The sequence below is a fragment of the Myxocyprinus asiaticus genome, chromosome 15 (genome assembly GCF_019703515.2).
Source record: "Myxocyprinus asiaticus isolate MX2 ecotype Aquarium Trade chromosome 15, UBuf_Myxa_2, whole genome shotgun sequence".
Taxonomy (NCBI): Eukaryota; Metazoa; Chordata; class Actinopteri; order Cypriniformes; family Catostomidae; genus Myxocyprinus; species Myxocyprinus asiaticus.
The window spans coordinates 32991583-33240680 of NC_059358.1; the positions used below are offsets into that span (position 1 = coordinate 32991583).

At 37.9% G+C, this 249098-nt stretch overlaps 9 protein-coding genes across 22 annotated transcripts; 4 read left to right on the forward strand and 5 right to left on the reverse strand.

Moving 5' to 3' along the window:
• The first annotated feature begins 29553 nt into the window (after positions 1–29553).
• On the forward strand, positions 29554–96406 carry LOC127453071 (protein FAM131B-like). 4 transcript variants are annotated; one of them, XM_051719092.1, is made up of 9 exons: positions 29554–29714; positions 55048–55085; positions 71186–71221; positions 71640–71745; positions 74607–74831; positions 78423–78563; positions 85028–85338; positions 93167–93424; positions 94612–96406. In XM_051719092.1, the coding sequence occupies exons 1-9, from the start codon at positions 29687–29689 to the stop codon at positions 94840–94842; spliced, it is 1374 nt and encodes a 457-aa protein (XP_051575052.1). In that variant the 5' UTR covers positions 29554–29686; the 3' UTR covers positions 94843–96406. The 4 variants fall into 4 exon arrangements, with proteins under 4 accessions (XP_051575052.1, XP_051575053.1, XP_051575054.1 ...); XM_051719093.1 differs by having other exon boundaries at positions 71640–71736; XM_051719094.1 differs by lacking the exon at positions 71186–71221.
• Positions 96407–99198: 2792 nt separating this feature from the next.
• On the reverse strand, positions 99199–135546 carry LOC127453070 (chloride channel protein 1-like). Of its 2 annotated transcripts, none has more exons than XM_051719089.1 (23): positions 135440–135546; positions 124405–124624; positions 124075–124206; positions 123482–123610; positions 122740–122873; positions 122275–122352; positions 119758–119836; positions 118875–119000; positions 118621–118705; positions 116844–116945; positions 116596–116680; positions 115965–116120; positions 112203–112272; positions 111734–111844; positions 111400–111613; positions 109696–109829; positions 109110–109291; positions 108785–108866; positions 108229–108305; positions 102967–103011; positions 102723–102827; positions 102098–102184; positions 99199–101975 (listed from the first exon to the last, which is right to left on the reverse strand). In XM_051719089.1, the coding sequence occupies exons 1-23, from the start codon at positions 135488–135490 to the stop codon at positions 101598–101600; spliced, it is 2862 nt and encodes a 953-aa protein (XP_051575049.1). In that variant the 5' UTR covers positions 135491–135546; the 3' UTR covers positions 99199–101597. The 2 variants fall into 2 exon arrangements, with proteins under 2 accessions (XP_051575049.1, XP_051575050.1); XM_051719090.1 differs by lacking the exon at positions 119758–119836 and adding an exon at positions 121603–121681.
• Positions 135547–139936: 4390 nt separating this feature from the next.
• LOC127452609 (caspase-2-like) lies at positions 139937–152487 on the reverse strand. Of its 2 annotated transcripts, none has more exons than XM_051718215.1 (11): positions 151352–152487; positions 150138–150297; positions 149393–149542; positions 148835–148910; positions 148454–148545; positions 147858–148037; positions 147658–147786; positions 147466–147556; positions 145861–146049; positions 145630–145739; positions 139937–142786 (listed from the first exon to the last, which is right to left on the reverse strand). In XM_051718215.1, exons 2-11 carry the CDS (start codon positions 150288–150290, stop codon positions 142652–142654), a joined length of 1305 nt encoding a protein of 434 aa, XP_051574175.1. In that variant the 5' UTR covers positions 150291–150297; positions 151352–152487; the 3' UTR covers positions 139937–142651. The 2 variants fall into 2 exon arrangements, with proteins under 2 accessions (XP_051574175.1, XP_051574174.1); XM_051718214.1 differs by having other exon boundaries at positions 145855–146049.
• A 145-nt stretch (positions 152488–152632) lies between these two features.
• Positions 152633–157635, reverse strand: LOC127452611 (cation-dependent mannose-6-phosphate receptor-like). Its single transcript, XM_051718221.1, has 7 exons — positions 157344–157635; positions 156766–156932; positions 156514–156674; positions 155456–155565; positions 155035–155165; positions 154448–154574; positions 152633–154141 (listed from the first exon to the last, which is right to left on the reverse strand). Exons 2-7 carry the CDS (start codon positions 156912–156914, stop codon positions 154016–154018), a joined length of 804 nt encoding a protein of 267 aa, XP_051574181.1. The 5' UTR covers positions 156915–156932; positions 157344–157635; the 3' UTR covers positions 152633–154015.
• A 4601-nt stretch (positions 157636–162236) lies between these two features.
• On the forward strand, positions 162237–187664 carry LOC127452607 (zinc finger CCCH domain-containing protein 13-like). 6 transcript variants are annotated; one of them, XM_051718209.1, is made up of 16 exons: positions 162237–162583; positions 162791–162945; positions 163878–167077; positions 169005–169053; positions 169321–169370; positions 170840–171204; positions 171709–171869; positions 173044–173196; positions 173288–173417; positions 173686–173760; positions 173886–173975; positions 174100–174242; positions 174527–174670; positions 179948–180018; positions 180105–180209; positions 185706–187664. In XM_051718209.1, exons 3-16 carry the CDS (start codon positions 164053–164055, stop codon positions 185840–185842), a joined length of 4698 nt encoding a protein of 1565 aa, XP_051574169.1. In that variant the 5' UTR covers positions 162237–162583; positions 162791–162945; positions 163878–164052; the 3' UTR covers positions 185843–187664. The 6 variants fall into 6 exon arrangements, with proteins under 6 accessions (XP_051574169.1, XP_051574170.1, XP_051574172.1 ...); XM_051718210.1 differs by having other exon boundaries at positions 162883–162945; XM_051718208.1 differs by lacking the exon at positions 162237–162583 and having other exon boundaries at positions 162626–162945.
• Positions 187665–187859: 195 nt separating this feature from the next.
• On the reverse strand, positions 187860–204525 carry LOC127452610 (coiled-coil domain-containing protein 106-like). 3 transcript variants are annotated; one of them, XM_051718217.1, is made up of 9 exons: positions 204390–204525; positions 203615–203692; positions 203371–203472; positions 203071–203256; positions 198349–198399; positions 197920–198147; positions 195662–195874; positions 194939–195242; positions 187860–192616 (listed from the first exon to the last, which is right to left on the reverse strand). In XM_051718217.1, exons 2-9 carry the CDS (start codon positions 203667–203669, stop codon positions 192592–192594), a joined length of 1164 nt encoding a protein of 387 aa, XP_051574177.1. In that variant the 5' UTR covers positions 203670–203692; positions 204390–204525; the 3' UTR covers positions 187860–192591. The 3 variants fall into 3 exon arrangements, with proteins under 3 accessions (XP_051574177.1, XP_051574176.1, XP_051574180.1); XM_051718216.1 differs by having other exon boundaries at positions 204380–204525; XM_051718220.1 differs by lacking the exon at positions 187860–192616 and having other exon boundaries at positions 194932–195242; positions 204380–204525.
• Positions 204526–215246: 10721 nt separating this feature from the next.
• On the forward strand, positions 215247–221410 carry LOC127453036 (tumor necrosis factor receptor superfamily member 14-like). 2 transcript variants are annotated; one of them, XM_051719030.1, is made up of 5 exons: positions 215247–215299; positions 218026–218114; positions 218333–218435; positions 219353–219481; positions 219634–221410. In XM_051719030.1, the coding sequence occupies exons 2-5, from the start codon at positions 218052–218054 to the stop codon at positions 219783–219785; spliced, it is 447 nt and encodes a 148-aa protein (XP_051574990.1). In that variant the 5' UTR covers positions 215247–215299; positions 218026–218051; the 3' UTR covers positions 219786–221410. The 2 variants fall into 2 exon arrangements, with proteins under 2 accessions (XP_051574990.1, XP_051574991.1); XM_051719031.1 differs by lacking the exon at positions 215247–215299 and having other exon boundaries at positions 217971–218075.
• A 15271-nt stretch (positions 221411–236681) lies between these two features.
• LOC127452987 (translation initiation factor IF-2-like) lies at positions 236682–241687 on the reverse strand. The gene is made up of 4 exons (XM_051718935.1): positions 241083–241687; positions 240006–240060; positions 239233–239347; positions 236682–237485 (listed from the first exon to the last, which is right to left on the reverse strand). Exons 1-4 carry the CDS (start codon positions 241377–241379, stop codon positions 237233–237235), a joined length of 720 nt encoding a protein of 239 aa, XP_051574895.1. The 5' UTR covers positions 241380–241687; the 3' UTR covers positions 236682–237232.
• Positions 241688–243236: 1549 nt separating this feature from the next.
• On the forward strand, positions 243237–246335 carry LOC127453392 (myosin heavy chain, muscle-like). Its single transcript, XM_051719715.1, has 4 exons — positions 243237–243980; positions 245151–245205; positions 245368–245485; positions 245758–246335. Exons 1-4 carry the CDS (start codon positions 243684–243686, stop codon positions 245777–245779), a joined length of 492 nt encoding a protein of 163 aa, XP_051575675.1. The 5' UTR covers positions 243237–243683; the 3' UTR covers positions 245780–246335.
• Positions 246336–249098: the final 2763 nt, after the last annotated feature.

Consider the following 249098-nt stretch of genomic DNA (forward strand, 5'->3'; position numbering starts at 1 on the left):
CAGGAATGGTTGGCAGGACACAGGAGAGAGGAGAGGAACAGAGAGTGCTTAGTGTGGCAATCAAACTGACACCAAACTCAGAGTCTCTATCAATAACAAAAATTTCAAAGTCAAGTTAGTTTCAATAGTTATGGTCAACCTCTGTTTTGCTGTCAAGACTATTTCCACTGCAGGTTCCAGCTTAATTTGAAGCAAATAGGGTCACACAAAAGACATTAACTGTTTCAGTCCTGACAGAGTTCAGCACACATCCAAGTAAAAAGAAATGTAGAAGTTCTTTCTTTCATGTACTGGAACTGTTGTTGTTCTCTAATAAAAGTTAAAGCTGAAGTGTGTAATTTTTTCGATTTAAATATTTTTGTACTTTCTCCAATCCCACTATAATATGCAGAGACATCTACAGTATAAGTTAGCCATTTCTAGGTTGGTTCGCCTGAAAAGTATAACCACTGTCCTGCTGAGAGGTCCAGCATAGTTGGTCACCAGAATACGTGGTGTTTTGCATGCTGATCCCTAGCATGGGATGCTGGTGTGCTGATGTTTCAACAAGGCTTCTTGACTAGCTTAACCAGCAAGATTTCTTTGGTTAAGCAGCATCATCTTCAGAAAGATGATGCCGAATGACCAGCTTCAGCAGTAAAGTTTTGCTGGTGAACAGCATGGCTCTAGTGGTCCACGTCTACCCGTTAAACTAGCACCAAACCAGCACTGACCACCATAAACCAGACAGGAATTCTCATGAAGCAAGTTGCACAAACTCAGAGTATCAGAGTAGAAGTTTCAGGCTGACAAAACCAAACTGATCCAAATCAGTTTAGATTGGTTCAGTGGTCTCACAACACTCTCTATAAACGTTCTCTTTCAACTCAGTTTAATCCAGAGTTTATGGCTATCCCTGAAGCTTGTGCCCATGAATAAGTGAACAGCCAATATGTGAAACATGGAGAGAGTCAATGAGATTTACTTCTTAAGAGAGATTCAACATGATTTACTTCTCCGCTGAAGATTAAGAGGTCTATTATTATTATAATTATTATTATTATTATTATGAAAAATCTGAAGATTTTAAACATTTACACAGCAAGAAGAAACACTGCTGCTGTTGCTGTGGAAGCTTGAGATGACTGATGTAAAAAATAACAATATAATCCTTACAATATTACATGAACCAGTATATCATTTGTTCATGTGGATAGACTCAGTACAAGGCATATTTAAAGTATTAGAATTACCTAATGAACAGATCTGCAAAAAGTTTGAAAACAATCGTTATTTTTGCAATTTCGTTTGGAGACACTAGTGGTGCACAAATTACACACTTATTACACACCAATTTACCTCAAAAGAGACTTGTTGCTTAATTTGCTTAAGGTTTATTTGAGATAACACTCATGTAAGGATGTGGTGATTAACCACCCTGCAGGAAGGTAATTCCACCCATCCTGCACATCTGCTAGATTTAAACTCCTCTTAAACTTCTTTTTCTCACCTTCTTTATCCTCCTGAGGCCTATTATTGAATCAGGTGCACTATGTTTTTGTTTTGTTTTTCACACATTGGCCTGGAAAATATCTGCTGTTCATTCCGACTGCATGGCTCTCCATGCACACACGCAGAGTGAACTATCAAGGGAACATATGGCTGCCATTCAAAATCAGCACTCCAAAACAACAAGATTTTGTTACTATGGAAAAGGTTGTCATTAAACACAGTACTTGTTTTGATTCTTCCATAAGGATTCAGATCCCAACCAACATCCGGTGTGGTTGATTGGTTAGTTATGACAGTAAAATAGCAGTTTACAGTAAGCTATCTCAGAAAAGGCTGAGGATATCCTAACCCTAAACAAACAAAGAGGACATGCATGCATAATATGTGTAGTTTATGAGGTAAACTCGCTGGGCATTTTCTTGAGCTAGCCCTTGAATCCTTCAGTGTAAAGGTAAGTTTGCCAATACTTAGCATGGAACAATCCCTCTCATCCCCCTCCCTCGCTATGAGTCATAGTGCATGTATAATGTACTTCTCAGCTAAACTTGAACATGCACATTTGGTGATGTAGTCAGCCTAATTTACTGGATACACAGAGAGTCATTATACTCTTTCTCCTTTTTTTCTGAGACAAAGAGACTATGTGTATTTACAAAAACAATGGTTTTTGTGTTGTTTTATAGAAATGTGCATAGTCACACGCGTAAGTCAATCATCATGCATGAGCATGTACTGTACAAACCAAACACATTCATGCATTTGCAACTCCCCACTCACAGAACATACATAGAAAATTGCTCCACTTATTTGCACAGGACCACACCAAAATTCACACATTTGTGGTGCTTGCTAAGGCAACCGCTACAAAAACTATTGCTCAAAGTTAGGGTTAGTGGTTTTTCAAGACCCCTAATTATTAAACTTTAGGTGTATAACTAAATCCCACACATCACACGTTTGTGTTATAGAGTTGTGCTGTTACTTTTGTAACTGATCAGAACTGATTTACACATAGCAAAGGGAAAAAATTCCATAGATTCACACTGAAGGAGGAATCTAAGCCATATCTGGGAATGGGCTCTTCTGACTTGGGCAGGTAGGAAACCACAGAGAACACCCTAGCAATGCTCTAGCTGATGCCCAGGATATCCTAGCAACTGCATTACAATGCCCTGGCAACCACCCACAACACCCTTGCATCGTTGCAGTGAGTTTAGCATGGGCAATCACCACCCACATTTTCTTCAGAAAATACAAAAATCAAGTTTACCCAGTGCTGTTGTTAATCTTGGCTAAAATCATGGTTGCCGTTCCATAACTGTCCACCAGATGCCAGCACACCGTCTCGCAGTGAAGTGAAAGTCTATTTGGAGAGAACTATCCATTAGCATTACAATTAATCTCAATGGCAGTTGTTTCGCTGGCACTGGCTTTTGCTTATGGGCACGATTTGTACCTTTAAGTGCATTAGGGCCAGTCCTACGTCCGAGATGTACATTCGTTATTATGACGTCACACATTTGAATCGGAAACAAAACACAGAAGCAGCCAAACTTAAACAAATATACTATGAATGAAGGCAAAAGCTTGTTTTTTTCTGTTGTACCAGTGAATAAGCATGACTTAACCTACAATGACTTAATAATAATAACTTTGCAAAATCATTGCTTTCCATCATCTTTGATATCGACCCACCCCTTCCAATGTCACAACTCAGCAAATCGGGTATCATCTAGAAATCCGAGTTTCCCATTAGTAATAACGACTTCACTTGGTTATTTATGTGCTCGGAACTCATAATTATGATATTTCCAACTCCACTTGAAGGCCGCATCAGTTCTGGCACAGTTTATTATTATTTTTGTTTGTTTTTAACCAGTCTCCTGAACTGTAGATGTCTTGCTGTAATGCATGGGACCTTCCCCCTAGCGGCCAGTGGAGGTTGTGTATTTAGTTTGAAAATCTTTTTTTTTTTTTTCTCTCTCACTTTTCCTGCTGAAGAGCCAAGATTTCAGTTGCTGGATACATTTTAGATATTCAGCTGGGTTCAAATTTGTTCAAGCTTTATGTAATAAAGTTCAGGCGAGTCACGAGTTGCAGAACCCAAATGCAGAATTTAATAAAAAATATCCATGACAAGGCACAAGAAAACAAGGACCTCACCACTAAATAAACCAATGACATGCAGGCAAAGCTTGACAAGGAACATGAGCAAACACTTGGGTATATATACACAGACTTATGGGTTAAACAACACTAATTAACAAGACACACCTGGGAGACAATCAACATGTAAAACAGGAAACAAGGACACAGGAACATAGTTGTGTCTAGAAGGTAACCATTGCATGCAATGTTCACATGCACACTGTGTTTGTTGTGTTTATTTGGAGTTCTACATAAACCCTATACCTTCCCCTAAACCCTAACGTTAACCCAACCACTAAATCTAACCCTAGATCTAAACTTAGAAACAGCAAATGAGTCTCTCGTGAGACTTAAGGCTACTTTATACTTACTAGGCAACTAGGCTTTGTTCGCCTAAAAATAATAATGAAATGCAGTGACGTTTTTGTTCTGCCAATGTGTTTGTTTGGTGATATTTCCCTGTTCGTGCACATCTCTGAAATTCTTGACCAAGGAGAACTCGGCTGATCGAAGATCATTGATGATTGGTTAAAACTTATTGTGGGTAGGGTTTGGAAATTATTTTTTTTTTTTTTTTTTTTTTTTTTACAATTGTGTGCCAGCTGAAGAGTTGTTACCTAGGTTACTAGGTAAAATGTTTAGGGTTCCCACACGCATGGGAAACCTGGAAATATCAGGGAATAATTTTCCAGGCTTGGAAAAGTAATGGAAATTTATAAAATCTTAAAAGTTATGGAAAAGTCATGGAAATCTCTTTTGTGAATATATATTTTTCTAGTTTTCCTCTGCTCTAAAAATATCTCATCAGCGGGGTCTGGGTAGCTCAGCAAGTAAAGATGCTGACTACCACCCCTGGAGTTGCAAGTTCAAATCCAGGGCATACTGAGTGACTCCAGCCAGGTCTCCTAAGCAACCAAATTGTCCTGGTTGCTAGGGAGGGTAGAGTCACATGGGGTAACCTCCTCGTGATCGCTATAATGTGGTTCGCTCTCAGTGGGGCACGTGGTGAGTTGTGCTGCGGAACATAGAGCGCGTGAAGCCTCCACACGCTCTATGTCTAGAGCAAATTGGGAATTGGGCATTCCAAACTGGGGAGAAAAAGGAAGAACCCCCCCCCCCCCTTCTCAGATATTCTCAAAATATCTCATCAGCTAGATATTGCTCTTCTTCAGGCTGAACGCATTTTTGCGCTAAAAAATTTTTATGTAACAGAACACAGGTATCTTGAGACATGTTTTTAAAAGTTGCTGTTCTATTTCACTTGACACACGGCACTCTTGTACAGGTATCTGGATCGAAAAAACAGGGTAGATGGATGAAAAAACACGTTTGGTGTGAATGGCCCCTAAAACCTGCTTGCAAGCCGTTATGATATTGAGATAACATCAAAACAGCTTACAAATCTGTCTGAATGATTAGACCGAATTGGTCTTAATCAAAATTATTTTTAAAATTCTGTATCCAGTAAACACAAATGCCTGGAAAGTTCATGGAAAAGTCATGGAATAATCACTGATCAAAAAGGGTAGGAATTGGTTAGTGGCAAAAAATCCACTATGACTATACTATAATTTAATATACAGTATGCTGGCAAAATAAATAAATAAAATCTGTCAGAATACATGGCTATTTTGAATGGCTGTCAATGAAGAAAGGTGCTTTTTGCCAACAAAATGGTGTAGTTACAAAATCTAACAGGAGAGGCTAACTGGATCATGCCAACCAGCCAATCCTTGACCTCTTGCTTTGGGCAAAAAAAACTAATGTAAAGTCCACTGTAGGAAAACGTTTGATGGACAACAAAGTTTAGAGGATGAACAGTTGACAAGACTTACACTACCGGTCAAAAGTTTTGAAACACTCATTCTTTATTATAATTTTTTTTTTTTTTTTTTTTTTTCACATTTTAGAATAATAGTAAAGTCATCAAAACTATGGAAGAACAGAAATGGAAATATGGGAATTATGTTGTGACTAAACAAAATCCAAAATAAATCAAAACTGTGTTATATTTTAGCATCTTCAAAGTAGTCACACTTTGCCGAGAATTTGCAGACATGTACTCTTGACATTTTCTCAACCAACTTCTTGAGGTATCACCCTGGGATGCTTTTTAAACAGTATTGAAGGAGTTCCCATCTACGTTGGGCACTTATTGGCTGCTTTTCTTTATTATTTGGTCCAAGTCATCAATTTAAAAACTTTTTTTTTTTTTTTTTTTTTTTTATTAAATTGTTGTTTTATAATGAAATAAATTAATATGGTGGTACAATTATATTTTTGTCTACAAAACTAATTTTAAACATTTGAGCATATGCCTTCAGATCAAAAGATTTTTAAGATCATGAGAAACATTTCAGTCGTGTTTCAAAACTTTTGACTGGTAGTGTATAAATGGAGTAGTTTGGACAGATACAGGGAAGTGAAGTTGAATGAACAGATAGTCATCATACTAATCACAGCTGTCTAAATCCAATGCACATCTAATCCTTCAAAAGGGTATGTAATTCACACTTCTGTGTGCTAGTGAAACAGAGCTCACCACTAAAGACATAAATCAGGGCCCTGGAGTGTATCTCAGACCAGCCTCTCCAATGCACAATTTCAACATAATTAGAATTGAACGAGCACTGTCGGAGAGAGCCCTCAATGAGACAACAAAATAACAAACACATATCGATCCAGATACCTGTTTCCTTTTGCAATTTTGTGTGCATGTACATGTGTATGAGAAAGCAAGAAAAACAGAATTAGGGTTAAAGGGTTCAGAGTCTTGCATTACTGCCTACCAGTGTGTGTGTGGGAGGGAGATGACAGGTGGTCCTAATTATTCCAGTCTCATTACCTAACCACATTTGTCTGAAGATCCAAGCACGATCCAGTTCACAGAAAGATCATTTACTGGGCAGCACCGCTCCGCACTGAGGGAATGACCACCTCTGTGCTTATTATACATACTGCCCTAATTAATGGATATTCACTTTGTTATACAACTGCTTGTCATGTGCAGGAGTCTGGGAATACTCAATTCTCAACTGCACTCAACAAAAGATACAAGCCACTTTCGCAATACTCTGTAATAGCATTTTGGATTTCTATTATGTTTTTGGGGCTTTTTGCCACTTTTATTGGGAGGACAGTGGAGAGGTGACAGGAAATGTGTGAATCAACAACTCGTCACTCAATGCAAGAAGGCATTGCATTCTGAGCGTTGACTCAGGAGGCGCATACTGGACATTAGTGTGAACTGTCACTTCTACAGTGATTTCTCTTTCAACCCAACTGTAATGGTTGAGCAACAGTTTGAAGAATTATTGCTGAGCTAGTAAGTAAAAGTCAATATATTTATAGCAACTTACCTTAATAACACATCCAATTTAATGGCACCAGTTTCTGAAGGTAACTCTTTCCACCTTTTGAGTACCAAGGTTTGTTACCGCCACAGTAATGTAAGAACGTTCAACCGGATCACACATTGGAATTGCGTTGAACCGCTTGCATCATGCATACACATACTTATGTAATGCTTCAGGCCTTAGATGTTAACACATTAAATAGATTTAAATGAATTTACTCATCATTTAATTGCATTAAATTTCAACCAAGGAAATAAGGTTTTGTCTATGCAAAGTGAAATACCAGACAATCTCAGGATAACATAACTTTATCCTATTAAGGATGCAGATTGTTTATTCCCAGAATAGAAAGAGAAGAGTTTTGCACATTTAGATTCATATTTAAAGTTTCAAAATTAACATAAATAAATAAGAGTCAAGCATGTCACTTTACAGGACCACATGCAATATAAGTTGATAAATTACATACCAAATTTACTACCGTCAATTAATTACAGTAAGTCACACTGGAAGAATAAATAGCTGTAATAATAATTTTTAAAAAAGAACAGGAAGACTGGGGCTGACCACCATGGAGGCAGTTTACACAGGGATGTTCCCCAAAACACTACACTTACCACACCCACACTAATGCACACACACTGCAATAATTAAAGTCCCTGTGAACTTCCTTGATGAGCGCTGTGTTCTTTGGTGTGTTGTTGGGGCAGGAGTCAGGACATGTCAAATGGCTTGACTCTGGAGCACTGAGCAAATGCAGAGGGTGAGTAAGTTCATGTTCTAGAAAGCATCTGATTGGTCAAAAGCATTTCAGCAGCTTTTTGACATCATTAATTTTCCTGGGTCTTTTTAGTCGGAAGAGAGAGACTGCAAATTTTTAATGCGTAATCTGCTGAAAGCAAATTTTGTTAATGTTAAAAAGTACACTTACATACAGATGACCTTTAAGCTAACAGATATGGGCTAAACCTTAACTTTGATTTTATTGGGTCTTTAAAGAACAATTAATCAGGTGCAAAGTGAAGGGGCCTTGACACCTAGTAACTAGCCACCCTGAGGCAGACTCATGGCATGTCCTGGAAAGATAAAATTAAAAATCAATCACAAACATAAGATAGCTGTAAATTGATCTCAGCGCCACAATAATCAGTTACAGTACTTCTCCACAGAGATCACTGGACAAACTAAGCAGGGCTGGAGAATAATCCAGTCATAGTCTGGTATCATGTTCCAAAATGGCACTACCAGGAAAAGAAAGGTTCTCCCTCTCTTTGATCCCTGCTCCTTCCTTTGCTGTGCTCTGATAGAGAACAGATATTAATCAGCGCCTTGACTGTTAGGTTGTTGGCATTGGAACAATGGTGCCGTTAGGATTTTTGGGCCTCATGACAAATTTGCACTCTGGGCCCCCTATCTGATTACAACCCATACAAAAAAAAAAAAAAAAAAAAAAAAAATTATGAGAAGTTTTCGTTATTAATAAACGTAAAAAAATAAGCATGTTTGCATTTTTAATAAGAGAAACTAAAAAACAAATTTGAGTTCAGTAAAATAACAATGCATTAAATAAAAGTATCTATACAATAAATAAATGAATGAATATTAGCATGTTTGATCATGTCATTATGAGTTGGGACTGTGTTTCTAATGAAAATATTTGATTATTTTTATTTTTCTGTTTTCAATGTTGATATGAGTAACCTCTTAATATGAAGAGAATATGAATGTCTGAAGGCAAACAAAACCAGATTTTCCTCCTAGAAGAGCATTAGAATAAAAATTATTTTATATAGGTGAAAAACTGATAGCTTGGTCCATAATTCAAAGAGGCTGTAGACATTAAAGCCCTTGATTGAACTTTTTTTATTTGTAAGAATGATCACAAGTTAGACCATGAATGGCTCATCATTGAGTAGGTCAGTGTAACTATGGTTTCACTAAAACATTCTATTCCATTTTGTTATGGAAAAAACAGTAGCTTAAACATTTAAAATCTGTAATTAAAACTGCCTTTGTTATAATAAAACTAAGTACACTTTTCCTTCTCTTTTTTATAGTTTTTATATGAATCTGTAACATTTCTGTCAAATCATACCAGTTACAACAGTTAGTGTTACTACAGAAATGTCACACACTATGTTTGCTTGTCTTTTCCTTGTCAGCACTTTTGTAATATCGGGGCTGTGGCATTATGAGATGTTTTATGGTCTGAGCCTGGTTTATGGTGTGTCTGCACAGTTCAAATGGGAAGCGTATTTATCACTTAAAAAGCGTTTTTGGATGACACATTGGATGTCTTAAGGGGAATCCCACACAGTAGATCATCTTTTATTATCAAGTAAGAGCAGTCTTCATTTTAGCTAACCTGTGCGAAGTGGTCATTTATCACAAAATCAATCAGGAAGACACTCGGGAGTTCTGCTGGGTCCCCTGTCTGTCTAGGGCCCTTAGAATTGTCCTAACCTACCTGACCTCAATGTCAGTGTCATTTGAGACACTGAGATTCAAATTGATGAATATCAATATTTATACCATGATCAGTGGAAACATGTAGATGCTTCATGCTGCAACCCCCCAATATTCAAGCCAAATCTACACCCTTGGCTGTAAGTAATTTTTTAGGAAATGACATATTTCTTGTCAGATCTCACTAAAATAGGTGCCATGAAATAGCACACCTATAGGCGTAGATTTAGGTAAGATGTCCCTACCACCTTTCAGACAATCGAAAATGTCCCGACTAACATTTGAGTAATTTTACCACTTAGAAAATACTTAAAATTTATAATATGCTTTTTATATTCATTTTAAAGGTTCAATATGTAAAATTGATAACAAGCGTTTGAAATGGGTACTGCAGTCCAAATTCAAAATATTGGAGTTGTCTGCCCCACCCCAGACTCGAAGCTCATGCGAGTTGCCAGAATGTTGACATGCAAATTATCCAACTCAGCATCTGTTTTAAAGGATTTCTGGGCTTTAAGCTGTCTCCATCTTCCAAAGGCATCTCCAGTATTTATCCATGTTTTACTACACCTCTGGTCATGGTGGTTTTTAGACGGATGGTGAGGCTTTTTAGGTCGGGTGGAATCTGTTATATCTGATCCAGTTCGTTTGTTGGCTTCCATGGCTGCAGCACGCAGTGTTGTTTGCCTGCAAACTTGTTAAAATCTGGCAACCCGGCGGTGTCGAATTACTATTGGTGAGTGGGCAGTGGGCGGGATCACACAGGCCAAAACATAAACAGAAATTCCAGCTCGGAATGAAAACTTAAAAGTAGAATATACTGGCTGTAGCATTGTCATCGGAGAAGCCAGTATTTCAACTTAGCATGTTTCCTAATTCTCTAATGACATATTATGGTCATTTATGATTTAGTACAGTAAAAATATTACATATAGCACCTTTAATCACTATTAAAAATTCTCAGTATCATTATTTATTGTCCAACATCTTGTGAAGCGGTGCAGTAACTGCATTGTCACATGGCACCTGTTACTTTTCTCAGCGCTGTTCAGGATGCATCAATCTCAGATGTTTGTGATTACTGTATGAGGACTTTTTAAATAATTATCTGAAGATTACATGGGTGGATTTCCTTTTGTATTTTAGGTCCAATCCTTTAAACTAATAGGATTAATAGCATTAAAAAAGAAAAAAGGTTACAAAGGTTTTCTATATGAATTATTGAATTTGAGCAACTGTGCCAGGTAAGGGGGTGGATTAAAAGTCCAGGATTTTAAGATGCTAGTATAAATGCACAGACAACAGATTGCCATCACAAATTAAGAATTTAGTGGTGGCCAGTGGGAATGCACAATATATTGAATTTTCACATACAGATTAACTTGTGGCATGATTTTAATGCATTCATCCTGAAAGTGTATAAAGATACAGGGAGCAGAAAATATTAGGCACGCATCTGGTATGTGTGTGTTTCTATGACGACAAAGGCGTGTGTGTGTGTGTGTGTGTGTGTGTGTGTGTGTGTGTGTGTGTGTGTGTGTGTGTGTGTGTGAGTCGATCTATGTCAGCACAAGAATGTTTGCATTTTTAACTAATATTTCATATTTTCTGCACACAATGTATAGGATAAATTTAGCCAATACGTTTTATTTTTCACATTGGTGAAGAACATTGGGGTAAATAGGAAAAGCATATTTTGTCAATAAAATACAGGAAATAAAATGAGACCATTGTCATCAAAATAGTGCTAGTAAAAAGCAGACTAATATTAAATATGGTTGAGCAGAAGAATAGAAAATGAGACTTGTTATATGAAGAAATATTGTACTCTTAGATGCCATACTTTCTCACATTCTTAATATCAACATGTCGTCCTTGCAATATGTCCCTACCAACTTTCAAAGCAAACCTACACCGTTGAGCATACCTGTCTCTGAAACAGTGGGGTAAATGTCTGCAGGCCACTGTCAGAATGTTTGTTTAGCAAATCAGAAGACTTTCTGCCTGCCATTCATTGTGCACCTTCACAGGGCAGCACACATATGCTTGTACAAGTGCGGGTATAATTTCCTGCTCTCGAAACGCTCATGGTCAGATGGAAAAATGCTTAGCGAGACACTCCATCTGCTCCAACACAACGGTATGTTCGTGTGCGTGTCTTTGGAGTGCAGGATTTTGGAAACAGAGGTCGTGGCTAATTCAATGGCTAGTCTAAAATTACAGCACCTTTAAGGACTTATAAGTCAGGGCCGTAACCACAATATACACTGAAGGGGACAAGTCCCCCCCAATAAGCAGATACGGCCAAATTGCACCCCCAATAATTGATATCCTTGTTGCCATTCTGCTGCAGTCCATTATGCACCGCTGTTTAATTGTCATTACGTTGTTGCAGGAATAACATAACGATTTAAAAAAGTTTACATTTTAGCTTAATCAGTAGCCTAATACCACTCGTCAATGTCATTTGAGATAACCAATCAAATCGATGAAGGCGAGATTGGCGGGACTCAGGTTTAAGCGGGAACCTCGTGGATTATTCCAGCACTGCATATCAGCAAGCAGTTTTAAGAGTGACATGTAAGATGTAAGTGTCTAATGAAACATGCAATATTTGCCCACTATTTTATGATTGTACAGTTGTACCAGCGAACAGTAATTTCCAAGGTTGCAAACTATTCTCCATGTGGCAAAATTCGCCGTTTCAAATGGAAAATTTGTCATGTACAGTAGGCCTAGGTGATTTGTATTTTACTCATAATTGTGAATGTGAAAACATTAATGGAGCAGTTTTCAGCATATCAAGCTTAATACAAAGAGCAAAAATGTGTGTATTGTAAAGGAATTTAATAAATGTTTTTGTCTGGCAGGCTTTTTAAGTAGCTTTTTAGAAAATTTACTTGACATTGTCTAGAAAATAATCCATAAAACACAAAGTAGAGCGTTATCACCATAAGATTAGAACTAGAATACTAGACGTGTGATTTGTGGCTTCAGTTGAGTTTTTAGATTGTGGCAAGGACAATTCAAGGTAGAGTGAACGCTGGCGTGTTTGTCTGCCGCTGCTCTCCGGGTTCTTTGTAATGTTTTTAGATGCTTTTGTTTTAGTGGCCTTTTGTATGAGCGACTTCAGGAAATCGAGTTTTATGCTTCTCTTTTATGGACAATCTTATGGACTATTGACTTTTTAGTTTGTTTGAAATCTACGCTACACCTCATGTCTGACTGGATTACCTCAAAGGAAATGAACACCGCTGTACTCACCGATGGACTTCGCCGGGACTGCTACATGCAGTCTTAAATAGGCTGCTTGATTCCCTGTTCATCGTCCATGTCCAGTGGGGCTGGAGCACGTGGACTTTGAATTCAAGTCATGTTGGTGGATTCATTGAGGATGTTCTGCCTTCTGTTGCCCATCTTGGCCTGTTGAAGTTTTTCTGTTGGCCCTCGCCAGTTTTAGCGGAGAGCTCCCTGCTTGTTTGCAAGTTCATTCAATCATCTTTCTTCCGATATGGTTTTATTTGACTCATCTCTGGATTTATGGCGTTTGAATTCCTCGGCCTGCCTGTCAGATGGAGTTTATAACTATTGCGCTGCTCTTGGAATTGCGCGTCGCCCCCGGTATGTCTATCGAGGGTCACGCCAACATCCCTGCAGATTACTGACTGATTCCTCTGACAACCATCACATACCAGCCATATGGTCTTCATGCCGTCGCCCTCCGACTGGTGAAAGTGATGTGAGGCGGGGTGTCAGTTTTGATAATCTCAGCTTGCTGAAACGCACATCTTTTATTTCACTGCAGAACACAGATGTTACCACTATTAAGATGGCCCTCATTAATGCAAAGTCTTTTATTCTGAATGACTTTTTTATATCACGATCATTGGACATTTTATTCATCACTGAGACCTGGCTGAATCCTGGTGAACAAATTGCCCTGGGGGATCTAACACCGCCAGGCTGTGACTTTTTAAATTCCCCACGGACTTCAGAGCAAGGAAGTGGTATTGCCACTGTTTTTAGAAACTCTTTTAAATGCAGAACACTACCTATGGACATGTATTCCAGTTTTGAGGTCTACTCTACTCCTATCTAAATACATTTAACATTTTAGATACATTTCAGTCTGGTTTCAGACCCTTGCACAGCACTGAATCTGCATTGTTGGAGGTCACTAATGATATTTTTCTCTCCATGGATTCAGGTTCACCTGTCATCTTAGTTTTATTAGATCTCAGTGCCACGTTCGAAACTATCGACCATAATATTTTTCTCAATCGTCTAGAATGTATGGTTGGCATCCAGGGTATGGCCCTCCTGTGGTTTTCCTCCTATCTAAAAGAAAGAACATTCTCTGTGAATTTAGGTAATTTTTCTTCTGCGTCAGCTCAATTACAGTGTGGTGTCCCTCGAGGGTCAATTTTAGGACCCTTGTTATTTTCACTGTATATGCTTCCTCTGAGCTCTATTTTTCAGAAGTACAGCATATCATATCACTGTTATGCTGACGATTCCCAATTTTATTTCCCAGTGAGTGTAGACAAGAATTGTTCATCTGAGAATGCCCTAAATTGCTTCAAAGATATTAAAAATTGGCTGGAAAACAATTTCTTGCAATTAAATGAAAGCAAAGCCGAAGTTCTGGTTTTAGGTTCCTCTATGTCCTCCTTACCTGGCCTGGTTGCCCAGTTAGGTCCTCTGTCGTCAAATGTACATGATCATGTAAGGAGTATTGGAGTGATTTTAGACTCCTCTTTAATTTTCAAAAGCGATCAGTGCTGTTCTCAAGGGTAGCTTTTTCCACCTGAGATCTACTGCTAAAATAAAAAAATGTATTTCCCATAAAGACTTGGAAATTGTGATCCACTCACTTATTACATCAAGGTTAGACTATTGTAACTCATTGTACATTGGTAAATGCATTATCCTGCCTACAGCTAGTTCAAAACGTGGCAGCTAGGCTTTTAACAGGGCGGCATCACTTCGGGGGCCAATAAGTACAGTATGTGTTCAATCTGTGTCTAACAAAATGTGGCCTGTGCGTTCCAGTGACATGTTGAGGCACCCCCCACAGATCAAATAGACCATGTACTAAATGCCTTTCTAAGGATGTACCCGAAGCCGAATAACTTATTCAAAAACAACACTGAATGAAGTGAATATTTACTTACAATTCATTGAAACAAAACCTGCAGCTGCATTCAATCGTTTGCCAGTGATGAAGATCATGTGCAAGTGCGAGTGCAGCCTGTGATAGATTGTCTACTGCAGGTAAAGATACTTTCTAAATAAAAGTGTATCAAAACACTTACATTAAATGAAAGTGCTTAAAAGTACCAAAACCAAACCAATACCATGTTTTTTGGACATGTTCTTTGAATTAGCCTTCCATATAAATACCATGATATAGGCCTATTATATATAATAAAAATACCAAGGTTTTACCATATTGTACCATCACTGCAGCTATCCTTATGAGGACTCTCCATAGACATAATACTGTACGAACTATAGATTCTATCCCCTAACCCTAACCCTCACAAAAAAGTTTCTTCATTTTTACATTTTCAATAAACATTGTTTAGTATGTTTTTTAAGCGATTTGAATTATGGGGACACTAGAAATGTCCTCATATACCACATTTATAGCATAATACCCTTGTAATTACCAGTTTGTTACCTAAAAAAAAAGTCCTCGTAAACCACTTTAACCTTTTTTCAAAGAAAGGGAGGGACGAGTGAAAATTAATTTTTGTGGTAATCAATATAATGCCACAAATTCTGTCAATTGAGCTTAACTTGTATTAAACTCGGGATATTCCTTCAATTAACATTTATAAAATGCTATGTAAAATCACTTTTATGTAAAAAAGTTACTCTTTTTATGTAAGTTAAAAAGTTGTTATTATTTCATATCAGTGATTTACAATGCATTTGTAAATGAAATACTAGTCATTAATGAAACCTTTATAAACCCTTAATAAAGGGAACATTAATGTTAAGTGTTACCAATCAGGACAAATTTATTGGCTCTTATAGGGCATGCCAGTTTACAGTCTCATACTGCATCCAATCAAAGAATACACACAAGGTCACATAGTAGGAGAGATGAGAATCTATAAATAGTCAGGGCACAGTACGACTTTCCAGGATTGGGTAGATTACAGCTGGACTGCTGCATCTAGTTGTCTTTTTGTGAACATACAGAATTAACCATCCCCCTTCTTCCCTCTCTCTTCACTTCCCAAATCTCCTCTTTTGCTTCATCTCCCTCCCCCACCTCTCCTTCTCTCCTTCTCTGCCCCTTTCTCTCTCTCACTCTCTTACTATCATTTCCTGTCTCTCATTGTCCCTGTTAGAATACCAATTTAATAATCTTATGATTAACACAGTTCTATTTGACTTGCACAAATCCTCAACCCCTCCATCTCTTCATTCTTCAATCTCAGAGTCTTTCCCTGTGTGAACTCAAGGAAAAATGATTGACCCTCCTTTTATACCTAGTCTGCATCACTGAGCTTATGTATATAGGAACAGCCCCCATGCATGTATTATACATGAGAGAGAGAGAGAGAGAGAGAGAGAGAGAGAGAGAGAGAGAGACTCACAGGCTAAGAGGTAATACACCCTGAATGCACAGAAACAGAGAGAGTGAGAGAGAGAGAGAGAGGCAAAGATGAAGATATCACTTAATGGTAATTAAACAAATATGCAGGTTAGAGAAGTGGATGGATAGAGAGAAGGGAAGACAGAGATATAGAGAGTGGGCGGCAGTGATTTCCAGATAACAGAGTCACTCCTCTTGTGGGTGTTTTGTCACCAAGACATAGGGAGTGACTAAAATGAGGAAAGAGAGAGAGCTGTCAAGTTCTGAAAGCCCCGCAGGAATACCCTGTGGTGAGATCTCATGATTTTCTAGTATTGCAGTAATGAGTGTGTTTGTTCGAGTTGGGTTCAGTGGTCAGGGCAGAGAGGACAGAGAAAGAGAAAGGCATCTGTACTGCATTGTGAGAGGTGTTTGAGGGAGAGAATCCCTGCATTTCTACCCAGACACCGCACAGCAATGCACAGATGCAGCAATAACAATGGAAACCTGTACGACACGTACACACAAAAACACTGAAGAGAAAATCTAGTTTCTTGCCACCTCAACCACTCTGTGAGATTAGCTTGTGCTTTTCACATATCATCTAATCAAATACAACAAAATTTATCTATCTATCTATCTATCTATCTATCTATCTATCTATTTATCTGTCTGTCTGTCTGTCTGTCTGTCTGTCTGTGTACGGACAGTACAAAAACAGTCTTAGTTGAAAGACTAAAAAAAGATTAATTGTATTTGGAGATTGTACAAGCTACTTTGGCTTTTAAAAAGGCTTTATAAAACATTAATATAAAAAGCTAAGCATAATTAAACAATTACATTTATTAAACCAGAAACTGATTTGTAAATAATTACAGAGTGTTAAAAATAATTTACATTTGTGCATTTTACAGACACTTTTATCCAAAATGACTAACAGTTCACTCAAGGTATAAATTTTTTAACAGTTTGTGTTTTCCCTGGGAATCTTAGTGTTGCTAGCACCATGCTCTACCAGTTTAGTTGCAGGAACATTGCGTAGTACATAGCTTAAAGTGAGTGCAACTATACAGATATAATTATTATCACAGATTATTGCTATTATAATTTAATGGTTTGATCATTAATTACATAATTTACCCCAAATAAAATGTTTCTGCATTTAATTGTTTTATTTTTTAATTATTATTATTAATTATTTTATGCTAAATTGTGATTTGGCATTATGATACAGTACCAATTTACTGTGAACATACTTATATTATCAATGGAAACCTGTACAATTAGTATGCAAACACAAATAAGTCAAATTAGTTTAATGCCACCTTAACCACTTTGCAAGTTTACCTTTATTCTTTTACATTTATCATCATACACATACACCCAAATTAAATATTTGTGCTTTTTCAAACAACCAATTAATTTATGCAAAATCACAAAATGATTATGATTCCAATAATTTATGATCCTAATTATATCAGTATCAAATGTCATACTATTTCAGACACACTACAGTATTTACAACTATGATCTAATCAAGCATACCCAAATTTAAACACTCAAAATTATAATTTGGCATTACGATCTGTGACCATTGTTATATCAGTGTCAAAATAAAGGCAGATATCATACTATTTCAGACACACTGACTTAAAATCTAAGAAGTAAGATATGCATTTACAACTATCTTCTAATCAAGCATAGCCAAATGCAATACTTTTACATTTTCAAACTCCCAAAATTATGATTTGGCATTATGATCTGTGCCCTTAATTATATCAGTATCAAAAAAGAGGAAATATTATGCTATTCAGACACCCTGACTCACAGGCTTAGAGGTAAGACACCCTGACTGCACAGAAACAGAGAGAGAGAGAGAGAGAGAGAGAGAGAGAGAGAGAGAGAGAGAGAGAGAGAGAGAGAGAGAGAGAGAGAGAATCCCATATCACTGAAGGAACTCAGTGAAAAGATCAAATCCCTAAAAAATAAAATAATCTTGTGGCTCAGATGGAATTAGCAATGAGATGTTGAAACATGGCAGCCCCAAACTGAATGAGGTCATTCTCAAATTATTCAGTTTGCTCTTAAAATCAGGACACTTTCCTGAGAATTGGAAAGAAAATCAAATCACTCCAATTCTTCAAACAAGGCAACAAATTTAACCTGAACAACTACAGCGGCATTACTATTCTGTTGCATTATAAATGACAGATTAACCCAATATCTTCAAGAAAACAAGGCTTTACACAACTGTCAAATTAGATTCATGCCAAAACAGAGCAACTGATCACATCTACACACTGAACACTCTTATACACAAACATGTCCACCAAACAAAACAAGGAAAAATATTTGGCTGCTTTATTGATTTATAAAAAGCCTTTTTGATTCAGTCTGGCATGATGTATTGTTCCTAAAACTGATTCAGAGTGGAATAGGAAGAAAGATTTATGATTTAATAAAGGACATGAACAATGTACAAAGACATTTCAGCCAGAATAAAAGAGTTCATCAAGGCTCCAGCCTAAGCCCAACTTTATTTAACATTTATATCAAAGAATTAGCCACAATGCTTCAAAACTTATGTAGCCCTGGACTCACACTAGAGGACATAGAAATTAAATGTCTTCTATACGCAGATGACCTGCTGCTGCTCTCACATACAGAAGAAGGATTACGTGAAAGCCTCTCAATTCTAGAAAAGTACTGCAGTAATTGGGCATTAACAATCAATGTCGACAAGTCAAAATGTGATAATTTTTCTAAATAAAAACCATCTTCAAGACAAAAAATATGTTTTTACACTTGAGGGAACAATTATTAACCATGTTACCAGTTACAGTTATTTAGGTCTGACTCTCTCGGCTTCTGAACAATTTGACTTGGCAATAAAAGACCTAACAGACAAGGCTTGCAGGGCATATTATAGTATAAGAAAATCACTATTTAAATTGAACCTCCATATTAAACTGTGGCTGAAATTGTTTGACAGTGTCATCAAGCCCATACATATATATGGCAGCGAAATCTGGGGCCCCAAATATAAACTGAATTATGAATCCTGAGACAAAAGTCCAGTTAAAATTTTCCACCTTGAATTCTGTAAAAATATCCTGGGAGTTCAAAGAAGTGCTTTTAACCTGGGCTGTCGGGCAGAACTGGGCAGATTCATTCTTTTGACTGACATTCAAAAGAGAGCCAGTAAGTTCTAGTTCCACCTGTCAAGACTACTTAGTGGTCAAACATCAGCTGAATGTTTCAATTCAATTCAGGCAGGCAAAACTAAAACAAATTCAAAACACAACCCTAGAAGAATACATTCATCATTGGCAGAGCAAACTCAAAGAAATTAACAAACAAACTTATTTCCCAAAAATAATGTCAGAATATAAATTGGCATCATATCTGACCAAAATTAAAGATTAAATTACTACCGCCACAGGAAGCTCCTTATGAAGTATCGTGTGAGTGAGCACAGTCTGGCTGTAGAGACAGGTCAACACAGACAGAACTGGAGACCCAGAGAGGACAGACTGTGTTCACACTGCACTCAAAAAGTCACAGAGGATGACTCCTCACTGAGTGCAGTAAATATGAGAGCATTAGAAACACACACTTTACACTCATAAAACAGATACTGCCTGAATTCAGCAGAATGCGTAATGTAGAGAAACTCTCATATGCTCTTGGAGCGAAGGCTGAATATATAGATTTAGCAGAAGAGTATGTTCTCCTGTCATGATCTTTAATGTTACTCATTGCTCTCTGTAGTTACTTTTCTTTACATTTTGTGCACTTATCTGTATGCTTATTATTATTATTATTATTATTGTTGTTGTTGTTAATAAGAATAAGAATAAGAATAAGAATTTATTGTTTGAATATATGTATGTAATACATGTTTGTTTTTTTTTGTTTGTTTGTTTTTTTAATGAATGCTTTGGCAACATTGTACAATGTATAGGGTCATGCCAATAAAGCTAATTTGAATTGAATTGAGAGAGAGAGAGAGAGAGAGAGAGAGAGAGAGAGATATTTGAGATTAAATTCCTCTTTATTTATTCAAAACAGAGTTTTCTACAACACAATAACCAATAACTAAAAAAGTACAATAAAATAAAAACAAAAACATGGTTTAACTCAAAACAGTCCCAAAAAAACAGAACATTCTCCACAACAGAACATAAAACATTTTTAAAACACCAAATAATTGTGAAACCCTCTACATTATTTGTAGTCCTATAAAAATCCAAATCATCTTTCAGTCTGGCAAACAGTGTTTGCATCAAAATCTAAGGACTCTTCTATCTTATTCCTTCTGCTGAGGTAGGTGCTTGACCCAATACAAAATTTAACAACTGACATTTCACTCTCCACTTCTGACTGTATCTAAAACCAAGAATAAACAAATGCTTAGAAAACTTTTCTCCAAACATCATAAACATTCGTTGTAACAACTGAAAACTGTCTGCTACAATCCAAAAAGCAGTGATAAACTCTACAAACAAAAAGAACAATTTTCACATACATTGGGATTAATAACAGAAATAAGAGCATTGACAGCCACAATACCGTGTAGGATTCTCCAATGTAAATCTCCTACCCTTTTTGTCAATGGTGGTTTGTATATCGCTCTCCACACAGGTCTGACCTCATTGTCAAGCCCTAGATGAGCTCTCCAAGGAGTGTCAGCCCTACCACTTAGTTTGCCTTTGTTTAAAACTTTAACAAACATTTTATACATGATTTCAAACTCATTTGTGAGAGTTTCTCTGGAATCTAACAGTTGACCGGCGCAGTCTCTAAAATCAGGAAAAAGAGTCAATGCAGGAAAAGAATCAACAACTGGTTGACAGTAACCATTACAGTAGTCATTTAGCAAAGATAGTTCAGTCTTTGTAAGCACTTCCAAGTGCTGAGCAGTTGATTTATGAACCTGCAGCGTCGGTAAAATTAGGTCCACATAGATCAACCACATGTCCCAATGTGACAATCCCAGCCGAGCAGAACAACTGCATCATGAAGGGCCCTATTGTATGTTCTGCGTTGAAGCGAGTGCCACGCACTACTGGCTTTTTCAACAGCCATGACAGGGACTCACAGCTTGTCATTCTCTTTTTATGGAACATCCCCCACACAGTGAACAGTCCATGATAAAACTTTGGGAGATTATACAGTTTATGAGCGCTCAGGTCCATCAAAAATAAAGGCTCAGCAAGACCCAAATTCCCGCCTCGGGTCAATATGGTTCAGGCTAAGGGTCTCCAGACAAGATCTACGGGCCCAACAAGGAGCCTCTGAATAAACTGAAGTCGGAAAGCAGCGCCCCTACTGGTGAGATGAATTAGTCCCTGCCCTCCTTCCTCTTTTGGTAGAAACAGTACGCTCTGTGGAACCCAATGCAGACGGTCCCAAAAAAAGTCCACCATCACCACCTGTATATTGGCCAGCAGTTGCGCTGGAGGGTCTACACATGATAATCGATGCCACAGCATAGATGACACTAGGCTGTTGATCACTAGTGTACGACCCCTAAAAGACATGTGAGGCAAGATCCATGTCCATTTTTTAAGACATCCTTCAACTTTCTCTAAAACATTGTCCCAGTTTTTATACACAAAAGTATCATCACCAATATAAACACCAAGATATTTAAAACCACCCTTGTTCCAAATTAACCCGGCAGGTAGAACAAGTTTTCTTTTTAAATCATCACTGATTGTTACGGCTTCACTTTTTCCCCAGTTAATCTTAGCAGAGGACAATACACCAAAATCATTTATATTTTCTACGAGGGTGTCAATATCTTCTTGTTTTTTGACAATTACAACAACATCATTGGCATACGCAGATAATTTAAAAACTGTTTTACATCCAGGAAGGTTTACACTCAAAAGAGAACGTTTTAACTTGTGCAGGAGAGGCTCTATGACCAGGGAGTACAGCATGCCAGATAATGAACAGCCTTGTCTGACTCCCCTCTGAACCTTAAAAGGAACACTTAAACCACCGTTTAAGTGGTTTTAAACCATCTTTAAAATACTCTCAATGTCACTATACAAGACTCAAATCATGTTTATAAGACCAGAGCTGAACCCAAACGCATCTAGCATTTGCCACAAATACTGATGTTCAACTCTGTCAAAAGCCTTTTCTTGATCTATTGAAATCAGACAAATTTCACAGCCCAATGAATTGGAGGGGCCCAGAACATCACAAATTAAAATAATGTTGTCAGTTTTCAACCTATTGGGTATACAATAAGTCTGGTCAACATGAATGATATGCTCCATAACTTTTCTCAGCCTCATGGCCAACAACAAAAGTTTGTAGTCAGTGCAGAGCAGAGCCACTGGTCACCAGTTTTTAATCTCTTGTAAATCTCCTTTTTTGGGGAGAAGAGTAAGGATCGCTCTCCTACAGCTCAATGGTAAATGTCCTTTACTTAAACTGTCTCTGATAACAATCAGCAAATCTTTTGCCAATCACAAGCCAGGAAACTTTATAAAAGTCTACAGGAAGGCCATCAATGCTTGGAGCTTTGCCGCTCTCTAAGCTCTGCAACGCAGAATGTAGCTCATCAGCAGAGATTTGTGCATCCAACACTGCATTAGCCTCCTCGGAAACCTTAGGTAAGTCCTTATAGAGAAGGACTGCACCACCTCTGGTCTCTCTTGGAACTCCTTCTTGAAAAGTTTCTCATAAAAAGCAACTGCACATTTGCGGATATCCACAGACTCTTGCAGCAGGAAGGCAGAAAGTGCATGAGTCTCCTTTGTCCATTTTTGCATTCAAGGCCGGAAAAAAAAATGAGAAGGTGCATCCATTTTAACAATATTTTGATAACGGGAGCGAACCAGAGCACCTTTGGCAGAAAACCCCAACAGATTGGATAGAGCTAACTTTTTTTGGAGAACTTTAAAATGTTCTCTTTTTCTTGTGGAGTCTGCCAAATCCTGCAGCTTCACTATTTCACTCTCCAAAGCTTTCATAGACCTAGTCATGTCCCTTGTGACATTGAGAGTATACTGTAAGCACAGCTGTTTTATCTTGCCCTTCCATATGTCCCACCACTGTTGTAAAGTATTGTATTCAGATTTTGTCTTTGTATAACCACTCCAAAATTATTTAAAAGCATCTTTAAAACATTATCAGAAAGTAGGGACACATTAAAATGCCAATAGGCACTTGCTGGGCCTCATGTATTCAGACAGAAGACAAAGGCAGGCCTAACACAGTCGTAAAACCTAACTCAGGCCCCCACATACCAAGTCGTAAATCTTACTGATAAAAACCGCGCCAAACTCAAACAAAGGGAGTCCAAAACAGACTACAAATCCTATGAAGCCTTGCTCACTAAAGGATCGAACTCTCAACTCCTATTGGATGAGGCACACTACAGAATGCACCTCAACCATGACATCATCAGGAGTAGAAATACCTCTGAAATGCTTCCGGGAGTTGTTCGCCGTGTATAGACGCAGCTCATCGCTGCTCTCAGGTGCAACCTCGTGGCACAAGGAAGTAACGTCTGACTTGAAACTGTGGCCATACAATCTCCATCTCGCTGGACGAGTTGAGATTACTCTGTGTTCAACCGAACACTCTAACGGATCCGAAGGAGACCGCCGAGCAATCCGCATCTTCATCCATTTGCCTGCAGAAGTGAAGAGATTAAAGATTTATCTTCCATCTTCAATCAAGTCGACATTTCTGATTTCTCCGCCAGACCACCGAGAATCAGCAGCCGTACCGCCCACCGACAGAGCGAGGAGACGGCCTCCCGTCATCACCCGAGCCTCGAGGAACCGAGTCTGAGTTAAAGGATGGATGAACACACATTCTGCATCCTCATGCGATTCAAGTCTGGGCAGAGATAGAATATTATAGTGTGTTATTCTTGTGTTTCAAGGTTTTTGCTTGTACAGTTTACGGACCGCCATGTCCACTCATTATTAATAATCAGGGTATTAATTATCACAAATATGATTTGCTGTATTGTGGTCCAACCAAATTGGACTGTTGTGCATTTTCGCCATCGCGGGTGAGACCGGCAAACTGAGTTTATCCATTAAAGAATCAAAGAACACGGGGCTGTTTACGAGCCGTCCACCGCGTCTCTGAGTGATAAACTAACAGCTGCTTTCTCTCCCACAATCGTGAAACCACACACACACACACACACACCCGCGACCCCTCACAAACATTCTGGCACACATTTTTGGCTCGTAGATAGCTTCGTGATAAAACTCAGCTTTGTCCCTAAGCTATCGTACAAGCGGATACACACGGTAACTGGTAGACACCATTGACTGGTTTCTCTCCGGCCACATTCACGGTCATATTCCCTGGCCGGAAGTCTCACGTGACATACTGTCCACGAGAGTCACGTCCGCCATTTTGTGCGCGTCCCTCCTCACACACACACACACACACACACACACACTCGCTCTCACACACACACACACACACCCTCATGTGTTATAGGATTATTTTGATTTCCATATCTAATCATATCACTGTTTAGTTTGTAGTTGTAAGTCGGAAGTTTATTGACTGCATTGTATTAATTATTAATTGATATTACTGCATAAATAAACTTTGTTTATATTACAAAGAGAAGTGTTTTGGTTTGTTTTGCATACACCTGTGTCATGCTGACGGGATGTCAGTGCTCGGATTCAAGCCTTCATTCATTGTTTTTTTTCCAGAAAATCGATATTCTTCGGATGTCGATTTTCCTAAGAAAACAATCTAATATTGAGACTGTTTTACTATCTGGTTATTAGTCCCTGATTCCAGGGTGGTGCCCTGTCAATGTTAATCCTTATTAATATTCTATTGATTTTTGATAATTGATAATTATCTTTGATGATTGAATTTGAATGATCAATAAGCTAGTGTTAATTTGAATTAATGTTTCATCGATGTTAACAATTAATGATTATCTTTGATAATTGTTGATTTAAAGGATTAGAAAAGCTAACATTGATTTTTTATCAATGTTCTATTGATTTTATTAATTAATAATTATCTTTGATAATTATTAATTATTGCGAATAACCAAACTCGCTCCTAAACGTAGCGCACTACATTTACTGGAGCCCCATATGAGGTTTTAGTGAGTTAGATTCAATTAATTAATTTAAATATTAATTAATAACTAAAGAAATAATTATTAATTATTTCTGATAGTAACACTGATCTAAACAACCAGTAAAGCCCTACACACTTTTGTATTTCACATCTTTAACAAAGATAGAAATTTGTACAAGGGAATGATCTGAAATACCAACTGGATGAATTGAACAACCTTTAAGTACATTACTCTGATGTTTAAAACAGTAAAATCTATCAAGCCTAGCCAAAGACAAAAAATTATCTTTAACATGAGTCCAAGCATATTGACGCTGAGTAGTATGAAAAAGCCTCCAAACATCACAAAGATCATTCGCCTCAATTAATTTAACAAGACATCTCTTACTGGCTCCATGTGATTCTGGGTGGTTTCTATCCAAAGCTGCATTTTCAGTGCAGTTAAAATCACCACCCAGGAACATGTATCCATCATCATCACTACAGTTACTAATTACAGTGTTTAGAGTGTTTAAAAAAGAGCACCCTTTCTGTACCTACTGTTGGAGCATATACACTATATTGCCAAAAGTATTCGCTCACCCATCCAAATAATTGAATTCAGGTGTTCCAATCACTTCCATGGCCACAGGTGTATAAAATGAAGCACCTAGGCATGCAGACTGCTTCTACAAACATTTGTGAAAGAATGGGCCGCTCTCAGGAGCTCAGTGAATTCCAGCGTGGTACTGTGATAGGATGCCACTTGTGCAACAAGTCCAGTCGTGAAATTTCCTCACTACTAAATATTCCACAGTCAACTGTCAGTGGTATTATAACAAAGTGGAAGCGATTGGGAATGACAGCAACTCAGCCACGAAGTGGTAGGCCATGTAAAATGACAGAGCTGGGTCAGCGGATGCTGAGGCGCATAGTGCGCAGAGGTTGCCAACTTTCTGCAGAGTCAATCGCTACAGACCTCCAAAGTTCATGTGGCCTTCAGATTAGCTCAAGAACAGTGCATAGAGAGCTTCATGGAATGGGTTTCCATGGCCGAGCAGCTGCATCCAAGCCATACATCACCAAGTGCAATGCAAAGCGTCGGATGCAGTGGTGTAAAGCACGCCGCCACTGGACTCTAGAGCAGTGGAGACGCATTCTCTGGAGTGACAAATCACGCTTCTCCATCTGGCAATCTGATGGACGAGTCTGGGTTTGGCGGTTGCCAGGAGAACGGTACTTGTCTGACTGCATTGTGCCAACTGTGAAGGTTGGTGGAGGGGGGATTATGGTGTGGGGTTGTTTTTCAGGAGCTGGGCTTGGCCCCTTAGTTCCAGTGAAAGGAACTCTGAATGCTTCAGCATACCAAGAGATTTTGGACAATTCCATGCTCCCAACTTTGTGGGAACAGTTTGGGGATGGCCCCTTCCTGTTCCAACATGACTGCGCACCAGTGCACAAAGCAAGGTCCATAAAGACATGGATGAGCGAGTTTGGTGTGGAAGAACTTGACTGGCCTGCACAGAGTCCTGACCTCAACCCGATAGAGCACCTTTGGGATGAATTAGAGCGAAGACTGTGAGCCAGGCCTTCTCGTCCAACATCAGTGTCTGACCTCACAAATGCGCTTCTGGAAGAATGGTCAAAAATTCCCATAAACACACTCCTAAACCTTGTGGAAAGCCTTCCCAGAAGAGTTGAAGCTGTTATAGCTGCAAAGGGTGGGCCGACGTCATATTAAACCCTATGGATTAAGAATGGGATGTCACTTAAGTTCATATGCGTCTAAAGGCAGATGAGCGAATACTTTTGGCAATATAGTGTACATTGATGAAAGTCAATTTTACATTTTCAAATACAGTTTGTATTTTTAACAAGCGACCCTCAATAATTTCCTCAGTAACACAAGAAATAGGTAAAAAATCTCTAGAAAACAAGATACCAACTCCACCACTGTTACTACTCTTATGACTGAGAAAAACTTCCCCATCCCATTCCTTCTTCCATGCAGTTTTATTCTCAGCTGTGCTGTGTGTTTCTTGTAAAAAAAAAAATGACATTTAATTTCTTAACCTTAAACAAAATGAAAAGGGAAGCTCTCTTCACATTCTCTCTGGCATCATTAATGTTTAAAGAACCCAGCTTTATGTCACACATATTAAATGTAAAACTGCATTTAAGCAAAACAGAGAGGTTAAAAAAGAGAAAGAAAAAGAAAAACCACTTAGCCATCATTCGCTATTTGCGCTCTAACTTTTATCATCAGTTTTTTTAAGACGAAAAACTTCTTGGTCAGTAAAGGTCGGTTGGCTGGTGCGTTCTGTATTTTTCATGAATAGTCTAACTGAATCAAGGAACAACTTTAAATCTGGGGAAAAATCATCAACTTTCACAGATCTCATGCCTTTTGTTCTTTGTAAAATGGACTGAATTCTAGTGAAAGAGTAAGCACTCTCCACATCCATCTGTGAGTCTCCACTTACATCACTTTCACACTCCTGCGAGTTTATCAAACCATCATCTGACTGAGAAGAACAGCTCATTGGATTTGTCTTTGACACTTTTGTAACTTGTTCAGTGTTTGATTTGTTTTCTGGATTTTTCCTCTTGGTTGACAAATTGGAAAGATCAGCATCCAACAAAACATCTTCCTCATTAAACAACACTGACTCCGCTACTCTAGTCGTGGTGTGACCAACACTTAGGTCTGCCCTCATGTCATCTTGTGCTTTTTGTTAACTTTGTTTGCTCGCTAAGTTTTCCATCACCTCAATTTCTTGATCGTTATCAACTCGGTTTTCTTCCTGCACAATACCTTGCGGTTCGTCCAGTAAAGGGGTTCCTTTTTCATCCCTAACGGACAATGATTCCGCTGCGTTAGCGGCTTCCCGGCTCTCACCTACTCTCTCCGGGCACGAACGAATCATACGCCCTACAGTTCCACACCCAAAACATTACATTGTTTCTGATGATATGTGCACAGTATAATCAAAATCATCAATTTTAAACTTAAAAACCAGGTTCAATTCTTCATCACTCTTTTTAAGAATCCTTTGAACTTGTCTCCTAAAAGACACAACATGTTTAAGATGAGGAGATTTATAGCTAATGGGAATCATCTTTATCGGAGACACTAATTTTCCGTGTCTCCCCAGCTCTTTTTCTAAAAGCTCATTTTTCAGAAATGGGGGTACACTGAAATGATGACTTTTTTGGCAGGACTTACTAGTGACAAAACTGGTGTGTAGGTACCTTGAATCACAAGTCCGCTCTCAAGTAACAGGTTTACTTTTTCCACATTGTCTAGAAAAATCACCACAGCACTATTCATCCTAGAAGCATATTTAACACTTTCATATCCAACAATCTCACCTACCGCTAGACTACACTCTTCAACCGAACACCCGTCAGGTGGAGAGTTTAATAGCGTGTTGGCACGTGAGTTTGTGTAAGCTAAAACGCTCACCTGCAGCCATGCTGACCAGCCACGCCGGCAGCCGCCACCTCCACAAAACAAACAACTGACATTTCTCTAAACAACACCACAAAACATCAACATAAAAAATCAGAATTTAGGAAAAAGAGAATTAGAAAACTCACAATCTTCAACACGCTCTCAGCAGCACTCACCATGCTCACTCTCAACACGCACTCAGAGAGAGAGAGAGAGAGAGAGAGAGAGAGATTGAGAGTCTGGCCATAGAAAAAGGCAGACACAGACAAACATGGCTTCTAAAGGAAGAATGAGTCTGTGCTCACTGTGACACTGGTGAGGTGAGTCAGAGACACACTTTCTCCTTCACTGTGAGAAATCTACAGAGGTGAGAGAGAAGTACTTTAACAAACTCTCAAACCTCATGCCACCGTTTTCCAGTTCAGCAGAAACAGATTAAATGCAGGTGTTACTGGGGGAGGAAAATCATGCACCAGTTGCAGCAAAATTCATTTTGGAAGTGCACACCCTCAGAAACCAATCACTGCCTTAATGTACTTCAGTCACAGTATTTTATTTTATTGTATTTTTTTTATGTTGATAATGTCTTGTTAAATGCTTATTTTATTTTATATTGTATAGTGTATATTGTTATTCTAGTTTTTATTTTATTCATTACCTGGCACCCTATTTTAATTCTATTTTTATTGTTATTTGTTACTGTTTTATTATTATTATTTGTCTTGTCATTATCTGCTTTGTGTATTAATGCTTTGGCAATAGTGTATGTAAACACAATCATGCTAATAAAGTACTTTAAATTGAAATTGAAATTGGAGAGAGAGAGAGAGAGAGAGAGAGAGAGAGAGAGAGAGAGAGAGAGAGAGAGAGCAAGCAGGCGAGAGAGAGAGAGAGCGAGAGAGAGAGAGAGAGAGTGAGAGAGAGAGAGAGAGAGAGAGAGAGAGAGTGAGAGAGAGAGAGAGAGAGAGAGAGAGAGAGCGGGAGGAAGAGCAGCACGAGTGTTGAGAATCGTCAGCCAGAGAAGAGAAAGGGAGAGAGAGGGGGAGAGAATGTATGGTGAAAGGCTAACGCTTCCTTGCTTGTATTCAGGGCCTTTGTGAATAAACCATGGGATGTATCGGCTCCCGAACTATCAGTAAGACCTCTTCTATTCTTCTGCCTCCTGGCAGCGTGCATGTGAGTGTGTGTGCGTGTGTGTGTGTGTCCGCATTAAGTATGAGGGGTAATTACAGTATTTGTAAAGGGGGTTGCAGGTGTGTGAGGAAACACTGGGCTAGTGATTTTCACATCACGTTTGAGACGTGTGAAACGAATTTGGCTGCGTGTGGGACTGGTTGTGTGAAACCTGGGAAACGTTGAGTTAAACATCAGAGCAGTTTGTGTGTTTGCTTGCGTGTACATGCTCATGACTGTGTGTGTGTGTGTGTGTGTGTGTGTGTGTGTTTCATCCCATATGTCTTGATTTATGCTAATGCATGGTGTCTGTGTGTGGGAGGCAGGGATGATGGAGAGATGAAATGCAGTGATAGAGCCTGTTTACCGTGATTGGAGGCAGACAGGAGGAGTGAGAGTGGAAGAGAATGAAAATTCTATTGTTGGAGATGCTTTCATGGTATCGTGTTGCCCATAGAAATCGGTGCACACAGAGGTAGAAAGTGAGAGAGAGATGGCAAACATGCTGTATTGCATTGCAGTGAAAGGAAGAGGGGAGATGGAGAGAGGGATGGAGGGAGGGAGGGGTAATACATGCAGGAGAACTGAGAGAAAATGTGTTTGCTTGTTTGTGTGTGTGTGTGTGTGTGTGTGTGTGTGGCAGAGGAGGGAATCAGGGTTGGGACTATCCTGAAATTGAATCCAACACACACTTGACAAATAAGTGCAAATAATCAGTCCAGCTGGGTCAGTGGCACATTCAGTACATCAATACACAAAATAGAGTCAAACGTATTCTGATTTGTTAAACAACTGCATTTTTTTTAAACTGCCGGTCATTTCAGGGGAGATCAGTAGGCTAGACATTAATTAAATCATTTTATTTACTCATTACTAGAATAACCTTAGTTGGTCAAATACAGTGGCCCCAAAAAGCATATTTGGAGTTATACATGTATGAATGTCATTTGGGATTAAAATACAAAATATGAAACCAAGTTGCATCTGCAAACAAATGATGCTAGACCTTTTCACAGAACTACCTTTACTATTCAGAGTCATTTTTGCAATTACTTTTAACTGACTGGTGTTTTAAAATCACATTAAAAGAGATTTTTTAGTGGATGTATTAAGTCAGTTCACACATAGTTCATCACATTAAATATGCACATGTTCCACTGGCATTTGACAACCACAAAGTGTCCAGATGACCTTTTATCTTTATTGTATCATTATAATCTATTATTTTATATTGTGTAGTAGAAGCCTAACATTTTCACGCTTGAAATGTGTGATTCTTCTTTAATATATATATATATTTAACATATCTTGTTATTTAATGCAATGACATTCATACATTTGTAAGTGAGGCTTAAGTGTTAAAATACTTTCTGTATAGTAGAGAAATTATTTTAATTAGTTATAACTAATTTATGCCAAAATTGGTTTTTTTTTTTAAAGCCAAAATTTGTTTCAAAGTTGGTGCCTCTAGACAATTTCCTGTAGTTTGATCTTGCAGTTTAAGTTTTGAATGTGCTCAACTACATACTGTTTTCATGATTTGTCAGGCATTATAATACGAGAAGTGGTGCAGAATAAAACTGACTGTGGCCCGGAACAGTCACACAAGGTTCAGCATCGCTACTACAGTACATTAAACATCAGACACAGAAACTGTCAAATTTCTCTTGCTGGGCCACCTGCCTTACATCCACACGGAGGAAAGGAAAGAGAGCAAAAGGGAGAGGAACGGAGAGAGGAGGAAAAGGGAGGAGGGCTTGATAAATAGTGTTTATAACACAGCAATGCACTAAAATTGAGGTCAACATGCTGTGCGGGATTGGTAGTCGTTCTGTTTTAAAGTACTTAATCAAGAACTGTAATCAGTTCAGTTGAACTATAATGGCTGTGACCCTCGTTCGAAGATGTGTACTTTGCGATCAAATAATTTCCACAAACATAAATGAGTCTCTGCACTGGTGTGCCCTCCTGGTATGTCATCTGACATGTCAAATATGTCTTTTTTCATAACAGTGCTCTCTCAGCCATCAAAAATAAATGTTTACAGATGAAATGTCTTGATTTAACTGAGTAACATTCAAAATCTAACAACAAATCATTAACTTACTGTGTTTACTGCTTTTAAAAATAAAATAAATAAAAACCTATTAGAACAGATGTATAGTCTAATAGATTTTTATATAAAACATCAAGTGGAGGGAAAAATTAAAGCAAAAAAAAAAACCTTAATAAAGGGACAATGTAAAACACATTATGTTGACTTGTCACAGGGCATTAATTGGTTTTATATAACAATAATACAGTGCACTAAATGAAAGTATTAAATAACAATTCAGCTAAATCTGATAGGACAGAGAGCAGAGAGATCGCTGTGGGTGTTACCTCACTCCAAGTCCAAGCACATATCCAATGTCATGAGTTAGAGAACCGAAAGCTTTATTGACAGCCCTTGTTCAATGTCTGATTACATATATTGGGTTTGGAGTAGACTTGTGCTGAATGTATGCATGTTATTAAAGATAATAGGAAGTTCAGAGTGGCAGTGCAGTTTCACCACTTTAACCTTGCGATGAAAGTTCCACTGCGGTTTGACAACCGGAAAGTGCCCAAATACTTTTTGTCTTCATTTTGAACAGATATCTATTGTTTTATACACATCAAACTTCTTTTTGTAAAATGATTTCCTTAAAAAAAATTATCTGTGTTATATTTCTTCAAAATAAATGTCACTTGTTTTGATATTTTGTTACCTATTGCAAAAAATGTATACATTTTTTAAAGTGCCTTAAAGGGATAGTTCACCCAAAAATGAAAATTCTCTCATCATTTACTCACCCTCATGCCATCCTAGATGTGTATGACTTTCTTCAGCAGAACGCAAATTAAGATTTTTAGAAGAATTGCTCAGTTCTGTAGGTCCATACAATGTGAATGGTGGGTGCCAAAATTCTGAAGGGCAAAATAAAAGTAATCCATATGACTCCAGTTGTTAAATCCATGTGTTCAGACACAATATGATAGGTGTGGGTGAGAAACAGATCAATATTTAAGTAATTTTTTATCATTTATATATATATTTATATATATATAAAAATAAAAGGACTTAAATATTGATCTGTTTCTCACCCACACCTATCATATTGTGTCTGAACACATGGATTTAACAACTGGAGTCATATGGATTACTTTTATTCTCCCTTTGTGTGGATTTTGGAGCTTCCAAATTTTGCCACCCATTCACTTGCATTTTGAGGACCTACAGAGCTGAAATATTCTTCTAAGAATCATAATTTGTGTTCAGCAGAAGAAACAAAGTCATACAGATCTGGGATGACTTGAGGGTGAGTAAATCATGAGAGATTTTTCATTTTTGGGTGAACTAACCCTATAAGTGTGCCAATATGTTTCAAGGCTGTATTTATATAGTCAGTTTATGCATCTTATGCATCTGAATGTTGATCTTATAGGGCATGTGAGATACATGGATCAATAATTCAGATCTGTGGAAAAGAACATGTAATAAGTACTGTAGCAATCAACAATGAGTGTTAAAAAACTAACACTTAATGCCATTTGAGTTACTTAAGCTGTATGCAGTATGCGATATTGTAGAAGTATTATATTACTGAGCTATGAAAGCATAGGATTAGATCTTCAAACAAAGCTATTAAGTGGAGTTGTAAGTACGAGAAATATATATGTTTACACATACATTTCTTTATTATATTGAGGCAAACTCTAATGACAGATGCTGTGTAGCTGTTCATACACTATTACTGGGTTGTAAAGCAAAGCGTTGTAGTATGAGACAGATAGGTCATCTATATCAGTGTGTGTTTATGATTAGTGTAGAATGCTGGGTGTTTACTACAAATATCGATTTGTAAAGTGAAGCCTTGTGATATGAAGCCAATGGACGTCACAAAGACTGAACACGCTTTCATCCAACTCAGCTCACTGTAGTAAGAGATTCAAAACAAACAAGCAAATACAGCTTAGCACTTTAATAATGCAAATAAACATTCAGTTTTATTTTACAAAACCTGTTTTGGTACATACTGTATATGTGCAGGTGAATGAAGAGTCTTGAAAGGAAATCAACTTTTGACAGTGTTTTTACATCCATTATTATCTCACCATAAAGGGTCAAAAAGCATCAACAACACTCATCATAATACCAATAAATCATGTTTTTTTTACATGATCACAAACAAATATGGTTCTCATGCTTACTGATTTTGTGGTTTAATGGCATTTCAGCATTTCAAACATGAAATTATCCTTATAACAGAGAGCGATAACTTCATCACTTTGAAAGCTTGTTCAGTGGCCTTTTTGCTTTCTTATGCGCTCACATGGCGAAATCGTCAGGATTCGTACGACTTTTCTAAATTTGGCTAATTCGTATGATATCGTGCGTCTGCACTCATTTGAATTCCTACGATTTTCACTGCAGCCAATGACGTCACTGGTCATCGTTTCCATCTAATATGCGACAATTACTTGCTTCTGTCACACACAACAGCTTCCTGTCATGTTTACACATTCTACTGACTGGTTAAGTTTAGATAAGGGGTTTGGGTAAGGGCGTAATATTAATAAGTATGTCCTAAACGCCTCGTGCTCGGAACTCGCGCTTACTTCTGCATTGCACATCCGGGAATTTGCACATGATGAAGTTGTACGAGTTTATGCGCACAACATCGTGTGAGACCATACGAAATAGCCAACTCATAAATTATGTACGAATTTTCATGAGATCGGGTTGGCTTTATCTCTGGTTGTCTGGTTAGACGTGCCCAAAGCACTTGAGAGTAGTTCTGTGGTTTGTTTTCTTGTTTTGTTTTGCTTTTGGATCACAAACTTGCCAATACTTCATCTAATATTATGTGCTAATTCTGCACATACTCAGTTAGGCCCCAGATGTCAGACAGTGAGGCTGGAAGCACTGTGAAAAGTGAAAATCTGCCATTGTAACCGTAGGGAGTAATTTCTACCTGATCTGACCCTTTAAAGTGACTTTTTTAATTTATGTAGTTGGGCTAATTAAGTCATATCATATTTTTGACAAAATTAGGTTTTGATAAAGCCTGCAGGGAGAGATAATTCCAAAATTGAAAATTCTGTCATCATTTACTCACCGTCATGTTGCTCCAAATTCGTGTGACATTTTCTTCTGTGAAACCCAAAAGGAGATGTTAGAGAGAATGTTAGAGACCGACCCCGTTTACACGCACTTGCAGGAAGTGATTGATTGCAGGGTTTTGCAGAAAGTGGCATTCTGAAACGTCATGTAAACGAGAATACCGTTTAACTTATGCCGTTTAAGGTATTAAGAGAAGTTGTTTAACACACCTGGGTTTCTCTTGGGGAATGCAGCTTATGTAGTAATGTAAACGCATAGCCAGCATACTTACAGGTTTTAGAAGAGTACGCATGTGTGTGAACCGACTGGATAACAAACTTCGTAGGATGGATCCCTATCAAATCAACAAGTCAACACAGTGGAAAGAATACATCATTTCTGAAAATACAGTGGGAAAAGGGAAAATCACATACACTATAAAAAACACCCATTTGTACACACCAATTGAAATAACAACTACTGTCCCTCATGTCCGCATAAATGATCTCAAGTTCATTGGGGGAATTGCAGCCCTGCAGGTCATGACAGAAAGTTGAAGAAGCAAACACAGCAACAACTCTGGAATATCTGGAAATAAAGGGAAGCAACAGAGAATAAAATAGCTAAGTCTTCCTCAGATGCCATGTTTGTTATTTACACAAGCATCGCAGGGAAATTACATTGCTGTGGAGAAAGCTGCTTACTGACCGAGTTGCATATATATGGGAGTAAAGAGAAAACCGATAACATAATGTAAACGCAAATGCAGATTTTGAGTCTTAAAGTGACAGTTTACCCAAAAATGAAAATTCTCTTATCATTTGCCATCCCAGATGTGTATGACTTTCTTTCTTCTGCAAAACACAAACGAAGATTTTTAGAAGAATGTCTCAGCTTTGTTGGTCCTCACAATGCAAGTGAATGGTGACTACAACTTTGAAGGTCCAAAAGGCAGTATGAAAATAATGGGTGAGAAACAGATCAATATTTAAGTCCTTTTTAACTGTAAATCTACATTTTCGGTTGGGGCTGGTCAAAGGTGGAGATTGTTAGTAAAAAGGGACTTAAATATTGATCTGTTTCTCAAGCACACCTTTCATATTTCTTAAGAAAACATGGATTTAACCACTGGAGTCTTTAGGATTACTTTTATGCCACCTTTATGTGCTTTTTGGAGCTTCAAAGTTCTGGTCAACATTCACTTGCATTGTATGGACCTACAGAGCTGAAATGTTCTTCAGAATTTTCATTTTTAGGTGAACTATCACTTTAAGCAGATTTCTCGCAATAAAAGGCTTTCTGGTGTCCATGTAAACAAGCTCAGTGACAACCTCAGTCACCATTAACTTTCATATAATGTGAAAGAGCAGCGTCAACATTCTTCAGTAACATTCTTCAATTCTTTCAAATGTGTTTCACAGAAAAAAAGAAAGTCTAATGGGTTTGGAATGACATGAGGGTGTGTAAATGATTATGAGATTTTTGTGTAAACTAACCCTTTAAGTTACATTTTACCACATGAAGTACAATATTCTGTCATTTTTTGAAAAACTACTATGAAGTAACAATCTTATACTCCAAATCTTTTACTCAAAAGCCATTTTTGGCAATGCCAAATGATCACGTAGTCACATTGTAAGTCAGAGACATGTATTTTTTATTTTTTTTATTTTACCATCAAAGCCTTCATAACTCCTCAAGATTTACAAATTTCTAATTTTATAACAAAATTCCATCAAATTTTAAATTTAGTAAAACATTACACAATTCAGTTTGATGTAATGTTATAAAAATTAAAATGTGTAAATCTTAAACATAGGCTAAAACATTTTCTTTGAGTGTTGGGTTCTATTTGCTTTTAACAAAAGTTCTGCAAAATATACCTTACAAAATGCATGCGAACAAATGAGCTACATCAAACGAAATGTATCTGTGTACATTACTGGTTTAACAATAGAAGACTACACAGATCTGATAAGTTTTAATCACGCTATATACCTGAGACGTTAATGTATGGATGAATGGGGCTGAGAGCTGCAGGTTAGTAACGTTGTGCATCTGGCAAATACGCTCAGCAGTTTCTGAAGTCAGTGCAGCATGATGTGGGCTTTGCCGTGAGTCCGCAGCGAGGGCTTCACAATGATGCTATGTCTCCCACTGGCTGATTCGGCAAATAACACACGCACACCGTCAAAACCCAGATGGGGAATATGCTTTTTATTAAAATGTCTAAGTGAGTGAATGAGTGTAACCCAGGGAAGTAGCACTAGGTTTCTGGTTATATATTAGTATCATTGCACCTGTCATGCAAAGTGTGGTCTATTCCCAAGACTAAACTCTCTGCATGGGAGATATTGTTCCTCAGGGAGGCCAATTCAATGTGTTTGAACTCCTGACTGGGTTCACACGTGTGCAGAGGTGTGTGTATGAAGTTACGGAAGCTTTCTGAGCCAGTAATGACCTTTTCCACCTTTTCCCCCCCTTTTTTTTGGATAGTACTGCTGATTTCCTTCCTCACTGTAAGGTAACACATAACTTGTGAGTGCACCCTAGGTACTTGCTGGAGGAGGCATTAACCCCTTTCAAACTGCTGTATGAAAACTGTCGGAGAAGCATGTCTTGCGAAGTCCAAATGGAGGTGTAAATCTCTAGACTTCATAACATGCTACTTCATAGAAACCACCACCACAACAGCTTTTGATATCTAGGTCTCTACAGTTACCTGTAACTGCATCACCAGTTCAAAGGCTGTTTGATGATACAAATGATCTCTTTTCCAAAGGGTTATCTGCAAGCCTAGTTCTTTTTAATACATTTTGTGACATAAAGTCACGAGGCATCATGTAACAACATACAGTTGTGCTCAGAAGTTTGCATACCCTTTGAGAATTGGTAATTTATGTACCATTTTTAAAGAAAACATGAGTGAGCAGGAAAAACACATTTCTTTTATTTCTTATGGGATTCATATTCAACTGTAGGTTATAACAGAATGGCACAATCATAAAACAAAACATGGCAACAAAGAAAAAAAATTAAATGACCCCTGTTCAAAAGTCTGCATACCCTTAGTTCTTAATACTGTGTATTGCCCCCTTTAGCATCAATGACAGCGTGCAGTCTTTTATAATAGTTGTCTATGAGGCCCCAAATTCTTGCAGGTGGTATAGCTGCCCATTTGTCTTGGCAAAATGCCTCCAGGTCATGCAAAGTCTTTGGTCGTCTTGCATGAACCGCACATTTGAGATCTCCCCAGAGTGGCTCGATAATATTAAGGTCAGGAGACTGTGATGGCCACTCCAGAACCTTCACCTTTTTCTGCTGTAACCACTGGAGGGTCAACTTGGCCTTGTGCTTAGGGTCATTGTCGTGCTGGAAAGTCCAAGAGCGTCCCATGCGCAGCTTTCGTGCAGAAGAATGCAAATTGTCTGCCAGTATTTTCTGATAACATGCTGCATTCATCTTGCCATCAATTTTCACAAGATTCCCCGTGCCTTTAGAGCTCACACACCCCCAAAACATCAGTGAGCCACCACCATGTTTCACAGTGGGGATGGTATTCTTTTCACTATAGGCCTTGTTGACCCCTCCCCAAACATAGCGCTTATGGTTGTGACCATAAAGCTCTATTTTGGTCTCGTCACTCCAAATTACAGTGTGCCAGAAGCTGTGAGGCGTGTCAAGGTTTTGTTGGGCATATTGTAACCGGGCTTTTTTGTGGCATTGGCGCAGTAAAGGCTTCTTTCTGGCAACTCGACCATGCAGCTCATTTTTGTTCAAGTATCGTCATATTGTGCTCCTTGAAACAACCACACCGTCTTTTTCCAGAGCAGCCTGTATTTCTCCTGAGGTTTCCTGTGGGTTTTTCTTTGTATCCCGAACAATTCTTCTGGCAGTTGTGGCTGAAATCTTTCTTGGTCTACCTGACCTTGGCTTGGTATCAAGAGATCCCCGAATTTTCCACTTCTTAATAAGTGATTGAACAGTACTGACTGGCATTTTCAAGGCTTTGGATATCTTTTTATATCCTTTTCCATCTTTATAAAGTTCCATTACCTTGTTACACAGGTCTTTTGACAGTTCTTTTCTGCTCCCCATGGCTCAGTATCTAGCCTGCTCAGTGCATCCACGTGAGAGCTAACAAACGCATTGACTATTTATACACAGGCACTAATTGCAATTTTAAAAGCCACAGGTGTGGGAAATTAACCTTTAATTGCCATTTAAACCTGTGTGTGTCACCTTGTGTATCTGTAACAAGGCCAAACATTCAAGGGTATGTAAACTTTTGATCAGGGCCATTTGGGTGATTTCTGTTACCATTATGATTTAAAAAGGAGCCAAACAACTATGTGATAATAAATGGCCTCATATGATCACTATCCTTAAATAAAAGACAGTTTTTTTTTTTTTTTTTGCATGATCAGTCATATTTTCAAAATCAATGCCAAAATTTCACAACATCTGCCAGGGTATGCAAACTTTTGAGCACAACTGTAACAAAACAATGTTTCATAACAAAATTCAGTTACACTTTACTGCATTTTGATACGGTATGTGCAGTCAAATATGCTAATGCACCTATAAAGACTCCATGCAATTGTCAAATTTAGCTCAACTAAGCAGTTTTGCCAAGTAATTTCTTTTGTACTCGTAGAGGTAATGAATTCTTCATTGATGATGCTCATTGATCTTGAAATTATTAATTTCACTGAAAGTGTCCCATAATAGTTGGTTACAGTGATAAAGTGAGCAGTATTCAGCTGGTCACATGAACTCATGGTTGCTACCATGAGGGTGGATCAACTCCATGTAGAATAAAGTAGCTTTTTTCTAGGCCACTGATGTGAGTGGATTGTGGCATCTCTGTAGAAATGAATGTAAATTGAAAGGTATAATAAATATCTCTAGGTGTACAATGCTTTCAATTTTAATAAAGTACTTAATGCATCTTTAATATAAAGTAAAATGTAAACTTGTATACACTTACATCATAAATCCATTGTCATTTATGTATTTGTTTTTTTAAAGCTAAATTGAGGAATGCACACAGGCACATCAATTAATCACATTAACCTCTCTTATCGGCTGCCCAACTCTTTCAGTCACATGCCATTTAGAACAAAATCTGGCCAAAACGAAGGTGTTGTTTTTACGTTGTGGTGGTTTGTAACAGCTTGCCAGGGCGAACTTTCAGGAAAACTCCTTACCGGCTGCTAAACACCTTCTTACAGCCATTGGTCCACGTCATTGGTAGGTGTGACCTGGAGCTCCACCTACTTTGAGGCCGACAGTTAAGATCAGTCAACATGAACACACTAGCGTGTAGAGTTATTAGCGAGCTGGTGCAAATTTACCTACATCTGTATGATCATTCATGTGGAGACATTTTACAAAAACATATGTTTTTTTTTTTTTTTTTTTTGTAATTAGTCTTCAAAAGGAATCAAATATTCTTAAATACTCTTAAGTGCCTGTTCACTCATTTGTTTTATATGCTGCTTCACTCATGTGCCATCTGCAGCAATTTACACATTTGCCCAAAGAAAGAAATGCCTATCATCAATCTTTTGTCTGTATTCAACCCATTAACACTTTTTTATACACCTATTTCTTTTGCATTAGTAACAATGTCATCATAAATTACAGTAGCCAATTATCGGCACATATTATGGCAGTATATAGTGTGTTAGCGCATTAGCGCTATGAATTCAGAATGTTAACACCAAAAATTACACATTATTAACTTAATATGTAATACTTCAAATCATATACATTTGAAGTATATGTAATACTTCAAATCATCGAGTGGTTAAAACAGCTTATTTTACTGATCTCATGTGAATTCTACTCATAGAATGAGACATGAAGTCTATGATAAAAAATGTTAATGTCAAATTAGTTCAATATTAGATTTTTTACATGTAGTCTTGTGTGTCCTCGTATTTAAATGCTCCTCTATACACTGCCCACAGCGGTGTGGCCAGTGTCTGAATGTTGGCAAACAGTATGTTGTTGCTCAGCTGTTTCAAACTTTTTTTTGTCTCTGAGCAAAGAAGCACTTTGTTGTGAGTGTGCCTTAAAGGTCCAAAAAGAACAAAACACCATAAAAGCACCATAATGAACCCTTATTTGGCAGCATAAATCTAGCGAACTTTTTTATGTATGCAATTTTGTTAATTATTTAGTGTAAATTTATAACATTATACTTTGTATTATATTACCCTGGAATTAGTTAAAATTTGCCATCTTCTCTCTTCTGACTGTCGTAATCCATCGGTCAATTTTTTTCTTCATTTGAAAGTTGTGGAAACGTAATAGTGGCATTTTCCATTTGATATTGGAGAAAATGGGCAAGCAAAAATTATATTTGGCGGGGTCTCCAATTCAGTCCCATTCAACGCTATCAAAGTTTACCCTGCAATCGTTTACTTCAGCGTTCCAAAACCCAGAAGTGTGAAAAGCGTCTGTAGTAGTCCAAACAATTGTTGATACAAATGTGTACTATCCTCATAGTCTTCTGAAGTCATACAGTAGCTTTGTGTGAGGAACATGTCTAGTTAAACTAGTCTGTTCCTCACACAAAGATATTTAACAAAAGCTCCAAAATCTTTTTTGTAATAGCTTTCACATTCAAAAATGTCATTGATGTTCTTGCATGTGCCATAACCGAACATGACTTGAGAGTTCAAATATATGGAGAACAAGATTTTAGAGCAGCAGTGGTGGGAAAGAGTTTTGGTAAATACCCTAATGACCTAAATTTCGGTGTGTTCCTCACACAAAGCTATTGTGTGACTTCAGAAACACATGAAGCTATTGTAAAATGAATATAAACACACACCAGTGAGAGCAAATTCTATATATAAAAGTTGCTGCCTTACAACTACAAACAGCATACAATAGGATAATTAGCTTAGTATATAAGCAGTGCATGGTAGTTACAGATTACATGTAATGTGGATTATGTAATATGATTATAAAAATTAATTTTTTCAAATACTCATAATCAGATTACAGTTACTTTTTATGGATTTAATGATTACATATTAATCAGGCAACAACAGTAAATTGTTCATAATTTATTGATCCCCCCAATTCTTCTTTTTTTAAATCTTTTGAGATTAAATTCTAAATCAGCCTACAGGTGATGATTAATTATCGTCTTCTCATGACAATTAATTATGTAAGTTACCTAACACTGTTGATGAAATACTAAGTCTACATCATATCCAGTGACATTCACTGATTATTGATTCTGGAAGTCTGGACAAAACAAAAAAACAAACCTGGAAGACAAATCAGTAATTAGAATAACTATACTCAGTAAAAAGAATAACTCACCATCATTTTCTGCCATCTTGGCCAAAACAAGATGGTTTCTTGTTTTCATGTCCCTTTTAGTGACTTGTAATTTCACTCAGTAACAGACAAGTGGTGAGTGCAAAAAAAAATAAAAAATCAAAATGATCATATTTTGATCAAGTAAGTTTTCTTAAATGCATTTAAGCAACATTATGTGAAAATAGTATAGATTATCCTACTCAGATGCATCATGTGATATCAAATAAACAAGAGTTAGGTCAGATGTAACCCAAAAGTAATCCCAAAATAATCTGATTTTCTTAATTAAAAAAAATAACCCAAAATATTACATTATTGTTTGCAATTTTAGTCATGCAATTTGTAATAAGTACTGAATTGCAATTCAGAAGTAATCTACCCAGCATTGTAAACAATAAACAATATATTACTCAGCGGAAGAAATGTCTATTCTGCTAATTAAAAATAACAAATCTAACTCTGTTGAACATTGCTATCTTTTATCACATAAAAGCCGATTCACGTTATACCTCAGAACACCCCTTATCCATGGTAAAATAAATGTAAGGCACAGCCTTTCATGGCTTTTTGCTTATTGCCTAAGTTTTGGAATAAGGATTTATCTTAACATTTATATTGTAATTATTTACTTAACCCATAATACATAATAATGTATTTTTTTATGCGTATTTGAACTACATCTAAAAACCCTGCAGTAACCAGTATTTTACATTCAGCACACATTAATAGATGGCAGTGAACGGCCTTTAGCACCTCTTTCTCCTCCGTTTGCTATATGATTGCACATTGCGCAGCATCTATGATATTATGTTACTAAGGGACACCTACTTAATGATATATGATTACAAAAAAGCTGTCTCTCTCTTTCTCTTACACACAGAGACACACACACACACACACACACACACTAATTTAGCTTTTCTATTGTTGTATTGTTGAAATTCAACAGTTGAATAACAGTGTCCTTGCAAATGAGGTTTGACTGAAACCTTGATCCAAAGTAGTGACTGAGCGATGCAAAGAATGACTGACACTAAAGAGTTTCTCAAAAGAAGAACAATGAATTTGCACACTACAGTATTTTCTGATCATTCAGAGCTAACAGTGCTCTTCTGCAGTCATTATACAGTATAACATACATCGCAATCCCATGAATGCTTGCACTATGATGTTTAAGAAATAGATTAATCGTTGGGGCAGTATGCTGCAGAGACACACTTTAGACAGAAGGATGTGTATTAATTAGACAGGGTCACACCCCACGCGCTGGTGGGTTCTCGCCCAATTTGGCTAGTTCTGATTGAATTATGCAGGGAAAATTTGCTTGGGCAGGTGGACAAAATTTTGGCTGGTTTGCAATGACTTTGGCATGTTTTAAAATGTATACTATTAAGCAATTTCTTTGCCTATGCAGCTAAAAAAAAAAAAAAAAGAAAGAAACTTCACACACAATCATTCAATCAATAGCCAAAACAATGATTGACAGAAAATGTGTTCAATCCTGTTCAGAGGAGCTACAAGTTGCCACACCCACTTGTATGTTCTAAACGAGCGTGCGATCTGCAGGTGTTGCTCGTGGATGTTAGCAATAGGAATTAGTTAGGCAATCTAAACAATGACAAAATGGTGAAAAATGCAAGAGAACATGTCAATAATGGGCAAATGACTGTGGACCTCAAGTTGTGCATGCTTAATGCCAAGACCTATCTGTGGCGTTTTTCTCAAGCATATTTGACATTCTTGCAACACAATGGAAAAATTGCACCTGAGATGCATAGAAGTTTAATGAGGCTGGATGAGACCACTGCAGGATATTTAGAGATTTTAGCACTCATGGTGATCATATTGCTTACTCTTCCCACATCTAATAATCATGTAGAGAGAGCATTTTCATGAGTGACACTATTTAAAAGTGAACTTGCCTCTTCTTTGGATGTGTGTACAGGTGTGAACATGGAATGGATAAGCATCAGTGTTTTGTCCTCCTGACAACTGTCTAGGAACTTTAACTCTTCTGTGTAGTATTTGCCAATTCAACTGCCTGTTCAAACATTTACAGTTATGTTGGATGGCCATTAAATTTTGGTATTTTTGTGCAAGCATGTGTTAAGTCTAGGCGCATTTGGGTTTGGCGAAATTTGAGCGCAGAGCATTAATGGGCTGGGTCAAGTGCAGTTTAATTAAGGTTTATAATACCAGCGACATAAACAAAGACAGCATTCATAAGAAGTTGGACGTGTAAATGTTCTTACTGTATGCAATAAATTTGAAGAATAGATATATTTCTATGACAGTGACACGCTCCTTTTATAAGCATAGAAAATGTGAGTCTCATCAGGATTTGGATGTTTAGGTACTTTCTGTTAAATTACAGAGAATGTAAGTATTTTTAACAATTTTCATCTACTGACACACACATTATGGCTAGTACTAACAGTGATTGTATCAGCACGCACTTCACTTCTACCGGTGATTTTGATTTAGAAAAATTTAATGTATTTATTGAAGCAAAAAACTTAAACCAAAAATATTTCTTAATTCAAATTACACTTCAAACTAAATGAAAATATAACCAAAATAATGAAATGGTCAAAAAAATAATACCAAATCCAGAAAAAAATTTCTTTTCACCGGCCCATTTTGCAGTGTCTTAAAAATCACTCTAAGACAACAGGTGGAAAAATACCAATACAAAATAGATCATAAATACAATTGTAAATATAAACACAATAATAATAATTGAAAAATAAACCATGACCTATAGATAGTTTAACACAAATTTTGTTTCATAAAATGGCGACTGTCAGGGACATAATTTGATGTTTCACAATATTTTCAGAGTTTGGACATGAACTTTATTACCAAGGGTGGAAATATTACTGAAAAATAATACTCAGGTAAAAGTATTGATATATCCTAAACAGTATAGTGTGAGTAGAGTAAAAGTACCTGTCCTTAAAACTACTCAAGTACGAGTAAAATAGTAGCTAATTTAAAAGTACTCATGAGTAGTGTATATTGAGTATTGTGTTGCGAATGCAATGACCCCTAATAATAGACAGACACTGTATGCTGCAATTTCAAAATGTAGCATACATACTGTAATTCACATTCCCTTTTATGGCTTTTTGCCAGAAAGAATGAAAAATATAGGAATACTCCAACATTTTAATTTTGACTACCAACATTTAAAATACATCACTTATCTATGATAAACACTTCATGAATCTGATTCCAAAAATAAAAGGGAGACATGATTACAGAGATGAAAGGATGAAAAAGTTATTTCAATACACTGATCACCATTTTAAATCATAATGTATGAAACAATTACATTAAAATCAGTTTATGTGTCGGGTCTAAATTGCCCTTAATGCCGACTGAGCGAGTTTTTGTTTTGCATAAATCTATTTTTAAAGCAATGTGAGAATGCAAAAACAACTGAATAAGCAGAGAAAGACTGTCACTTGGCCGTTGGCATGTCACATCCCACACAATTGAGGGGGTATAGAGCAGGGGTGGGCAAAGTTGTTTGGTACAGGGGCCACATCAATCTTTAAGTGGTACGGGGGGGGATGATCTTTTTGCACAATTTTCTGAAGTTTGTGAACATAACTTCAATCGTGGCACAACAACATTATGCAGTATAATTTGGCTTCTTAATATCCCAGGGCAACATCTTTGTTCCTTTTTCATTGCATGTGTGTTTGTCTGTTTGTGTGAATAAGAAAAAATACTTAAAGGTTTTTGGAATCTTTATAGTTTCGTTGCTAAATTGCATCATTAATATTCTTTAAGATGCTTTATGGTTAAATGCGCTTGATTTTCATATACACTTTTTGTGCGGTTTTATACATTTGGGCGGGTTTTAAAAAATGTTTGGGCTGGAAATGATCAAACTTATCTGGCAGCACTGGAGGAACCCAGTGAGAAAACCCAGCTGGTTGTCACCAGCAGCTGCCCGTGCTTGAGCACAGTAGACTCGCCTGAATCTCACAATACAGCATTGACCATCTAGAACAGGGAACTGTCCCATGTTAAAGGGATCCCATTTTGAGGATTTATTAGATATTCTCATATGAAGAGACCGACAGTGTCTTTCATGCATCCTAGTTTTGCGGCGGTTTTCATAATAACTACTGCTGCTGCAGGAGATTCAATGTGCCTGATGCGGGTCCTTCGTTCCGCACGGCCGCACTCCGCTCTCTCTTTCTCATCCCTTGCTCTCCTCCTCTGCTTTGAGTCGTTACTAGCAGAGATGCGCCATGACTGGGCCGCAGGGGAGGTATCAGAGAAAAGAGAGGCGCTGGGGAAAACGAGTTGTCTCATCATACAGGATCATGCAGCTGCAACAGCTTTGTCCATCTATTCTGCACTTTTCATGGACAAAATTTAACTCAGATAATTTAGCATATGCAAGGATTAAACTGTGTCAAAATAAATAAATAAAGGAAAATTATGTCTTGGATGTCGGTTAACGCATGAGTGGGACTTTGTTACATTGATGATACAGGGTAATGTTTTAGAAATATCACCAGCAATAACGTACAAGTCCTCAAGCAATGCTTTTGTTGATAATACTGGGAGTCCCAGTGGAGAAATGAGAGCGAATATGTATGTTGATTTACCTAGCTGTGGTGATAGACTCTCTACCAAGAAACACAAACTGAGTAAGCACTTCCCACAATTAATTTTCTTATTTCACATAGTTTTGTGTGTGTGTGTGTGTGTGTGTGTGTTGTTGTTCATCTGTTTTTCTATTTTTGTCGAACCTGTACCAGAAGATTGTTCAAAAGCAGAACTGTATAAAAGACTGTATATTTCTAAGCATCAAAGAAGATAGTATGTGTGTGGTAAGGAAAAAAAAATTTCTTCTGGGTAGTTTCACATGCCTCCTGTCTTGCAATGGCTGAAACGAGATACTCATTTGATCTTCTCCTATTAGCACTGAGAACCTGTAGGCTGAAATTCTTTAGCTCCTTAGTAACAAGAACAATGCGTCTATGAATGCATGGAGAAGACCTAGCATTGATTCAGTGTGTCATTTCCTTTTCTATACAAGTAAAATGTTTGCTGCTGATAATACCGATTTTGTATATGAATTGATCACAATTGGCTGGCTGGGGGTAGAGGTCTGCATGGGCCTTCATGGGCCTTAAAATGAAACACATCCCTGAGACATGTGACCCAATCCGTACTATTTTAAGCCCGAAATCGAACCCGAACCCGCAACTATGCATGTCATATGGATGACATTATTGTGAATAAGTCAAATCCCTGTTTGCAATCCTCACACATACAAAACACAGTGAATGTTGAGTGACACTATGAGGTGTGATGTCACTTTTGCTTAGTTCTTATCCAGTTAGCTGAGCTTCAGAGCCATAAGGCAGGGAGTTTGTGTGAGTCAGAGAGAGGAGTGTATAAAGTGTTAATCCTGGGTAAATGAATCCCCAAGGTGTGTTAATATGTGTGTGTGGGTGTGTGCTTGTATTGTTATCTAGGACACACATTGCCTTGGGCACCTTAAGCTTTTTACATCAGGGAAATATGTTTTATCTGGAAGAGGTGAGTAATTCAATGGACCGGTCAAAAGGTCAAAAGTCAAGAAGGAACCAAAGAATCCCTGTTGCTGTGTAATAAACAAAAGATGAATGGTGATTAAGGTTTGCATGAATAAGGAAGAGAGCTACTACAGTCATGGAGACTAAACAGAATCATAATAAATTTGATTGCTAGTGCTGCTCATATTTCTGTGATATTCATGAATGATATACAGTCATCAAAGCTGTATGTGCCATGGGACTTTAGTTATATTTCAAGACAAAGAGACATACGTAGGATCATTAATTAGTTCCTTCAAGGTCAAAAAGCGCATCTGCCAGCTTAAATTTTGACAAGGTTAAAAATGCCATAGACTGATGAGAGCAACATCATGATGTATTCAGTAAAATATTTTTAAGGTTGTGAATGTTGAGTGAATGGAGACCATTAGAAGCTGCAGTAGACTATAATGACTATAATGATTTCCTCACTGTGATGAGGAGGAGGGCGTGGCCGGGCCATGATGGAGCACGGCCGGCCCTGAACCAGCTGATCAGTGGGAGAGCAAGATAAAGGGCAGCTGGAGACACCGGTTCAAGAGAGAGAGAGAGACGCACGCGGCCATGTTGCATATGTGTCTGTGTTTGTTTACGTTTGTTTTAAGTTGAGTTTCTCATTAAAACTGTATGTTTACTGTTCAGCCGGTTCCCGCCTCCTCCTTGCCCATCCATGAACTGTTACAGTGGTGTCGAAACACGGGAGGGAGGCCTCCCTGCTGCCGTCCGCCAAAGGAGCAGCCACAGCCGTCTGCCTGGGGACGGAGGAGTTGCTGCCGGCCGCCGAGAGCCAGAGGAACCGCTGCTGTCCGCCGAGAAGGGGAGGAGCGGTTCCATCTGCCAGGGGTCAGAGGGCTCGCTGTCGTCCACCGGGGAAGGAGCGAGCTGTCGTCCACCAGACGGGAGGAGCGGTTGAGGGCTGGGCGACAGCTTGTCCGTGGACCGGCGAGCAAGTTTCTCTCTCTCTCTCTCTGTCTCCTGCTCGCCCCTTCCCTCTCCCCACGCCTCCCTTCGTCTCTCCGCCAGGTTCCCAGGAGGCAGGGTGGACCATTGGCTGACCGAACGGCCGGAAGGGCAGCATCTCCCCTCCAGAGATGGGGGGGAGTAAGTCAGTCCGGTGGCGCCCCGGCCCGAATTGGGTGGGGGAGGAGTGTGATGAGGAGGAGGGATTGGCTGGGCTGTGAGGGTGCATGGCATATGTGTCTGTGTTTGTTTACGTTTGTTTTAAGTTGAGTTTCTCATTAAAACTTTGTTTACTGTTCAGCCGGTTCCTGCCTCCTCCTTTTCCGTACCCGAACCTGAAGGTCTGTTACACTCACCTTTAGTGGCATTTGATAAAAATTGCCCATCATTATCAAATCAATGGGTTGGCAGATCACAGAAAAACATAACTTAGGGTGAGTCTGTGTTTGTTTACCACTAAATAGCATTTAACCTTCTTGGCTGTGAAGTTCATAGTGGAGTTTCTTATTGGGAAGAATTGGATCAATTAATTGTCCATAGACTGAGGCTAGTTCTCACATGAGGAAGTTGTCACAACATTATTAACCCTAATAAGTTGACTTTACTCAATTGATAAAGTAAACTTGTTCACTCAATTGAACTGATTAACGGCGTTTCCAAACTCGTGTAATGAAGTTCACTTAACTTGGTGTTCATATAGAATGAACTTAACTATTTAAGTTAAGGTAACTAGATGCAAGTAGACTTCAGAACTCAGATTTACTATTTAAATGTTGTTGTTTCAACTTAAAATTTTTTGTTGAATTGACTCAAATTTAGATCATACAATAACACAGCTCAAAATATTAAGAATATTACAACCGATTCAAGGTCAGTCATTAAATAAACTTAATTCTCCACTGAAATGCATATAAACCTGTACTTCAGTTGCACATGCACAAGGTAAACTAAAAAAAGAGTTAACAGGGTCTAACTTGACCTAAGGGGACACCGATCACACTAATGGTGACATCACACAAAGCAACTAATTGCAGCAAAACAAATAATTAATACTACAAAAGAGCTAAAGCCTCAATGAATTCTTAATAACAACTATTTAAATGCCCCTCTAAGTTCCATTTGACTAAGGAAACATAATTAAATAATTCAAGCGCAAGGGATTATAGGTATTCCCCATAGCCTCAATTTCATTCTTAATCATTTGAGTTATTAACACTTCTATCTTAAGTATATAGATTTATTAGATAAATTAGTGTAAGGAGCTATTTGAGTTATGAGTCCAAAACTTGACCTTTCAAGTACTGTTTAATTAAGAGAACTTGATTTTTCCAGTAATGACAACATTAGGGTTAACAGTGAAGGGCTATATCTCAGTAACTTAAAAAGTTTTGAGTCAAAAGTCCATTACACAAATGTGTGTTTTCTCTAGCAGTGGTCTTGTGTGTTGGTTTCAAATACCTTATTCAAAACCAGTTTTGATTATAATTATAATTATAATTGTTTTTTTTGTTGTTGTTTTTTTTTTTGAAAAATCTCTAAACTAAAATTCTAATATCATCATTGTTTTGATATAGCTGTCAGGTAAACAAGTGAACACAAATCTAGTCTCATAGAATAAACATTACTTTTACAGTACATTTTTGCAAACTGACTTTTATGTGCCAAATTTCTTAATTTCTTCGCATTTTCCTGGTGAAATTAACACTAGAGGTGCTACAACAAGTTTTATTCACTTTCACACAAATCACGATTAAAATGACTGATACTGTAAGGGATAATCCACGGCAAGTATGCATTAAGTAAGGGATAGTGTAGAGTCATCCGGTTGTTATCACAGAATAAACCCTGACAGGGTGATCAGGACCCCAACAAGAATTGGTTATTACACAGCTGCTAACCAAATAAATAAATACATGGACATTTTATATTGATTGGTGTTGAAATTATGTAATTATGTGAGAAGACTCTGGTTTGCGTCTGAGTTCTGTCGGTGTTTATTCTGTAATTAATGAACATCTAACTGCTCATTATGCATCTTATTGCAAGACTACTTGCCAAATAAATAAATAAATGCACATAAAACATTGATTTGAATTGAAATGATTTTATTAGCTTACTTGTAGATATCTTACAGTGATCCAAGAAGCAGGAAAGATGGCTCGCAATACCCAGATGAACGGTCTGATACATGGATATGCGGTTGTTACTGAGAAATATCTGACCACTAGATGGCGCCATTGACCAATCAGAATCGAGTATTCCAGAGAGTCATGTAATAAACGATTTTAGTGCACGACGTGGAAGTGAAGAACCAAAACACGTATTTAAACCATTTAACGCACACTTAGCCATGGATTATCCTGCTTATACCACGGTCACTTGCCAGCATTGATAATTTACAGCTGTCATTGATTTTTACAGTGCAAATTTTGACTGGAAGGATAAAAATAATGCCCTGATTCTTGAGATAAGAAATAAAACATGTTTAAAATCTGAAATGTGTTGTACTCTGGAGCCATTTGTTTTTTCTCCTCAGTTGAAGCTGCCTCTATAACCTAAACAAAAATGACAAAATTTATCCCACAGTTCTAACAGAAATTATAATAATGGGAACGACGGAGTTGACATGTTGAAGCTGTGACCACAGAGACTTAAACATTGTTTGTTTAAAATATGAAAAAATATAAGTAATAAATGGCCTGAATATACACATTTCCTTTGGATTTCACTTTTCCAGTATTTTTATTATTATGAATTTCTTGATTTTTAACATAAAGATGACTTTTGTGTGTAAGACATGTTTTGTCCCTTATCTAAAGAATAAGTGAATGGTTAAATTTATCTACAGATTGTTAGATGTAGAGTTCTGCCCATTCTAAATCAGACACAGAAACAAAGTAGTGCAACATTATCACATTTATTTGAGTGAATTAAATAAAAATATGTATGAATAATGGGAAAAATGGAGACCAAACACTCTTTAAAAGCTGTGAAATTAAATGCTCAATCCAGAAATAATAATAGCCACAGAATTTAGAAGGGTTGGCACTCCTGCCAACACATGTAATATTTTATTAATCGTTTTTTTTCCACATAATTTTCACATTAATGAGGAAAAATCGGCGTTGCTGACGAGTCAGTTGTAAAAGTGACACTTACTGTACATGATGAGAGCTCCAAACCTGTAGACTTTGATCCCTGAGACATCCAGGGCCACATTAACGCACGGGCTTACCTGGGCTGAAGCCCCGGGGCCCCTGCCTTTCATGCGCATGTAGGTGTGTGCAGCGGGAGTCGCATATGTAAACATGGAGATGGTGCGCAACAGAGATGGCGGTCTGTGTAGCGCATGGTCACAGAGTAAAAACGTTCCATCCAATAAAAGTCAGCCGTTTAATAAATGTAGATTTTAATTGAAAGGTTAAACTGTGTTCTCAGAACAAGGGTGTTTTTCATAAATGCCAGGTTTGTGCAAGTTTATAATTGTCTTTCTGTTTAAATTTAGCTGAAACATCCTATAATATGTTGTTTAATGATTATTTCCATTGTTACAACTTACCCCATATAGTGTGGAGCATGTTGTCACAAAAGGTCAATATGTGTTCAGTGAACTGTATCGTTATTCCTTGGCAATATTGGTGTAAATTTTAGAATCTTCATGTCCTCTTTTGTAGCCAAGATTTTAAGGTATACGCCTATACAGAAATTGACTTTTAAAAATAAACCTATTCACCGGAGTAAAGATTATTTATTGTAGCACCATATTAGTGAATACTTGCTGCACATTTATGCTCAATAGATACCTATCTACCTTTTTAAACATGACTTTAACCGTGCCAGACACAGAGAGATATATATCTTTAAATGGTCTGTCTGCTGAATGCTGATCTCTAAAGGGAGAGAATAAAATAGCTATGGTAGTGTATCAGTAGGTCAATGTGTCACAACATTAGCCATCACTCCAGAGACCACATAGCTACTTTGTCACCCAGACAAGGAGATCAACTACACATTTCTTCTGTCAAATACAACTGCTCTGCTATTTACTGCATCCTCATTATATAACACGTACAACATCAGGCATATGTTGAGTTCAGAGTTGGGGAGTAACTAACAAAAATTAACTGTTCATCACTATGATTTAGGTCACTTAAAGTATGGTGTTTACTCTTAATATTTGTATTGGTGGTATTTAGTGTAAATTGTTCTTTTGTGCTAGATAGTGTAATCTGTTTGAATACATTTTGTTAGCAACTTGTAGTGTAGCTAACTACTTTTTCAAAAGGGTAACTGTGAACTTTAACCTTTAAGTGCATGTTGAATGTTGAACTCGACTTTATATGAGTAGTTGACAAGCTACAGTTTCAAAGGAGCAATAATTAATCTGTTAATGCATGAGGCCCTCATACACAAATGATTGTTTAATGAATTTATCTGTTTAAATTATTTAATATCCGCTGAGATTTAAACACAGATCATATTCATGATCTCATACGGTATCTATTTATCTGTATTGTTTAACTGATTAAAATCATAGTTAAATGTCATATATAAGCTAAAAGCACATCAGCAAACACTATACCATCATTTGGAATAGAAATAAAAGGTCACCAACCAAAAAAATATCCTCTCTAAATACAGAATGATCTAACAATGAAATTGGAAACAGCAGGTTGAGTTTTCTTTAGCTAAAATTGGTCTGTGCTTACCGAAACACTTCCCCCAGTGGCCAAAGCAGAAAGTGTTGTTGTGCGTATGAGCACATGTGGGCTCGATTTTCTTGGTGTAATGTCCACGGATGAGTGCCAAAAGAGAGTTGTGAAGCAAGTTTGTTTTCAGCTGTACAGGCTGTAATACAGTGAAGGGGAATGCATATTTTATAAACTGAACCCCCCAACCTAACCCCAAACCTCAAATCTAACCATCAGTGGAGCAAAAGTGTAATGTTAGAGGGAAAAATGCAACCTCCAAATCGCTCTCGTCACTGATTATGTGAACACGATTACTTTGTGGTTTCAACCTGGGATCCAAACAGGGGTCTCCCTCACAGCTGATGTAATGTGCTTCCGATCGCTCCACAAGGAAAGGTAGACACGCTGGAGCCGATGCAAATATTTCTGATAGGAGATGGCGCTTGTCAGTGAGTAAGCATAATGTGGCCGTTCTAAGGGTACTGAAACTCTCCGAAAAAACATACCGACTTCCCGTGTGATCATGTTGCCAAATAGCCCACATAATTAGTACAGGTTAAGGTCACACTCCCGAGCACGTCACAGCTAGACTGAAAGAATACTACTCATTTAATAATGTGAGAAACCACCCTGAGACCAAAGCTGTATTTAAGCTTAATTAGCACAGGGCCTTCTGTAATTAAGTTTTTGGAAAATCAGGATTAGACTGTGTAGTGAAGAAAGGGCAAAAAAAAAAAAAAGGATAGAATTAGTTATTCATTCAAAGAGAGGCTGACCTGTTTTTCACTGTATCTGTTTTATCCCATCCATTTATTTAGATGATGGCCTGCATAATTATTTAATTATGTTATTAGGCCACTTACAAAGTGGGCCAGTGCCTGAGAACTAATGGAATCTGTAACAATGTTATGTTACAGTGGTTGGGAGATAGAAAAACGAGTCTGTCATTTTCTGTTTACCTGAATTCTTTAAAGTTTAATTGTGTAATTTCTGGACCACTTGCGTCACCAAACGGAATTGCAAAAATGACTGCTTTCATACAGGTTTCCCAGACTCTCCCCTTGTCGTTCATTGGTTGGTTAAACTGGTAGTCCCACCCCAAAATCATGCCACTGATTGAGCCAATGCTGTATCAGGGTGGTCGGGATGCTAACAAACAAACATAGCAATGTTTTGATAGCACCACAGAAATAGAATGCACACTTTGAAAAGAAATCAGTCTACAAATGGCTTACTTATAGCTGTCTTTGCATATTACGCTGGGATTGGAGAAAGTATTTTAGTATCAGAAAAAATGCACACTTTCTCTATTGTTGCAATGTTCACATCATTAGGTCAAGCTGTGCTCATAATGAAAGGACAGCATGCATGTGGGAAGGTAAAAGGTGTTGGGATCTGATGTACAGTCATTTTCTGTTGTTGACTACCCTACCATTTGCTCTTATAGTCTCATTTCTGCATTACAGTCACCTCCTTATTTCAACTCACAACATGTATCCACTGCTTTTACCTTTCCCTACTCGAGTGTCAAAGCACCCTGCTCTAATTTCCTCTTTATCTTTCTCTCTATAGCAGCAGATGGCGTTCCTGTGCAGAAGGATGGGGAACAGGTAAGGAAGACACTGATTATACCACCATTACACTAAATTAGCCAAATCACTTAACAGTGCTAACAAGCTATGACACCCCACACCACAAATTCATGTTTAGGGGGAAAATGCATCCTGCTCCAAGATGGAGGCCAAGGCGTCCAGAACAGGAAGAGATTATCTCAGTTAGGGAAGTGAGCCAGCCTCTCCTTAACTGCAGAAAGACATTGTTAGCACATGATCCTAGTGAACAGCATGTAGTTTAGTGCTTATCAGGAACGGCTTGTAGTTTTGGTGTTATAGTTGTAAGCATTTAATTTTGATTAATGGGATAGTTTACCCACAAATTAACATAATTTACTCATCCTCATGTAGATCCAAACCTTTATGCTGTGCTTGTTCCGTAGAACACAAAAAGGAGAAATTTTAAACTATCTTCATGCAGATCTTTTCCATACAACAACATAGTGACCACATCTCTTTAGTTCCAAAAATAACAAAAAGCACCATAGAAGTGAAAAGTGCACTATTTTCCAAGTCTTTTGAAGCCATACAATTGTAAAACGAATCGATCGATCTAGTTCGCAAATCAGACTGAACATCTCATTGTGAACTCACTGACTCAGTTGCAGCAGTTTTTTGACTCAACAGCTCACTTTAGGTGAAGACTATCCACACACAAAGCTATTTTATGACTTCAGAAGACTTGGAATAAAGTGGAAAAGTCATAAGGACAACTATTTGTGCTTTTTTTTTTTTTTTTGTTGCCACTATGAACTATTGTTGTATGCAAAAGACCTTCATGAAGATTCTTCACAATTCTCTTTTTTGTGTTCTGTGGAAAAAGTAATTGCATACAGGTTTGGTATGACATGAGGGTGCTATGTAATGTCAGAATTGTCATTTTGAGGCAAACTATTACTTTAAGTTTGTGCAGTACCATGCCTTAAGAACTGACCCAGAAATCAGACTTATGTAATATTTGCCTACTGCTGTACAGTGACATTGGTGACTGATTCTGGGTCTGTTCTAAAGGGTAAATGGTAATTTTACTCAATGGATGCTCAGAGTGGAATTAGCATCACCACTGACATCGCTGGCTTCTATTTCTTCTACTCTTTTCTCTATCATTATTCATACTGTTACAAAATTTATATGAGCAAGCACATTCATTCTCTCTTACACACCCAGAGCCCTACTTTTAAGAGCAATAGCGTTAAGTGCAGCGCTATGCCATAAGTCATAAGCGCAAAGTCATTGGGCATGGCCATGAAATTTTGGTATTTTCGTGCAAGCATGCACTAAGTCTAGGCGCAAGAAGGTTTGGCAAAATCGTCCGCGCAATGCACAAATGGGCTGGATTACGTGCAATTTAATTCTAAGGTTCTTCTCATGGATTTCTGCCATCTGCATCCTATTATAGTCCATACCCTGTCAAGCTCCAGCAATATAAACAAAGAAAGCACATTCATAAGAAGCTGGTAGTGTAAATGGACTGTATGCAATGAATTAGAAGAATTGAAAGTGTGCATTAAACGCGTCCTTGATGAATGCCAGGCATATTTCTATGACACATTCCTTTTATATGCATAGACAATGCAATTCTCTTCTGAATTTGGATGTACGCTCAATTATAGGGAATATAAGTATTATTAATAATTTTCATCTACTTACACACAAATCATGGCTAGTATTAACAGTGATTGTATCGCCACGCACTTCACTTCTGCCGGTCGATTTTGATTTAATAAAATTAAATTCATGTATTTAAACACGAAAAAAATAAACCAAAAATATTTCTAAATTCAAATGACACTTTAAACTAAACAAAAATATAATAAAAATGTAATGAACTGGCCATGGAGACAGTGTTAGGATCCATGTGCTGGAAGTTTATTATGAACACAAGCAAACAATCCAAATAGGCAGGCACATAGAGGTAGTCGCAAAGCAAGCAGTATAATCCAATAAACCAAAAAGACAGTCCAACAAGGCAAACAAAACAAAGGGGTATCCAAAGGCAATAACTCCAGGAAAACAGGCAATGGTCATAACAAAAGACCAACCAGCAATGGCAATGGAAAAACGCTTGGTAAGGCAGGGTAAACTGGCAATACTTCGCAAAGTCAAAATGGAACAGCATGGTATTTATATAGTTCAAACAGGAAGTCAAAGAAGAAACGGTACAGAGTTAGTATTCGGGAGAGGGCTCCCTCTGGTGGTTGGTGGGGGGGTAACAACCTTGGATGTTACAGAACCCCCCCCCCCCCACAAACAACTCCTGGTGTTCTTCTGCTGGGACGTCCCCTTGGTCGTGGTGCTGGACGATTAGGATGGGCATGATGAAATTCTTGGATCAGGGACGGGTCCAATAATTCCTTGGCGGCTACCCATGATCTCTCCTCTGGTCCGTAGCCCTCCCAATCCTCGTATTGCATCTGGCTCCCTCGTCGTCTTGAGTCCATGGTCTCTCTGACCATATACGCTGGGGCTCCATCTACCTCCAATGGAGGTGGAGGCTCAGAATCAGTGTTTCCAAAGCCAGACGCCGGGTGGACGGGTTTCAGCAAGGACACATGGAAGGAGAAATGCGGTAATTAGCAGGAAGCTCTAAATGGTAAGTAACTGGGTTTATTTGACAGATAATTCTGAAAGGACCCACATACCTTGGACTGAGCTTCCTGCAGGGTAACTACAACTTGAGATCCCTTGTGGACAACCAGACCCTCTGTCCTGGCTGATAGTTGGGATGGGGGCGCCTCCGTCGGTCAGCCTGGAAGCGTTGTGCTCGGACCGCTCGCTGTAGCCGGACATGTGCGCTGTCCCACACCCTCTTGCTTCGCCTAATCCAATCATCCACCGCTGGCACCATAGAAGGTTCTCCTGACCAAGGGAACATCGGGGGTTGGTAGCCCAGCACGCATTGGAAGGGGATTAAACCCATAGAGGTATGAGTGAGGGAATTCTGTGCATATTCGGCCCAGGGCAGGAAGTCGCTCCACTTCTCCTGTTCATGGCTACAATAGCTCCAAAAATATCTTCCAGTCTCTTGGTTTAGACATTCCACCTATCCATTGGCCTGAGGGTGATAACCAGAGGTGAGACTCACATTAATGTCCAGTTGTTTGCAGAACGCCTGCCAAACTCGGGATGTGAACTGTGGACCTCAATCAGACACGATGTCCTCTGGTAATCCATAGGTCCTAAACACTTGGTGAAACAAAGCATTGGCAGTTTCCATGGCAGTGGGTAAACCCTTGAGAGGGACAAGTCTACATGATTTAGAAAATTGATCAATTATTACCAGAATGGTAGTATATCCATGGGAGTTTGGCAGGTCTGTGACAAAGTCAATGGACAGACGAGACCATGGTCTTTGTGGTATGGGCAGTGGTTGAAGCAACCCCGTGGGCAGTTCTCTGTGGCTCTTGGATTGGGCACACACCTGACAAGACTTCACATAGTTAGTCACATCATGAATCAATGATGGCCACCAGAAATAATTATGTACCAGGGTAACAGTTCTTTGGATACCAGGGTGTCCTGTGCTCAAGGAAGTGTGGACCCATTGGACAGTCCTCTGATGTAGAGCTTGGGGTACGTAGTGCTTGGTAGGCGGGCAGTTAGGTGGTGACGGTTCATGTTGTTGTGCTCGTTGTATCTCCTCTATGATGTCCCAGCTAATCGGTGCTATGATGACAGATGGTGGCAGGATGGACCCAGGGTGAGGTTGGAGGAGAGGTGGATCATGTCTGCATGATAGTGCATCTGCCTTGCTGTTCTTGCTGCCAGGGCAGTAAGTGACTGTAAAATTTAACCTGGTGAAAAACAGTGACCATCGTGCTTGACGTGGGTTCAATCTCTTAACTGCCTTGATATATAGTTGGTGTTCCTGGAGACGTGATAAGACGGTCTTGATCTGCTGGATATGTTGTTCCATGTTTTGTGAGTAGATGAGGATGTCGTCAATGTAGGCTACCACACAATGATTCAGTAAGTCTCTGAATATTTCGTTGATAAAGGACTGGAAAACTGAGGGGGCGTTAGCAAGTCCATACGGCATGACCAAATATTCATAGTGCCCCCTGGTGGTGATGAAAGGAGTCTTCCGCTCATCTCCTTCTCGAATCCTGACGAGGTTATAAGCACTCTTTAGATCAAGTTTGGTATAGATCTTGGCTTCAAGAAGTTGTTCAAGGGCTGAGGGGATAAGTGGTAATGGGTAACGATGTTTTATGGTGACAGAGTTCAGGCCTCGATAGTCAATACGGGGACGTAGACCTCCATCCTTCTCTACGAAAAAGAACCCTGCAGCAGCAGGGGAGGTAGAGGAATGGATGTAACCAGAGGCAAGGGCTTCCTCAATGTAATTCTCCATGGCAAGGGTTTCAGGGCGTGACAATGCATATGCCTTGCTTCTTGGTGGGACTGTATTGGACAGAAGTTCAATGGCACAGTCCCATGGACGATGAGGAGGAAGTTGTGTAGCTTTGATTTTGCTAAATGCCTCACTGAATTCTGCATACTCCTTGAGGATCGTGGGCTCCTTCTGTGATTTGGGGCTCTCAGTACTGGTGATAAGACAAGGCATGGAAACAGCAACATGGAGACAATGTTTGTGACAAAAACTTGACCATTGCGTGAGCTCACCTTGGTTCCAAGATATCGATGGGTCATTGATGGCCAGCCAGGGATGACCCAGGATAAGAGCATGCTTGGGTGAGTTGATGACATATAGTGAGATTTGTTTCTACATGAAAAAGTCCAACCTTGATGGTTATCGGAACAGTCCGTTGGGTTATGCCAATACCAATAAGAGTGTTGTCAACAGTGGTGATGTTAATCGTTGGGGAGCATTGAATGATGGGTATGTTGCGTTCTTGTACAATCTCATGATTAATGAGATTAACAGCAGCACCAGAATCCACTAAAGCTGTGAAGCACTTTACACGATCACCAATGGAGACCTCTACAGGTAACAGAAAATTATGTGAAACGGGTGATAAAGTGTTCAGTGTACTTGTACATTTTGCCTCGACTCAGGAGAACTTTATTTCTTGTATGGACATGCAACGTTGAGATGACCTGGTGAGCCACAATAAAAGCAAAGGTTTTTGTTGTGTCCTCCATGGAAACGCGAGTGTAAGCAACTTGCATTGGTTCGGGTGATACAGTGGATGCCTGGGCCTGTACTGAGACTGCAGAATGTGAGGTGAAGCGAAACTGAGGCCGTGAAGCATTCTGAAGCAGGTTATCAACCTTGATGGCCATAGTTATGTATTCAGAAAGATTCATACCTTCACCCTTGCAGGTTAGTTCCGTCCTGAGTTTCAGGTTAAGCCCTTCACGGAAAACAGAGCGACATCATTCCACCCACTCTGAGCCGCTAGTGTCCTGAACAGAACTGCATAATCCGCTGCTGATCGATGACCCTGGTGTAGATGAAGTAGCTGAACAGAGATATCTTGGCCGCCCGCTGGATACTCGAAGACTTTGTGGATTTGTTGAATGAAGTAATCAAATGAAACCTGGATTTGAGTATCTTTATCCCAAACAGCGGCGGCCCAATCGAGAGCTTTGCCGGTAAGCAGTGACATCAAAAAAAGAACATTTTCTGGCATCTTGATCAAATGATTCAGGCTGATTTGAGAAAAATACCTTGCATTGACGTAAAAAACCCCAGCATTTTTCAGCAGAACCATCAAACTTATCAGGTAGAGCAAAGCTTACCGGTTTAACATGGGGAGCTGGCAGTGAGTGAAGGTATTGTGTCAAACATTCAGTGGCAGCTCGTAGGTTGTTCAGCTGGTCTTGGTAACCCCTTAATACTTCACACTAGTGCGCGAATGCGGCCTGGAGCTGTGAAACTTCTGCTGGATCCATGTTAGGCAAAGTATTCTGTAATGAACTGGCCATGGAGACAGTGTTAGGATCCATGTGCTGGAAGTTTATTATGAACACAAGCAAACAATCCAAATCGGCAGGCAAATAGAGGTAGTCGTAAAGCAAGCGGTATAATCCAATAAACCAAAAAGACAGTCCAACAAAGCAAACAAAACAAAGGGGTATCCAAAGGCAATAAATCCAGGAAAACAAGCAATGGTCATAACAAGAGAACAATCAGCAATGGCAATGGAAAACCACTTGATAAAGGGTAAACTGGCAATAATTCACAAAGTCAAAATGGAACAGGAAGTCATCAAAGAAGAAATGGTACAAAGTTAGTATTCGGGAGAGGGCTCCCTCTAGTGGTTGGTAGGAGGGGTAACAACCTTGGATGTTACACACAATAACGAAGTGGCACAAAAATCATACCCAATCCAAACTATTTAGTCTCTCCTTCTTCCACCAGCACATTTTGCAGTGACTTAAAAATAAATCTCAACAACAGGTGGAAAAATACTTGTAGGCTACAAATTAAATACAATTGTAAATATGCAATAATAATAATAATAATACATATAAACATAACAATAATGATAATAATAAAAATAATTGAAAAAATAAACCTTGACCTCTAGAAACTTAAGTACAAAACTCAAGCGATTACCCATGAAAAAATTGTGATTGTCAGGGACATTATTTGATGTTCTGTACTTTCAGAATTTGGATATGAACTTTATTACCACCTGCTGGTGGAATCTCAAAACTGCAAATGGAGGAACTGAATTTGAACTTTGCGCTGAGTTAAGAGGTGGTGTTGAAACGTCTTAGCGCAACAACGTATTTCTCAGGGAAATAGCTATTTGCGCTTTGCGCCACTTCATAAACATACAATACACCCACAGTTTGCGTGCATACACCCACAATAGTGCAAACACTCAACCACACCCATTTGTGCTGGCATGAAAATTGCACTTAGAATTAGTGCTCTCACGAAAATTGGATAAGACGTTGCGCACGGTCGTAGCACGTAGCGCTGCGCTTTGTGCACTCACAAAATTAGAGCCCACATGCTCAAAGCACAAGGATGAGATTTGTTGTATCTCCCTCTCTCTTTTTAAAAAGCCTTTAAAGTTTACATGAAATCAACATTATATAGATTGTTAATATATGTTTGTTATCATCATCATTTTTATTATTATACGATATTTCCATATTTCTTTAATTATTATAAATTGCATGCGGCATTAATATGCAGTCCGGTTAAAACCTCAAGCCTTTATTTTGATGGAAGATTTTATTTTGGCAGAAAACTGAAGGAAGTTTTTTGCAGTTGACATGACAATTGCCTTTTAATGCAGTGAAATGCCCTCATAACCCAGTGCTATGGGGTTATTTTGGATTGTAACTTTTAGCTGCAAGGCATATGTGGAATTGCACAAATGTGCAATTAGTGAATCTAGATTGCTGTAAATGTAACACAATAAGCACACATTAGCACACCAAACTTTAGCACCTCTGATCCATTTGTGTGGATCACTGCCCAAAAACACTGTATCATGAGCCTCATGCATGCTAAGATATGGGTGCTTCTCATTTCTGAAAGTGTGCATCCTTGTTTGCTTTCATTGCTACCTAAGGAAACAAGGAAAGAATGAAAGGAAAGGAAACAAGGACGAAGCAAGACGGATTATGAAAAATGTCCTGCTCACGCAAGCGTCAATTTCAAGTGTCTTTGTGCTGCTGCATTGCCTCGGAGTGCTTGTCATTATGTTGTTAAAAACTTGATTAATTGATATTTTCATGATGAAACCTAATAATTCAAGATCCATTGTTAAAGTATGTGACAATTATGGTTTATTTAAATCGCAAAGGTGAACCATGAATTAAAACTGTTGTCAGATGTGAAGTGGGAAGGAGAATGTATGCGTGCGTCAGTTGCTTCAACCAAATACTGATCCGCATAGATTGCTCCTGTGCTTCCTCACTCAAGCGTCCCCTGTAAGCTTTCTCCATCCTCAGTCCTCACCTCCAGAGGCAGACCGGCCATCAGGAGAACCGATATGATGAAGGGGGCCATGATAAGCTGAAGGGGGCTGTGAGACTGTGCCGCGATATGCAGAAGGGGAGAGCGAAACACATTGCCACAACACCAACACCAACACCCCCCCCCCCCCCAGTCGACAACTTGCCATTGCACCACATCCCTCATTGCCCCATCCCAAACTACCTCCACACTCTCCCACCCCCACCCCTGTAAACAAATTTTCTCCAGGGCCAGTTTTTGTTCCCAGGCCGCCCCTGCTCATCTCCTCATGGTGCATTGAAAGAATTTATACATCCTTCATGAATGCGAACTTTGATCGGTTTCCAGGTCACAGGCTCAAGGACGGAGGAACGAGGAAACGAGTATGCACAATTTAAGAAATGAGATGCACCCTATGGGCCCTATTTTAAGAGTGATATGCCATAAGCACAGTGCTATGCAATCCGTCATATGTGCAAAGTCAGTGGGCATGGCCGTGAAGTTTTGATATTTTCAAGCTAAACGCTAATGGGCTTGGTCAAGTGCAATTTAATTCTCAGATTCTGCTCCAGTTATTGCACCGTCTGCATTCTATTATACTGTGTATTACATTCCTGTCAAGCAATGTCAATATAAATGATTACAGCCCATTTATAAGAATTTGGTTGTATAAATTGGCTTTCTGCAGTACATCCTCTGCCCTGTGAATGTATTGTTGACTGCACACGCAATGTATGTGTTGTACATGTTCTCTATCGGCCTCTCTGGGACTGTTGGCTCTCGTTATGTTCGCCAGTGTCTCACCTGCTTGAAATATACTTTGCTTCTCCCATTGTTTATTGTTTTGTAATGTATATTTGTAATATGTATCTCTGTTTAATGTTTTAGGTTTCATTTCTATGCGGATGCCTTGAGTTTTGGAAAGGTGCCATACAAAATAAACTTATTATTATTATTATTATTATTATAAGCATTAATCACATTGATCTACTGACATGCAAATCATGGCTAGTATTAAATGTGATTGATAGCTCTTTGATATCATCTGCTGGTGGAATCCCCAAACTGCAAAGGCAGGAACTGAGTTTAGACTTTGCGCCTAGATTAGTCATGGTTCTCAAACGTTTTCAAAATTGCGCTTTGCACCACTTCAATTAACATACAATACAACCACAGTTTGTGCACATACACCAACAGATAGTACAAACAATCCCACTCTTGCCCAGTTACGCTTTGCGCTGGCACGAATATTGCTTTTGAGTTAGTGCTCTCATGAAAATTGGATAAGATGCAGTGCTAAGTTGTTGTGTGTAGCGACTAGGGCTGTCACACAAATAGAGCCCTTTGTGTAATACACAGAACATAACCACTTTGAAACCACTGTATCATGAGTCTCACAGACTCCAAATAAGGCCAAAACACACCCACAAAGAAGCTCTTCTTCATTCTTCCCTCAGAGCAATAAAGAATTTCTAAACAGCTGAGCAACGATACAGCATTTAAATATGAGGACGCTCAAGACTACATGTGAAACATCAACTAATATGACATTAAAATGTTATCATTGACTTCATGCCTCATTCTATGAGTAGAATTCACATGAGATCAGTAAAAGATGCTTTTTAACCAGTTATATACTGTATATGCAGTAGAAAATGCATAATTTCTTGTTTACATTCTGAATTCATGGCGCTAATTTGCACAAACACGTAAACACGCCATAATATGCGTTGATTACACTTTATTATTGTAATTTATGATGACACTGATACTACTGCAAAGGTTTAGTATGGGTGTATAAAGAGTGTCAATGGGTAGAATACAGAAAACAAAATGATGATAGGCGTATCTTACTTTGAGCAGATGTGTGAATTAGGGATGTGCACGAGTAGTCGAATACTCGAGTATTCGTTCTGCAATAAATAATCGAAAAGTAAAAATACTACTCGAATTTCACAAAGTGTTGCTTTGCTGGCCGTAAATACAGTGAAATGCACATTATATCCTGAACAGTCAAAGTAAAACTTGCAGTCATAACTGAATGCATTGGATGGCACTGTGGACAGAAGTTGATCACGTTTGATGAGAGAATGGCGTTGTCTGCCTCCAGGCGCAGTGAAGTTTGGAATGACTTTTATCAAAATGATCAACATGTCATGTGCAAGCTTTGTCAGGTGAAACTAATCTATCATAATAGCACCACCACAATGAGATATCATATCAAGTTCAAACACCGAACCTTCAGAAAGACAGCTGTCCATCACAGCATTCACCACTGCAGGTAGGCACAAATTTACCCCCGAGTGTGCCGAGAAGACCACTCACCTGATAGCAAAAGCCGAGACGAGTGGGAACATTTCTTACTGGAGCCATTGTAAAATGAAGATGCTGCTAAAGAGGCTCAACTGAAAGCAAGGCTGTCCGTCCATTACATGCATAACAACCTGTAATTTTTAACCAAAAAAAATCATACCTTTTAACCAACAGACTTGTTTTAAAGTGTTAAAAAAAACAGACGCTCTTTAAAACCTGTTTACCTCAAAATGCCTTGATAGACCTAATAACAGATTGGTGAAATAAATTACAAACAATATTTTGTCAGATTAGATGAGTCATCATTTATACTCATATTCATGTTGTTCCAAACCCAAACGACTGACTTTCTTCTGTGGGAGGAACTCAAAAGGAGATGTCAGGAATTATGATAGGGACGGACAGCCTCGCTTTCATTTGAGCCTCATTAGCAGCATCTTCATTTTGCAATGTATTCTCATATTCCACAGAATATTACAGGTTTAAAAAAAAAACAATATGAGGGTGAATAAATGACAGAATTTTCATTTTTAGGTAAGTCAACCCAAAAAGACAATGTTACGGTTTATTTACATTTTGTATTGCAAACATTGTAACAAAAGAAATCTGACAAAAAATAAAAAATCTCATATGACACATTTTAAAAGATGTCCTGTGTTGGAGCTAGAACCACTGTGTTTTGGAGCAGGTGAGTCAAGTGCTCAAAGTTGATGGGCAGTACACAGCGGAACATCTGAAAAAGATGACAATAACCAATCATGTCAATTATCACTGTCAGAACATGATGCTGTATTTTATGAAGGGACCCTGTAATAGTACCTCCTAAATTATTCATACAAAAGTGCTAAAATGCTAAATTCTAATAAATACTACCTCACAACTGCTTTTATTAAATACATTAACTTAATGTGAAACCAAATTATTGGCATAGCAGATCTTGTACACTTGTACACTCTAGGGTATTAATTTATGGTTTGTGCTCCTAAGATCATCTAATATGATTCATGTTTTATAAAGGCACTATCTGTACTACTGATTTTTGTAGTGTCTAGTAGTGTGTCTGTTTGGAAATGCCATGTAACATTAAGAGTAAAGGATCTGACGACACATACATACATTTTTTATTATGTAGCTTGGATTTTCAGTCAAGAAACTTGGTTAAAATTAAAATAGTAGACTCATGGGGGCCTGGGTAGCTCAGTGGTAAAAGGCACTGGCTACCACCCCTGGAGTTCGCTAGTGGCGTGAAGCCTCCACACGCGCTATATCTCCGTGGCAACACGCTCAACAAGCCACGTGATAAGATGCACTGGTTGATGGTCTCAGACACGGAGGCAACTGGGATTCATCCTCCACCACCCAGACTGAGGTGAATCACTACATGATCATGAGGACTTAAAAAGCGCACTGGTGAAAAAGGGGAAATAAATAAATAATAGCAGACTCATACAGTCAGCCAGGTTAGCTATAAAGCAAATGATCAGGACACTCTACAAATGGGCAGTTTTCAGCTGTTGACATTTAACAAGACACTACACGTTTATAATTGAGAGAAAATGATGCAAACCTTAAATCACAGTATTCCTCTGATGGCATCTGTTTCTTTAAAAGTTTGCTGCCTTGGAGCTCATCTGTACTGTATGTGCTGATTCCATGCTCATGAGAGCACTGTGACTCTGGTCCCGCCCTGATAGTAAAACGAAGCGTGATTGGTTGAAGATAGAACGTGCTACGATCGGTCCGAGTAATGTGGCCGTTATCTGATTTGCTTGAGTAGACGATGGGTGGAGTCCACCTATTTGTGGATTGCCCGCAGCTCTCGCAAGAAATGTTTCAGAATTCACAAATGTGAGCTGCCATCCACAAATGCACAACAAGCGATCCACAAATAAATGTGCACGATTCGCAAATGAATGCTGGCAGAGTTGAGTTTGTGTTAAAAACTATATATTCGTAAATAATATTTTTATTTGCAAATCCCACTTTATTTTTGTGAAACTCCTAACATATATTTGTGAACCAACTTTATATTTGTGAATCTCTTTCTATTTGTCTCTAAATTAGAAACTCCATACAATATAAACATGATAACCATGATATGCCGATTGTTTATATAAGTTCTGTATGTTAATTGTGGCAGTTTACTTTTATTATTTAATTTTCTTTGCTTTGGGTGAGCTTAAGTGCTTTTGTTCTATACTTATTTTTATTTTTTTTTCACACATTGCTTATTTAAATGTTTTCAACAAAAAACACAGGATATAATATAAGCTTGTTTTGAAATGGTGACGCAACTTTAATGATTAAAAAAATTATAATTTCACAATGCTCTTTCTCAAATATTCTAATACAAAATTATAAAAAAATGCCCATCCCTAGTGTGAATGGCTTTCAACTGCAGACGGCACATGAGTGAAGCAGCATATCAAACAACAGAGTGAATGGGCACTTAGGAGTATTTTGAGTAGATTTTATTCCTTTTGTAGACTAATAAAACTAGACGTTGTCTTTGAAAATGTCTATTTGAATGATCGTACAGATGTAGGTACATTTGCACCGGTTCGCTTATAACGCCACAACCCAGTGTGTTCATGTTGACTGATCTTAACTGACTGAACAGGAATTAGCAGTCAGCCTCAAAGTAGGTGGAGCTCCAGGTCACACCTACCAATGACGTGGACCAATGGCAGTAATAAGGTGTTTAGTTGCCAGTAAGATGTTTTCCTGAAAGTTCATCCTGGCGAGCTGTTACAAACCACCAAAATTAAACAAATGCCTTTTTTTTTTTTTTTTTTTTTGCAAGACTTTGTTCTAAATCACGTCACACAAATTCATTCTTCGATTTCGTAGGAAGTGTGCAGGGGCCTTTAAACCATTTCTTTATGGACCTCGGTTTCTGCATGCTTGTTTAATGCACACACTGCATTTTCTTGCTGGACCACAAATGTTATGCCCCAATCTACTACAATTGTTTGTCTAAAGAGATTACATGGCAGTACGTTTGATTTAATGCAATTTAATGGATGTAACCTCAACCATGATTTAGAAAGAGATGACCAAAATTGTTTGCCTATTTGTTGTATTTATCCGAAGCTTTCCAAAGCATTTGTCCTCATTTACCACATTTGTGGCTCTTTAGATGAAACTCAAATAACTTTAATGTTGTTTTGAATCCAGACCACATTACTCAGCATCTGATTCAATAATTACAGTGCTGAGAGTTTATCACCCTCGAGCAACTCCAGCACCACAACCCAAAATATGCTGCTGTCAAATAGATAAAACACCCACAGGCTTTTGTACTAGAAATACTTAACATCTCTGTAATAGCAAGTAAACATAGCTCTCTGGAACTGACCTGCCCCTAAACCTCTCTGCATAGTGTATTTTTCTTTACCATTAACACTGGTAAATGTGGTAAACATCTTCACTGTAATAGTCCATTACAGCAATCTTAAAGGAATGGTTCACACAAAAACAAAAATTCTGTCATCATTTACTCACTCTCATGTTGTTCCAAACCAGTATGACATTCTTTCATGTGTGGAACACATAATGAGATGCCAGACAGAATGTTACCATGACAGAATTTGACAGAACTAATTTTTGGGTGAGCTCTCCCCTTAACACAAACATTCACACAATGCACAGATCTTATCTTCAAGATTACCAGACTGAAGTTGCTCCCTGTATTTGCTGTCTTTATTATTGGGTTGTTATTATATAATATTGTAAAACAATGACTAGAAATGACTTTATAACTAGAAATAATCTTGCTCACAGCACAAGCTTTGCTCACAGCTTTTATTTATCCATTTGGCTGTCTAAGCAATGGGTGTGAAGGCATAGTTTTTATGTGGATGCAGAAATAGCTTGCGCTCCCATGTCTGTCTGCATCTCAGTCAGCTCTCTAGTTTAGTAGTCAGGGCACTGATCAGGGAGTCGGCCCACAGGGAGTCAATCTTCAATAGTAAAATCATTCCAGTGCACTGAAACGTTCACTTCCTAAAAATGACCATCGCTGCACATTATGTTCACTTACCGGAAATGTTATCATGTCTTCTGAAGTCTCTCAAGTCGTTAGAAGATGGGCACAAGTGCAAAAGTCAAAGTCAAAGCCTTATTTTCTCTTTAAAAGAGTTGTTTGTAATGTCTTTAATCTATAATTACTATGAAAGGGGACATTTTTTTTAAACATTAGTTGTTAAAAGAAGGTTTAAAATACACTCCTTTACTGTATATTTTTATTTCTTTATTAATGTTGTTTATCTTTCATAATAAATCAGTACGTTTTAATATCTACAACGAAAATGCATGACAGTGTCATTTATACAGCAATGTTGCTTATTAATAACAGCTGTGTTAAATACGCGAGCTCGTAATCGTGTCGCAGGTGACTGAGTCATAAGTGTCCCATTGTTTAGTGAATCAACACCCTTGCCAGTGCCCGTATTCTTGTTCATGTCATACTGATTCATGACGTAGGGAGCTAGGGAGCTGACTGAGACACAGGACTTGAAGTATTTTCATTTGCAGCGCTTGCTTGGGCAAGCATCAATTTACTTAAAAAAAAAAAAAACCTAACCCTACATATTAAAGGGATATTCCAGGTTCAATACAAGTTAAACTCAATCGACAACATTTGTGGCATAATGTTGATTACCACTAAAATTATTTTTGACTCGCCCCTCCTTTTTTTAAACAATTAGCATAAATCTGTGTTACAGTGTGGGACTTACAATGGAAGCGAATGGGGCCAATATGTAAACATTAAAATACTGTTTCAAAAGTAGAGCCACAAGACATAAACAATATGCTTGTCAACGTGATTTTAGTGTGATAAAATAGCTAATTAAGTCATTTTTATTTTATTTTATTAATTAACCTTTTTTTATGTAAAGTTATATCCAATTTTGCAACTTTGCTGTCATGACGATGTGACACCATAAACCCTAAAACCCTACAAAATGACCATAAAAACTATAATATAAAGAACTTTACAGCTCAAATAATACACAAGTTTTAACCAAAGAAGTAATCTAAGTGCTTTTATTAAATTATAAGTTTCACATTACTGGCTTAAAAACCTTCCAAAAATTGGCCCCATTAATTTCCATTATAAGTGCCTCATTTTTGTTTCTTACAAAGAAATGGAGAGATGAGTCAAAATAAATTTTTGTGGTAATCAACATCATGCAACAAATGCTGTTGATTGAGCTTAATATTGTATTGAACCCGGAATATTCCTTTAAACTTTGGCATGTAATTCACCCACATTACATCAATACATCAAATCATGCAGCTTGTTGAAGAGGAGAGGTGTATTAATCCTTTTCTAAGCATGTAAACTTGCAAATTTAACCTTTTAAAAGCAACCGCCCAGAAGACTGTAGCAACCAACTAGCAACACCCTACCAACCACCCAGAACACCCTAGCAACTGCATAGCACCATGCTAAAACCACTCGGAATACTTTAGCAACTGCATACAGTAGCAACGCCCTGTTAACGAGCAGGCACCACCCACATTTTCTTCAGCAAAATCCAGTTTTGCTTGCCACCTTCACACTCTGTTACAGATAGCACACAAGAGCCAATTAAAAGAAGAAAAAAAAAATGTAAAACAACAAACAGAATGAACCACTGCTTTATTCCACTTCTCTCATAGTCTGGCCAATGAATGGACTTCTCAGAATTAGATTTTTTTGGTCTCTGCTCTTTTTTATTTCTCTGTTTCTCCTACTTCACATGTTTTTTTTTAAATGCCTTGTTCTGTCACAATCCCCTTCTCTCTCCTCCTTTCTCTGTGGCCTTTTGTCTCTTGTTCTTTTCTTCTCTTTCCCCAACTCTGTCTCTCCCCATCCCTTTCTCTCCCCATCCCTCCTTCCTCTTTCTCTCAGCATGGCCGAACAGACTTTTCATGGGATGAAAGCAATGTAAGTGTTGTGAATGTCATTCCTCCTTATTGCTTTCCTTTTCTTTCCTTTTGTTATGTTCATTTGATTCACAGTAGATGTCTCCTATCTCACACCCCAGTCCTTCTTTTGATCTGTCTCTCTTGGAGTGACTTGATGGTGTGCCGTAGTAGTTAGACATAATTACAGATGTAATAAAAATAAATAAAAAAAAAGACTACACTTCCCACCATGCAAATGGATATATATTAAGAAGCAGGCTGTTGGGAAATGTAGTGTTTAAAACCACCGTGCTAATGTCCTATCTAAACTTCTCTCATCACCTCTTTCTTTTTCATAAAATGCCACACACAATTTTGCATTTCATTTCTCCTCCTGCTCCATCTATTTCTTCTTCATCTTTCCATTCTTCTCTCTTCAATGCCTCCCTTTATTTCAGCTGTCCATGGAGGACACAACCTCCATCCTCCCTCGACTGAAGAAGAGGAACTCCAACGCCTATGGAATCGGTGCTCTGGCTAAGTCCTCTCTGACAGGTGTGTCAGGTGTGTGTCTGTCCTGTGAAATGGTAAACTGACCCCCATGTTGGCTCCAGACTGAGCTGGAGGAGTTGGAGCCAGCATGGACCCTTGTGGGTTCCCTTTTCCATTTACAACACTCGCCAATGTCTCATGTCATTGGTGAAATACCACAATCCGAATAGAGTAGGTCCTTGAAAAGTAAGCAATACATTTCCTACAGTGTATTGTTACCTGGGTTATTATCCTGTAGTTTTAAATATTGAATTGAGTTTTTATTTATATTTTATTTTCCCAATGTCACATCAATTTCGTTTTTGTTAGTTTTCATATATGCTATAATTATTAGATTTATCATAATTTTCAGTTTAGTTTTTCAGTGTTGTGTTAAGGATCAAGACAGTCATGAGAAATCATACCCAGAGGCAGGAATAGTGTTCCAAAGAGGTTGTTTAGTAGATTAGTAAGAGGTGCAAAATATGCAGATAAACAGTGTTTTAAGAGCAAATAAAATCCAAGGTCATTTTAAAAACAATCTAAAAACTACTGTTACTGAACTAAAAGCAGTACTGACTCCCCTTCCTAAACAAAAGAGGCCAGAATCCATTGTGCTCAAGCAGTGCTAGTTAACGACCTTGTTACATGCTCCAAACACAATCCAACCACCCTCTCTTCTCTCGCCTAGTGGCGGCTGGTTTAAATACATTTTTCCCGCCTTTACTATTTGGAACATAGAGTATTTTGTTTAACATAAAATTAAACCTCACCCTCACATTAAATGAGATAATGAGAGTTAGAAGCAACACTAATAAATACAATAAATAGGACGGATAAAAGTATTTGCACAATAAAACCCCAATAAATACAGATTTTTTTTTTTTTTTAACAAAACAATACATTTCCATTGATCACATTAAAATCCCATGATGGAGATTCATTACCAGGCTCTCCATCACAAGTGTATATATAGTTTTTGTTCTACATTTAGTATTTTAGAGCCGTCAAAGTTAATGTTTAACACCGTTTAATTTCTCAGGGCCAGCTAGTAATATTTATATCTAGTGGCATTTTCAAGTTTAATGAAGATGGTGGTAAAGTTTAGTTAGAAGTCATGAAAATGTATGTTAGTTTAGTATGTTTATTCCAGTTAATGAAAAAGTTTTAGTTTTCTTTAATTCAATAATAACACTGATTACCATGTGGATTGTCGTTTTATTCTAAGCGGTGGTTGATGGGATATGTAGGTTTTTGTATGTCAAGCGCTTGTGGAGACAGTGTGTTGTTTTGTAATGTTGTGTCTCAGACTCTTATATCTGTGTTTCTGTACTACTGTAATGTGCAGTGAATTGCAGTGCAGTGTATACATTTTTCTGTTTTACAGATACTTAAATTTTAATAATTCATGTTCATCATTTCATTAGACATTACTTAAGAGCTTGCAAGATGTTTGAATTAGCTCTGTATGTTTGCACTAATGCAGTGGTAAAATACTGTATATACAGTACTCAAGTAGCATTGATTTTTTTATTCCGCAGTGTCTTATGTAAAGGCCCTACACAGAATTTACTTAAGTTATCTTGCACTGTTACCAGGTTTGATTCAATTGCACAGTAGCTGCACTAAATAAGACTGCACAAATAAGAGAAAAGCATTTACAGAAAGAGACAGTCTGGTATTATGTGTAGACCTTTATTAGTGTGGAGAGATATCACTGCAACGAGACAAACCTCATTTCTTTCTCCATACCCATTGTTGCTAAAACATTATTTATTTTTCCATTCCATCATCACCTACATCTAAATATTGATGTCATTTGCATTTCAAACAAACTAAAATTAAACAAAATCCAACACATTCCTATCACCAGCAGAACTGTTACTATACATGTCAGTAGTCCAGTGGTTCTCAACTGGTTTTGCTTTTGGTCCCAGATTTTACATTGGACTTCTAGACTAGTGGTGACCCAACAAAGTGCCAAAATTGTTTATCATGCAAAAGTAAACAAAAAAGTCCTTGAGAAATGAAAACATTAAAATTAATTAATTTTTCAATATGATCTGTATAGACTGAAGAATATACAGAGTTATTATCATGACATTTTGTGAATGCGTAAACAACAGCAGGAGTGTGATGTACTGGTCTAACACAAATAGTAAACAAACACTGGGCCAAATACTGTATAAGCCTTGTCTTTATAGTTTGTGTGTTTGGGATCTAAATGTCTCTTGAATTTCAGTGGGTTTTTGCTCTCGGCAGTCAGTAATTCACTACACAGAACACACTGTGGTCGACACAAACCATCTTTATCCTTGTTGCAAGTCAACATGTATTTAATGTAGTCTGGGCCAAATTCTCTTCAACCTTGCATAACTGTTGAGGAAGAGGGCATGTCACACAACATGTTGTGTGTATGTTGGCTTTTGCTTAATTTGGCTGGCTCCTACCAAGTAAGAGATTCATTTGCTGCGAAATGTAAAGTTTGATTGCGTCTACAGCATTTGATGTCAACAACAAAAGATAATGGAAGCATTTTCCACTTTTCCCTTTATAAAGTAAATCCTATTTATTTTGCTATCCTACTATGCATAATTGTATAATTAGTTGCATTTTAATATTTAACATTTAGGATTGTTTTTCCTTGCTGTCCGTGACCCAATCAGAACAGACCTGTGATCCATGTTTGGGTCATAACCCACCAGTTGAGAACCACTTCCACTTCTCTTCATTTGCTCAAGTTACATCCACCCATACACTCCAGTCTCTGAGCAAGTGACCTCATACTGTTAAGCTACTTTACTCTCTTTGTCCATTATCTACAAAAATTCCCTCTCTCTCACACACATTTCCTTTCTTGTCCCTTCATCCACTCTTCTGTCTGTCCACTTCAGGAGTGTCTCGGTCTATGAAGGATAAGGTGACAAAGCCGACAGCGATGGCCCAGGGACGCGTGGCTCATATGATTGAGTGGCAGAGCTGGGGCATGCAGACGGTGGGCGTGGGGGGCATGGGAGCGGGACGCACCTCCAGTCTGCACCTCCAACACGAGCGCAAGCTGGAAAATGACGCATACAGTGATCTAAGCGACGGAGAGAAAGAGGCTCGCTTCGCTGCAGGTGAGAGACAGATACAGACAGAGCTAATAAGATGGGCGAAAGAGAAAATGAGAAACAGATCTACATTAAAAATGTAGGGCTCAAATGTATTCCTAAAAATGTAACATGTTTCTTATACATAAGAAAAATATTTTGTCAGAATACACGGCTACTTTTGAATGGGAGTCAATAAAGAAAGATGCTTTTTGGGTCCAGATGGTGTACACTATCTACTATTAGAGACTTACAGGGCCATAACCAGCCAAAACTTGACCCTTGGCTCAAACTCCCAGATGGTTTGATTCATGAGCTACCACCATTATACCCTTAAGCTAGGCACTTAACCAAGTAATTCTCCAGAGGGATTGTTCCTGTAGTAAAAAAAACTTAAATTACTTTGTGTAAGGAAGTGTCTGATAAATTAAGAATAATGTATAATTAACACGTTATCTGTTGTGAGCATATACTGTAAAATCATTTTTTATACTGCAAGAAAAGCATGCTGTACTGTGTTGAGTAGGCAGTCTGTTGTTATTTAGCATAGGATCAGGTGCAAGAAACAGCACTACCACACTCAGTTCATCTGCACCTGTCTGCCACTGAATGCCGTAAATCAGCCTGAATGCATCATCATTCTTTATTTATGCCGATGAGAATGCCGGAAATATGGCTGGGATGTTTGCCTCTATCTCTTATATCTGAAATGATGAGTCTTCTTCATAGCATTTCCACAGACAGGTGAAAGAGATTAGGGCTTAGTAACTGATGGAAGTCAAAGTTTAACATTTTTATGTGTCCTTGAGTTAATACCTGGAAATGATCAAATTTCTGGATCAGATGAAGTGACATAAAACAATAAAAATTATGATGTAAAAACCTACTACATCTCTTAAAAGTAGTGCACTGATTATTAAGTAAAGGGACTACACAAACAAAACTGAAAAAACAAAAGAAAAGAAAAAAGATTTAATTTAGATTAATCTCCTAAACATGTTTAGAGGTATTTACCTAAACACCATTTTGCTGTCCTGCTGTACATTGTTAGATATAAACATAATGTGTCTATTTTTTTTCTCCCAATTTGGAATGCCCAATTCCCAATGTGCTTTTTTTTTTTAAGTCCTTGTGGTCGCGTAGTGATTCGCCTCAATCCAGGTGGTGGAGGACGAATCCCAGCTGCCTCCGCGTCTGAGACCGGCAACCCGCGCATCTTATCACGTGGCTTGTTGAGCGTGTTGCCACGGAGACATAGCGTGTGTGGAGGCTTCACGCCATCCACTGCGGCATCCATGCTCAACTCACCATGAGTCCCACCAAGAACAAACCACATTATAGTGACCATGAGGAGGTTACCCCATGTGACTCTACCCTCCCTAGCAACTGGGCCAATTTGGTTGCTTAGGAGACCTGTCTGGAGTCACTCAGCACTCCCTGGTATTGGAACTAGCGAACTAGCAAACTCCAAGGGTGGTAGCCAGCGTCTTTACCACTGAGCTACCCAGGCCTCCTTATTATTATTATTTTTTAATAATATTGACAAATCTAGCATTAAATTAATGAAAGAATTAACTGAGAAGAGCATCGATACAATCAGTCTATTGAATTGTCAACACCACAAGACTTTATTTTTTTTATTTTTTTAAGAAACAAATGCATAGTTTGGTTTTTCTTAAAGGGATAGTTCACCCCAAAATGAAAATTCACTTATTGTTTACACACTCCTCTGTTGTTATAACCCCATTTGGCTTTCTTTCTTTTTCTTAACACAAAAGGAAAAATTGTGAAAAAATTTTATTCTCAGTGATGTCATTCAATGGCATTTTATGGTGTCCCCCTCTTCAAGCTTCAAAAGCACACAAAAGTTTAACTCAAAAGTCTAATAAATTATTCCACAAGACTCAATTGTTATGAAAGCATACGATGAGGTTTGGTGAGAAACAAACCGAAATATAATGTATTATTTAGCTAAACTGTTGACCGACCTTTGCACGTTCATGAGACTGCACGAGAGCAGTATCTGTCACGAGATGGGGTGTTCAAGCAGCAAATCGTTTTGTTTATATAAAAACAGGTCCGTCACAGCGATACTAACAACAGAACACAACACAGCTGCACACAAACCAGAGAACAGAACTTATTAAATATGTCTGATGAGTTTGTAGTTGTAGAATAGATGCTTTTTTATGCCCAGCCTTATTTATTTGAAATAGAGTTCTCAATCAAACTGAGAGAGATAGACAGAGGAGGCTGACGGCAGCTACAGTCACACCATGTCCTAACCTGACAGAAAATGACATGTGATAAAAGGTATATTTTAGATGTTAATCAGAGTTGTTGTCCTAACCAGCCGTGACAAGCAACAGTACATTCTGTCATTCTCTTAGTTTCTATTTTCGGCATTTTCGGCATCTCTCTGGGTAACCGCGCCCGCTATGAACTGGCACCGGACCAAAAACTTTCTCATAACAGTATATTGAAGCCAGCATCTCACTAGCCGGTTAAAAACTTGATTTTGACCAAGAATGTTTTCACTGAGGTATCGCTCTCTTCAGTCGGAGGTCAGTCGGAGGTCTGTCACAAATGCTCACCGGTTCAGAACGGAGGAAAGCTGATGGACATTCCTGCCTTCTCTATCTCTGCTTGATTGAGTACTCTGTTTCAAACAAATGAGGCTGGGCATAGAAATGCATCTGTTCTCCGACTACAAACTCATCAGACACAGGGTCGGATTAAGGTATTCAGGGTCCCTGGGCTTAAAGTTTTACTGTGCCCTGCCTGTTGTCGTACTGCATGGGTGGGGGGTGTGAGGGGAAAAACGGGCTTGTGGGAGCGGAACGTTACCCTATGACCATGCACTACACGGATGCATTTCGCAGTTGCACACCGTCTCCATGTTTACATCAGCTTGATTTTTTGCTCTCGTGGGCCCCCTTAGTGACCTGGACCCCTGGGCACATGCCCATAAAACCCACTGGATGATCCGCCCCTGATCAGACACATTAAGTCTTTTATCTGGTTTGTGTGCAGCTGTGTTGTCTTCTGTTGTTTCTATCGCTGTGGTGGACCTGTTTTTAAATAAACAAAATGAGTTGTAGCTTGAATGTCCTTTTAAAGCTTGAAGAGATGGTCACCATAAACTGCCATTGTATAACATCACTGAGCACAACATTTTTTCACAACTTGTCCCTATGTGTTAAGAAAAAGAAAGTCATATGGGGTTATGGCAACACGGGAGTGAGTAAACAATGACTGAATGTTCTTTTTTGGGTGAACTGACCCTTTAAGTTTAATATACAGTATATGCTTTTTGACTCTAAATGAAGTATTGAGTTTGGTCTGAGGACAGGTGGTATTAGAGGTAGTGAGTGATGATGTAACGTCATCATTTTGATCAAAAATGTAAGTGGTTATGTTTGAATTGTTCACTTTCAAAATGGCAGGTAAAATGTTTTAAATGTCTCAGTACCAAAATGTCATGCAAAAGTATCCGTTATTCTAAGTTCTACTTATTCTTACCTGTATAATTTAAAACCTAGATAAATTTGTAAGTTTTGATGTGTTTGTACTGGCCAACAGTAATTAGCCTTGACTCCTGAATTTGAATCCTATCAGGTGTGCTTCAGCAGTTTGCGATCTCTGAGGCGACTCTGTTGGCCTGGAGCTCTATGGATGGAGAGAGCACAAGCGTTGGATCTAACCAGGGGAGCGTAGCCCACCTAAGTGAAGCCAACCAGGAGAGCATCACCAGCCGAGGTATTGACTACATTTTTCCAAGCCAATTTCACTAACACGCCCTGCTGTGTGTATGGTCAATATGAAATCCAAATTGACCCTGTTTACTTTCTCAATGCATGTTCCTGATCTTAACTGGTGCGTGTTATTCCAAAGAAAAGCATATCTTCGTAATCTTCAATCAAAATGTAATAACTTGCTTCACCTCTGAAATAACTTTCATTTTCTGCTGACATTACCAACAGCCAAATACCTATTTAGGCATCATTTTAGCAAACTCATATTCAGTCTGGCTTCATTCTGGTAACGCCCATTTTTCACTATCTAATCAGTTTTTGATGGATAAAATCAAGTCTCGTCCCACGTTTTTCTTACTGAATATCCTGATTTCACATTATGGAAGTGAAATGGGTTGCAAACAGCAATTCATGATGACTTTAAGGCTGAAAACTTCATCAATTCAACAACAGAAATTTCAAGTCTGATTGCCCTGTCACAGTGATCCCTGATGAGTGCTGTTACAATTCAGTCAACTTGCTGTCATAAGCAGCAATAAAACACTCTGTTTTTCAACCATTTCCATTAAGCAGATCTTAGATCAAAGACTAGGTATAGAAGATATGGTTGATATCCCCAACTAATCCCTTGATGACTGAACAATGAGGTATTTCTTTCGTTTTTCTTTTATTTAAGCTAAGAGTTTCCTCTAAAACAAAGTTCTCCATTGAAAGCCCCCTAGAGAGAGGGTGCAATTGATATATTGCAGCTGATTTGGAATTCAGCGCACATTGGGTTTTAAATAAATGAATAACTAAAGGTCAGGGACCCGTGATTCTCAGGAGAACATAAACTAATCCACTGAACAGTTCAGTAAAGCTTACAGACTCAAATGAGAGCTCAGAACAACAAAAGCCATCTGCATGCCAAATGACAGCATGTTTCAGACGTGATTGTATCAGTAATGTGAAATGCTAAGGCAGAATGGTTACAAATCTCTGATCAAGTAACTAGTTTCACAGTCTCACACTCTGAAGGCTTTAATAAATCCAGATGGTAGTTTCTCTTCAACATCTGAACTGTATGTAACACTAATAAAAGGATATGTAAATGTACACTGTAAAACCTAATGTTGTCATTACTGGAAAAATCAAGTTGTCTCAATTTAACATTACTTGAAATGTCACGTTTTGGGCTCATAACTCAAATATATTTATATTTTTTCTGATTTACTGTATGTAATATGTGTATAATATACTCTCACCCACCACTTTATTATGTTCACCTGTACACCTACTTATTCATGTGATTATCTAATCACCCACTCATGTAGCAGCAGTGCAATGCATAAAATCATGCAGATATGGATCGGGAGCTTCAGTTAATGTTCACATCAACCATCAGAATGGGGAAAAAATGTGATCTCAGTAAAAAGTGATCTCTGTCAACCAAGAACAGAAAGCTGAGGCTACAGTGGGCCTACCATCTGTGTACCTCAGCAGGAATCGAGATTCATAAGACCATACTAAGTTTTTCCAGTCTTTAACTGTCCAGTTTTGGTGAGCCTGTACCCACTACAGCCTCAGCTTTCTGTTCTTGGCTGACAGAAGTGGATGTGGTCTTCTGCTGTTGTAGCCCATCTGCCTCAATGTTCGACGTGTTGTGCATTCTGAGATGCTATTCTGCTCTCTACAGTTGTACAGAGGGGTTATCTGAGTTACTATAGCCTTTCTGTCAGCTCGAACCAGTCTGGCCATTGTCCGTTGACCTCTCTCATCAACAAGGCGTTTTTGTCCGCAGAAATGCCACTCACTGGATGTTTTGTGTTTTTCGCACCATTCTCTTTACACTCTAGAGACTGTTGTGTGTGAAAATCCCGGGAGATCAGCAGTTACAGAAATACTCAAACCAGCCCGTCTGGCACCAACAATCATGCCACGGTCAAAATCACTGAGATCACATTTTTTCCCCATTCTGATGGTTGATGTGAACATTAACTGAAACTCCTGACCCGTACCAGCGTGATTTTATGCATTACACTGCTGCCACACGATTGGCTGATGAGCTAATCGCATGAAAAAGTAGGTGTACACGTGTTCCTATTAAAGTGGTTGATGATTGTAAGTAATATGTTCATTGAATTTATTTACCTTAAAAATCAATGGACTTATGATTTTAAATGTTAATAACTAAAACAATTGAGTTTAAAATTGAGACAATGTGGAATACCTATAATCCCTTGCGCTTGAATTATTTAATTATATTTCCTTGGTCAAAAGGAACTTATGGGGCATTTAATTTGTTGTTATTAAAAATTCATAGAGGTTTTAGCTCATTTGTAATATTATTTATATTGTTTTGTTGCAAATAGTTGTTTTGTGGGATGTCACCATTAGGGTGATCTGTGTCCCCTTTGGTCAAGTTAGACCCTGTTAACTTTATTTTAGATCACCTTGTGCATGTGCAACTGAAGTGTGGGTTTAGATGCATTTCAGTGGAGAATTCAGTTTATTTAATGATTGACATAGAATTGGTTATAATTAGGCTTGGGAATAGTAAGGGATTTTACAATTCCGGTTCCGATTCCTCTTAACGATTCTGGTTCCAGTAAGGATACCAGTAATTCTTTTAGTACATTTTTTTTTTATTTTTTTTACCTTTCTCCAAATAAATAATTATTTAGAAATGAGAAATGCAATTCTTATTGTATTTACTACCCTCTGCTGTCTGTTAACAAATAATGAGATCATTTCAGATTTCAACAGAGCAGATATAACCAATCAGAAATCAATTTAATACAGTTCTTGTAAAAGGTGTGTTTGCAGAATTTTTAGAGACATAAATACAATCCAATAATAGATCCTAACTATATTTTAAATAAAGAAATCTAAACCAACAAGAAATGTGACAACATATTTCATTAATTCATTTATTGTTTTATACCATTCCACTTATTACAACAAAACTTGTATATCTTTAATTATACATTGTCATATGAACAATCAGCTCATATGACAATGTCTGCAACTACACTGCTTGATTTAACAGAGACACAGGTCATCATTTATTTATTTTTTCTCTCCCCTTTTCTTTCCAATTTGGAATGCCCAATACCCAATGCGCTCTAAGTCCTCGTGGTGGCGTTGTGACTCCTCAATCTGGGTGACGGAGGACGAATCTCAGTTTTCTCCGCGTCTGAGACCGTCAATCCGTGCATCTTATCACATGGCTTGTTGAGCGCGGTACCACGGAGACGTAGCACGCGTGGAAGCCTACGCTATTCTCCGTGGCGTCCACGCACAACTCACCATGCGCCCCACCGAGAGTGAGAACCACATTATAGCGACCACGAGAAGATTACCCCATGTGACTCTACCCTCCCTAGCAACTGGGCCAATTTGGTTGCTTAGGAGACCTGGCTGGAGTCACTCAGCATGCCCTGGATTCTAACTCGTGACTCCAGGGGTGGTAGCCAGCGTCAATACTTGCTGAGCTACCCAGGCCCCTGACACATGTCATCATTAAATAAACAGTAACAGTTCCATCTTCCAGAGACATTTTACATTTCACAAATTAGCCGACCGCGGTCTGGGTCCAGACCCCAGATTAGTTCCATCTGGGCCGCGAGACATCATGACAACGGGTATTGTTTCTACACTTTAGTTTAGCAGCACTACAAAACAAAGGAGCTGTGTACACCGCTGTGTACACATACACTTTCAGCGCTATATCCTTTAATGTTTTTCTCTAGCATCGAATACACTTCATTAATGCCCTTTCGTGCTCCGCACGCGTTACCTCTCTCCCCCGGCCCTCGACATGAGGTGCCGCATAGTAGAGCTGCAAACGTGATTATTTTAACGACAGAAGACCGTAGCGGAGATATACAATGAGCAGCAATATAGATGGATATAGATGCCGGTGCATATTTCGCTAAAACACACTGCTCACTTTTGCTTCAACGAAAATGAAGTAAAATGAAACAATCTTTATGGGTCTGACATGACTCAGACGGTTCAGCTAAGCAAAGTTTGTGACAGGACAATTTAGCATGGTTCCAGAGCGCCTTTAGACTAGAAACGATTTTTTTCCCATCTGGCCCCGGACAGCACACATGAGGAGACTAAAATAGGGAGAGAAATAAAACAGGTTAACAAGCAGGGCAGGTGTGACTAATGAACTAATAATAAGCAAACAAGGAGGCGAGATTAAAGACAGAGAGACATAAGGCAAAACAGAAACAAAACAAAGCCACGTGCTCTCACAAAAACACAGACACCCGAATGTCACAAGCACATATCGCCAAGACAATAGGCAATATGTGCCCATGCCAACCGACAGAAAAGACGAGAGAATGCACGGCATTCTCACACTAGACAAAGCCTGAGCGAACATCTCAAGGCAGACACCACGCGATGCATGCAACAGGTGACAAAACGAGACAGGACCTGTATAAGAGTTCAGCCAAACACAAACCCGACACCTCAGACCGAAGTGATCGAAACTCAGCACAACGTGAAGACAGCTAGCAACCCGGGTGCGCTGCGCAGCGCAACGCAAGTGCAACACGAAACGCGCCCGTGGTCGTGAGACAGACATAAACGATTGATGTGAGTGCATGCCGCCAAGATGACATAAGCACAATGCACCCATGTCAATAACAGACAGAACATGGAGCATGGGTGTCTGAATCCTGACGCCAACCATTGTCCGGACCTTTGGTGGGACGGAAATGTAGAGACTGGACCTCTTGGAACTTTAATTGAATACCCCTGGTTTAGTCTGTGTTTTGTAGCCTAATGTTGTACTTCAGGCTTGTGAGATTTCAACAGTTCTTAATTAATTTTGAGTTGGACATTCATATCTTGTGTATCAGTATAAGATTACTTGTATACCGGACTATAAATGGAAGCGCTGTATGTTTTATGCACAAAATTTCACGCTGGAGAACCGTTAACGGAACCAAAAGTCGATTCTGGTATTTTTAAAGAATGGAACTGGTTCTGAACAAGAACGGTTCCCAAGCCTAGTTATAATCTTCTTCATTTGAGCTGTTATTGTATGATCTAAATTTGAGTCAATTTAACAATAATTATTAAATAGAAACAACAACATTTAAATAGCAAATCTGAAGTCTACATCATGCCAATTCAACTTATTATTTTTTTCAGTGCAGGCTCATTTCCAGATCCACATCATGTGGAAGAGACTGTAGTGAGAGACAGATAGCAGAAGATAGAGAAGATAAAAAAAGAGTGATTTAAGCTCAGCTCAGTGGACAGTCTGTGTATGAGTGAGTGTTGCTGTGCTACATTACAAAAGCCATTTTTCTCAATAAATAAAGAATCCCATTTCTGCCCAGCCTGAGGGGTAAAATGAGTCATTGTAATTTCACAATGATGGCCACTGGGAATTCTGATGCAAGGGATTTCACTATCAGAAACAGAATGTGAACGTATTATTCAACATTGTTTTACAATCAGCTACAATTTCGAAAATATCTTTCCAATGAAAAAAGTCACAGAATTTGGCTTGAAGAAAGAAAATACATTTAAATTGAAATTTCAACACTTGGTTGTTGATGAGAGGTAAAATATATTTGACATCTGCTCGTATCATCTTTTCAAAGCATTATAAAAGTGTTTTTAAGAGCATTGACTGTAACATAATTCAGTCAGTAAACAATCATGAAGCCATTAAATTATGAAACATGTAATGCAATATCCGTTATTATACTTCTCCGGTGTACTACGATAATAACCTTTTTATTCATTGAATGTCTGGAGTGTTGTAAGCGGCTGTATCTTGTTTTCCTGTGAAGATGTTTATCACTAATCCATTTGTCCTCCTTAAGATGCTGATCAATAATAATGATTATTACATGGCTCTCTGGAACACTTGATTCTGACTGGTCAGTTGAGGCACTGGCACTCAAATATTATTGAATGCAACAAATTTCCTACATAGCTGTGCTAGTTTCATGTCTCTCATATCACTCCATGGGCTCTTTTTTCTCACATAATACAATAATAATAATCTAAGATAAAATCCAAAGAATGTTACTTTTCTGTATAATTACCCTTTGGGCTAAACTCACTAAACAGTTGCATCACTTTTGCATGCAGTATCTGAGCACGAAAACCTGTGGCGAAACCACCAGCAATCCATTTTAACCAGTATAAGTCATTGTCATTCATTTTAGTGCAAACATGCTTCTTTACTATGTAATTTAGGCTTCTTATAGATTGGCATACACAAAAGTCATCACAATTTGCCTGGTGAAATAAACGTTGCACTATTGCTGCCCATGGAAACCAGATAGTACATAAAAAAATTTGTGTACATTTTCTATTGATCATGGCAGCAGTACTTGAAGTAAATGATGAAGAAGAGCATTATTCAGATGCACATGATTCTCTACATAATCTCACTTTTCTTTCACAGTAATCTCTCTCTAATCAATTTCTTTCTCTCATTCACACATACAGACCAGATTGTGCACCATTCCTCTGCAGAGGTGTGGCCTCACAATTACATCTCCCAAGGTCTTTACTGCCTTTCTTCCTCTGATGCCTGGGAGCCCATCTGTAATGAGCAGTCAGGTGTGGCCTCTCCTGCTGCTGGCTCTTATGTCATGGCGGTGGGGACTGAGGGTGGATATGACCCAAATGCAGCGGCACACTTGCTGTCCCAGCAGCAGCAGCAGCAGCAGTATCAGAGCCAGTTACAGCAGTTCCAGCACCTGCACCAGATCCAGCAATACCAGCAACAACAGCTCCTGCAGTATCAACAGCAACAGGTGAGTTATAAAACAATAACTCCCATAAGCCTGTCTGCCTCTGTAACAACAGCAGCTGTATTTACTAAAAATAAGACATAAAACTACAAATCTCACATAGCCTGGTTTGCCACTCATTTTAACAGGTACAGCATTCATGCAGCGTATAGAAGTAAAAAGTAGTGTTTCACTGCTTGGTTATTGCCGAGTGTAGCATGATGAACTCAGCAGAAAACATTGGAAATGCACAGTAAATCTATTTATCATCATAATCTATAGAAATATAGGCAATTGGAATATGGAGTATATGAAGGAATATAAAATAATGGAGTGAACTACTATGTCAAAAAAACATGTATTGGGCACACTACTCTAAGTAAATCTGACTGAATTCAGACGATATAAGCAGCTTACAACTAGATGTTTCTCATACCTTGGGTACTTTTAGCACTGTTGATTTTACTAGAAAGAAGTATCGTTAGAACATTTTTCACACTGACTATTTTTATTATTATTATTATTATTATTTGTATACTAACAATGTCCAACACTTGCATCACAGGAGATTTGTCATTTTTTTCATTTTCCCAAAACAGTCTCATTTCCACCACATGTTCAATAAAATTCCATGTCGATGGAAATGACATTTTTAATGTTTTTTTAAATAAAATGTCTGACTTATTTGTCTTGTTATGGCTTATTTCATAGCTAACATTTTATGTACACTAAAAACACACAATTAAATAATATTTTAACTTTTTTGCAAAATTTGGCAAAATTACAGCTTGATTGGAAATGACGCCCAATACAAATTTGCTGCTCACAAGTTATATTTACCTTGATTTTTCTTTGTTTTCTTTAAAATTACTTGTCTCATATTTCCTTTCAAGCAAGCTCTTCACTGATACTTTTGTCTGCTTGGTTAAGAAGTACACTAACTTTTGAAATAACATTGTTAGGGGCTAAATTTTGAAATTGTAAATAATTTTTAAAAGTTATAGTTTTAACTTGACACAGCATCTTAAAAATGCAGTGCTCATGTACAAGACACTAAAAAACAGTGAGACAGTGTAATGGTCAAAAAGGTCCTTCTATGTTAGTATCAAGAACAAGTCAGTTACAGCACTTGCTCTTTTTCAACTACAGCGTAAGGTTAGACTTGAATTAGTACAATTCCCAGTGGTCATTTCAACAATGGCCACTACAGTATCAGCAACAAGAGCATTAAATTCATTAATCAGGTTCCATCATTCAGACATTAACCAGAAGTCACTAATCATCACCAGTAGCAGCTCGTGACCACAGATATAGGTGGGGCAGACCTTGCTCACTATAGATTATGTATAACCACAATTTTTTTTTTTTTTTTTACAATATTCAACTCCAACTCATTATTCCACCACAAAGCAGCACTCTTAGAACATAATGTTGATTCTGATATTCTAAATAAGAATGTTTTATATTAGAATGTTGACTTGTTGAAGATCAAAATCTTAATCAAATGTTGTTTTATAATGTTGTGTTGTTGAAGAAACCCAAAGAGTAGAGGAAGAGAAAGCTATGATGAAATAGCAGTCTAAATAAACAGAACTATCTACATGCCAAGAACATCTCTGTTCCCTTGCTAAATAAGAATGAAAAAGTAAATATAATAATTATAATAATAATTCCTTACATTTATATAGTGCATTTATTTGCACACAAAGCGCTTTACATAGTATAGGGGGAATCTCTCCCACCACCAGTGTGTAGCATCCACCTGGTTGATGCGACAGCAGCCATAGCGTGCCAGAATGCTCACCACACACCAGCTATTGGTGGAGAGGAGAGTAGAGTGATGTAGCCAGTTCAGGGATGGGGATTATTAGGAGGCCATGATAGATAACGGCCAATGGGGGGGAATATGAACAGGACACTGGGGTACACCCCTACTCTTTAGGAGAAGTGCCCTGTGATTTTTAATGACCACAGAGAGTCAGGACCTCACTTTAACATCTTAACTGAAGGATGTGCCTTTTTACAGTATAGTGTCGCCATCACTATACTGGGGCATTAGGACCCACATAGACCGCAGGGTGAGCACCCCCTGCTGGCCTCCCTAATACCTCTTCCAGCAGCAACCTTATTTTTCCCCAGGAGGTCTCCCATCCAGGTACTGACCAGGCTCAACCCTGCTAGCTTTAGTGGGCGAGAGCTGCAGGGTGTTATGGCTGCTGGCACTTAAATATGGGAAACACAACGTATTATTTAGTTCAGCGAAACGAAGAGCCAAGGCTTTTTGACACAATTTTCCATAATACAATACATACAATGTCTTAGTTATCACATACACTTGTCTTTTGATTGCCAAACTATTTTTATGTTTGCCTTGTGATGACCTTTGTTTGATGGCCAATTTGTCTTGAATTTACAATAGAACAATGCTTTTACATACACGTTCATCGATCACGCTCGCCATGTTCACAGTCTGTTACATTGCTGCTGCGCACTAATACAGGGACTACATAATACGCACTACATTTATGGGCAGATTAATTTCTGCCCAAATGGGTCTCAATAGCCGCATTTACACTGTTGGGCAAAATGAGAGTGTGCTAGTGCATGCCAAGGCTAAAAGCAATGTGTTGGCGGCACATGTTAAGTGGTCCTTCGACAGACTGGAGCTCCAGCTGCCTCCTGCAGCAATGTTGGGGGACTGGTTGTCCTGGGTTTCCCCCTTGCCACCGGGATCTACCTCACATGGCGAAGATAGTGCTACTGGGGACTGCACACCCCCTGTGGCACTCTAAAAAACCTCTTTGCGTAGGTCTCCACCTCTGACCACGGTGTACAATATCTGACCTCACATCCAGTTGAAGTCTGGCAGCGATGGGGTGCCAGGCGATGGGAGCAGGGAGGAATGGCCTAAGATCTCCAAGTTAGAACCCTGCACATCAGTGGCACGGGGTATATGGTCGCTAGCAGCTGGGGTTGAGTAGCAGCTGCTTTTGGCAGACCCCCGTGCGACTGAGCAGCCCTATTTAGGGATCGCACTGCTCATGCCCAACAGGGGAAGGGCCTAGAAAAGGTGGCCTAAAAATTGCCCACTCTACCATCTCCTGGGTAGGTTACCATGCATACAGGGAATTCCACCCTGCAGTCAAAATAAGAAAAGGATCCCTTTCAGATTGGCAACATGGAATGTCAGGACTCTCCTGGATAGCGACAGCAATAGACCTCACCGAAGGACCATGCTGATTGCTGAGGAACTGAAGCACTACAATGTGGACATCGCTGCTCTTAGCGAGACAAGAGCATATGTGTTTCCCATATTTAAGGATGAAGGTTCTCTGAAAGAAGAGAGAGGAGGTTACACCTTCTTCTGGAGAGTCTACCCCCCTGGTGGACAACATCAGCATGGTGTGGTACTGGCAATCAAGAACAGCCTTCTACCCAACCTCACTGAAACACCCACTGGAATAAGTGAGAGGCTGATGACCCTCCGTATCCTCCTAGCAAAGGCACACTATACTACTCATATGCTAAGTGCATATGCGCCAATACTGCCAACAGACAACAGTGTGAACAACGGCTTCTACCAGCTACTAGATGATGCCCTTCACCGTATCCCCAGGAATGACAAGATTTTTCTTCTGGTTGACTTCAGTTTTAGGGTGGGAAGAAACAGAGATATATGGAGTGGAGTAATGGGTAGGCACGGTGTTGGGCAGGTTAACGCGAATGGCCTGAGGTTGCTAACACTCTGTGCAGAGCATGACCTCGCCATTACGAACACACTGTTTCAGCAGAATTCCAAATACAAAACATCTTGGATGCACCCGTGATCCAAACACTGGCACCTGATCGATTAAATTATAAAAAGACGTGTTGACACAAGCAATGTCTTGTTGATCAGGGCCATGAAAGGTGCAGAATGCTGGATGGATCACTGCCTGATCATGACCAAGCTCCACATCAGTGTGCCCCCCACAGCATCTAAGGAAATCTACTAAAGAGCAGCTGAACTGTGTTGTTAAATTTAACCCCATCAAGGAACATGTACCGTCATTCCGTAGGTATGAGGGCACCAGATGTTGAGGCCATTCTGTGCTCCGATAACTCCATGGATCAGAAATGGATCTGCATAACCACAGTGCTACATAAAGCTGCAGTCGACTCTATAGGATATTAAGCTAGAAAACATCAGGACTGGTTTGACGAGAAATCAGAGACCATCATGTTCCTGCTGGAAACTATGTGCAGAGCACACTGGCCTACTCTCAACTGCCCTGCATCCATCATCCTCCAGCAGCAGTGGAAAACAGCACAAAAGGAGGTAAAAAAAACCTTATGCACTCTACAAAATACATGGTGGATGAACAAAGCTCAAGAAATTCTATCATATGCTGACAGAAAAGACATGCAGAATTTCTACAACTATATAAAAACCATATATGGCCCTAGGAACTGCTCCATCACACCTCTAAAAGCAGCATATGGTCTCTCAATATTGAAAGACCAAAAACAGAGCTTGGCAAGGTGGGCTGAACATTTTGAAGCCCTCCTTAACCAACACTTACCAACTGATCTCTCCATCCTGGAAGAGCTGCCTAATCGGCTACTCATTCAAGTCCTTGACCATTCACTAACCTTTTAAGAGGTGCTAGCAGCCATCAACTCCCTCAGAAACAACACGTCCCCTGGCAGTGATGGTATCCCAGCAGAACTCCTCAAACATGGTGGCTACTTGTGTACCAGGATGATCCACCAATACACCCTGCAGGTCTGGGACCTGGAGAGTGTCCCTTAACAATGGAAGGATGCCAACATTGTCACTCTCTACAAAAACAAGGGTGACAAACACATCTGCGGCAACAGTTGTGGCATATCGCTGCTAGCTTTTGCAGGTAAGGTCCTGCTATGTAGGCTGGTGGAAAACCTAACAGAACATCTGCTGCCAGAGTCACAGTGTGGCTTCAGGATGAACTGGAGTACTGTGGTCATGATTGGACAGCTTCAAGAAAAGTGCCACGAACAGCATCAGGACCATTTCATGGCATTTGTCAGTCTCTCCAAAGCCTTTAGCACTGTGAATCGAGAGCTACTCTTGGACATCCTAATCAAATTTGGCTGCCCAAGAAAATCTGTGAACATCCTGTCACAATTCCATGATGGGATGGTGGCCCATGTGACCATAGGGGGACAGGAATCGGGGCCCTTTAATGTACGCACCAGGGTAAGACAAGGGTGTGTGTTGGTGCCAGTACTCTTCAATAGCTTCCTCCTATGTGTCACGAAACTTCTCCATGATGAGCTGCAAAGCAGTAGTGGGATCACTCTAGACTTCAGGCTAGACAGAAACCTTTTTAATATCCAAAGGCTCCAGGCAACCACCAAAGTCACAGCAGTGCAGGTCCTTGAGCTGCAGTATGCTGATGACTGCGCGCTTATGGCTCACTCCCCAGAAGACCTGAAAACCATCCTTGCTGCTGCTGTAAAGGCCTACAGCAGACTGGGCTTTTCAGTCAACACCACCAAGACTGAGGTGATATGCCAATGGAGGACCAGCCCCCCATTCACTATGCCTGTTTTCACCATAGTACATCAACCACTCACAATAGTTCCATCTTTTAAATACCTGGGTAGCATCCTATCAGAGGGCTGCAACATTGATCATGAAATCCATACCTGGATAAAACAAGCCTCTGCAGCCTTTGGCAAACTCCGTTGAAAGGTCTTTCAAAACAAGCACCTCCACTTGCATACCAAAGTTACCATCTATAAAGCCGTCTGCATCATCACTCTCCTATACAGCTGTGAAGCCTGGGCCACATACAGTCGCCACCTAAGGTTGCTGGAGCGTTTACATATAAGATGCCTGCAGCGAATCCTGGGGATCACATGGCATGACCGTGTACCCCATTCCGAAGTGCTGGCTTGGACAAACTGAAAAAGCATGGAGGCCACAGTCACTGAACACCAACTGTTATTCTCCACTGCTCTTCTCCCTGTACATGAATGACCCCTATGTCAAGCTCTGAAGTTTGCAGATGACACCACGGTCATTGGCCTCATCCGCGACAGTGATGAGTCTGTATACAGATGGGAGGTTGAACAGCTGGCTGTCTGGTGCAGTCACAACAACCATGAGCTGAACACGCTCAAAATAGTGGAGATGATAGTGGACTTCAGGAGAAATCCCCCAGCACCCTCACCATCCTGAACAGCACTGTGGCAGCAGTGAAGTCATTCAGGTTCCTGGGCTCTACCATCTCTCAGGACCTGAAGTGGAACACCCACATAGACTCCATTGTGAAGAAGGCTCAGCAGAGGTTGTACTTCCTTCGCCAGCTGAGGAAGTTCAACCTGCCACTGGAGCTGCTGACTCAGTTCTACTCAGCCGTCATTGAGTCTTTCCTGTGTACATCTATAACTGTCTGGTTTGGTTCAGCCACCAAATCAGACAGAAGGAAACTACAAAGGACAGTCAGGACTGCTGAGAGGATTATTGGTGCCCCCCCGTAGGTCTCCAGATTGAGGAAAATGTGCAGGTAGATTCACTCTGGACACCACACACCCTGCCCACTCCTTTTTATAACTGTTGCACTCTGGCCGGCTACAGAGCCGGCTCTGCAGAGGCTATTGGCCCCGGCTGACCAGTTTATGGCCCTGGTTCACACTGGCCCGAAAGTGGAAAAGCAGCTAATGAGGCTCATTGCAGTATCATATTTGACCACAGATTTCCATTGTAAAAATGAGGGGTGCTGTGGAGTTTGGGAGAGCAGCAGATTATCTGCTCCACATGGCCATATATCTATATCAAATACAGTGTATTGGATGTTTCAGCTACATTACTACTTAAAAATAGAGAAAAACTTATTCTAGTCCTGCTTTTAAATACATATGTCAGCATTTTGAACACATTGCAGGTTAACAAATTACGTTATTAGCAGTTTATAGTATGGATCTATGTTTTCATAGGGATGAATATTTAGGTGGGGCTCTGCCCTACCTGCCCATATGGACGAGCCAGACCTGATTATCACAGTAATTAAGCAAAGGAAGCTGAAGCAAATGAGGAATCAAACACTAAAAATCTCATCAGCCATTGCAAAAGTAGGGTTCTTTTAGTTCTAAGATAAGACCCTTCCTCTCTGAACATGCCACACAACTGCTTGTCCAGTCACTTGTCATAACTAGACTGGGCTACTGTAACGCTCTCATTGCAGGCCTCCCTGCATGTGCAACTAAACCCCTCCAAATGATCCAGAATGCAGCAGTACGTCTGGTCTTTAATGAACCAAAGAGAGCACATGTTACACCACTCCTTGTCTCTCTCCACTGGCTACCGGTTGATGCACATATCAAATTCAAGGCTCTGATGCTGGCATACAGAACTGTTACTGGGTCTGCTCCAGCATACCTAAAATCATTTATGCAGAGCTACGCGCCCACTAGAAGTCTGCGGTCGGCTAAGGAACGTCGCCTTGTTGTACCAACACAAAGAGGCACCAAAACACTTTCCCGGACTTTCAGCTTCATCATACCACGTTGGTGGAACGACCTTCCCAACTCCATCCGTGAAGCTGACTCACTCTCTGTCTTCAAAAAACAACTAAAAACACATCTTTTCCATGAGCACTTAACCAATCATTAAAAAAAAACAAAAAAAAAACAATTCTGTTGCACTTTATTCTGTTTTGAATACTATTATGATGCTAGTGATACTTTGTAATACAGCACTTTTCATACCACTGTCTCCTAAGATGATTTCCTCTCTTGTAAGTCGCTTTGGATAAAAGCGTCTGCCAAATGAATAAATGTAAAATGTAAATGTAATGGAAACTCAAACCGGTCTCTCTCTTTGCAGATAATGGAACAAAGACATCAGAGTGCCACTCATTCTTTACAAGCTACTCCAAACAGCACATTCCATAGTCTGCCTCCTCGTACTCACCCGCCATTGGTGGATCTGTGGGGGCAAACAGAGACCTGTCAGGCAGATATCATGGTTGGCTACATGGGCATGCCTGTTGGTGTAGAGGGAAATCTAGCAGTAGCCCCCACAGAGGAGGTGACGACAGACCACTCACCTTTACTGGAAGCCCAGGAGGAGGAAGAGATCAAGGTGAGGGGGAAAATTAATGCGCAATGTTACAGTGCCCTGAAATGTATTTGGACACTTTAGCCACATTTAGAAAATGGTAGAATGTCATTGAATTAGTTAAAACTGGAGTGTGTAACGTTTTCAAGGTTAAAATACGGTTTCATATTCTTAATATACAGAGATAACTACAGTATAAGTAATCCATTTGTGGGTTAATTTTCTCAAAAACTGTGTACAGTGTGTCTCTGTGGCACTATTATCCTGTTTGTTTTGAGCGACCCGTCTCTGCACAACAATGACTCCACCAATGGTGTGAGTTGGGGGCGGGACTATCCCTTTAATTGATCAATGGCAGTAGGGAGGCATATTCGGAAAGCTGTTTGAAAACAATGTTGTTGTTTTTTTGTTGTTGTTGCAATTGGTGGTGCTAGTGGGGCAGAAATTATACACTTCAGCTTTAATAAAATATCAAACCAAGAGACATCTGCAAACAACTGATGCTTGACCTTATCTCAAAAGTAAATATACTTGTCTAAAAATGTTTGCAATTACTTTTAACCAACTGGTCCCAATGTCCTTTTTAGTGGATGTATGAAGTCAGGTCACACAGATATAGTTCATCATATTAACTATGGACATGTTCCACCATGTTTGACAACCTGAAAATGTCCAGATTTTTTCACTATTGTTTTATAATAAAACATGTTTAATCTAGAAATGTGTGCTATTCCTTTAAACTAAAGGTGGCTTTTGGTTTGATATTTTGCTTTCAAATGCATTGACATTCATATATTCTTAACTGTTCAAATACTTTTTGGGTTCACTGTATATTTTAGGGCACAATATTGGATCTTCGTGCTGAGCAGCTCCACAAAGGGTTATGATGCTGAGCAACTAATAAGCAGTCAAGGAGTGTTATAATTTGTCAACAGCAAAATCTTTGGAGAAAATACAGAAAATACCTCCCCCTGCTATTTCAGTCAGCAACAAGAAAAATATGAATCCTGTTTTAAGTTTTCTGTAGTAACACCTTGCTCTGTAGCAGTCAGGTATGAGTCATAGTTAAAGTAAATTCTTAAAACTCCTGTGTGTTATTTTTTCTTATTTAAAAAAAAAAAAAAAAAAAAAATTAAACAAGCACACAAATACAATACATAATGGCTCAAGTTTGTAGATAGACTAATATCCAATAACTCTCTTTTTTCCAGGAGAAAGAGGTAACGTTTTGTATGGAACCAGAACCAGTGACATTAATTCCATCCCCAGTGACACAGAGAGAGGAAGTGACCTCAACAGGAGGAAGCAGTCCAGGTCAAGCCTCTGGAGAACCAATCACAGAGCGAAAGGCTTCTGATGTCTCACCATGTGTAATTGAGGAGCTGGAAGAGAAGGAGGAGGAGTCAGAATCCTCATCTGTTGATGTCACGGCAGCCAACTAAATGACAGGAGTGAGACTAGGGCTGGTTTTGGCAGATATTTCAATCAGCAAAATCAAACAACATCAACTCCTTTTTCAGGAATCAAATACCATTGTGACAGAATTTAATTGACTGTTCAAACCCAAAATGGAAACCAGAACTGCTTACCTGAACGATCTTATTTTTTGTAAGCCTTATATTATGGATGTTTGAAAGAGGAAGACAGAAAATGGGAGTAGGAAATCCTTGGAAGGGGGGAGGAGGTGAGAATGCTGAAAAATCTGACAGAAATGGAGCAATAGAGATGGAGGAATATGGAATTCGGGAAGACAAATGTGAAGTACATTCTGATAAATATGTGCATGCTTTTGCAAGGAGTGGTGACACTCTTTACTTAAAAAAATAAATAAAAGACAATAAACCATAGTAATAAACCATTATGATAATAACATGATTATTTTCTAAGAAACTACAAACAACTTAATATATAATTGTAAAATAAACTAGTTTTTTTCAAGCCATGCCCGCAGATCACGCCCCCTTCCGGTCCCACACAGATACTTACTGTGAGAGATCAATTATGAGAGATCATTTTTAATTTTTAAGTTTAGGTAAGACTTGTTTTCAAAGAATATATCTTGAATTCAGTTTATTTTTCGGCCCCCATTTTCTTTCCAAATTTTGTTAGATTTATGTTTAAAGCACAAAAAAAACTGTTTGCCAATAGGGTAAGAACTTAATTCAAGATTTATTCTCTAAAAACCTAATAAGTCCTAATATCTTATATAGTTGTGCTTTTCTAGTAAATATATCTTGTTTTTACTGGAAAACCAGACAAAACAAATATTTTTGGCAGTGCAGTGAGATTTGACAAAGTCTCTTCTTCAGTGATCACCCCTTCCAGCACACAAATACATACACTCCTTTATCTTTAATGGCCCATGTTTAAAACTGGCCTTGATTGGTATTATCCTCTAAGTTAAATCATGTGTTTCAGCATGGAGGACGAGTAGGTGAAAGGGGGTGGGACCGCCACTGCATACAGTCCCAGACATGCAAATACACAGACATGCACAAACCCTTATACATGTGAGGACCTTCCTTAGACTATTGTTCTAAATTACACTAATTATAATTACTACACTCTAACCCTACCCAGCTTTCGGCATTTTCCATTCACATTTTGACATGATTGGCCTATTTATTAAAGGTGCACTCAACAATTTGTTTCCTCTATAAAAAGTGTTTCCCTTAAAGTGCACGATAGTTCTTTGAGATGTTGAGATCACACATGTTGAGATCCTACTTTTATCTCGATAACTCTCCTATTATCGCTCACAGAATAATGAAATGATGGCTGACTGTGAATTGTGCATTTCCACGATCGGTAACCAAAACCTATTTTTTATGTGATGCTGCATCCACACCACTAGGTGTCAGTCAAGTTCATATAGGCCATCTTAACATAGACAAAAATTTCTGAGTGCACCTTTAACTTATTGGCTATGTCTCGTTTGGAAGGATGCGTCCTCCGGAGGTCGCACTTGTCGGCTGCATTTGTCGGCCGCATACGTCATCGAGGCTGTCTTGTTTAATTTTTTATATAAAAAAAAGAAGAAATGATACGAGACAGCCTCGATGACGTATGCAGCCGACAAATGCGACCTCCGGAGGACACAGCCTTCCAAACGAGACACAGCCATTGATTACACTTTACAATAAGGTTCCATAACAATGAACAAGACTTTTACAGCATTTGTTAATCTTAGTTAAGGTTAATTTTCAACATAATCTAATCAATTTTTAAAATCAAAAGTTGTATTTGTTAACATTAGTTTATGCACTATGAACTAACATGAACTAACAATGACCAGTTGTATTTTTATTAACTAACATTAACAAAGTTTAATAAATGGTGTAAAAAAGACATTGTTAATTGTTTGTTCACGATGCCTAATGCATTAGCTAACGAATAGAACTTATTGTACAGTGTTACCAACTTAATTTATGAGTACGCACTGTCCTCATTAGTAATTATTTTAAGGTTTTATTATATTTGTGAGGCATTTCAAAAAACAAAAAAACAAATACACAAACGCACATCTATGTTGTTCTATACAGTACTGGATTGTAACATGGTGTGTTTTCTTCTCTGTGTGTCTTTTGGCATGCAAGCGGTTTGTCAGTGTACTCTGGAGTTCTATACAACACTGTATAGATATTTGCACTGGAACTCAGTACACTGAGTTGAGCTTGAGGCTGACTCTGTGAGCTCAGTGTGTTTAGTGATTTGATTGGCTGCATAAAGCAGAGAATTGTGCTTTAAAAATAACTGTTTGTACTTGCAATGGTTTGCTGGGTGAAGGACAGATGCCTTTTGAATTGGTAATTAATTGTTTATGAGACAGAAAAAGAAAAGATGTCACACTTCCCTACATTACCTGTATATGCAGAATTCTGATTCATGCATCTAGATAAACAGTAAGATTTGGAATATTGGAACTCCACTCATATTTCCCAAAGTTTTGGAATCATCTGTAAATAAGTTTTAGTGGTTTCTGGGTGTTTTTCAAATTTCTAGATCAAGTTAATTCAAAATACTGAATCATATTTAGTATATCTGTCTTGATTTCCAGTAAGAATATCTAAACATCCTTGTTTTCAGTGAATACATCTTGAATGAAATGTATTTTTCTCACACCATTGGTAAATTGTTCTTTGCATGGTTGAATCATAAATCTAACCAAATTTTGTGAAGTTTAAGCTTAAAACAAGAAAAAGAATATATTAGCTGGCCTTAACTACTATGTACTTAACCATTTGATACAATGTATATACATGTTGTCGCATTGTAATTACATTTAAAGTACTTGCATTACAACTTTACCCCTAACCCATCCCTTACCCCAAAACCTAACTCTAACCCCTAATCCTAACCCTAACCTTACCCTTACTCCTAAACCTACCCATACCTCAACTTCAGTAGCAGCAAATGTGGGAATTTTGCAGAACAACATGTAGTTACACAGTAAATGCATAGTCTTGTATGTATTTAATGTTAGTACATAGTGGTTAAGGCCACCTAATATAAAGCGTGACCAGATATTTTAACTGAAAAACAAGAGAAAAACATTGATTAAGAAAATTATTGAAATGTGAGAAGAGAAAGATGGACCTCAAAACTCTAATTAATAAAGAGAATAAATTACTACAGTAAGAACTTGTACTTCTATGTACTTTCAGGACCACTCTTGATGATTTTTTAAAATTATTTTTATAAAGCATGTCATAGTTTTTGTTTAGAAATTAAATGCATTCCACTGCCTAATTCTTTTCACTGTATACCAAGGGAGAAAAAAATAGGACCTCGATCCACATACTGTAAATATCATTCACCAAAATATCAATTAGGAAAAATGTCCCCAACAGAATGGCAATGGACTTTAATTTGTGTTGAAAGTGACCTCATAAACATCTCTCAGACCATTTGGAAGTTAGAACTGCACAGGTGTCATGGTCCCTGATTATTAGTCACTATGATGCAACAAACTTTGTGTTGACTGTGTGTGTGTACTTAAATGGATGTGAAGCATAATATGCATCCCAAAGCGGGAGCGGCTGTCCGGTTCAGAAACACAGAGATAACTACATCATACTGCATTGTGATGCATGATTCACCAAGGATTTGCAACAGTTTCTTTGTAGGACAGAGTTCACCTTTGATGATTGTGTGTAATACAAACTTGGGGCAAGAAGAAATAGCGTTAATAGCTATGTCAAGTGTATTGACTTGAATGAATTTATTTATTGACTGATTATTTATGCAATGTTGGGACAATGTTTATTTTTCTACAGAATTGTGATCACTCTTTCCTGTATATGTTGGGGTACATATTATTTCACTGTCAGGCTCCTGTGGAAGATCTGAGTCTGTGAGCATGTGCTTTTTGTCATTACAAAACCCACAAGCTAAGATCTAAAACATCTCATTGAATGTCATAATTACAGTGTTTTACATTTACTAACATCACAGAGCCTACATTAATATTACATGTAACAATCCAACCATTTAACAAGTTTGATCCATGTCTCTTATCTAGAGGTTATGTCATGTAAAGCTCACAGGAAATAATATGTACCCATTTATTTATTTAAAAATTACATAGGGGAGGGATTTAAGTTTGCAGCCTGTATGATACCTATTTGTTATTTCGAGATGAAGGCGCCTTTGGTTGTAATGGTATCGCTCTCACTGGTTTAGGTGAGAATATGCTATCCAAATGGTGATCCTTCTTCCTCTGGGTTTTGTTTTTTTTTCTTTTTTTTTTTTTCTTTTTTTGGACCCATGAAGCAAAATGATAAACTTAAAAGCTTCCTTTTCTTTCTTTCTTTCTTTTTTTCATACAAATAAATTGATGTATATGAGAACTATACTGCAACATTGTGTTGTACACATGTAATGGGAGTGGTGGTAGCCTGATGGTTAAAGATCTTTATTACTAGCACAAAGTTCAGATCCCAATTACAGGTGAAAGTGAAGAGGTAATGAAATCATAAGTTGTATCAGCATTGTGCCCTTAAGCAAAAGTGCTTAACCCCAAATTGCTTCACTATGGATGATGCTTTGAAAGAAAAGCATACTTGCAGCATTCTGAAGTAAAACTGGGACAACATTTGGATTTTGGGTAGTTTGCTCTTAATAAAGCATATACTGTATAGTAATTTGTAAGGGTTGGACATATTAAATGACTTTTTCCAACCATGCATCTATTGACAATTGACCAGTTCAAAAGAGTTATTAATTTCACTGTCAATCCAATTTTTTTTAATTTATTCATTTTAGCGTGCCTCATCATCATTTTGTTAATGTCATCTCCCCCGATATCCTTCAACTCTGAAAAATGCCTCAAAGATTTTGCGCTTATAATTAATCGAAATGCCGATTACAAGTTACCAGATCATACTACTGCAACCAAAGGAGTGATATCATGACTTGTTTTATTGCTTTTTATGCAAGATAAGGAATATAAGAATGAATAAATAATAACAAAAAGCCAATTGTATTTTCTTGGATGTAGTTGTTTATCATTTGTGTTTACAGATAAACTAATTTCAAATGGGTTTTTTGTACGATTCTACTGCCATCTTTCACTACGAAACTGTCTGTGGGCATGACACTGTAAACGGTCCCCTGTTCTACCTCTCTGTTCTCTCTGTGAAATTATGTACTTGTCTTTCCTCCTCTCTCTTGCCCTTTGTATGTTATCTTTCTGTTATTCAAACCCTGTGTTGTCTCCTCTTGGTGGAAGAATCATATTCAGAAAAAGTAATACTTTGGATTTTTTTACTTGTAAAGGATTCAGATATTGATTCAACATGTTCCAATTGTGGCATACAGACAAAAATACATTGATTTAAGGTACTGACTGACTGAGCTTATCAAAGATGTCATATATAAGAAATGGTCTGTGATATATCTATGCATGCTTTTCTGAAGGTTATAATAAGATGGTTCTTCCAGTGTGCTCTCCCTCTGGATCCTTTGAACTCTCTCTCTCTCTCTCTCTTACACATCTGTTTGTCCTGCACGAAGAAAAGACCTCCCTGACCTCAAGAATATTGCAATTCCTTTAAAAAAAATTCCCAATATTAATAATGAACAAACAAATAAATGAAACAAACAAAGCAGTATTGCGCACTTTGTGTATTTTTAAGACATAGCAAAATTGTATTTCTTTCCATGCCCTTTATTGGACAAAAAGTCTGCATGCTAATGAGACCATTAAAACAACACAAGTATAAATAAAAATTAATCTGATATTCATCAGTAGTTATGAAATGAAGATTTAATGATAATGACTTTGTAGCTTAAATTATGTAGTAAACAGTTTGGAAAATCAGCTTTAAAATGAATGTTTAGTGATTACATTTTACAAAAAGCACTTGTTTCTCTACCATGTAAAAAAAATATTTTGTCAGATAGACTAAAAATTGTGCTTCATGAAATCGTCTCATTCAAGTCAAGAATATTTTTGAATATGACTGAATAAACATGACATTAGGTTACACCACTGAAAGTCATTTTAAAGGGTCAGATCGATGGAAAGCAATAGTTTACCCAAAAATTTAAATTATGTCATTTGTTTTTCATCCTCATGTCTTTTCAGGCCTGTATGCTGTTATTTTTTCAGCGCAACACAAAAGTGGACATTTTTTTAATCTGGATGAGATGTGGGCTTGGTGTGTGTGGAAGGGAATACTTTCAGTAAATAACTAAAATTTCTCACACAAAGCTATTGTATGGGTTCAGAAGATTCCAAATTTCTCATTTTGTATTCCATAGAACAAATAACAGGCTTGGAATGACATGAGAATAAACAATGACAGAATTTTAATTTTTGGATGATCTATGCCTTTAAGATAACAACTCTACATTTTCACTTTCTAGATTATATGTCAGAGAATACCAAGTACAGCATTCAAACGTTGGGATCCGTAGTGGGGGAAGACATTCAGTGAGATGTATCAGACAGACTGTCCATATATACAAATGTATAGAAAAAAAAGGCTGTAATTGAATAAGAACATCTCAAAAGAAAGAGAACGTTCTGTCTGTAGAGTAGAGAATCCCTTTTAAAACACCCCAACACCAACGTGTCCAATGGTGCAGCTCCAGTGACCTAATACGGTCCATGCTCTGCTCAAAGGCAGCACTATAATGTGGTTTGACTCCCCCTGGAGGGCTAAATTTGAGAAAAATTAAAAAAACAACAGACCTATAAAGGCTCCTCATCGCTTTCTCTGTCATCATTTGCCTCTCCTTTAGGCACGGAATGAAGAGAAGAGAGAGGGATCGTGGAAGTGGAAGGTGATGGCAATTGCTCCTGAGAGGTACTGATGCTGCTTTTGCTGTTGTTGCCCATGGCGATATTACGCTCTTTCCCAGCTGTCTGGAGACTACTACCACTGGACTCGTCTTTAGTTTCTCTTGTAGTTACGCCCTCGCTCCACAACTCTCTGTCCCGTGTGGGAGAGGACGGGATGGAAGGGGAATGGGGTGACTTTTTGGCCTTGCGTCTCGCATCTCTGAAACTAGCCAGAGGGGGACGCAGACGCACTCCACTACGGGTCGAACCCTCGATTGCTTTCTGGAGCTGGGAGTGAGAGGGAGAGGAAGAGAGATAGAGGAGCAAAATCATCCAAAGACACTGACATATGATAGAAAAATAGGGTATGGGAAAATACATGTAGAAGCAGATAAACAAGTCATCTTTACCTCTTTTAGTGCAACCACCCCAACCAGTTTACCAATACTGGTTACATAAGCATGACTGAGACCCAGAAGAGAGAACAAGGTGTGAGTCTGAAACAATCAAAAATTTTATACATGTTAGGATGGATGAATGGATGGGCAGGTAATTGGATGGACAGACGGACGGATGGATAGGTAATAGGATGGATGGATGGGTGGATGGACAGACAGGTAATTTGATGGATGGATGAATGAAAGGATGGATGGGTGCATGGATGGACAGGTAATTGGATGGATGGATGGATGGATGGATAGATAGATAGATAATTGGATGGACGGATGGACGGACGGACGGACGGACAAATAATTGGATGGATGAATGGGTGGGTGAATAGATGGACAAGTAATTGGATGGAAAGATGGATGGATGGATGTATAAACCTCTGAATGTAGAATGTCCAGTATTGCTGTTGTTGTTTTATGGAGATGTGTAAAACATATTTCCCAGAGGGCATGAAATAATGAGAGCTTTAGAATGACATTCTCGCACAGAAAAAAGACTAATTCATGATTCATTTGGAAAGACATAAAAAAGCCTTAATATAATAATCCATAATTCACATGTAATTTCAATCCGATTGTGGATTACCTTATGTAAAGATGTTCTCTCCACCAGCTGAAAAGGTGAGGGGTCAACACGGATCTGATCAATGTCAATCGGCTTATCCAGCTCATCCTCTTCCCAGGCTTTGATCTGAACAACCCAATAAACCATAATCTCAGTTGTGATGTCACAGTAAGTGATTGACAGCACACAGATAGCTCAGGAATTGCCAAGCGAATTGTGCCATCTGTCTGAACTGCAGTGGAAATAAACCAATTCGTCACCCTACCTCTTCAGGGGTCATGTTATCAGCTACAGGGGGGGCTGCAGGGCTCTACAGAAAGAAATGCATAAGAAATACAAAGAAATGAGAGGCAAACTGAGAGAATTTTTGGAGGACAACATCATACTTCACACTAAAAATAACCACTTAAATTTTTCATCCTGCTTTGCAACTCTAGATGCTTCACACAGCACCTTTGATGCCATCTGCTGGTGAGAGCTGCTCACACTGTGAAATTATGCTCTCTGGGCCCATACAGTGACAGGAAAAATGTGAAACAACCTAATTTTAAAATGTAAAAAATTTCACATTTGAGATTTGTCTCCATGTACAGTTGAAATATGCCAGCTACAGCAAGCTAGGTGTAACACAGCTGTTTCATGAGGGTGATGGAGCAACAAGCCAATGTGCTCTGCACACTATTACAAGAATGTTTTGTATTCAGTACATGTTAAGCTCTAACGACAGCATCTGTGGCATGCTGTTGATTACCGCAAAAAAGAATTTAGACTTGCCCTCCAAACTGTAAAATCAGTTTACAGTAAAATACTTACAATGGAAGTCATGGGGGCAAGACATAAATCTATATCGGATGCTCGTGAGTATGCTGTGCGCGCTTGTGCTGCCGCTTCATGCTGGTGCCCCTTTGTTTGTTCGAATGTCTGTTTGTTTTTTGGACCTCTGGACTAACTGCTTGGAGTTTGATCATGACCCTCTCCCTTCGTATCCATCACCACCTCCACATTTGATACAGTGAGTTTCCACTCTCTTTATTATTTTTTGCTGGCATTCCTTAAAATGGTTAGGTATCCTTCCTTCCTGTGGTTTGTTTGGTCTGGTTTTGATACAGTTCAAGATAACACAGTAGTTTTATCGGTAAGCTGTTTGCTTGGGTTCTGAACAATTATTGGTCATGTCTCTGTTTAACTGCTTTCAAATGCTGTTATTTGGACTTTTTGTGTTTTTGGCCGACTTCAACCACACTTTTTCATCCAACATGGCTGTTCAGTACTCAACTGCTCAGCTTAGAACTTTGAAAGGATTTTTTCGCCTGCCCTCAGACACTTATGAGGGGTGTAAACAACTCGGAATTGTACACCATCCACGTTATATACAGAGATCGAGAAGGACACTTTGGACTTTTCACCGCTCATCTCCGACTGGCATTCCTGCAATCTGGTCTAACACACGGGCTCTGCGTAAATTTCCACATTCAAATCATATAATTAATTGTGGAAATTTGAGATCATTGCCCATTGATCCCCATTATGGCAGCCACAAACTCGCATTTTCAAATTTACACTGTGCCTTGTTAAACTCTCACTCTTTAACAGGCAAATCATCAATGCTTAATGACATGATTACTGTCAAACAACTGGATATGCTTCTTCCTGAAACCTGGCAAGTGCCCAAAGACTTCCTAAATTTAAACTTGCTTACACCGTCTGGATACACCAATTTTTCTAAACTGCGTCCCCATCGCAGGGGTGGAGGACTGGCTGTAGTTTGCCGTTAGATTATTAAAATCTCTGTGATTGAGTTTCATGATGTCTCCTTTTTGAGTACTTAGCCTTGAAGATTGTTGGTCATACATCATTGTCTGTAATCTATTGTCTGTGCTATGTCTTCATCTGTTATTGTACTTGGTGATTTCAATATACATGAAAATGCCGCGCAATCTAACAAACTTATGTCTATATTGGAATGTTTCAATCTCATACAACATGTTAATTTTGCAACTCACTCCAGGGGTCATATACTGGACCTTATTTGTATACATCTGGTTTATCTAATATCTCTGTTTCTGGCCCTGACTTTGCTTTCTCTGACCACAAACTTTAAACTTTAGCTTCAGTTTTCCAATATCTACACCATGTACAAAAAAACTGCTTTCCTACTGTAAAATCAGCTCTGTCAACCCCACATCTTTCCTCTGATTGTATAAGTGCCTCTCCTCTGTCAGACTCTTTATTATCTCACGGTCCATCAGAGATCTGTTCTATCTATAATGATGCTATTTCTAAAGCACTTCAGAAGCATGCCCCTGTTAAGACTAGGATGGTTCCCTCCACTCACGCCTCACCCTGGTTCACTCCCGAGCTCTGGGCTATGAAAGCTGAAGGCCGTCGCCTTGAAAGATTGTCCAGAAAAACTGGACCAACTGTACATTCATTGGTTTATACAGAGCACATGCTTAACTACCCTCACTGCTGCACGCTGCTCCTATCTCTCCTCAATCATTAAAAACTCTAGATGCAGACCTATAGCACTTTTTGCAACAGTAAATAAACTCATTATGTCTCCAGAACATGATGTTTCTGGCTCTGATGAGCTTGTGAATGGCTTTCTTCAATTTTTCGCAGACAAATTAAAGTCTATTTCTGAGTCTATTGCCAATGATACACCACATACATGTGCTTTTCACACTAAGTCTTTGTCAGTCCACCCAAATGTTTCTCTACCTTTACTCCTACTACTACTTCTACTATAAGTGATCTAATTATGAAATCTAATTCTACATCCTGTCAACTTGACCCTGCTCCCACCACTCTACTTAAAATGTGTGTCTCTGATATTTCACCTACCATTACACATTTGATTAATTGATGCCTAGTCTCTGCCACAGTTCCAGCAGAAATAAAAACTGCTGCTGTAACCCCCATTCTTAAGAAATCTGGTCTTGATCATTTAAATTTGAATAATTACAGGCCAATTTCAAATTTACCGTTCATAGCGAAAATAACTGAAAAAGTAGTGGCCTCACAATTGCAGTCTTACTTAAAATCTAATGGTCTTTTTGAACCTTTCCAGTCTGGTTTCCATCCATTACACAGCACTGAGACTGCTCTTCTACGTGTGGTTAATGACATCCTCCTCTCTATGGACTCTGGGTCTACAAACATCCTAATCCTCCTTGATCTAAGTTCTGCTTTTGACACTGTTTGCCATTATATTCTCATTTCTTGCCTCTCTGAAATTGGCATCACTGGTTCAGTTCTAACCTAGCTTACTTCTTACCTTACTGAGAAAATATTTTGTCACTATACAAAATTACAAATCTACTACTGCTCCTCTAACACAAGGTGTTACCCAGGGTTCAGTTCTTGGACCATTACTGTTTATTATTTACATGCTTTCACTTGGTGACACCATACGCAAACATGGCCTTCAATTTTATTGCTATGCTGATGACATCCAGATTTACCTTACCACCAGCTCTGACTCACCACCTCTTCCTGACTCACTCAATGCATGTATTAGAGATATCAAACACCGGATGACCCTGAACTTTCTTAAACTCAATAACAACAAAACTGAAATATTATTAATTGGCTCCACTACTCAAGTAAATATAATGGACCTGTGCTTTGATATTGATGATGTTCATGTTAAGACCTCCCCTTCTGTCTGTAATCTTGGTTGAAATTAAACTCCTCTCTTTCTTTTGATTCTCATATTTCCTCTGTTGTTAAAAACTCTCTCTTCCATTTACGGAATATTGCACGACTCCGATCTTCACTCAATCTGGCTGATGCTGAAATCTTGGTACAAACTCTGATCACATCATGCCTTGATTATTGTAATGCCGTTTATCGGCTTACCCAAAAAAACATTGCTAGACTACAGTATGTCCAAAATGCAGCTGCAAAAGTCCTCATCTTCACAAGGCACTCTGCCCACATTAGCCCTCTTCTGCATGATCTCTGTTGCATCCCGTATTCAATTTAAGATACTCCTCCTAACATTTAAGGCTTTAAATGGACTTGCTCTGGTTTATTCATCTGATCTACTTCACCTTTATTTGCCTACTTGGTCTCTTAGATCTTCTGAACTTTGCCTTTTGTCTGTTCCTAGATCTCAGTTGTCCACTGTAGGTGGAAGGTCATTCTGTGTTGTTGCTCCTAAGCTATGGAATGCATTACCCCTTACTTTTTGTAATATTTCCTTTCTGTCCAATTTCAAGACCCAGCTGAAAACGTATCTATTTGCAGTACACTTTCAGTAACCATTTTTCTCCATTTATAATTATGAAATGTATTTCTGAAATTGAGTTTTGAGAAAGGCGCTATATAAATAAAACTTCTTCTTCTTCACTGGGATAAATGTTAAAATATACACCATTTAGAAAGTACAGCCACAAGACTTAAATGTTATACTTGTTAACTACTATGACAAGTAGACTAATGTGATAAATATTGCTTACTAATTTTGTCTGTGCAAAGTTATATCCAATCTTTTTCTTTTTTTTTTTTAAAAAAAGGGACTGTTTACATGAAGAAAAATCCACCCACAGGAAGTGTGTTGGGCTTAAGACAACACAATCACACGTGTTCAAAGTTCATGTACTCTGAAATCAACCGTATTTAGCCAAATTACTGCCATCCCCCATCAGACACTTTTGCATCATTCAAGCATGAACACATTTCTCTCTAGCGCTACTAATAAAAACCAGGAAGTAATCCCAGTCACATAAACAATGGCGAGTAAGGTTTATAGGTTGTATTTTTGCTCTAAAAATAAATTTTTACTTCACTGACGGTTAGGTTGCGTGCCTAGCTGTCTCTCACATGGTCGAGCGCTCAGCCTTACAAAGTATACAGGAGTGTCTCATGTGGATAAAACTGGGCCCCATGCGGACAGTCCGCGCAGACAGTGCTGATGATGAAATGTTCGTCCTGCATACTGTGTGCAAAGTATACTTTGGCCTTTAGGGTTGGGGTTTGGGTTAGGGCATATGGTTAATAAAATACACATTCCTGTTGACTGTATTACATAATTTACAACTAAAAATACAACTTTTTTCACGCCAATCTGTGTACATTTCGCCCAGAAATAGGAGAATCTGCCACAGAGGGCAGTGATTTGATTTTCGGTAAACAAAAACCAGTTTCAGCAGCAAAACTTTCAACCTACTGTTGTCGAATTCTGCCAAAAACAGTAGTCTCACCACTAAAAGGACTATTTTGTAAACGTAGCATTTAAAAAATATTTTTTGCACTTTAATAAAAATACAAGCGGCACATTTGTGCTTTTAAATCCTTTGCCTCATTGACTTATATTTTAGATGCACCCCTTGCCCCACTGACTTATATTTTAGATGCATTACTGTACTTGTGGTTTATGTTAGTGTTATTTTTTTAGTTTATGTTAGTTTAATTCTGCTTTAAATTCATGTATCCATGTTAATTCCATTCATATCTTCAGTAAGTCACTTGTTAAGTCTAGGTTGTGTTCTCCTTGTAAGTGACAATCATTTACTAGACACACCTGTGGCTCGGCCTGCCCTGACGAGGAAGAGGAAGAGAAAAGGCGATGAAGGGTCCTCCGCATTGACTGTAGGGTACCTGTTACAATTTAAAGAATGCAACATCACTAATCAATCAGATCTTAAAAAGGCAAGCCTGATTTAACATAACTCACAATGAGCTTTAATTGGTATTATAAATACATTCTAGCACAGTGTCCTAACAAGACGCAAAGCGATACAGTGATTAAAGCTATCTTTAATGTAAATCTTGGATTTTGACCTAACCCCCTGAATCCATGACAGGACGTGTTATTGTCTCTAGGTTTTTATGTCTGCAGCATCATGCTTGGTAGGCCTGCCAATTGTGAAATCTCATTGATCGGAAATCCTGATCCTCAATAAACATCAAACATCTTCTGATTGGCAGATTGTCAAATTGTGCAAAGATTTTACTTTTTGTGTGGACAGACAAATTGCTTGTGCTGGAAACTATACTGCACCTCGTTAGGACACAGTGTAACACAAAGGCGTTATGTTGGGTTGGTGTAGAGCTGTTGCCAGGTAATGTAAACTCACCAGATGTGGTATGATTAGTAGAGATGTCTGTGGTTTTAGAAGACCCCAGTGGGCCATTACACTCTTCAGAGACTGTGTTTTCCTGTTAATTATTTGAGTTACAGCGTAAATGTACCAAGATAAATGTACCAACATAATTAGCTTGAAATTAATTTTGCTTTGTATAACTCGTTGTTTATCGGTGTCAGAGCAGAGAACTTAAAATCCACTTCTGAGCATACCAAATACAAAACAAAAGTGATCTGTTAGGGGGTCTTTCAGGAATGACAGTGTGTGAGAATACTTCTGTAGTTCCCATGATAAGCCCCTTGAACCCTCCTCTTACCTTCTCCCCATTATCCTCTCCAACCTCTTCATCCACAAAGGCGAAGGACTCCCAGCTGACCTGTGACCCCGGGCTGGGCACATCCTCACCCTGGTTGTAAACCCGCCTCTCTGCTGAGAGCCACCAATCAAAGGAGGCCTGAAGCTCACATCTCTCAATGGAGCCCAATAGAATCATTGACTCTGACAATGAGGGAAAAAAAAATAATCCTTTTTCATCAATTTCAAATATTTGGGAAATATTCCATTAATATCTGTTTTTTCCTCCTTGTTCATTGTCATATGCAAGTCATATATTCAGTATCACACATTTGTCCTTCAGCTGTCACACAAATGCAAACACACGTTGTTTTAAATGTACTGTACATTAATTATATTATTTTACATAAAAACATTTAAAAAAATCAAGTTAATTGAAAATCAGTAACTGTAATCTGATTAAAATAATTTAAAATGTAATTCTTAACACTACTTTTTGAACAAAATTAATTCAGTTACTGTAACTGATTAATTTGAAATCAGATTACACCCAACACTGCTCAGAATAATCTGTAATATTCATTCAAAGTGTCATCAGCATCCCAAACCTTTGGAGTCAACAAGTGGGATGGTTTTGAGGGATGTGGTTTCCAGTAGATTTTTCAGCTCGCTGTATGTGGACTGAGGTGACAGAAACTTTATTTTCTTCACCATGATGTCTTCCACAAAGATATTATATTTACTGTCATGGAGAGAAAAAGAGATATTTTATGTCAAGTGCAAAATAGTTTCTGTCCATCATTTCTTCATTTCCTTTGTGTGATTCAAAATCCCCAAATAAAACTCTAAAGAAATAATATTTGAAGGGAAAGGAGGACAAAGATACTATATTCAAATCAGAGATGCAGAAAAGAAAATTATATTTAGAATCACAATATTTTTACCCTATAATATTGTATTGATTTCCTACTACCATGAATCAACATTTTACGTTACATTTCACATTCATATTTTTGCGAACCCCCACTCGCAAAATGTGAGAAGCAAATGTGAGAAGGCTTAATTATTTCTATTATTTCTATTCAACAAAACTGCTAACTCAGAAGTAAGAGCAGAAATTTATAACTCAGGATTTCTACCCATTCAGCATCGTAGACAACAAAGCTCTAAGTGTTATGATAAACACGTTGGAACCAAGAAATGCTATTCCCTCACATTGTTTTTTACTGACACTGACATGCCTATCAACGCTATTTCTATGGCTCTGTGAGCACTCATTGCACAAAGCACAAGTCTTTTATAGATGATTATTACATGGCTCTCTGGAATCCTCGATTCTGATTGGTCAATGGCTCCATCTAGCGGTCTGGTATTTTTGAGTAACAACCGCACATCCCTTCTTAAGACCGCTCATCCGGGTTTTGTGAATTTGCAAGGCATCTTTCCCACTTCTCGGTCACTGCATGATCACTACAAGTAAGCTAATAAAACAATTTCAACTCAAATCAGTGTTTCATGTGCATTTATTTATTGGCAAGTAGTCTTGTAATAAACTGGAAATGAGCAGTCAGATGTTTGTTTACAGAACTCTGATGCAAACCAGAGGTGGATTTCAGCTGTTCAGTGATTTATTTCTTCTCACATAATTATATAATTTCAATTCAAATCAAAGTTTCATGTCCATTTATTTATTCATTTGGCAAGTAGTCTTGTAATAAGCTGGGTAATGTACAATAAGACATTCATTAATTACAAAATAAACACCAACAGAACTCTCACACAAACCGGAGGTGGATTTCAGCTGTTCAGTGATATATTTCTTCTCACATAATTATATAATTTCAATTCAAATCAATGTTTCATGTCCATTTATTTATTCATTTGGCAAGTAGTCTTGTAATAAGCTGGGTAATGTACAATAAGACATTCATTAATTACAAAATAAACACCAACAGAACTCTCACACAAACCAGAGGTGGATTTCAGCTGTGCAGTGATTTCTTCTCAAATAATGACATAATTTCAACACAAATCAATATAAATAAAGTCAATGTATTTATTTATTTGGTTAGTAGCCATGTAATAAGCATGTAATAAGCATTTATTATGTAAGGGATAATGTACAGTTAGCCGGTTGTTAATGCATAATAAACCTGGCTGATGCAAGACCCCAGGGTTTATTTTGTGATAACAACCGGCCGTCTGTACGTTATCTCTTACATAATAAACAAGTGAAAGAATGCAATTTATCACAGTTTCATGATATATTGTATACCCCATCTAAATATGCCACTCTCCAGTGGGAGTGCTACCTGATGTGGCCAATGCCGAGCTCAGGGAGATAGGGCAGTTTCTTGACCTGGATGATGGAGTCATAAAGAGAAGGCTGGAGACCCTGAGCCACCATGTTGGCGAGAATCACGGCGACCATCATGGGCAGGATGTGTGCAATCTGCCCCGTCAGCTCAAAACAGATCACTGCTGTGGAAACCGTGTGTGTGACTGCCCCGGTCATAGCTGCTGCACCTACAGGATAAAGAATTTAAAGAAGAACATTTGGAGAAAAGTGGAAAAAGGTTTTATTTTAAGACCAATGATGGATGTTAGAGGTGTGTAGGATTGTCAGGAAGGGGAATGTTTGCAGACCGATCACTGCGTAGCCTCCAGGCAGGATTTGATACACAATCCCATCAAACAGAATTCCATTCGGGAAGAGTGTGGCCATGATCTCACCCACCAAACGGCCGAATGCTGCTCCTGCTTGTTTCAGAAACATTTTATCACGCTCACATTTCATTTAACATAAATATACTGTATGAACATGGTTCATCTTTAGAACTACACAGAACAAAAAATAAACACACTTGCAGGTAGGCACATTAAAGTTGGAAAATATTACAAAGAAAGAAGAAAAAATCCTACATGCTGCCATAACTGGCAAGATTTCCAATATTTATTGAAGCAGCAACAACAAAAAAAAAACTGCAGCTTCAATAAATAAAGGATTTTGTGCAAGCTACAGCAGTGTTGGATTTTTTCCAACTAAAAACCTGAATTCATCTGTGAATATTTTTAAGTTGTAATGAAAGGGTAGATGGAAAAATGAATGACTGACCCAGGATAAAAACAGGCATGAAAGCTCCAGAAGGGACAGGCATTGTTGTAGAGACCGCAGACATCCAGAACTATGTGTGAATGAAAGAGCCAGAAAAATTTACCAACCTGGTCTCACAGAATCACGTTACAAACTTAAATTTTTGCAAGTGGCTCGTTTTTTGTATTGTACTGCTGAATTGAACACAATTTCAGGCTTTCAGCTGTTAAGAGCGGATCGCATCGCGGAGTTAACGGGGAAAACGAGAGGCGGTGGAACATACTTTTACATCAATGAAAGTTGGTGTACAGATGTAACAACGTTAAAAAGGATGTGCTGTCCTAATTTGGAAGCACTCTTTATTAACTGTAAGCCTTTCTACTCGCCGCGGGAGTTTTCCTCATTTACTCTGGTGAGTGTGTACATCGTGCCAAACGCGTGTTTGAACACAGCGCTGCAACAGCTGACTGATCAAATCACAGACACGGAACAACAATATCCGGACTCACTTATTATTATTCTTGGGGATTTTAACAAAGCAAACCTCACATGTGAACTGCCCAAATAAAAACAGCACATTACATGCCCAACCAGAGACAGAAATATACTGGATCACTGCTACACAACAATAAAGGATGCATATCGCTCTGTTCCTAGAGCAGCTTTGGGACTATCTGATCACTGTCTGGTTCATCTTCTTCCAACCTACAGACAGAAATTAAAATCTGCTAAGCCTGTATTAAGGACTGTAAAGAGATGGACCAACGAAGCAGAGCTGGAACTACAAGCCTGCTTTGACTGCACTGATTGGAGTGTTTTTGAGGCTGCAGACACCAATCTGGATGAGCTCACAGATACTGTTACATCATATATCAGTTTTTGTGAGGATATGTGCATTCCTACTAGGACTTATTTAACATTAACAACGACAAACCATGGTTTACAGTGGAACTCAGGCAGCTTCGTAAGGCCAAAGAGGATGCTTATAGAGTTGGGGATAAAGTCTTGTACAATCAGGCCAGGAACACACTGAATAAGGGAATCAGAGTGGCTTAAAGAAGATACTCTGAGAAGCTGAAAAACAAGTTTTCAGCTAACGACACTGCATCAGTCTGGAGTGGCATGAAACAACTTACGAATTACAGGACTCCTGCCCCCAACCCTGTGGTGGACCAACAACTGGCTGATGACCTGAATGTGTTCTACTGTAGATTTGAAAGGCCCAATCTCACACCCCACACCCACTCTGACCTTCACTTCACACAAACACCAACACCTCCTGCAACCCCACTCCTCCCCCCTCCTGCTACTCAACCTGCACTTAAGATCTGTGAATATGATGTGAGCCACGTCTTTCGACAGCAAAGGATAAGGAAAGCACAGGGCCCAGATGGCGTTTCACCTGCATGTCTTAGATCCTGTGCTAACCAGCTGGCCCCCATCTTCACACAGATCTTCAATAGATCACTGGAGCAGTGTGAAGTCCCATGCTGCTTCAAACATTCCACTATCATCCCCATCCCAAAGAAACCAAAAATCACAGGACTTAATGACTACAGACCTGTCGCCCTGACGTCTGTGGTCATGAAATCATTTGAGAGACTGGTGTTGACCCACCTGAAGAACATCACTGAACCCTTTCTAGATCCCCTTCAATTTGCTTATCGAGCAAACAGGTCTGTGGATGATGCAGTCAACATGGGATTGCATCATATCCTGCAACATCTGGACAGACCAGGGACATATGGAAGGATCCTTTTTGTGGACTTCAGTTCAGCTTTCAACACCATCATCCCAGCTATATTCCAGAATAAATTACACCAACTCTCTGTTCCCTTGTCTATCTGTCAGTGGATTACCAGCTTTCTGACGGACAGGCCGCAGCTTGTGAGACAGGGGAAACTCACTTCCAGCACCTGTACAATCAGCACTGGTGCCCCCCAGGGATGTGTGCTCTCCCCACTACTCTTCTCCCTCTACACCAAAGACTGCATCGCCAAGGACCCCTCTGTCAAGCTCCTGAAATTTGCAGATGACACCACTGTCATCGGCATCATCCGAGATGACGATGAGTCTGCATACAGAAGGGAGGTTAAACAGCTGGCTGTCTGGTGCAGTCAAAACAACCTTGAGCTGAACATGCTAAAAAAACGTTGGAGATGATTGTGGACTTTAGAAGGAACACCCCAACACTGACCCCCCTCACCATTCTAAACAGCACTGTGGCAGAAGTGGAGTCACTCAGGTTCCTGGGCACTACCATCTCACAGGACCTGAAGTGGGAGACCCACATTGACTCCATTGTGAAAAAGGCCCAGCAGAGGTTGTACTTCCTTTGCCAGCTGAGGAAATTCAACCTGCCACAGGTGCTGCTGATACAGTTCTACTCAGCAGTCATTGAGTCTGTCCTCTGCACTTCAATAACTGTCTGGTTTGGTTCAGCTACGAAATCAGACATCAGAAGACTACAAAGGACAGTTCGGAATGCTGAGAGGATTATTGGTTGCCCCTTGCCCCCCCTTCAAGAACTATACACTTCCAGAGTGAGGAGAAAGGCTGGAAAAATCACTCTGGACCCCACTCACCCTGCCCACTCCCTTTTTGAACTGTTGCCTTCTGGCCGACACTTCAGAGCTCTGAGCACCAGAACTGTCAGTCACAGGAACAGTTTTTTCCCTCAGGCTATCCATCTCATGAACAGTTACATTGCCCCATTGAGCAATAACTATGTGCAATACACAGTTTAGTCTTTCTTATATTTCTCCAACACATCCAACCTCTTCTGCCATTTCATTCCTCTGAAAAAAAAAAAAAAAAAAAAATTTGCACTGTACATAACAGATTTGTATTTACACTGTACATAACAGATTGTATTAGATTTGCACTATCCATGTGTATGTGTGTATGTATGTATGTGTGTGTCTGTACGTATGTGTATAATTATTATTTTTTTTGTATTATTATCTATGTCTTGCTGCTGTTTTTGTATTGTTTTTGTATGGTTGTACACTGGAAGCTCCTGTCACCAAGACAAATTTCTTGTTTGTGTAAGCATACTTGGCAATAAAGCTCATTCTGATTCTGATTCTGATTCTAAAGGAGCTGCAACAACAATTACTTTTTGTAAAATGGCAAATTATCAGTTGATAAACTCTTATTGTTTTCCCAAGTTCCTCACACATCACTATCTAATGACATCAAAACACTCTACTACTATAACACATGACTTATAAGGCGATTTGTTCTATTCTTTGTATTACATAACCAAATACATTTAGAAACTTGTTCAAGTGCAATCAAAATGGACAGTAGCTCAACTGATAGAGCATTGCACTTGCACTGCAAAGGACCAGGAAATGAGTCCTGAAGAGCACACGAGTCGACACGTGAGTCTGAGTGAGCTTAGCTTAAACGTTTAGGGTAGGTAGGTTTTATTGATTTAAAACCCGAAAGAGCATTAACCTTAAAAATCTCATCTGTATTCATCTTACATTAGCTTTTATGACACTATCAGTTAGGTTCTGGTTTAAGGTTTTGGGTAGGGAGTTTTTCTTGATTTAAAATTCATTACAGCATTAACCTCAAAAACCTGATCTAATTGGGAGAAAATGTTACTTACTTTTAGCATCACACAGTGGACGTTTCATTTCGGAATGGCCGAGATATGGAGCGTGACGAGATAAGGAGCCACGTAATATCATTTGCAAAAATGTCGACAGAGTCAAGTATTTTTCATGAGACCAAGATCATCTATGAGGAAGGGAAAGATTTGAAATTGAGCACCTTCATGATGAAGAAGCAGAGGAGGATGACGAAAACGCTGACTTGTGGATGGAGCCAGATGGCAGAGCGGCCCAGTCCGGGCGGGGCCGGGGAGCCCCAGATTTTCGTCCAGGTGAAGTTATCAAACAGCGAATTAATGCATTCTCTGGGCATCAACTGTGTAACACAAAAGAAACCTTAAACACCCTTAAATACTCTCACCATGTGACTCACCAGACCACACCAGACCAGCAGAATCTAAGGACTCATTCATGAGTTATCAGTCAGGGGACAAAATGGCACACTAAGCCATCTAGCCTAGGCTAAATTTAATTCAAAAGAAATGGAGATACAAGGATGAGTATCGAGTGTTAGGAAAAGAAGTGACATGTTTTTCTCATTTTGAATGGTGCAGTAAAATGTACAGTATGTATGTCTGCTTTGTGGCAGTGTAATCTCAATTTATAAGATCAATTTAAAGGCAACAACACTAATAAAAACCAAGAAATCCAGTATATGTTCAAAGGGTGCTTCTAAAATGTGGCTCTTACAAAAAAAAATGAAAGGAATAGCTCCTGAAATGGTTACGTTTAAGTACCAGAGCTCTGTGAACTGCTATTTGAAATGTATGCGTATATGAGTGAATACACACCTCTCCAGCCATGAACTGGCCGAAACCCGGAGGAAACGTGATGGAGGCTATAATTAGTGTCACGGCACCGGGATAAATCAACCGACTAGAACAAACAAACATAAACAAGCAAATTAGCACTGTGATGGTGTAAAATCCACATCTTGAGGTCAAAAAATTTAACTGTCAATATAATATGCAATACAGGTGTAATAACAGAATAACAAATGCTTTATAAAGTGTTTATTCATGTATAATTGATGACTTGCTGTTTTGTAAGGAAGCGCGTGAGAGCTGTCGGTCTCCTCATGATCAGAACCACCTGTCTGTTCAGATACACAAAGAACGCTCCTAGAAACCCACATGATATCCTACACACACACACACACACACACACACAAATACAATTTGAAACATTTCAGCACTACACAAAGATTAAGAAATTTTTTAGGTTTCAAATTTAACAACAGTGATTGAAACATGTCCATAGTTATTGTGATGAATTACACCTGTAGTTAGTCTGTTAGGACATATGTTGAGGGCACAGATGTAATAAATGGTCCTAAATGTAGTGTTAAAAGCCCTAAATGTAATACAATTTGGTCCTAAATGTAACAAAAGCCCTAAATGTAACAAAAATGTGGTCCTAAATGCAATAAAGGCTCTAAATATAATAACTTTTGGTCCTATATGTAATGGAGGCTCTCTATATAATAACTTGTGGTCCCAAGCGTAATAACAGGCATAAATGTAGTAACTTGTTGCTAAATGTAATAAAGATTTGGAATGAAATTATTTTTGGTCCTGAATGTAACAAAGGCCCTAAATGTAATAATTCTTTAATTTTATACCAATGAACCATTTACCAGTTAGAGTTATAAGATGTTTACAGCTCCTACAAGCCATTTTTTAATGAGTGACTACATGCATTTCGTCAGTGTACTTAGTAAATACATATATACAAACGCAAGCTTAAACTAGTTTACCTAAAATATATACCAAACACCAATCTAGCACATTTATATGAAGAAAAGCAAAATTCTAAACATGCCACAGACTTCTTTTGATAGTTCACACCACACTTGGAGCAGCACTGTTCTTTTGACAACTCTGGCAATAAGACATACTCCCCCTTTTCATCTCACTATAACAGCTTGTTGCTGCTTCATGAATAATGGCATTTAAGTTTTTTATTAAAACACGTATGAATAGTTGTTTATTAAACATTTATTACATTACATGCCAGTCACCCTTATTATTCCTCTTTATATAAGTGCATATCAATGCATCTGGAAATTAATTATGAGTCATTAATAAACCTAAACAAAGGGAACAAATGAACTTTGTAAAGTGTTACCATTATTACATTTAGGACCAAAAGGCTTTTATATTTACAACATTTTATGCCCAACAGTTATTTTATTTATACACTTCATTGTATTTACAACCAAAAATTAAGTAGCCTACCCCTTAATTAAATTTAGGACCGAAAGTGTGTAGAGTCTTCATTACTGTACATTTAAAACCAAATGTTATTTCATTAAGGGTGTTTATTGCATTTACAACCAAAAGTCATTAAATTAAGCCTCCTTAATTATATTTAGGACCAAAAGTGTTTGCATTTAGGGTTCTTGTAACATACAGGACAAAAAGTTATTACAGTACATTTACCTGTAGGTCCTTTATTACATTTAGACCCAAACATTATTACGTTTAGGACTAACAGGAATTACACTTAGGACATTTAGGACCAAATATTATTACATCTAGGGCCTTTACATTTAGGACCAGTTAATGCATTTTAGCCCTACACACCTGTGTGAACTTACAATCATTAAAATTGACCTTTGGAGCATTTGGGGGGGGAAATGGCTAAGAGAAGCAAAGTTGTGAGAAAAGTCATCATTTGTTTGCAGATTCCACTTGGTTTAAGATTTTGTTAAGTAATGCAATGAAACTGAATTTAAAAAAAAGTGTGACGCAGATGTCCAAATTATAAGGGGCCACTCGATACACATTTAAATATGCACACACAAACTCACTCACCCGATTACTGCGAAAGCGGGCAGTTCTTGCAGGTCAAAGGGGAAATCCATACGGAAGTTTGTACGGAACAGCGCTGTTATAGTGACTGAGGAAGGAAAACATGAGAGTATTTCAGCAATATTATACTGTATTTCATTTGTGGAGATCACTAAGCAGTGGACAGCTTGACATATAGCATGAAATTAATTAATTACTCAATTATCATATCCTCGTGTTTGTGTGTGTGTGTGTGTGTGTGTGTGATTCAGACCCACCAGAATCTTTGTTCCACACTGACAGTACTCTGAATATGAAGGCACTGAACGTAGCAGCAAAATATCCTCTCCAGTAATTCCTCACTGCAAAATATGTTGATGTGACCTCAATACTGAACAGCACACCTGAGAGATAGAAACAGAAAGAGAACAAGAATAATCATAGAGAAAAGAAAAAGAGATTAAAAAGTTAAATAGCAAAAAAGGCAAATGAAAGTACAGGAGAGAATTTTGAGAGAGTAGGAGTTAAAAGAATATTGTCTCTCTTGGTGAAGCTGAAGTGCGTAACTTCTGTGCCATTAGCGTCACCAAACGGTATTGCAAAAATAATCAGTTTTCAAACAAGTTCTATGTGTCTATCACTGGGATTGGGATGCTCGAACAAACAGAGCAAAGTTTTAATGCGACCAAAATAGATCCACAGCATATACACTTTTCTGGGAAATCAACCAACAAATAGCTTACTTACAGCTATTTCTATTTAGCCGAGATAAAGAAAGTATTTTAACATTGAAACAATTGCACACTTGACTTCACCTTTAACATCTTAGCACAGAAAAAACTAATCTGAGTAATGCATGCTCAGAGAATTAATATACATACACAAACACTTAAAAATCCACAGACACTCTTAGAGATGAAAATGTTTTATCACGTACTCCTCTGAGTACAGTATATCCACTGTTTAAAATACAATGTAAAACGTGCACAACATATAAATGAATAACATACGGGTGCTTTTAACTGTGAGGTGTTGATGAGGTTAATTATTCAACAGGCATCAAGCTAAAAGGGAACAGGAAGAAAAGAAGTTCTTAAATCAACAGAGAGAGAGAGAGAGAGAGAGAGAGAGAGAGAGAGAGAGAGAGAACAGGAGATTTACCTCCAAGGGGAGTCCCAAAACAGCAGCCCACCCCAACAGCACATCCTACTGTCAGTATGTCTGTGTAACTATAGGGGTTCTACTGACACCAGAGAGATTTTTTTTGGGGGGGGGGGGGGTTACAGGGGAGGGAAATGAAGGGATGTAAAAGAGAAGAATAGATAAGAAATGTCAGTGAGTACATTGCATGGGAAGGGAGAGAAGTAAAGATGAAAGAGGAAAAATAAAAAAGGACAAGAGATGGAATAAAAAAAAGAAAAGAAAGAGAATGATGGATAAAGGGAAGCAAAGGAAAAACAAAGGGTAAAGTGAATAAATACAGTGAAAAGTAAAGAGCCAACTGTGTGGATTCATCCAATGTGGCAAAGAAAAGGCAAACCAAGGCTTTTTACACACACCAGCTGCATAAACTCAGAATAAAAAGAGAGAAAAGAGAGAGATGAACATCAGCTGTGTTTTCTCTCTTTGTTATGAAGGGTGTCTCCTCCTGACACCCAACAAAAACACATTTGCCATTTAGGGTTGTTGTTGTTTTTCACATTTAGAGGCATATGACTAAATAAATAAATCAATAAAACTCTTATATTTTATTTGGTGCCTTCTGTAGATGGCACCAGGTGTCAGATATTAACAAATATTGAATGAACAGTGGCTGCACATAATAGGAATTTAATCAAAATGAGTATTTTTCAGCACTTTGGCACAGAAATCTGAACTTCGACTAAACATACATGAACCAAACCTGTATATAGGTTCTAAGTTATGTTATTAAATATTTTACAGAATGCTTTTTATACAGTATTTACATCCTGATTTATTAAACAATTTGTGTAAACATGAGCCAAAACGGACCAACCTTCAGGTCCAGGGTTGCCACCCTTTTTGACCCATGAATTTACATGACATTTCCAGGCGTTTGTGATTTCTGGATAAAGATCCAATTGACTGAAAATAAAGAATTGACTGAAAATAAAGATTCAAATAGAACATTAGGCTCTACAAGAAAGTTTTCCTCTACACAAGAGCAAATATACATCTCATGAAAAATCTTGAGAAATATATATTCACTCAAGAAATTTCCATGACTTTTGAAATGTTATTAATTTCTCTGACTTTTCCTGGCCTGGAAACACAATTTTAAAATCTCCTGATATTTCCTGGTTTTCCATGGCCGTGGGTACCCTGAACCTTATACAGAGTGTCTCATTTACTATTTACCTTTTTTTTTATTTATTTTTTTTATAAACATTTTTTGAGGTCACTTGTAATACAAAAACAATATTGCATTAATTGCAATAGTGAGGGTAATAACTTGGCTAATAAATAATAATAACTAATAAAGTTTCAGATGAATATCTCATTTTAAATTGGAATACTGATAATTTCTTTTTAACGTCATTCACTTGTAGTGTCTCCAAAACAGGTGAAAACACATGCCCTTAGCCTTATAGACCAAAGAAATCGTGTTTTATTGGTACAAAAAAAATCAGACCCTGCTTTGAAAAAGAAATACATTTTTTATAATTGGCAAAAAAAGAAAAAAAATCAAAGACATAAGATAATATTAAGTAACATAACTATGGTTCCTCTTTCCATAAAATGTGCTGAATTGTGATGTCAGACAATGTTAACAACAGTTATGGCCAATCCCCTAAATATTTAGTATCTCTGAAAAGCCCAAGATGTCCTCTTTAAAATAAAGTGGGACTTAGTGTGGCATCTGGGATCAGAGAAATTATAAAACAAATGTCATCTACAGAGGACAAAACAGAATTGCTGGATCTTGGAAGGTTATGTACATGGTACAGAGCAATGCATTCCGGATAATAAATGGTCGTGACTTGCCTCCCACTGGGGCGGCGAAACAGGTAGCCACTCCAACCGCACAGGCACACACCAGCAGATCCTGAACATGGGCACTATTCTGGGTGATTTGGGTGGGGTTAAAATTACAGCGTCAGGACACACACATTCACAGTTATTACACATGCCAAAAAATACCATCACATATTAATAAAGACCTAATGAGCTGTTAGAGGAGACATAGAGAGACATTTAGACACTTGCAAAGACACTTAGACATGCAGCTGCATTATGTTAAACTCAGTTTATTAATATCCAAGATCTGTTCATCATAACCCTTAAAGGTGACGTGTGTAATTTCTGTGCCACTATAGCAACACCAAACGAAACTGCAAAAACAATCAAACAGGTTTCTCAAACACTCCCCCTAACATTGGTCAGCCAAACAGATAGTCCTGACCCAAAATGTATTTTAACTTCTAAAAAACTGCACATTTCATCTTTAACTGCTCCTGAGAGACCAGTTTTGGAATCCATATAGAGGTACTAATAAAACAACCCTTATAAAGGCTGAGGTAGAGTTGGAATTATTGTGCCAGTAAGAGGTTACATGATATTTGATCAGCCATATAGGTCAGCAGCTTCTGAAGAGTAAACAAACATACACTCATGCCACATACACAAACTCACAAACTCAGCGGGGCTGATTTTTACCTCATACACACCAGTGAAGATGGACATGACCCTGCTCAGCACTGCCGCACATATACTGGCAATATGCACAAAAGGACCCTGAGGATTCATTTAATTGAGGTTATTAATCAAGAAAACACCAACAAAGATAAACGAGGAATTAATCTGTACTATATGTACACAGAGCGTTTTATATAACAAGTCAAAATTAATTTTCCTGAAATCCAAAAAGGGGGAAAGCAATTAGTACAACTGATAAGCAAGATAACCGAACTAATTGATCGAGGAATATGAGATATATTTAGAAAGAGAAGACAGACAGACAGACAGAGGCAGACAGACAGAGGCGGGCGGATGGACAGACAGACAGACAGACAGACAGACAGACAGACAGACAAATAGATATTTGGATCAATATTCATACTGAGATTCTTTTAATATATTATATTATATTAAATGAAAAGAAAAGAAGCAAAACAGGTCAACCTCCTTTCCGATGGGCATGCCGCTGCCCAGACCCGCTGTAAGACCAATAACTTTAGCCACAAAAGCTTTGAGTGTGAGATACTCCTTTAACACAACACCTCTCAGAATAGTCTTGAGTTCAGGGATCCCAGAGCCTGAAGCACAGAGAGACAGAAGGAATAATGAGCATGAAATTAATCCATAAAATCACAGACACAATTTTACACAGTGTTTATCTTGTCACAGTGATTATAAAAAATGAAAAAGAAATTGCCATATATAATTTAGTCTGACATAAGGCTCAGAAGAAAGCTATCAAAACAACTGTAGCATGGAGAGGTGAAAGAACAAAAGAGAAAACGAGACCATAATTATCACATTTTGGTAAGACTTACGGTAGGAAGATTTAAAGTTTTGTGTGTTCTTGAGGTGGATTGAGGACAAAAAATACCCAAAGACTGAACAGAAAGAGTAATAGTAGGGAACAGATGACTAAATAGAGAATTAGAAAAAGTGGCGGATTTTAAAATCAATGTGAATTGCTTTACGCAACCCATTTTAATTCCGCAATGTGATGGATTTCTGAGTGAAACAGGATATTTAAAGCAAAAAAAATAAATAAAAAATAATAGGTCAGTTTTGATTTCATGTTGACTTAAAATGCTGTAAACAGAGATAAAAAATAAAGACGTACTGAACAAAGCGGTACAGAAAGAATACAGGGAAATAATACAGGAATACAAAGAGGATGAGAGGTACACACCTATTGCTTGAGGGGCGACCAGGTGGCAGAAGAGGGATGCAAACACAACAAGGATGATGGGATATGAGACCCAGGCCAGATATTGCAGAGCCACATTCCCTTTAAGCTCTCCATACATCCACTTATATGCTGCAAGAGACATTGAAATGTTCTGGGACACAATTTTTGCACACACTCAATGAAGTCACTGTCGGAACTCTAAAATGCTTTAACCGTTATAATCATGAGTTGCAAAGGAAAAATGGTATTAAAGTGTAGAAAATACTGATGTATTACATAACATCTGCATTTGAATTAAATGCAATGAAAGACTTCCATAACTAATAATTCATAAATTCATTACTTAGAATTCACTGAGTACATGTAAATATAATAGTACTGTCAAATATGTTGTGAAACTTTTCATGGCCTTCTGTCCATTAATGCTTAAATACAGGCTTCAAGTGTTACCAAAGAGGTTAATAAAATAAGTGAAAGCTGAACAGCTTATCATTATAACTCCCATCTAGCCACTCGTATCTGTGCCCTGCAACAAAAATTGCAATATTATCTTTCACACCTGACATTGGTATGGAATATGTCATGTTTTGTACCTTGTAGGCTCTTGGCACTGGCATAGTCCATGCTCCAGCTAACCAGAGCCATGGTGAGACCTAAAAGAACCAGGAAGATCCAGTCCTCCCCCAACTTTGTCACAATATACCTCTGGACTCGAGCCAGGCAGTCTGCAACACAAACACATTGGAATGGCTATTCACAGCCATCAGCTATAAGCTATTAGACATAACATACTATTTGAAAATGCAAGATTTGCTGGTTGTGGATTAAACAGACTGCTACTGTCCAGTATGTTTAAAACAGTGCACTTGATTTTTAGGTAAATAGAATGAATTTTCTAATCAATTTCTCCTTTAATCCCTCACCTTGGCATTTGGAATAGGGGCGGGGCTTCTTTATAGAGGAGGAGTGGCTTAAACCTGAAGTCATGGGCCCCGCCTCCAGGCTGACATGATGTGCTCGGCCGTGGCTTCTCCTTGTTACCTTGGCATTGCCGGCATGTCTCTTCCATTGCCTTTCAGTCAACAGACGTGTGGCCTCCCTTCTGGCAATATTACCCAGCTGCTCCCTGTATTCCCCATACAGCTGAGAGAGACAGTCAGAACACTATTAGCCATTATGCAGACATTAGTCATTATACACTACCCTTGAGCAAAATCACTTCGGGACTGGACGACATTATCCACAGTGAAGAGAATAAAAAAATCTGCTGCTACTGCAGTGAAAATTGCAAAACATTGGAGTGTGAGAGAAAATTATCTCTGAATTGCTTTGTGACTATGGCACCCATAGTTTGGTTGTTAGGAAAATCCTGACCTGAACCTTCCCCACATTTAAAAGCTGACATAAATTATTGCTATTGCGTTTTGAGTTTATATACATTGGCCCGAAATAGTCAATAAAACTAAAATATTGTTATATTGACTATTAAAATATAAAAAAATAATAGACACACTTTTCAAGCAGAAAACTTCATAAAAAGAAGTTTGTTAGGTTTCAAAGGATAAAACAGATTTATATTACTGTTGAAAATGAAGACAAAAAGCATTTTGATGGTTTCTTGTTGTCAAATGTTAGTGGAACATGTCCATAGTTAATGTGCTGAACTACACCTGTGGTTGCCCTGCTAGGACACCTGTGTAAAGTAATAGAAAAAATGGCTAGAATAGTGAAGTTAATTTTGAGAAAAGGTCTAGAATCATTTCTTTGCATTTTTTTTTTATTTTTTATTTTATCTAATGCAATGACATTCAGACGTTTTGAGAGTGACGTATATGTCCAAAAGTGTCAAAATATTTTTTGGACTAACTGTTTGTTCATTTAGATTGTATACATGGAAGTGCTTATGGAAGTGGGAATATGTAGTGAATCTATAAATGTGTGAGTGTGGTGGGGAGTTACAGTCATTTGTATATGTCAGACAGAAATAGTCAGGCTATGTCTAACAGGGCAGAATGGAAAAAGAGCTCCCCTGAATACCACACAAACCACACATACTGTATTCTCTCTCTCTCTCTCTCTCATACACACACACACACACACACACACAAACGCGTGCACGCGCGCACACACACAAACTTCGCCCCAAGAATTTACAGAACCCCCAAAACTGTATAAAAAGCAATACCGCACAAACCACAAAACGCCAACCCATCTAAAAGAAAGAACAAAGACATTAATGCAGAGCTACACAAACACAAGTGCAAATATCATGAGCTTTCATGATAAAAGAGCACACACTCTCAATATTGGCCAGTAAAGGAGGAAGTGATCCACCAAAATAGACATTCTTCACCTTCCTTTCACTACACTTAATACACACACATTCATGAGCAGCACAGACCCCACACGGTGCAAGACTGAAGGGATCAGATTCAGTCCACACATGTACACTCAAAAACAAGAAGTGCTCAATACAACATAAATATATTGTAAATGTATCTAATGTTCAAATGCATATAAATAAATTAGGTAACATAAATGAAAGGTGAATGTGAATTTTTAGTTAGCTGTTTTCAAAAAAATGTCATTGCTTGATAAAAATGTGGGAATTGTTTTTTTTTTTTTTAAAGGAAGCATGTTACAATTAAATTGTATTTTACAGTACATATACTTTCAGTATACTTACAGTGTACTTACCCAAGAAAGTAGTGAGTAATATTAGTTAACTACATGTACTTAATATGGGTTAAGCCTAGGGTTGGGGTTAGGTTTAGGGTTAGTACCTAGTAATTACTATAGTTGTTATAATTATATAGCAAGTAAATGTAGAACAGTACTGTAAAATAAAGTTCTACCAAAAAAAGAATGTATAAATGTGAGATTATAAAATTTCAAATAAGCTAGATTTAAAATTAAACAAGAACCCAGTTTTATATTTTCAGCTTCATAATTGCTGGTTTCTGAAAGCAGTATGAAGAGTTCAATTACTTTAAAATGTAAAGCTCAAAGTAAACATAAATGTAAATGCTTTCCAAATGAAGACTATTCCAAGGGGTTTTCTTTTTTTAATTATTTCCCCTTTTGCCCTTCTTCTAGTCTTAATTCTAACTTTGCTTGAAGTTAATACAGTGTATGTAATATACAGCACATTATATACTGTTATCTTCATTTTTGCTCATAAAAGTCCACAAACTTAAAGTTAACTGTATTAAAGTTATTGTTTATTAATAGTGGTAACACTAAGTAAGAATTTTCATGAATAAGTCATTCACAATTATCATAACGCTTAACAGATCTATAATTCATGTACATTAATGCATGACTAAATGTGAAAATATATGAATATACTTAAATAAGTTTCATGATATTTCTAAATAACTTGTGAATTGAGTTTAAAAAAAAATTTTTTTTTAAAGATTTACATATTTCAATTATGTAATACATTTCCATCAGAGTAGTCTTTATCAAATTAAATTAATGAAACTTAAATATATTTAAGTTTTATACATTTAAGTTTGTTAAAGTTTAACACAATTAAAATGCGTAAATCATAAAAATAGACTGAAATATTTGTGTGTGTATTAAATAATTACAATAAAAATAATACATTAAATAATAATCTGAATGAAGAATTATATAATGTAATGTTTGTTAATGACATATTAAAGGAAGTTTGAAAAGTTTTTAAAGTATTGTTATACAATTAATTAGAACAAAAGTCAAAAAGACTGCTAAATGTTCCTAATTAATGTATTTTTTAATTAAAAAATTGAATTTGGTATTTAATAGAGACAAATGCAAACCCACCTCATTTCTAGCTCCTGTATTATACATACTGTAAAGGAACTTGACATTCTTCCACAGATCATCTCACACTTATTGAACAGCATTTATTTATACACTACACTTGAACATATGCACACACATACACACACACACACACACACACTTATGCCTTTTTAAACCTTTCTCATCTATTACATGATCAGGACAGGTAAGAGACTAGAAACTTTGTGCGTGTGTGTGAGAGAGAGAGAGAGAACTCAAGGCTGTCGACATCATTGTCTCTTTAATTTTCTGAGGTCAATTCTCTGATTTAGAATGACAGCGTGAGAGAGACACAGAACAGAGAAACATTTACTTTACAAACATGTTCTCACTCTGTACAAAACACACTCTTTCCCTCTGCTCATCAGTTCCATCTGTTTTCCACATTCCTATAACTGATTTCCAGTTCACACTAAACTTCAAAGCCACTAAGGCCTAGCACTCCGAGGGCCTAACCTCTCTAACAACTCTCTATGTATACTGTACAACCACATATACAACCTCCAAACTTTTTCACCTTTCAAAAAAACAAACAACATCTTTGACACCTGAAAACTCAAAAATATATATATGTTTTAAAATATGTTCTAAACCCACAGCTTGTTTCTAATTTCTATAAAATCTGAGCGTATGATCACATTTACCTCAATCTTGACACACACCCAAACAATGATAGTGCTATTGTAATTTTTGGTCCATACAAGAGAAAATAATGAAAAAATTATTAAATTCACCAAGGATGAGACCAAGAACAAACCATCTCACAGCTCACCATTTAAATAATAGTGCAAAGATCAATTTTTTGCATATAAGACAAGCAAAATTCTACTTGACTCTTAAGGGATTTGAGGCAAAAAAAAAAAAAAAAAAGAGGCAGAGCAGAGTGAGTGAAAGTTGCTAACAGATACAAGCAGTGAAGGACATAGTGACTTTGAGAGTTAATTAAAAACACAGTTATAATGGTCAGTGTGTATGCATTTGCATGAGTGTGTGTAAGTGTGATAATATAATCTGACACTTTCACTGACAGACAGATCAGAAGATCAGGATAAACACTGATCATGCATTTCTCCAAACAGCAATCAACACAAGTACACATATAACCCCTTTTTTAGAAATATGTTTAAACTTAGTATTTGTAACAGATGTGCAACACAATGAGTAGCAGAAGTTCTACACAGAACCTTTTTTTCCCTGTCCAACATCATGTTTCATTAAGCTGTAACTTTTATTGATACATAATCATATAAATACATAGAAAAAATGGGTCCTGCACATGAAAACTTCTAGAACATAGACTGACTTTCAGCAGAAGAATTAAATTCTATTAAAGAATACTGCTTGTGAAAAAGAACAATAATATCCATTGCATTGGTCAATGCCTCCTTATCATTCAGCCATATGTAAGAATAATATTCTATTCCTGTGTAAAATAATACTGTTACCAATTAATATTTAAGCACACTCTCAATTTACAGAGATCTTTAGTTGAAATAAAAAATCATAATGATTTAATCTCACCAGAATCTGATCAAAATTCAGAACAGTCTCAAAGGTGTTGATGGGTTCCCTTATCATATTGTGCTCTCTTTCCCTCTGTCAGACTGCTTCTATCTTTTTACCTATGTTCCTCCTCTCTACCGCTCTATCCTTGTCCTTTTCACCTTCACAAAATATTCAAATATTAGTAACTTTATCTGCCTTACAGTGGGTGTCCTGTAGGTGAACACAAGCAAACCACATTACCCATAGTGCAGCGGACTTCATTCAGAGACTGTGATTGACAGTGGGCTGTCAGCAGCTGTTAATTCACATGGCTGTAGTTCCTAATCCTGAAGCTCTAGTCCACTGCACATATCTGGATGGTACTGACATGCTTTAGACCTAAAGTTAAGTGGGAGCGTTTTTCATGAGTCACTTCATTCACTGTCATCTGTGCTGTTAAATCTGCATTATTGGTTTTGATTTGTGTCTGCCGTTTCATGCTGCTCATCAGCTTTGCACAGGGATGTAAAATTATATTTGATCTGGAATTTTGTCACCAACATGGAAAATTCTGCCCACATAATGATGTAAAAAGCAGTATGAGATGGACATGTGGCCTGGCGAGTAGTGCCAATGCTTTAACATGTTGCCTTTTGGTGCTTGCACGAGCGACCCAGTTTGAATCAATCAAGTAATATGCCGATAGCATTCCCCCTGTTGTCCGTATAATTTCCTTTCACCTCTCCACTGAACATTCAAGCCACTTCGTATGAAAAGAAGTGCAATAATGATATAGGTAACACTTTTTAATAACTTTCATTAATAAGTCAATAACAAAAATTATTTCATCATCGAAATGCTTCATCTCAGCCTCAAACAGCATGACCACGGGAACATATTGCACACAAACGCAACACTTTCTCACTTTTTATCATTTGATTAGCTGGCTTTCTTTTTGGCTGGGAGTCAGGAAGCACAGGTTTTTACTAGTCAAGCTGGAAACAGATTTTTGTTTACAAGGCCCTGGGGTTGCTATAATTAGTTGATTTAAACTAAACCTGTCAAGAAAATGTCCTGGTCCTAGTTTACTCCAAAATCAAAAGAAACAAATGATACATAATATTTTGCAAATAGAAAGTGAAGGGCAATTGTGATCTTTACATTGTGACATTATTTTCGTGACAGTTACACACATTTAAATATAATTTAATAATATAATATACTAATTAAATAGTACATTTATTTTTACATCTAATACTCGCTAGGTACTGCATTTAATTTTCACTTAATTAAATTTTAAAAATCTTTGTACAACAGCATCTTTTTTTACTGTAATGCCAAAAAAAAAAAAAAAAAAAAAAAAGTGTTACAGTATTGAGAATCGTCATTGAAATTGAAATAGTTAAATGTCTGGATGCATTACGGTAATGAGAATTTACTGTACATTAGTGTCCTGAAAATAATCAGTAATAGTAAATAGTCGTAAATGCAAAAAATTATAATTTTCCTAAATCTAGGCTTAATTTTCTAACTACGGTCAGAAAATATAAAATATAATTTCTTTTTTGTATTGATATTGAAATATGACCAGAGCATTTTCTTCACAGACTTTTGTGAGAATCAACCAAATAGTGCTTTTCAGGACAAAAATACATTTGTCAGGTTACCTGAATCTTTGAAAAATATTCAAAGAGAACAGTTTTGTTTGTGGCAGAATTATATATTCCGCTTTGCTTTTGTTTTGTTTTTTTGAATTACACCTGTGAAATAATCAGTATTTATTACATTTGTACAGATAAAAATTATAATTACAAAGACATGTCAGACAGACAGACACTTCTTGAGATGCTTAACAGGCTCATTATTTAAATGTGCATTTATCTAATTAGAAATGTCATTAAACATTTATTCATGTATTTTCCTTTTTGAATCTACATGAACTACTGATTAGTTAAGCTTTATGCTATTGGAAGTTAATGAAAAGTTATATTAAAAGTGCCATGAAGATAAGAAACAGGCCACACAACCTTAAAAAAGAAGGCTGTTTTAGAAACTTATGATTCTAATATTATAGCGTAGCCTTTAATTTTAAAAACCTCACGAATATACAAAATCAAAGCCATGATCATAACTGTATTATTTGCATTTCTGCCCATTAATGAACTGAAAGTTCAAACACAACTCCTCTTCTTTCTCTTGCACATCTCCTCCACACACACACACATACACACACACTCTCTCTCTATTTTACTCTCAGTCTCTGTTCATTGCTGTCATTCAGCAGTCAGACTCCCAGAGGCCTCGCTGCTAAAGAAGAGGACATCCACAGCTGTGTGACCTGGAAGTGAAATCACTTAACTGTGCCCATTAAAAACAACACGTAGCGCTGTTCAACATATTCATAAGTAAACATTCCTGTAAATGAATACACATGAAGGCCTGTTTCACACCATACACATAAGCGGAGCTTCAGTGTAACTGCAACAGAGGCTTGTGTTATGCTGTTTCAACTAATAAGAGCGGTGGTATACAGAAAATAAAGTGAATTATGTGTTTCTACATAGAATATTTCCTTTAATAACGACTATAAACTATAAAATTGTAACTGGGAGAGAGCTATTAAAAAATACTACAAACTTTCATCATTAAATAAAATTTATATGAGGAGGTGGATCACATTTGCTTCCAAATTGTAAATAATTAACACGGAACCTTAAGCACAAAATATAGGCTATTAACTGGTTCAATTTAGATCCAGTCATACTTGAACAGAAAGTACCGTTTGCTGTCACTGTGTGCCAAATTTGCAAGTAGTTCACGCCTTTATTTCATGTTGCTTCATATTCTATTTTGCAAAAGGTTGTGTTGATGAATAGATTTATTTAGTGCAATCCAAATGTTTCCTGCTAAGTTCAGCATGCAACACGCAACAAGAATACACTCAGTGCCGAAACTCTACTTGCAGCTGCCACTCAAACTCTACTCTGTGATGTAAAGTCACGCTGATTACACACGCAATGTCAACGCTTTAGCTTGTTAATATTGGAGCTGAAATAAATACATAATGTTTCTGTATTCAGTGTAAAACAGGCCTTGTTTGCTCTAAAAAACAATTCTTTATGACCAGTCACATACACTTAAGTCACTTATGTCTTGGGCACCGGATAGATCCTATATAGGCCTATGAAAAAAATACTCTTTACTGAGCAGAAACATAGTGTATTAACTCCTACAGAAAACACTGAATAAATTGGCGAAATGTGTGTAGACTTTCTAAACAGAATTTCTCTCTGTTCAAAAGTAATATTGCTGTGTTAGGGCTGTTGCGTTGGAATTATTTTTGCCACCGTGGTAGTAAAAGGCCGACCACCGCCAGTGAATAGTGTTGTACACTGGTTGGGGGTGCACTAGCACTCCACTATCAAGGTGGGGCTGTTGTCACGTTGATCCTTGCAGACCTACGCTGTGTCAAAGTCCCTTTCAAGGCAAGTCATTCCACTCGTCGTCCATTGAGGGAACACACCATAGCGCCATAAAAGTACAGCTCCTATCTACTTAAATGGGGAAAGACTGAAATCAGGGTGGGTCAGGATTAGGATCAAAGAGCATATTTCAAATAAGCATAAATTGTGCTTCTTTAGCTCAGATGATGCTGAGATGCTATTTGTCAGGCTGGTCTAGCTAATGCGCAAGCGCAGTCTCAACTTAACTGACAGGCGATGTCTGTATATAAAAGGTGGCTAGATTTTTTTTTTTACGTGTAAGGCGGAAAATTTTTTTCCTACATCCGCCATTTTGGCCGATCCAATTTCTTCTATTCATTTTAAGACAAGTGCTCCGTCTTTGGCTAAATAGTCTCTAGCTGTGTTCACACTGAATTGGAATTACTGTATCTAACTGTGACAACTCTTATGGCGTTAACTTTAAAGATTCTACAAAGAGCAGTTAACGTCCTCGGACTGATCTATTATTTGTTTCTATAGCAACACCTAAATGGATTAAATACATCCTCAATGCTACACTATGGTACGAAGGCAGTTAAATATATTTAATGTAAATGTTATCACTACATTAATTCATCCATTCTTTGTTCTTGCAAAATGTTCAAGAATAAAGAAAGGGCTACAGGAAAGAGTAGTTATTATAAAATGGCATATCAAACAGAAATATGTCTAAACTACCTTTAACTGCTGAGGCTGCTGCCATTTTAGTTCAAGAACTTTCATAAAATTCAGAGTTTCCAACTTGTAATTACTAGTTCTATGAAGACGTTAAGGCATTTTACAAGTCAGAGTCTCATTATATCAGTAATTCCATAACAATTCCATTAATACTATTATTTCACAGTGTGGTATATTAGTGTGCTGCCTCTTCTGATGAAACATATGCAAATATTCCTTTGACTGGATCCTTTTCCCAACAGGAATCTCCATTGTGTGCGAGACAGACAGAAAGGGGACAGCAGAGGCAGTAATGCGTTTATGCGTAAAACTTGCAGAGGTTAAAAAAAGCTCCTGGTCCTGGCGATTTTCCCATATTGTGCGACAGGAGAGGAAAATCGATGTGGAATCCAGAGAGAGAGAGCGGTTAGGAGAGAGGAAGGCAGGTGGAGAAATGGAAGGTTGAGGGGAGGTTATGTGTGAGAGCTTAATGACTTGTGAGAGTGCAAAACTGACAGCTGAAAAATGTACACTCTTTCACCCTGTCTCCACACACATTTGCCATATTTAATCTTCTACTTTTTCTCTCTTCTTTTCTTTTGACACCTGACCTTTTTTTCTTCTTCTCATTTTCTGCACAATCCTTTTCTTCCAGCAAGGATATGGTGACCCAAAAAGGTATCTGAACACTTTTGGACATTTAAGCCAAATGAGATCTGAATCTCATTTCATGTGCATAATACAACACGATCACATGGGAAATCGACATGTTGCTTTCAAAAGTTCATGTACCCTAAAATCGACCCCATACTGCCAAAATACTGACAAGCATTATCCCCATCAGATATTTTTGATATTCTTGGTCACCTTTCCCTGTGGCACTGCTAGCCTCTGAGACACAGGTTCTGGTTCCATGGGAAACAGGAAGTAATCGCGTTCACATAAACAATGGTGAGCACAATTCAGAGGTTGCATTTCCACTCTAAAATTACATTTTTTATTTCACTGACTGTTAGGTTTAGGGTTGGGGTTTGTTAATAAATTATGCATCCCTGTTGACTGTATTACATAATTTACAACAAAACATACGCTTTTGAGGCCACCCTGTGGACATTTAACCTGGAGACGGGAGTTCACACATGCCCATACAGTCAACAACACTTCCAGCTTCGGCCACTGGGGGCAGTGGTTAGAATTTCGCCAAGTACAGAACAATTTCAGCACCAGAACTTCCGACCTCCTGTTGCCGAATTCACAGTGTGATCAGACTGCCTAATATCAAACCAAGCGGTATCCGCAAACAAATTATGCTACACATTTTCTCAGAAATTGCAATTCCTTTTAACCAACTGGTCCTGAGGAAATTGTGTCCAAATAATCTACATTTGAACAACATATCTATTGTTTCATCATTTGAAACCTAACAAACTTGTTTTTGAAATGTTTTGCTTGAAAAGTAAATAAAATAAATACTTGGTTTGACATTTCATATATTGCACAAACATTCAAATGTATTTGAGTGTCCAAATACTTTTTGAGGCTGCTGTATAATCCACTGGCCTTCCTAATAAACTGTCCAATGGAAATAACTTAATGTACTTCATAAGCTGACCATACGCTCCTTTGCTGTATGGTGGCTGCACTTTGGCCACTGACAGCAGCCTGAAGGAAGGGGTTAGGCGTATATTTAACCTGCATGCTCAGGTTTCTGCTAGCATATAGCAGCAGAGATGTGGAGCGTAGGTTAGCACACACAATCTCAAAAAACTGCAGCTACATTGTAGTTTACAGGAATTATGAGGTTTAATCCACAGACCAGCTTAGATCAGCAAGTCTATGACATTGCAAATAATCTCAAAGGGCATTTGTGGTTTTGCTATAATCTTCAGAATCCTGAGACTTTTCCCACTCCAAATGTCTTGCAGATATCTAGTAAAAGATTTAGACGTCGTAGAAAGCTTTCAGAAAGGCAAAGTAGGAAAAAGTGGTGACCATAAAATCACTGACATCAAGCAAGCAAGCAGCAAAAAGGTCGGAAGAGGAAAATTCTCTCCTGTAAAACCCAAAAACATTTGATAAGGAACCTCTAATCCACAGATCTCCAGTACTGAGGGTTGGCTAAACACTAATGGAAGTTTCCGAGACAGACTGTCTTTAATCACCAGGGTGCTGACACAGGTTATGACAATTCTCATACCTATTCATGAGTTGTGCTAGAACAGCCCAGTGAACTCCATGCGAGTTACCACTAAGAATAGAATGGAAAATCAATTAAAGCAGAGGCTATTGAAGTTAAAGACTTTGAGACCCATTATTTAAAGAGTCGTATTTTGGGCAGACAAGTGTTTCTAGGTTAGAACAGCTCAGACTGACCATGACACACCTCAGCAAGCCACCCACAAACAGCAAGACAGCGAAACACCTCGGCGCAAGACAACAAGACAACGGGAGAGAGAAAGAGAGGGACAGAAAGACAGTGACTGACCAGGGTCTGCTGGTATCTCAGAGCTTTCCTTTGCGACGCATCGGCAGCCATCGACACGCTCGCACTGAGCCAAAAATAAACACACACACTGTCTCACTCCTGTGTTACAGCATATGAAACACATACACACGCCGACTCGTACCCGTTTATTCAGTTACACACACCACCCCACTCAAACCGAGAAATACACACACGCAGTCTCACTCTTATGTCACTGTACCCGCAACACACATGCAAGAAAAATGCTGAGACATGTGATTCTTCAATTAGATACACAGCAACATGCACACTAATGCACAGCATCTACAAACTCCCGAACACGGCCTACCTGTCATGCACTACTATACACCAACAACACTAACACAAGTACAGGAACAGAGGGTGCAAACACTTATCACAAACACACAATGCAAAAGTAACAGAAATACAGTCAGTTTACCATGGTAACCATAGTTACCACCTAAATATCATAGTTTTTATGACTTATAGAGGCTACAGGGTGTATTTGTACTTTTAAAAATAATTTGTCACACTGCAGGACCATTAAAGTAACCTGCAAAGGTGATTCAAAATGAAGCACTTTAAAGAAATGGTGACCAAATATACAATTTCCCTTATACGTGTCTATAAGTTTTGACCTAAGATATTGATAATGAAAAAATTAATTGAACACCGATATGTTCTTTGTCTATGTTTATTGTTACTACAATAGAACTGTGGTAACTTGGTGTTAACTGCCACTGTCATCAAAAAAGCAATTAACCCAAATTACAGAAAATTGTGAAAACATCTTACACATATTAAGGGATATACACTATGAAATTAATGTGGTTTTACACTGTTAACCATAACTGTAGTAAAAGTTTTGGCATTTTAGTGGTATTTTGACGAAACTAAGGAAAATACTATGGTTACAATGATTCATTTTTGTAACCCTTATAAAAATTTACCATGGTTTTTACTACAGTAACCATAGTTTAACCATGGTATTTGTAGTAAAACAATAGTAACCATGGTTTAGAATTAACCATGGTTACTACAGTAATGGTTGCTACAATATAACTATAATAAAACCATGGTTACTGTATAGATACTATAATATTACTATGGTAAAACCATGGTTAATTGCATCAAAACCATGGTTTCTGCCAAAAAAAAAAAAGAAGGTTACTACAGCCATGGTTACTACAATATTACTATAGTAAACCATAGTGTCTATATGGATACTACACTATCACTGATGTAATCCATGATTGATTGCATCAACACCACGTTTTCTACAAAAAAAAACAAAAAAAAAAAAAAACGGTTACTAGAGTCATGGTTACTACAATATTGCTATAGAAAAACCATGGTTAATTTTTGAAAGGGAAGGGAAGCATTCATTTTGATGCACTAATATGTTCTGTAGTGAGTGTGAAACGTATAATCCTCAACAGACTAAACACTGTCAGGATATGGGAAATAAATGAAGAAAGGTAAATTCTGTGGAGAGAACAGGGTGGAAATGCAGAAAAACTAAAACAGAGAAAAATCACTAAGAGGATGGGTGGATGGAGCAACAATGCAGCAAATCTTTCAATTAATGAACAGAGAATAAAAACACCATGAAATAAATGAGGGAAAGCAGCGAGACTGACTGAAACAGATGAGTGCAAACGAGTGTACGCGTGTTTTGTGTTGAACTGATAATGCAGGTTCAGATGTGCTAGTCTTTTCTTAGCCAGGGCACACAGTTAATCGTGCGCCTCATCTCACATTAGCGACATCCACACTAGCAGCCGTTACTAGCGGTAACATGCCTCCTCATCTATCTACGGGCCCCAACCCCTCCCAAATGGATTTCCGTTTTGCTTCCACCTCTTCTTGTTTTTGTTCCTTCTGGCCAGCATGGGTGGTTTTTTTTTTGACAGGGCACCACCCCCTCGGGGGCGCCCCTGTAACATGATGAGTGAGTATGTGTTTTGGAAGGAGGTTGGGGGGGGGGTGGCGTGACCCAATACAACAGCATTAAATTAAGCAGCGAGAAAAGCTAGATGCCCCGCATAGTCTTTAAATACAACGCACTACTGCTTTGTTTCAACTACAACTCTGATTAACAGTCTGATGAATATGTAAACTCCCTGCAATCTCCCTTTCCATTCTAGATGGCTTCTGCAGCCGGAGATGTTTATGGACATTACCCAAGGGGGATGTCTGGGAAAAGCATCCACTGATGTGACATGCTCAATGACAAAAATGTGCTGCAAAACTAAGCCTGGAATCATATGACAAGACTTACAGTCCAATACGATCCTTCATAGCTTGGTGTGGAGTATATGGGCTCTGAATTGGATAGGGCTGCACAATTAATTGGAAAATCAAGATTACAGTTACAGCTGTCATAATTAACTGATGGTGAAAGGTGTCAAATCCAGCATTCCATTTAGGTATTTCCTGTTACATCAAAATTTTCTATTCTCTTTTTATTTTTACAGCAGTTCACCATTGAAATCAATCACAGACATGTCCGTTGTTTGCTTTCTGTGTATAGTTTAATCAAACTTTTAATAATGGTTTTGTTTCATGTTGCATGCAAACAAAGCCAATGTCTTGATTTACTGATGTATAATACAGCAAAAAGGAATTCAGGGACACAATTCTCAGCTTGTTTTGTATGTGTAGCCAAGGTAAAGAATAATTATTTAAATGTAAATTCTATTAATCAAAATTAATCACAATTAGAATATAAAATAAAATAATGAACAATTAAGATATTTATCATAATTGTGCAGCCCTAAGAGGCGGTTACATTTCATATCACAACTGGCCACTGAAAACTCACTGTTCGGACAGCACATCCCTGGAAAAGGGTCTCAATGGGCAACTAAATAAAGCTTAATAAAATAAATAAAGTGATTAAAGTAATCCTCCACAGATTTATATTTGTACCAACTAGTGTCGGCGGCAAAGACCACGGTGCTAGAGTCACGCTAACAGGTCAGGCGGGTAGGTGTTACAGGATCGGGGTGTAACGGCACAATGACAGTTGTTCCTGCAGCCACGGCAGGACAGAGAAACCCGAGCACATGGATAAAAATGTATCACCACGGAAGCAGAGGACAACTCTGAAAAACAGAGAGGGAGAAGGAGTGAGACATCCAATACTAAACAACTCAATACTCAAATACAGAACATAACATCCACCCCGTCTATCCATGACATTTACATACTCAATATAACAAACCAGCCACAAAAAAAACACCTGCATTAAAACCACCTGCCTAATATTGTGTAGGTTCCCCTCGTGCCGCCAAAACATCGCCAACCCTCATCTCAGAATAGCATTCTGAGATTCTATTCTTCTCACCACAATTGTACAGATCAGTTATCAGAGTTACCGTAGACTTTGTCAGTTCAAACCAGTCTGGCCATTCTCTGTTGACCTCTCTCATCAACAAGGCTTTTCCATCTGCAGAACTGACGCTCACTGGATGTTTTTTGTTTTTGGCACCATTCAGAGTAAATTCTAGAGACTGTTGTGTGTGAAAATACCAGGAGATCAGCAGTTACAGAAATACTAAAACCAGCCCGTCTGGCACCAACAATCATCCATGCGATTATCTAATCAGCCAACTGTGTGGCAGCAGTGCAGTACCGTGCATAAAATCATTCAGATACGGGTCAGGAGCTTCAGTTAATGTTCACATCAACCATCAGAATGGGGAAAAAATGTGATCTCAGTGATTTAGACTGTGGCATGATTGTTGGTGCCAGATGGGCTGGTTTGAGTATTTCTGTAACTGCTGATCTCCTGGGATTTTCACACACAACAGTCTCTAGAATTTACTCCGAATGGTGCCAAAAACAAAAAACATCCAGTGAGCGGCAGTTTTGTGAACGGAAATGTCTTGTTGATAAGAGAGGTCAACAGAGAATGGCCAGACTGGTTCGAACTGACAAAGTCTACAGTAACTCAGATAACGGCTCTGTACAACTGTGGTGAGAAGAATATCGTCTCAGAATGCTATTTGTAAAATATACGTATATATACACAAGCACACACACACACCCTGTATGTGCATTAACATATACACACTAACTGATATGCATGCAAACAACTAACATACTGTATAGTAGGGTTCAAAATTCTGAGAAATCCGGGATTCAAAATGGAATTTAAACCAGGAAATAAACAAAGAAATAAAAACATTTAAAAAAAAATTAAATAAAGAAATGTTATGGTAGAAAAATATGAAATATTAATTCTGTTCTTTTTCTTGGTACATTAAAGAAATAAGCAAATCATCATGTTCCTTTGAACAAAAGGTTCCTTGCTTCCATTGAAGCACATGACATTCTCAAATCATGCTGGAATAACATCAGCTACGTTAAACTGTTAAGCTGGTAATCAAATTTATAATAATAAAATATCAGAAAAATGCTTAATGTAACTTTTTTTTTTTTTTATCAGTGGTCTCAGGCTTTAAACAAAAAAAACTCAATTAACACCCGAGCTCTTTAGAACAATATTTATTTCATGGCAGCTTTTGCATTACAAAAATACAAAATGGCAGTTTCCCTATAGTTGATTTAAGCAACCTTCATAGTTGGTTAGAAGACAAAGGCAGTGAATAAACTCTTCTATTCTTTTCAAATGAAGTTAACTAGGCACTCATCTGGTAGTCAGGCTGGGTGAGACTAAACTGCACTATATAACACAGCTGAACATGTACCTCCATTGTGGGTTTTAACACTTTAAGAAGGAAATTTTAAAAACTTAAATTTAACTATTACATTTAACCACAAGAAACTTTAGGGCTCAGTATGACATAGCTTTTCACCATTAGCATTCTGAACACATCAAAACTAGGTGAACATGGCCAGAAAAATACATTTATTATCCAGATTATTTTTCAGCTGTGGGAGTTGTTTTTTTATTTTTTAACACAAGCTTCCTTTCTTTTGTTTAAATGCAGGATTAGAGAACATACACTGTGCTGGTGTTCTCACAATGGGAAGACTGCCGCATAAAACCAATACTACTTTGAGTCGCTCATTCCAAGCACAGTATAGTAACACTGTGGGGTTGAAATTAATACATTTTTCCAGTGTACATATTTTCTATTCCCACCTTTGTTTTTATTTGAACAATAATATGATTAATGAAAACACCGTATAGTACATCAGATCAAATAACTAGTCATTTGTTTAAATACTTTCAAATTATTTCTAGAATATTATGGCACAGAGTTTGCATTAGGTAAGCACATTTTTGGAAGTTTTCTACAAACAGCCCCTTATTCTGATATACAAGACCTTGTCCCAGCTAACATTTAAGAACAACTCATCCCATATTTTTCTCCCATGTCAAAGAAGCTCATTAATTAAAATATCAAAATAATACCCAAACAACATTAGCTTGAAAGCAACATCAGCATCAACATTGTAATAAAACATTTTGGCTGCTAAACAGTAAAAAAAATAAAAAATAAAATAAAACACTACTTAGTCTTGAATGATTACTCAAGCTAAAGGCAACAAGTGTGAAATGTAAAAGTGTTCAAGGGATGCCACAGCAGTGTCAAAAGGTCAAAGGCTGTGACTTTTAACCTAACACAAATGCCTACTGTATAATGAAGACACACACAGAGGAAAAAACAGCACACAAAAATTTACAGTCTGCATTCCCCGGAGGAATAATGCTGTGTGTGCAGAACAGGAAGACTGTGTGAGTCTAAACGTTGCAACCTCTATATTGCAAAACGTGTGCTGGTTAAGTGCTTTAGCTCTCCACTGCCACCTCCAGGTGTTTTAAGACATCATAAACACTCATATTTTCAGTCTGGATTAAATGTGCATTCACTGGCACATTGAATGTTTAAAGAGAAAAGACATGTGCAAGAGTGAGGGAAATCTGCCAAAAAAACAAACAAAAAAACTGCTGCATATATAAAAAGCATAACTCCAAAAATGTGTTATGAGAATATATACATTTCACTTTGCGAATACCCCCCCCCAATCCCCATGGAAAATTGGGGTAAATACCTGGAATGCAAATGGTTCTTGGAAGTTTTGGAATTACACGAATATTTGTAGAGTGATGCAATAGGATATGTTAATGTGCAACATATTCATGCATTCATGGTTTGATAAATAGCTTTTAGAATCTATTGTGAGCCAAACAAAGCAGCAAGGTTGAGCAGATAGTTTCACTTTGAAACATGAAGCACTATTAATTGTATAGACAAAACAGCTGCCATGGTGCATACGGGATGATTAAAGTGAATTAATTAACTGATGTTATGAAGAAAGCATGCATTTAAAATGTACTTAAGTTGATATAATGCATGTAAAGGTGCATTAAGGACACCTAAAATAAAGTAAGGGCAGATCTTCTCCAGAAAAAAGGGCATCTGTTATATCAGTGCCAATGAGTCATTTACTTTACTATGGTACTGGCACAATGTTAGTACGAATAATGTGTCATTGAAAGGTTTATAGTTTGGCTTTAGGGTTTAAAGGGTCCACAATTACTGAACCAATAGTACAAGAACAACCGAGACAAAACTGTACAAATAAAACTCAAAACAAATAGACAAAAATAAATCTATGCAAAGAAGGAAGGTCAATATAAATCTATAAGCCAATAGATTTTTACAAAGCACCAAGTTGATGAAAGTACACATTGTGACTTATAGCAAACATTTACACAGCAGATGATTAAAAATTATTGGACTTTAATTTTTCTGCCTATTAACCCTAAAATCCAGTTTAAAATCATGAAAACAAACTGATACCACTTTTCACACATCCTCCCAAATGACATCTTCACTCTTTCCTTACTAAAGGAAAAGGGGGAAATATATATATATATATATATATATATATATATATATCTGGATCAGATGCTTAATAGATTTTCTGATTGCACCTTATCCACTAAAAGACGGATAGTTATAATAATTGTTTTTTTTTAAATCGGTAAATTCTCTACCTTTGCAAACACACAGTAAATAATGTACACAACTGTCCTAATGAATCTGCCATTGTGCTGAGGAATGTGAGACAGATGAAACGTGGAATGGGTCTAATTACATTTACATAACTATGTGTCTGTGTTCTGAGCTTATAGTGCATGATGGATGTACAAGCGTGTCCGCTGAAGTCCTGCTACTGCATCAGTTCTGAGGGTAGTATTTTGTGTGCTTTGTGCCTGTGGAGTATGTGTGTCTAACTGTTGGAGTAGTACTTAGGGAAGAGGTAGAGGTCTTTACAGAGGGAGCTGGTGAACTCTGACATCTCTTTACAGCGATGATGTGCTGAACCAGGAGCGTAACCCTCTCTGCTTTTAATCCGACCGTTCACCTGCAGAGAAAAACAGAGAACGAAATCCATTTTAAACTGTCATGCATATATGTATTACTGTGAGTGTATGTGGTGTGAAATTATCAGATAAAACAGTTCCAGCTCTAATACCTGATTGAATGAGCCACATTCAGACTCTAACTATTCTAATGTGTCAAATACAAACTATTTAAATGGTTATTGTGAACTATAATGAACTACAATTTGGTGAAAGAATCATTTATTGTGATGTCTATTGTTTTCACCACAATTTACCCCAGCTTTGCATCCATCAAGACCTTGTAACCATGGTAAATTCGCTATAACACATCGCCATGAGGGGTTTACTGCTTTATTGTGCTTCTATTTATTTTTTCCATATAGCAGAGCATGGTTTTCAAAGTGGTAGAGCATTTTATTAGCAACGGCAAGGTTATGGGTTCAAGTCCCCAAGAACACACATACTGATAAGATGTAGGCTACTATATATCAGTGTTTCCTACAGAATTCAGATTCAACAGACTGTGCACATTGCGATGGGTCCCACTTTTCTCTCATTATTCTTTATAACCTAGGCAACTTATATATTAAATAAATATTATATATTAAATCATTGTAATTTAATTCTGAATAATTGTAATCATAATAATAATGGTTATTATTTCTAAATTAAGAAATTACTGAAATATATTACAATTTTAGGCCTTTTTTAATAACTAATAATAACTGTATTATTATTATTATGCAAGTAATATTTCTCTAACCATTTCTTAACTTGTACGTGGCATTGCTATGGGATCTGGTTAAAAACTGCAGGAATTTTATTTGTGAAGTCATGTTAACAATAGCCTTTATATGAGCACCTAGTAACTCCAAATATGGTAAAATACCACAAAACCTGGTGTCACAGGGTTGTTTTCGATTTGTATAGTAACTTGTAGAGCTGCACAATTCTGGATCAATTGAGAATCACGATTTTTTTATTTAGAATAAAGATCACGATTCTCTCACGATTCTGAATAAAAATGCTTATTTCAGTGATTAACAAAACCTGGACATAAGGGTATTAAAAAAAGTAACATAATTTACTAGAGGTTCTGACAAAATGTTCTCTGCTTCAATCTATGCAAAAATGCAATAAAGTTGTAAATCAAATATATACATTTAAAAAGTCCACAAGAGGGCACAACGAATAAATTATAAACCAAACAGCACCTTGTGATTATTGCAACAAAAAAAACAAAAAAAAAACAAACAAACAAACAAACAAAAAAACTGCATATTAATAATAATAATAATAATTTAAAAAAAAAACGATTTAACCTGTTTCTCACATGCCAAGTAAAAAGCAAAACAAGCAGAAAAAAAGCTTCATTAACAGTTCTATGTAAACTTGGTATTGCATTTGTAAGCAAATATGTTATTTTACAAAAGTTATCATTTAAATTACAATTTAAATTAAAACAATGAGACCTTCAGTGAACAGTGCTTTAAGTTTTTCAGCAACAGTAGCAATTCAACTTTAAAAAAAATAAATAACATAAAACATTAAAAAAGGTCATTTAATGCAAAACGAAATTACTTGACACTCTTTACTGTGTGACAGATCTACATTAATACTGATCTGGTGCAGTAAGAATGCCTGAATGCCTATAACAGTATATTTTATATACACTATTTGTATTATATACTGTGTATTCTATATTGTGTGTATTGTATACTGTACATTGTATATTATTGTTGTAAATCTGATGTTTATTGTAAATTGGTATATGTCTCATCACTGTTATGACTACTGTGTTGCTCGGAACTGCACCCAAGACTTTCACCCACTGTTGCACTTGTGTATATGGTTGTGTGACAATAAAGTGATCTGATTTGATTTGAATAGACAGCATGTAGCTTATATACATTTAGACATCGCACAAATCTAACATCTTAAAGAATTTGTTCCGTCTGCTTATACATTAATGGCTGTGTTTGCTTTATTATCTCGTCAAGACAGTGCAGATTTAATCCCGTCTGTTACACTGGTAATTCATTAACAGCTGCGTTTATATTAATATCGCCTAAAGAGGGTATTTTGATTAAAAACATTACAGAGTCTCGTGCAGGATCGCTGCATTCATCACAAGACACAAGTGCATGGGCAGACACATGCATGTGAGCGTTTGAAAGAAGTCGGCTGTGATCAAACAGCACATGGGTAGCGAATTTAGTCAGATCTTGGTAATGCCGGTATTTTTGTAGCATCGGTAGCTATTAAAATATTGAACTGAACAGAGATTATGTCACACTCCTAGCTAATCGTAGCTGCACCCTGCAGTTTGTAAAGCACTGTGCTGGAAAAACGTCTTTGGCCATTGCGTTTTAGTTTATTCAGCATCTCGTGCAGGAGCGCTGTGTTTTGTAGATGCCATATAAAGTTTATCTATGTTTAAAAACATGTCTTGAAGTGAATTTTGAATTTAAATTTTACCGTCTTACAAATGCATGCCACTGGAACGTTAATATACATTGCAGAATCTTTGTTATTTAGAAATGAGATTGCTTGGTTGTCTGAATCGATATCGCGACCTTTTAACGATTAATCATGCAGCTCTAGTAACTTGTAGTGGGCAATTAAAGTGAATTTAGAGTGTTGTAAATATAAGGCTCAGCATTACCAAACCGAATGGAACACAACACATCTGCTGCTGAAAAGCAGTGCAGAAACACTGCTATCTAACATGAATTCACTGGAAGTTGCTTTAGATAAAAGCATCAGCCAACTGAATAAATATAAATGTATACTGAAATGATGTTGTGTAGTGCTGATGTGATCTAAGATACAGCATTTTAATCTACGAACCCAAATGTCTTACTTGCACAAGTATGTCAGACATGTGTGTGTCATTGGCTCTCTGTCTGATGGCTGTGTTTAGTTCCTGAACAAACCAGGACCCTTTCTTGGTGTTTCTCATTGCAGCAGTGCCTGAAACGACACAAATCCACACACACACACAAGCCATTGAAGTGACATGACACATTTTGCCAAATAAGAAACCTATTGAAATGACTCAGATGAATATCCAACAATGTGTACACACTGAAACCTTTGAGGGAGGCAAAGCTGCAAATCATATCTGATCTCTGGGGAAGTTTGACTCTCAGTCTCTCTCTGTCTTTCTCCTCCTTCTCTTTGTCCAGTCTCTCCTCCTCTCGCCCAGCATCACTCTGTTCACAGCCTGGGGACTGTGTACGCTCCTGTCCATCCAACTGGTCCACGCCGTTGTCCATCTCCTCTGAAACAAAAGGGAAAAAATGTCAATAATATCACTAGACCTGTGCCTGTTTGGTGAGGTAGCTTTATTATAGACTGAAGTAATGCTGGAGTTTTCAAATATTTTTTAATTCATTTTTAGTAAACAGTGAGAAATAATTTTAATGAATTCTGCAATTTTGCGTATGTAATAATTCACTTTCAATATAATTCTTTAAATATACTGTATATCAGATATTATATTGCTACCCTGCTGACAGATATTGGCATAGGACATTTAAAAACCCATATCAGTTAACAACTAATCAAAAACATCCCTATAATGTAGGGGAAGCACCAATACCACTTTTTTCTCCCAACCTGATTCCGATACCTGAACTCTCAGCATCAGCCAATAAGGATCCTGATTCGATACCAGTGTTTTTGTTTTTGTAATCGGTTAAGAATAATCTATACTTCACTATTACAATTAATAATAATAAATATTAGAGTCATATTATACAATAGCAATATACAGTATTTCAGCCGTACTTTCTTAAAGATGCTGTAAGTGATTTTAGTGTTCTGAAGCTTTCATGTGACTGAGCCGTTGAATTAGCCACGCCCCCTCATTCCAAAACCCCATCCTCCCAAGATAATTTTGAGACCAAAACCGAGCAAAAGAAGAGCATTATTTGTTCCTGTGGCTGTCAAATTCAACAGAGGCACAATAGTATCCTCAACTGACAAACATTATGAATCATACCCTCAATGATCTGCTTCAAATGAGAATGAGCAAAATGATTGACAGGTGAAAAGCGTCAATGTCCGCGGTCACATTTTTGTTTGCTGTTTACAAAGTCTACAGCTGTCACAGAGACCATTGAGATATCTCAGGACACTTATTTCATTAATATCTTTAAGGGAGTGGGAACAATTTTTGCATTCTTTTCCATTAAATAAATCACAGCACCTTTAACTTTAAAACCCTCCGGCTTTTATTTTGGCGGAACACAGCAAGAAGACCTTTGAGTGTCTGTGTGTGGGCAAGTTCACAGCAGTTTAATTCGATTTTCATTCAAAATCTGGTGAAATGCTCCACCGGTGCCCTCTTCAATTTATGTTACAAGTGAACCGAACAACAAACATCTATATCTAAGATGGAGTTTGTGTAGAGCTCTCACATATTGTGAGCCGCTTAATGAGCTGAAAACAGCGCATCATCATGAGCACAGTGCGTGCTTTGAGTGTGCTCATTCACTGAAGTTTGCGCATTCAAACTATTTACTTATTAAACATAGCCTTTTACGAAAACTATCATATGGCGTCAAGAGACTAAAAAAATGCATGAGTCTTACAGACAACTTCAATGGTGCTTTTATGGTTAATTTTTGAAGCTTGAGAGTAATAAAAATAACACAAGGATTCGGATTTGGATTGGTCAGTGATAACTTCTCACCTCCTCGACAGGCCTGAATGAAGAACATCTTTGGCTTGTTCTGGAGCAGAGGGCAGCGGGCATTATCAAAAACCTCAAACACCCAGTCCAACTGAGAGACAGAGAGACACATCGAACTTTGACAATGCAATGATCTTCTTTCAAAGCAGTAAGTTGACGTTATAGAAAGAATTACAAATTCAGAGTGTGTACCTCCAGCAGCTGTCCGTCAGTACCATAGATAGAGCCTTCAACACCATGAGTCAGAAAACACACAGCACAGCAGTCATACTCTGCGTGCTCCTGCCGCTGGGCGAACTGTTCCAAGCACCTGCGCATTGCCTGAAGCATACACACAAATCATCAAATCATGATGAATAAATGACTTTGATCTGTAGATGTGTGTGACTCACCTCTGCTGTGAGGTCTTTGTGCAGACTGACTGTAAAGTCCAACTCAGTGAAGAGTCTCCTCAGAACCTCCTCGTCCACCTCTCCTCCCCTCCGGATGTCCAGATCAGTGTTTGCAGAGTCAAACCTCACGTTACTTAGCACCAAGGCCAGTCCTCGCGGACTAGAGCGCATCGCGTAAGCCTGAGAGGAGAGGAAACATTTGCATAGTGGTTACATACTCTTATGTTCTAACGTAGTGTAAAATACATGCAAATATCATGGGTGTTTGAGTGTGTGTGTATGTGCATTCAAAGGATGATTTTGTATTCTTGTATGTGGGTACTTGACACCAAGTTTATAGGTTAAGAATGATGTGAATGCATTTGGGAATTACTATATATTTAGTCCTGTAACTGGTCACTTTTAAATGGACTTATAATGTGAGAAATCTAATTTACAAAGTAAAAAATATTCCATGTAGTTTTTCAATTTAGAGGCCATAAAAGCAGCATAATTATTAAAACATTAGCAAGATGCTGTTTGAATAGTTTAAGATGGAGTATAGCATTTCACACCGCAGGTCAACTTTCCATAAGTATTTCAGGTCAACTACCCACCTGAAATCTGTGGGACTCATAGAATTCATGAGTGCAGGGGAGTACAGCTGTGGTCACTGGGGAGTCTGCATCCAAACACATCTCCATAGACTCTGAAACACAAAACCAACCATATGCAGCTCAAATATATGAGGTTCATATCACATAACAATTTCCCATTACTGTATGTTTTATGCTTCAGTAATCAAGTTGGGGTTGCACTGGAAAAATATTACTTTAAAATTGCTAGAAGCACTAAAAAAAAAAAAAAAAAAAAGGTGGGCAAAATTTGTAATGCTTTCAAAAAGCTTTTGACTTCCATCTATTTTCAGTTTTTTTTTTTCTATGGTAGGCCAACAAACTCATTTATAGCCTCAAACACAAACATGCTCAATCTCTCACCATGAGTTCGGGCTCTTTTTGCAGGTATCACACATTCCTGAGTTGGGACAGGAAGTGAAGTCTCTGAAAACCTTTTCTATAAAGAGAAAAGCACAAAATCATTGTTACATTCACTGCAGGTCTTTATGTGAGAATATAATGAAAGTTACAGCCTGTTTATTTCTCACTCTTCCAGGGGAAAGGAGAGACTCTACTTGTCTGTTTGGTTTTCGTGAAAAGAATCACTGCAGTTTGGGTGTGGTAAACTAGTGCACAGTAACTGCACTCTAACTTCCCCTTTAGTCTCACTCTCTCCCTCTTACTCCATTGACTCAGCTATGACCTCTGGGGTGGCTTGATTGCCATATGTCTTGTATGATTGTAACACTGACCCCACACCTCCACTCTTCTATCTCTTTTTGTCTAAAGTACCCGTGTCTTGCATTAAAAATAGCTCATGATATTTTATTGCAAAATCTATTTGGAAAGTGAGATAAAATCTAACATTAATGTGTGGTATAAAATAAAGTTTGACAATAAACAAAACAGATTATGGCTGATGTGGAGAAACCAACTCACGCCTTTCTCCGTGAACTCCATGAGCATTCTGCAGAGGTGCAGTTGCTCTGTCGCTGTAAGAGCCGCACAGAAGCTGCTGAATGCCCGGGGGCCACGTTTGGGCAAAAGAGCCAACAAATGCCGACTCTTGCCCTGGGACGTCGGCTTAGCCTGTAAAGGGGGAAATCATGCCACAATTAAAAATAATATTTAGCCTTTTAAATAACCAGCAATTTACAACTCCTTTGGTCATTCAAATGAAGTCTGCAATTTGGTCCATCAAAAAATACACAAAGAGCTTTTCAGTAACACTTTTTCCAGATTGTATCAATAACAAATAAGCCCTAATGGACTATGATTAACAAATAGAACAGTAAGTTAGCTTCAAAGTTAACTATCAAATGTACTTTTCTGAACAAAATCTGAACAAATATCATTCACAAAATGCTGCATTTCCCTATGTATTCCCCCATTTAACTGCAATTTGAAAGACTTTTAAAAAAATAACAAAATTAATAAAAGATCAAATTAGAATGTTTTTCCTAATTTGATCATGCTATCAGCTACCAATAGGAGTGTAGTATTCTCAGTTCTTTTGAACACATTCTGCAGAATTCTGTAGATTTCCCTCCCTAAATCAGCACATAAAACAAATGTAGATTCCACATGGATTTATATATAACCAATTATATAGTTAAATATTGCTTTATAACATTGTTATAAGTCATAGTGTTTATATAAGTCACATAATAATCGCCATCTGTACCATAATGCTCTCGGTCATGCTGTCTGTGAGGATTTCATCTTGATGCAGATACTGGACCAGCAGATCATCCACCACCATCTCCTTACACAGAGTGACAGAGTTCCTCCTGAGGGCAAGTCTCTCCCATTCTTTCATGCCACACTCTCCCAGCATGATCAAACTTTGAGTTTAAATGCAGGTCCAAGTTTAAAAGGAAAGAAATGACAGACATATAACTTACCAAACCTATTTATAAAAACTTTATCAGCAACAGTTGTAACAGTAGCAGTTGAACCCTAAAAACATCATTACAATTATAACAGATGTACAACTACACTAACCATTACAACAATTCATTATTTTACTTCATCTAAATAAAGGGATAGTTTACAACAAAAAAAAAAATTATTCTCTCATCATTTACTCCGCCTCATGCCATCCCAGATCTGTATTACTTTTTTCTTCTGCTGAACACAATGAAGATTGTTGGAAGAATATCTCAGCTGTGTTGGTCCATACAATGCAAGTGAATGGTGACCAAAACTTTGAAGCTCCAAAAAGCACAAAGGCAGCATAAAAGTAATCCATGCAGACATTTTTGTCTGTTCTCACCCAAAACTAACTGGATCATTTCAGAAGACATGGATTAAACCACTGGAGTAATACAGATTACTTTTATGCTGCCTTAATGTGCTTTAGGAGCTTCAAAGTTTTGGTCACCATTCACTTGCACTGTGTGGACCTACAGAGCTGAAACACTCTTCTAAAAATCTTTGTGTTCTGCAGAAGGAAAGTTGGGGGGGGGGGGGGGGGGTAGTAAATGACGAGAGAATTTTCATTCCTTGAGTACAATTTATTGGCATGATATAAGAAACCACAGCACCAAGATTAATGAGTTACTTCATTAAGATCCATGTCATCATTACATTGTTAACATTCCATCTGGATTATATTGTAAAGACAAATTTTACAAACAGTGAGCAGCGCAGACTGCAGAACCACAGATCAGAAACCACACGGACAGGTGGTTTGAGGATCAGAAAATAAATTAATCTATATTTTATACATAATCTGTAAATTGGTTTGTATGGGGTATCGTTCATAATAACAAAACATTTACCATATAAACAAATCTCTCTCTCTCTCTCACACACACACACACACACAGGTGAGTGGTGTTAAGTGACCTGCGTGCGCATGCTGTAAAGTTAAAAGGCCAACAAAATTCACTTTACCTGTTGTCCTAGTCCCTCGCCGTGTGCGGATGACAGTTAATGACACTATAATGATGACTTGATCGTGGAGGACGATGCTGATCTGATGTGAATCCAGATTAATGAATTCCAGCTGCTAGCTTAGCATGCTAATAACAACAAAAGACACGACTGTCAATGTTAAAACCTTCCGACGCTAAATTCCGGATAAAAGAAGGGACAGCTGCTAAACTGCAGCTCAACTAGGCGTTTCGCTCCTTTTTCGCTAACTGACAAGCTAACGACCTATAAAATATGAAATCAAAACAATCCCGCGCTACACAATACTATTAGCTGTCAGGTGCTTGTGGTTCATGTACGTTTTTTGATGTCATCGACGCACATTTAACCGTTTTAAAATGATTTTCTCTTTAGTCTTCGTTGGTGATGTTTCATGCGGAAAGACAGAAGTTGAGAAGAAGAAAAAAAATGGTAGCGTATCTGAAAAATTATTGACAGTACAACTATTTTCTGTGTACAAACTTCCGCGGGTGATGATGGCGCTGAGCAACCAATGGACGTTGGGTGTAACGATGATTGACGTAAGGATCAGCCTATCGTAGCGCTGTCCGCCAACGAAAGAGGCGTGCGTATGTTTTATCCACTTTTTTGAAATTTGAATCCTGTACACTGATCTATATAATTCATCATTGTTAAGGGATATGCACCGATCTGTACACCACCCATCCAGAACTAAATTTTAACTGAAAAAATATATAAATAAATTGCATACATTCAATGACACTTTCAGTATTTCAAATTAACATATACAAATCTGTAACTCAATAATCATGGCCTCATGGTTGTTTAGATTAAACTGAGCAACAACAAATAAAATCAAAGCTCAAAGCTTCAGTGCAACCAAACACAAAATACTTGAAGAAAAACTTGCTTTGAAAGAAAAATATACTGCTGTTCTGTCATAGTCTGGAATTTTGTCTTCTGGTTTACAGTGAGGATTACAGTAATTTGTAATGTATAAAATAGATCACACTGGCAAAGACCCATATTAAAGGGATAGTTCACCCAAAAATGAAAATTCTGTCATCTACTCACCCTCATGTCATTAAAAAAGTATGACTTTTTCTTCTTGGAACAAAAGGACAATTTTTGAAGAATGTTGGCACTGGTTTTTATTTCATACATTGAAAGTGAATGATGAATGAGGCTATCAGTCCCTAACATTTCGACTGACATCTTTTCTGTTTCATACAAGAAAGAAAATAATTCTGTATAGAAGAATAATCATACACACTGAGACAATTCACTTTTGGATGAACTATACCTTTAATATCTACAATTTCTGTAATTTTCTTATTTTCCTCAAATGTCTCTTATCAATAACATTTATGATACCAATTTATCATTAATAACATCATTCAGAAACATCAATAGGTTGTAACAGGCTGAACGCATGTTTTGTAAAGACAATGAGGTAGGCCTCACCAGAGCAGAGGTCTTGTTTGTCAGATCACTTTAAACTTTCTCCATAGAAACACAATATTCCCTAACAAACAAACAGGCATGTTGGAATGTTGAAGCAAAGCATATTTGTGATTAAGAATCTAGAATATTCACGAACTTCTCAAATAATGAATTTCAGTAAATTTTCTTTATATTCTGAAACCAAAAGCCATACATTCCCAAACATTTAATTGTTGCTTAAGTTAGTGGAGTGTGAACTTAAAGGGATAGTTCACCCAAAAAGGAAGATCCTCTCATCATTTACTCACCCTCATGCCATCCCAGATGTGTATGACTTTCTTTCTTCTGCAGAACACAAATGAAGATTTTGAAAAGAATATTTCAGCTATGTAGGTCCATACAATGCAAGTGAACGGGTACACATTTTTTGAAGCTCCAAAAAGCACATAAGTCATTTATAAGATTCCAGTGGTTAAATATATATATTCAGAAGCGATATGGTAGGTGTGGGTGAGAAACGGATAAATATTTAAGTCCTTTTTTACTATAAATTCTCCTCCCTGCCCAGTAGGTGGCAATAAGCACAAATAATGCAAATCACCAAAACACAAGAAGAGGAATGCGGAAATTTGAGGTTTATGGTAAAAAAATGACCATTCACTTCTATTGTATGGACCTACAGAGCTGAGATATTCTTCTAAAAATCCTAATTTGTGTTCTGCAGAAGAAAGAAAGTCATACGCATCTGGGATGGCATGAGGATGAGTAAATGATGAGAGAATTTTCATTTTGGGGTGAACTAACCCTTTAAAAACTCCTTTTGAGTTTTACCACTCTAATCATACTAAAAAAATAAGTACTTATATTCTATACCAAACTACATCTCTGTGGTGACCATATCACACAGTAAAGCACTGACAAACAGTGCTGATATCTTTCACTTCCTATAAAGAGAGAAAAGAGGGTCATTGTTGCATGTTTTTTGTAATTTTGTTATAAAATTTATCCTTGGGTTTTTGGACTTTCAAAAACTAGTTAGCGATCTTATACAATGAACTAATATCTAATCAACATTTTAGGGAATAAATAGAGGATAAGTGCTATTGGTAAATAAGAGAAATGAACAGCAGCACTTCTGAACTAGGAACACGTCTGAACTGAACATTCCTCTTTGGGTTCCAAAAACTGTCCAGCCTCTTCTCACTGGCTGTTTTAATTTGGTCACATGGGAAGTAAGTGGTCATCTCTTTCCTCTGGCTCCTCTCCAAGTGGTTCAGTAGCCACACCTCTATATGTGGGCGGTTCTTCTCTATTACCACGGGAACGACACACAAAATCACATCCGTCCTGTTTTGGGTGAAAAAACAAAACACAAAGCGTTTATTTCAAAATGTTAAAGGAAGTGTTCACCCAAAAATGAAAATTCTCTCATCATTTACTCAACATGTATGGACCTACAGAGCTGAGATATTCTTTTAAAAATCTTTGTTTGTGTTCTGAAGAAGAAAGAAAGTCATACACATCTGGGATGGCATGAGGGTGTGTAAATGATGAGAGAATTTTCATTTGTTTTTGGTGAACTCACTTTAAACTTGGTTCAGAAAGATAAAGAATGAAATAAGGAGACACAAGTGCATCCATAATTACACCTACAGCGGATAAGTTGCCAATCTCTGACCAAAATGCATAGTTGGGGAACTGTTCGACTCCCTTGGCCCCAACCACGAGTCGCTGATACAGGAACCCACCGGTGAGATACACGGCTAGGCAGGAGAATGCGCTATGGACAGCAAATAGCATTAATCAGGGAGGTACACACTGTAAAGTATGAGCAAAAGGCATGGATTTTCCCTATTAAATTACACTAACAGCTTGGTCAGCATTTCCATGCTTTTTGACCAAAGAATTTCATTGATTTTCCAAGACTTTTCCTGTGGTTAGTGAATTTTTGTAAATAATTTTTATAAAGATCACTCTGACACTTTCTACTCAATGAAATATTTCAGAATGGAGCATAAAAAAAAAAAAATTATATTCACAAAAAAAACAAATTACTTCTCCAGGCCAGGAAATCACAATTTTAAAATTCTCTGATATTTCCAGGTTTTCCTTGACCATGGGAACCCTGCTCAGTGGTGATCCAAAAAACATCTTCGTTGTATACCAACACTAGGTAAAAAATAAAAGTGCAACTGCAGCTTCAATGTAACTGAATATTCTGAGAATTTTCAAGCACTCACACAATGAGCAGTATTGAGCCAGCGCTGAGTTTAGATGGAGTTACAGGGCAGATTACACTGGTGTCCAGCTCAAACAAGTAATAACAGTCCTGTGGCCTCTCCCTGTCCTCCAGAACCACTGAAAATTTACTCTGACAAAAGTGCAAACAAAGAAATCAATAATGAACACAATTAGTGAGCTGAAACAATGCAGTCATTCTAGTTATTTTCAGCTACAGCAGAATGTTATAAGGTCAATAATGTTAGTGTATAGCTGACATAAGTGAGAAGGTGCTAATGCAAGGAATCCTGTAATTTTGCATTACAGACTTTTCAGCCAAAAATATAATATAGAGCCATTAGGCAAATATCTATGAACAGGCTAAACATTATAGCTCAATTTTTTATATATATATATTTCCAAAGGCACAAAAATTCATACCTCATTAGCTTTTTTGCTGCAAGAAATCATAATCATTGCTTGTCTTGGCTCTTTTGAACAGTGGCTTTCATACTTCTCTCCCCCCTCATATATGAGCAGAACCCAGTCACCTACAACAAGAACAAAAGGAGAACTAAGGTTGGAAACATGTTATCAGTTATTTCAGCTTCCTGTGACACTGTGTCATTTTGTGATGTTTGGGTATTTGTGTTTTATTTAACATTACAATATTGATCTGATATCAGTCTGCATTCCTGTGTTTCTGATACTAAGTACCTACAACATAAGATAAATACAAAGGTCAATAAGCATAAAAATCAGCAGACAATTAATATTAGACAATGCATAATTAATTAATTAATTTGTATTATTATATATCTGTAATTTTATAAGAAAGATATATAAAAACACAAGTTCAGAAAAGTATATTTGTAGCAAAATGGTTGAAAAAACTCCTGTCCTAAATATTCTTGCCCTATTGATGCATCAAACACAAAAAAGTACTAATAAAATGAATGACTGACATGTTATTATTTGTAATGGTCAAATAACTTAAAGGAATAGTTCACCAAAAATGAAAAGTTCACCCTCATGCCATCCCAGATGTGTAGGACTTTCTTCCACTGAAATCAAAGATTATTAGAAGAATATCTCAGCTGTGTTGGTCCATACAATGTAAGTGAATGGTGACCAAAACTTTGAAGCTCTAAAAATCACATAAAAGAAGCATAAAATTAATCCATAAAACACCAGTGGTTTAATCCATGTCTTCTGAAGTACTTAAGCAGTTTTGGGTGAGAACAGACCAAAATGTAACTTCTTTTTCAAAGTACATCTTGCCACTGCAGTCTCTAGGCACAATCATGATTTCAAGCTCGATTACACTTCCTAGTGCTTGATGCATGTGCAGAGCACTAGATGGCACTTTGGTCACCATTCACTTTCATTGTATGGACTTACAGAGCTGAAATATTCTTCTAAAAATCTTTGGGATGGCATGAGGGTGAGTAAATAATGTGAGAATATTTATTGTTGAGTGAACTATTCCTCTAACATACTTCCTCCAATAGCTCGAGTATGAGAGTAGCTCCCAATTGTGGTCTGCTTTCCACTGTCCTTGGCTCTCTGCACAAGACCTACATTCTTCAGTCCGTCCACGTCACCACACACCTGAAAAATGTAGATGTATTTGTCCTTCTCCTCACCCTCCACGGTGAAGCTGTGAATATGAAGATATGTATGAAATCTCCAACTTTAACAACATGTGAACAACCTACATACATGACTACTGACTTAAAAATGTGGCTTACTTTTGTTTGGTCAGGGGCTCCAGTGAACGGAGCACTTTTCTTTCTGATTCACTCTCTACAACCAGCTTGCAGTTATCCGTGTTGTTCTTCGCTCGCACTCCAACAAGCAGTAAGAAAAGTGGAGCAATTATTCTCACTGACAGCAACATGATTTTCAGAAGGAGCACCTGATGGGGTAAAGACACTACATTATGTAATGTGGCCCGCCCATTTATCCATAGACAGACAGACAGACAGATAATACATGCATACTAAATATTGCAGTATACAGACTCAGTATACAAGTATTATAATCATACACACAGATATGTAGGCTATTGCATAATTATAGAATTATTAGTGGATCCTTTCACACATCAAATTATTAAGGGGCCACTCCAAGGAGCCTACAAGTAAATGCATCACAACATACCTTCATCAGGATCACATCATGCACTAATTATTGTACTGAGTGCATCTCATACGGTTCGAAAGTAATGAAGCAACTAGTTAAGTGTAACTTTACTTAGGACACACATGAAACAATACATTTATATGAAATTTAAAAAAAAAATGCACTCAGTTGAACCCAAACATACCTTTCAGAATGTGCTGTTACTGTATTTACTGTATATAAATAGAAGTGAGTGTGTCCTAACTAGTTGTGCCCAATGGGGTCTCAGTTTCTCCTTCCCGAACAGTCGCAACAGTGCCCTTAAACAACACTAAACGACATCACGTCAAAATCTCCACGGGCATCGATCCGCACACAGTGGAGATACGCAATCCTGTAAATATTCACGTTAAAACGATTGCATGATTGATATGATTTTGTCGTTGTTAACCCAACGCGGAAGTGAAACTGAACAGGCGCCACATGTGACTCTGCATCATGTGGAAACTGATCTGCTTCACGTGAGCTGAGCATGGGAGATTGAGTGCCGCTCATTGCTTAAGAGGCTAGTGAGTGCTTTCGATTGTAGTTCATCAAACAAGTTATATTTGTCCTTGATATGATCATGCAGGTGACCTTATTACAGCAATCCTTCTCTCTGGGTTGAACTAGAATAAGTATTTGTGTGTCATATTTCAACGGAACACCGCTTGAACAACAGTAACAACAGCTCTGTTAACTTGTCTAAAGCTTTGGTGTGAGGGATCATGTCTCATGTTTGGTCAGTGGGTTCACTCATACCTCTGATAGATTTGAACATGAATACATGGTGTCCACAGACAAATTAGCCAATTAAGTCAGTTTTTATACCAGTCTTGCATCGATGATGATCTCTTGTGGTGACAATCTGCTATGGTCTTGACATCTCTTGTGTTTTTGATACTAACTAAAAAGCCATGATGCATGAAGAATTATACATGAAGTATTTGGTGAGGTAGAGGTAAATAAAAACATGACATCTAAAGGCATATATTTATCAGGAACTATGGAGCAAGAAAGGGATAGTTAACCAAAAATAACAATTCTCTCATTACTTACCGTCTTGACATCCCAGATGTGTATGACTTTCTTTCTTCTGCTGAACACAAAGATTTTTAGAAGAATATCTCAGCTCTGTAGGTCCATTCAATGCAAGTGAATGGCAACCAGAACTTTGAAGCTCCAAAAAGCACACAAAGGCAGCATAAAAGCAATCCATAAGACTCCAGTGGTTAAATCCATGTCTTCAGAAGCAATATGACGTGTGGGTGAGAAAAAGATCAATATTTAAGTCTTTTTTTACTAAAAATCTACACTTTCAACAGCCCTCCTACGCATGTTCACGAGAGGGCATTGTTGTTCTTCTGTTTTTTTATTTGTTTTCTTTTGTTTTTTGCTGATTTGCATTCTTTATGTATATCACCACCTATTGGGCAGGGAGGAGAAAGAATAAAAGGGAGGGATAAAAGCAAAGGAATAAATAAATCATATTTGCACAACAGCCTTTTAGGTGGCGATATGCATGAAGCATGCAAATCAGCAAAAAACAGAAGACCTCTCGGGAAAGTGCATAGGAGGGCTGTCTGAAAGTAAATTTATAATAAAAAGAACTTAAATATTGATCTGTTTCTCACCCACACCTATCATATCACTTTTGAAGACATGGACTTAACCACTGGAGTCTTATGGATTACTTTTATGTGCTTTTTTGGTCACCAGTCACTTGCATTGTATGGGCCTACAGAGCTGAGATATTCTTCTAAAAATCTTAATTTGTGTTCTGCAGAAGAAAGAAAGTCATACATATCTAGGATGGCATGAGGGTGAGTAAATGATGAGAAAATTTTGATTTTGGGGTGAACTAACCCTTTAAGAGTGTACTGTAGATTAAAACATATGCATAAGAAGATTTTATTTTTTTATTTTTTTTGCATTAAGATGCAATTGATATAACATTCAATAAATCGTATACTATTACCAAATATATATTATATTATTGTATATCATACTTATTATATTATTATAAAACATTGTAGTAAATTGTATACAATAAATACATGGCGTAATCAGTGCATGGTATCATCATGTAGCCATCAGCAATTCATTTACATTATGTCTTGGATTTTTATATGCACTGGTGGCCAAAAGTTTGGAATAATGTACAGATTTTGATGTTTCGGAAGGAAATTGGTACTTTATTTCACCAAAGTGGCATTCAACTGATCACAAAGTATAGTCAGGACATTACTGATATAAAAAAAACAGCACCATCACTATTTGAAAAAAGTACAAAAAAATAAAAAATTCTCCACAGTTTGGAATGCCCAATTTCCAATGTGGTCTAGGTCCTCGTGGTGGCGCAGTGACACCTCAATCCGGATGGCGGATGACGAATCTTAGTTGCCTCTGCATCTGAGACCATCAATCCGCGCATCTTATCACGTGGCTTGTTGAGCGCGTTACCGTGGAAACATAGCGCGTGTGGAGGCTTCACGCTATTCTCCGCGGCATCCACACACAACTCAACACGCGCCCCACCAAGAGAGAACCACATTATAGCGACCACGAGGAGGTTACCAAATGTGACTCTACCCTCCCTTGCAACCGGCCAATTGGGTTGCTTAGGAGACCTTGGCTGGAGTCACTCAGCACGCCCTGGATTCGAACTCGCTACTCCAGGGGTGGTAGTCAGCGTCTATATTCGCTGAACTACCCAGGCCCCAAAAAGTCATTTTTGATCGAATCTAGACAGGCCCCATTTCCAGCAGCCATCACTCCAACACCTCATCCTTGAGTAATCATGCTAAATTGCTAATCTGATACTAGAAAATCACTTGCCAAAACACAGACATTGGACAACAGATAATTGGAAAAGAGTGTTATGGATCTTAACCCCATTGAGCTGTTGTGGGATCAGATAGACTGTAAGGTGCGTGAAAAGTGCCTGACAAGACAGCCACATCTATGGCAAGTGCTACAGGAAGTGTGGGGTGAAATGTCACCTGAGTATCTGGACAAACTGACAGCTAGAATGTCAAGGATCTGCAAAGCTGTCATTGCTGCACATGGAGGATTTTTTGATGAAAACTCTGAAGTAGTTTAAGAATTTTTTTTTTTTTTTTTTTTCACATTGTAATAGTAATTTTTCACATTATTAATGTCCTGACTATACATTGTGATCAGTTGAATGCCACTTTGGTGAATAAAAGTACCAATTTCTTTCCATAAGAGCAAAATCTGTACATTATTCCAAACTTGTATATATATATATATATATATATATATATATATATATATATATATATATATATATAAACAAACAAAAACAGGATTTGTTCCTCTGCAAAACAGTGCAAACACAGGATATGGTTAAAGTATGATAAATAGAATAGCTGGATCTCTTAAAGATAACACCTGCTGAAACTGGTCTCCTTAGTGCTGCACTAACTAACTGCTGTTATCTAACTAACTTCTAACTAACTAAGTAACTCTGTCTCAGACAAGTTACTCCTTTTTTGCAAGCCGTTTACTGGACTAGAACATGCTGGTGCATTATTTCTCCTAAACTTTGTCCAGGACATTTTATTGATTTTGAATCAGCTTTATGTTGAAAGATTTTTGTTTGCCTGCTTTCAGATAAAAGCACTCGACTGAGTTGAGCTTTTTAAATGGTTCACAGTGACTTTGACAGGATATATGAGCTATTTGCAATGGCTTATACAGTTCAAAGTAACTAATTAAGCTCAAATGAGCAAAAGCATTTGAGATTACCAATGTGGAACACAAATATAATATCTGTCAATAGTATTTAAATTTCCCTTAGAGAATATTTTAACTTGCATCCAATGCATCCAATATTTTTTACTCATCACCACAATAATATTCTATAAAACTGAATAGTTTTCCAAAAAACACACATATTTAGACATAGGGGTACAACAGGGCTAAAGGCTCCGTGGGGTAAAAGGCTCCATTGATTTTATTTTCTCCCAAAACACTAAATAGCAACAGAAACCACCACAGCACTTTCCTAAACACCTGTTTGTCACTATACACTGCAAAATTGTCCTGATCCATGAGATCTTCACATGTGGTGTCTATAGGTTGATTTTAAGGCAATTTGATATAATTTTTTTTTTTAAATGTTGTAGATTTATGTAGCTAATGAAAATCCCTGAAATTAACATATTTCTTTTGAGATGAAATACTCATTTATCATTTTCAGTTTTGTTTAAGGTCATTAAATGAAACCTTTTCCAATAACTGTCCAGTAAGTGTGAGGACAGTTTTTGGGGTAAAAAGCCCCCGTTGCAGGGGCTAAAGACCCCTATTAAACACACTGTTTTTCTTAAGTGGGGCGAATCTTCATAAAATTTGTTATGAAAAATGTTCAAAGTGGGCTCACATTGACTCATCCAGTCATAATAGAGATTAGTTTGTTTATGGAATACTTCAGATAATAATAAAATTTCGACTTTTTCTGAAGTAGTTATTTTGAGTAAATATCATCTTAAATTGTCACTCAAAAAAGCATCTTGCTGTCTCAAAATTATTTGCTTTAGTTGACAAATTTTGCACTAAAGCTGTTGCTCCTGTATCTACACGAAATTACTTTAAACCCCCTAGGAGCCTTTTACCCCAAGTGAGGGAGGCTTTTACCCCAGGTGTGGGGTAAATGGCTCCCTCACCACCTTTTTTTAATAACTGAATTTTAATCGAAACAACTTTCCATTATTTCTTTTCACACAAATGATGTTGCTCCATCAATATTCAATAAAAATAAATATTTCTTTTTTGACCTTGATACATTTTGTGACCAGAAAAATACAAAATTTCCTTAAGGGGTGCCTTTAGCCCCGTTGTACCCCTACTCTCAAGAGTAATTTAAAAATATGTATTAAGCAGGTATCTAAAAGTATACAACATGCATCATTGTGTCTTCCTAATCATCGTTCCTAATATGCATACAGTAATAATGTCTTATCTGTGCCTCTGACTGTTTTACAGCTTTTTCTGGGAACTGTTTTTACAAGCTGCTGAAGACCAACTTACAGACAACATTACTTTGTATGGACACACTCAACCACCCCTCCTCCCCCTTGCTCTCACTCTTTCTCAGGTCTTTTAACCAACATACCTGAGAAAACAGACACACCCAGCAACTCTAAACCTACCAATCACAGCACAGCAAATAGACGCCCAGACTTTGTACTTCCTGAAGCAGAAGCATGCAGTGCCAGTGAGGGAGAGATGAGTGAAAGGGTGAAATTCTGGAACTAGCTGTAACGCAATCACTGTGGCGCTACTGAGTTCATAAAAAGGGAGGTAAACCTGCTTAAATATAGACTGCTTAAATTCAAGACAGTCCTGGAGGGTAAAGAAAAATAGGAGGAGCAGCGGAGGAAGGTAAGTGTCAATCTGTTTAGACTTGTTTGGGAATTTGAAAAGGTTGGGAGGAGGGGAAGGGAGAGAGAGAGAGAGAGAGAGAGAGAGAGAAATAGAGCGAGGAATGCTGTGAGAATTGTTTTACTTAGTTGAAAACAGTTTTTGCTTAGATGTACAGATTAAGTAGAACACAGGCTGGCCAGCTTATTAAATCAGTGTTTTCTGCAGAGCATTTATCTCACTCAACTTTGACTCTCTCATTGGGCAAACACTGAAATGTGGAATGTCTGTGAGTTGTGCAACTCCTCCAAATTTCACAGTGTCTAGAAAGAGAAGGAAGCGAGGGGGTGAGAGAGAGCAGTGTCCCCCAAGACACTTCTCAGGTGAGTCCTTTGCATTATTCTTCAAACTGTTCATTCTCTCCTTTTTAGTTGACCTTTGATAAAACAAAAAACATTGGAACTTGTTAATGAACAAGTCCACGCAGCAGGCGAATGCTGCTCTGTTGTGCTTGAGAACATTTATTTATTTATACTAAGACTCATCTGAGCTTATACTAGTCATCACAGTCATTTGTCTAGGGTATTTGCTAATGCTTCTTGCTTTATATGATTCACCATGTCTTGACTGAGTCAGCCATGTTGAAGTTAAGATTCTGTAACCCATCTTAATAGTTCCTCAGCTCTTACATTGGCATGAATTACTTGAAATGCCTCTGAACAAGGTATAAGAATAGCAGTGAGGGCAGTGGTTGGTTCAACTGCATTCTTTGTACATCTCTGACACATTATTATGCTTGCTGATTTTGCATATCAGCATTAATGTTTGATACAAGTATGACAGTTCTTATTAGTTTAAATTTTGCATAGATTGTAGGAGTATTAAGAATGTCTATAGAATAAATAGCAACATCTATTACACATTTAAAAGCACTTTATAAATATTAAACTATTGTTAGCTTAACTGGTAGAGCATGGTGCTAGCAATGTAAAGGTCTTGGGTTCGATCCCCAGGGGAAAAAATCTGATAAAATGTGTATCTTGAATGCACTATAAGGTATAAATATAAAATAATCTGCCAAATGCATTAATGTGATTCATATCATTGTGCAGTAATTTCAACTTAAAATGCTTCAAAAATAAGCTGTGTTATTGAGAACCATGTAAGCTGCCAAGTTATATACCTGACATGTTGCAACAAGAAGTGTTTGCAAATGTGTAAAAACATTTGACTGTGTTCCTTTTGGAATATGAATTTTGGTTGGTTCAATAATTTTTAAATACAGATTTAACTTAACATCTTTTAACTCTGATAGGTTTTCCTTGTTGCCATGGAAACCAATCAAACTATTTGGGCCATCCAGAACATACCATCCTCTTAAGGTGCACGAGACAGTTGTCAATCAAGTGCATTAATCAACCGTGATCCTACCCCTTGAGCAAATCTGCAAAGGTGACCTGGGTGAAAAGGAGATTCTGAGAGACCAAAAGATGGACAAAGTATGGGAAAGACCAAGAGACAGAGAAAGAGAAATGGAACCAGACTCATATGATAGAACCAGAGAGAGGAAGAGATTACCTGCAGCCAGAGGAGGAAGAGATGGAGAGATGAACTTGAGAGAAAGAGAGAGGCAGAGGGATGGAGAAAGACGTCCAAATGGAAGGGCATTATTGTCAGAGCAGGGTGAACATGGTGCCAGAGAGAATGAGAGGATGAAAGGGGACACTTTTCCCAGGATGACAAGACCAAGCAAAGAGAGAGAAGGAAGGGTAACACTTTCAGACCATGACAGGGAGCGGCGGATGGGAAGACTAAAGGAAGTGCAGTATGAAAGAGAAAGGGACAGAGAGAGAGAAAGAAGGAGATACAGAGACATGGACATGCAGAATGAAAGAAAAATTGCAAAATACAGGGAAGAGTTAAGAAGAAATGAAATGAGAAAGCTTGTGAAGGAGGAGCCAAATAGACAGAGGGACATGAAAGAAAGAAGGAGAGAGAGTTACCCAGGAATCAATGACCATTGGTACGTGTGGGAGAGAGAGAGAGACGGACTCAGACAGAAAGAGAGAGAGGGCAGGTCTGATCCATGTCTTATGGAAAGACAGACTGAGGGCTTTTCAGACAGGGAAAGGAGGGCTGAGAGACAGAGAGAGGGACAGAGAAATAGGCAACGAAATACAAAAAGCGAAGGATATAGTGATGGAGAGAGGGAAAAGGAAAGAAGGAGAGAAGAGGATTCTAAACTAAGACACAAACATTACAAGAGTGAAGGAGACAGTGAAGCAGAAAGAAAAGACAGATTTAGAGAGAGAGAAGCAGAGAGACGGCGAGACATGGTAATGCCAAGAAAAAGAGAGACAGGTTATCGAGATCCGAGAGGGGAACGTTGGGAGCGATACAGAGACCCAGAAAGGGTGAGAGATAGAGACATGGAGAAAAGGACAGAGAGAAATAGGTACAGAATGAGAAAAGAAGAGATTACCATGGAGAAAAGAAAAGATTACCCAGACAGAGATGCATACTCGTATACAACTGAGAGAGGAAGGTATAAAGAGGGAGAGAGAATGAGAGAGAGGGATAGGTTTTGGGAAAGAGAGATTGAAGAGAGGGACAGGCAGAGGAGAGAGAACAGAGAAACAGAGAGAAGTAACATGGAGAAGAACGGACAAAATAGTGGAGAGCAGAATTTAGGAAGTGATGTAGAGAATGAACAAAGGAGGGGAACGAGAGAGAACTTTAAGGACAAAGAGAGAGAAAACACATCTAAGATTGATAAAGAGAAACTGTCAAAGGGAGAACAGGAGGTAAGGACTACCCAGAGGGAAGAAGGAGGGAGGGAAAAAGTGGACGCTGAGGAAACAGAAATTGTGAAATCTAAAAACAAGCTGCGGAAAATGTGGCTGGAACCAAGAACAGGAAGTGAGAGAAAAGAGTCATCTTTAGAAGAGGAGTATGCAGAGAGAGAGAAAGCAAGGGAAAGGTATATCCAAAGATACAAGACAGCAAGAGATGAAGAGCCAAAGAGAGAGAAAGAAAGAGAGAAAATGAGTCGGGAGGACTGGTATAGAGAACTGGAGAAGGCTGGAGAGTTCATGAGAGTTGTGAATGCAGAAAGGGAAGAGGAAAGGTTGAGAGGGGACGTGGCTTGTGACAGAGAAGCTCTGGAACCAGAGAGGCAGATAGATGGAGAAAACGTCACAGATAACATGGAGGAGAATGACACGGAGGAAGAAGGGGGGAACAATAGATATGGCTGCTTGGAGAATGAGGAAGGAAGTGAAGGAGAATCGGAAGGGGGGAAGAATAGAATTATTCCAGCAGATGAGGGATTTGTGACGGTCTCCAGTGGAGGGGATGATGCTGAGGAAGATGATTTTGAAGACTGTAAAGAATTTTGGGATGGTGGAGCATCCAGTGATCTCTCTGGACAGTCCAAAAGTATTGAAGACCTGGAGGTCAGGACAGATAAAGAAAACCAAACAGAAAATGAGAGAGAGGATCGAAGAGGACCTAAAGGATCTGTGAAAGTCTTTTGTGTGATTGGTCAGACCCTTCCTAAGTCACAAGCCAAACGTGATGCAAATGAAAACCACATTCAGCATGCAGATCATGACATGGACAATCAATGTGAAGTGAACACTTCAGATGGAAATGAAGCCTCAAAAAAGGATGGATCCACTGAACAGAACATTGAAAGAGCGATGGATGACCTCACCCTTCATAATGAGGATAAAGGCAATCATGACACCACAGTGAAGGGAACAGGAAGTAATGACCAGGCAATTAAAGATCTATCATCATTAGAAGGCAAAATTACTCCTCCCAACGAGAGATCAGAGAAAGACAGTGAGCCGTTACCACCAGAGCTGTTGGAAACTATGGAGTCATGCAAGGACAGTGGGTATGTGGCTTCACAGAGTGAATGCTCTTTGCAAGAAGCAGAAAAAGAAGCAGAGCATTTTAGTTCGGATGACACATGGAGTGCTTCAGAAGAAAGAAAGCAATGTTCTACTGCTCCTCACCTCAGATGGGCCAAGAACGTGGTGAAAGAGATCCTGGGTCCGAAGTCGCGGGAAGGGGTAACTGTGGACACAGAAAATACAAGAGGTAGTGTGCTACACATAGACGTCAAAATTAACACACAAATAGAGGGTGAGACGGAAATGGATGAACCTAGGGAGGAGAAAGGACTGATAGAGGAAGGAGAACAGGGAGGGATGGAGAGAGAGTCCAATGAGGAATCTGAACATGACTTGCTGGACCCTAGTTCTGTCCAGCAAGTGTTGTCCTCAGAAGGAGAGGCAGATAGGGAGGAAGAAGAGCATGTAGATGAGAAGAATGATAGAAAACCAGAAGCTGCTCTAAGCTCTAGCAGCTTTCAAGATTTGGGGAATGAGGCTTGGATTAGGAGGCAAGGGTTTCTAAAGACAACGGACAAACACAAAGAAGAGAAGGAGGAGGAGGAGGAGGGAAGAGTTGGAAGGGACCGCAGGACAAGAATATTCGACATATCAGGTGAGAGGAGGACCAAAAGAAGTAGGCCAAAGTGGACACCCTTGCCCCCTTTAGTATCACTGGCCCTGTTTACACTTGGTATTAAGATGCATTTTGGATGATTCGTTTGAAACAGGACAACTTAAAGGCAGGTGTAAATGAAGTTGGTACGGTGACAGAAGTCGGTGTCCTGCTACCATGAAATGCTTACGGTCAAATGGTAAAATGGTCAGTGGGACCCTTTGTCCTCCATCTACTCCAACACAACGGTCTCTTGTGATGGGGTGTGGCTAAATCAATGGCTAAAATTGCTTACAGTACCTTTAATATAGATACACCACCAGAATAACAGAGAATTCAGCTCTAAGCTTCATGTCTGTGCTTGCCAGCTGCCCATTTGTCATCGGATCGCCTGTAAAAAAAAAAAAAAACAGTGTAAACACGGCCACTGATGTAAGAGGAGAGCAAAGAGGTCTTGTAATGTCATTGAACATGATCTATAATGGTTAATATAACAGTGTCAAGCAGGGAGACAAATGTGCATATGCAGTGGTGTACCATAAAATTCCATGAGTCATGATCCCATAACTAAGTGTCAATATGGGTGTTTTGTAAGGTTGATTTTCTTGCAATGCAGTTGAGTATTCCTTATCACCAAAGGGAATTTCTGATCAGTATGCTAATATAAACAAGTTTTTGATAGTGCCACAGTGTTTACACTTTTTGGTGGAAATCAACCTATGAATGGCTGTCTCTACATATGATTGGTGTATAGCTAAAAGTATTTTAACATCAAACAAATTAAACATCACCTTTGAGGTCAACATAAAATGGGGTACTTACCATTTAACTTCCATTATGTGGTGTATTTCAAGTCAAACAGGATATTCAATGAGAACAAAAAAGTAGGGCGAAACATAATTTTATTGGGAGTCTATTGGAAAAATGGCCTCTATGATGACAGGTGGTTGGAGGGGAGAGGTTATACAACAAGAGGGCTTGGTGATGTCAGCCGAAAAGGAAAGCCGTTTCAGAAGTTGAGCAAGTTATTATATTTTGATAAAAGATTATGAGGACAAACACCTTTTTATCTCCCCCTTTTGGAATGTGCACTGATGAATCATTCTCAATAAGACCAGGAATGTGTATCTAGAAAGTAAATAGAGTCAATTTTCATTCCATGTTGACTTAAAAGAATAAAGAACAAGCACTTGACATCCATGAGAGTATTAATTTGTAAACTTTTGCAGTTTTCATTTTTGATCTTGACTGGATCTCAAATAATCAAGTAATAAGTCAATGACTTATGACTGTAAACAGTACTTAATGTATTTACATTAATAGGAATATATGTACATTGCTATAAAAAGAAAAGTTTCTTCTCAGGACGCCTATTTTTAAAGTAGAATTTAGGTTCACATACCAGAGAAGTAATAATGTATTCCTGGGACTATTTTTTGGTAGTCTCATATTAATAGCGTGGAAGCTCCAGAGGGCTCCTGAGGATCCTAGTGGGGGTTCGAGTCATGACTGCTGAAGACTCCTAAACAGCAGCATTTCTTGGAAAAGTCCAAATTCTGAGCTACCAGATTTCCATTGGTTGACAAAGTCATTCTCATTTATTCACTAACAAGTCCTCCCCCAGTACTTTTTCTTGTTGCTTTTTTTCAGATTTTTATTTGCAATAGGGTTATTTTTAGTTCATTGCCATATTTTCTTTAGAGCTGCTAAATTGTTCCATGCTGAGAGAGTGTACAGAATCTTTTCAGTTATTCACTGATTGTAAAGCAAGATCTTGAAACTATTCATTTTGCTTTGATTTTTCCATATTTTCCTCATTCTGATCCTATCTTGTTTTAGAACAAACCCAAGAAGTATGAGATAAATAAAAGCATGTAGTTGTGTGATTTTTGCTGATTTCTCTCTGTTCTCTGTTTTTGTTGTGTAGATGAGGATGAGGAGGAATTTTGGTTCTCCTGGGGTGAAATGGATATGAGGTAGGATATATATATATATATATGTAATTCTGCACAGCTAAAATCATTCAGCTTAAAATTGTGTTCGTTTTGGGGTTGTAAAAAAATTATGTGTGAAAAAGATAGTATGATGATAACCTTCATTTTTCAGTATTGCTTTTGTGTATGTTTATACAGTAAGTTTTCCAACCCTACTGACAGTATTTCATGCCTGCTTTGTACTCTTTTAGGCAGTCTTAACAGTAACCATGATAACACAAATATCATTACTGTCTCTCCTACTTTCAGGAAAATGACTGAATCTTTTCAGAGGACAAGGAGGAACTCTAAATTCTTTAGTAAGTCGCTGTAATTTTGTCTTCTTGCTGTTCAGCACATGCCAATAACAGACTGCAAATAATTTGTTCCAATTTAATGTCTTAGAAGTTAACTAAAAATAGTATAATGGCACACAGAACCATGTTGTTGTGCTGACATAACAATAACCATACCACATGCCATTTTGTATAAATGGTGGTGTACATATAAAATTGTAACTGGCTATAATGTCAGATGTTCAGAGCAGGGACATTTTTGTCGTTCCTAGCTATGCTTCTTTGCCAGTCCCCTAGTCTAAGAGCAGGTTTGTGCTGGGCATAAACATCTGCAAATGCTCACTTAGTAATCAAATAAGCTTTCATGGAGAGAATCTCATTGGCACTTTAAATGTTTTACATATTTTTGCTATAGGGTTAGGGTTTATACCTATTTATTTATCTATTTACTTTTGTCAAAAATCTCATTCGGGTTTGATTTACAAAATTAGCCTTTCTCCATCAATCACAGATAACTGAGAGCGTAGAATTGCTGTGTGCATGTGCAAGTATTTTAACATAGACAACTGTTCTGCTCCAACTATCAAAAATCAGACAGAACAGAATGAATCAGTTTTAATGTCTTATACATTTTTTTTAATTTTTTTTATTAATTACTATATCATTGTTCAACATATTTCGAGGAATAGTTCACCCAAAAATAAAACTTCTGTCATTATGTACTCATTACCTTATTTATCATTTACCCTCATGCCGTTTCAAACCTATATGACTTTCTTTCCTTCGTCGAACACAAGAGGTGAAATTTTTAAGAATGTCCTGGCTACTCTTTTCCATACTATGAAAGTAAATGAGGACTAGGGCTGTCAAGCTCAAAAAGGATAATTAAAAAAAAGGACCATAAATTATCATTGAATTAGTCCATATGACTTATTCAACAAGTCTTCTGAACTCATGTGATTGTTTTGTGTGAGGAACAGACTGAAATTTTAGTCATCTATAAATGAAAATTCTGTTATCATTTATTCACACTCATGTTGTTCCAAAACTGTATGATTGTCTTTCTTCCATGGAACATAAATTGAGATGTTAGGCAGAATGTTTGAGACTGACAGTCTCAGTCACCATTCACTTTCAGTGTACTGAATGGAAAAAAGATGCTATGAAAGTGAATAGTGACTGAGGCAGTCGACAAAGAAAGAAAGTCTGTTTGGAGCAACATGAAGGGGTGAGTAAATAATGATTGAATTTACATTTGTTTGTAAACTCCTTTAATTAAGCTTGAAAAGTTAGCACATCAGTTTATTTTAAATTGGCATTGGCATTTCTATCACAATCCTACAAACCCCTTGCAGTTCCATTGCAAACCCTCGGTTTGGAGCCCTGCTCTGTTGATTTATTGACCTGCTGTAATTGCTCGCTAACTGCTCTGTTTACTTTCTTCTGACTTGATCTCTGTGCTCTGACTGCCTCTCTCTCTCTCTCTTTTGCAGACTCTCAGCTGTATCAGGAGTACAGTGAGGTTGTCCAGAACAGAGAGATCCTGCTGTCCCATTCTGATTCTCTAGTGTTAAGTGGCGATCATTCAGCTATCCGATCATCATCTTCTCCAAATCATTCCCCTAAGCTATCCCACAGGCCTCTCCCAACTCTCCCTCCAGTGCCTCTACACACCCACACTCTGTCCCAAAACAACACCTTTAAAAGTCTTGCTGTGCCACAGCAAGCCGTAAACAGACCTCCCTCCCCTCGCCTGTCCATCTCTGCCTCCTCACCTACACTGTGGCAGGACCTTCCCGGAGTGAGGACCAGCCCAGAGCTTGAGACACTCACTAAAGATGAGAGACGTCTGCAGGAGGTAGAAATATATTTTGAGTTATATTGTTATAGTTTGTATCCCCTACTGGAACTGACCTTGCATACAATACAGTGGGGCCCCAAAGGATTTGGACACTCAAAGTCACTTAAATATGTACTGTCATTGCATTAGATAAAAAATATAAAAGTGTCATTTATTCTAAAGAAATTGAGCACAAGCACACTTTTCAAGCAAACCATTTCACAAGAAAGACGGTTTTAAATGATAAAATACAATGATAGTTCAAAATAAAGACAAAAGTAAAAGTAAATAAAAAAAATGCCATAGATAAGTGCTGTTAGTTGTGCAATGAAAATTCATTCATACATTGGCTAAATGTCAAAATACTTTTGGGACCACTGTATTTATAATTCTGGACATTGCGTACTTAATAGTGATGGAATATCTGTTAATAATAATTGTCCCTTTCATAGTTGATGTGCTCTAAAAGCGTTTGTTTTTATGAGTGAGGACAGCATCATGAAGAATCTCTGACTCTTCCAGGTGAGGTTTGAGGTAGTGACCTCTGAGGCGTCATACTGCCGCAGTTTAGACATCGTAGTGGAGCACTTTGTCATGTCCAAACAACTCAGTGTCCTCCTGACTTCACAAGACAAAAACTGGCTCTTCTCTAGGCTAAGTGATGTTAGAGCTGTCAGTCACAGGTTAGAATCATATCATTACACAATCATTTATTGCATAAAAAATGTTACATTGAATATAATATATTGTTAGTAAACAACTCTATTTTTCTCAGTGCTGTCTATATCTCAAGTCCATTATGTGTGCTGCTGATTTTATGAAATGTAATTTAATGTGTTAATGTTAATTAAACATGTTAGTTGTACTCAGTTAACAATAAAAGATGACATGTTAAAAAAAATTATGCATTTAAAGGAATATTACGGGTTCAATGCAAGTTAAGCTCAGTTGACAGCATTTGTGGCATAATGTTGATTACCACAAAAAATAATTTCGACTCGTCCATCCTTTTCTTTAATAAAAGCAAAGATCTGGGTTACAGTGAGGCACTTACAATGGGAGTGAATGAGGCCAATCGGAAAACATTAAAATACTCACTGTTTCAAAAGTATAGCCTCAAGACGTAAACAGTATGCTTGTTACCATGATTTTAATGTGATTATATCACCTACTAACCTTTTCTGTGTAAAGTTATAGCCAATTTTACAACTTTGTTGCCATGACGATGTAACACTGGAAACCCTTAATACCCTCATAGTCGATGTAAATAACTTTACAGCTCAAATATTACACGAGTTTTAACATAAGAATTAATGTAAATGCTTTTATGAAATTATAAGCTTTACATTTCTGTGTTTAAACCCTTCAAGAATTGGCCACATTCACACACTGTAACCTCCAATTTTGCTTTTTTAAAAGAAAAGGAGGAATGAGGTGTTTTGCTGTTGTTGTTGTTGTTGTTGTTTGTGGTAATCACCATTATGCCACAAATGCTGTCAATTGAGCTTAACTTGTATTGAAACCAAAATCCTCCTTTAATCATGAAATGAACCTTGAACCATCAAGTCTACCTTGGACAGATTGACAAACTCAATTGCAAAATGGATTACTGTTGACTGTAGGCCAATGATAGTCTTATGCTCAATGTTAAGGATATACAGTTGATTTAATTAATTAAGTAGCATATTATGTAATTTATCTACAAATTAGTAAAGCTAGCCAATCATGCACTGTCTTTGCTTTGACAACATTCTGCACTCCGTTATAATGTCTGCTCTGAAATCTGAATTATGTAAATTATTTATAATCTACTGAAGCATTACTTATCCACTTATATCTGGTTCTTTTGTAATCTAGTTTTCTGTCTCATTTGGAAGAAAAAGTGGAGAGTGACATAATGCACTTTACTGTCTGTGACATCATTATCAAGCACTGCCCACGATTCCGCAAGGTGTATGTGCCTTACCTCACCAACCAATCATATCAGGACAAAACGTATCAGAGATTAATGTGAGTATTCGTTTAGACTGTGTTTTGTTCCATGCCCTTTTCCTCTTTCATTTTTGACCAGTTCATTTCCTTGTTTTCATTCCTTTCTAAGGGATGGGAGTCATGAATTCCGTAGAGTTGTGGAAAAGTTAGAGCTTAACCCTGTTTGTCAGCGACTGCCTTTACGTTCCTTCCTCATCCTGCCGTTCCAAAGAATCACACGCCTAAAACTGCTAGTGCAGGTACTTTCTTTCCCTATCCTGTTTGTTTCTGCCCCTCACATTTTTCTGTGGCACATTGAACCATTGAAGGAAGTGCCATGCATTCTGCAAATTATTCAAGAGCTCTCACTATGAGCTCTTTCTCTTGACTTTGATCTCTGAAATTGCCTTCTTAAACAAAGACCAAGATGTTGGAATGTTGGCCAAGAAAACAACAACAACAGTATATCAGAATCATATGATATCATACTGTATAAAACACATACATGTATCTTTTCTTTGTCATTAGAATATTGTAAAGAGAACAGCTTCAAAGACCAAGGATGAGGCACAGGCCATTAAAGCAATGAAATTACTGGAGAAGGTGAGATCTCTGTGATATAGTATTTATGATTTCATCCGCATCTCCACATTGGAATTTCTCATCAGTTCATCAGAATTTCTCATCAGTTCTTTGTCTCCATCCCCTTCTTTATTGCTTCTTTACAGATGATCCAGGACAGTAATGAGAGTATCTCTCAAATGAAGAACATTGAGTCACTTGTGTCCCTCAATGCCAAAGTTGACTTTGAGTGCAGGGTGAGTATTAGATACATTAAACACAATCTTTGGAAAGAAAATATGTACTTTATGTCATCTGCATATAATGTATAGTGTGTAATGAAAGTGGATAACGACTGTGTTTTGACTTTGTGTTTGTTAGACTCTTCCATTGATCAGCCAGTCTCGTAGGCTGGTGCGAGAGGGGCCCGTAACTGAACTGAGAGACTTCTCACTGAAGGAGACAGAGAGAAGTGTTTATATGCACCTTTTCAATGACTACCTCCTGCTCTCTTTGTGGAAAGAGTATGTTTCAAAGTTATTTGATTCTTGTGTGGATTTTGTAGTTATTGCAATTTCACACTCCGTTTTCTCTGAATCTGAGCATAGTTGAGCCAAACCTGTTTGTCACAAGACCAGATTTCTGAATATGTATATAGTTACTCTGTTTTATATTTGCATGGCAACATACATGTCATTCTTTGATAAACTGATAAACAAAGGCTTTTCATGTTTAGTCTAATGTAAAGGATTCCAGGTGCTGTATAAAGCATTTCAAGTTTCTTTCATTTTCTCTTCCTGTTTGAAAGTGGAGGTCGGTTTACAGTTATAGATCATGCTCCCATCTCAGAGCTGCGGGTTGAGAACTGCAGGTTCAAACTACATTCCTTAAAGAAAAACCTGTTCCGTCTGTACATGGGACACAAAGCCGTGCTACTGCGGACAGATACACAGTAAGTGTGTTAGTGTGCATGTTTGTTTGTGATGAGAAAGCAGTTTTGTTTATGTAGTGTTTTGAAGTAGGCCTTATAATCGCATCATTACACTCTTATAAGTAAATTACAGTATCATTGTCAATATCAGTGCAGGGTTTTTCATTTTCCATTCTGAAACCAAAACCAACAACACTTAACATTCGTCTGTCAGTAGTATGTGCAACATTATACATGTAATTTAAATGGCAAAAATTGAAAAGTTGAACTAATTAAAGCTGTACTATGGAAGATTTTTTTGGTTAAATGTAAACAAACTGGCATTATTGATTGAGTACATTAAAAAAAAAAACAGTGTTCAAAACAATGTCCTTACCTTACCCCGATTCACTGTGGTAAACCTACAAAAATGACTTGTATTTTGAGCTATTGGGTCGTATTTGGTGTGTAATCACATGTCGTTCATTCTTACATCATTACGTCATGTCCATAAACACAGAAAAGAATGCTGTGTTCCATTCAAGTCAGATGTGGGATATTCATACTTGATATCTCTGATCTGCGACCATAATGGCATTCCATTGCCAGACACTTGGAAGATGATATTAATGAAACAAAACTGCAACACTTTGTTAGCTTAGCAGGTGTTTGACTGTAACCAGAGACGTTTCTTAGCAACCCAACTGATAAATAATGGTGCAACACTAGCATTTGTGCTACAGTTGTACGATTATCAAAAGAGAGTATAATTTACCATGTTTTATACACCTGTTTCTGCAGGCGTTTGTTAAAAAGCTTTAATATCTATTAATGTAGGAACTTCGACTTATTTATCAATATTAATAAAAGTTAATGTTTATCACTTACTTTGTATATCTCACTGAATTCCGACATTTCTGTGTGACATCACACACCTGCATCTCGGCGAAATTGAAGTTTAAAATTTTCGCACGAGTTTCCCAGTTGGAATTCCGACTTCAAGTGGCATTCCATTGCACTTTTTCTAGTAGGAAGAAAATCCGACTTTCCGAGTTCAATGGAATGCACCAAAGTACCAGCTGTCACGTGTTCCGGCTGGGGAAACTACGCTGTTCAGTTTAGTCAGTCACTGTCACATAGTTCAGGACGGCATCGCTGCTGTCTGGATGAATGTTTATCAGTTAACTGTTTGGCAAAGTTCTTTACTTGCTATAATGCTTGGATATATTGTCTGGTAAGGTTGATGAAGCTTATATTGCTTGTCATGTTCATATGAATCGAACAATACTCGTGCATTAACCGATCGCGATGTATCTGCATCCCAAAGAAACCCAAGATCAAAGGACTTAATGACTACAGACCTGTCGCTCTGTTGTCTGTGATCATGAAGTCATTTCAGAGACTGGTGTTGGCTCACCTGAAGGACATCACTGAACCCTTTCTGGATCCCCTGCAGTTTGCCTATCGAGCAAACAGGTCTGTGGATGTAGTCAATATGGGACTGCATTACATACTTCAACATCTAGACAGACCATGGACTTATGCAAGGATACTGTTTGTTGACTTCAGTTCGGCTTTTAACACCATCAACCCCGCTCTTCTATGGACTAAATTAACCCAGCTCTCTGTTCCTGCCTCTATCTTTTCAGTGGATCACCAGCTTTCTGACAGACAGGCAGTAGTTAGTGAGAATGGGAATATTCACCTCCAGCACATGTACATTCACAGCACTGGTGCCCCCCAGGGATGTGTACTCTCCCCACTACTCTTCTCCCTGTACACAAATGACTGCACCACCAAGGACCCCTCTGTCAAGCTGCTGAATTTTACAGATGACACCACTGTCATCGGCCTCATTCATGACGATGAGTCTGCATACAGAAGGGAAGATGAACAGCTGGCTGTCTGGTGCAGTCAAAACAACCTAGAGCTGAACACACTTAAAACAGTGGAGATGACAGTGGACTTTACGAGGAACACCCCAACACTGACCCCCCTCACCATTCTAAACAGCACTGTGGCAGAAGTGGAGTCACTCAGGTTCCTGGGCTCTACCACCTCACAGGACCTGAAGTGGGAGACCCACATAGACTCAATTTTAAAAAAGGCCCAGCTGAGGTTGTACTTCCTTTGCCAGCTGAGGAAGTTCAACCTGCCACAGGTGCTGCTGATACAGTTCTACTCAGCAGTCATTGAGTCTGTCCTCTGCACTTCTGTAACTGTCGGGTTTGGTTCAGCTACCAAGTCAGACATCAGAAGACTTCAAAGGATAGTTTGGACTGCTGAGAGGATTATTGGTGCTCCCCTACCCACCCTGCTAGAACTGCACACATCCAGAGTGACAAAAAAGGCTGGTAAAATCACTCTTGACCCCATTCACCCAGCACACTTCCTTTTTGAACGGTTGCCCTCTGGCCGGCGCTACAGAGCACTGAGCACCAGAACCGTCAGTCACAGGAACAGTTTTTTCCCTCAGGCCATCCACTTCATGAACAGTTAAAACTGCATCCAAATACTTTCCTTTTGTCAATACAACCATGTGCAATATTCAATTAATCTGTTCCTACTTAAATCCATATTTCATTTATATTCTTTAACATATCCTACCTCTTCTTCAATACATCACCTGCACATAACTGTATATCTGTATATAAAATATTTGATCAACATTATTGCTCTATTGTATATCTTTTTTTTTTATGTTACTATATGTATATACGGTTGCATTTGTACTGGAAGCTTCTGTCACCATGACAAATTCCTTGTGTGTGTAAGCATACTTGGCAATAAAGCTCATTCTGATTCTGATTCTGATTGTCCGGTGAAGTTACTGTAACATGTTTACTAATATTCATGACTGTTGAGAATTTTATAACATTGCTGTAGTTTCCAGGTTCCCTAAGAGTGTGTGCCGCGGTTTTCTCATTTCTTTTAACCCAGTTACAGAAATGCACAAGCTATCACTTATTGTCCTTTTAGCAGATGGTCTGTTTACAAGTCTGTTTAAAAGGTACAAGCACTACAATGTAGTTCCCCATAAAATGTACAATAATCTCAAGTTGTTTAAAATTTACTGATTTTATAGCGCAGTAATGTACTGTACATATTAATTTTTTTTGTGTTTATCCATCTATCCATTATAACTGCTAATGAAATAATTAAACTTTTTATTGTAATTATTACATTGCATATTTCTGCATGTTATTTTCATGTTTAATAAGGTAAATTTCATCCCCATCATTATTAAATCATCATTTTATATGTTTTTAGTTTACTGTGTCACTGTGCAGTGCACAGACATATCTTGTAGTATTTTACTTGCATTATCAACTGAGGCTGTACAATATAATATAAAATAATAAAGTCTTCCATTTAACTCATGTCAGCCATATCATGAGTTTCACCTCTTGATAAGTGTAGTACAATACAAACTTTAATAGTAGATAAAACATTTGAATAATCATATTAAAATATACTGGTAACTGGAGGTGCTTGAGGAGAGTCCCCTGATTTCTGTGTAAAAGTGCTTTGAGTGTAGCATCAGAAAAGCACTATAAGTGTCAATTAAATATGAGTATTGTTTATCTTGATCAATCTTGACAGCCCCCTCCCAGCAAAAATGAAATTTACGTATCCTTACCTAGGTCCAGATCAATGCAGTATAGAGGGTGCTTCCACATCTATAACTGATATCACCTTGTACTTTTCGCTGGCAGCAATTTTTCTCAATGTGCGTTTGACTTTCAAGAGTTTATCGTAAAATGCAGAGCGGTCCAGTCCAAAATTAAGACGTGACTGTTACACTGAGTTTAGATTTATCCATGCTGCGTTCATTAATGAGAACACACACTCCACAGATGCAGATGTCCCAGGCAGACATAAAACAAACTCCACGACCGTGGTTAAGACTCCGAAGTTGATGGTCTTGCTCTCCAGCTCACGAAAAACATCTGTCCATCTCTTAGACACAGCTGTCTTGTTCATGCTCCACTCAGTGATGCAACGAGTGACAAAGATTTTCGTGCAAGCCCACTCATCAAAGAGCGTGGTTTCGTCAATCAAACTGAGAGCGGAGATTCTGGAGTAGAAGTGTTTGAGGCTGCTCTGAATGTCTTTCCACTCTGGGATGTCTCTCAGTAGGGCCCACTCAAGTTTTTCTGTGTTCTTCAATGAGCAGATCCAATTTTGGAGGTAATCCTTTGATGCTGAATAAAAGTTTCTCATTGCACAAAAGAAATCATCCGCTCGCATGTCACCAGCTTCAACCAGGGCATCCGACTGCTTTTTAATGTCAGAGGGTATGAATGATTCCTCCAGCCTGGCCTGCAAGACTTTTATCAGGTCATGAATGTGCAAAGCTATGGCTGTGCACAACAGAATGATAAGCAAAAAGTCCTTCACTTGCGTGCACCTTGTCAGATTCTGAACATTGCTTCACAAAAAAAATCACTAACTCTTGGTTTGGCACACTTACTTTTTGCAGCATCCCCATGCTTTGTTGTATGAACATGCTGCGCGATGTCAGTGCGGCCTCCATGGGCGATGGAAAAGCGAGCTCCACAAATCTCACACCTCACTTTACTAGGCTCTGTCAGTGACTCCTTTTTTAGAAATGTAAACTCTTTTTGAAGATCCTCATTAAATGTACATGCACGCTTCCTTGACATTTTTCCAGCCGCAATTTCATCTGTGTGTCCTTTCAAACTGACTCTTCAATCATTTCACTAACTGGACGTCTATTGATAGGGGATTGTGACTGGATAGTTTAATCCAATCATGTACTTCAAATAACACGGTGTGATTATATTGGTTTTACAAGCTGTATTCGCAGACATTTAAAATATTTTATCCACTATTCATCTCTGTATGCCGGCGAGTCTGATGTGTGACCGGCGAGTACACGCACACTGGCACATCACTGTAAACATTGCACATTCAGAAGTTACAAATGTTTAGTGTTGTTTTTTTGTCTGAGTTAGTCACAGTATTAAAAACGTCTGTAATGATCTCACAGCGCAGCACAATGAAGGTATATGGAATACTGGTCACAAACATGGTGGTGCGGTCATACAGTGACATTACATGAAACAGGTCAATAGAAGGTTGGTCATCATCCAAAATCATATCTATGGTGTGGCGCACGTTTACTCGAAGTAAACTTTGTTATTCGGAGTACTACATTGGACAGCCTAAATTCAGTTCATGAATCAGATAGTCTAGGGTTTTGCAGTCTAGTTTTGTAGGATGTCACTGCGAAGCTGTCACCTTGAACCTGAACTAATCAGCACCCATCTCACATTTTCCCTCCTCTTCCCTCAGAGCTGATAAACTGCGCTGGATATCAGCACTCTCGCGCCCTTATCCCGAGATTGACTTCAGTGCAGTTGAGGGTATGTGCTGCTTTCTACTCCAAAGGACACTGCAATGTCAATCTAAATAGTCTCATATTATTTTTTTTATTTGTTCTTCTTTGCAGATTTTGTTCAAATGCAGTGCATTAGAGCCTTTGTTGCCCAGCAACCAGATGAACTCAGTTTGGAGAAAGCTGATACATTATTAGTTCACAAGCAAAGTACTGATGGTGAGTTATAATGTTTATCACATAGAGGAAAGATCCCCAGTAACTCTTCTCAAAGAACCATAAATAGAATATTTATATATTACCACTAAATGGAGGCCACTCACAGTACATTGCAACACATGCAATGTCACTATAGATCAGTGCCATTTTCAAATACATGACCAGTCCCTCTATAGGAACATAAGGTTAGGTGTCTTGCTCAATGGTACTTGCTCAATAAGGAAAACAGCATAAGTAATTAATCCTAAGGAGACAGAAATATGGGAAGTCCTGCAATACAAAAGTTTCAAATTTGCTCAGAGAAGTACAAGCAGGGGGCCTGGGTAGCTAAGCGAGTATTGATGCTGACTACCACCCCTGGAGTCGTGAGTTCGAATCCAGGGCATGCTGAATGACTCCAGGCAGGTCTCCTAAGCAACCAAATTGGCCCGGTTGCTAGGGAGGGTAGAGTCACATGGGATAACCTCCTCGGGGTCACTATAATGTGTGGTTCTCGCTCTCGGTGGGGCGCTTGGTGAGTTGTGCGTGGATGCTGCGGAGAATAGCATGGGCCTCCACACGTGCTACGTCTCCACGATAATGCGCTCAACAAGCCACGTGATAAGTTGCACGAATTGATGGTCTCGGATGCGGAGGCAACTGAGATTCATCCTCTGCCACCCAGATTGAGGCGAGTCACTACGCCACCACGAGGACTTAGAGCGCATTGGGAATTGGGCATTCCAAATTGGGGAGAAAAGGGGAGAACATCAAGAAAAAAAGAAGAGAAGTACAAGCAGAGAGGAAAATGAGGAACAGTGGTAAAATAATGGATTTAGGATTGAGTCAGGTGATCTCAGAAGAGATGTGTCTTTAGACATTTCTTGAAAATTGCAAGGAAATCGGCCGTTCAGGTGGAGTTAGGAAGATTGTTCCACCTGCAAGAAATGGTAGATGTGGAAGTTCGGGAAAGTGACTGTGCCTCCCTATATGAGATCACAGGCTTCCGGAGAGCAATTAGAGTTGAAGAATTATGTATAGATAGGGGTGTGCAGACCCAGTGGCTGTTCTATATGCAAGTATCAATGCATCAAACCATGGGCAGCCAGTGCAGTGGGTCAAAGAGAGACTTGTTCAAGGCCAAGCGCACCACTGCGTTTGCAGAGGTTTGGTTGTACAAGCAGGATGTCCTGCTAGAAGAGCACTGCAGTAGTCCAGTCTAGATTTAAAAAAACCTGTATGAGAAGGAGTTTAGCATGCTCAGACTGGAACACTCTGATCTTCTTAATGTTGTACAATGCAAATCTGCATGATCGGGTTGTCTTTGTAATGTGGTTAGTGAAATTCAGCTGATCATCAAAGACTACCCCAAGGTTTCTGGCTGTCCTGGATGGTGTAATCATTGACAAAGTAGTGAAGTCATGTTTCTCAAGACAACGAGAAACTCTGTCTTTGCTAGATATAGCTGGAGATGATGTTCTTTCATCCAACACGAAATGTCTACCAGACAGGTCGAGATCCATGCAGTTCATCATGGGATCGTCATGCTGGAATAAGAGATAGAGTTGTGTGACAACTGCGTAGCAGTGGTAGAATAATAGGTCCCAGTGATGTTGTGTATATTAAAAAAGAGGAGGGGTCCAAGCACTGAACCCTGAGGTTCCCCGGTACATTGTTGGTGTGACTTCGACACTGCTCTCCTCCAAGATCCCCTAAAATTCCTCCCTTTAAAGTAAGACTCAGACCTGTGGAGTGCACTTTCTGTGATGCTCAAGCATCATCTCTTGCGGGAACCTACAACCTATTGGTTAATAGCCCTAATCTTTAACTACAAGGCTGAATCATCCAATGCTGGATTAAGCTAGTGGCTCTAAGATCACTAGTGTGGATGTGAAGAATTTTTCATGATGGACACCAGTTTCACTTACATCATCTTCTCTGCCACTGTTATTGTTCAGGTGTCTGGAATCACCCTAGCCTAGAAAAGCATGCTGGCCAAGATAGACACGTAGAACATCTCTACAGTACATTTGTATGGTTTGTCTAGTCTAGCTGGGGAGGTGGACATCAAGGTACTTGTACGACTCACCTCATTCTCTTTGTCCGAGTGTGTATGTGATACCCTGGGAATATTCTATGTAACTTCTTTTCTTGGTTATGTCCAGCTTATATAATTGTCTGTGAAGCCCACAATGGAATAGTTGTTTGAGGACATTTGCAGGTAGTATGAGCTGGTGTTGTACTAGCATTCTGCTAGGTTGAAGGTAATCAAAACAGGAGTTAGGACACCCTGGAGCCATAAAAAAAAAAAAAAAAAAAAAAAAAAAAAAAAAACATGATTCTGAATGTTTCGACAGACTTGTTCAGGTGGGAGTTCTGTGGAGGACATAGTTCATAGCATCAACCACACCTGTGTACAGTATATGGTAGGCAGACTCCAGTGAATTCAGGCAAACCAAATGTTAGAGCTGTTTTATAACTAGCCTCTAAAAGGAGCTCATGATGTGGAAAGATAAAACAAATGTTTGTTTCCTCAACTGGTCAGCAAAAACAGTCTGGAAGAGGAGCGAGGGTCGAGACTTTGGAGGTTGGTCCTAATGGTCTACTGTGAATTTGGGGTCTTTGCGATGTCAGATCACTGACAATGAAAGGTTTAAATAGTGGTGCACTGTTCAGGAAATTTAAGGCCGATACGATCACCAATATTTCTTTTAAAAGTGCCCTTTGCCACACTTTTGCATTTTGATAAAGCAACTGAAAGAAGATGTGCTTTTTTCGAAGGTTAAACTGTTAAAGCTGTTATTAGTGGTATTGTGACAAACATATATATCTGATTTAAATCAGGGTTCTCACAAAATAGTGCTGGGATGAGTGAATGATGAGAGATTGACAGTGTGCATGTTCAGTTGACATCAAGAGCGTGTTGGAGAGTGAATCTGAAAGTGCGCATAATCGCACTTCTGTCACAACTCATGTTACACCAAGTATACTCATATTTGTGTGTGCGTGTTTATTTGTTGTTTAATTAGTTTTTGCATCTGCTTACAGTATCTTTGTCCTTTCTGTGAACTGTACATGTCAGAATTATTACCTTAATGACTCTTGAAAATGGGCACCTATTCATACACATTTTTAAAAGCAACTGGCATAGTCATTTGAATTACAGCATAGCTGAAAGTGTAAATACACGAATGCTTAGAATTACCAACAACTCTGCATTGTCATGCTTCGAGGGCTGAGCAAGTGCTCATTCATTAGGTTAGCAGTGTATGTGATTTAGTGCACGCTGCAATTAAAAAAGATAGGCCCTGAATCTTGGAAATGTAAGCCAAAGATCGGCCGATCTAGATCAGTGGCCGATCGAAAGGTGCATCCCTATTTTTAAGTAATCTAAGACATTCCAGAATGAAAATGAAGTCAAAAGCAACTGGAATTGGTTCTGTATCTGAAAATGTTTAGACACTTATCTTAGAGGCCTCTAGAACCGCCCCTGCATGGCAGCCATCTTTGTGTTATGGCGCACAACAAATTTGCAGATGTTAAAGGAAACCTCAATATCTCAGCTCAGGATGGTCCTAGCTCCTTAGAACAAAAAATTATGTCTAGAGCACATTACAAGGTACATGTACAGTACTGTGCAACGTTTTTAGGCACTTGTGAAAAATGTTGCATAGTGAGGATGTCTTCAAAAATAATGACAAATAGTTTTAATTTATCATTTAATGTCATACAAAGTCCAGTAAACATAAAAAAGCTAAATTAATATTCGGTGTGACCACCTAAAACAGCACCAATTCTCCTAGGTACACCTGGACACAGTTTTTCTTGGTTGTTGGCAGATAGGATGTTCCAAGCTTCTTGGAGAATTCGCCACAGTTCTTCTATCTGTTTAGGCTGTCTCAGTTGCTTCTGTCTCTTCATGTAATCTCAGACTGACACAATGTTCAGTGGGGGTCTTTGTGGGGGCCATGACATCTCTTGCAGTGCTCCCTGTTCTTCTATTCGCAAAAGTAATGTTTGGGAGTCTAACATTTATATTTCCTATTGACACACTAAAGCTGAAGATATAAATAACCATCTTAAGACAAATGCTTTTGTGAAACATCTTATGTGCCTAAGACTGTACTGTACACATATAAACACTTTGCACATTCTTGTTCCTTAGACTTAGAACTGAAGTCCTAATGTAATGATCTAGATCGCTGAAAGTTCCACTTTTAGAGTCAATTCATAATGGGAGAAGGGTTTGAATCTCAGTCATACATTTTATTTAGGGGGTACCTAGCTAAGAATAGTGTGCATGCAGAACATTTCAGGTTTGAGGCTTCTATCTTTTTTTTTTAAGGGGGTGAGAAAGTGCAATTTTTTTTACATTTCACCTCAATTTCAGGTTGATTATCTCTGGTGGGGGACCAGAAAGGAACCTGAAATTGTCACAGATATAAGTCCTCTATGGTAGCATTCTGCTGTAAAAAGTTTGAGTTTGAGATTCCTGGTTACAGAGCTAGGGCTAGTTGAAATCTGGGGAAAAGCCTAATTTATTCATGCGTTTTGAGAAAGGAACAGATGTAATATAAGCATTACAAATAATAAAAATGAACAGTATTTTGCAGTAATTATGTTTATTATTGACATACCACAATTTCAAGCTACATGTTTGATTAGAAGCTGTGAGATCTTCTCACTCAGTCTCTCTGAAATGTTGTTGGAGCGTCCGGTGGCAGTAGTCAACTCGGCAGGTGTCTGTTTCTGAGAACATTGTTCATGGGAACCCACGCTTTGTCCACAGTAGATATCTTGAATGATGTTCTTGGTCCAGGTGGGTGGAAGAAATTTACAAAAACATCACAGTTTTCCTCGCTAATGTCCTCAACCAAGCCTAACCACCACTGGTCATCATAGACACAAGCAACACAGTCATTATTCTGTAGGATCAGGGGGACAGATTTCATCACTGCATGTTCTTCAAACTCTTGCGATGCAGATGTAAAGAAACACCTGATAGTACTCTCTGATACTGCCTCAAAACGGTGAAATTTTCTTGTACCCGGAGTTCTCTCACACTTAATCAAACCTATCCTTGAGTTTCAGTTCATGAAGTTCAGTTACTTCCTCAGCTTTTGACGTAGATTTATGTAACCCCCTTAATATTCTCGTTGCAAACGAGGAACATATTTTCAGGGGGTAAGGATTTGACCCTCTGTTGTCAAATTATTTGTACAATTCTTCCACCCACCTGGACCAAGAACATCATTTAAGATATATATTGAGGACAAAGACCAACACATGATGAGATACTGATGTCTTCTTACTGCAATTAAAATGAATCAGTTCTTGCATCAACACTGCACTGAGCGTATTGTATTTTTATTCTTAACAACAGCCGCCAAAATATGTTCCAATTGGACATGAACGTGTCAGGCATGATACTAATGTTGTTAATACTAATGTGTTAATGACTTGCATGTTTTGCTAAAACAAACACCCCAAATCTCATTCAAGATTCTCTCCTTTCAGGCTGGGTGGAAGCGACACGTCTCTCAGACAGGCAGCGTGGTTGGGCCCCGGAGTCTCACCTGGAGACAATAATCAGTGACAAAGCAAGAAAGCGCAACCTGCTTGACACCATGAAAATTGCTACGGCTGCAATGTGAGGGGGCCTTTAAGATTCTCAGGTGGAATTACTCCAAATTGTAACACATTTTTTAAGTATTACTTCAGAGCCTTATCTGAAAAGAGCTGCAAGAACTGTATGGATTTATGCCTCAATTTCATGAGAAGTTTCTATTTATTTTGTGTGTACACACTGACTAATTTGGGTGATGTGCCCTCACCCATGTCAATGGACTCCACTCCTTGTTAGAGGGGCTTTTAAAATGCTGAATTACATCAGCTGGACTCTTCAGATATCCAAATCAGTTTCTATTCGACTTCCCAAGTGTTCAAGTGAAACATAAGGTGATGGCTGTTTTACATTTTGGAAGTGGGGAGTCATGGGAGCTCCTGGACAAAAGTTTCAACAACAGTTTGTTGTCTTCGTTATGATATGTGTGACTCGCTGTGGAGCTGTGACAGCTGGATAAATGAGAGTAATGCAGAATACTGCACACCTGCACCAATTTTTTTTTTTTTTTCACTTGTTATTAACAAATATCACATCCTCTTCAATGTGGAATGTAAACCCTGTCGGACTGTGGCCTTACAGGAAAATTGTATATAGAGGATTTTTGGTTGTGCTCAAGGAAGCACCTTTTAAGAATAGAAAAAGGGTTATTTGGGATTTGTAGAAAATGATGGACTTTTCTTTTAGCAATGTGTACACATTTCGTGTGCACTTTTTATTCAGGGCACACTTATGTATAATTACAGATTATGTATTTTGAATGGCTTCTTTAAGACCAAAAATAGGGTGCAATACCAATGTGTCCACTGTGACTATGCAATGTACACTATATGGCCAAAAGTTTGTGGACACCATATGTGCTTGATGAACATTTGATTTCAAAACCTTAGGCATCAATTTCCCTCTTTGCTGTAATAACAGCTTCCACTCTTTTGGGAAGGCTTTCCACTATACTGTATGTAGTAACATGGCTGCAGGGATTTGCTCTCATTCAGACACAAGGCTATCAGTGAGGTCAGGAACTGATGTTGGTCGATGGGGCCTGAACTTACATTTGCTGTTCCAGTTCACCCCAAAAGTGATCAGTGGGGTTCAGGTCTGGGCTTTGTGCAGGCCAGTCAATTTCTTCCACGCCAGACACAGTAAACCATTTCTTTATGGACCTCACGTTGTTCACAGGGGCATTGTCATGCTGGAACAGAATAGGGCTATCCCCAAACAGTTGCCAGAAATTTGGAAGCACACAAAGCCCAAGCCATTACATAAAGAAACATTTCTTAAGCCATTACATAAAGAAACATTAAGATTTTTCTTTACTGGATTTAATGGAGTAACCAAATTCGTTAATTAGAAGGGGGTGTCCACCATCTTTTGGCCATATAGTGTACATAAAATAGGTTTTTAACTTTGAAGCTAAAAGTATTATGTTGTCATGGAATAGTTCGACACCATCTCTGCTCACCGTTCAAACTTTTTGCACATACTGTAACTCCAATATGCCTCAAAGATAAAAAAAATATATTTCATGGTTTCGCAGATTACATTTTTAGTTTTACAAATCAATTACATTTACTTACTCTCATGTTGTTCCAAACCCGTATGACTTCTTACAGTATGTGGAACACAATAGATGTTAAACAATGACTTCATCAGTTACTCTTCACTTTCGCTGTATGGAAAAAAGATGAATAGTGACTGGGTCTAACATTCTACTCGTCTTTGTGTTCCACCATAAAAGGAAAGTCATAGAAGTTTGGAACAACACAGGGGTGAAAGAATTTTTTTCTGTCCCTTTAAATCTGAATAATGTTTATAATGTATACAGGAATACAGCATCACTATCCCTTGCTTCACCTTTGTTTCCTAGTGATTTCTTTTAAGAATATTTTGGGATCAGACATAAAACTTTGTCCGTTTTAAAAAAGATGCAGATGGAACAAGTTACTTCAAAAAACAAAATTATGGGAAAGTAACATTAGTAACATAAGAGTCAAGTGGCACCGTTCAGTAGGAAATCAAATGCTTTAGTGTCATTTACAACACGAAGAATCAGTTGAAACTTTATTAAATGTTTCTCGCAGTATGACAAAAAAGACCAGACTTTGAACAGCTTTGTGGCTACTCTCAACCCAACATGAATTACAAAATAGAAATAAAAATAAAAAACCATGAGTGGAAAACCGCACAATGTTCAACTTTCAGAATTTTATGATCAACCGAACTGTATTTGAAATATCCACAAATGATTGGTTCCTGAGTCATAACTGAAATCTAAGAGTCCTGACCCGTAATCAAAGGTAGTGGACAGTAAAATGACATTGAATGTGAAAGCTAAAGCAAACATGTTGATTTAATAATGGGGAAGTTTGTGATTTATTACATTTATTTTGTGATGTAAAAATCTCTGCTCAAAGGAGCCATGAATATTCTAATCTCAAGCGTGCACACACACACACACAGCGTGAATTTGGCAAACATCCACACACACTCAAATTTGAGCATTTCGAATGAACTTCAGCACCAGTTAAAACATGAACACTTGAGCGCTCACTCATACTCATTAGTGTCTGCACTATGTACTAGACCAGGACTATAACCAACTGTTTTAACACTGATTTACACTATATAAACTTTTCACATGCTGAACAGTCAGTGTCGTCTAATAGGAGACACATGCACAAAAACTTCACAAATCCAATCCAAATGGGTTCATGAGCAGGTACAGGTGCTGCTTGGTGTAGAGTCGCAGTGTAAAACAGGTGAAGTGCACTTGTTCTCTGAAGAACCTAAACCAATAGCTCATAATGACTTTGGGAAAGTCCATAAGTCAGTCAGGTAAGTGCTTCGAGATATAGAGAACTAGGGCACAAATCTGGCCCAAGCTGAATAGACATAGTGACCCCAGTCAGAGAACTTCTAAGCAACACACAACACCACAGAGAGCAGGGATGGGGACCACCAGGCTTTAGGGCAGTATAAGACCCGCAAGGCCATTTGAGAAATAATTTGAAAAACAGAAAAATGGCCTTGATTACATTAACTGTAAAAAAGAATAAATACAATTAAAATAATTATTGAAAATAAGTTAAAATAATAACAATGCAAAATATTGCATAATAGAAAGACCTTTAAAAAAAAATAAAAAAATTATTTTATATATATGTGTGTGCGTATGCATGTAATGGAATGCATAGGTTACTTTCAACCAACAATCAGAAACTGCAAGCAACTGCATGGCTAGCAAATACTTTTGTAAATAGTTGAATGGCCCTTAACAGGAAAAAGGTTCCCCGCCCCTGCCATAGAGCTACACATCACAGAGGGCTGATGTCATAGCGGCTGCAGGTTTTTTTATTTATATTTGATTGAATTGTCAATTCTGGACTAGGCCTGTCACAATAACTACTTTTGGTGGACAATACATTGTCCCAGAAATAATTGTGATAAACGATATTATTGTCATTTTACGACCATTTTATGCCATGGATATAATGATAATATAATAGTACAAGTACACCCTTTCAAAGAGCAATTAACTTTTAATTCTCAAGAACATTCAGACATTGGAATTGGAATGTCAAAAAAATAAAGTCGGGAAGGCCCCTCTCCATCTCCAACTGCGGTTTTTGTTCCCAGCTTGGAAAACTGGATGGGATGGTTATGTTTTAGATGAGCTTTTAGGTTAGTTGTATTGACACTTTTCGTTACTATCGTGAACTAACAATGCACAATATTTTACAGCATTTATCAATCTTAGTTAATGTTAGTTACTAAAAAAAAAATACAATTGTTCATTGTTAGTTCATAGTGCATGAACTAATGTTAACATTTACAACTTTTTCATTTAATGTATGAAAATGTATTAATATACTATATGCGGGAATTAACATTAACCAAGATTAATCAATTATTAAACTGTTGTAGTTCACTAATGTTAACAAAAGGAACATTTTTGTACCCAATTAAAAGTGTTACTCAATTAAAATTTTTGGGTAAATCATCTCTTTGAAAGTACAAGTCAATTCTCACCAGTTGCATTAAAAAGCGTTGTTTAATATTGACAAAATGCATTGAAAATGTTAACAGATAAAATCCTGAGAGAACCTTGCTGCTAAATCAGTTCTGTTGTATATTCAAAACAGATATGCATGTTAAAAATAGATATGTTTTTATTGTGTGTAATTTATTAATGTTATAGTATTAATATTATTATAATGTATATTGTTATATACTTATTAAAATTTACCGATTCACATGGCAGAGAAAATACCTCGGATACATACAGTAGATGAGTTCTAGAAAGGTGAGAGATGTAACGGGTGCATAAGTCTGTTTTAAGCGTTCTCTTCACTCTACAGACGGTATAATTACACAAAGCGTTTTTGCTATTTCTGCCTTTCTTGCTGTATTATGAGGGAGCGCCACGATGTGACTAGACAAAATTCGATTCCTCCAACGTTGCGCACTTGCGATGAAGACAGCTTTGTTGATTATAAAACTATTGCTCCTGTTTATCGCATCGCTGGCTTATTGAAACGTGGTACAACTCCATTCGCATGTCCAATTAACAGGTTTATACCCGTTTATATAGGCCTATGTAAAATCTAAAGTTCAGTAGATACGCACTTCCCAACTCCTCGCACTCACAAGCTGCTGAACGCTGCACCACTAGTGAAGGCGAGAGGGAAAGAGGGCAACGCGATAGAGGGAATTCCCCGCATTTTGAAAGTGAACCATGCGGGAATTATTCAAATTGTACTCAATCCCCGCAATCCCGCGCTATTAAGCTTTTGTTATTGAGATTTTAATCAGGCTACTTGTCCGTTTGAAAATTCCTGTAAAATTCTCTTTAACTTGCTGTAGAGCTGAGGAGGGCAGGACCGGGCTGGAATGACGCATGCCCGGTCCCCAATCAGCCTGATGGGGCACGCGAGGGATAAAGGCGGCTGGGGATGACAGTTCGAGAGAGAGAGAATTACAGGCAGCTGTACTGTGTAAGGGGGGTTCAGTGGAAAGGAGGCGGCGAGAACCGGTTTGACGACTTAAATAATAATTTAATAAACAATTTAACCAAAAACACACCACCATAAACACACAGTACAGCTGCCTGTAATTCTCTCTCTCTCTAACTGTCGTCCCCGGCCGCCTTTATCCCTCGCGCGCCCCATCAGGCTGATTGGGGATCGGGCGTGCGTCATTCCAGCCTGGTCCCACCCTCCTCGGCTCAACACTTGCCCTTTCAAAATTTCCACTTGTCCCGGACAAGTGTTAATGTAGAGCCCTGCCGGCTCGTTCACGTTAATGGGCTCTCCGGTTCTCTGATGCGGCGTTGCGTGGTCCTCGATCACTCCTCCACCCTCTCAGGCGGACGGCAGCCGCTCCTCCCCGGCCGGACCGGAGTCAGACCTCCGACCCCCAGCGGACAGAACACCCCTCCGCGTTCCCGGCATCCCGTGGGGACACTCCTCCGCCCCTGGCAGCGGCCCTACCGCTCCAGGCGGTCAGGGAGTCACTTCCCTCCTCCCCTTGCGGACGGCAGTCTTCTCTCGACCCCTCTGCGTTTCTAGGGGACGGCAGGGCACTCCTCCGCCCCTGGCAGCAGCTCCATCGCTCCAGGTGGTCGGGGAGCCCAGTCCCCACTCGCCTCGCGGACGGCGGCCGTTCCCCGCGTCCAGGCTACTCCGTCCCCCGGCGGATGGCAGCGGCGCGCCGCTGGGTAGACGGCAGTGTCGAGGACTCTGCGACGAGCATCCCTCCTCCTTCCTGGGTTTTGGCACCAGTGTAAGGGGGTTCGGTGGAAAGGAGGCGGCGAGAACTGGCTTGACAACTTAAATAATAATTTAATGAACAACTTAACCAAAAACACACAAACATAAACACACACAGCGCAGCTGCCTGTAATTCTCTCTCTCTCTAACTGTCGTCCCCGGCCGCCTTTATCCCTCGCACGCCCCATCAGGCTGATTGGGGACCGGGCATGCGTCATTACAGCCCGGTCCCGCCCTCCTCGGCTCTACACTTGCCCTTTCAAAATTTCCACTTGTCCCGGACAAGTGTTAATGTAGAGCCCTGCCGGCTCGTTCATGTTAATAGGCTCTCCTTTTTCGGCTTAAAGCCAAAATGTTCCCACACTGGAGCTGTGGAATGCGGCTTTGAAACAAAGTTAATTTATACTTCCAAACTTTCTGGCTGGAATTATGCAGTCGATGGGAAAAACACCTATTAGCCTAGAGTAACACATAATCTTCACCTGTCGCTGTCTGCTCTGTGTGTGTGTGGAATAGCTGCCTGAGCCCCACCTCTGACACAGAGAGCAGACGAGAGGACAGAAGCAGCCTGACTGGTTAAAATGTTGGTGACATTCATTCTTATGTAAACAAACACTCATGTAATCACAATGGGCAATATCGAGGTCAGCAAAAACTATCGAGGTCATGTCCATATATCGTACGATAAGTTGATAATGTAATTATCGTGACAGGCCTATTCTGGACCTTCAACTGTAGCTACAATTAATCAAAACCACTCAACAGATATAACTTCATTATGAAACAATGGGGTGAAATCAAAAATAGCAAACCAGAAAGCACAAGTATGCAGCCCATCCGAAGCTGTGAGTGGTGGAGAACAGAGGTAATAGTAGACTTGGTTCAGAGTACTCTGAACAGCAGAATGTGGAGGTTGAGATGGTAAATCTGTGTTCTACAGAACAATAAAATACAGTGCAGGGGTTTCACGATACAGCAGGATAAGAATCAGTCGCTCCTTGTTTTCTTCCAATTACCGATTATCAGTTCCTTTCAACCTGACGAAAGATAAAAAAAAAAAAAGAAATAAAAAAAAAGAAAATCCAAGGGTCAGTTTTTTCCATATGAAAGGGTTTGTGATAACACCCAATTTTATGCTATGTGTTTATGTAAGGATGTGTATGGGTGTATACGTATTTAGGACACATTTAGGTAGAGGTCTTTGAAATCACATCCTGCATTTTTAGACAATGGGCCTCATTCATAAAACAAGCAGAACAAATTTCTGTATAAATCTTCATGAAGATTCATGAAATCTATAACGCTATACTAATATTGAGAGTCACGTGACACTATGCAAGGGTTGGTTGCTTAAAGGCGAGCTCCGCTTAAACTGTGCTACAATTATCCATTTAAGCAATTTTATAGATTTGTTTGTTAAACTGTGCCAGGAGGGCAGGATGTCGAAAACTGATAATGACAATTATAATGAGTCGATAATGACAGCAGCCAGCTTCGTGATGTAGGCTGGGATATCTCAAACATTTATGCAGCGCTGACGAAAATTGACCGACATGGAGGGCCTCGCAGAAATACATTGAGTGATCACATCTATGGAGGCGAAACTTTCCACCCTGATCACAAGGATGGATGATGTTGAAAAACAGGTTGAGTATCTAGAGTCGGCCGAAAGAGAGCAACAGTCTAAACCGCCTGCTACCAAGGCTGATGTGGAACGCACGTGGGAATAACTAGAGGATATGGAAAATCAGAGCAGGCGTAATAATGTTCGTTTTCATTGGAATCCCCGAGGGAAAGGAATTTCAGGATATGGTGAAGTTTTTGGAAGGGCTTATTCCGAATTTGATCGATACAGCGGGCCACCGGCTCGAGATTCCCACGGCGGATGACAGACCCCGATCTATTCTGGCAAGATTCTTGCGGTTGGCTGACGGAGACGTTCTTCTACGAGTGGCGAAGAATAAAGGCAAGTTGAGCTGGGAGGACCAAAACATCATGGTTTTTCTGGACTTTGCTTGATCGACTCAAGTGAAGTGGGAAGGATTCAGAGTGTTAAAAAAATTGCTGCACCAACACAAGGTAAGCTTCGCACTACAGTAGTAGTCTACTCTATTTGGCTAAGCTGAGAACTGACAGCAAGGATGGGCGTAAGACTTTTACATGCCCACGACGAGATATGGCCTTCATTAAATCAATGGCGTGAGCGGGTAACATTGCCTGCACTCGATCAACAATACAGACTACACATCATGCATTTTTCTGATGCAGCCTGAGAGGGTTTGTTGTTCTGTTGTTTGCCCACTAGCTTCTGTCTGACTATTATGTTTCCTTAATATTTTTTTCTCCCTTTGTTAACTTGCTGTAGAGCTCATTTGCTCATGTTGTGGATTTGATGTTATTGTTTACTGGAGCCTATTTAATTGTTTTTATTTTTCATTTTATTGAACAATTTCTTTTTATTTATGTACAATTTAATGGCACGCTTTAAGAAAAAAGTGGAAAAAACAAACAAAATAATATACAGTTGAAATTTACTTTCGCCTTAACCAAATTCATTTAAACTCATTTTTTCACAATTCCTGAACATTCTGTCTTAGGACAGTTAGGATCACTACTTTATTTTAAGAATGTGAATGTCAGAATAATAGTAGAGAATGATTTATTTCAGCTTTCATTTCTTTCGTCACATCGAACTTTACATCGAAAGCGGGTCAGAATTTTACATACACTTTGTTAGTATTTGGCAAAATAGACACGTATAGTAAGAAATGGGACAGGTATTTTGCCTTTCTGGAGGGCTCTCAGTGACGACCATGTGGAGAGAAACAGAACTGTGGTGGTAACTGTAAATTTTATGTTTTCAAATATTTTTTGTTTGTTTGCTTATATTTGTGCATGGTGTAATTTAGGCTTTGACCACAGGGATATTTGTTGAGGGACAGGGTGGGGTTGGGGAGGGGGATATAATGGGAGTTAAGTTGATTCTGCTTTTATACGTTCTGTTTATTCCATATTTCACGTAAGAATCAATAAAAATGTTAACAAAAAGCTATACTAATATCAGAGAGAAAAAAATAATAGTATTAATAAGTTTTATTTATATAGACCTTTCTAAATCTCACTTTAGAAGGATACACACACACTATTTCCTTTTCAGTATTAAATCACTATTTATAATTGGGAAACATCTAGAAACACTTGACTATGGAGCCCCTTAGAGCACTGGGTGGCAATTGATTTTCTGAAATAGTTTTGCGTTCCCTCACAATACAAAGATTTACAATGATTATCATCTAGAAAAGTGTCTAAAAGTGTTATAATGACTCCTACCCCCTTGCATATACAGTATGTATTAATACCTGTAGGAGATTGGCAGTAGCAGGTTGTTTTTCTTCAGAGCTTGCACTTTGCTGAGAGTCTGGGGGTCGAGTGCGATGTAACAGCGCCGGGCGTAGTCCAGAAGCTTTTCTTTGGACGGGTCAAACTCGCCCACCTCAGCCACCTTCTCCGGGGCCACCAGCAGAAGCTCAGCAATTGGTGTGGTAGAGGCCACAGTGTTTCGATCGACTCCGTGGATCTGGAAGGCCTTGGACATGTTCTTTAGCCTCTGGTACGTCACAAGGATCTTTTTATAGCGGAACAACACACCTGCTGCATCTTTCACTGGAACAATTTTTTGACAAGGAGACAAAAAACAGAAAATGCCTTCAGATAGAGAAAAAGCCCCCAGCCATCCAAAAGGACCTTATTGAGTGTTTACATGAATAGTGATTATGCTGGTACCCAATAACATGTAAGGTCATGTAAATGCCTTGAACAATGTTCTTTTATCTTTTATCACCTGGATATTTGCCCAATACCCCAATTTCGCTCTGCATGTAAACACTTGGCTTATCCTAATTTTATCATGTCTGTTTACATGTAATGTCAAAATTGGAGAAAAAACACAATAATTGCAAATCTCATGTAAACACGAATGAGTCGAATGAGATGATTTTTGGAAGTTGTCAGCGTATTGTTGTGCATGTAAACGCACTCATTATTTCTTTCATCTTTCCCACACTCTGAACGGTCACACTCACCTCGCTGTCTCTCCCTCCCTCTGGGAATTCTGAAGACCCTCCTCCTCTTCAGAGCTGGATGAGTGCCGGTGGGTCTTCCAGCTGCACCCATATTCTGTAGTGACATGTTTTCTGATATAACATCCTCTCCAGACATCATTTCCTCTTCCTCCAGGTAACTATCCTCCAGGTATTCATCATCATCATCTTCATCTCCCAGAAGAGAGAGAGATTCTATGGAAGCAGAAGATGATGTACAGCAATCTTGAGTCAAGAGTCTTAAGATGTACTGATCATTCGAAAACAGTGAATATAGTGAAACTACATTTTTCACGGCAAGTAACAAACCAATGTATTGGCAATGATAAGTCATAAAATATTTGGCCATGTTGATATTCTCAGCATTAGTCGATAACCATGCATTGGGTTCAGTACAAGTGAAGCTCAACTAACAGCATTTGTGGCATAATGTTGATGACGACAAAAAAATGTCCACCCTTGTTTATTTAAAGAAAAGCTATTACATTAAGGGACATACAGTGGAAGTGAATGGGGCCAGTTCATAAACTGTAAAATACAGTTTCAAAAGTATAGCCACAACATGTAAACATTATACATGTTAACAGGATTTTAGAGTGATAAAATTGCTTACTGACCTTATGTGTGTAAAGATATATCCAATATATAATATATCCACATTAAAGGGTTTCATTGTCATGACAATGTTGACAAAGCTGTAATATTGAATAAAACTTTATACTCATACAAGGTTAGTAAGTGATTTTATCAAACTAAAATCATGTTAACATATATAATGTTTACAAAGGGTTCCCACTGTTTTCAAGACAAAACTTTCCAGGACATTTTATGTGCACAACAAGTGAAATATTTAAATATTTCTGTGTGTTTTTTACATTAGTTTCTCATGCCCAGATAAGCAGTTAGCTACATGGCCCAGTGTGAGTATTAATCCCTGTAAAACTGATTTAATTCACCAAATACATCTGTATGTGCCGCACACTTCAAAGTGCTTTGCCCATTGTCATCTCACACACACGAGCGCGCACGTTATGATCATGATGAGGTGTTTTCAGTGTATGAGTGCCCTGCTTAACATATTTTTTTTGAAGCACGTATCACTTGCAGATTATATATTTATTTAATGAAATAACATACTTTTGCAGTTTAATTACCACACTAGGACATATCACAATTTTAATTTTTTCAACAAAATTTTAATTCATCCAAATATGTCATATTCCATGACTTTCTGCGTCTTACAGCCAGTGCCAGATTAGCTGATTAGATTCTGTGATTCCATATGTTTATATATATATATATATATATATATATATATATATATATATATATATATATATATATATATATATATATCTCTCTCAGGAACGAGTCGAATTTTTTTTTTTTTTTTTGTGTAAATCAACATTATGCCACAAATACTGTTAACTGGGGGGCCTGGGTAGCTCAGTGGTAAAATACGCTGGCTACCACCCCTGGAGTTCGCTAGTTCAAATCCTAGGGCGTGCTGAGTGACTCCAGCCAGGTCTCGTAAGCAACCAAATTGGCCCGGTTGCTAGGGAAGGTAGAGTCACATGGGGTAACCTCCTCGTGGTCGCTATAATGTGGATTGTTCTCGGTGGGGCGCATGGTGCATTGAGCGTGGTTGCCGCGGTGGATGGCGTGAAGCCTCCACACGCGTTATGTCTCCGTGGCAACGCGCTCAACAAGCCACGTGATAAGATGCGCGGGTTGACTGTCTCAGACGCGGAGGCAACTGAGATTTGTCCTCCGCCACCCGGACTGAGGCGAATCACTATGCGACCACGAGGACTTAGAGCGCATTGGGAATTGGGCATTCCAAATTGGGAGAAAAAAGGGGAAAAATCCCCCCAAAAAAATACTATTAACCAAGAATATTTCTTTAACATCTTTACTGAAATTTGGGTTAATACTGTGAAAAATGTGTACTAATTTGCATTATCTCATACACAAATATCTAGTATTGACTATCGGCTATTGAACTCAAGTCGGGGACCGCTACATGTTTAGCACAAATCTACAATGGATCAAAAGAAATCAGAATGCTGATTAGTGAAAACATAAGAACAAAACTACAACTCTATTCTATAATTTTATGGCATTTTGGATGTTATTGGTAGTGTATATGCATATAATATGCATATTCTTGGCAAACAACAGTATGTTGAACAAAAATAATGAGGTAAAGCACAGGGAAAAAAGTCACTATTCAGACCCACCATGCAGTTCAAGAGATCTGTTGTTGCTACTGCAGCTGCTGCTGGTGCTGCCGCCACCGTGGCCCTGTAAAAGAGTCTGAGGGTGGGCGGGTCCAAACATGGAATTCATCTGAACACTAACTGGACCCGGGCAAGAGCTCATGACCTTGTGATTGGCTGAGGTCTGTTGGGTTGGCCTCTGCTGGAATGATTGGCGGTTGGCTGACAGCTGGCTCTCTGCTTGTTGATCTGAAATGTTAATGATTAAAGACCAACTGAATCAATTCTGCTGTTCTTTACATTACATTAGAAAGTTACCAAGTTAAAACAACACAGCGAGGACTTTGATCAGATATTCTCAATGAAAATAAGCATCTTATAAAAACAGCAGGGTGTTATGGTTTTACAACGTCTGCATCAGAATAATGCATACAAAGAAGTGTCTGTTACCCCGATCAGTCTCTCGCCTCCTCCTCCAAGCAAAACTCCTGGAATCATTACCTGCATTGAAAGGAGAAAATCTCTATAACTGAATTATGACTACAAATTGTCTGGCCTTTATTTGTGATGGTTAGACAAATGTGTGGATCCAGGGCCTTTGGAGAAAGTGCCATCAACTGAAAGAGTTTCTAATTAAACTATTCATATGAATTTAGTTTAGCCTCCATCAATTTGGCTTGAGGGACCAAATCAACAAAGCTGCACACTTTGTGACATTACCCTGAAAGATTTGTTCTTTTTCTTTCTTTCTTTTTTTAATGCCATGCCAACTTCTATGGCTATATTCATGGTGAGAGCCAGTTTAGTTATTCAAAAATAAAACTAAAAAAGGTGTTTAAGATTCATTTTTTCTAAAAACTAAATTTTCTTGGTTAAAAACCTTTTCAAAAGTGTCAACAGAATAATACAGGTTGCTCAAGTGTGTAGAAGCATTACAGTCCAGTAAGATAAGTTTAATGGATAGTGGGCTCTGACAGGATGTGCACTTTGGTGAATTTTCTCCAGATAGTAAAAATTGGTGTGTGAGCCTTGCGTGTCCTATCCGGCATCGAATCTAAGTGACTTGATCCCAACAACAGGATTTATTTCCCATAATTTGTTGGTTAAACATTGATCCAATTATGACTGCCATTTGTTTTTTAGTGTATATGTTTAATGATGGTTTTAGGTCTGTGAATGGAATAGAACATTTTACTGGTTCTGGGGATAATGCTTCTTTGGCAGCTCTATCTGCTTGTTCATTTCCAGAGATTCCTGAGTGGCCAGGTACCCAGCAGAAAATAATACTAAAATTCTTTGATTCCAGAGATGACACTTTGTTTAAAATCTTCACAATTGTTGGGTGATCAGTTCTTATAGACTCCAATGCTTCCAGACATGATTTAGAGTTATCATTAAAAAGGATTTCTGTGGAACAGTCTCAATGAACTTCAGTGCTAGTAATGAAGCATTTGCCTCTGCAGTAAAAACTGAACTTTGGTCAGGGATGTGGATGCCTTGACACAGTTGACTTGTTGCAAAGGCTGCTGCCACTTGATTTTCAGATTTGGATCCATCTGTATATATTGGGGAATTGTTGGTCAAATTCATAAAGGATGAGTTTTTGATTTTTGGTTTCTCATTAAACCCAGATGGATTTTGGGCTTTTTGAGATCCCATGGGGGGATTTCGCTCCAGAATGTGTAGATCCACTTTCAGATTCTCCAGATGGGTTTTTACACGTAGGCCAAATGGACGAATGTGACTTGGTTTTCTTTCATATAGTATTGAATGTTGAGTTGAGAAAACTACTGGATAAGCTGGATTTTCTTTATTTGTTTTCAGTTTGATTGCATATTGTAGGGTCAGCTTTAGGCGTCTGATTTCCAAGGAAGGTTCATTGGCTTCCACATGTAAACTTTGAATTGGTGATGTTCTGTGTGCTCCTAAGGCCAGTCGAATACCTTGGTGGTGAACAGTATCTAGAAGTCGTATATATGATCTCCTGGCTGATCCATAAATGATGCTTCCATAGTCCAGCTTTGAGCGAATCAAGATTCTGTACAGATTCATAAGAGTTGAACTGTCTGCTCCCCATTTGGTTTTGGATAAAACCTTTAAAACGTTCATAGCTTTAAAACAATTATTTTTCAATAATTTAATATGAGGGATAAAAGACAGCTTGCTATCAAAGTTGATACCAAGGAACCTGTTCTCTTTAACGACTTTGATGGGGACTCCATCCATAAACAGCTCTGGTTCATTGTGCAACGAACGGAGCTGACAAAAATGCACACAGACAGTTTTTGTTTGTGAGAACTTGAAACTATTCTGAGCTGACCAGGAGTGCATTTTGTTCATCTTCAGTTGGATTTTTCGCTCGATAGTATGCATGTACTTGCTTCTGTAGCAAATGCAGATGTCGTCTTCATATAAACTACAATGAACATCAGAACCAATGACTTTCGCTATGCTGTCTATTTTAATACTAAGAGTTACTGATATAATACTACCTTGAGGTACTCCAAGTTCTTGTTTATGTAGATTGGACAAGGTGCTTGCTATCTTTACTCTAAAAAGTCTGTTCGATAAAAAATTTCAATGAAGGTTGGCAGGTGACCTCTAAAAGTCATTCGATACAGATCCTTTATAATGCCATGTTTTCACGTCATGTCATAGGCTTTCTCCAGATCAAAGAAGACAGCTACAACATGCTCCTTTCTAATAAAAGCATCACAAATATAGCTTTCAAGACAAATAAGATGATCTGTAGTGCCTTTCCTGAAACCACATTGGGCATTACTTATGTGATGTTCAGATTCCAGTACCCAGACCAGGCGACCATTGACCATCCTCTCCATTGTTTTACATAAGCAGCTGGTTAAGGCTATAGGGCGATAATTTATGGGATCACTATGGTCTTTTCCTGGCTTTGGAATGGGTATTATTTCTGCTTCATGCCAAGCGGGTGGGATTTTTCTGGATATCCAGATGGAGTTGAAAATTCTAAGGAGCATTTTCAGAAAGAGGTGGGGTAGATTCTTTAAGAATTGATATTGGACTTTATCTGGTCCAACAACTGTGTTGTGGGATTTTTTTTTTTTTTTTTTTATAGCTTGCTGTTGCTCTTCCATGGAGAAGGGTTGGTTGTAGGGCTCTGCATTGTTAGAGCCAAAGTTAATTTTCTCTTTTTCTTGTTGAGTATGAAATATTCGAAAAGCAGGAAGACCGTTCTCAATAGATGAATTGCTTTCGAAGGTTCTTGCTTAAATGTTTGCAATTCCTTGTTTTGACGTCAGGAGTGTACCATGCTGTTCGATGTGTTGTATTTGAGGGCCATTTTGTTTCCCCTTCATTACCCGTATCAAGTTCCATATTTGGTTTGATGAAGTACTTGTTGTAAAGTTGGAAACAAATCTTCTCCAGCTTTCCTTTTTAACTTCATTTATGATTCTTCTTGCTCGTGCTCTACTCATCTTGAATTTGATAAGATTTTCAGTTGACGGGTGTCTAAAGAAAATCCTTTCAGCTTTCTTCCTCTCTTTTATGGTTTCCTTACATTTATTATGAAAATTCTGCATAGCATCAGGGCTGTCTTCTGGAAACTGTGCAATCCTCTCATAACAGAGGGTTTGAAACTGAAACTAATTAGCTTTTTTAATTTGCCATCTTTGTACATTTGTTTCTACCTCTCTTCCTTTGATGGTTACAATGATTGGGAAGTGGTCACTACCACAGAGGTCATGTCAGACTCTCCATGATAGGTCCAAGTACAATCCAGACTGACAAACTGTTAAGCTGATCGCAGAGTATGTTCAATGTCCCGGGTGTAAGCAGGTAATTGAAAGGCATAAAATATGGTTATCTATAAAATCTTCAATCTTCTTACCTTTAGTATTGCAATAATTGCTGCCCCACAGAAAGTTGTGACTATTAAAATCGCCCATGAGAATAAAGGGGGGGGGGGGGGACTGGGGGGGGCTGAGCAACAAAGTGATCTAGGTCTGTGTGTGTCAAGTTTGAGTTTGGAAGAATGTAGACAGAAACAGCTGTGATGGTTTTCTGCAGAGTCAGTCGTACTGCTGTCACCTGTAGGTTGCTATTAATATTTATATGACTGTGGATCACATCATTTCTTATTAAAATGGCTGTACCACCGGAAGCCCGCTTGTCATTGGGACCGAAGGTATTACAATTTTTTACAATTCCTGCAATACCCTTTTGTATAGCAAAAGGGGAAAGCTTGCTGATTGGAAAGTCTGGAGCAGCAGCTTCAATAACGATACATTTTGGCCAGTCATCATTATTCGGTATAGAGGCACCTTTGTATTCTGAAGTATTATCAGTGTCCAAGTCCAAAAAATGCTTTTTTGAGGTGTGTTTTGTAGCCATGTTTTAGTTTTTCAGTTTCATCATCTCTGTTACCCACCCATCTTGGAGCCCAAAAGAGAGGGATGCACAGTGCCGTGGATCTCCAGCAGATTATGCATCAGGGATACAGCGATGATATACTCAAGCAAACTGAGCAACAAGTTGCTCAATTTACTTGATTGACTCTTAGCCAACGCCTGCTGGGAGTCTCAGAAATATTTGATGCTCAGTTACCCTACACAGAGCAGCCCAGGGCAAGTTTTGACCAGCCGATTGATTGGATCGAGCCATTCCAACCTCCCGCCTAGGTGAAGTAGGAGCCAAAGTACCATGTTGTGTCCACAGCAAACCGCATTTCTCAGGGACCAGGATCTCTTCCTCCACCGACATGGGTCGCAACTCATGGCAAATGAGTCGTCTCTTTTCCTATTTCTTATAATAGTAAAGAGTTAAAAAAGGGATCTATTAAACTCTGGGTTCTTACAGAGTGGTGGAAAAACCTTTATAGCTGTGACACTAGCAAGGGGGGCTTGAGGGTTGTTCTCTATCGCCCAAGGAGAAGACACCAGCACTACGGAGGGAAGGAGCGTACTGTTCCTTTCACAGGCTACTGTCATAAAGATGGGTCCCGTGCCGCACCCAGAGATTTATGTTCAATTGAAAAATCTGACATCAACATATATATTTCTGGCAACTTCAAAACTTTCAAATTAGTACTATTCTAATTAGCACACTTAAAGGGATTGTTCACCCAAAAATGAACATTCTCTCATCATTGGAAATTGGAAATTGGAAAACTATTTTTACGACTTTACAACTCACCATTGCTTTCCTGACTCTTAGTTGAGAAAATAAAGCGATCGAGCTGGCATCGCAGGAAGTCTCTCTCCTCCTCCAGGTCCTCAATGCGTTTCTGCAGCCACGAGTTTTTTTCCAGTGAGATCTGCAGTTGGGTGCGCAAGTTGGTGATTAACAGGTACGAGCTGCCTGGTGCTGGTGGATTACTACCTGCATTACAACAAAGGAACACAAGCATACACTGTCACACATTAACATACAGCACTTATTAATTTCCATGGAAACACTCAATTCATAAAATGTATCAAAATGATCTGGACTAACCATCAAAGTTCTGGTCATTCTGGTTGTAAAAACCTCCCTGCTGCCCAAAGTTGTTATCTTCAAAGGGAATGGAGATTTCATATGCATCCTCATTCTTAGGAGCTAAAGAAAGAGGAATAAAAGACATTTAAGATGCACATTATTCTCATTACACAGTAAAAGGTGTCATGGCTCATTTTTGATGTGGCATCAGCTCACACATGAATTATTTGTCAAATGTAATTCAGATTCTGTGTGCACTCACTCTGTAGCTCTCGTGAACTTGCGTGCTTTCTCGTGGCTGATTCCGCATCGTTCATACTTCTGTTAGTTCAGTTATAATCTATATAGGCAAAGACATCCAGAAATATCCATCACACCTGCTTTACCTCAAGCCCTTTTTTTTTTTTTTGCAAAGTCTCAATAGCATTCAAATTCTTGATAAAACTAGTAATGTTAAAATGCAGATGTTAAATAATTTTATTTTTCAGAACAATACAATTATACAACACAACAGATACCAAACTGAGAGAAAAACACCACAATGGATAAAACAAATAAAAAAGCAAAGAATCAAAAATACACATGAAAACAATGTTAAATTCAGATGTGCATGCACTAGCGCATCACATAAAGAAATGGTTTAGCAATGATCTAATAAGCTGTCAGATGGTGCACAGCATCCTAGTGTTATTCCTGAACACACACACACACACACAATCGTAAAACAGTCAAATGATAGACTGACAGCCAGTAACTATCAAAAAGCAATCCACAACCAAAACATTCATAAAAACAACGAGACACGTTAAGACATGAGCTGTACTCATCTTAAAATATAAATGCTAGTTAACTTATTCTTAGTAAGAGATGCAGCTGCAATAAGTACGCATTTGCTTAATTAATTAAGATGACAAACTGGCTAATACATTAGGCTAGCAATTAAATATTCAGTCGTTCCTCATCGCTATCTATACAACATATCCCATTTAATGCTGGATTTCAGCTACTTAATAGCACGTGTACAAACCGTTTCTTACTCGTCAACGTGCTTCTCGCTCACATATATGAAGTGTTTCTCAATGCACTTTCATCTGTGTATTCACTGAAGAACTAGCCTGCTAACAATAACAATTAAATCGCCGTCAGCAGCGCTAACAATGTGAAACTCTAACGACAACCGGAAATACGGAATTTCAAAATAAAAGCTTTGAGTACATTTAATCTACAAAATACAAGTCTATAAATTATTTTTCATTTATTTTAGTAAAAATGCAAAGAGCGTTACATAATGTTCCTCAGTACACAAGATATACTGTTAATCCTCAACACATACACAAGTGTTAAACTAGTGACATGAATGCCTTGACTTTTATCTGAATCGCTTACTGTGTTTTACATTAGTGTTATTTATTTATTTAACTTTTATTTGTTTGTTTGTTTGTTTGTTTGACACGGACTATATAGGAAACTAGCTGCGTTCAAATTTGCATTCTGTTAGAGTATTTACCAAAATTAAAGGAATATTCTGGGTTCAATAGTCTATAAATTAAGCTCAGTCAAAAGCATTTGGGGTATAATGTTGATTACCACAAAAAATACATTTTGACTTGTCCCTACTTAAAAAAAAAAAAAAGAAAAGAAGAAGAAGCAAAAATCTGGTTGATAGAGAGGCACTTACAATGGAAGTGAATGGGACCAATCTGAAAACATTAAAATGTTTCAAAAGTATAGCCACAAGATGTAAACAATATGCTTGTTAACATGATTTTAGTCTGATAAAGTAGCTGACTAACTTTTTCTGCATAAAGTTATATCCAATTTTACAACTTTGTTGCCATGACGATGTAACGTCATAAACTCTACACCCTAAACAACAGCAAAACGATGATTTAAAAAACTTTACAGCTGAAATAATACACAAACTTTAACAGAAGAATTCATGAAAGTGCTTTTATTAATTTATTACTGTCACATTTCTTCATTAAAACCCTCCAAAAATTTACCCCATTCACTTACATTGAAACGTGTCTAAATACATTTTTGTGGTAATCAATATTATGCCACAAATGCTGTTGATTGAGGTTAGCTTGTACTGAACCTGGAATATTCCTTTAAGAACACTGGCTGTTAATAAAGCACATTCTTTAGGTAGTAGTATGAATACATTCCCGGACATACATCATACAGGAACATGGGCATTGTCCTGTTACCCAAATCCATGATGTAAAACAACAACCAAGAAAATAATTCAGTCTTGTTAAACAAGTACAATTTAACCACAAAGAACAACTTTCTTGGTATATATCAGATGAAAAGAACTGCCCAACTCATGGTTCTCGGCCATTGTTTTTTAGTTCAGCATCTTGAAAATGAAGTCTTCTCCTGTGGCATTATGGGATAGTAAAGTTTCCAGTGGATGTCTAAAGGATACATTTTTATTCAGCATATTATAGCCAATACCAAATTTTCATGGTTATGAAATGTGTGTACCCAATAATTATAACATGATGCTTTCCAGATCATTTACTGTAATTTTGGCAGTGCATGTGTGTTTACAGGGCTTGTAACCAGGTTGGCCAAAAAATTAAGGTGTTAATGGCCTCAGAGCCTCATGGGTTTGAAGCCCATGTGTAGAAATGAACCTTGCGGAAAGTTGCACACAGGGTTGGGGAGTAACGGAATACATGTAACGGGATTACGTATTTAAAATACAAAATATAAGTAACTGTATTCCACTACAGTTACAATTTAAATCATTGGTATTTAGAATACAGTTACATTCAATAAGTATTTTGATTACTGAAGAGATTACTTTACATTTTATTGTCATTTGTTTCATTTAATATTTAGTCCTTTCAGATGGAAAACATTTATACATATAAATGATGAGATCCAAAGTGCATTTGAACAGCGGTGAAACACTTTCTTATGATGTGTTACATTCATATGAGCAGACAGAGAAGTAAGTTTGAAGTAAGTTTGGAGCAGAAGAAATAGAAATAAACCTTGTGTAAATTGTCAGCTTTACGCTAAGCTAAAATGCTATTTCTATATGCAGCTCTTGTGAGAGTTTCTATCCCGACGGTTCCCTTCTAGACAGAAATCACCTCTGGAGTCTAGTCTCAAGGTTGTAGCCCATCTAGAGATGGCAAAGGGTGTAGACAGGTTATGCAATTATTTACAGATCTATAAGCATTGTGTTTATACCCATTTTCATCTCTAATACAGCATGACAAACTGTACAGAGTTGAGCGAGGTTTACTGGAGGTTAGAATGACAAAATACACTGCAATAAAACGCCAAAAATATATATATTTATACACTGGTGGCCAAAAGTTTAGATTTGAGGCACATCGCTTCCTCTTATAGTGAAAGGGTTTTCCAGTTCTGTTACTGACTAGTGATGACTAATCTGACCAAACCTGTTTACTGATGTTTAATTATTGTGGAATTTGGTCTTGAGCTTCAGTTATTGTGTGGGCAAACACACGTAGTGAAAATGAAGACAAATTACTGTTTGATGGAAACTGCCACAGGAGCTTAAAGCCGACAAGAGATTTGTTAATTTGTGTCTATCAATAATATGCATTTTTAAAGTTAAACACTGTTAGTTCTGTAACATGATGCTTAGTAATTATATTTTCCAAAACTGAGCAAAGGTAGTGTAATGTTCTCTTTAACAATAGAGTTTAAGGAATTTAATATTTCAATAACATAATTAATTAGCTTTAATGTCTCATTTCAGTGTCTAGAAAGAAGATGGAGTAAAGAAAGATTTATATTTATCTTTAATGCCTTACATGTTATCTTTTGTGGCTTTTTAAGTCAGAAACTTCTTTGTTGTGGAAGATACTATAAATTTTTGTACTACACACAAAAGAATATAAATATTGAATATTTTATAACCCCCTTTTTTATCACAGATCAATTACAATCATATCAATGAATGGCTTCTTCTTCTTTCAAAAAACATTTTTCCCCTCCCCTTTTCTTCCTAATTTGGAATGCCCAATTCCCAATGCGCTCTAAATCCTCATAGTGGTATAGTGACTCGCCTCAATCCAGGTGGTGGAGGACAAATCTCAGTTGCCTCCATGCCTGAGACATCAATCCACGCATCTTATCATGTGGCTTGTTGAGTGTGTTACCGCGGAGACATAGCGCGTGTGGAGGCCCACGCTATTCTCTGCAGCATCCATGCACAACTTGCCACGCACCCCACCGAGAGCGCAAACCACATTATAGCAACCCCGAGGAGGTTACCCCATGTGACTTTACCCTCCCTAGCAACCGGGCCAATTTGGTTGAGATCTGTCTGGAGTCACTTAGCATGCCCTGGATTTGAAATCGCGACTACAGGGGTGGTAGTCAGCGTCAATACTCGCTGAGCTACCCAGGCCTCCTTCTTTCAAAACTGAAATATATGTATATACCTAATACACTATCCTTATTTTTTCCAGAAGGAATTATTGCATATACCATATAACATCCATGGAAGATAGCCAAGGAAAACGTGAGAAAACTTCCTCTTCGCATTTTGATACCATTGGCGGGGAGTCTGAATAAAGAGCAGTTATTTACGTTCACAAATTTCACAAATATCAGCATACTTTGTGTAATGGTTCAGTTACTCATGAGAGAACAGAGACATAGCAGGCTATGTCAGCTTTCAAGAGTCAGCCCATTGATAACATACTGTAATCCAGTTAAGACATACAGTTGAAGTCAGAAGTTTATATACACTTAGGTTGAAGTCATTAAAACTCATTTAACCACTCCACAGATTTCAAATTAGCAAACTATAGTTTTGGCAAGTCGTTTAGGACATATACTTTGTGCATGACACGATTAATTTTTCCAACAATTGTTTACAGACAGATTGTTTCACTTTTAATTTATTATATCAGGAGACGCGGTTTGTCTACAGGAGTCTGCAGTTGCGTGTAAGTGTGTTTATATTCATTGTTTTACTTTGTTGTGAGTGGTATTCATTGCTAGACTTGTGCAGTTTGTTTACTGTCTTGAACTCGCGTCGCTTAAACATGTGTTGGTGTGTGTGTGCTATATTGTTTTGACTTGTCCCTGGGTATTCACTGCTAGATTTAGAATTGGTTGTCCAGTGTGTGTAAAACTATAGCTGTTTTTAGTGTCTATAAACAGTGCTTCACTTGTTTTAGAGTATTATTGATTGCTAAAGTGCAGCATAATTGTATTTGCGGTGTACGGAAGTCGTGTTTGTTCCCGTGCTTAGTTTTGGTTGACCACGTGACTAGCTTTGTTGTGCTAAGTAGCATTAAGTCGTGTCCTGCTTGTTTTCACTGAACGACTCGTTAACATCATCTATATATATATATATATACAGGTGCATCTCAATAAATTAGAATGTCGTGGAAAAGTTCATTTATTTCAGTAATTCAACTCAAATTGTGAAACTCGTGTGTTAAATAAATTCAATGCACACAGACTGAAGTAGTTCAAGTCTTTGGTTCTTTTAATTGTGATGATTTTGGCTCACATTTAACAAAAACCCACCAATTCACTATCTCAAAAAATTAGAATATGGTGACATGCCAATCAGCTAATCAACTCAAAACACCTGCAAAGGTTTCCTGAGCCTTCAAAATGGTCTCTCAGTTTGGTTCACTAGGCTACACAATCATGGGGAAGACTGCTGATCTGACAGTTGTCCAGAAGACAATCACTGACACCCTTCACAAGGAGGGTAAGTATCCAAGCACGTTAACAGAAAGTTGAGTGGAAGGAAAAAGTGTGGAAGAAAAAGATGCACAACCAACCGAGAGAACCGCAGCCTTATGAGGATTGTCAAGCAAAATCGATTCAAGAATTTGGGTGAACTTCACAAGGAATGGACTGAGACTTGGGTCAAGGCATCAAGAGCCACCACACACAGACGTGTCAAGGAATTTGGCTACAGTTGTCGTATTCCTCTTGTTAAGCCGCTCCTGAACCACAGACAACGTCAGAGGCGTCTTACCTGGGCTAAGGAGAAGAAGAACTGGACTGTTGCCCAGTGGTCCAAAGTCCTCTTTTCAGATGAGAGCAAGTTTTGTATTTCATTTGGAAACCAAGGTCCTAGAGTCTGGAGGAAGGGTGGAGAAGCTCATAGCCCAAGTTGCTTGAAGTCCAGTGTTAAGTTTCCACAGTCTGTGATGATTTGGGGTGCAATGTCATCTGCTGGTGTTGGTCCATTGTGTTTTTTGAAAACCAAAGTCACTGCACCCGTTTACCAAGAAATTTTGGAGCACTTCACACTTCCTTCTGCTGACCAGCTTTTTAAAGATGCTGATTTCATTTTCCAGCAGGATTTGGCACCTGCCCACACTGCCAAAAGCACCAAAAGTTGGTTAAATGACCATGGTGTTGGTGTGCTTGACTGGCCAGCAAACTCACCAGACCTGAACCCCATAGAGAATCTATGGGGTATTGTCAAGAGGAAAATGAGAAACAAGAGACCAAAAAATGCAGATGAGCTGAAGGCCACTGTCAAAGAAACCTGGGCTTACATACCACCTCAGCAGTGCCACAAACTGATCACCTCCATGCCACGCCAAATTGAGGCAGTAATTAAAGCAAAAGGAGCCCCTACCAAGTATTGAGTACATATACAGTAAATTAACATACTTTCTAGAAGGCCAACAATTCACTAAAAATGTTTTTTTTATTGGTCTTATGATGTATTCTAATTTTTTGAGATAGTGAATTGGTGGGTTTTTGTTAAATGTGAGCCAAAATCATCACAATTAAAAGAATCAAAGACTTAAACTACTTCAGTCTGTGTGCATTGAATTTATTTGGTACACGAGTTTCACAATTTGAGTTGAATTACTGAAATAAATGAACTTTTCCACGACATTCTAATTTATTGAGATGCACCTGTATATATATATATATATATATGTAGAACACTACAGACCAGTCTCTCTCATCCCATTCATGGCAAAAACACTTGAAAGGGCAGTTTTCAATCAAATCTCTGCCTATCTCTCACAGAACAAGCTGCTGGATGACAATCAGTCAGGCTTCAAAAGTGGATACTCCACCGAGACTGCCCTGCTGTCTGTCACTGAGTCGCTGAGACAGGCGAAAGCTAGATCATCCATCCTGATTCTGCTGGACCTTTCTGCAGCCTTTGACACAGTCAACCATCAGATCTTACTCTCTGCCCTCTCCTCGCTGGGCATCACAGGAACTGTGCTTGACTGGTTTAATACCTATCTCTCAGGTAGGTCCTTCAAGGTAGCCTGGAGAGGTGAGGTATCCAAGCCATACCAGCTGCTTACTGGGGTACCTCAGGGATCAGTGCTTGGGCCACTTCTCTTCTCTATATACACACATCACTGGGACCCATCATTCAGGCACATGGTTTCTCTTACCACTGCTACGCTGATGACACACAAATCTACTTGTCTTTCCAACCCAACAACACCACAGTGACTGCTCGAATTTCTGCTTGCCTGGCAGACATCTCGGCCTGGATGAAGGAGCACCACCTGCAACTCAACCCAGCCAAGACTGAACTCCTTGTCTTTCCAGCCAACCCTGCTGTTGAACACAACATCACGTGCAGCTGGGTGCAACTACAGTAACGCCTTCCAAAATGGTCAGAAATTTAGGGGTAACCATCGACAACAAACTAAATTTCACAGACCACATCTCAAAGACCACAAGATCATGTAGATTTACACGCTACAATATCAGGAAGTTAAGACCCTTCCTCTCTGAACATGCCACAAAACTGCTTGTCCAGTCACTTGTCATAACTAGACTGGACTACTGTAACACTCTCATTGCAGGCCTCCCTGCATGTGCAATTAGACCCCTGCAAATGATCCAGAATGCAGCAGCACATCTGGTCTTTAATGAACCAAAGAGAGCGCATGTTACACCACTCCTCATCTCTCTCTCAAAGTTGTGGCAAAATGGCTTAAGGACATCAAAGTCAAGTTATTGGAGTGGCCATCACAAAGCCCTGACCTCAGTCCGATTGCCTCTGGCGGACGCCAGCTCACTCTTCCCCCGGCAGATGGTAGCGAGTCCTCTGGCCCCTGGCGGACGGAACTGCTCCTCCCCTTCTTGGCAGACGGCAGTGGTTCCTCAGGCTCTTGGTGGCCGGCAGCGACCCCTCCGTCCCCAGGAAAACAGCCGCGGCTGCTCCCCTGGCGGATGGCAGTGGCGAGGACTCCACGACAGTGCATCACTCCTCCTTCCCAGATTTTGGCACCACTGTAACAGTTAACAGACGGGCAAGGAGGAGGCAGGAACCGGCTGAAAAATCAACATAAAATGCAAAACTCAACATAAACCATGATCAGTTGATTCAGCTTTGTTCCCATTATTTTTATGCTGCCTTTGTGCTTTTTGGCGCTTCAGAGTTGTCAGTTATCGTTCCTCTACACCATTCCCACCATCGTCACTAATTGCATGCCTCCATGACTTAAGACTTTGGATGGATGCTAATTTCTTAAAGCTCAGTACGGAGAATTCCTTTAATGTTTTCTACTGCAAATGTAATAACTGATGTAAAAATTGGTCATTTTCAATTAAATTGTTAATATCTATAAATCAGATCCTGCACATAATTAAATGTCAAAACAGCTGCAATAGTCCTCGTGGGTTTGAACTCCATCTCTGGTTTATAGTCTCAAGGTAAGGGTGTGTAGGTTATGATATATATACAGATCTGTTAGCATTGTAACTTTTTTAATATCTACTAAGGCATGACTTGGCAAACTGTACGGAGTTGAGCAAGGGTTTCTCAAGGAGACTATTTCTGCATTAAACACTGGAAGAACACCATCAGTCAAAAAGTAAGTAATTCCCCAACACATTCTATCAACTGTTGAAATTAAAATATTTAGCAATCCTGGAAGATTCCTCTGTCAGTAATTTGAGAGTCAACTCCCAATTTAGTTTGATTAATAATTAAGCACAGAATCAAAGAATGGAGCAAAAAAAGGGATTACTGGAAGTTAGACATAGACAAAATACACTGTAATAAAACGAGAATAACCAAATCATTTTTTGTCAAATTATTCAATTTGAGTCACTTATCAATTACAGTATATGCAAAGCTTGTCATTTACAATACAAGCATCATTTTGTGCTGAGGAAGGAACTTGCATGGTATCATTAGAGAGTTCAACTTCCCTTGAGTGTCAGACAATTTACTGGAATTTACTGGAAGTCATATTTTGTAGGTGACGTATTCCAGTATATTCCTTGAGGGCAAAAAATGTGATTAATATACTACTACTACTAATACTACTACTACTACTAATAATACGTTTATTTTATATAGCACCTTTCTTAAAATCAAGGTTGTTTTTCAAAGGAGTAAATACATCAATAAAACAAATACACACGAACATGTACACACAGAAAGAAAAAAAATAACTAGGAACCAAAAATGAGCACTGAGAGAAGAGATGAGTTTTAGTGATTTAAAAGAGGACAGAGTGGTGAGATCCCGGAGAGGTTGTGGGAGAGCGTTTCAGAGTCAAGGAGCAACAGCCATGAATGACCTGCCTCCCATAGAAGACAACCTAAACTTCAGGACATACAGGAGATTTGCACCAATGGATCTCAAAGTGTGAGGAGGAGTGTAAGAGCTAAGCAGATCATTTATGTATTGTGGAGCGAGTGAGTGAAGAGCCTTAAACGTAATAACCAATATCTTGAATTGAATACGATAGGTGAATCAACCAGTGGAGCTGTTGAAGTATGGGAGAGATGTGAGCAAGCTTTTTACTGGAAGAAAGAAATCTAGCTGCAGAATTCTGAATGCACTGAAGGCGATTTAAGATTTAAGTGGGTATCCCAAAGATGAGTGAATGATAGTAATCCAATCTAGAGGATATGAATGCATGGACTACTGTTTCTTCATCTGTTGTGTCGAGTACTGGATGTAGACGGGCAATATTGCATAGATGTCTTTATAACATTATTTACATGGGCCTCAAAAGTAAGTGATGGATAAAAAAAAATCACCACAGGGTTTTGAACTGCGAGAGAGGGCTTAATACCATCAACATCTAATGTAAGGTTAAAGCAGCGAGATACCATGATTTGGGGCCACTTGACAAAATTTCATTATTCTCCGTATTGAGCTTTAAGAAGTTAGCATTCATCCTAAGTCTTAAGTCATGGAGGCACGCAATTAGTGACAGTGGTGGAAATGGTGTAGAGGAATGATAACTGACATAAATTTGGGTATCATCCGCATAGCAGTGGAAACTAAGGCCATGCTTTTGCACGTAAATTACAAAGAAGAGGGCCCAGCACTGATCCTTGAAGGACCCCTCTTAAAAAGATGTAGTTGCTGATTTGTGATTCTGAACTGAAATAGAGTAAATTGCTGTCTATTTGAAGATAGGATTTTAACAATAGATGAGCAGTGCTGGAGATGCCTATAGCTGAAAGATGAGTGAGAAGGATTTTATGGCATACAGTGTCGAAAGCTGAACTAAGGTCTAGCAGAAGTAGAATTTTAAGTGAACCTGTATCTGTTGAAATGAGGAGGTCGTTTACTACCCGTAATAGTGCCGTTTCTGTGCTTTGTAGGGGATGAAAACCTGACTGAAAGGGCTCAAAGAGATTGTTAGAAATTAAGTGTTCGTGCAGTTGAGAAGCAACCACTCTCTCAAGCATTTTGGCCACAAATGGAAGGTTGGAAATAGGCCTGTAATACTGTAGTACAGAAGGGTCAGAACCGGCTTTCTTAGGTAGTGGTGACAGCCACAGTTTTTAATGATAATGGAACAACACCAAGGCAAGGCAAGAGAAGCAATAATCAGGTGAGAGATGATAGCATGAAGATAGCATTTAAGAGAAGTTGGAGCAGGTCAAAAAATAGTTAGCCCGTGCTGCGTTCAGGGCAGCTTTGTATTGTAAAAGGTGATCAGAGAGAGCCACAGAGTAAACAGAAAAAAACAGTTTTCCTGAAGAGCCAGTCCAGACATCGACTCTTTGCTTTCATAGCCCACAATTCAGGCGTATACCATGGGGAGGAATGAGAAGGAGGAACCAGTCTTCACTTAACAGGTGCATGGTCTTCCAGAACTTCCAGAGTTCATTGTTGCATTGTAGAAAGACAGAAATTCATCAGGGCAGGAGAGGTTAGTAGAGGATGAGAGTGCAGAAGAATACAGATAGAATCAGTGTAGGATAATGAATTGATGGATTTTAGATTACAATATGATAACTGCTTTTTGTTACATGATTAAAAGAGATAACAAATTAAACTAAACTTGATGAGCTTATGGTCAGAAATACTGTACCATCCAAGGTTCCCAATACAGACCCACCAAATCCAGTGTGTGGCTATGACAGAGTTGGAAAATTTACATGTTTAGACATAAACTCATTAGAAATAGCTGAGTCAGTGTCAACATGGATATTAAAATCATCCAGCAATATTACAGTTGCATGTGATGCACATGTTAAGGAAGCAATTTACTAAGGTCAAATAGAAATCTAGAGTGCTTATTGGGAGGTCAATAGATTAGTATTACAAGCAATTAAAAATGCGTAAATCTTATAATAATTTTTTTTTTCAAAGTGTACTGTATGTTTTCCTTTAAAAGTACGTATTTCAGTTCATATAAAAACTTGGGAATGGATCATCAAATAATTTACTTCCTAGATTTGAGGCACATCATTTCCTCTTATAGTGAAAGGGCTTTTCTGGTACTGTTACTGACTAGTGATGACTAATCTGACCAGAGTAATGTTTAATTATTGTGAAATATTGTGTGGGCAAACATACGTAGTGAAAATGATGACAAATTATTATAACATATTAAAAATTCCTTCCTCAGTGTTATATAAGACAATTTGTAAGCATTTCCAATAATCTTTCTTTTCTCCTTGTTTGATGGAAACTGCCAAAGGAGCTTAAAGCCGACATTAGATTAGATTGTGGACTGAGGTAAAGTCATAAATTGTTATACACTATGAGAACATATAGTCAGATAAAATCAAGAGATTTGTTCATTTGTGTCTATCAATAATATGCATTTTTAAAGTTAAACACTGTTAGTTCTGTAACATGATGCTTAGTAATTATATTTTCCAAAACAGAGCAAAGGTAGTGTAATGTTCTCTTTACCAATAGAGTTTAAGGAATTTAATATTTCAATAACATAATTAATTAGCTTTAATGTCTCATTTCAGTGTCTAGAAAGAAGATGGAGTAAAGAAAGATTTATATTTATCTTTAATGCCTTACATGTTATCTTTTGTGGCTTGTTAAGTCAGAAACTTTTTTTTGTGGAAGATACTATAAACTTTTGTACTACACACAAAAGAATATAAATATTGAATATTTTATAATCCCTTTTTTATCACAGTTCTGTCACGGTCCTGTCACTCTGGATTTTTGTGTGACAGGACCGTGACATCATCATCCTATGTCTGTCTTGTGTTTCGTTTTATGTCTCTGTGTGAGCGCACGGTTTCTGTTGTTATTTCCCTGCTGTGCGCTCCTCTTTTGGTCTCATGTTTCATGTTCGGAGTATTGTGTCTAGATCCTGACTTTCCTGTCTGGTTTGGTTTCGGTCTGGGATCCGGATATTCATGCTCCATGTCTGTCTGTTATTGGCGTGAGTGCATTGCACTTATGTCATCTTGGCCGCATGCACTCACATCAATAATTTATGTCTGTCTCTCGCGAACACTGGTGCGCCTCACGTTGCGCTTGCGTTGTGCTATGCACCTCGGTCGCGAGCTGTCTTCAGTCTAAGGTGTCGGGTGTGTGTGTGGCCGAGCTCTCGCACAGGTGTCCTGTCTTGTTTTTGTCGCCTGTTACGTGCATCGCGTGGCGTTTGCCTCGCGATGTACGCTCAGGCTTTGTTTAGTGTGGGAATGCGTGGCATCACTTTGTTTGGCATTGCTATGCATTCCCTCGTCTTGTCTGTTGTTTGGCATGAGTGTATGTTGCCTTACTGTCTCAGCAATGTGCGCTCATGCCATTCGAGTGTTTTGTGTCTTGTGAGAGCACGTGGCTTTGTTTTGTTTCTGTATTGCCGCGTGTCTCTCAGTTTTGAGTCATACCCCGCCTCCTTGTTTGCCTATTATTAGTTTTTTAGTCACACCTGCCGTCTGTTAACCTGTTGATTTCTCTCCCTATTTTGGTCTCCTCGTGCGTGCTGTCCAGTGCCAATTCGTCTTGTTTCTTGTCTCATGTCAGTCCTGTTTATGATCCCTACTCGGTCCGGTTGGTCCTGTAACCTGTTACCTCTTCCCAGGGGCGTGGCATTCATTTTAAAAGTGTGTGTGTGTGTGTGGGGGGGGGGTTCTGCTTCTGTTTCACACATGACAATAAAAGACTGAGCACAAGCTGATCCTGAATAAATTATTTAAACAATTACAATAATGACAATTGTACATGTGCACAATTGTATTTTTTACTCTGTGCTTGTGCATTGTGGAATTTAAATGTATCCAAGTGACTCGAGTATTTTGACTACGTTCATCAAAATTCTTTCAGATCCATTTAATCATTCAGTGACCATTTCGGGTGATGCCAGAAGGTGACAAATGAGTGATTTATGTGAAATTAGTTAATCACTGGATCATCGATCAAAAGAACATTTGTCTACAGACCTACAAAGAGACTTTTATTGAGGTTTTAAGCATTAGAAGAACAAAGAAAATCTGTAATTTCCCTACAGTTTGTGAGCTGCTGAGCATGAATTCTATCAAAAGACAACATTAATAGTCTTAAAATAATTATGAGTTTCAATAATGTCCGTACGTTTTCATCTATAAAAAAGTGTGTCGACATATCTATTGACTTCAGTAAAATGCTTAAGTGTTCTAAGAACACAGCAGATATATATTTTTTCCTACAGTCTGTCGACTGCACACCAAGAGTTAAAAAAGGAGCTAATATTAAAAATAGCTTTACATACTTAACACAGATCTAGCAATCTGCTAAATTGGTCAAAACAACCGATCAAACTATTACCTCACAAACATAATGTAAAAAGTTAATGGAGACTCGTGCGCTGATATAAACTCCACTTACAATGTGTGCTTAAAAGAAGGATTGTCCTTTGTTTGTTTTTGTTTTTTGCAGTGCATTTCACGTAATGCTGCCAATCAAGAATGATATGCTGATAAATAACTCTCGGTTGTGTGTTCCTCATCTCTAGATTATTAATTTAGATCAACATCAGTGCCAATAAAAAACATGCATAAATGAGCATTTTTGAAAGCAACTTTGTAGAAATGAATGGAGCCGCGTTGATTAGACTGTCTGACTAACGGCCTATTCCGTAAGGGTAGTTTCGGCTCATGAAACTCACTTGTAATTGGCTGGATGGTCGCTCAATCAGCCCAAAGTAACAAAATGCAAAGAATACTGTATACAAATCCACCATTTGGATTCAATATGGGTTTAGCTTGCCTCTGCCCCAGCCTGGATTATTTATTTCCCCTATAGGGTAGTTTATGTTTGTTTTTTTGCCTTTTTGAATGAATAAATTCCCAACTTCATTCAACTCTGCGTTTGTGTCCTGAGCCTCTGTTGATTCTCTGCAAAACCCTGACAAGTTCAATTACAGTAATATAATTGACTAGCTGCTTCTTTCAAAATTGAAATATTTGTATATACCTAATAACATAATACACTATTCTTAATTTTTCCCGAAGGAATTATTGCATACCATTTAACATCCATGGAAGATAGCCAAGGAAAACATGTGAGAAAACTTTCACTTCACATTTTGATACTTCTGGTGGTGAGTCTGAATAAAGAGCAGTTATTTTACATTCACAAATATCAGCATATGTTGTGTAATTGTTCAGTTATTCATAAGAGAACAGAGACATAGCAGGCTATGTCAAGTTTCAAGAGTCAGCCCATTGATGACATACTGTAATCCAGTTAAGACATACCAAGACAAAAGTTCAGCTTCCTGTGTTGTTTTTTGTCTGAACTGTTGAACTTTCACGACAGATTGCAGGAGTTTCGGTGGGGCAGCGTAGTGCCAGCAACAAAAGGGAATGTTTCAAAAATGAATACTGGCATGAGGGGTTCTGCTGTGATAAATGTGCTCCAGGTACAGTACATTGAATTGAGCATTATGTACTAAAGCACAGTTTCATATAAAAATACTGTCAAATGTACAGTAACAATTTATTTTCAGAGCCAGACACTACTCACTGATTATTTATTCAATTATACTATATATACAGTTGAAGTCAGAAGTTTACATACACCAGTTTTTCACAATTCCTGACATTAAATCGTAGAAAACATTCCCTGTCTTAGCTCAGTTAGGATCACTACTTTATTTTTAGAATGTGAAATGTCAGAATAATAATAGAGAGAATTATTTCTTTCAGCTATTATTTCTTTCATCACAATCCCAGTGGGTCAGAAGTTTACATACACTTATTTGGTATTTGGTAGATTGCCTTTAAATTGATTAACTAGGGTCAAACATTTTGTAGGCTTTAAAATACATCTACTGGTACACCTCCAATTGACTCCAATTGGCTAATTGTCTAAAGTCTTGACATCATTTTCTGGAATTGTCCAAGCTGCTTAAAGGCACAGTTAACTTAGTGTATGTAAACTTCTGACCCACTAGAATTATGATATAGTAATTAAAAGTGAAACAATCTGTCTGTAAACAGTTTTTGGAAAAATTAATCGTGTCATGCACAAAGTAGATGTCCTAAACGACTTGCCAAAACTATAGTTTAATAGCTAATATGAAATCTGTGGAGTGGTTAAAAAATGAGTCTTATTGACTTCAACCTAAGTGTATTTAAACTTCTGACTTCAACTGTATATATACAGTATATATACAGTAAGGTACAGTAAAATATTGTACATCATGTGGTAACACATATGACTAAATTAACCTGCACACATCAGGTTTGACCAAAAACTGCCACTAATATTTGTTTCTGCCACTAATGTTTGATTCAGCTCTATTGAATTAAATTATCTCTACTCTTATTTCTTTAGGGTATAAGCTGATAAAGAAATGCTCCAGCGGCATTATGTCACAATGTAAGAAATGTACAGAAGGGACCTATCAAAACAAGATGAATTATTTTCCGAACTGCTTCAGATGCCAGAAATGCAACAAGCGTAGTAGGCATACATTTTTTTTTTTGATGATCTTCTCTTTTTATTACTTTTCTAATGAAGTCATATATTAATATCTAATGAAAATGTTGATGTGTTAGTTTTGTTTAGGTGCTTACTCTGCCTTTTCTCTCATTCTTTCAATGTGTCTCTGACAGAGCATGCAGTGATTATTTCATCATGTACATACCAAAATAACACGGTTTGTGGATGTCAGCCTGGATACCGCATGTGGCTCTTTGATAGCTTTACATGGGATTGTGTCCTCCCAAAAAACAGAGTTTCTGGACAGGCCCGCTTCCAGCATTAAGATGTAAGGCGGGCAATAGGACCCTCTGGGTGGGCTGAACAGTTGCAGGGGTGGGGTTGCCAAGGTGGGCCAAGCCAGCAGCATCATGCAATTTTTTTTGAGGGGGCACCAAGGTCAGCCACCACAACCCCAATACAAGCGACCCCACATTTTACATCACTTTTTTGCAATCTTGCCACCTCTTTTTCGCAAGCACTTACTATACATGACACGGGAGGTGATGCAAAAGGCAGCAGCACAAACGCAACAATGCCCACAAATGCTTTAGCTCAATAGAGAATGAAAACGTGTAGCTTATCTCTGAATGAGGCAATCATGCAAATATTTTATTTGTGTTTAGTGTAAGTGATAGCTTATAAAACAAAAAAACAAAAACAAAATAGCTAAATAAAATGTTTTGCATTTCTCTCAGAGTGTGTTATTTCTCCATAACATATTTTAACATACTTTATGTACTGTATTCTTATTATGTTATATTGACATATATTTATGTATTTATTAGATTAGTAGTGTTGGGCCTCATGTATTCAGATAGAAGTCAAAGGCAGGCCTAACAGTCGTAAAAACCTAACTCAGGCCCCCACCTTCCAAGTCGTAAATCTTACTGATTAAAAATCGCACCAAAATCAAACAAAGGGAGTCCAAAACAGACTACAAATCCATGAAGCCTTGCTCACTAAAGGATCAAACTCTCAACTCCTATTGGATGAGGCACACAACAGAACATCACCTCAAACCATGACATCATCAGGAGTTGAAATACCTCTGAAATGCTTCCAGAATTCACTTCCAGCGACTTTGTTTGCAGCGTGTGGACGCAGCTCTTTGCTGCTCTCAGGTGCAACCTCGTGGCACAAGGAAGTAATGTCCGACTTGAAACTGTGGCCATACAATCTCCATCTCGCTGGACGAGTTGAGATTACTCTGTGTTCAACCGAACACTCTAACGGATCCGAAGGAGCCCGCCGAGCAATTCGCATCTTCATCCGTTTGCCTACAGAAGTGAAGAGATTAAAGATTTCTCTTCCATCTTCAATCAAGTTGACATTTCTGATTTCTCCGCCGGCCCGCCGAGAATCAACAGCCGTACCGCCCGCCAACAGAGCGAGGAAACGGCCTCCCGTCATCACCCGAGCCTCAAGGAACCGGGTCAGAGTTATAGGACGGAGGAAAACACATTCTACCTGTGTCCTCATGCGATTCAAGTAAGAGGTTTACGTCTGGGCAGAGATAGAATATTATAGTGTGTTATTCTTGTGTTTCAAGGTTTTTGCTTGTACAGTTTATGGACCACCATGTCCGCTCATTATTAATACTCAGGGTATTAATTATCACAAATTTGTTTTGCTGTATTGTGCAAATACCCGGCTCGTAAAACCACATCTCTGAGTGATAAACTGAGAGCTGCTTTCTCTCCCACTATCGCGAAATCGGCTTTAGGGCTGTCACTTCTCTCTCTCTCTTTCTCTCTCTCTCGTACTAACCACACTGACACACACACACTGTCACACAGACACCTTATGTGTTATAGGATTATTTTGATTTCCATATCTAATCATGTCACTGTTTAGTTTGTAGTTGTAAGTCGGAAGTTTATTGACTGCATTGTATTAATTATTAATTGATATTACTGCATAAATAAACTTTGTTTATATTACAAAGAGAAGTGTTTTGGTTTGTTTTGCATACGCCTGTGTCATGCTGACGGGATGTCAGTGCTCGGATTCAAACCTTCATTCATTGTTTTTTTTCCCCGAAAATCGATATTCTTCGGATGTCGATTTTCCTAAGAAAACAATCTAATATTAAGACTGTTTTACTATCTAGTTATTAGTCCCTGATTCCAGGGTGGTGCCTCGTCAACATTAATCCTTATTAATATTCTATTGATTTTTGATAATTGATAATTATCTTTGATGATTGTTGAATTTGAAGGATCAATAAGCTAGTGTTAATTTTAATTAATGTTTCATCGATGTTAACAATTAACGATTATCTTTGATAATTGTTGATTTTAAAGGATTAAAAAAAACTAACATTGATTCTCATCAATGTTCTATTGATTTTAATAATTAATAATTATCTTTGATAATTATTAATTATTGCTAATAACCAAACTTGCTCCTAAACGTAGCGCACTACATTTACTGGAGCCCCATATGAGGTTTTAATGAGTTAGATTCAACTGATTAATCTAAATATTAATTAATAACTACAGAAATAATTATTAATTATTAATTATTTCTGATAGTAACACTGATCTAAACAACAAGTAAAGCCCTACAGTAGTTAGAGATAACTATCTTTGTACAACAAAATGTATCCAGAAGAAGTTTTTCTGCTATTGATTAAAAAAAAAAAAGAATAAAAAGAACTCATCATGTGCCATCTGCTTATCATGAACTACCAATGTACTATGATAAAAAAAAAAATATTCAGAATGTATTCATTGACACTGAGGAAGAATAAATGTGATTTTATTTTCCTTATACTGTACCTCTTATTTTACAAAGCTGAATCCCTGGGAAATATTTTACTGTATTTCTCACGTGTTTTAATATTTTCATTCAACTCAGTTTAATGTAAATATACATTCAGAAATTATTTGATATTGTGTTCATTTAATCAAAATAAAGTTGCATTGTGTAATTTTGAACAAAATTAAATTATTAAAACTTAAACTATTTAAGTTGAATAAAAATATTTTACTTAAAGATTACTACATTCAATTTTATGGAATTTTATTGTGAAATTGAAATGAGCTTAAAATTATGCTTTTTTAGTGTACATGAAAACTTACAGCTTTAAATAGTTACATTTCCCCCCAAGAGATAAGAACTACAAATGCTGAACTAAAATTTTTCCCAAGACACGTTTCTCAAATCTATAACCTGAACACAAACCAAACTGACTGAGATAATGAAGATCACGAGTGTTTTGTCATAAATGTTTGAAGTTTCAGATAAGTATGTATAGTTTTGAGAAATACGTCCTAGTCAGGAAAAAAGCTATGATCTTAGAATGAAATTACAAAAAGTCATTGCATCCATTTATTTTTAATGGCTTTTGGATGTGGGAAGTGTAGAAGAAACATGAATGAATGGTGAAAAAATTATGTATTGACTGAAGCAAAAAAAAAAAAAAAAAAAATATATATATATATATATATATATATATATATATATATATATATATATATATATATATTATAGATATATGTATCATTTGACATCACCTGCATGCGTTACGTCTCACCGAAAGTTTGGAGCTCAGGTGGACCCCACAGAAGAAGAAAGTTTATAATCATCTAACTGCAAGAGTCTTCTTTGACACATGTCCCAAGAAACTTTAAAATGGCAGTTATTAAACCGCTTAAGAAGCCACAGCTTGATCCTGGAAAACTGGCTAGTTATAGACTAATTTCAAATCTCCTGTTTATGTCAAAAATACTAGAAAAGGTAGTGTCCTCCCAACTATGTTCATTACTACAGAGAAATAGTATATATTAACAATTTCAGTCAGGATTTAGGCCCCATCACAGTACAGAGACTGCACTTATCACAGTTACAAATGACTTGCTCTTGTCTTGTAATGTGTAGGCAGGCTGAAGACACAGGAGCAGACGAAGACGATGAAGTGTGAGAACCCAAGTGCAGTTTATTTATATGAGTGATATCCAAAAACTTGAACCCAAAACAAAACAAACATGAATGACTTGACTTGACTTGACTTGACCAATGACAATGGCAAACATGAGGGCTTAAACACATGAACATGGGCAACTACAAGACAGAGACAACCAATGGCAAGACTAAACTAATGAACATGAAAACAAGGCAATGAAACAAGAACCAATGATAAAACAGAACTGATAACAAGACTATTAAACATAGACCAATGAAGAGACAGGACTAATAAACACAGTGGAACAAGAGGGTCACATGACAGTAACATGACAAGGAACCAATAAGATCAAAACACATGAAAACTTGGCAGAAACAGGAACTTAGTTTTCAAAATAAAAGACATGAACAAAAACACAAGAAAATGTGACACATCTGATCACGGCTCTTTTAGTGCTTTTAGATCTTAGTGCTGCCTTCGACACCATAGATCATGACATTCTTCTGAATAGGCTTAAGAATAATGTTGGCATTTGTGGTTTGCATTAGCATGGTTTAGGTCCTATTTAGCAGACTACTACCACTTTGTCTATGTAAACGAGGAATTGTCAAATCAAACAAAAGTTAAGTATGGAGTGCCACAGGGATCAGTTTTAGGGCCTCTATTTTTCTCCTTATATATGCTTCCCCTTTGAGATATTATCAGATATCGTGGAATAAGTTTCCACTGTTATGCCGACGATACCCAACTTTATATTTCTTCGAAACCAGACGAAATTTCACAATTTTCCAAATTAGCAGAGTGTATCAATGAAATCAAAGACTGGATGGCCAGAAATTTCCTTCTACTCAATTCTGACAAAACAGACATACTAATTATTGGACCTAAAACCTTTAAAAATAAGCTGCTAAAATATTTGACTTTCAATGGATATACTGTTACATCATCTTCTACAATGAAGAACTTAGGTGTTATAACTGATACCAATCTGTCCTTTTAAAATCAAATTTCCAATGTTTGTAGAACAGCATTCTTCCACCTCAGAAATATTGCTAAGTTATGACACATGCTCTCTGTTGCTGATGCCGAAAAACTAATTTATGGATTCATGAAGACTAGATTATTGTAATGCATTACTGGGAGGATGTCCTGCAAGTTCAATAAATAAACTTCAACTGGTTCAAAATACAGCAGCCAGAGTGCTGACTAGAACCAAGAAATATGATCATATTAGCCCTATTTTATCATTGTTACATTGGCTACCTGTTAAATGTAATATTAATTAAAAAAAAACTTTTTTAACTACGTACAAAGCTTTGAATGGTCTAGCTCTGCAGTACTTAAGTGACCATGCTATATTCCATCACGTTCATTACGATTGCAAAATTCTGGCTTGTTAATTGTTCCTAGAATATCAAAATCCACAAAAGGAGGTAGATCCTTTTCCTATTTGGCTCCTAAACTATGGAATAGTCTCCCTAACACTGTTCGGGACACAGACACATTCACTCAATTTAAGTCTAGACTAAAGACTCATCTATTTAGCCAGGCATACACCTAATTTATCCATCAACTCACAATTAGGCTGCTTTAGTTAGGTCTGCCAGAACCAGAAACATTTATCATGATCTATAACTCTGCAATAAATTTAATGGCATCTACGCTAATATTATTCTATTTGTTTCCCTGTCTTTGTGTGAGCGCATGGTTTCGGTTGTATTACCTGCCATGCTCTCTTCCGTCTGTCTTGTTTCCGTCTGTCTTGTTTCCTGTCTGGTTCGGTTTCGGTCTGTGTTGGGATCTGGACACTCATGCTCCATGTCTGTCTGTTATTGACATGGGTGCATCGCGTTTATGGCATCTTGGCAGCATGCACTCACATCAATAGTTTATGTCTGTCTCTCGCAAACACGGGTGCTCCTGGCATCGCACTTGCATTGCGCTGAGTGCCAGGGTCGCGAGCTGTCTTCACGTTGTGCTGAGATTCGGTCACTTCGGTCTGAGATTTCGGGTTTGTGTGTGGCCGAACTCTCGCACAGGTGTCCTGTCTTGTTTTTGTCACCTGTTGCATGCATCACGTGGCGTTTGCTCAGGTTTTGTTTAGTGTGAGAATGTGTGGCATCGCTTTGTATGCTGTTGCTACGCATTCTCTCGTCTTGCTTGTCAGTTGGCATGGGCGTATATTGCCTTATTGCTCTTGATGATGTGCGCTCATGCCATTCGGGTTTTTTGTCTTGTGAGAGCTTGTGGCTTTGTTTTGTTTCTGTATCGCCGTGTGTATCTCTGTCTTACGTTATACCCCGCCTCCTTGATTGCTAATTATTAGTTTATTTGCCTCACCTGTCCCCTGTTAACCTGTTTGATTTCTCTCCCTATTTTAGTCTCCCCGTGTTTGCTGTCCAGTGCCAGTTCACTTTGTTTCCAGTCTTGTGTGTTTTGTGTTTCCAGTTGGTCTTGCTTCTAGTCCCAATCCTGTTTGGTCCAGTCAGTCCTGATTCTCTGTTACCCTCTGCCCAAGACCTGGATTATATTTCCTTTGTTTTTTCCCTTCGGGGTAGTTTGTTTATTGTTTTTCCCCCTTGTGGGAGTTTTGGTTTGATTTTTACCCTTTGTGTTTGTATTAATAAATGCATTTTTTTTTTAACTCTGCTTTTGGGTCCTGAGCGTCTCTGCATTCCTGACAGTGAGATGCGACAAAAACCTTCAGGAGTTAAAAGAAGCTCTTCATACAGATTGGATCATCACACGTTTTTTAATACTGTGACTAAATCAGGCCAGAAAACAACACAAAAACATTTGTTATTTCTGAATGAGAGATGTTTAAGGTGATGTACCGGTGGGTGTGTGTACTCGCCGGTCACACATCAAACCTGCCGGCGTACAGAGATGAATCGTGGTTAAAATATCTTTATATTTCCATGAAAGTTAAATTTGGTCATATTTGTGCTGTCTTCAGACCTGTATGAACTTTTCCTGGCGCTTGGCATGGATCAAAAGTAATTTTTGATGTTTTTCTTGATATCGTTTCTCGGGTGTTTTTCCATTGTTTCCTCCCACTGATGGTCACAAATATGGTGGCTGTAGGGAAAAGTGACATCATTGAAACAATTGGTGGAGAGGAGAGAGTAAAGTGATACAGCCAATTAATGGATGGGGATTATCAGAATCAGAATGAGCTTTATTGCCAACTATGCTTACACATTCAAGGTATTTGTCTTGGTGACAGAAGCTTCCTGTGCACAAACAATACAACAACAAGACAGAGATAATAAAAAAAAAAAAAAAAAAAACAGAATAAAAATAAAAAGCAAATAGAAAATATAAGTATATCTAGAAATACACACACAAAATGTTGCCACAAGGCAACAGTTCAAAGAGGTATTGGGCTGGGTGAGTGGGGTCCAGAGTGATTTTTCCAGCCCTTTTCCTCACTCTGGAAGTGTACAGTTCTTTAAGGAGGACAGGGGGCAACCAATAACCTGTTCAGCAGTCCGAACTATCCTTTGTAGTCTTCTGATGTCTGATTTAGTAGCTGAACCAAACCAGACAGTTATTGAAGTGCAGAGGACAGACTCAATGACTGCTGAGTAGAACTGGATTAACAGCACCTGTGGCAGGTTTAACTTCCTCAACTGGTGAAGGAAGTACAACCTCTGCTGGGCCTTTTTCACAATGGAGTCAATGTGGGTCTCCCACTTCAGGTCCAGTGAGATGGTAGAGCCCAGGATCCTGAATGACTCCACTGCTGCCACAGCACTGTTCAGAATAATGAGCAGGGGTCAGTGTTGAGGTGTTCCTCCTGAAGTTCACTATCATCTCCACTGTTTTGAGTGTGTTCAGCTCCAGGTTGTTTTGACTGCACCAGACAGCCAGCTGTTCAACCTCCTTTCTGTATGCAGACTCATCGTCATCCTGGATGAGGCCGATGACAGTGGTGTCGTCAGCAATCTTCAGGAGCTTGACAGAGGGGTCCATGGCAGTGCAGTCATTGGTATACAGGGAGAAGAGTAGTGGGGAGAGCACACATCCCTGGGAGGCACCAGTGCTGATCGTACAGGTTAACAGCTAATACATCATATTAGGAGGCCATGATAGATAAGGGCCAATGGGGGAAAATTGGCCAGGGCACCAGGGTTACACCCCTACTCTTTACGAGAAGTGCCCTGGGATTCACCAGAATGTGAAAGTGTAGATTTTCAGTAACAAAAGACTTAAATATTGATCTGTTTCCCACCCACACCTATCATATAATTTTAAATAGAGGTTAAATAAAAAATATCACCTCAGAAGTCATTGATTTAACCACTGGAGTTGTACTGATTACATTTATGCTGCCTTTATGTCCCTTGTGGACCTTCAAAGTTTAGGTCACCATTCACTGGGAGGACCAACAGAGCTGAAATATTTTTTTAAAAATGTTTTGCAGAAGAAAGAAAGTCATACACATCTGTGATGGCATGAGGGTAAATGATGAGAGAATTTTCATTTTGGGGTGAGCTATACATTTAAGATAAAGAGTTATGTAAAGGACACCATGATTGTTATTTCAGTAATTGGGTAACCCAAGATGAGTGAAGTAACAAATGTTGACATTACCAGTCATATTAGCTAATAGGTTGGCTATCACTGCACTGACATACTGTACACTCTCGCAACAGCTCAAAATTTTACTGTATGTATGTTCCAGTTTTCTACCTCCATCCACAAACAATTGCAGATGACACAGTTGTTTAACTTCAGTAGTGCTTTACATGCACAACAATATTCTGATAACTACCTAAAATCAGCTTCCAAATCCATTGTTTTCAAAGCAAGAAACTTGCATTTACATGAGACTTGAAATCATTGGATTATTCTCTGCTTTTGACATCAAAATGTAAATAGGTATGCACACAACACTTGCACATGTTTACATGCAATGCGAATTTGGGGTTATGGGCAAAAATCTCTGTTCCGATCGTTTTTTTGCTGAAACTGTTTATGAACTTACCCTGGTTAAGGAAAGCCATTAAAGGCGTTTACAGAATCTTACACGTCTTGGCTTATTAAGCATATAAATGTGCTAAAATTTAAGATTTACTAGTTTTATTTTTGTTAAGTACTTTGAAAAGGTATTAAAAAGAAAGAAGTTAAAACAGACAACTAGAACAAAGTTTTACCATCAGCATGCAATTAAAAATTTAAAAACATGAAACTAAACATAAGGTTTGACATTTACAATGACAAATTAAGCTTTTATTGCATGTCCTACTCTATGCATTCTAAAGTAATATTTTATAGCTCAAACACTACACTGAAAAAAGTGAACCTAAAAAATGTGCTTCATGTGGCAACATTAAAAAAAAAACATTTAACATCTCTGAATCAACCTGAATACATTAGGTTACACCAACATACATAGCTCCTTATGGTAACAACTATAGGTTACCAATTTTTATAGTGTAGAAAAAGATGCAATAGGTAAATACTGAAAGATTTCTTGGATGACCCAAGAGGATGTAGCGAAGAGAGGCACTGAATGTGACGATTTGTGCCAGATTCTGTAGGAATATGTCTGATATTTAGTTGACATGATATAAGGAAAGCAACCGAATATCAAACATATCAAACAGCCCCTGACCTGTCAGGACCTCAACATCAGGTAACACAGTGTCTGAAAGAGGAGAGGGATATGTTAAAATGACAAAATATGTTCAGACATTAGACACCAAGAATGGTCAGAAATTAAGAGTAAGATAGTATAAAAGCTATGATATGACAGACTATGGTGCTTCAGTCAGTAGTGACAAAACAAGGAAAAACTGATTCAAAAGCAAAAGCAAAGATGCAAAGTATGTTGTGTTTAAAACAATGGATGTATGAACTAGGACAATGGCCAAGGACCTCTCAAATAGACATTTAAAGAGAATTCAGCAATTGTAATAAAATGCTGCACACACACATACTGTAGGTAATTAAGAATTTTTTAAAAATAGATAAACATGCAGACCTCAAGAAACCATTCAGATTTCATATGACACACACACATATATTAGGTTTTCAACACAGATACTCATGCCACACAATATACTCACTGTTTTGATGCTCCAGTCCTTGGTCGCTACTTCAGATCTTCATAATTTTTCATTTTTCATTTTTCATTTGTATTTTTTTGCCATGTTAATGTAAATCTGTTAGAAGTGTGTTCTGTTAGCATTGATAGCTGATGTAATGTCAGCTTAGCTGTGTCACAAGTTGCAGCTGGGATGGGTGTATTTATACACCCCTGACCAAAGTTTATCACCTTTCCTAAACCCCCAGCGCACAGACAAACACGCTCACAGAGGTTAATTAAGAGTGCATTCATCACCTTGCCTGTGGCTCTTCCCCCTGCATTAGGCTGATCAATAGATGTGATTTCACACATACACTCACACAGAGGGCAACGGGGAGGTCGCACAGACATCCCTTTATCAAGTTCAGACATCTATCTAAATCATAGTTCTTTGTAATGCCAATACAGTACTATGTGGCTGTGCTCACCTCCATGCAATACTTGTGAGGAATAGGATATGTTCGTCATAGACTAAATGCATGAAGTTAAAATGCGTTTTTGTTTGTCTTTAATGATGAATAATGTAATGTTTGGTTGACTGAATAAAAAAAATAAAAAATAAAAATAACAAAATATATATATATATATTATTGCCTTTTGCTCTGCACCGTTGAACATGTAAACAGTTTTGTTTGCATGTGAAACATGGTTGATATACTGTATAAATGGACCACTTGTTGGTCCATTAAAGAGTCTTTTTGAAATGGATAACAAACGATGTATTAGTATTTGTGGAGTAAGAGTAATTGGAGTTGTTCAGTTACTTTTGCTGTATGCTTTGCCCACAAATGCATGGTATGAAGTATTAGTCTTTTAATTTAGAGTGTTGCCCAAATGTCTGAGAACACTAATAAAGATGCTTCTGTTTTGCATTCTTTTATAATGTAGAGTAGTATGGTTAAAGTTACAAATTCTATTATCAGCACAAGATTTGGATGATACATAATTAACATGAATTTCTGAATTTCTTATAATTTAATATATTTTGCTCCTTTTGCTTTAATATCAGCATGCACTCGAGCTGGTAAGAACTTCACAAGTTTGTGCAAAACCTGATGATCCATGTTATACAGCAAGATATGAGAATGTTCTAAATATCGATCATTTTGTGTGCTTTATTTGAAGCAAGGAAATGCAGTATATACAGTATATATATATATATATATATATATATATATATATATATATATACATATTCATTGGAACACCTGAATTCAATTATTTGGATGGGTGAGCGAATACTTTTGGCAATATAGTGTATATATATATATATATATATATATATATATATATATATATATATATATATATATATATATATATATATATGTATGTATTTGTATATATATATATATATATATATATATATATATATATATATATAAACTCAGCAAAAAAAGAAACGTCCCTTTTTCAGGACACTGTATTTTAAAGATAATTTTGTAAAATTCCAAATAACTTTACAGATCTTTATTGTAAAGGGTTTAAACAATGTTTTCCATGCTTGTTCAATAAACCATAAACAATTAATGAACATGCACCTGTGGAACGGTCATTAAGACATTAACAGCTTACAGACGGTAGGCAATTAAAGCCACAGTTATAAAAACTTAGGACACTAAAGAGACCTTTCTACTGACTCTGAAAAACACCAAAAGAAAGATGCCCAGAGTCCCTGCTCATCTGCGTGAACGTGTCTTAGGCATGCTGCATGGAGGCATGAGGACTGCAGATGTGGCCAGGGCAATAAATTGCAATATCCGTACTGTGAGATGCCTAAGACAGCGCTACAGGGAGACAGGAAGGATAGCTGATCATCCTCTCAATGGCAGACCACATGTAACAACACCTGCACAGGATGGGTACATCCGAATATCACACCTGCGGGACAGGTACAGGATGGCAACAACAACTGTCCGAGTTACACCAGGAACGCACAATCCCTCCATCAGTGCTCAGACTGTCCACAATAGGCTGAGAGAGGCTGGACTGAGGGCTTGTAGGCCTGTTGTAAGGCAGGTCCTTACCAGACATCACCGGCAACAACGTCACCTATGGGCACAAACCCACCTTCACTGGACCAGACAGGACTGGCTTAAAGTGCTCTTCACTGATGAGTCACGGTTTTGTCTCACCAGGGGTGATGGTCGGACTCGCATTTTTCGTCAAAGGAATGAGCATTACACCGAGGCCTGTACTCTGGAGCGGGATTGATCTGGAGGTGGAGGGTCCATCATGGTCTGGAGCAGTGTGTCACAGCATCATCAGACTGAGCTTGTTGTCATTGCAGGCAATCTCAGCGCTGTGCGTTACAGGGAAGACATCCTCCTCCCTCATGTGGTACCTTCCTGCAGGCTAATCCTGACATGACCCTCCAGCATTACAATGCTACCAGCCATACTGCTCATTCTGTGCGTGATTCAGTCAGTGTTCTGCCATGGCCAGCGAAGAGCCCGGATTTCAATCCCATTGAGCACGTCTGGGACATGTTGGATCGGAGGGTGAGGGCTAGGGCCCTCAGAAATGTCCGGGAACTTGCAAGTGCCTTGGTGGAAGTGTGGGATAACATCTCACAGCAAGAACTGGCAAATCTGGTGCAGTCCATGAGGAGGAGATGCACTGAAGTACTTAATGCAGCTGGTGGCCACACCAGATACTGAATGTTGCTTTTGATTTTGACCCCACCTTTGTTCAGGGACACATTATTCAATTTCTGTTAGTCACATGTCTGTGAAACTTGTTCAGTTTATGTCTTAGTTGTTGAGTCTTTATGTTCATACAAATATTTACACATGTTAAGTTTGCTGAAAATAAAAGCACTTGAAAGTAAAAGGACGTTTCATTTTTGCTGAGTTTATATACATATATTAGCCTATTTTTAAGAGTCACACATTTCAAATAAAAAACAACAACAAAAATTGTTTTTTTTTAAATGGTCTCTGACTTTTGGACCTTGAGTAATATTAATCATGAACTCACATCATGGAGATATCCATGAAAAGCATGCAAATAATATTACAACTGCCCCATGCCATAGTTAAGCAACGTTGGGCTAGTAACTGTATAATGAATAATATGTCATTCAAGGAACAGTTATAACAACAATTTCAACATTGACATGAATCATCATGCAGGTCAATAAAAACCTTTGAAGGAATAATTTTTAAACACCTTTTTTATGACAGGAAGAAAGAAATGAATCACTGTATAGTGAGATTTGATTCAGTTAACACATACTATAAAGAGAAGCATATGATTTATTAGGTTAAATAGGTTTATATCAAATACTCTTTACCCAAAAGGGCCTTACTGGCAAGCAAATTTGCAGTAAAACAAAAGCTGTAATATCCAGTTTAGTTTCAAGTCTGTTTGTTGTGTTCTATTCCCTTCTCTGTGTAACCCCCCTTTTCTCCTCACTTGACATCCATTTGTATTATCTCTTACAGAACTCTAAATGTGACCCAATCCAGTCAGTTGCTTACTTCGTGCCTCCCAAGCAACCATCTGTTCAGTCTTCATGGAATGATGAGCTCTCTCTCTCCTCTTCCTTTCCAATGATGCAAAGTATCTTTTAAGAGTTTTGATAAATTGTTTCATATTCTAATTTTCATGAGGATTTATTTTAAAGCCATGAATGACTGTGAGGATGCCCAGGTTCAAAACCTTGTTGTTGTGCAAAAATACTGTTTTTTAATCATGTTTCTTAGTTCTTATGTTGGACTAAGTAAAGTGACCTTTATTACAACATTATGGCATGGCTTATGATTTGTATGATTTTTGACTTCACGTTTACCCTCTTTCTCTCAGAAATTGACAGGTGATCACACAAAACGGGGAGTTCGGGGCTAGTTGTCACACATGGAAGTTGTCACAAGGCCTATATCTCAGTAATGAGGTTTTCAAAACCAAAATTCCAATGACACAAATGTGTTTTCTCAAGCTTTGTACAGTATGTATCAAGTGCAAAACCCTATTAAAATGTTTTTTCTTTTGTTGTGAACACAATAAAACCATGCTATACATTTAGGCAAGGGTCAACTATTGTGAAGGTAGATTTTACCCAAAATGTTGAACTGTACTCTAAAGACAAGGATACAAAAAATAAATACAAATAAATTAAAAAAAGCCAGGTCAGGGCAGGTTGTCACATATGTTTTAAATGCTATAAATATATACAATTTATTAATTAATATATTTGTTGGCCAAAATAATTTAATATTTTAAATTTGAAGTTTTATTTTTACTGTTTCATGAATTAATTTGTTTCATAATTGTTTTACTGTTAAAGTTTTGCTGAAAAACCTACTGTATAATAGACTGTTTAATGACAGGTTCCATTCTGATGATATACCACATATATTGTGACATTATATGTTGTCACAAAAACTCAATATCAGTAATGGCAGAAATGTTGGTAAGATATGTAAGACATGTGCCCCTACAAATATTTACTTTTAAAAAACTTTCAAAAATACCCTGATATATTCACTGGAGTAAAATTTGTGACAACCAGCCCAGGTATCCCAAAAAGAAGAATATATTACTCTATGATTCACTGTAACTTTTAACTTAGAAAATGTTACTTAACATTATTTCTTTAAATATGCTATAATTTCAGGGCATTTTAATTTTTTATTAACTTCATAAGCACAGTCTAAATAAAAAAAAGAACATAATTATTACCACCTCTTCGACTTTGATCTATTAATGTTCTTCACTGATATCTGGATGACGTTTATCACGTTATGACATTAAATCATTTTCCTCTTGCTGAAGCACCACTAGAACAGTTGTTTTCTATGTTGCTTAAATGTCAAATCAATCCAAAATAATATATTGGCACATCAGAAAAGCAGCAGATGCTGAGCTTTCTGCCCCTCCCTCTTTTGTCCATTGCCTACACCGACCCTGCTGTACACAGTGACCTTATGAATGAGATGGGGCGGAAGAGAGAGACACTAATTGTTTCCCTCGAATTGTGAGCCTGAGGGTTAACAAAGAAAAAACAGGGAGAAAGAAAGATAACAATAGAGTGAAAAAATGGGAGCAGATAGAGATAGTCAATAGTGAAGTTCACATATGTTCAGATGAAGTTTTGATATAGTGTTATTTTCTGTACTTTTAATACCTCTGAATCAGTTGAATATCAGCTGAAACAAAGTTCTTAAAACAGCCAGAGTGATTAAAAAAAAAAAAAAAAAAAAGGTTAGCATTGTTTCCCATAATTGCAGAAGTTTTGCAAAAGATTTATCAGAAGGTGGTGCTGTTGGTGTTTTGCCTTTCTGTTTTAGCATTTCAAAGGAGGCCACATCCACACAATTATGTTTTTGTTTGAAATCTCTGTTTTCAGTTTCCTAAAGTCATTATTTTCCAAAGTATGCTGTTAAAACATTCCTCCGTTTTTGGTGGAGGATAAATGCAGTTCTAGTGTGGATAAGAAGCATAAACGTAGCTAAATTAAGTGTGGATGTGGCCTCAAGCTCCTACTAATTTGACATACCCAGCAAACTGGCTGAACTGACTAGATTCAGTTGTCGAGTGACTGTACTTAAGATCACTTAAGATTAACCAACCAGCATCTTCCACTCCAAACATCAAAATATTTTCAACTAAAATTTAACATAGACTCTGAAAGCTTTACACTGTAAGCAACTTTCAGAACTTCCTAACTGTTTTTTCTGTTCCACTGAAGGCCCTGATTGGTTAAACTAACTGTAGTCAGGACAATAATTATGGTAACCGGGGTAACAGAGTGAGGATGATAAGGAGTGACAGTGAGAGGGTCAGAGCTTTCCCATTGGTCGATACAAATGGGCATGTATGCATTACAGTGTGCCACAGAGTGGCAGAGGCCTGAGGGAGGGACATAATGACACACACACACACACACACACACACACACACACACACACACACACACACACAGTCACTCACAGAAACCGGAGCGAGGTAAACTACAGGATATAGACAAAAGATCAAAAAAGCAGTGTTCGCTCCTGTTAACATAGAGAAAGACAGGAAACCTGAAACCACATAAAACAAAATTGTTATAATAATTACAAAGCCTAATACAGGAAAGAAAAGGGAAATAAGGACAGAAAGAAAACAAAGCAAAAATGAAGGACAGTTAAAGAACTACTGTAGTTCACCCATATATTTAAATTCTCTCATCATTTACTCACCCTCCTGACATCTCAGATGCATATGACTTTCTTTCTTCTGCAGAACACAAATTAAGATTTTTAGAAGAATATCTCAGCTCTGTAGGTCCATACAATGCAAGTTAATGGTGGCCAAAACTTTGAAGCTCTAAAAAACCACAAAGGAAACATATAAGTAACCCATACGACTCCAGTGGTTAAATCTATATCTTCAGAAGCGATAGGTGTAGGTAAGAAACAGATCAATAAATTATATTCTCTCTTAACACACTGGCAACTGACTATCAACCGACAGCCTGAATGTCAATACAGCACAACACAACCTACTGTATATTTTATATATACTATTTTTATTGTATACTGTGTGTTCTGTATTGTATGTATTGTATACTGTACATTGTATATTATTATTTGTGTATTGTGTTGTAATTATGTGCATATTAGATATGTAAATTGTGTTGTAAATCTGATGTTTATTGTAAATTGGTATATGTCTCATCACTGTCATGACTGCTGTGTTGCTCGGAACTGCACCCAAGACTTTCACCCACTGTTGCACTTGTGTATATGGTTGTGTGACAATAAAAGTGAAGTGAAGTGAATATTTAACTCCTCTTTTTTTTTTTTTTTTTTTTAACAATAAATTCTCCTCCCTGCCCAGAAGGTGCCGATATGCAGGAAGAATACAAATCGGCAAAAACAAAAGAAGAACATGAAAGTGAATTTATAGCAAAAAAGGACTTGATCTGTTTCTCACCCTCACCTATCACATTGCTTCTGAAGATATGGATTTAACCATGTCATGGAGTCATTTGGGTTACTTTTATTATTATTATATACTTTCTGAGCTTCAAGTTATGGCTGCTTTTCACTTGCATTGTGTGGACTTACAGAGCTGAGATATTTTTCTTAAAATCTTCTTTTGTGTTCAACAGAAGAAAGTAAGTCATACACATTTGGGGTGGCATGAGGGTGAGTAAATGATGAGAGTATTTTCCTTTTTGGGTGAACTATCCCTTTAAAAGTTTCACTGTACACTTTAATTCCATTTTCTTTTCCATTTTTAATTGCAATTACTTGACTTTTTTTTTTTTTTTTAATTATAAAAAAAAAATGGGGGGGGAGAACAGATTTAAAAAAAAATCTTTTTTTTTTCAAAAAGATTTTACAAATATTTAAATACCTTTTTTTTTTTTATGATAATTGAATTGTGTTAGATGAAGGACAACGAAATTCAGCTGATACAAGCCATTTCACTCAACCTGATGGTCCATCCACCAGTATCCTCCAAAATCCCTCATAAACCAGACATTTATTTGACATAAAACATGACAGGAATATGACACTCATCTGTAAAAAATTCAAGTGTATGTGTGTGTGTGTGCATATCACTAAGTGTGTGTCCTTGCCCTTTCAGGGTTGCTTAAGAAATGCTGCAGATCAACCCAGGCAAGGCAGTCAGGTTTAGCTAATCCACCCAATACAATTCTCCAATAGTCGCTGACGTGGTATTTCTATCTCTCTTTCTCTCGCACACAAAACACTTGCACTTTTTACTAATGCCACAACTACTTGGGTTCTTCAGCTTTGGGTTCTTCAGCTTTGGGTTCTTCAGCTTTGGGTTCTTCAGCTTTGGGTTCCTCAGCTTTGGGTTCCTCAGCTTTGGGTTCCTCAGCTTTGGGTTCCTCAGCTTTGGGTTCCTCAGCTTTGGGTTCCTCAGCTTTGGGTTCCTCAGCTTTGGGTTCCTCAGCTTTCGGTTCCTCAGCTTCTTTCTGTTCCACGGACTTTGGTTTTGGCTGTTCACTTATGCCACACAGTTTCCTTGGAAAGTAAAGGAGCATTGTTAAGCAATGTTAAAGAAACAGGGAACTCCTCCACCTGCTGTTTACAATGACACAACCTTTAATAAAATCTTGTTTTAAAATTAAGCTCATTACTAGATGTCATTTTTGGCTGTACATGAAGAAAACTTTAACATTTAGTTAATAGAGAGTGAATATTCATTCGCTACAATACACTTTATTAACTGATCTGGATGTTTATTAATAGTAAAGTGAAACCTTAAAGGAATAGTTCACACAACAATTGATGTAAAGTGAGTCATGGAAATATGCTCATGACATTCTTAAAATATCTTAAAATATTTTGTGTTCCGCAGAAGAAAGTTATGTGGATTTGGAACGAAATGAGGGTGAGTAAATAAGAATTTTCATTTATTGGGTGAATTATTCCTTAAAAACATACTATTTTAGCTTTGTTTCCGCTTAAAGTTAATGTACCATTTGTCATATACTCAGACAATATGCCCACAGTCCATTCACTGACCCTGTGATGCACAATGCAAACAAAACTGTAAAGTCTTTTCTCAATCTGGCAAGCTTTTTTTATCAGTTTATTTATTTTTATGAGGCACTTGGTAGCAAGCTATCTAGATATCTACAAACAAAAAAGTATATCTGTTAAATAGTTTGTACTCATTACTGTTGGACAGAAATTCTGATCAGAGAGTCTGTACACATTTTCCTCTATATTCCAGTGTTTTCTGTAAAACCATTTAGACTTTATTGCACCATTTAAAAAAAAAAAAAAAAAAAAAAAAAAAAACTGAGGCAAGTTGCACAGTGTAAATAGTAACAAAATGCAACTTCTTTGCATCAAGTAGAAGTATTGTTATATTGCATCACCATGGTATTTTGTAGTTTAATCATAGTAACCACAAAATTAAACATGGTTACTATATTAACACCATATTACTGTAGTAACACCATGGTAAATTGCATTGAAACAATGGGTTTTACCCAAAAATATGGTTGCCACAATATTACTATAGTAAAACCATGGTTAATTTTACCCGGATCAAACCTTTCTCTAAACTCCCGACTGTCAATGTGGTCAAATCACTGCGAGGCAATCAACATTTATATACATTTTTATTTATTATTATTATTATAAATAGTATTAAAGGAAATATTAAGTGTGGAAACAGGAAACAGAATGGGGAAAAGTGAAAAAAAAAACAAAACAAAAAAAACAAAGTGTGCAGCAACTCCGTCATAACACACTATGCCATTACAGTGACGCTTGAGAGTGCAGTTTGTCTTTAGTTTGTGTGTTTCCACCAGACTACTTGAGTGCAAATAGCCATGCTTTGTGGCAGGTGCTATTTACACCTAGTGCAAATAGTCACCCAAGTTTTTTTTTATTAATTTGTGGTACAATCTATTTCACATAACCTCCCTAAAATGACATGTAAAAATAATGTTGGTCAGATGGACTCTTCCTGTCTAAGTGGCTGGTTCTTCTCCAGAATAAGCAGCAATGTGCCTTTGAGTCAAAGGTCTAGCTCCGTGAGACTAATGTTTATCAGGATTCTAATCTTCAGTGTTTCACAAATATGCCTTAGGAACAGCCATTTTTATTTTCTAAAATGGATTCTTTATCGATTCACTATTTTGATAACATTTAAATTGACTTTTTATGGAGTCCTGAACCAAATGAACCACAACTTAAAATCACACACAATCTTTCAGCTCCATACCAAATAATTATTTTCCACATATTCACTCACCTTCCCTCCTCAGATGTCTTGTCAATATAGTCACAAAGGCTGCTATACTCCTGCATTTGTCTTTTTAGAGAAGATATCTCCTCGATCCATTGGGACTTCTCCTTGACAATCTCATCTGGGAAGAGAAAAACACAAAAGGTCAGAGAGGAGAAATGTTTCACTGACACAAGCAGGTTTGTTCTTTTCTTGACACAAGCATTGTCTTCCACAAAACTTCTGATATATATTTTACAATTATTTCCTTGTAAAAGGAGGCCAGAACAAAAATGACAAATTAGTTTGTTATTGGTGGTTCAACCATATTAAGTGTATATATTTGCATATAACTACATAAATCTATTACATGAGCACTACAACATCGGAAACCATGTCACCACCACCAACAACGATGAACTCCATAGTCCAATTTGAATGCACAAGGAATTAAAAATATACATCATTAGCTTGCATTGATCAAGGGATGAGAGACTGGCAATTATTGCCACAGGAGGGCAGTATTCTCTCACAGGCCTTACAATGAGTGCCAAATTCATTTAATCCGAAATATCCATAGCTCTAGATCCTGGTCCTGAAGATCTATATCACACTGGCATGTGATTTTCATGTCAACTCAAAGACCTGGATCAGCTGGTTTGGCTGGAGTTGGAACTAAACTCCAGGTGTAAGACAAGGCACCCCTTTTCTACCTCCATATTGTTCTTTGACAATATCAGCTTTAAAAGATAAACCAGATCCTAATATTAAGAGAAATTTAAGAGATCATATAAACTCACTCTGGTTATTTGTCTTCTCTGTCTGTGAAGCAGCTATTTCATCTGTGATTCGTTTCTAAGGGAGAAGTAAAAAAAAAAAAATAATAATAAAAAAAAAATAATAATAATAATAATAATAATAATAATAATAATATATATATATATATATATATATATATATATATATATATATGAAAAGACAGGATATTATGAGCCACAATATACACTTGAGACAAGGATTTACTGGTTCACAAGTCAAGGGTTAGACTATCGAATTTCCTCAAGTGGGGACTATTTGTCAAAAACGTATCTGACAGTAGAGCAGACAATATGACAGAAACCAGTAACACAATGAACCAACGGTATCACTTTACAATAAGGTTACATTTTTTAACATTAGTAAATGCATTAGGTATCACCACTTAACAATGAACAATATATTTTTATAGCATTTAATCTTGGTTAATGTTCATTTATGAAAATATAATTGTTCATTGTTAGTTAAAAATGCATTAACTAATGTACAGAAAATGTATGCAAATTTTAGTGTAAAAATGTCCTACAATGTGTTGAAATTAACATTAACCGAGATTAATATGTGCTCAAAAATTATTAATGAATATTGCCTTATTGCAAAATGTTTCATTAAATAAGTTGGCAACACTTTACAATAAGGTTTCATTCGTTAACATTAGTTAATGCATTAGGTACCATGAACTAACAATAAACAATTTATTTTTCTACAGCATTTCTTAATCTTAGTTAATGTTAATTAATACAAATCAAGTTGTTCATTGTTAGTTCATAGTGCATTAACTAATGTTAACAAAAACAACTTTTGATTTTAAAAATTTATTAGTATATTTTGAAATTAACATTAACCAAGATTAAGAAATACTGTAAAAGTATTGTTCATTGTTCGTTCATGTTAACTAAAGTTTTTAACTGATGTTAACAAATGGATCCTTATTGAAAAGCGTTACTAATAACTTCTCAAATGGTTATGAAGTGTAAAGTGCATTCTACAAAAATATCTCAGTCCCAATTTTGGACCACTCTGCATTAAAAAATCCTCCTCATCTTTCCGTCTCCACTCACCTTGTCTCCTTTACAGGTATCTACTTCTGCTATTTTCTTCCCTACTAAGGTCTTGGCTTCAGACAGCTCTTTGCTTAGATTATCCACCTCTTGCTTTATCTTGTCCAGCAGTGAATTGGATTGGATCAACTGATCCTGATATTCTCCCAGAACATCCCTAGACACTCTGAACTTAATATCTAGAAAAGAAGCTTGTTTATTCAGGTGGATCTCCTGTTTGCGTCTGAAGTGGATGTAGCCAGTGATGCCCATACTACACACCAAGGCAAAACCTAACAGCAAGAACGGTAACTTCATGATCGTGTCCGAAAGAGGAAAGTGAGCCGGATTCAGAACCTGTCGCAGGTGTATAGATGACGAGAGTTACCTGTCGCAGATACTAACCCCTCCCACAAGACGAGCGCTGTGGCATTATTTTGAAAATCAAACTATGTTTGTTCTATGTGTGATCGATGCTAAAATCGAATTTGTCCGTTTGATTCAGGTATTTCCAAAAGAGTTCAACTAGAAAATAAATAACCTGTCGTCAGTTTTTCTGGCGCGTCCTTCCTGGAATGGTTTGATGGTTCCGAGCAGTGAGAACTGATTAAACAGACCACTACACAAGAAAACGAAACCGGTTTTACAACACAACACACCTGTGGAAAGCCCCGCCCACTCTGCGAGCTCATTGGTGCACATCCCGCAAATGTTTGAACACCTTTGTGGAAGCATTGATGAAGGAACAGTAAAATACAAACAGTATCAATGCAAATCAATAAAAACAGTAACAATCACCCATATCCACTTGGTTCCAAATTAAAGAAATGACGGGATGTAAAATAAATAAATAAATAAATAAATAAAAAAAATATATGTTATTGGGCTTATAATTATATATTAATTATGGGCTTCCAATAAAAAGCCATCAGTTTAATTTCACATGGATTTACTGAATTTACATGGTTCCAAATAAATCCAGAACATTTATAAATAAATAAATAAATAAAGAATCGCTTATACGTTATTGATAATTAGATATTATAAAAGCGTAAATAAGACTAAAACAAGACATATGCTTATTCTTATGACATAAGAAGATTTCAATATAATTTAATAAAGTGTGATTTATTCATTGATAATCAATCTAAAAGATTCTTTCAGGAGATCCATTTCTGTTGAAAAGAGGTGGAATTTAGTTTAATATCTCGTGCACACTTTTTGCTATTGAAAAGCATTAACTACAATATATATGTTCAATAAATCGCTCAAAGATGCACAGAATGAACAATGAATACATTCACAGTCACATAGGCAAAAAGTAAAGGTAAAGGAGCAAAATAAATAAAATAAAGAAATAAACTAAATAAACACATTAAAAACATTCATATACAAATAAAAATGATAATAGAAACATTTATAGCCTAGATTTATAAGTAATGGGACAGGAAAGATCTCATTATAGCATGTAAGCATTTTTATTATTAGCTTATTAAGAGCATTTATTAAGCTGTGGACTTCTAGCAAGAGATCTGCAAATCTAGGCAACTTAAAAAAAATCGGTTTACGTTTGCTGCAAGAACGAAAAATTGACAATGATTTACAGAGACATGTTTTTGTTTTCATAATAGTAAATAATGTATTTAAGATTCAAATTATAACTTTACATTGGAAAACAAATGTCACTTACAAAAAAAACAAAACAACAACAACAACAACAAAAAACAGGCGATCTCGTGCACACCTCTTTATTATGACGTGTGTGACGCATGCGCAACGTTGATTCAGGATTATGAAGAAAAAGTTTCAGTACTGCGTATTCCGTTTGTATGTTTAGTAGTCAGTCGTCAATGCTACTTGGCCATACCTGAACTGAAACGTGTCATTTGTATATTTCAATCAGTTTGCCGAGTTGGCTAAAATGATGAACAAAATAATTGTCACTTCATCTAGTGAGCCAAGCCTTCACAGTATGACATTGAAACCTCAGCGTTGTAGGTGAGCACCTGTTAGACCTGTTGGTAAGAAAGAAAAAAAGATGTGCTGTTTGTATTATGCAAATAGTCTTGAGTGTCCTAGTCCATCCTGTTTAACCACTCTTATAATGATTGACCAACTATGCTGAGCTTTGTCATGCTACACACCCACACCTGAGCTTATAACCTGGTGTTTTAGTCCTATCTGTATAGTTGTTTGAGAGAAAAAGATGGAAGTGCTTGAATATTTGTTCTTTCCATTGCTTACAACAAACAACATAAAAAGGCTAAAATGGTGGGGAGAGTGAAAAAGTCGTCAGAGCTCACAGCAACAGTATCAAGGAAGTGGTGAGGTTTTACAGTCTCTGTCCCTCTCTTTAACACACACACAAAGACAAACATTATCGTTTGCACACACCCAGTTGAACAGGTAAGGTAGGGTTACCTGTGGTTGGTTTAAAGTGAAAAGCCTCTGAGGTGAACATGACGGAGTAGAGCCAGTCTCAACCACCTGCGTACTGCCATGAGAACTGACTGACAGTTTCAGCAGAGAGAGAGAGAACTACAGCAAACTCAGCTTCCCCAGAGGAAATCTTTTGGTCTACTCTCCCTCTCTCCTTCCTCCTTTCTCCTTTATTCCCTCAGGATGAGAGCCATGTCAGCAATTATTTTCATGGCCATATGTGCGCTGCTGGTTGTAATCTACCAGGCCGTACAACAGGAACTCAACATCCGTAACCTGAAGAAGCGCATCGCTGTTACCACAGAACAGGTGAAGATCAAGGAGGATGGCATTGTGGCAGCCAAAATGAAAGTGGACGAGCTGAGCAAAACGATTTCCCCAGTGAGCACACAGAGGGATCAGCTAAAAAGACAGAAGGAAGACCATAAGAAACAAACTGCTGACTCAGAAAAGGAACTAGCCGCCTGCCAGGCTGAGAAGGTAGTATAGATGATCGTTGATCAGTATAATTGCATTATACATATGATTAAAAATGTTATGATATGATCACCATCCAGATGGAAAATAAATTCTCAATTCATATTTTACTCATTGCTTACTCACAAACTAAACATGCCAATCCAAACCATATTGTCAATACAGCCTTTGTACAGTCCTCAATTAAACCACTTTTAAAAAGTAAAGCACAATCTTTAGTTTAGTTGGATCTTTTGTTTAGTTGAATGGGCAATAAGCACATAGTTTTCCCCAAAGATTTACGTAAAAGGCATGTATATGATTATAATATATATATACATATATATATATATATATATATATATATATATATATATATATATCATGCAAATGATCATTTGGGGATGTTGTTTGGTGTTGTGGTACTGTGACACCAGTTTTGTGATGACAGCGTGCTGAATTTTTAACATTTAGCCTAATCACCAGAACTCTTGTTGGCTTCCTGTTGAATCTAACATTTGGACACTACTGGTGCATTTGCTATTAGTTAAATCTATAATCCTGCTTGTGGGATTTTTCACTCATCATTTTGTCCTTAAACTGACAGTTCAAATACATACTGCATAATACTTTCATACTTGTGTGGTTTGTATGCAATAAATGAAACAGATCTTCTGTTGATTTGCACGTTAATCCCAGATAGAACATCTTAGTATGTTTAAAATGCTTAATGTATGTCTGAGATTTTGAGGTATGAGTCATAGTAAATAGGCACAATTTCTCTTTCTGTTACAGTGTGTAAACCGATCCAAAGTTTACTGTATATTTACATATGTCAACAACAGTGATAAAATGAATTAGAACTGGGTTTAAACACATGTGCAAACATACACACATAAAATGCAGTTGCTCTCTTTAGCTGTATCTGAAAGATGTCATTAAAATCTTGTATTTCTAGTTTTGCAACTTTTAAGATAAGTTGAAAAGGAACAATTGGGTGTATATTTGCACATTCATTATAAATCTTCTTTACAAAACACATGGCCCTGGGTCTCTTTGTAATGATTGTTGAAATGCTCAATATTTGTTAAAGAATTCTTAATATTGTATTACAACAGCAAATCTTTCACTGTATTTTTAAACAAATTTCATCTTCTCTGTCTCTCTGACTTTCTTTTTTATTTCCTCATTCAGAGTAAACTGGACAAGCAGAATGAAGAAGCAAAAGAGGCACTTGTTAAAATAAAAGGTACAAATGTTGATACTAAAATGGGTGAAAAATAAGTAGAATATGTCTGGATTTTGATTAGAAATAAGGTACTCTACAAGTGTGTTTAAAGAATTGTGGATATTTTGTTCCCTTTTCATTTTTGGTCTCTTTCTCATTCTCCTATACCTTGTTATTCTACAGAGGGCCAAGAAGAGGAGAGGAGGAAAGCAGAGGAAGAGATTGAGGGTTTAAAAAAGCAGATTCTAGGCAGAGACTTAAAGATTTGCCAATTTGTGGATATGACTATTGAGACTGCAAGGTAAGAGTTAAGCTATTACCTCATTGGCAAGGTCAGGCAAGGACATGAATACAGAATATGAATTATATTAATTGCCAATGTTCTATTTTCTTACAGTCTCTTAATTTCAAGCTATATACTGTAATATATAATTAATTTAATTGGTAATGATAGTAGTCTATAGCACTGTAATATCAAACTGTAAAACTTATGCTCTCTCTTGACCTTATAATTTCGAAGATCACAAGTCAAAATAGTTTGTACATAGAGTCTTTTCATTTGTCTCTTCACAGGAAGTTATGTGCTGGTTCGTAACTGTGAAGGAGCTTTTTGAAGAAGAGGTCCAATGGAGCACTCTGCAAAAATTATCTAAATATACTTATATATAGTTTTTTTTCTTCACAACCATTTTTTGGACTCTTTCATATAATGTGTTGTGGATGTGCTTTCTTTCAGTGAACAAATAAATGTGGATTGAAGACCAAACTGACAAAAGGGTCTAATGTTTTTGCAAATAGTGTAAAATGGCAAGTTTTACATGGAGGAGTCAGGAAGCGCATCACTGTTTACAAGAGAAACTTGTGCCGTTCACAAACCAAAACAGTCCAAAACTATTTCAAAACAATATCAAATAAAATAAAAAATAATTTCCGAATAATAATAATAAATAATAAAAAAAAACAATGTAAACAATGATGCGCTTCCTGACTCCTCCTCCACATGACACGTGACCTTACCAACGAGCTTACTTCATCCCTCTCATGAGCGCATGTCACGGAGATGTACAGAAGTGAACATTTGTAGGTAAAAAGTATATAAATATTGTTTTGTTTCTCAAAATAATAAATCGTTTGCATTCAGAAGAACTTTATTTGTCGATTGGAGTCGTGTGGATTATTTTGATGCACCCTAAATATGCATTTTGGACCGTCAAAAAATGGAGGACATTCACTTGCATTGTTTAGAGGAGGAGGCCTGAAATGAAATCCTAAAAGTCTTAAATTCTGTTTTGATGAAAGAAACTCAGATACATCTTGGATGGCCTGAGCATGAGTAAATTATAAGCAAATTTTCATTTATGGGTGAACTATTCCTTTAACTTGGATAGGTTGCAAAACCCAAAAATTACCTTAAAGGAATAGTTCACCCTAAAATGAAAATTCTGTCAACATTTTCTCTCCCTCATGTTGTTCTAGACTCATGTGTCCTTTCTTCATGTGAAACACATTTTAGGTAGTCACTATTCACTTTTAAGCTTGTGTGACCCCGTGACCTGCTTCGCCATACGCAACGCATCATTTAAATTTATTTAAACAGACTGATCTCAGTTCAGAAGACTCTGGGCTGTCAGAAAAGGGTTAAACTTTGGACGTACAGAGTCATGTGACAAAACAATATGGCGCCGATCACAGTGGAGTTTGTCTTTGGGAGAAACACCAACAAAACTACAGTACATCTGGTAAGAAACCTCATGAAGTTTTACATTGAAATATGTTTGAGTCAAACCGATATGCCATTTTTAAAATATGAGCGATTTATGGTGAAACGTCACACTGCTAAACACAATGTACTGTACACCTATTGTGTACTTTAGCACTTTTTTCGCTATTTATTGTACATTATTACATTGAGAATCAATGGGTTTTTCCAAAAGCTGAAAATGTTTGCTTTCAGAGGCTTTATATGGGGTTAGGATGAAAATAAGGTGCATTTCGAACTTTTCTGACACCAGTGCAGACAGACAGCACACCGGAGGTAAAGTCATTCACTATATAGCAAGCAAGGGGGCATTGTATAGCTTTCTATGCAGCTAAGTCCATTCACTCCTAAAATCCGACTAAGTTCTAAATTCAGTTTCAGGATGCAGATGATGTTTGCACTATTCGAGTTTTGCAGACATGGGACAATGATAATCAGTACAGAGATTCAGAATTTATAATGTGTTTTATTTTAACATGGTTGGCAGTGATTGGACGATGCTGGCCATTACTTTGAATCAGAATTATTTATGCTAATTTCTGATGGGTAAAATGCTTCAGCATGGCTAGCACTTGTTTGTTTGACAGTGCAAAGAGAGAACATTGACACTGAAAAAAACATTGTAAAATAAGTCAAATCAAGTCAAATCATTTTTATATGTAATACACAATACACATTGTTCCAAAGCAGATTTACCAAAAATCAACTTTAATGTCTGTAATGTCTCAAAACATGAATAACCAACAGTGCTGGAAACATAAACAATTTGATAAAAAAAAATAATAATTTTCTATAGCTTGGTATAATTTAAAATTTCACAACTAGTCCCACTGTCTACATATACATTTTTAGGGAAACTATTTGCTCTAGTTTTTTTTTTTAAAGTTTTTTTAAAATTATTTTTATTTATTTTTTTATTTATTTATTTTGCTTATTTATTAGGTGCTTCTAGTTACAAATCAAAAATGGAAATGGAAAAAATGCACACAGCATTCGTGCTCGGGTCTCAGAATGTAAGATGCATTGAAAGTGAATGGTGGCTGAGGGGTGAGTAAATGAAAACAGAACTTTTAATTGTGAATAACAGAATGGAAATATCCTTTAAAGAATACACACTTAGGATTATGCATGTTTTCCATTTCCAAAGAACATGTTTGTTCTTTTCTCAGTCTGTCCAGTGTACAGTATGTGCTTATTCAGATAAAAATACAAGTTATTACTCTCTGATATTGTCTTATTTCCTCATGCAGGGTGGCTTGATTAAGTGATAAACCTTTAAGAATTATTATTATTATTTTTTTCAATTGTGTATTGCATCATTTTACTTGAGCAGTCACCTGAGGCTTAAAGCAAAGATTATTTACATAAGCTGTGTAGACTTTTTCCTGTTTTGCACACAATTGGATTGACAAGATCCGTGAGGGTTGGAGGATGGGGTGTGTCTACATAATCTGCCCATCTAAAACAACAGACTGGAGGGTGATTGAAATGTGGCTTTTTGTCAAACTGTTAAAAATCATGTGCTTTCAAAAATAAATTTGCAGGTATGAAATAGACTTTGTTCATTCAAAAAAAAAAATAAAAACTAGAAAAATAAATGTACTTTGAGGGGTTTAGTTTGATTATTACTGGTTACATGCATTAGGTCTACATTCTTTATTACTCCACAAATGTTTAAGAAATGTTATATTTCTCCATTTCTATCCTTTTTATTTATGCAGAATAGAGTTTTCTACACTCACTAAACATTTTATTTGGAAGACCTGTACACCTACTTATTCATGTGATTATCTAATCAGCCACTCGTGTTGCAGCAGTGCATAAAATCATGTGGATACAGGTCAGGAACTTCAGTTAATGTTCAAATCAACCATCACTATTCTGCCACTGCACTTTTTCACCAAAAAATGTGATCTCAGTGATTTCAATCATGGCGTGTTTGATGGTGAAAGACAGGCTGGTTTGAGTATTTCTGTAACTGCTGATCTCCTGGGACTTTCACGTACAACAGTTTTAGAGTTTACTCTGAATGGTGCCAAAAACAAAAGACATCCAGTGAGCGTCAGTTCTGTGGACGGAAACGCCTTGTTGATGAGAGAGGTCAACGGAGAATGGCCGAGCTGACAGAAAGGCTACGGTAATTCAGATAACCCCT

Bases quoted from the DNA above. Each gene is read 5' to 3' on its own strand.
- LOC127453071 (XM_051719092.1), top strand. From the start codon at position 29,687: ATGGGATGTATCGGCTCCCGAACTATCA. The intron at 71,746-74,606 runs GTGTGTGTCTGT...TGTCCACTTCAG, and splicing joins CTCTCTGACAGGTGTGTCAG to GAGTGTCTCGGTCTATGAAG. The intron at 93,425-94,611 runs GTGAGGGGGAAA...TCTTTTTTCCAG, and splicing joins AGGAGGAGGAAGAGATCAAG to GAGAAAGAGGTAACGTTTTG.
- LOC127453070 (XM_051719089.1), bottom strand. From the start codon at position 135,490: ATGGCTGCCGATGCGTCGCAAAGGAAAGCTCTGAGATACCAGCAGACC. The intron at 111,845-112,202 runs GTCAGTCATTCA...TGAAACAAGCAG, and splicing joins CATGCCTGTTTTTATCCTGG to GAGCAGCATTCGGCCGTTTG. The intron at 102,828-102,966 runs GTAGGGTGACGA...TGGGTTGTTCAG, and splicing joins ATAACATGACCCCTGAAGAG to ATCAAAGCCTGGGAAGAGGA.
- LOC127452609 (XM_051718214.1), bottom strand. From the start codon at position 150,290: ATGCTGGGAGAGTGTGGCATGAAAGAATGGGAGAGACTTGCCCTCAGG. The intron at 148,546-148,834 runs GTGAGAGATTGA...TTTGTGTTTCAG, and splicing joins AAAAAGAGCCCGAACTCATG to AGTCTATGGAGATGTGTTTG. The intron at 147,787-147,857 runs GTGAGTCACACA...TGTATGCTTCAG, and splicing joins ACAAAGACCTCACAGCAGAG to GCAATGCGCAGGTGCTTGGA.
- LOC127452611 (XM_051718221.1), bottom strand. From the start codon at position 156,914: ATGTTGCTGTCAGTGAGAATAATTGCTCCACTTTTCTTACTGCTTGTT. The intron at 155,566-156,513 runs GTATGTTAGAGG...TTCTTGTTGTAG, and splicing joins TACTCGAGCTATTGGAGGAA to GTGACTGGGTTCTGCTCATA. The intron at 154,142-154,447 runs GTAGGTGTAATT...CACCCAAAACAG, and splicing joins AGATTGGCAACTTATCCGCT to GACGGATGTGATTTTGTGTG.
- LOC127452607 (XM_051718209.1), top strand. From the start codon at position 164,053: ATGGACAAAGTATGGGAAAGACCAAGAGACAGAGAAAGAGAAATGGAA. The intron at 171,870-173,043 runs GTTAGAATCATA...TTTGTAATCTAG, and splicing joins GTTAGAGCTGTCAGTCACAG to TTTTCTGTCTCATTTGGAAG. The intron at 173,761-173,885 runs GTGAGATCTCTG...GCTTCTTTACAG, and splicing joins CAATGAAATTACTGGAGAAG to ATGATCCAGGACAGTAATGA.
- LOC127452610 (XM_051718217.1), bottom strand. From the start codon at position 203,669: ATGAACGATGCGGAATCAGCCACGAGAAAGCACGCAAGTTCACGAGAG. The intron at 198,400-203,070 runs GTGAGTTGTAAA...CTTTCAATGCAG, and splicing joins TAAGAGTCAGGAAAGCAATG to GTAATGATTCCAGGAGTTTT. The intron at 198,148-198,348 runs GTAACAGACACT...TTAACATTTCAG, and splicing joins GAGGCGAGAGACTGATCGGG to ATCAACAAGCAGAGAGCCAG.
- LOC127453036 (XM_051719030.1), top strand. From the start codon at position 218,052: ATGGAAGATAGCCAAGGAAAACATGTGAGAAAACTTTCACTTCACATT. The intron at 218,115-218,332 runs GTGAGTCTGAAT...CTTTCACGACAG, and splicing joins ACATTTTGATACTTCTGGTG to ATTGCAGGAGTTTCGGTGGG. The intron at 219,482-219,633 runs GTAGGCATACAT...TGTCTCTGACAG, and splicing joins CCAGAAATGCAACAAGCGTA to AGCATGCAGTGATTATTTCA.
- LOC127452987 (XM_051718935.1), bottom strand. From the start codon at position 241,379: ATGAAGTTACCGTTCTTGCTGTTAGGTTTTGCCTTGGTGTGTAGTATG. The intron at 239,348-240,005 runs GTGAGTTTATAT...TTCTCTTCCCAG, and splicing joins AGAGAAGACAAATAACCAGA to ATGAGATTGTCAAGGAGAAG. The intron at 237,486-239,232 runs GTGAGTGAATAT...TTACTTTCCAAG, and splicing joins AAGACATCTGAGGAGGGAAG to GAAACTGTGTGGCATAAGTG.
- LOC127453392 (XM_051719715.1), top strand. From the start codon at position 243,684: ATGAGAGCCATGTCAGCAATTATTTTCATGGCCATATGTGCGCTGCTG. The intron at 243,981-245,150 runs GTAGTATAGATG...TTCCTCATTCAG, and splicing joins CCGCCTGCCAGGCTGAGAAG to AGTAAACTGGACAAGCAGAA. The intron at 245,486-245,757 runs GTAAGAGTTAAG...GTCTCTTCACAG, and splicing joins ATGACTATTGAGACTGCAAG to GAAGTTATGTGCTGGTTCGT.